Genomic DNA, 278,384 nt, shown 5'->3' with positions numbered 1-278,384 from the left:
TAATTCTGGTTTTACTAATCACATATGATTTTCTTTGGAATGCTTTGTAGTGTGTTACCAGACGCTTGGCACAGATTCTAGATAAACTGTTTCTCCCAGTTTGAAATCATGTGGACTATAACCCAGATGTTGAAATACAAATATAAGCTTGCTCCCCAAACCCAGTGTTTGCTCTAAGAAGTTACCATTCAACAAGATTAAAGCTTTGAAAACTAAGCCAGGTTTATAGTTAACCACCTCTCCCCATCCTCTTCCCCAACACATCCAACTCCCTCACACTTTATCCATCTACAATGTTTCAACACTCAGTGAGTAAACTATCCCCAGCCCCCACTTTTATTTTAGGAGACCCTCTTTCAAAATAATTTTTTCACAAATCCCTACTTCTATCTAAGGATCTACTGGTAATTGAAAACTTCTTGGACAAGAAATTAGTTTTCTTTAAGGGTGTGGCCCCTGATAGACTGAACACACTCCAGTGGATGGCCACACACCCAAGAGCATATGGCCATCACTCATTAGTTGGACTAGATGGATTTAAAAAATGAGGACTAAAAGTTAGGTGGGTATGAGATGAAGGGTAGATCTGAAAGGAGTTAGGGGAGATGGTGAATATATGAAAATAGAAAGTATAAAATTCTTAAATTAATAACTAAAAAACAGGGAAACAGACTAAATATAGAATTATGGATAAGACTGTAGCATTCCACTACTAAACTCAACAACTATCTGGCTTCAGCAAATTAATGTAACCCACTGTGTTAAATTAATGTCAGTCATTTATTTTTTAAGGAAAAAAATTAATCACTTTTGTGATGCATTTTACCAAAACACACTTTGCCCCTGTTTAGTCCCCAAAGTGCTGGTCTACTTAAACCTTTCCTGATGAGGATCTGCAGGACTTGCGATCTAAATTCCTTTGTGTGTGGAGAGCTATTCAGTCATCCCAATGGTTTTTGTGGGGTCTGCCAGTTGTTAGCAGCCAACACTTTACCTTCCACCCTACCTCACTGGCCAGTTCCCATGAGCAAGCCTGAACCTTGTGTCCTCAGTGCAGACCCATGGAATGTTAGATGGAACTGGCTAGAAACTCCTGGAGCAGCTCAGCTCTAAAACATTCCCACACCACCCACCCTCGGACCTCTTACACCACCAGGATCTCATACTTCTGCAGGACTCTGACTTCATGGCTTCACTTCCATGATTCGTCAGCGCTGCTTGCAATCCTTTGGATGACTCTAGTTTGTTAGCTAATTTCATCTATCTTACCTCCTTCCAGGAGGAGGAGGAAAAGCTCTATTTTTCTTCAACACCTAACTTTGCATGTCAGTTCTAACCCCCATTGCTGCTCACAACCCAGAGGACTATTTCAGAAATATTAGGGTCTCCGAGTGGTAGCAGTACACTTCCATATATTTGTCAAAGCTTACTGAACTGTACACCTAAGCTGAGGTGATTTTTACTCATTGAAAATTATACTTTAATAAAGTTGTTAAATTTTCTTCTCAAAAACAGAAGACATCTGAATTCCCTCTGCTCCTTTCTCCTCTGCTTATGAATACACTCCAGCCTCTCTGCAAGAATAAGCAGAACACAAGGTAGAAGAAAATTCACTCTATACCCGTTGTCTGCACATTTAAAGAACTACTATTTGATTTTCACATTGATCATCAGTACTTGTAGAGGTTGACCCATTATGGTAATTAGGTAATAGCAGATCATGTGTTTAAGGTTAATTTTTTTGTGTGTGAGGTGTTGTGCAGAGCATTTAAGATGGATGGTCCTTATTTTGTCCTTAGTGCTTCCTTAAGAAGTAAATACTTTGCACCAGAGGAAAACTGAGCATTTAGGAGGGAGGACGGGTGGACCTTAACCCGAGCTACCAAATGCAACAGTGGTGGCTGGGTTCTGAACCCACTCTTTCTGGCGGTTGCTTATCACTAAGCTCTTCATTGTAAGTCACATGACAGTGTCTCAAAAAATGGGATGGTAAGATACAGAATAACCAGTTACTATGGTTCCATATATTTCCCTCCTTCTTGTGTAAAATTTTTGCCTTTATGACTTGATCACATCAAACAGAGCTGGCGATGTAGTTCCTTTGGGAGAGTGCTTGCTGAACCTGCTCAGGGCCTTGGGTTTGAACCACAACTCCATTGTAGAAAAAGAAAATGAGTGGTGGGAGAGAGAAGAGAGAAAGGGAAAGAAATGAAAAGAAAAATACTCCTTGGCAGGATAAAGAATTGAAGTCCAATGGTCTGGGTGAAGCAGCGGCCACATCCTAGGTCTGTACATCTTTTCTCCTCACCCCCTAGTGTAGAGACGGAACCTGACACCCTACACATGCCAGTCAAGTACACTACCACTGAGCCACATTTCAGGCCCCATGTAGGTCCTTTTTATGTTTCCAAGCATGAAGAGCTTCTGCCCTAGAATCCTGGAATATAATGAGAAAAGACAAGGTTAGAAACACAGAATGGTATGAGTTGTCAGAAAATGTATGAATCAAGATGAGGGATTTCTGTGTTCTAATACAAAGACAGGTCCTTTCACCCCATGGGTACATAATAGACTCTAAAGCTGGCTTCATCTGCAGATTTTTCCACTAAAACAGAATAGCTAGGCTGACTATGGACACAGAGTGCTTCACTTATGTATTTGTGTGACATAAATCTACAAATTATCTTCAAAAAAGTATTAAGATTGAAGGCAACCCATGAGAACTCAGAAGTTTGTCTACCAACAGACTTATTAGATAACTCCTATGCTCAAAATACCAGAGTAAACACAAGAAAAGAGAAAGAGCACAGCTGGTTCTTAGTCTCTCTCTCTCTCTCTCTCTCTCTCTCTCTCTCACACACACACACACACCAAAAAAAAAAAAAAAAACCACATACAAACCTGTACTCCCAACACTCTGGAAGTTGAGGCAGGTAGATAGTGATTTTGAGGCCAGCTTGATCTACACAACAAGACCTTCTCTCAATAAAATATAATAATAATAATAATAATAATAATGATGATGATGATAATTAATAATACTATAACAACAACAGTAATAATCATAACTTGTAAAATAGGAATTCATGCATCTGAGGTCTAGAAATGATTTACCTGACAGAATGTGGCAAGGGCATGCATGTGGCCTGAGTAATCATGCCCCATAATACCTCAAAGTCTCCCTCACTCTTAGATATCCTCGACTGAAACTCTAACTAAGATTCCTCCTCCTCAGAATCAGGACCGAGAAAATACACAACGGGAAATTTTTAGTTCTGAGAATCAGTATTCAGACTGAGGTTCAGGAAGAGTGTGCCCTTACCAGTCTCTTCTCTCTGGGAGGACTTTATATAGAATTGTCTGTCACAGAAGCCACAGGAAGACCCTATAACGCGGAGGAGAAAATAATAGAGTGTGCTGGTGGGTTTGGTGTGCTTGTCTACTGTGAAGAGAGAAAGGGAGAATGCCAGAGCAGAAACATCTTGGTAGATACGGCCGGTCTCTGTGGTGCTGGGAATGCCAATGCACTTGGAAAATCTGTTCCTTCAGCAGATTGGTTTGCCATGATGATTATCATGGGAGACATCAACACGCCCTTGTTTTGGTTCATTCTGGATTTCTTGTGACTCATTCTCATGTGACTGTGAATGCTGAATTTAGAGGTTATCACTTACATCGAACATCGTCATAGAAAATAGGACTTGACACATTTTTATCCAAAGGCTTGGTACGGTCTTTTAAAAAGAAACGGAATATCAGAACAGAAATTATTTCCATACACGGCTTAGCGAGCAGTCCTGTCCATACTGATCCCATCTGAAACCTGTTCTATATGGAAGTCTGTCTAATGTGAAGTCATGGAGAGGCTGCCTTAGCTGAGTCAAAGGTGATGAGTCCGAGCCTGCCATTTTGCAAGTGACTGACTGTCCCACCCCTGGGAACGTCCAAAGAACACACCCTGAATTCTGGGTCACATCAGTGCTAATTGTCAGAGGAAACCCAGCAGGAGGGCTAAGATGGCCAGTGAAGAGCTGGTCGGTCAGCCCTCTCCTGATTAAGTTCTCCTCATCCCTTACAAACCTGGCTCGCAGTGCGCTCCAACCCTCCGCTCTTCTCATCCCTCGGGTGGGGAGCCTCTGTGCTTGACTCGGGGATGAAGAAGGCGGTTGTGTTAGTAGGAATGGGAATACCAATGGCACGTGAGGCCCGCACAGGTGCCAGTCTCTGTCGTCACACCATGCCGTGTGCTGTTGAGCTGATCGATTCCTTTTCCAAGACGCGGTGGATTCCTACCCCCCGGGATACAGTCTCCCGGCTGAATCCATAGTGAAAAACTTTACAGCTGGGGGCCTGGCAAACACCGTCTAGAGCAAGTCTCATGTTAGAGGAACTGGGGGTGCAGTATACAGCCACTTGTCCACAGGCATGTGGCCTACTAGACCTCCTGCGGCAGGAACTTACAGTTAAGTGTCTCCTCATCGTGTTGCCTGTGGCTAAAATACCTCTCCTCCCCAGAGTAGTGTGCAGAGACTTCATGATTCACACTACCCATCTGGGTGGCCCGTAAAAACAGTGTTCCTAAGAATATAAATTGCATTTTCTTATTGAATCACAGAGGTTAACTGTGTTTGTGATAAAGCCCTTGGGTTGGAATTGTTATATGTCAGCCTGTTTTTAAACTTCAAGGAAGATTGCTACCCATAATGGCTTTGGGAGTTTCAGGAAAGCTAAAAGTTTTTAGGAAAGGGAATTTGGGGAATAGTGGGTGGGATGGAGATGGATTTTTCTGTGTTCTATTCTAGAAAAATGCCAAAATTTAGTATGAGCACAGCTTCCCAAAAGAGGATTAATAAAAGCCTCATATCCACTTACTCTAGAATCCCCACTGTGGTTGGACCATATTGTTTCTTTCGCCATTGACCATCTACTCATTTCCACCACATTTGTGCTGCGTGTCAGTGGATATGGAGATGGGTATGACATCTATTGCTGGAGATTTTATAGGTGGATGAAGGCTGACAGACAATCGTTGTCATAAAAGTGTGAGAAGTATAGTAGAAGTTAATTCATAGTTCTAAAGTAAAAAACAGAACAAGTGCCCAAGGAGCCGGGGAGGAACTGATGTCACATCCACTCATTTATTCAATAAATATAAACTGAATGCATGAGCACATTGCTAAGCACCATTCTAGAGCAGCAAGTCAAAAAGAGTTACTGCTTCCATGGGGCTCTTATTTGAGTGCTCCCTGGAGGAACATGAAAAGTAAACATGTTTGCAATCATGCACATGGAGATGGGTGATAAGTGGGGGGGAAGATGAATAAAGTGGAGTCTAAGAGCGAAGTGTCTGAGATGGGTTAGAGTTCTACTTTAAGCAGGATAAAGTAGTAATTAGACATAGGGGCTGGAAAGATGGCTCAGCAGTAAAGAGCTGCTCATCCAGCGGACCTGGGCTCAGTTCCCAACACCCCAACTGTGGCAACAACCATCTGTAACTTCAATTCACAGGGATCTGATGCCCTTCCTGGCCTCTGAGAGTACTTCGTGCACATAGTGCACAGACACATATTTAGGCAGAACAGCCATACACATAAAATTTTTTAAAAACATAAAATAAAATAATTATGCATAAACTGAAAAGCAGTCAGGATGAGTATCTAGGAAGAGAGTATTGTGGGTGGAGGCAGCAAGTGCAAATGTCCTGAGGTGGGAGCATGCTTAGAGCATTTGGGGAAGGATGACGAAGTCCACATGCCTTTCCCAGAATAGGAAGATGGAGAAGAAAAAAATCTATCTATCTATCTATCTATCTATCTATCTATCTATCTATCTATCTATACATATATATATATCTGTATATATACATACATACATATATATATATATATATATATATATATATAAAACCTGTCTATCACTTATCTATCTATCTAGATATAGACACACACCAGTGGGGGAGAATGGATCAAGCAGGGCCTTATATGTTACTGTGGTTTGAATTTACGTGCCAAAACTCACTTGAAATTCCCCATTGTGAGGTATGAAGAGTTAGGATAAGGTGGGACCTCTAAAAAGTGATTAAGTAATGAAGATTCTGCCCTCCATAGTGGTTTTATCTAGTCACAGAGTAATGGATTGAGTTGAGGGGTTATCTCAAGAATGGGACTGTAATTTTAAAAAAGTTTGGTCCTGGCATTTGTGTGTGTGTCCCTGGAACAGTCTGATGTCCCACACTGCCTCGGAAGTGCAGAGTCCCCAAGCCAGCAGGGAGGACTACGTCAGAAGCCAAGCTGACACCAGTACTCTGCTCCCAGAACCATGAACGAAATAAACCTCTTCTTTTGATGCATTACTCAATTTGCGATTTTGGTTCCTGAAACAGAAAAAAAAGGACTAAGACATTGACCATAGTAAAAATTTAGGATTTAATTCTAAATTTTATGGGACTGCATTGGAGATATCTAATCAGAAGAATGATATGGTTTATTTAGGCTTTAGGAAGACACCTGTGGATGCTGTGCATGTGGTGGAACTGTTTGAGATTGGGAAATGGTGGCTGTATTCTAATTTAGAAGTCAAAAGATGGACGAAGTTAGGCAGAGCCAGCGTGGAGCAGGAAATGCTACCAGAAAGTATATACTGGGCATGCTCCAGAGTACTTTCCCATAACTCCCTGGAGGTGTGATAATGCCTCTCCTGCTTGGTAACACATTCCCAGCCCACACAGGCTGAGCAACAGGTTAATAGGCAGCCCTTTTGTTAGGATGCAACATGATACAGCTCAACATGTAAGATGGTGCCTTGCTGACTACACACAAAATTCTGGGTCAGGTATTCAAGAAAAGGGGCGGAGATTCCCTGAGGAGTGGAGTAAGCATCTTGCTGCAAAGTATAGTCTTCTAGGCAACAATTTTTGTCAGGCTACAACTTGCTTCTGTGTGTGAAAGCCATGACATTTCAGGGACACAGCCTACAGTGGGACTTGGGTGATTGATTCACGACTGATTTATCATATGAGTCCTCTGACCATGGTCTGTCTTATGAAACTAAGTACAATGCCTTAAACAAGGGGTTCTCAACAAAACATGTTGAAGGAATAGATTGATATGGAAGATTAATATTCTTTGTGTTCCCAGCCGTAAATTGGGGTTGGGATGTGTAGTTTTAGCTATCATACTTATAGAACTGTAGTAAGAATCTAATACCCAGGAAATGAATTTGAAGGCATTTCAATGTGTTGTTTTCCAGAACTACATTACAGTATGGAACCATCCCTCCCCCCATATGCATGAGGAATCGGTCCCAAGACTCACACACACTATGATTCTTATAAATGGCCTAGGCACATCCTCTTACATGCTCTAAGTCATCTCTGAAATATTTATAATATTCAGTACAAGGTAATGCTATGTAGACAGTTGTCAACCTATGTTGTTTAGGAAAAATGAAGAGAATTTGTGCCTATTCAATACAGACACAATTTTTATGACTATTTTTTTTTCACGCAATAGCCAACTTTATTCAGAGTCCCAGACAATTTATATTCTGAGGGTTAAGAAAGGTCACATAAGTAAAGTTCTCATGAGTTCAAGCTGTACACAATTACAAAGACAAGCCACATGTGGGAACATGTTTTTCCATAGAGGCAGATAAAGGATAGTTTAAACATTTAATTGAAATAAGAGCAGCAAGCAATAATGAGTAATTTGAAGTAAACTTCACTCCTATCTGCTACAGCTGGGAGGAACATCAAAGGTGTGGTGGAGAGTAAGTTCTAAAGATACATTCTGAAGACAGCAATTTCTTCAAGATGCTCCATCAATAAATGCCTCTGTGGTCAAATAAAAAAAAAAGGAAAAAAAAGGGGCACATGTCAGACTTCTTACTTCAATATGTGTGTATAGATCTGGTAAATAAAATACCCGAGAAGATATGGGGAAAAAAAGTCTGTGACTTCAGTTTCATCAAAACACAGAATTGTTTTTATGACTATTTAAAACCCACGGTTAGATGAAACCATGGGTGTAGAACCATGCAGAGGGGAAACAGACCACATATTGAAAGTGAAGAGGTATAAATTAGGAGAGAGAACATAAGGGGTTGTACGATGTGGAACAGCATTAGAGTATATGCGTGTACAACCATACACTTTTTTGAGTTTGTTTCTGACTCTCTTGGTGAGTCTGGTAAGCTGATTTGTATTTCTTGGCTTCAAGTTTAGGAAGCTTTTCAAAATGGTCAGTCTATGATTATATATTTTTTTAACCTAATTCTATTATTTATACTGTAAAACGCATTTTAAACTGGGCCCAAAACATTTTTCAAGCTTTATCACACCTCATTTCCCTTCTCTGTTTCTTCCTCTGGAAGTGACGCAATGAGCAAGCCGATCTTAGTTCTTCCTTTTGTTATAAAGTCCCGAGGGCTAGGGATGAGACTCCATGGTAGAACATGTGTCTATTATATGTAAGGCCTTGGGCTTATTCCCCAATACTGATGAATCATTCAATAAATAAATAAATAATAAATAAATAAATAAACAAACAAACAAATAAATAAATAAGAGTCTGTGTGACACAGAATATGCCTCTCCGGCCTGCAACAGGCCAAGTGTTAAAAATGCTTGACTTGTTCATGCTTTTTAGGTCACTGCTTGCTCATTAAGCTGCCCTGAAGGTTTGCAATGAGTCACATAGAAAGCATTAGAATCAAGATCCGCAGAGGAGCATTCATGCTCTCAGATTCATTAAGCTTCTTCAACTTGCTAGTTCCTGTGCTAGATAGACAAGAGATACCAACACAAGGTTTCTGGTGTCAGTTCAGTGATATTTTCAGTAAAATCAAGTTAGGGAATATGTTCATTTTTTTCATTCTCCTTTGCCATATCTTATATTAATGAGTTCTCTTTCTTAGTAAAGTTTTCTCCTTGTCACCTAAAGTACTCATGTGGTCTTCCAGACTTTGTAAATTATGTCCTTTTACGTCATTTATATTTCTATCATTTGTTTTTACATGTCTCGTAATATTGTTTCAAATTTTCTGGGGATGTATCTCAATGGCAGGGTGTTTGCGTACCATACACAAGGCTCTGGATTCAAGTTCCAAGAGTACAAAAAGAATGCTTCAAACATGAGCAGATAGACAGTTTTTCTCTGTTATTTATTGAATTACCATTATTTTTAATTGAACAAAATAAGTAAATTCTCATAAACATAAAAACCAACTTTTACATTCCCTGTTCTGTTTCATCTTATATCTGTTTACTCTGTTTCAAATTCATTTGATTACAAAGCTTTTAAATTTTGTTTTGATATTTGATGAGGCAGAACTCTATTAGTAATTTTTCTTTGTATGATTTTACTGACTATTCTTGAACATTTTAATTGTGCTTTATAAACTTTAAGATACTTTTGAATTCTTTATTGAATATTTCTTGGATTCCTGTTGGAATTTTATTAGAGTTACAGACTGACTTTGGGAAAAGAACAATTCCACTATACCATGTATCACCTAATGGAATAGTGTGTCTGGCAAGTTGTTAAGACCTTTTTTATTATATATATATCTACAACAATAGTGATTTACACTAGACATTTTTGCAGCTAATACAAACCACTATCCAGAGTGAAAAATCAATAAAACATATTTTTGAAATGTTTTCAATGAAGATGAAAATTACTTATAAAGGGCTGTTAAAATGAATAAGGATAGAAAAAATCAAAAGAAAAATGGGCAAAGGTCATGAGCAGTATATTTATAGAAGGGTAAGTCCAAACAGTTACAAACACACAGGAAGATGCTAAATACAGCTATAAATGTTTTCAGTTTTATTATCATTATTTTGTAATACTGGGCATCGAATCCAGCATCTCTCACATGCAAGGCAAGCACTCTACTAGCCTCATTTTCAGATCTTCAGGCCAGTATTTCTCAACTTTTTATATGCTGTCTCCTCTTCAGTAGGTAACCTGTGCTAGATAACTGCTGTAAGGAGTGCTTTGAAGATTGTCCAATATTTAGCAGACTCTCTGGTGTTGCTCAGTGGGAGTTAGTAGCACCCATTATATTAAGTAAGTTGTATTATAAGTAAGTATATTAAATTATAGTAAGAAAAAAATCTCCAGGCAATAACGAACATCTCCTGTGGGGCAAAATCATTACAGTTTAAGAACCACTGTTTTCTACCTATTAGAGAAACTAAAAGTGTAAAAGCAACAATCCAAATCCTCTTGTCCTTCAACTATTTCTGACCGCCTTTTCTGCTACCAACAGGAAAAAAAAAATCTGCCTTTAGAAATAATCTCATAGCCCGGTGGCAGTGGTGCACAACGCCTTTGATCCCAGCACTCGAGAGGCAGAGGCAGGCGGATCTCTGTGAGTTCGAGACCAGCTTGGTCTACAGAGCAAGTTCCAGGACAGGTTTCAAAGCTTCACAGAGAAATCCTGTATCAGGAAAAAAAAAAAAAAAAAAGAAAGAAAGAAAAAAGAAATAATCTCCTAGTTGAATAGGAACGGATGGGGGTGCAGAGAGAAGAACAGGAGGAGCTAAAGTACAGGGCGTTGAAAATGTTCGAAAAGCATTGTGTGAAATTCTCAAAGAATGCATAAAGCTATTGCAAAAAAAAAAAGAAAGAAAGAAAAAGAAAACACCAACAAAACAGCCCTCATGGCTACCCCTGTAATCAGGATGTAGCAAAAACTAATACTCTTATATTTGCTAGTGAAAACGTAAGCTAGCCCAACTTTAGCTTGACTGGAGAACAGCTGAGAAATAGTTATTAAAAATTTTTAGATATGTATTCTTCAACCAGGCAATTCCATTCAGGGAGCAAATGAAATTAAGCACATATAAACATTTATTAGGCAGTGATTTCATTATAGCACTGCTAACAATGACCAAAAATTAGAAACAGTATAAATGAGCACAAGCAGGGAACGGTTAAGTAAATTATAGTACACCCACACAACAGACCGCCAAGTAGAAGGAACTAGAAGTATAATTCATTATGTGGGCCATTCTCCACGAAGTACTCCTCAGCAAGATACACAAGAACCAGAAAACTGTCTAACATAATCCTACTTCTTTCAAAATGTATACCCCTACATATGAGTGAGAAAAACTTTTCTCAATATCCTACTTACTTGTACTTCTTGGGAGAACATAGTATGCAGAATATATAAAGAACTCTTGTGATTCAATAACAAAGAAAACAATTTGAGGAACAAAGACATTGAATGGACATTTCAAATATGCTCAACATTACCAGTCTCTAGGGAGGTTAAAAACTAAAACTATGAGCTACCACATCACAGGTAGTTAGGTAGGCTACCCCTTAGAAAGGAAAATATGCATTGAAAAGGGTGAAGAAAAATGGGATGCTTTGTATGTTGTTTGTATAAAGTAAAATGGTCAGTTTCTATGGAAAACAGTTTGATCCTTCTTCAGTCAAAACGGAATTCTCAAGTGATGCATCAATCCCTCTCCTTGGAAACACACATCCAAACACACACAAATGTTTATAACTCAAAACAGACAAAAAAAAAAAAAAATGTGAAAACAAACCAAACGCCCATCAACTGATGAATATATAAACCAAATGTGGTTCATGGCTCAACTATAAAACAGAAAGAAGTCCCAATTTATGTAACAGTGTAAACAAAACATAAAGTCCTTATGCTAAGTGAAAGAAGCCAGAAGTGAAAGTTCACATATATGAAGCTTTCAGAGTAGATACATTCTTAGAGGCAAAGGCACATTAGTATTTCCAGGCACTGTGGGTAAGGGATGAGAGGGGACCAATGGCTTCTTAAATGTGGGTTTGCTTTATGGAGTTGAGAACATCTCTTATTCCTACAGAGTGAGGGCTCCACAGTATTAGGAAGGTACTAAGACCATTGAGCTGTCTGTTTCCATATTGCTTATTTTGCATTATGTGACTATTGTCTCAAGTTAAAAATACATATTCTATGACCATACTGTCCGGAGCATGCCCACTTTCATCCCATCTGAGAAGCTAAATGGGGTTGGAAGTAGTTAATACTTGAATGAAAAATATATACGCATATATGAGAACATATATATGTATAAACTTACTTCTGCATTAGTTTCCTATTGTTGAAAATTCACACAAATTTAGCAACTGGAAACAATTACAACAGCTAAGCTCAGAGCAGTTGTGTATAACCATATGGGCTTAGGGAGGATCTCTGTTTGATGTTTCACAGATCAAAATCAAGATGTTGACCAGACTCTTCTCTGGAGGCTCTGAGGAAGAACCTACTCCAAGCTCTTTGAGGGGCTGCATGGTGGTGCTGGCAATTTTCTGGGACAGGGTCTCACTATGTGTGCTCTCTGTCCTGGAACTCCTTAGATTGTTTATGTTATCCTTGAACTTAAAGTCCTCCCACTTCAAGTGCGGGGATTACAGATGTGTGCTGCTATTCTTGACCCTTTGAGGTTTTTAGATTCAGGTCCATGTGATTGTAGGATGAGGTCCTTGCTTCCTTGCTGTCAGCCAGGAGCCAGACTCTGTAGTCACAGGCTACCCACATGTCTCGGTTCATAAGCAGCAGAAAGTCAAACCCTTCAAACTCATCAAATGAATCTGACTTCCTTTTCTGCTACCATGGAAAGAAAATTGTCTGCTTACAAAGGGCACCTGTGTGTGCTGGGATCATCTTTTTGTACACTGTGAAGATGTGTCTCGGCCTACGGTGCCTTCTGTTTTGTTTAATAAGGAACTAAATGGCCAATAGTTAGGTAGGAGAGAAGAGGCAGGACTTCTGGGGAGAGAGAGGAACATATACATATGTATATATGAAAAATATATACGCATATATGAGAACATATATATGACTCTAAGACTCCTGTGATTAAGCCAGCGAGACAAAGAGGGAGTGGGATGTAGAGTATGGAGGAGAGGTAACGAGCCACATGGCAGAATGTAGATTAATATAAACGGGTAAAGTTATAAGAACTAGTTGGGAGCAAGCCTAAGCTAAGGTCAAGCTTTCACAATTATTTGGCGGTCCAAAGAAAGACTGAGTACACCTGTGATTAGGCTAGCTATTTTTGTCATAAAATGTTATGCAATCACATGAATATTATCAAACTCACAGCTTTCATGCAACACTAAAATGGATAGAAGTTATATAGTGACAAAGCTCATTTTGGATCACTGTTAGAATTCTGCCTTTTTCAGAAAAATAAGAAGTAATTTTCTGCCCGTTCAAGAAACACTGTTTATATTCACATCTGCACTCATTGCAAAGAAGGCTGAAAGTACTTCAATATTCCACCTATAGCAAGGAAAGTGATATATAGGTTCACTAGGTTCCCAAAACACAAGGAGGCCTATGATGGCTTGTGTTTGGAATTTAGGTGACTATATATTTAATAGACCAGAAATTCTCAAGAGTTTTTGGTCTCAGCCCTTGTTATCGAGAACTTTTGATTTGGGTGGGTTAGAACTACTGATATTATCAGATAGTAGGAATTTTAAACATAACACACAAGCACACATTCTTTTAGCCTACAAACTGATGATGATGATGATGATGATGATGATGACATCATCACACACTATCCAGTCTCTGGGGTGAACAAGGGAATGAAGTCTTCCTATCATCCCTTGAAAAGACTCTGTGAAAAATGTCAACACCTTGCATTTTTGCAAATTGAGCCACTCACTCATTTTGGTATATTCACTCATGCAGCTTGATCTGCTGTGACATTAGGACAGAGTGAGCCTGTGAGTCTAACAAAAGTCACGCAGAGGCGATGAAAGCAAGCACTGGGGATTCCCATCATGTTTCGCCCTTGAAAACAGACAGTGCTTATTATCTCTGTGTTTTCTGTTTTAGTGAAGAAATGTTAATGGTTGTTTTAGTGATTCTAGACACTAAACAATTGAGTTTGTAGAAGGAATTACAGGACGAAAAGTCAGGTCGAGATCGCCCTCACCAACAGCAGACTTTACCAGTCTGAGAGGGGAATCTCAAGATCACTGTGACTAGGGGTTCAGAAGGGTCTGCAGTCCATGGTCTGAGCCAAGGGTTTTGTAGCCAAGGGTAGGGAAGGGGAGTGCAGGGGAATTGAGTCGCCTGTCTGCGTAAGATATTTCTTCTTGAAATGGTGAGGTAGGAGATTGGTTATGAAACCTCCCAGTGTGGGGTTGGGGGCAAGCTGCTTTTACTTTTGCAACCTCGGGGAATTTCGTGAGCTGTGCGCTCCCTGGAATTTGGAGCCTTGGTTTTTAGGGGGATTTCCTTTACATAGGATACACTGTAGTTAATTGTTCTTTATACCCTGCGAACAAAAACAGTGACGAAATAAAGCAAAAACCTCTTGCTGGCTAGCTCGCTCGCTCTTGTTTTCTTTCGGTCTGTAACAATAAAAAATAAAATAATTCCAAGCTTAGCTCTCCAGCTTGAGTCTTTCTAAGGCAGAGGAATACAATGTTTAAAAAAAGGAAAAGAAAAAAAGAAAAAGCTGTTGGAGGCAAGGGATTGCATTTTCCCGCCTCAAGGTTAAAGATATGCAGGCCTGTGTCACTAGGTCTCCCGGGAGGAGGACCGACTAGACATCAGAGTGCTGGCGGATGATTAAGAAGGCTCACCGGGCTGCGGAAGCGCACATCCGGGATCCCGCTCAAAGGAGCGTTCCGGACGCGTGATCGGCAAACGCCAGGTGACGGAGCCGACTCGGGGGTGTATGGGGGGCTGGCACGTGGGATCCCGCCACAGTACCCAGACGCGATCCCGACCTGTCGGGCGTCGGAGAGACCCTCACGTCAGAGGGCTGGCACGCCGCCCGGGCAGCCACTGACCACCGGGGGAAGCAGAGACGTGGGCCGTGATTGGCTGTGGCGAGGGGGGCGGTTCCAGGGGGCGTGGCTCGTGCGCGCCCTGCGGCGGGCTAGGCAGGCCGGTGGGGCCTGGCGCGGAGCAGACCTGGGAAAGGGCAAGCGGCGGGAGGGAGGCGGCTGCAGGCGGCCGGGGCTCGCAGCAGCCTGACCCTGGCGCGGGGCGGTGTCGCGCGCGGTTCCAGGTCCCCGCGCGGGGCCGCGGCTGGAGCGAGCTCCAGTTGGCCGAGAGGAAGGAGGGGATCGGCTCGGCGTCCACCAGCCCCTGGAGCCCAGGATGGATGTGCCGGCCCGGGTGTCCCGACGCGCGGCGGCGGCGGCGGCCACTATGCTTCTGCGGACGGCCCGCGTCCCTCGCGAGTGCTGGTTCCTGCCCACCGCGCTGCTCTGCGCCTACGGCTTCTTCGCCAACCTTCGGCCGTCCGAGCCCTTCCTCACGCCCTACCTGCTGGGGCCGGACAAGAACCTGACCCAGAGAGAGGTAGGCGCGGCGGGAGGGCGGGCGAGCTGGGAGGCCGAGCGGGAAGCGTGTTTGCGGAGGGCCTGCGGCGGAGCCCCCGAGCAGGCTGCGCAGATAGCTGATCTGTTTTCTGCTCGCTTGGAAAAGCACTTCGTGCTCTGCGTTGCCTTACTCTTGAGTTTCTAGCGCTGACGTTCCGTGCGGGACTGAGCAAAAGGGGCGGCAGCCCGCGCGTGCACGTTTGTGCCAGGCCCTATGTGAATAGGGCTGGATGGTGGCATAACCCGGCTCTGCCCGGACACGTCCTGCAGGAGCTGCCGGGGACAGGGGGCAGTGAATGCATTAAAAACAAAAAACAGTAAGCTCTACTTTGGATAGATTATATACATGCATAACCCATGTATATGTGTGTATACAAATGTATGTTTACATACACACAAGTGTGTATTTATTGTACACATACACAGTGTGTATATATATACACATATATATGTACACACATATATACACAAGTGTGTGCGTGTGTTATATATGTATACGCGTGTATATAAGGTGGCGCTGCTTTTGTGAAAAGGTTTCCGTTTTCCTTTCCTTGACTTTGTTTACCTTTAACAGATAGATATACTTTATCCCATAAGGACAGGACAGTAGTACACCATCGGAATTGGGCTTGTTTTATTAGTCGAGATTGTGTTCAAAGATATCCTGCCTGCTCTGAAGTCCATCTCTGGGATGAAAACAGATGGTATCACATAATTGGCACTGAGTTTTTCTTGTCTTGTGAAATTGTTGCTTCACCTACAGCTTTTGTTACTTACCTGCTTGTGGAGGTTTTGTGGCCTTTAGTGCCCATGGTCCATGATCAAGAACTCCTGCACATTCCTTTACTCAAGGACTTGTGAGCATAGACTGAGAAAGAAATGGAAATACCTTCCTGGTATTGCCAGTGATCATCTCTTTTGAGGAGCAACTAACCCAATACTCCGCATGACAGGTCAGAGCAAGAGGTGGCACTTTGAGAGTCACTTCAGACTGGCAGGATAGAACTACTCCGGTGTGTTGCTGCAGTGTGCCTTTATTCAAGGTCAGCTGGGAAAGAATTGAGAGTCCGTGTTGATTCCCAGATTCTTTGATAGTTAGCAAGTGCAGCAGACTTCTACCCCAGTGTTAACTGTGTTTCCTGGTCGTATGGGTCACTTCACAGTTACTCATTATCCGTATGCATTTGGTACCAGAAAAAGGAAAAGACAAAGGCTTCTGATCAGAGTGATTTTCCAAGAAGAACATTACCACATAGTTAGAACAAAGTGTGATGCTGGAGACCCAGAGCAACCACTGAACCTGAGGTGTAGACCCCGCGGCAGATGTGACTCTGCGTGTGAGCTGATCTGTATGTACAGTGTGCACTGACAGAAGCATGTGAGGAGAAGCACGCTCTTGGTTTTGATATTTGAAAGCTGATCTCTTTTGTCACGGGCCCGGGACTGAGAGCTGCCGTGTGCTGTCAGTCACATGCTCTGCCTTAGCAGAAGGTCTTACGTGTGGTTAGGAGGGTATGGGAGCATATGGGGCTGGGCCCAGTAAATACTTGTCTATTGAGTAACAACACAAGGATGCTTCTCGGTGCAAATTAGCGGAGGCAAGGGGATTTGAACAGGAATCTCTGGTGGTCTGGTGTGCGGGGCTATGGGAATAATGGCTGATTCTGTTGGTTATGCCCATGCTGCCCTTCTTTCCCCAGGAGACTCCTACATTCACAACAGAAACCTGGCAGCTGCACTAGAACCACTCTTGTCCTTCAGGAATGAGTGCTTGCTCTCAGCAATGGGCATTTATGATTTTTAGTCAAAGTAAACCCCAGGTTGTAGTCAGTGGCATTTGTACTGAAGTGTGTATTGTCCCCGTGAAGACTTTAGACGTGCCAACCTGGATCATCGTAAATAGTGCTAAGATTACCTTAGACCCAAGGGCAGAATTTCCTCTCTCCATTTGCATTTTAAAGATTTTTTTTATAGAATTTTAGAAAGAGTATTAATTTTTATAAAGTTACCACTTTAAAAGCTGATGCAGGTTATAGTTGGACTATATCCCAGTTGTGAAAAACCAAACATTAATAAAGCTGTTTATTTATTTTCTGGTGCGAGGGGCTGAATCCAGGGCTCCTTCTGCGTCCTGTGCAAGCACTATACTGAGCAGTATTTCCAAGCTTTTTTTTTTTCAATTTTGTATTTGCATGTATGTCTGTGTGAGTGTTTGTGATGTGTGTAGGAGCCTGTGGAGGCCAGAGGAAGGATGCTGGATCCCCTGTAGCTGGAGTTACAGGAGGATGCAAGCCAACTAACAGAGGTGCTGGGAAACGAGCTCCAGTCCTCTGGAAGAGCAGCAGGTTCTCTAACCACTGAGCCATCTCTCTAGGCCCATTGACCATTTTGTAGGGATGTTCTTATTAAGTTGCCCAGAATATTCCTACACTTGTTATCCTCATGTCTCAGCCGACTAGGTGGCTGAGATTACAAGCATTTCCAAACCGTACCCAACGGTGATTTTATCTCTTCTTGGCAGCACATGGTTTTGATGTGTACTGCTTTTCTTTGACTTTTAAAATCATTCCACACACTCTGCTTGGTACTCTGAGGGAGCCTGGTAGATTCCTTTGCCCCTTTAGTACACCCAGGCTTCATTCATTTGCCAATCCTGAATCTAGCATATTCACCAACTCACGCATGGTCCAATACTCAAATGCATGGTCTCTGCTTACAATAATCTCTCTCTCTCTCTCTGTGTGTGTGTGTGTGTGTGTGTGTGTGTGTGTGTGTGTGTGTGTGTGTGTGTTTTCTTTTAGTGTCTTCCTTACCTTTCTGGGCCCACCATGTTTTCAGTTTCCATCTTTAAATATGTGTATACACATGCTTCTTATTTGGTTCAGGGCTCTCAAAGCTGAAGGTTCATTTTATTCTTTTTTGTCGCCTCTACAGAAATTAAGTAGTGTTATATAAATATGTGTTCATTAAGTAGGACAACAGAACTATTGACACTATTTTCTTAAGTCTAGAACTGAATAATTTACTTAACTGTGACATATATCTCAGAAGAAAATGAAGACACACGAGTTCTGCCCAAAGTTGTGAAAGACACTTTGAATAGAGCAAATTAATTCCTTTTGATCACATGGCAGATTTCACCTGAGATGAGAAGTTAGTTATGGACAATTAATAAGGGTATGTAATTTGTATATATTTATCTGTGAGACGTCGTCCTTCAACAGCCAACATATCTATTAAAGGAATGGTTTCTGGTGTTAGGACTTCTCTACCAGAAATGTTTAAAAAGAATGTCCTTTGAGACCCAGTCCTGGAGATTATGTGGTCTTGATCTCTTGAGAAATCCCTGTCATGGTACATCCCCAGAGATGATAAAACTCCTGCAGGTATTAGAAGTAAATTTAGGACATTCTGAATCAATACCAGTTTTCTAATTGAAGAAAGTAGATGTTTTGGTGGGGTGGATTGGGAATATCTGGTTTAGATCTTCTCTCTGCTAATCCTGACTGTGGTAACTTTGTATAATTCAACATTCTCTAACACCAACTTTCCTTTTTGTAAAATAGCAATGATAAAGCATTTACTTCTTAGGATTGTTTGAATTACCTGGAAATAATTGAGGCAAAGTTCACAGCATTGTATGTGGGATACTCTCAGAGATGTGCTGCTCTGGTGTTGATAATGGGAGAGGAGTATTTTTTTTTTCTTGTTTGATGTTCCTTGTAGGAGAAAAACAGGTCTCTTAATTAGAGGGAGTTAAAGAGAACCCATCTGGTCTCCGTGTTCCACCCACCCCATCCCTTACCATATTTAGTGGATATCACAAGGCTGGTAGTATTACTTTCCCTCATCTTCAATTATCTAAATTGTGGGTTTGTGTTGGTGTAGTGTTAACCTCATAAGTGTTATTTATTTTGAAACAAGGTCTTACTATGTTACCCAACTGGCTTCAAACCAGTTAGTGGTCCTCTTGCCTCAGTCTACAGGCGTGCGCCACCACACCCTTTAAATTGATAAAGGATAGGACTTATACAATGAAACTTTGGCAATTAATCACTTAAGGACAGCTACTGCTGAAAGTTACATGTCTAAGCATAAGCAGTATTACTAGAGTGAACAGTTGAGCAAAACTTTGGAACAAAAGAAGGTGGGTGCCGAAGGAAGCAGTAGAGAAAAATTGTAAAACTTTTTATTAGCTTAGTAATTGTATGTATTCGTGTATTAATTCAACACATGCATACAGGATACGGGGATCAGAACAACTAGCATTCACCTCTCCACCATTTCCTTATTCTTGGAGCCTTTCCAGTTACTCATAAACTCTATAATCGGTTGTTGTTGACTACAGTCATTCCAGAGCATGATGGAATGACTGTCCCAACTGTGCTCTGACCTGTCACCTCCCACACTCCATCTATCTTCAACTACAGCCGGAGGTAATCACCGTTCTGTATTTATATTGGCTTGTTTGGGCTTTCATGGATGAGAGTGAACGTGCAGTATTTGTCTTTCTGTGTCTTGACGATTTAACCTAAAATGTATCATCTGATTCCACCCACGTTGCTACAGGTAACAGGGTTTCCTTCTGTATGGTCCAGTAATAACTCATTGTGCACCTAGACCGCAGTTTAAGGATTGTTGGCCAATAGCTTCTTGGTAGGGAAGGACATGTTAGGGACCTATGAAGGCGCAGAAACATGCTGAGTCACACAGGAGACTGTCAAACTTTAGAAGACGTGAAGGAGAGCAGAATCTGGAATACAGGGGCAAGGGGGAGCTGAGAGTTCATTGGAACACAATATAGGTGTAAGGAAGGCTTCTTGCCTCACCTCACAGCTTTCTCTCAAGGTTGCCTTGATAAGGGAGACAAAGACACTTTGTTTCTCATTTGTTAGAATTTGCACACTTTGACAAAGAATCCCTTCTACAGTTCTTAATTATGATTAGGCAAATTTCTGGGCCACTCTGGTCTGCATAGCAAGTTCCAGATCAGTCATGACAACTGCGTAGCTAGGATCCTGACTCCAAGAACCCAAAGCAGCAACGACAAAACAGAAGCACCAAAAGCTGGGTGACATAAGCCTTTAGGACATTGCTAGGTGGTGAGCTCCTTGTAAAAGGACATTTTCAGGAATTATTGTTATCTGGAGAATGAGGTTCACGCCTATCTGGTTCTAGTTCATATAGTCCAATAGCCTATTTTCAACTCACTCTTCTTCTAGTTTTCAGACCTGTGAAAAAGTCGAGTAAATAATTGATTATGTAATCCTTCATTTAATCCTCGCACAGACAGTCCAGTAGTGCAGGTTTTATCCTCTTGTGCTGGTGACAAAGATGAATTCTGAGGGGAACTGAGAAACTTAACCTATCCACTGCCCCCTATTTACAGTTAGTAAGCTTGCCTTTTCAATTTTACGATCCTATTAGAACAGTCCTCATTCAATGTGTTATATTCTGGATTTCGATTTTGACCTTTTCCTGAGCTAGCAATGACATTTTGTTGTAATGCCAGGCATAGCAGTGAGTCACGGTTCCCTCTCAGCGATTCATTCATGAGGGAAAATAACCAACACTCTACAGAATACTGGGCTGCCGAATGTAGGTGTGTATATTAAATACGTTTTTTTAAATTTGTGTGTGGTGTGTGTTTATGTTTTCAGGAATGAGAGGTGGTACATTTAGCCTGAAGTAAACGTAGGATGTCTTCCCCAGTCTCACCTTTTTTTGAGACAGATTCTCTCACTGAACTCATAGCTCACCAATTTGGCTACGTCAGCTAACTGGCCAGCAAGCCCAGGGCCTCTCCTGTCTCTTCCTCGCCAGTGCTAAGATTCCAGGCATGTGCCTCTGTGCCCAGCTTTTTACCTGGGCATCGGGGATCAGAACTTGGGTCTCTATGCTTGCATGACAAGTACACTTTACCAGCTGAACCGTCTCCCCAGCCCAAATACAGTTTTTTGATTTCTGTTCAGCTGATAGCAAGTTTATTAGCACTTACCCATCCTGAGTTGAAGAACAGCTCTTGTTTACACAGGTAATGAAACTAAAATTCCAGGTGCAGTCTTTCTCATTTAAAATACACTTTAAAGACTATTTTTATAGCATTCCAATTTAAAATTGTGCATAAAAAAGAAAGTAGCAATAAGTTCCAGTTAACCTTATGTCATATAAATCAAAATAGCTAAAGTGAGGATTCTGTGTTCCTGCTATAAAGAAATGATAAATGTTTGAGATAATTAATAACCTGAAAATATCCTGAGTTGGGTATTGCCTAGTGTATTCATGTACCAAGAAACACTGTATCTCAAAATATGTACAACTATATAAATTATTTTTTTGATTTAGGAAAAGAAAAATAAAACACCCAAAACTTATTTTATTTCATGTTACAAATGAGTAAGAAGGATACATGTTGCCTATAATTCTACCACCAAGGGAGAGTTATTCCATTGAGGCATAGGACAGATGTACTATTTTCTTCTGTCCCCCAAAGAGCAAACTTAAAATTCAAGAAACCTCACTACACACTGATGTTAGAGGGGTGGCCCATAATGCATTGCCCATGCTTCAGTGGATGGCCCTATTTCCGTACCTACGTACATATAAGCAGTACTAGTTGGACTCTGGGTCATAGAAGAGGAGGAAATAATAATAAAGTTGGTGGGGTTAGTCTCAAAGGAGTTGAAGAGGAGGAGTAGATATGGAAATACTTTGTATATATGTATAAAATTACAAAAGAACTAATAATAATAATAGTAAATTTAACAGATAAGAGTTGACAATGATCTCATTTTCAAAGCATTTATTGGTCCTTGAGTCTTCCAAACAGTATACTGGCTGTTAAATTATACAGATGAATGCTGGGTCCACCTCTCAGAACCTTTGAAGGAGCTGGGCATGAGTGAGATAGAAAATGCCTACCACCTCAGCAGCTGGGAGGATCTAAAGTTCAGACTAGTTTGATCTCCATAGTGCATTTGAGTCTAGCCTGGGCTGCATAGTAAGACTCCTGATGGAAAGGATTTTATTATGACAGAATAATGGCATGAGGCTAGAAAAGGCTCTTCAGATAGTTATCTGAACTTAACTGCAGCTAGTGTTTCTTGGGGTGCTAAGGGAATGTTGGTAGGCGGGTTTGTACGAGGGAATTTTTGTGACTTGTTGGGTCTTTCGATCACTGATGAGCTTCTGTTCTCTCCTTACCAGGTCTTCAATGAAATTTACCCAGTCTGGACCTACTCTTACCTGGTGCTGCTATTCCCTGTGTTCCTTGCCACAGACTACCTCCGTTACAAGCCTGTCATCCTGCTTCAGGGACTCAGCCTTATTGTTACATGGTTCATGCTGCTCTATGCCCAAGGACTGCTGGCCATTCAGTTCTTGGAATTCTTCTATGGCATCGCCACAGCCACTGAAATTGCCTATTACTCCTACATCTACAGTGTGGTCGACCTCGGCATGTACCAGAAAGTCACAAGTTACTGTAGAAGTGCCACCTTGGTGGGCTTCACAGTGGGCTCGGTCCTGGGGCAAATCCTCGTCTCAGTGGCAGGCTGGTCACTGTTCAGCCTGAACGTCATCTCCCTCACCTGCGTTTCTGTTGCTTTTGCTGTGGCCTGGTTTCTGCCCATGCCACAGAAGAGCCTCTTCTTTCACCACATTCCTGCCTCCTGTCACGGAGTGAATGGCATCAAGGTACAGAATGGTAGCATCGTTACTGATGCCCCAGCATCTAACCACCTTCCCGGATGGGAGGACATTGAGTCAAAAATCCCTCTAAATTTAGATGAACCTCCTGTGGAGGAAACGGTGAGTTTAGCCTTAAATTTGCAGTTGCCATTCTGGGCCTTGGCTAATGGCAGTGACAGACAAGCAAGCCCATTTCATTGGTTCATTCATTCATTAAGATGCAACTGATTGTTGTAAGGGGTCACCAATGTATTCTCCCCTAGAGTGCCTGATTCTCAAAGTCAGGCTGACCTAGCATTACTTAGCATGGCAGAGGTGTCTTGGGGCTGTGTCTCCATTTTTGTATCCCTACTGCTTGGTATATATAAAGAAACCACTCAGAAAAAAAATATATATATATGCTTAATGAGTATCTGAAATGATTCCGTTGGTGATTTGTGTCTACTTGTAGCTTCTGAATTGAAGCTCAAAGTACTTAAAGATAAAAACTTATTTTCCTTTTCTATGCTAGAAGTGATACATGTTATTTTTTCAAATGATGCTTATTGTTTTGTTATAGAAGGGCAGTAAATGAATGATAGGAAGAGAATAACAGAAAATCGCAAGACATGATTATAATGCTCTTTCTTAGAAGAGGGGGTCCATCACTTAATCCACCCCATGTGTTCTTTGTAACCAGAAAGATGAATTAACTCCCCAGTTTATATTCTTAATATGAAAGGGGTGTGTGTGTGTGTGTGTGTGTGTGAGAGAGAGAGAGAGAGAGAGAGAGAGAGAGAGAGAGAGAGAAGAAGAAGGAGGAGGAGGAGGAGGAGGAGGAGGAGGAGGAGAAGGGAAGGAGGGAGAGAGTGATTGATTGATTGATTGATTGATTCTGCAGTGGAAACTTCGGATAGTGAATGATTTGCCTAAGGTCATGTCATTGCAAACAGTGAAGTCAGGATCAAAACTCCTAGTATCTTCAAAGCTCATGTCCTTGATAACACATTGTTGTTCTTTTCAAATATATATATATATATCTCACTTGAAATAAGCAGTTGGTTTTCACAAAGGAAAAAAACCCCTTGGGATAGAAAAACTGAGTTTGCATGGTTGCCTGCCCAGTTCCCGCCGAGGTGTTTGAGCTCTTTCCATTTGCTGCGTAGGAGCCCAAGGCAGACCGGCTGCGTGTGCTGAAGGTCCTGTGGAACGACTTCTTGATCTGTTACTCTTCCCGCCCTCTGCTCTGCTGGTCCGTGTGGTGGGCCCTCTCCACCTGCGGCTATTTTCAAGTGGTGAACTACACCCAGGGATTGTGGGAGAAGGTGATGCCGTCTCAGAGTGCTGTTATCTACAATGGCGGCGTGGAGGCTGTTTCAACCTTGCTGGGTAAGCGGTGAGGAAGCGTGGGAGAGTCCGCAGGCAGTCCAGCCAACCATGGTCAGCTTTACTCACGCCGCCCAAATTTGAAGTAGCCCAAAGGAAGGGTTTGTTTTGAGCTCCGATTTTCTAATTTAGGAGAAAACTTGGATGTCGTCAAGTGGTAGTGGGCGATGACTGACAAACACGTTGGGGGAAGTGGAATGCACTAATTTTCTAGATAGTTTTCTTTGCTTGTCCATGTTCCACCTACCCATGTTGACTGAGAGTTTGAGAACAGTATACTATAGTTTGTGACAGTAGCTTATGTCTGTTGAGTGTCAATATGTACCGAACACTGTTCTATAGACAACGTGTATATTTGTTGTATTCCAAAATTCCCAAGATGGTTGCAGTTATTGTTGTCATTTTACATTGGAAATTTTGGACATGTTAATAATTTGCCTAAGATCACATAAATGGTAGATAGTGAGGTAAAGATTGGGACTCGGGCATGGTGGCTTCAGAGCCTGTGTCCTTGAGAACACATTCTGATGTCCTTCTTTGATTTGTTGCGCTGATTCATAAGGTTGTTGGAAGAGTCTACGTAACAGCTGTAAGCACCTGCTGACTATGGCTGGCACCCAGACAGCACTCCTGTATTGTGTGTAGCTTTCAGCGGCGGCGGCAGCATTTCACTAAAGGGAGGAGAAGCAGTTTCACATACACTAGATTGCTTCTTGGTCTGAAGGACCAAGACTCACCCAGCCATGTTGCCACAGCAGTTGCAGTGATTTTCTGTGACTCTAGCCTGTGCATCAGGCCAAGCAGTTGTCTCCTTAGCGACATCCCTGGGTCTGCGTCCTTTCTCATCTAATTGCCACGTACCCTCACTGAGTCTCATCTCAGAGGCACCGTGCCGTCCCACCAAGTTCTGAATTCTCTGCTTGAGTTTCAAGGAACTCCATAGTCTTGAGCTCCGTAAATTACAAGTTTAAAGATTGTAATGAAATAACTGCGTTTTCAGTGTGTTGAACTAGAGTGTGTTTCGTTAGTAACTAGATTCCTTTTTTCTTTGTTTTGTAGGTGCTAGTGCTGTGTTTGCAGTTGGCTATATAAAAATATCTTGGTCAACTTGGGGAGAAATGACGTTATTCCTGTGTTCTCTCCTGATCGCTGCTGCAGTGTATATCATGGACACTGTGGGGAACATCTGGGTGTGCTATGCATCCTATGTTGTCTTCAGAATCATCTACATGGTTCTCATCACCATAGCAACGTATGTATTTTCACTCAGAGAAGTATTAGGAAAAGCTATGGAAAGATAAACTCGGATTTCTTTATAAATCAAAAAAATTAAAATTTCTATTTAAAAGAGGCAAATGGGAGCACACACTATATTGTAGTTATTATAAATTTTTTCCTCAGGAGTATTTCAGCAAAATTTGTTTGTTCTCTTGTGTTTTTATCCTGTGATTTTTATAAGATTTGTATCATACAGTAACAATACACTTCACGTTGTTGGAGAGGTCGTTAGCAGTGGAAAGAAGGGGCTGTGTTCACATTTAAAGTGAAAACATGTAACAGCTGAGGAAGAGGTCATTGTACTCTAGCATTGTTTTTCTTTTCTCAGTTTTCAGATTGCTGCAAACCTCAGCATGGAGCGTTACGCCCTCGTGTTTGGTGTGAACACCTTCATTGCCCTGGTATTGCAGACTCTGCTCACTCTAATTGTGGTGGATGCCAAGGGCCTTGGCTTAGAAATTACCACACAGGTGAGGTCTCTTCATTGACACCAGAAACGGTCTGAAAGGACAGGGGTGGAGCGTGTTTTACGACAACAACACTCTGAGCAGATCCAAAGCAAGTGTTCTTTACCGTGGAGGTTGTTGCGATCATCTTTTTGATGAGGGCCTAGAGCAGTGGTTCTCAACATGTGGGTTGAGACCCCTTTGAGGAAAAATGACCTTTTCACAGGGGTCAAGTATCAGATATCCTGCATATCAGATATTTACATTATGATTCATAACAGTAGCAAAATTACAGTTATAACATAGCAATGAAAATAATTTTGTAGTTGGAGGTCATCACAACATGGGGAACTGTGTTAAAGGGTTGCACAGCGTTAGGAAGGTGAGAACCACTAACCTAGAGCAATTAACTAGCCTGGAGGGACCGTTTTAGCTGAGATAATATTGATTCTTTCCAGGCTTAGCCTGTTTACTTCCTCCTTGTCATTCTTTTCTGTCTTTTCCTCTGTTTTTCTGGTAAGGGAACTCAGGGCCTCAAACATGCTAGGCATATGCTCTTCTGCTGAACTAGAGCCCCAGCTTATTTTTTTGTTTTATGTGTGGGTTTTGCCTACATGTATGTCTATGTACCACATGCATGCTTAGTGCCTTGAAGCCAAAAGAGGATGTTTGGTCCCCTAGAGCTAGAGTTACAGATAATTGGGATCCACCATGTGGACCCAGGGTCTCTGGAAGAGCAGCCAGTGCTCTTAACTTCTAAGCCATCTCTCCGGCCCCTTATTCTTAATCTATATACCTGATGTACTATATGAGATGTCCTGCTTCATGGTACCTCAGAGCTCTTTAAGACCCCTTCCTCCTTTGTATAAAGTAACCTTTACCCAAATACCAAGTTAATGACTTACTGTTGATAAGTATTATGATTCTCAACATGTGAACTATTGAGAAAACATTTATGCAGACACTCAAAGAATGGCTGTTTTCATCCATTCTAGAATCACTGTAAATGACCTTATGTATTATAATTTTACAGTGTAGATAGAGTTTGTGGGCATACTCTGTAAAGTAAGCAGCTGAATCAGGAAGTAACTGTCTCCACATCCAGCCAAGTGGTTTCTTTTCCTTTTTCCTAAATTCCCATTATTACTTAATACTTCACACTTACACATGAATTTTCCTAGATAACGAGACTTAACATGTTAGTGTTAAAATGAATTTTATTTTCATTAAGCAATCTACAAGAGAAATAAAACTAGTAAGTACTTGTACTGAGTGCTTCTCTTTCTCGGTTCTCCTATAGACTAGGGAGTTATCAATACTAGGTATCAAGGAAATGACTGTAGGAGGTATTAAGGGATTTGTCTAAAATTAAACAGTCAAGAACAGTGTGGTGGAGAAGATTTAAGTCTGTGTTTTAGCCTAAAAGCTATTCTTGGGTAGAGAACAGAGATTCATCCTGCCCATTTTGTGAGGAAGATTACCAGACCATTATAGTTAAAGAAATGTGAGTGACATTTAGTGTGGAAGTTTACGAGCACATTATCAGAAAAATGGCTTACTTATGCAGAGTAAGTAAGTAGAGTCCATTTTGTGGACTGTATGAAACTGGCTGCCATGAGTCATTAACACCTTTCCTATGAAAATATAGTCATATTTTAAAGAATATTTTAAAGAAATATGACTATATTTTCATAGGAAAGGTGTTAATGAAACTGAAACTGGCTCAGACTTAGGACTACACTCTTGTACCTGAACCTGGTTTGTAACTATTTAATAAGTTATTTTAAGAAGAAAAAAAAAAATGAAGATGTTCACACACACACACACACACAGAGAGAGAGAGAGAGAGAGAGAGAGAGAGAGAGAGAGAGAGAGAGAGAGAGAAGAGAGAATAGTCAAATAAGGGTCTTCTAAAAAATTCTATAGTGCAATATTCTTGACCTTCTAGTGCCCTCTCCTTGTGGGGAATAAAAGTTCTTGATCTCTTAGGCATACTCACCCACTATTTTGAGGATACAGATCTAACCCTAACCCTAAGCCTTCACTTAGAGCAATGACAGCACTAACAACAGCAGAAATCGTGTCTGTGGCATTAGCATTGTGCTAGCAGACCTTTGTGTACATGACCTTGTTCACTTCTTCCAACAAGCTTTGTAAAAAATCGTTTAAAATTCCACTTTCTAAATTAGGCCAAGACTCTGAGATTAAGTATATAGAGTTTTTTTCTTCTTTTTAAAACCGTGTGTGTGTGTGTGTGTGTGTGTGTGTGTGTGCGCGCGCGCGCGCCCTCAAAGGCCAGAAGGGGGTGTTGGATCCCTTGGAGCTAGAGTTACAGGCCTATGGGAGCCAACCAGCATGGGTGCTGGGATCCAAACTCTACTTCTCATGTTTGAGTAGCAAGTGCTATTAATTTTGAGCCCTCTCTCCAGCCCCAAGGTTAAATACCTTCATGTAGGTTACACCTAGAAAGAGACATGAGGTCAGGATTCAAACTCGGGCAGCTGGGCAGGCTTCACTGCTATCCTGCTAGGCTGCTTCCGGGTCTTCATCATCTGGCACATGTGTAAGCATGGGATGTTTCTGAAGTTGAATGGAGAAACTCTAGACATACTTTAACTGTGTAGAGTACATGTACATGTATGTAATGGAACAACTCATCTGTAATTGGCAATTTTATGAGTGACTGCTCTCCTCTCTTGTAGTTCCTGATTTACGCCAGTTACTTTGCAGCCATCTCCGTGGTTTTCCTGGCTAACGGTGCATTCGGTGTTATAAAGAAATGCAGAAAGCAGGAAGATCCCAACCCCAGCCCTCAAGCAACCACTTCCTAGCCTGCTGCTCAAGTGCTGCTGCTTCCACGCCAGGACTCTGCCCAGCAGCTGCCTGGATGGATCAAAACTCTTTCTTTATGGTTCAGATAAATATTTATGAATGTGTATCTCATGGCTTCAAAGCAGTTACTCAATTAATACCTTGTATTCCTGGAGTTAATATAATACTGTTGAGAGAAGCCAAAACTGAAGCTTTTTTCATGGATTATTTATGAGCATCAATTTAAGAATGACTTTTTCTAATAGACAAGAAAAAAAAGAAGAAGAAGAATTTGATTTTGGAAACCAAGTAATCAAGAGTGATCAAGTGGGATGTCTGCTGTTTCCTTGGTTAGCGTGTGAGTGTGATATTTGAGTCATGTGGTGGGGCCGGGCCTTCAGAGACCACAGGATGATATAAGTCGGTCCAGATGTGCATTCCGCCAGCACTTGCCCCATCCAACGTCGTTCTACTTACGGTGTTAGTCGTGGGCATGCGTTTCTGCAGATGGAATGGTTCCTCACTGGCAATATTTGCTCCGGACTAATGTTCTGTCTTCTAAGGAGTGTCATTTCTAAGTTTATTTTTTTAAATTCATTGTATGAATGTTCTTGGTTCCCATTTTGACCATTATGTATTTTTGGAAACTTTCTTTAGAAGTACATTTCTGCATTATTCATATGCTTCCCAGAGAAGCTCATTTCATTAGAAAAGGCAAATTTTAAAGCCTGCTGCTAATCTAAATGGGGAGAGCTAGCTAACCACAGAACCCATGGTAGGTTTGCTTGTCTTTAATACTTCAGTATGAAGGACTCGTAATTCCAAGTGAAAAAGTCATTTACAGGGTAGAGATACAGGCAGCCCATTTTATATTTGCACACCCTTTTATTTCCAAAATAAAAGTAACTCTTTTCCTTTGAAATAACTTCATTCCCCTATGCCTTTCATGTTATCTTGGCTTTCGTATCCAAGATGAAAATGTCAGTAGGAATGGAATTATTCTAAGGCCTTTTTCATTAACTGAGCCTCTTTTTAATTATTGTATTGGAACTGGAACTAGGGTAGACTTGATCCCTGCATTCTGGACCTTAAACCTGCCTTTATTCCTAAGGTTAGATCATCTTGAGAGATACTTAAAATTTGTTCCGTTTCCTCGTTACTTGAAGAATGATGTTCTATGTGCTATTATTTGTGAGACCTGAAGACTATTTCAAAGCCAACTTTGTTGCCTTATTGTGCAGAGACTCTAGGTAGGTGCTTTTAACTAGTGTTGACTTTCTAAGAACAGAATAGCTAAACAGTGTTATTAATATTAAGACTGCAACACCTGGGCCGGGATAATGTTCCATAGTAGAGAGCTTGACCAGTGTTTGGAAGACCCTTGCTCAAGCACTAGCACTAAGAAGACAGTACCGCAGAACTGACATAGAAGAAATAAAGGTAATAATAGGTCATTCCGTGCGCTTCCTTTACAGCTGGGGAGAGGAAAAGAACACTAAGGAGGAGAGGGAGGACTAAGGACTCCAGTTTTACATTTTGTTCACCCTCCGCACACCTTTCCTTTTAGCTCCATAGGAAGTTGATTGCCCAGAAACACAAAGTACTGTGTTTGAGAAAATTTTATTCTTTGTCTTTAAATATCATGTATTGTGGTACAATCAAATTGTTCACATTACCAAAGCAACATTTCCTTGGAATTTAATCTACAATTTGTGGCACCCAATCTGACCCTTCTTACCTGTCTAAATCAAGAATATGTTCACATCTTGCTATGTGGCCATATTTGTAGAATGCTGAACCCGATGTGCTGGTTGTACTGTGCACTTTTATGAAGAAGTGAAAATAATTTGTTGTACTTTTTATTCAATTCTGTATAGATTATAAAACTATTTTTATTAAATAAATATTTTACAGTATGTTTTCCCTTTTTACTCAAAATTATTTTGAGTTCATTTTTTGAAAGGAGCTTTACATCTATAAATCTCCTAAAAGCTTTCCTAGGACAACACTCATTGAAAGTTGGACCATCTCACTTTCCCGGGTAACCCTTGGTCGTCCCGTTAACTCTTCCACAGCTGTGTGACCCTTTCCACTCTTCCCCGTGCGTCTGTTGCAGCACGGACTGCCACGCTGGCTTCTCTACATCTCTCGTAGCTCTTGAAAGCATTCTCCTCTTCAGAAACTGAAACAGTCTCCAGTCCCTTTGCTAGCAGCTCAGAATTTTAAATGAAGGAAATCAAAGCCAAGGCTGGAAATCTTGTTTTGAAACTCCATGGCCTCTTTGTTCCACCCCAGAGTATTCTGATACCCAGAGAGGCACCTTTGTTACACCAACTGCAAGACCAAATCAATCTCATCACCAAGCCAGTCTCACTGTGCAGCATCCAAAGGAATAGTTTCCTTCTAGAGCCTGCTTGGTAGGGCCTTTCATTATCGCCAAAGGACCAGGGCATCTTTCGTGCAAAGATTTCAGATAATAGTTTCTGCCACTGGGCTTTCTTCCCATGTATCTTAGCTGGCTTTCATATTTATAAGCCTTTGAGCAAGGATTGTGTCTTATTTTTGTCATTTGTTGCAAATATCCTGGTACTACATGAATGTTGAATTATACAAATGGTATTTGATAGACTCAGCCACCTGACAATAATTGGCTAAATGCCCAACATTCTTTTAAGAAGGATGTCTTCATAAAATGTTAAGATTAAAGTGACAATGTTGGGTATACTGGACACTTCAAAGTGTTGTGTTTGAATGGTAAAGCTAGATGATATCTATTTCTTTTACTCATGACATCCTTATAGATAATGTCTTCCATTTCTTTAGCTCATTATCCACAGAGGTGAACATTACTGATTCGTCCATTTTCTTCAGTAACGCTGTCAGGTGGGTTTTAAGTATTTGGTTTGCACTCTACGGAGCTTCTGCTTCCTGAGTTGCAAACAAGATGAAACCTCACCGGACTGTTAGGAAGAAATGGGAAAGCACATTTGAAAACAGCTCTGTCACAGGCACTGAGTATGTGGTTGAGAAATGGGCTCCATGGCCCTTGTTTCCATTCACAATTAGTTTGTAGCTATCAACTTCAAAACTACTCTCAAACTGACTGTTTCAGTCAAAATGAAAGTCATTAGAAATGATCCATGTTCCTCCTCCTGCTTATCGCTAATTCCTATTTTTCATTACTTCCTGGAATACAAAGAAAAAAAGCCATGGTTCTTACTATTAGATCACAGCCACTACAGATGTCTCTCTTGCCAAAAATGAGTACACATTTCTTGCAGCTTGATTGCTAGCCCTCCCAATCCCCATGTTCTGACAGAGAATTGCTAAGAAAGTACTCTGTGCTGTGATCTTGTAAGCCCCTCCCTCTTGAGGCTGCAAGATAAATGTATGGTCCTGCCTAACACCTGCGCCTCTGTGCCCTCTGGCCTGTATGCTAGGCCGGGCTAGATCATGTGGTGGGAAGCTGGCTTACTCCCTTGAAACCTCTAAGAATCAGAAACCCCCATTTGTTCTCTGGAAGTGAAGGGCTTGCAGCTCCCATCATTAGAGTCACTTGATCAGGTTTTCTGGAGATGGGAATGGTAAGGAATGAGGAGGCTCATCGCTAAGTGATGAGATCTGACAGCAGTGAATTGGGTTAATGTTTGAGTAGCTACTGAGATTGCTGTCTGAATCGTCGTTGTAATTGGTCCCAGGTAGGTGAGGAGGGCCCTTCTTGATTTACAGCAGTAGAAATAGGAAAGGGGAGTGATTGGAGATTGGTAAATTAACAGTCTACAATGTGTGTTCATATTTAAAAGTGGCTTAGGAAATTGAAATGTTTTCCCCTAAATCACACGTCCTGAAGTAGAGAAGCTAAGGCAGTTCTGATGCCCTCCCATATCCTCTTAAGGTGATAGTCATTTCCCTTCCATCCCATTATGGAATATGCAGTAGGGACTAGGGTGGAGGAAGGTAGACCTGGCTAGGAAACAGTTCATAGAGGGGGCGATGCCAGGCTGGGGAAGAGCAAATGTCAGGGGATACACTGAGGATTTCAACACATCCAGAAGAGGAAATGGGCAGCTGGCAGAGAAGTCAGTAGCACTGGGGTCCAGGTCATGGGGGTGAAGTGAGACAAAGTTACACCAACCCCCAAAGTGAATCTCATTGTCAAATCCCCGCAGCCGAGGCCAGCAGCTGGAGACCCGAACATACCTGATGCATGCACAGTGGACTCAGGACTATCCTGGGCCTACTCATGAGTGGCTCATAGCCTCTCTCTTGCTCTCAACTATTTGTGGCTCCCTCCTCCACTGTGGGGGTTCTGACTACCTACTCCAGCCAGACAGCTCAGGCGGGGGAAGACAGGGCAGCTGGGGTCTGTTAATAAAAGCTCCAGGAATGAGTCAAATTGAGCGTTTTGAAACTTCTCCAAAACCCACCTTGAATGTGAGTGAAAGAAATCTTTGGGGAATGTTGGTTATACACCTCTAGTATTTTAAACTTTCATAGTATGAACCCATACATGGGACCCACCCTATGACATCATTTCTTACCAAATTGTCTCCCTTTAAACTAAGTCAGTCGGCGATGTGGGGGATGACAACAGACATTTCCAAACCATAATCTTACCCACTAAAAATCACAAGAGGAATCATAACTAAAAATAAATAAAAACTCATCCCTCTGCTCAAATATTTGAGTTTGCTCACTTGTTTGAATGAGTTTGCACCTTCTCTGTCCCTCTTTGAAATACCAAAGTTGGTGACTCCACTGTCAATATTCCCTCCAGAATGATCCCCACTCTGAGAACTAACTTCAGATATTCTTGGAGTGCTGACATGAATGGACTATGAGATGTAGATTAGCATTCACAGATCCAGCACCTGAACCAAGAAACCTGATAATGACATCTTGGCTGTGTCTAGTGCTTAGATGATCAGGAGGCAGTGTTCACAATGAGAAATCGTTCAAGCACCCAGCAAAAGATCGTCCAGCTCCAACAGTTAACTCCTGATTAGGTTTTGGATCCTCAGCTTCCCCCATACAGGTATTTTCTCTGCCTTTCGGGCTCATTGCCTGAGGTGTAAGCCTTGCTTACCCCAAGTCATGCCTTCAAAAAGAGATGTGGCTATGTTGGTGAGCGTGGTGGTGCATGCCTACAACCCCACCATTTGGGAGGCAGAGGCACAAAGGTGGCTGCAAGTTCATGGCCAGCTGGTTTACAGAGTTCAGGGGTACAGAGTGAGACCATGTCCAAAAAGGTAGGCAGGCTAATGGGGAAAAGTCAACCATTAAACCAGGGATAAACAGCTTTGTTTTGGAATGAGAACAGGCAAAAGAGATCCTGAGACTGAAAAACATCAGCTGGGGGTTTGAAACTGTTTCAAGAACGTGGGAGTTGGTTCCACAGGAGAAGGGAACATCAAACACAGCAGGCTGAAAAAGGTTAGTGAGAGGCAGCATGCATTCTGCAGACAGGAGCGTGGAGGAAGCCCACTTCTACACGGTAATTCAAAACGCCTTCAACAGGATTCTTCAGCACTGCAGACAGAGGCCCTTTTCTTTTGGAGCTTGTGAGATGATGACCAAAACATTTTCTCAGGGATGCTTATATACAGGGAGGGACTTTAGGGTCTTTTAAATGTCTACTGTTAGTGCCCAAAAGAGCTGGAGAAAGCGTCGGGGAGAGAAGGGAAAGTAAGAAATGTCGAGGGTGAGATGAAAACCTAGGGGAGAGGTGAACTTAGGGGCAGCGTTTCCAAGGTTACAAGCTGGGGCCTCTTCCTTGTCTGGAAGCTCCTTGCTGTGTCAAAACACAGGAGAAACAACAGAAATGGGGAGTAGATTGTCCTCTCACTCTGCCAGGACGGGCTGGAGGATCCTGAGTTTACATTTTAGACCAAGAAAGATTGTACCAAAGTCCAGCAGCTTATAAAAACTCATTCAGTGCTCTATTGCAGAAATATTGGCTTGCTACTGGGTGTTTCTGATTAATCAGATTGTGAATGTCTAATTATTTCAGAAACATCCAAACGTTACAATGGAAACAAAACCCTTCCACTAATTCAAACACCTTTAATAAACAAGTTTGCTCCTTGCTTAGAGAAAGTATTTATTGCTAAAGAGTGATCAGTCTGCCGATTCTCCCGTCTCACAGTGTTTCCTTCCACAATTTCCACCCTCTTTCATACCTGTTTCACATTAACTCCATGTTTAGTCCAAAAACAAAAATTAAAAGCAGAGACTATATTCAAGAATAACCATTCAACAATAACTGAGTGCTCAGAAATTTGTAATTGTTAGTATTTCTGTTTTCATAGTACTCTACGCTGAAATGATTTTATTTTCTTTTAAGTTCTTTAGGATTTAAAATGATGTCTCCATTCTCCCTTATGCAGGCACCAGGAAAGTACTGTATAATGATACTGACTCTTTTCCTATTTGCATATTTCACTGTTCCACTAAGGCTACTCCAGAACAGTGGTCTGGATTCCTGGTATAGTTGACCTGAGTAGCTTTCCTTTTCAAAGTAAACCTATAAATAAATCTCTGTATTAGCATACATAAATTATACAAAACAACGGGTTTCCTTATGACAGTTTCAGACAGCACATTGAAACATTTTCATGATGTACTTCATCACATTCACCTCCCATGATCTTTTTGTATCTTCCTCCCCCGCCACCACCACAATCACTGGTCCCCTTCCTTCTCCCTAACAGCCCCCTTCTACTTTCATGTTTTGTTTTTTTTTTTTCTTTTACTTAAGTCTAAATTCCACATAGGAGGGAAAATACGTGTTAAATTTATCTTCCTGAGTCCGTCTCATTCTACTAATAGGATGACCTCCAGTTCCGCCCATTTTCCTGCAAATAATGTAATTTTGTTCCTCTTTCTGCCTGAATAAAACTTCCTTGTGAAGAGATGCCACCTTTTTTTTTATCCACTGGTCTATTGATAGACATTAGGCTGATTCCATATGTTAGCTGTAAATAGAAGTGTGACGACAAAGACGTGTGCACAGATATCTTTAGAGTGCACTGACTTAGGTCTGATTGGTTACACATGCCTAGAATGGTGTAGCTGGATCATTTGGTAGTTCTGTTTGCTGGGTTTTGCTATTAGGAACTCTGCACCGATTCCCACAGTGGTTGCACTAATTTGCCTTCTCACTAAGAGTGTCAGGATTTCTCCACTCTCCCTACACAGTCACATGTGTTGTGTTTCTTCCTGGATGACGGCCAAACCTTCCTGGGGTAAGGCAGAATTTCGGTATACTTTTGGTTTGCATTTTCTTGGTAATTAAGAGTGTTAAACCTGTTGGGGTTTTTGGTTTGTTTTTGTATCTTTATTGGCCATTTGTACTTTTTCTTTGGAGAACTGTCGGATTGTGGACAAGATTATTTTTTTTTCTGGGAGGAGGTGTTTACTTTTTTGAGTTCCATATACATTCTGGTGTTAACACCCTATCAGAAGAGGAGCCGGCAGAGCCAGCCAGCCAGCTTGCTGTCAAGCCTGATGACCGAGTTTGATGCCAGGCACCCATGTGGTAGGACAGAACCAACACCCACAAGTTATCCTCTGAGCTACACTCACCCCACATGAATGAATCAGCGAATGAATGAATGAGTACATAAATGAAGTTCTTGAAGTATAATTGACAGCGCCCCTTCACTTAGTTTCAGTTTTGCAGCTTTTGAATTTCAGAGCACCCCTTCCCGAGGCACATCCTGCTCTTAACTGCTGGCTCTCCCTCTGCATTTCTACTGGCTTCCTGGAGCTCCTTACGGGTCCTTTCTTCTTTTCCTCACACCTCCACGTTAGAAAAGCTGGACTTTGTTGGCCTCTTTTCTTCTCACCTCCCCTACCCCCTCCCACCACACCTGCAAGTGTTATCCTCTAGTAACTGGACTACCCATACACTGATCTCTCCTGACATTTTCCTTCTGTAGTCTTTGCATCTCTGAATTCCAGAAGAGCCAAATGCCTAGTTCCATCTTTATTTGATGGCCTACATAATCAGCACAGAGCCAAAAGGCAAACTTCTGATTTCCATTTACTGATTCAGTTTCTGGCTTTCAGTGAACGGCCGTTCCATCCCGTCATTTACAAAAGCTAAAAGCCTTAAGTCATCCCTGAATCCTCTTCTCTTTTATTTCCCCACCCTGTTAAGAAATCCTATCACATTTTTGCCTGTTATCTTTCCACGTCATCTTAATGCATCAGCTTGGATGAAGTTCCTCATTCATACTTGTTGCCTGGGAGTTGTTTAACTACAACTAGGAAATGGGGTAGCGTCTGGAAAAGGACTGATTTGTTCTGCCCTGCATTTCCTCTGCCCTCTCCGGAGAAGAAGAGGAAAGGAGGGACAGCCATCATAACGCCCTTCTTTTTTTTCAGAACATACTGGGTTCCCTACTCCGTTATGCATTCCACAATGAAATGGGGAGAGACTCACGAGGCCTGCCCCTCTCTGCAGAGCTATAGGTAATGGTCGCTAGGAAGGCACAGGCATTTTTTTCAGTATTACAGCCACTTGTGAGCTGCCGATGCCCCAGCAAATAACCCCACACATGTAAGCAACCCTAATCAAACTAAGTGGGACACACACACACACACACACACACACACACACACACACACACACACACACACACACCATGACTTGGAAATAAGGAGGCAGGTCTGGGAGAGGGGCAAGAGATGGCAATGGGGTGAGTATGAGCACAATGCATTGTATACATGTAAGGAAATGTCAAAATACCCCCATGTTGATACGTCAACTTTTATTGCTTTGAAGCGAACTTTGAATTTCTTAAGAAAACATTTTAATGTAGATTTAACCTTAGGCATTGGAAAAACACAATATTCAATAAAAGCCATGTGCTGTTTTCTTGAGAGTCATCCCACGTTAATCCTTTAAACAATTTTTTAAAGTACTTCACATGTATAGCCAAAAGGCTGCATGTGACCTTCATAAAACCTATTTATTAATAATGTTATTATAGCTTATTTATCTGTGCTTTACAATTATTATAAAAAGCAAAATTTGTACTAACTTCCACTTTTAAATTTTAAAATTTTGCAACATAAAGGATTCCTCAGCATTCTTGACTCTGATTATAGAGTAGGTAAATGGAAAACAGCTGCTATTTATGTTTTAACACAGAAGTAACGAAAGTTGGGAGATGGTTTAATTCAGTTACATTTCACTTCTTGTTCCAATTTTAGGGCTTTGAGAATATTAATTTATTGAAATCCACTTCAAATTTGAAGTGTCTACCTGTACAACAAAATATACTAGTGATAACTCTCACTAAACGAAAGCATATGTACAAAGCTAGCTGGCTTTTTGTTTTGTTTTCGAGACAGGGTTTCTCTGTGTAGCTTTGGTGCCTGTCCTGGATCTCTCTCTCTGTAGACCAGGCTGACCTCGAACTCACAGAGATCTGCCTGACTCTGCCTCCCGAGTGCTGGGATTAAAGGCGTGCACCACCACCGCCCGGCCTAAAGGTAGCTGTTTTAAAGACTTCTTTTCCCTAATAGAAGCAGAAATATAGCTATAAAAGTTTCAAAATGGATACCTTTGGAGGTATTCATGTTTATACACTTCACTTGTTGAACCTGGAGTTTACTGACTGAGCTAAGATGGATGGATTGTGAGGCCCAGGATCCTCTTGTATCCACCCACCCAAGGCTGGGGTTACAGGCATGTGCACTACACCTGCATTGTATTGTGAGTGCTGGGGGTCTGAATGCTGGTTCTCAGGCCCCCACAGCAAGCCCTTTACCAGACAAGCCAGCTCTTAGATAAATAAATTCGTCACATCCATATTCTAAAGGAGAACGATTCCAACACCTACTTAGATTACAAAGTCTTTATGACCAGAAGAGGAAAGCATCTTCCTTAGCTCGAAGAAGAGCGTCTACGATAGGCCCAAGTCTAACACCAAACTCAATGGTGAGAAATTGGGCTCTGTGCCCTAAGAGCAGGAACAAGACACGGATGTCCACTCTCATCTGAATGATGGGAAGTTTTCCTCGGAGGAGATATTCAAGGAAGAGCATTCCGGGCAGAGGAAAGATCAAAGATGGGCAGAAAGTAGGTTGTTATAATCAGGGAACAGAGGGGTGGTTAGGGCGGTTGGTACGCAATGAAAGGATGAGGTGTGGGGTGAGAAGGCCTCTGATACCTCACCATCTTGGAAGTGAGGTGGGGGTTTGCCTTTTATGCTAATAACACTGAAAAGCTTGGAGAGGTATGGCCTAATTTGTGGTGGTGGTGGTGTTATTTTGAGATAGAGTCTTACTCTGTAGCCCAGGCTAGCCTGAAACTCCTGCTCTTCCTGCCTTAGCCTCCCATATGCAGAGATTACAGTCCTGACTCACATATTTAATCTCATTCTGGTTGATGTCAGGGGTTTTTCAGTGTGGCCTTCCATAATCTTGGAACACTTATTCTTTACATTTGGATACCAAAGAAAAGACATGCCCATTATCAGCAAATGTCAGCCAAAGTCCTTATCATATCTAAGTTTTATAACGAGTTTGATAAATTTGACAACCCATAGAAAATGTGTGTAGCCACTACCGATTTTGGATGTCCAAAGAAGGTAGAAAAACATTGGCTAGAGGACTCAAAGCCAATTTCTAACACATCATTTGGAAACACAGTCTTTCAAAATTAATATTCTCAGGAAAACATGACAGTATTTTCACACTTTAAAAAATAATCTAATGTCACTGTATGAAACCACCAGAAGGGGTCTGCTCATGCCTTTGTTACAGAAAAAGAAAGAGGAAAAAAAAGTTGCTGGGTGGCATGCATCTTTCATTTTAGTGACCAGTGGGGAGAGGCAAGCATCTCTCTATGAGTTCCAGGCCAACCATAGGTATAGAGAGAGACCTTGTCTCAAAATAAATGTGATTAAAGGATTTGGGGGTGTGTATGATAGTGGTGGAGCCCTCACCTCCTGTATTTGAAGCCCTGGCTGTGATCTCCAGCAACACCACACACACACACACACACACACACACACACACACACACACACACACACACACACACAAACAATTGAAAGCCCTCCTTAAATCATTTGTTTCTCTTAGTAAAAAAGAAAACTGAAAAATCACTTTAAAAATGATTTTATCTTCCTGGTCCCAAGAACCATGTACTGACCTTCCATACCCCCAGCTGATTGTTGAATGTGAAACTCAGAAAACAACCTCTTAGCGTCAGCATTCCAGAACTGCCTTGTCTGTGTTAGCAACTCACTGAAACAAAAATGTTGTTTCAAGCAGCCTCTGATTTCAGGAGCATGTTTTAAGCACATGAACGTTTTATGGTAGGCCATAACTGTCAATAAATTAAAATATCATCTTTGTTAGGTGATGTCAACATTAAAGAATATAGGGGAATATGAATAGACAGACTACGAACTTACAAGGATATTTTTTTTATCATAACTGAACCAAAGGAAGACCACTGGCTTCCAGAGTGTGTTAGCCTCTACTCTCGAGATGCTAATGAGCAGACAGTGTCCATCTCATCACCACCCAACAGTGTTCATAAACCTTGGTAACCTAGCTTCTTCATCTTCTAATTTATTATTAGTTTGCTCTTCTTGTTAAATATTCTTGTCTGAAATGTAAACAAACTTCTATAAATTTGCACATGGAAAAAAAGCTAAATATACGGACTAGTTTAGTAAATAACACGTTCAACCATATGGATACTTATTTTGAAAGAAAAATTATTCATTAGGTGATAAAACTCAACTTATAAACAGAGGGTTTCCTTGTCAATAGTGAAAAACATACAATGTTTGTCGCTTTCTCAAAGGATAAACTGAAGTAAATAGTTTTTGTCTCTTTGCTATGGTGATTTATTCTTATTAAATCTTCCACAGTCAAGGGTTGGTCACAGGACTCCTAATCATATATAAGCAAGCTGGAACCTCCCACTAAGAAATCCCTTTAATCTTCTGCCCTACGGGGCCAGGGCCTGCAGTCAAAAGTGCTGAACAAATCTGCTACCACGTGGAAGTAATTACACTGCAAATACCTTTTTCCTTTGTGCATTTGTTTTAAGGAATGTATTGCTGGCATTTGAGCTAGAAGTGAATTTGTGCTGTGCTGTGGGTCAGAGGCAAACTTAAATCCTCCGGCCTCTGGTGTGACTCACAAGGATAAATCTAAAAAGAATATTTGTGTTTGTTTAATAATTAGGTCAGTTTCATTATATACCTATATTTAGATATGAAATATTTCTGATGTACCATATCATATCATTTAATTTATTCAGCATATGTGATGGTTAGCATTGTCAACTAGATTGGATTGAGACATGCATAGGAAATGCGGAGAGCGTGGCCCTGGGAACCTCTGTGAGGGTGTTTCCTGGCAAGGAAAAGCCTGCCCTGCATGTGGACAGCTGCAGCAAGCTAGTTTTCTAGATGGAAGAGTGGGTGAAAGGAAGGAAGGAACCATCTAGCACAGGGGCGCTCGCTCTCTGCTTTCTGGCTACCACAGGTGAGGAGTTTTTCCTCTAACAAACCCTTCTGCCGGAACACTCCGCCTCACTACAGCCCTGGAAACATAGAACTAGCTAGCTCCGGGATGGAAGCCACCAAGCAAGGTCAAACTTCCCTCCCAGGAAATTGTTTCTATAAGGTATTTGTTAGCAATGAAAAAGTTTATTAACGTAGTTTGTTTATTATTTTGTATTTTTGTTATTATTTATTATTATGTCCCTTGTTTTCTGTCCCCACGACCGCAAGAAATCCCCAGTGGAAGGCAATAAATATTTAAGTTGAAAAAACAATGTCAGGGGACTGGAGGGATGGCTCAGCGGTTAAGAGCACCTGACTGCTCTTCCAGTGGCCCTAAGTTCAATTCCCAGCAACCACATGGTGGCTCACAACCATCTGTAATGGGATCAGATTCCTTCTTCTTGTGTTCATGAAGACAGAGAACTCATATACATGAATAACTAAATCTTTTTTTTTAAGCAAAAAAAAAGTCAGTACATTATCAAATATTTTAATCTACAAAATACCTCAATTTTAATAATTAGTTTCAAACTATACAGTTTTACAGCTATGAAGCCCTTACAGCCTCTAAATCAGTTGTTTTCAACCTATGGGTCACAACCCCCAGGGGTCTCCTAAGACCATCGGAAAACACAAATATTTACATCATAATTCCTAACAGTACTAAAATTACATTTATGTGGTAGCAACGAAAATAATTTTATGGTCAGAGGGTCACCACAACATGAGAAACTGTTAAAGGGTCGAAGCGTTCGGAAGGTTGAGAACCACTGCTCCAAACGAATGAGCAGTGGAGGTAGAACACACAGGTGTAAAATACCGAAAATTAAACCCACTTAGATATCCCCTCTGGTTTCTTTCACTTCCTTTCAAATATCCGATTCTTAGCCCTGGCCAGGGAATTCAGAAATCTGAAATGATGAAAGAAAGTCAAAGGCCTGTGCGAGGCTTATGAACTTCATAGTATCTTTATATCTTTTAAGCCTTTTGCATTTGATATATATATATATATTGCAACTGGACTCTAGGTGGCTGCAGGGTTAGGCTTCTAGTGGTTATAGTAGCTTACTCCAAATGTATGGAGCAGTATCTGGCATGTTAGTACTGAGTCATTCACTACTTGTTAAATGACAAAATCTTTTTATAATTTGCAAAAGCCAGAATAGTTTCTATAAAGTATACTACCTTGAATAATTCTACAGTAGACATGTTTTTTCACATCTCTTCAGTCTTTCACAGTTTGACAGATCTAATTTTCTTCTTTATTTAAGCTTTATATTGTCTTTACCAAGTTGAAGCATTTATAGAAAGTTACCTACATTTACAATGTGCTCACTTATTTCTATGTATTGTGTAATCAATAAAGACATAAAATAGGGTGGTAGTATCTATTTCTGGGATATTGTTTTAGAATACACACATTTAAATTTCATGGTTATAACTAATATCAAAAGTAGATAAGGAAAATATATCACCATTTTACATACACCAGGTTCATGTACAGTCAATTTAATTCACGTATTTCTATACCCTACAGGCAAAATACAGTCACTTATTGATAATTAACTCTGACAAAACTTGAATGTCATAAAGTCAATCCAAGTGAAAGATAATGAATAGCAAACAAATTCTTTCATGTACTTGATTCTTCCTAAATCCACCAGTTCTTACATGCTCTTCACTTTCTCTCCTTGGTCAGTCGTTGGTGGCATACACACACTCATCTCAGAGGACAGAGGGTATTAAATGGCATACATGCATGTGGTGGAGTGGGTACCTTCACCTGCAGGACTTGAAATCGTAAAATGTGACATTAGTAGTCCACCATCACTCCCCCTCACCTGCGTGTAAGTCTTGTGCACTCATGGTACTTCTCCTTATTCTGTTTATCAGAGTGTCGGCTTCCTCAAGTTCCTGTTTTCTAAATATGTTTCTCATCTCTGGTCATCAAACACTTCTTCCTTCAGTAACCATCCTTCTCCTCCGAAAGTGTTAGAAGGAAATTATGAAATCAGTTACACATATGACTAAATTGGCCACAATAAAATGAGCTTGTAGCCTTTACGATGCGTTCATTTTAAAGACTTATCAGTCGTGTGAACTCAATAAATACTCAGCAAACACTTCAATGGCTATCTGGCTAAGGGCTCGTCGTACATGCTTGAAACCCAGTCTCCACTTGAGAGGGAGCTCACAGTTTCGTAGGAATGAATGCTGTGAATAACTTTTCCAAGGAAACGAGGAGCGACGACGTTTATCCCTAGATCACATTATTAGTTTCCGCATGCTGCTTGTAATCGCTGAGGGGCTGCGATGGGCGAGGTTTCACTGTACGCTGCAGTCCATCTGGCGTATTTTGAGTCCACAAAACGAGTTGATGCCTTCTGTCTTCTCACGGGCTATCATCTCCATGTAACAATGCGGCGGCTCGTCTCCCCTAATTCCCTTTATTCTTCAAAAGTAAGCTCTGGAGTAAACACTTTGCAGAGAACATTTTTATTTTAGTCTCTTCTCAGTCCACTCCCCCCCCCTTTTTTAGATGAATGCTCGCCTGCGTCACATTGCTCACCTACCCTTTTGATTACACCCTGTCTTGTGAGCTCCATCATGGCTGGATGGGGTATCTGTCCTGAATGTTATCTTATTTTCCTTTTATCCATAAAGATATTTAGGGAAGTTATAGAAAAACTGTAATTGGCTGTCTTGATAAGCTTGAATGCTAGAACTAAGAGTTCTATTTTCTTTTATAACTCCTTTTTGTTTGTTTGTTTGTTTTTTGGTTTTTCAAGACAGGGTTTCTCTGTGTAGTTTTTGGTGACTGTCCTGGATCTCACTCTGTAGCCCAGGCTGGCCTCGAACTCACAGAGATCCGCTTGGCTCTGCCTTCCGAGTGCTGGGATTAAAGCATCACCACCGCCCGGCCTTTAACTCCTTTCTATAAGTAAAATTTTGACTGATTTTTTTTTTAAACTGAGAATCGAAACAGCAATTAACAATTTGCTATCTTTAAAAAAAAAATTGAGAAATTGAAGACAGAAATGCACTTTTATAAATTTTGGCAACAAATTCAAAATCTGGAGAGAGTTATACAAAATCCACGCCCGAGGTAGCAGTCCGTCGCCAGGCCCTAGCGTGGAGTGAAAGCCCAAGATGACGTGTGGATTCCCGGTCTGGGAAACGGGGCAGGACGTGTGGCGCAGGTGTCGGCAGCGTGCATTCTGCGCCTGCGCAGGAGCCTAGGGAGCCTCAGTAGTGGGATGCCCGGATGAAGACCGCAGAGACGCGCCGTTGCCATGGCAGCCGGGTGCTGGCTGCAGCAGGAGCCGGCCCGGGGGTGTCACCCTTGCCTTGTTGTCAGAGCTTAGAAAAGGAGAGGAGAGCTCCCGTGGCTTTCTCTGTGCCCCCAACTGCTGCATCTTCTACAGGCAGGAGGGGACTTGGCGGAAGAGGAGGGCAGGACGACTCAGATTCTGGTGGGAGGATCGAGGAGAAGATAAACGTCTGGGCTAGGTGGGAGGGCAGATGGGTGAAGCTCTTGAGATGAGCGGTCCTCCCAGGATAAGCCCTAGGATCTCCCCAGCCGGCATAGCGTCGCCGCAGCCATGCACAAGGGGAACCCCTTAGATGGTGGCTTAGATGCTCGCTCTGCATTTTTGTCATAGTATACCCATTCTCAAAGTTATCGAATGTGAAAGGTAGCTTGCATGGAAAAAACTCCTAAAATGTTAACTTCCACACGTGGAATACTATCCATTTAGTTGGTGCTAGCTTAGGATGCTCAGTACGAATTCAAATCATTACCTAATTTTGTTAAATATTAGTGTCAGAGCTTGTAACAGATTGTAAGTTAAAAAATATTTAATAGCACCACAGTCTTGATCAGAATGCTTCAGGAAGGATGGACCTGATGGTTTCATAGTGTTGTGGGTTTTTGCTTAACTGCTTTTAAAAACAAGTTTTTGCTAAATGCTTATTGTGTGTGAAAAGGTTTTCTCTTTACTATTCTCTTGGTTCTTGGTGATTCAGCAAACATTGTTTAAAAGGTTATATAGGATAAGACTGGAACCGAAGTATCAGATTAAAGTATTTTTAAATATTTTTAATCTGGGAATGAAGTTACCAATATAATGTACATCTGTGCACTTGGTTCGGACCCACGCTGGAAGGTCTTCAGGCACCTACCCACTCAGGAATTTTCACATACTTAAGAGGAAAGAATCCATGTCTGCCACTTACTGCAGTTCACTGTTGAGGGTGGATCTGGCCTGAACCACTTTTGTAGATTTTTATTGATGATAAACTTTAAAAATGTGTGAAATTCACAGTAATAAAATAGGAAATGCCAAGTCATTTGGTTCATGGAAGATACCGGTTTTTTTTAGTATGTTGACGTGTGTATCCTATGGACAGTGTCCTGGTGACTATGATTAGAAAACAGAAGGTTGGACTATCCTGTGACTCATTTTGAAAGGCTTAAGGGACTTGGCAACAGGAGTTCAAGTTTACCTTGTTTGTTTACGCAAGAGGCAGTGGTGCAGTTTCTCTTGGAGTTATAGAAATTCAATTACACTTCAGATTTGATGCAACTTCATTTATTTCTCATTTACTTTACCCATGCCTTTTTCTTTTAACTTACACTTGTATGATTTTAATAGCTCCTAATGTGTCTGATACATTTTCATTTGTTATACTGATTCTTGTTTTGAATTTAGCATTTTAGTTTTCATATAGGTGGTGTTTCTGTAAGTGCTGATGCATAAAAGTCTTTGTTGAATAGCTCAAAAGTATGAACTATTTCATGCATATTATTTATGAGTTCAGAACTATTATAAAACTCAGGGAAAACAGTAAGGAGTTAGTTCTACAGACGTTTCTTCTTACAGTAAATTAAAAATCTTAATAAATTTCAATATCCCTTCTGTGAAAAGAAAGTTGATTATGCCAAGGCGTGAGTGTGGAAAAATAGCATTTTGTATAGATTTTTGTTTGCCTTTTGTGTTATAGCAAATGTTATTTTATTCTGTGTCATTCATAGTGTCCTTTTTTTTAAATGGTAGGTAGATAGATGGTATAAGCAATTAAGTCTGTAGATGTTGGCTTATCCAAGTCACCTCAAAATATTATTGCCCTCAACTTATAATTGAGAAGTTACTGAAGCCTTACCTTTGAGTTTGTCAAGAAAGCCTGTTTTATATGTTTAACTTAAAGGAATAAATATATGGAAAGAATACAATTAACATTTTAGAGATGACTATCATTCAGTTAGCTAGCTCCTTAGTTATTCAAATAGCTAAAAACTAAAGCTAAGCACAAAGCCCAAACTACATCATTTGCTGAGGCAGAGTTTTACTGATTGGCAGGGGATGGGGAAAATCCTTTTCTAAGCCTCCATCTTCTTATCTACTTTAGAAATCTCATAGATTAGGAGTGGGAGATTTGGGGGAGGTAGAAGGGTTGTTAGAAATGTCTGCTGTAGAAATGTGTTGCCACTGACGAATATGTACAAACACGTTTACCCTGAACAACACTTCCTGTTACATGTTTCTATGTGGTAGTTAGCTCACCTGAAACACTGATCTCTGCCCTCATTCCACCTCTAAACTGACTTAACATACATCTTTTAAAATCTTATAGCATTATCCACTGACAAGTGGAAAAATGAATGAAAGTAAAGTTATTGATTCAAAAGAAAGTGGGGAGTATGAAGATGACTTTGAAAAGGACCTGGAGTGGCTGATCAATGATAAAGAAAAAAGCAATGGCAGCATAATAGAGGTACGTGTAAACTACCAATAGCACTCGTGGTAGTTACATTAGGAAAGTGCTTTGCAAGCCATGAAAGTTTTCACTAATGGTATCTCATTTAAACTTTGCAGTGCTTTTTTGATGTGTATTGAGCAAATACCATTATTGCCATCTTGGAGATAAGAAATGGAGACATCAGATTATTTAAACACTGTGTCTTAAAGCTTGGGTGAATGAGAGAATGAGGATAAAAATGCATTTAAGAAAACTCAAATGATAATGAAATTTTAATCTGAATAAATAAGTAATTAACATGATTTAGTACATCCAAGGTGAAAACCTGAAAAAAAATCATGGGTTTGTACTTTTACTATAAATAAATCCTTTAAAAATATAATCTTCACGCTAATAGCTGAAACTTTAAGACAAAATTAGTGCTTCAGAGTAACGAAGACAGAGGGAAACTAAAGGGCTGATCTGAGCTATAATATACCTGTAGAAGTACGTTAACCAGGGTCCTGTGCTGTTGATCAGATAGATGGAAGGCAAAGGCAGGAGAGATGAACCTTTCCTGGCTGTTCCTGTTGCTAGTATGCTCTTGCATGTGCACGATTGCACACACACACACACACACACACACACACACACACACACACACACATGGCATATCTATTTATATATAATTCTGTGCATGGCCGTTAGTGTCAATTAATGATGAAGTGACCAGGAATGTGACTGGGTGTCAAGTGAGGTGACTTCAGAAGGACGACAATAAGAACAGTCTGTCATTCAGGTTCTAGGGAAGTAGCAGAAAGAATGAGAGGCATTGAAGACAGTGGCTGTTACAAACTTAACTCCTCTTGATTTGTTATGGGGTGAAGAAATAAATGCAGTAGAATATTTGAAAAAACAAAAACAGAAACAAAGGTAAAAGTGGAGTTTTTTAAGGTGGCTATAAGAGGAGTTTTCTGCATCATATTAGAAAGTGTCCAGGATAAGTGGAGGCAGAGCTCTCCTGAGAGGTGAGGTTGCAACAAGGTTTTGCAGCTGGAGTAGCTCCAGATGTGTAACACACACAGGGTTGAAGAATTAGTGATGATAAGGAGAACTCATTGTTTCTTCTGGTGTTTCTCTGAGGTGCTCCAAAATATGGTTATAATATTACGAGTAAGAGTGTAAGCCAGAAGCTCTTAAATTCCCCCGTGTATAAAATAAACCACATGAACAGAAAAAATTGTTTCAATTGTCCCCCAAATAAATGAGCAGAATCTCAGTTGTACCCGAAAGTAGATTGTCATATCTTTTTCTCAAGATGGCTTGCAAGAGGGAAGACGATCTTGACCTGGAGTTGAAAGAAAATGAACCAGAAACAGAACACAACCAAGAGCTCTCTGATCCAGACAAACCTGTGAAGGACGAGGCCTCGCCCAGAAGAAATGACTTCATTTCCGTCCCAAGTATTCAGCCGCTGGATCCCATATCGGACTCTGACAGTGAGAACTCCTTCCAGGACTTCAAAGCAGAAAACCAGAGAGACCTGGAGGAAGAAGAGGACGAGGAAGTCAGGAGATATATTATGGAGAAAATTATAGAGGCTAACAAAATCCTACAGAATCAAGAGCCGGTGAATGACAAAAGGGAGCGGAAACTTAAGTTCAAAGACAAACTAGTTGATTTAGAAGTCCCGCCGTTAGAAGACAGTGATACTTGTAAAGCTTTCTTAGAGAATGAAAATAATATGTCTGGAAAACTGTCCCAGTTATGCATTTCTGGTGAACCGGGACAAGAGAATGTGGTCCTGTCGGTTACTGACGGCAGCTGTGAAGAGAACGACAGAAAGATACTGGTAGAGAGAGACGGGAAGTTTGAGCTTATGAATTTGCAAGACATTGAGAGTCAGGGGTTTCTGCCCCCCATTAATAGTGCTAACAATACAGAAAATGAATCCTCACAGTTGCCGCTCAGGTCTCCCACCCCGACTGTTGGTGGTGTCAAGAAAGAAGAGCCTGCGGCAAAGGTTCATACTCTCTCTCCACCAGGAGAACTATTGGCACAAGTCCCTCAGCCGCCTCCCAACCTCAAGACTCGTCCAAGTTCTGCTGCCAACCCAGATCTAAATAAAAAAAGCAGGAGATCGAATCACAGGATACAGTCTGCAGGTGTCTCTCCAGTGACCTCAACGTATTGTCTTTCGCCACGACAGAAAGAACTCCAAAAACAGCTCGAACGGAAGAGAGAAAAGCTAAAGAGGGAGGTAAGAAGGAAGGCAAGTGGGCTTGCGTGTTGAAAGGGGAGTGAATTTTCATGTTTTATCAATGTCACAAGACAGGGATGGTTGCGAGCTCTTGTTTACTTTCATGTTGTCAAATCACTGGGGTAAGTGTTGAGAATGTGTGTGTATGGAACGCTACCATTATCTTGACTCTTTCTCGAAAACGTCATACACGATAGTAGACCATCTACATTAGACCCAGACAAGATCTCAGAAATGCCACTGTCCTTTTAAAGGTGACAAGTGAAAGCAGATTATATGAGAGGTGAGAATCAAATCTTGCATGGAAAAGGGCAGGCACAAAGTATAGGCAACAGGCTAACGTGCATTATCATTATTTTATTTGTGTGCACCTTATATATCTTCTGTGTCTGTCATTCCTTGATTTGGGGGATTTTAGTTTTAGATTGAGGGTGTAGCTCAGTGGTAGAGCAGTGCCCAGCATGCACCACTACTGGGGACGGGAGAGTAGAGACTACCGTCCCTGATGAGATGCCTCCAAATTCCATCTGCAATCTCACATGATGAGAAGAGACAGGAAGAAGTCAGATGCCTTACCCAAGCTGACACAGTCCGGTCCCTGAAAGATCCTGGCTCACATCTAACTTGTAGCTCGGTGCTGTTCCCACTACACTCCGTTCTTTTCCTCTCACTGACGACCTTACAGTTCTACAGAACAGATGTTAGTAGCTTCCTTCAAGTCTAGATAACTTCTTTATTATAACAGTGTCTGGGGAATTCAGATACAATTTCATTTTTCCTTAATAGTTAGCCAAGTCTCTAAGTGTGCTTCTAATAGCAAAAATGCTAGTTTATGAACATACCTGAGAAATATTTTAATAAAAAATTTCAGATTCCTATAAAACAATGTAACTCCTGTATCCTTAGCAGCAGACTCAAATTTTGGCATATTTTCTCTGTTTCCTGTTTATTTTTTTTAAGCTACAGTATTTTATTTATTCAGTTATTGCTTTAATTTTAGTATTTTGCTGTTTTGAGAATAGAACCCAAGGTTGCTAGGCAAGCTTTTCATCAACTAGCTGCATTCCCAACATTGGCTAAAGTAGTTTTTTTTGTTTTGTTTTGTTTTTTTGTTTTTTGAGACAGGGTTTCTCTGTGTAGCTTTGGAGCCTGTCCTGGAACTCACTCTGTAGCCCAGGCTGGCCTGGAACTCACAGAGATCCACCTGCCTCTGCTTCCCAAGTGCGGGATTAAAGGCGTGTGCCACCACTGCCCGGCTAAAGTGTTTTTAAAACAAGGCCTAGACCACATTCTTTGTCTTCTGCATATATTTCCCACACAGTTCTAAGTGAGTGAAGTATTTTCTTTCATAACTGCAGTACCTTCATCACAACTAAACAGTAATGAAAACAGCTCAAGCAATTTATAGGCTTCTAAAATGTACCATGGTTTGCATTGCTGTAATTTAATTAATTGGTACCAAAAATAACCTACGAGTTGATGAAAGATACATAGTATTCCCAATGGCGAATAATGAACACTATGTAACTATACACTTCCCTGCTTGACTGCTTTAAAGACCTTTGTTTTCCCTCCTAAGTAATTAGAGGCCCACCCTGTATTTGAAAGAGGAGCAGTTTTCGTTTGGGAAGTTTTGAGGCAGGGAATCCTAATTTCAGAAGTCAGGATATATCTATTTGGTACACATACAGCTTCATGAATTTTCTCCTAATACCTTTCCACAATCCCCCTACTAGGAAGAACAGCGCAAACTAGAGGAAGAGAACGAGAAGAAAAAGGAGAACGAGGTGGTGTTTAAAGCATGGCTGCAGAAGAAAAGAGAGCAGGTCATAGAAATGCGGCGAGTTCAGCGAGCAAAGCAGATCGAGGACATGAACAGCAGAGTGAGTACACCTCTTCTGTGAGACACAAGCACCACGGATAGAGAAGGGAGTCTCACAGTGCATGGATAGAGAAGGGAGTCACACAGTGCATGGATAGGGAAGGGAGTCACACAGTGCATGGATAGGGAAGGGAGTCACACAGTGCATGGATAGGGAAGGGAGTCACACAGTGCATGGATAGGGAAGGGAGTCTCACAGTGCATGGATAGAGAAGGGAGTCACACAGTGCATGGATAGGGAAGGGAGTCACACAGTGCATGGATAGGGAAGGGAGTCACACAGTGCATGGATAGGGAAGGGAGTCACACAGTGCATGGATAGGGAAGGGAGTCTCACAGTGCATGGATAGAGAAGGGAGTCACACAGTGCATGGATAGGGAAGGGAGTCAGTGCATGGATAGGGAAGGGAGTCACACAGTGCATGGATAGGGAAGGGAGTCACACAGTGCATGGATAGGGAAGGGAGTCACACAGTGCATGGATAGAGAAGGGAGTCACACAGTGCATGGATAGAGAAGGGAGTCACACAGTGCATGGATAGAGAAGGGAGTCACACAGTGCATGGATACGGAAGGGAGTCACACAGTGCATGGATAGGGAAGGGAGTCACACAGTGCATGGATAGGGAAGGGAGTCCACAGTGCATGGATAGGGAGGGATTCACATGCATGGATAGGGAAGGGAGTCACACAGTGCATGGATAGGGAAGGGAGTCACACAGTGCATGGATAGGGAAGGGAGTCTCACAGTGCATGGATAGGGAAGGGAGTCTCACAGTGCATGGATAGGGAAGGGAGTCACACAATGCATGGATAGGGAAGGGAGTCACACAGTGCATGGATAGGGAAGGGAGTCACACAATGCATGGATAGGGAAGGGAGTCACACAGTGCATGGATAGGGAAGGGAGTCTCACAGTGCATGGATAGAGAAGGGAGTCACACAGTGCATGGATAGGGAAGGGAGTCAGTGCATGGATAGGGAAGGGAGTCACACAGTGCATGGATAGGGAAGGGAGTCACACAGTGCATGGATAGGGAAGGGAGTCACACAGTGCATGGATAGGGAAGGGAGTCACACAGTGCATGGATAGAGAAGGGAGTCACACAGTGCATGGATAGAGAAGGGAGTCACACAGTGCATGGATACGGAAGGGAGTCACACAGTGCATGGATAGGGAAGGGAGTCACACAGTGCATGGATAGGGAAGGGAGTCTCACAGTGCATGGATAGAGAAGGGATTCACACAATGCATGGATAGGGAAGGGAGTCACACAGTGCATGGATAGGGAAGGGAGTCACACAGTGCATGGATAGGGAAGGGAGTCTCACAGTGCATGGATAGGGAAGGGAGTCACACAGTGCATGGATAGGGAAGGGAGTCACACAGTGCATGGATAGGGAAGGGAGTCACACAGTGCATGGATAGGGAAGGGAGTCACACAGTGCATGGATAGGGAAGGGAGTCACACAGTGCATGGATAGGGAAGGGAGTCACACAGTGCATGGATAGGGAAGGGAGTCACACAGTGCATGGATAGGGAAGGGAGTCACACAGTGCATGGATAGGGAAGGGAGTCACACAGTGCATGGATAGGGAAGGGAGTCACACAGTGCATGGATAGGGAAGGGAGTCACACAGTGCATGGATAGGGAAGGGAGTCACACAGTGCATGGATAGGGAAGGGAGTCACACAGTGCATGGATAGGGAAGGGAGTCACACAGTGCATGGATAGGGAAGGGAGTCACACAGTGCATGGATAGGGAAGGGAGTCACACAGTGCATGGATAGGGAAGGGAGTCACACAGTGCATGGATAGGGAAGGGAGTCACACAGTGCATGGATAGGGAAGGGAGTCACACAGTGCATGGATAGGGAAGGGAGTCACACAGTGCATGGATAGGGAAGGGAGTCTCACAGTGCATGGATAGGGAAGGGAGTCTCACAGTGCATGGATAGGGAAGGGAGTCTCACAGTGCATGGATAGGGAAGGGAGTCACACAGTGCATGGATAGGGAAGGGAGTCACACAGTGCATGGATAGGGAAGGGAGTCACACAGTGCATGGATAGGGAAGGGAGTCACACAGTGCATGGATAGGGAAGGGAGTCACACAGTGCATGGATAGGGAAGGGAGTCACACAGTGCATGGATAGGGAAGGGAGTCACACAGTGCATGGATAGGGAAGGGAGTCTCACAGTGCATGGATAGGGAAGGGAGTCTCACAGTGCATGGATAGGGAAGGGAGTCTCACAGTGCATGGATAGGGAAGGGAGTCACACAGTGCATGGATAGGGAAGGGAGTCACACAGTGCATGGATAGGGAAGGGAGTCACACAGTGCATGGATAGGGAAGGGAGTCACACAGTGCATGGATACGGAAGGGAGTCTCACAGTGCATGGATAGGGAATGGAGTCTCACAGTGCATGGATAGGGAAGGGAGTCACACAGTGCATGGCTAGGGAAGGGAGTCACACAGTGCATGGATAGGGAAGGGAGTCACACAGTGCATGGATAGGGAAGGGAGTCACACAGTGCCATGGATAGGGAAGGGAGTCACACAATGCATGGATAGGGAAGGGAGTCACACAATGCATGGATAGGGAAGGGAGTCTCACAGTGCCATGGATAGAGAAGGGATTCACACAATGCATGGATAGGGAAGGGAGTCAGTGCATGGATAGGGAAGGGAGTCACACAGTGCATGGATAGGGAAGGGAGTCACACAGTACATGGATAGGGAAGGGAGTCACACAGTGCATGGATAGGGAAGGGAGTCACACAGTGCATGGATAGGGAAGGGAGTCACACAGTGCATGGATAGGGAAGGGAGTCACACAGTGCATGGATAGGGAAGGGAGTCACACAATGCATGGATAGGGAAGGGAGTCACACAGTGCATGGATAGGGAAGGGAGTCACACAGTGCATGGATAGAGAAGGGAGTCACACAGTGCATGGATAGAGAAGGGAGTCACACAATGCATGAATAGGGTGGGAGTCTCACAGTGCCATGGATAGAGAAGGGATTCACACGATGCATGGATAGGGAAGGGAGTCAGTGCATGGATAGGGAAGGGAGTCACACAGTGCATGGATAGGGAAGGGAGTCACACAATGCATGGATAGGGAAGGGAGTCACACAGTGCATGGAGAGGAAAGGGAGTCACACAGTGCCAAGGATAGGGAAGGGAGTCACACAGTGCATGGATAGGGGAGTTGGTAGAAGGAAAACAGCCCAAACCTACCCCTGCAAAATGTGCCATGTGCGTGGCTCTCATTTTCTCAGTTTCCTCAGAGCCTGACAAAAGTCAGGTGATTCTAATTGTATTCAAACTTGCCTAGCACAGAAAATAGAATATATTAAATCATATTTCAAGGTATTTTAATCTTAACATTCAAAGTGGACAAATCTACACATATTTCTGCTCACAGACCTACAACTAGTGTCCCTTTAGAGTAGACAGAGATCATATGTAAAATTTCTCAAATTTAAAAGTGCCAAATTTTTAATTTACTTTTTTACTAATGTGCTTGAGTGTTTGCCTACATGTATGTTTGTGCACTGTGTGTGTGTGTCTGGTACCTGAGGGGGTCAGAAGAAGACATTGGATGCCCTGGAACTGGAGTTACAGACAGTTGTGAGCCGCAGTGTGGGTTCTGGAAATGGAACCCAGGTCCTCTGGGAAAGCAGCCAAGGCTCTTAACCACTGAGTCATCTCTCCAGCTCCACCAAATTAATTAAGAAAAAAAAAAAAACACTAAAATACAGGGGTTGGAAGACTGGCTCAGCTTTTAAGAGTCTGAGCTCTTAAAAGTTCAGTTCCATCACCCACACTGGGTGGTTCCCAGCTACCCATAACTCCTGCTCCAGGGGATCAGATGCCAGTCCTTGGGCACCCACTCACAGGTAGTATACACATATGCACAGAGATCCCCATGCATACACATAAATAAGAATGAAATCATCCTACATATTATTTATATTTAATTTTTACATATTTATTTTTAAAAGTTCATTATGTGGTTGCTTTCTCTTCATCACGGAGATCTTTCTAGGCCTTTGTTTTTAGATATCACTTCGTTTTAACTACCTAACTTCTGTTCCATTGTTAATTAACCCATTCCTCATGTATGGTTAAATAGGTGTCAATATTTTCAATATTCAATATGTCAGTGCCTCAATAAAGCTGCACATTACAGTGAGGAACATCAAGACTGTATGAAAGTTCCTTTAAAGCAGAATTCAAGATTTTTGAATGTTCAGAGTAAAACTTCGGTGATGTGCAATCAGCCTTCCATGATTCAAACCATTTCTAGTTTCTACAATAGTGAGTAAGGTATTTACCACAGTGTATTTACCATGGTCCAGCTAACACTGTGTGTGACTTAACCCCTTAGTTTGTCTTCACAGTAATAATACCCATGCTTGTGTGTGCGTGTGCGTGTGCGTGTGCGTGTGTGTGTGTGTGTGTGTGTGTGTGTGTGTATACAGGTTTGTGTTTGTGATGTAATAAGAAAGATACGAGTAGGAAGTGGGGAGGGAGAGGCTGGACTGGACTAATCCACAAGCATGTGATGAAGCCTTCAACAGATTCCTGAACTCAGGGCTTTGAAGAGCTCCCCAGTTTGTTAAATGGGGTGCTGCTGTTCCCTGGAGCAGATCTAAGAACTTCAACCGCCCTCCTGTTTCCCTTTTCCAGTGAACTCTGTTCATCTGAATTCTTTATTCTCTTCTCTCTCTCTCTCTCTCTCTCTCTCTCTCTCTCTCTCTCTCTCTCTCTCTGTGTGTGTGTGTGTGTGTGTGTGTGTGTGTGTGTGTGTGTGTGTGAGAGAGAGAGAGAGAGAGAGAGAGAGAGAGAGAGAGAGAGAGAGAGAGAGAGAAGAGTCTGGAGGAATATATGTGTATCACACAAAGACACACACATTTCTGTCCTTTGTTCTTGGCACAGCGCCCCTAAGGGCCTGGGTAGCTCCTGGAAGAGCAGGAATATGCTAAGTGGGTCTTGTGTTGTAGTATTTGGTTTTGGGTTCTGGTTGCTGATGGGACCAGCAACCTCATGGCACTAATGACACATCAACCCTCATCCCCCAGCGTTTCCTGATTCATTAGTGTCTGGTTCTAAAGGGATATCTCTGAATGAGAGTTGATCTCTAGAAACGCCAAGTCATGAACTTCTGTTACTCCTCAAGGATGCTGTGAGAGGTCATCAGATTCCCCAGAACTGGCAGTACAGGGGGTTGTGAGTTATCATGTTGTCCATATCTGCCAATTTCTTTCTGAAACAGTCTTGCCATGTAGCCTAGGCTAGCCTCTGTGCAACAAGAGTGCCAAGTGTATCTTTTAACTTGCAAAGCACTTGTTATCTTCCTACCTGGTCTCCCAGGTGCTAGTACTACAGGTGTGGCTCACCCACACCCAGCTGCATTTTTTTTTTTCAATGTTTGATGTGTGTGCTGCAGGGAGCGGGGTGGAGTGGTGGTGCTTGTCACAGCCTACTTGTGGAGATCAGAATGCAACTTTTGAGAGTCAGTTCTTGTGGGTGCCAGGGATAGACCTCAGATGGTGAGGCTTGGCAACAGAGACATCTGGCCGCGCCTATATTCTCTATTAACATAGTGAACCCTGAAGGATAAGCTCATCCCTTAGTTCTGTGAATTGCCCTCGTAAATTAATTGAGCCTAAAGAAAAGGTCATGTACGCTCATGTCAGCTGGTCAGTCGGAATTGCAGGTCAAAATCGGGGGCTTTCACTTGGCCTCTGAAGTGGAAGCAGCCTTCTTCTGGGACTGAGCAAGACTTAAGGGATCACAGGACTGGATGCTAACTCAGGGCAGATAGTCTCAGAATTGAGTTAAACTGTAGGATAGCAAACTAGTGTTGTAGAACTGGTCAGGGTAGAGAAATACCGCACACAGTTTGTTGGCCATGGATAAAGTATTCTCTATTGAGAACAAAGGTGTAGGGAAAACTGTTTTTTTCCTAGAGCATCAATACTTTCTGTGAATTTCCTATTTATATAGCCATTTTCTTATATTCAATGTTATTTTTCTCATTGAGTTTTATATTAAGAATTTTGATTCTTTATCCATTGTATCTGCTATAAATATTTCTCTAGTCTGACAGTTGGTGTTTTATTCCACACTGTGTATTACATTTGTAGGTTTCAGCTCTTAAGAATCAAGGGATGTGCAGTATCTTTGCAGTCTATTTACTGGAGAATTGAGACATTATTGAGAGTTATCAATGGGCAGTGTTTGTTGATTTCAGCTATTTTGTGGTGGTGTGGGTTTTTTTCTTTTGATTTGCTGCAGGTCTAGGATTATGTATTCTGTTTGTTTGCATGTAGTTTACCTCTTTAGGTTGGAGTTTTCCTTCTAGCACCTTCTGTAGGGCTGGGTTTGTAGATAAATACTGTTTAAATGTGGCTTTCATTATGGAGTGCCTTTCTTATCTATTGTGATTGATAGCTGTGCTGGGTATAGTAGTCTGGTCTTGGGGTCCAGGACCTTCTGGCTGTTAGAGTCTGCATTGAGGAGTCAGGTGTAATTCTAGTAGGTCTGTCTTTATATGTTGGGTTTTTTTCCCTGCAGCTTTTATTATTCTTTCTTTGTTCTGTAATTTAGTGATTATTATATGCCAAGGGGACTTTCTTTTTTGGTCCAGTCTATTTAGTGTTCTGTATGCTTCTTGTACTTTGATAAGCACCTCTTTCTTTAGATTAGGAATTTTTTTTTTTTATGATTTGTTGAAAATGTTTTCTGTGCCTTTGACCTGGGTTTCTTCTGCTTCCTCTATCCCTATCATTCATAGAATTGGTCTGTCCATAGTGTCATGGATTTCCAGGATGCTTTATGCTGCAATCTTTTAGATTTAACATTTCCTTTGACTGAGGTATCCATTTCTATCTTCAATGCCTGAGGTTGTCTCTTCCACCTTTTGTATTCTTTTGGTAATGCTTACTCCTGAGGTCCCTGTTGGAGTTCCTAAATTTTTTATTTTCAGTTTTCCCTCAGTTTGGGTTTTCTTTATTGATTCTATTTCTACTTGCAAGACTTTCATTTCACTCCATTGTTTGTTTTTGTAGATTTAATAGATGTGTTCATTTCCTCTTAAGGACTTCTAACATATTCATAAAGATTATGTTGATGTCCTTGCCCTGTGCTTCCTCTATATTGCATTTCTCAGGGCCTATCGTTGTAGGGTGGCTAGGATGTAGTGGAGACATATTGTCCTGGCTGTTAATTGATCATGATTTTACACTCATGTCTAGGCATCTGGATTTAGGAAGATTGAAATTCTCAGTGCTGCTATCTGGTCTTGTCTCTGTTAGATGGGTGTTCCATTCCTGGGCTTCTGTTGCCTCTCTCTGGTTCTGAGGAGAGTGTGGTGGGTGTGGGTAGCTTGGTAGGAAATGCTTCTGAGATCCTGCCCCTGTGGCCTCTGGAGGTTCAGATAGAGTGTGTTTCTAGGTATTGGGAGCTGACATTAGGAATGGAGATGGGCTGGGGTGGGCAAGCTGAGGGGACCCAAAGGAGGGAGGAAAGTAGGATGTGCCACCAAGATCTGCTTAGTCCCCTGGGATGGGGGTAAAGAGGGAAGAGAGGCTGCCAATGCTGGTTTGCTACAGAGCTGGGGGATGAGAATGGGGGTTGGATTTGGAGGAGAGGAGAGAGTATAGGTCTGAGGATTGTCTATATGCTTCCCTGGCCTGCGTGGTTGATGGGTTCCCATGGAATGCCTGTGGGAGTTGGTGGCTGAGACAAAGGGATGGGATGGTGATGGAGGCTGAAGATCCTGTGTGACCTCTGGAGATGGGGGACAGAGAAGAAGGGGACACCTCAGCTGGTGGTCTGCTACAGACATGGGGATGGGACTGGGGGATTGGATTTGGAGTTGAGGGAGAGTTGAAGATGTGCTGTTAGCCTACCTGCTTCCCTGCCCTCATGGCCCCTCAAAATTTATTTTTATCGGAGCTGACGAGATAACTCAGTAGCTAAGAACACCGGTTGCTCTTTCAGAGAACCTAGGTTCAGTTCTCTGCATCCACACATGCCTTAGAATTGCTTGTGACTTCAGCTCCAGGGTGTCTGATGCCTCTAGTCTCTACAGGCACTATACACACATGCACATGCCCACACACAGACATGCACATATACACATAATTTAAAACAATAAAAGGAATTCCTAACAATTATTTTAATAAAAATTCCAGAAAAGCTAATTAGGAGTTTCAAAATCATTACATATATTATCGATACTTTCATTATTTATATTGTTAGAGCAAAACTTTCAGTGTTCTAGTTGGAAAAAAAAATTTAGGAAAGGAGTGAATAGTAATTTGCTTGTATTGGTGACCCCAGCATAAGAAAAATGATACACACTTTTTAAAATCAAAGAAATACTAATTGAAGTTGCCGTGTATCCAATGTAGCAGTTTATCTGTTTGCTTATTAGATGGCATGTGCTGTCTCATGCACAGGAATACAGTTCCAATCAACACAGGGATTGGATACTCTGTCTTACAGAGCATGTGGAGTAAGAATTCCTTACCATTTAGAAATTAATAGAGGACAGAGAGGCGGCTCAGCACTTGAGTGCCTTCTCCTGTTGCGGAAGACCCGAGTGGGGTTCCTCACACTCACGTCAGGTGGCTCACAATTCCAACTCTGGGGAATATGATGCCTTTTGTGTTTCACAGGCACTTACACACACGTAAAAAATAAATACTAGGGCTAGAGAGATGCCAGAATTAAAGCACTGCTGCTCCAGAGCCGAGCACCCACAACACATGGGCTCACAACATCTGTAAAAATCTAATACTTCTGGTCTGCAGACATACATGCTCAGATCGGTTAATAAGACAATCTGCTGCTTTTCGACAGAGGTTCCTGAGTTCAGTTCCCAGCAACCACATGGTGGCTCACAACCATCTGTAATGAGATCTGATGCCTTTTTCTGGTCTGCAGACATACATGCAGGCAGATCACTGTGTACATAATAAATAAATCTTAAAAAAAAAAAAAAAAGAAAAAGAAAAAAAAGAAATACTAAAAAATTTTGAAATATAAAATAAAATGTTAAGTGATAAATACTATGAAAAAAGAGGTATGCGAAATCATGAGTGTGTGTGTGTACATTCAGCAATCATTATAGTTTAACTTTTTAAGAATTTATTTTTATTTTACGTGTACGGGTGTTTTGCCTGCATGTATGTCTGTGTACACATGTGCGCAGTGCTGGAGAAGGCCAGAAGGGGCCAGTGGACCCCTGGAACTGGAGATAGAGATGGTTGTGAGCTATCGTGTGGGTTCTGGGAGCTGAACCTGGGTCCTCTGGAAGAGCAGGCCGTGCTCTCAATGGCTCAGCCATCTCTCCAGTCCCAGTAGTTATAGTTTTGAAGATGTACCTAGCAGTTTAAGTATCTTCTGACAGGTGCTGTTAAAACTAAAGAATGTAGAATTTAAGGAAAGATTAACACAGTGTTGAATTACTCATTTACAAACTCTACTCCATGGAACTTTCAGAAACTACTCCAAAGCCCGCAACTCTTTCCATTCTTTGTTTTATATGCTTCTATCTTTGGGGGAAAATATTTCATTTGTTAAAGAGTTCACTTGGAAAACCCATTTGTTACTTTCTCCATTAGTTGATTTCTCAGTAAGACTGTTTGGGGTGGTGTTGGAGATGGATCTCAGGACACTGAGCATGCCAGCCAAGGGCTCTTAAGCTCTGCTCCCCATTTTCCTCAATAGGATGTGTGGCAGTTTGAATGTAATTGGCACCCATAATCTCATAGGGAGTGGCACTCTTAGGAGGTGTGGCTTTGTTGGAGTGGGTATGGCCTTCTTGGAGGAAGTGTGTCACTGTGGGGGTGGGCTTGGAGGTTTCCTATGCTCAGGAATCCACCCAGTGTGTCAGTCAACTTCCTGTTGCCTGCAAGATGTAGTAGGACTCTCAGCTACCTCTGGCCTGCAAGCTGCCATGTTTCCTGCCATGATGATAATGGACTGAACCTCTGAAACTGTAAGTGAGCCCCCTCAATAAAATGTTTCCTTTATAAGAGTTGCCATGGTCATGGTGTCTCTTTACAGCAATAGAATCCCTAACTGAGACAGGATGAAGAAATGAGATGGGCCAGCGCTGCCTCCTTTCAGAGCATGACCAGTGCTGGTGGATGCAAGGGGTGTGCATTTGAACTGGAGTGCTAGGAAGGCCACGATGAAGTCAGTGTTCTGAAAACGCTGAATGGGGACTTGCCATCTAGTGGAACTTCATTAAGGTTCTAAGAGGTAGTTTTAGGTCATCTAAATTAAGCAAATTGTGGTTTGTTTGTTTTTTTTTTTCTACTCAGCAGGTGAACAGAGACCCTCAACAAGCTTTTCGATTATGGCTTAAGAAAAAGCACGAGGAGCAGATGAAAGAAAGGAAGACGGAGGAGCTCCGGAAGCAAGAGGAGTGTCTGTTCTTCCTGAGAGGAACGGAGGGCCGCGATAGGGCCTTTAGACAGTAGGTTCCCATGCCTTCGTGCCTTCGCAGTGCTCAACAGCTAGCATGGTCTCCTTTCTGTTTTCTGTTACCTCATTGGTCCTGAGCATACAGAGCGCTCTTCAGAGCTTTAGCCTTTGGCAAGGTTGGAGAATAAAGTGAAGGTTGACTCCACTTGTATGAAGTTCCTCCCTCCCTCCCTCCTCTCTCTCCTTCCCTCCCTCTCCCTCCCTCCTTCATTCCTTCCTTCTCTTTCTCTCTGTATCTCTCTCAACCTTTTATTTGAAAAGAAAAACTAAGTGTGCATTGAGGAAAAGGACTATAGTTTCATCACCCAGAAATCTAGTCATGACTATCAGCACTAGAATGCCTGTCTTCTAAATATTTTTTTGCAAACATAGTCACAATAAAAATATATTGTTGTCAGGTAGGGTGGTGGGTGCATGCTTTAATCCCAGCACTCAGGTGGATCTTTGTGAGTTTGGGGCCAGCCTGATCTATAGAGAAGGTTCCAGGACAGCCAGGGATACACAAAGAAACCCTGTCTCAAAAAACATATATATATACATATTCAGATATACACACACACACACACACACACACACACACACACATTGTGATCATATTGTTTCAATGTCTTACAACAGGTAATTAATTTGCTTAAAGTAAAATGAAATTCATGACCCAAAAAGTATTTTTTTTTATTAGTTGTTTGGATTTATTTCTGGAAAACTACACACACACACACACACACACACACACGCGCGCACGCGCGCGCGCGCGCGTGTGTGTGTATGTGTGTACATATCTAGTATATATACATATACATATATATCCCATATACACTTATATACCAGGTAGATGTGTATAAAGTTAGTTATTATGTTATTTTAACTAAGCAAGGACTTTCCTTTTATCTTTTTGATGCTTATGTTTTCTTTATCTTTCTTCATGGGTAGCCTTCGTTTTGATTTTAAGGAAGGGCTGCTCTTGCCACTGAGCGCAGGCTCTAGAATTTCCCTGTTAAGAAAGTGAGCAGTAGTTTTGAATCTTGCTAATTTTTTTAGCTGGACTGTTTTACAAGCTAATTGCAAGAAATGTGTTATTGAAAGATAGCAAATAGTTTAGAAAAGGGCTGAGACTTATAACACGTGTAAATTCTAGTGTTTGATTACTGCCAAACCAAGTAAGTTGTCCGTCTCACCACAGACAGACCTAATTTCAAGCAAAATGTAAACTGTTTTCTTGAATGAGCCTGGGAAATAAGCCTGAAGTGTTAATACTTGAACAGTTTGTCTCTTGACTCCATTTCATTATAGAAATGTTCATTTTGATGTGTTTGTAGGTGAGAACCTTATCGTATGATATTCACCAAATCTGATCCTGCCTCTTTCTACAGATGGCTCCGAAGAAAACAGATAGAGAAAATCGCAGAGCAACAGGCTGTCAAAGAGAGAGCCAGGCAGCTCCGACTGGAAGCACGGCGTTCCAAACAGCTACAGAACAACCTGTACAACATGCCAGATGCCAAATCCTTCCGCTTCACCGACCACTATAACTGAAGCTGTCCGGGAAAGCCTTCACTTGAAGATGCTGTCACCAGAGTTTTGGATGTCATTTCCGATGGAACCAGTGTCTTGATAATACTAAATTATGGAGTGGGATTTGTCTTTTGGTAATGCCGACGGTGAATCTATATTGTCTTCACACTAACACAAAATAAACGTCTCTCATGGTGTTGAATATGCTGTGCTGTCTTGTAGTCTGTTCAACAAACTGAACAATGAAGGAACTCTGTGTTCTACCTCTAAATTGTGTTAACACTTCTACTCAGAAAGCCAGACGAAAGGCATACATTTCTATTTATAGTTCCTATGGTCATTTAAAGTATTGCAAAAGGGACAGCAAGATGGCTGTGGATAAAGGCACTTGCCACCAAGTCTGATGACCTGAGGTCAGTCCCTGGGCTCCACATGGTGGAAAGAGAACTAGCTCCTACAAGCTGTCCTCTGACCACACACACAGTGGAACACACATCCCACATCGCAACCACAAAATAAATAAATGTAGTAAACATTTAAATCTTTCAATAGAGCAAGTCATACGGCTTAAAGAATGACTTAAGTCTCTATCAAGGCTTTATACAATATTCTGTTTGTCAAAGTTGAATTTTTAGTGGTGGTGACCTAAACAGTGAAGAGTATCACCTGTTAGTACCATAGAGAGATAACAACATATCTTTTCTACACTTAATTCTATTTTGTACATAACATATGCCTAATAGTATTTTAGGTATGTTTTAAAAATCATTGTAAATGCTTTACATAATACAAGCCTATGACCTCCATATGTCTAATGTGTGTGTGTGCATCATTTACATAAACTCTTAATGTGTTTTAGAAGAATTGGAAAATGCAGAGAGAATGGTTTATTCCTGTATCCACTTGATTGTTAGTTTGTTTTTGTGATATGGGATTTATGTAGCATAGGTCCACTTTGAACTTAGAACCCTCCTGCCTCTGCCTCAAGTGCTGGTGTTACAGGTGTGGACCACTATGCCTTGTGTCTATCTCAACTTTTGTACCACATCAAGCCATCTTCATTTCATTACAATTGGTTTTGACATCCACGTGCATATTGTGCAATGCTTAATATAGGATTGTGATATGACTTAGAGGCAAACTGAATGCAGATGATGCATGGTACCCAAGTACTTGACTCATGAGTAAAGATATTTGTGAAAAAAAATCCAAAGTCCTACCTGTCTCCATCTGGAGTAATTATTTTACTTAATTTTTAAGGAAATGAAATATTTCATTTTAGGAAGAAATGGGAAAAGCCTTAGGGTTGGGTTTGGAAGCAGGAGGAAGCAGGATATTAGAATGGAACAGTGAAGTAATATTTCTAAATGCTAAAAATGCTACTATATGATAGTATAGAGAAGTGTTGTAATGTAGAAGGTTAGCTGGGAAAGTAAGGCAAAAAAAAATTGGTGGCCCCAAATTTTTCCTCTATGTAACTTATTTTTTTTAAACCATAGTTCAGCAGCATTTAGTGTATCCATATATAGCCCCAATTCTATGTAGCTCCAAAATGCTTCTATCACTCCTAGTAGCCCATCCCTGTGATCAGCCACTTTCAAGGCCTCTTGCCCCACACTTCCTCTGTGCAGATACCATGTGCTTTCTGATTTGCCTATTCTAGAAATTTTACATAGTTAAAAACACGATCTTTTACGTGTGACTTCTTCCACTTAGCATAGTGCTTTGGAAGCTCATCCACAATATAGCATGCATCAGTATTTAATTCCTTTTTATGGGAGAAAACATGTAACACGTGTACAGCATTTTTGTTCATTCACTCATCACTTGGGGCATTTCTATCTTTTGGGTGTGGGGAGTAGTGCTGTGCAAGCATCACATGTATACAACTACTTAAGTCTGTGTTTTCTCTTGGATGTGCTTGGATCTGCTGCAGACAAGATGCAGTGTAGAGAACACTTATACAGTTTGTCAGTTCCCCACAGCAGACAGACCATTTTACACAGTTAAGGAGAGCCCAATTTCTACATAGTCTCTCAGATACTTAACAGATCTGTATATTCCTAATAAACAACTATGTGTGGTTGTTGGCCATTTGTCAATCATCTTTGGGGAAATAAGTCATTACACTATTTAAATTTTTAGTGAAATTTTTTAAGGTATCCATTGATACCATATATACAATATGTTTTGATCATGTCTACCTCCCATCCAATCCCTCCAACTCATCCTGTACCCGGCTTCACTACATCCCCTTCCAACTTTATGGACTTTTTCATTTCTTATTATCAGAAAGAAATACAGGAATCCAATAGGAGTCACTTTGTAATATTTTTCCACTCACTTATTATTGAAAAATATGGGTATTGTTTAAGTTTTTAAACGCCCCTCCCTGCTCTTCTCCAGACTCTGGTACCATATTTGTCCTTTTGTATGTTACTTACTTCATGTAACATTTATCTAAATTGTAGCATGCATCAATTGTGTTTTAGAGGTTGAATGTATTCCTTATCATATAGATGATTTTTTTTTTATTTAACCAGTGACTGATGTTAAGATTAAAACTAACTTTTGACAACCATGGACAATACTGCTACAAAAACTGGTGTACAAGAGTCTATGACAACCTCGAAGTTCTCTTGGCTATCCACCTAGGAGAACGATGGGCCAGGCCACATGGTAGTTGTTTTTTTGTTTGTTTTTTGAGGAACTTCCATGCTGTCTTCAATGGCTGCTGCATTTTACACTCTTATTGGTGAAGTGCAGCAGTTCCAGGTGTCTTCAGATTGGCCTACAATTTCTCTTGCTTTTTTGTTAATAGCCATCCTACTATTTTGTTAATAGTTATCTTCATGAAAATGGTAATAACTACATTTCACTCACTACTGATGTTGACAATATTCTGATGTGCTTATTTGCTATTTAAAGTATGTATATACAAATATATATGTGTATTTTAGGTAACTGTTTAAATAATTTTCTCATTTCTTGCAAGCGTGTGTGGTACATTGTACATTGGAGTGTGTGCACATGTCAGTAAAGGAGAAGCTTATGTATTGGGTGTCTTCCTTTATCACTCTCCACCTTAATGTTTGAGACAGGATTTCTCACTTAGCCTGGCACTCATCAATTCAGCTGAAGTGACTGACTGCTCCATGTGTGCTGGGGTTACAGATGTGCACCACTGCACCATGTTTCCTGTTAAGTGCTGGCGATTTGGACGTGGGTTCTCATGGTCGTGTGGCAATGTTCTACAGACTGCGGCATCTCTCCAGCCTCTGCCCCCTTCTCACTGGGCAGGTTTTCTGGTTGTTGAATTGGAGTTCTTTGTATCTTCTGGCCACTTCTCAGATACATAATTTGTTCTTTTTTTTTTTCTCTCCCATTCTTAGAGCTACCATGTACCTCATGCATGAAGGTTTTTTTTTTATTTATTATTTTATTTTTAAAGATTTTTATTTATATATTTATTACGTATACAGCATGTATGACTTCAGCAGAAGACACCAGATCTCATTACAGTGTTTGAGCACCATGTGGTTGCTGGAATTGAACTCAGGACCTCTGGAAGAGCAGAGTCAGTGCTCTTAACCTCTGAGCCATCTCTCCAGCCCCGCATGAAGGTTTTTAACTTTGGTGAAATTTACTTTTTCATTTCTTGTGCTTTTGTTGTTATACCCAAGAAATCACAGTCAAAGGTGATGTCATGAAAATTTCCATTTTCTTCTAAGAAGTTTATATTATGCAAACAAAGGAAAAGGCAACAAAACAGCTGTACATAGTAAAAGTCACATGAAGACTAGAGCCAAAGTCCATTATTCTGGAAGGAGAAAGGACTAACCAATAAGAAGGAAATAGAGAAATTTATTGCCATTGAAAGCTATAAATACGGCTCAGATGAGTCAGACAAAAAGTAGTAGGTTTGACACTAAAGTATAATTTGTTTGGCCAGATTTGCCTTCTCAGATAATTTTTAAAATTCAGTATATTTTTTGATGACAGATTTTTGTGAATATTTAGAGGTCAATAAAAGGGCATCTTATGATACATTATACAATAATATATTCTGTAATATATGTAAATTAATGGATTACATTTTCCCCAGAAACTCATTTTCCATCATTATATTATCAAACTAGATATTCCTGTTGCAGACACTGCATGTGCCAACGTTGAGTCAGTAATTATGAATCTGTTTCCTCCAGGTTGTCCAACTGCAACCATGCAGAAGTGAGAGCACTTTGCAAAACAACAGCACGGGACACTGTTGTTGAACTATTTGTTGTAGTTCTAAAATACCTTTTTATTTTCCTAATATATTTGTTTAGAAAGATTAATGCCTTTATCCCAGAGTCTCTGAAGGCCTCTTTTATAGCCCAAATGTGACCACAAAGGAAATGCAAATCCCTTTTTCCTATTCTCCAGCTATTAACTAGCCAACATGCTCTATGAGGGAATGGCCTTTGCTACCCCCACACTGCACTCGGCCGCTGTGCAGGAATGCAGCTTTGGCAACAAGAAAGGGATGGGCATGGCCACATCCAACGCATGTTGTAGTTTGCCTGGTTTTGTTTTATGCACCAAAATGAAACCTGTTTATAGTTCATATAAAATATATAACAAAGAATAATAATTTAGGGCCTAAAAGAAAGTTATAAAATCTTTTTTAGTTTTAGCACAAACACTGAACTATCTGAGAAGTACTTTGTACTTTAAATATATCTACATAGTTTCATTTTTTCTTACCCTGAGACATTTCTTAAGAAAAATAATCTGGAATCCAGCACATGAAATATCTTTGTGGCTATATATTATATAAAGATGAACTGATTTTATTTCTAGCATCATAAGAAACCCAGCTCCCAAATAATGAATCTTGGGTACTCAGCACACCTCTAGTACATTATACATTAAAGAGCAATGAGTTCTCCCTTGCAATGATTGCAGCAATTGAAAGTTATATTTTCATATCTGGTATAGGGATGGAAACGTCCAATATTTTTCTTTGTAGTGAGTAATGTGGGTGGTGAAGATTCAGAAAATGGGTTGTCCGGTGAGCTTTCTGTACAGGTAACTGGATCCAAAATCCGTAGAACCTGAGGCAAAGAAGCCATGTCAGATGTTAGCAGCATGCACCATAAAGCCTGGGTTTCACTGGTACCTAGCTACCTATGACAATTCATTTTGTTTTATGTGCTATCATTAAAAATAACATCAGAATGAATATGAATTTCTCCTTCTTCCAAAACACTGTAAATTCAGCAATGATGCCTAGTTATGACATTAACCACCTTTATTTTAGTAATTATGAAACCAATACTCTTTGGCAGACATCTACAGAAGGAATAAAAACAGAAAAATGAAGTTCTATGAGTTCTACCTCATATGATATCAATTTTCAGTTTTACCCCAAAGCACCCACTGTCTCTCTTCTCTTTCATTCAGTTCTTTAGAGTAAGGATCTGACCACCATTCTTCTGTGAAAATGCTGCTTTTACTTATGGGAAAATAAATGGCCCTTCATTTCTCTTTTTAAAAATTATATATAGTATTTTATGCTAATAACTATGTTCACAATACTTTGTTCTCTCATTTCTTCCTTGGTCCTGGCTTTTCCTGTTTCCTCTACTGAAAAAAAAAAAAGTCCAATTAAGGACAAGGATAGCCTTTTTTGTCCACAACTATGGACAAAAGTTATTGGCTCTACCTCCCTTTGCTACAGTCAGGGCTTATTCAAAGGCGCTCTTGGGCTTGCTTCCCCGCTCTCACGTGCCTGGACACTTCCCTCTTCCAAGTTAACAGCATATCCAAGACACTGTAGCTCCTGTTTAAAGCATCCTGGCATCACATAAGAACTACCATGCTACTTTAGGACTTCCACTTGTTAACTACATTCTACTTTTAAGATTCAGCTTTTAGACCTTTTATTTTGATTTAGATGACAAGCTAAGATGGAAGGAGTAATGTTACTTATAAACTCTGCGAGGAAAAGAATGGTTTCTAAGTAGGGCACATGCTATGACATTATGGCTCTTTAAAGTGAAAAGTCAAATGCTAAGGGAATTCAGTAGGAGAGTGAGATATGGCAGAAAGTCTTCTAGATTTTAGCCTTGAGATGACAGGGCTGGATTTGAAGCCTTGCAGAGATCCTGTGGCACAGCATGGAGGGAGGAAATGGGAGAGCATTAAAGACGAAGGAAGAGTGGGGACCAAGTTGCTGCATTCATCTCTGAGAGGACAGCTCCTGAAGCAATGGGCTGGAAGGTCATGAGGCACGCAAGGAGAAGGGCTGTCGGTCTTGATACCTGAGGGAATGTGGCAGGGTAAAGAAGAACAGCAGCTCTAGATCAGACCTGGAGCACACCCACCACTGCACAATGAAGCAGGGAGCAGAGAAGACAGGATGGCCGAGGTTCACAGAGAAACCAAGGCAAGAGAAGTTTCATGAACAAGGGAAAAGCCAGCTACACTCCAAGATACCGACAGCAGCTGAGTACACGTGCAACAACCTCCTAGCAAAGAAATAAAGAAATAATAAAAATAATAATAAAAAGAACAAACAAGGCTTTGAGTAGTTTACTTTTTAGGCACTGATCCTTTTAGTAAGTAGCTGAGCACCTACTATGTGCAACATCCTATCAGTCCACGAGGAAACACAGTAAGACATATTTTCCAGTCTTTAAGTAGTTTTAGAGAGAGAATCACACAATTACAACATGATACAAGAGCTATCTCGACAGGCATACAAGTACACTGAACGTTGGACACTAAGAAGACGACAGAAAATCGTTTAGGCAGGTGGAAGAGCATGCATTAGAAAGAGGCATGAGAAAAACAGTCTATCTGTGAAATGAGAAGTGAGTAAGGCTGCTAGAAGAGGAAGTGGAACTTGGGAAGTGACTCCTGTAAAGGGGGATGGAAACGTTGTGACAAGCCTTCTATGCTCTAGGAAAGAATTCAGTCAAGGAGGCAGGACTGGGAGCTGTCTGATGACTGCATTGACATTTGCAAGACAACTCTCTGACAACAGAGGATGGATGGCCTAGAGGCAGGAGGTAAACAATCTGAGCAAGTGACAGGTAAGTACATATGCACTTTCTGGCTGTGATGGGAAGGTGATTTTCTCCTTAGAACAGAGTAGAAACATTAGGAAATTTAAGGGTCAAAGGAGGAACCTGCTCTAAGATCACAAGCTTATTAACACAAAAAACAAACTGAGGTTCTACATTTCAAAACTCTCGATGCCAAGCAAGCATAACATGTAGCTTTCAGTAAGGGGTCAATAAAATCTCGCAAGCTATAGAACACATTCCACAGCTCACGGAAGAGAAAACATGTTACCTTTTCAGCCATTTTCTCAGCTGGGGTACTGAAGAATTCTACTGTTGCTGGAATCTTCTTTTGATTGCTAATGCCAACATTTCCCAGAAGATGAGCATGCACGGCTTCTGCCAACTTGCGGTTTGAGAGTGCCAGCCCTGCTGTGCTGTGGGGCTGTGTGTTAGGGGAGTGTGTCTGCTCTCTTCCCCACTGTAAGGAGACCAAGAGTTCCTCCAGAAACCTGCACAGAACACACGTGAGCAATGAACACTCATAAAGACAAAATACAAGAACCAGTAAGAGGAAGTAAGTGAGCAACACGTATTTCAGAAGTCATTTAATATCTTTATTCGGAGTTCAAGTCTCGGGATGACTGGTCACATAGGTTATAGGGCAGAAGACACTAGTTAATCTACTACTACGTTATTACCTGGAAATCATGAAAACAAGTAGCACAGTTTAATATAATCATATTTGGTTGTTGAAGTCTGAATGCTAAGTCAATCTCCAATATGTAGAGTTAACTTTACATGGTCATAATGTATAAACTATACTCTATATTGTTGGATTTGATCCACTAACAGTCTCTAAGGACTTTTACATCTATGTTCATTAATGATAGAAAGTATATGGATTTTGGTTATGATCTAGTTTGTTATCATAATGCTCGGCCCCCAAAATGATTTGGAAATTGTTCTCTTTTTTTGTGTGGTCTAGAAGAACTTGTGTACAATGTGTTTCTTTCTTCCTTAGATGTTTATTAGCATTTAGTGGATCCATCTAGGCTAGAATTTCCTTCATTTGGCTTTTAACTACAAGTTCAACTCTTTAATGGGTTAGGGCTAGTTATATATCTGTTATTTTTGATGATTTATTTTAAAATTATTTGAGTGTGTCCGGTGTACGTACATAAGTGCAGGTGCTCACCGAGCCCAGAAGAGGGCGTCAGATCTCCTGGAGCTGAAGTTACTAGTAGTTATAAGCTGCGCAGCATGCTTTAGTGCTGAGAACTAAAATCAGGTCCTCTGCAAGTGCAGCACACTCTGAACTGCTGTACCATCTCCAGCCCTCCTACGCCTTTTCTCAAGTAACCTTTGGTAATATGTCTTAAGCTTAGCTAAATCATTGACTTGATTGGCTAGAGGTATCATTAACATTCCCTTATTATCTTTGCTATGTCTACTCAATCTACTGCGTGCCGGCTTTCATTCCCAATACTTACCATGCACCATCGTTCCTCAGTGGACTGGCTAGAATTTTTTTTTCTTATTTATTTATTCCTCTCTCATACAATACAACCTGACCATAGCCTCTGCGCCCTCTCCTCCTCCCAATTCCACCACCCCCACCACCATCTCCTCCTCCCCCTCACTGCTTCTCTGTTACCTCTAAGAAAAGAGCAGGCTTCCCTGTGACATCAGCCAGACATAGCCTAACAAGATGCCATAAGACCAGGCACAAACCCACATATCAAGGCTGGACAAGGCAACCCGGTAGGAGGAAAAAGTCCCAAGAGCAAGCAAAAGAGTCAGAGACACCCCCACTCCCACTACTGTTAGGAGTCCCACAAAAGCCCCAAGCTAAACAACCACAGTATGGATGCAGGGGACCTAGCTCAGACCCTTGCAGGCTCTGTGATTGCCACTTCAGGGCTAGACATTCCTTAACTTTATCTTTTTTTAAAAGTTTCATCACAAAATTGTTTTAGCTATCATCATTAATACTCTTTCTCACTTCTGCTTCATTTGGGTTTAATTTGCTTTTTGCACTTCTCAGAGTAGTAACTTAAATTACTAATAAGCCTTTTTTTATTCCCTCCAATAAACCCCCCTTTTTATCTTTTTACAGATAGGATCTTCCTACACAGCCCAGACTGGCTGGAATTCAGGTACTTCTGCCTCAGCTTCCTGAGCGATGGTAGGCATCATCATAGCCAGCCTGGAACAAGCATTTCCCTTGAAACACTGCCTTAATTGCCTGTAACAAATTTCCATACTTTGATATATTTTGCTTTATTCTTCTAATGTCCCATATAATTGATTAGTAATTATTCAATTACATAAAAGTACAAAGACCTTTTAAGAAACACTGCCCATGTGTTTATTTATTTTATTATTGTTGTTATTACTATTATTATTATATATTATATATTTAAAAAATATTTCAGCTAGTTCTGGAATGCAAAGATATGCAGACATGTTCTAATATTACACAAAGACTTCAAAAATCTCTCTGTGGGAGAAACAGATATGTCACTTGGCTTCCCAAACTGTACAGAGCCACCGTATCCATACCCACGAATTACTTTTAGTGCAGAAACAACCTCACTCACAGATGTCTAACAATTCTTTCCCTATTAGGAATGTGGGATGCAGCACCCCCTTTTCTGTTTTTAGGGCTCCTTCCTCTCAGGGCATCTACTTTAAAGTGTGACTTACAGTATACAGTTGGTATGTTAAAAAACATGGCCACACTGAAACAAACAATCCAAGGAAACCTTTCCCAACAGCGAAACCTGCAGGAGTCGACAGGAGAGTTCAGAATGTGAACAAGAGCCGTACTTCTGGGTAGAGATCATTTCCTGGCGAAACTGCTCCCGTTCACTCAGGAGATCCTGTATGGCGCTCTGGGCATCTCGGTTCTGGCGCTGTAGAACTACTCTGAAGTTCGTCAATTCGTCTGCCATTACTCTGAAAAAAAGAAATTTCACATACGGTTCTCCCACAGTACCAAGCACACAGAAGTTAATCTACTGCCACTCTGTGATTGCCAGTTTTAAAAGCTAACAACAGGATTTAACATGCTCGCTGCTTTGCAGTTCTAGCATTTTAACTGAGAACATTTTCACATACAGAGCTTCTGAAGCAGGATCAGTAGAAATAGTTTTTAAATGACAGAAAAGTACCTAACTTTTTTATATAGTGACTTAAATTATTAAATGCATGCTTCTAACTATTAAAAAACCAAAAAAAAAAGAAAAAGTAAATTATTTTTCTCACTACTCAATTGTACTTTCAGAAGAATGCTGAAGACTTTCTCTAAAACAAAGAAGTCTTCCCCTGCCAATTAGCCTCATTCTCCTTTACAGAGCAAATAAAGTTTCTTATTTTTCCAAAAAAAATAATTTAAATGTATTTCAACATGAATGTGTGAAAAAATAAATAATGGGGGATGTGTTTACTAGAAGGAAAAATTTATTACAAAATTTTCTACATCTTGCTTTTTTTTTTCACTAGAAGACAAAAGTAGGACCTTACAAGTATTCAACTACTAGAAAATATCATAGATATAATACATGAAGAAATGCTAGTCTACAATTTATTCACCATCAGCGGTTCTTAAAGTATAGCTTGGAGACCTTTGGTGTCTTGTGAGAAATCTCCAGATGAGTTGTTTTAAATCAGCAGTTATTAAACACACGGTGTCCTGGGTAGTTTTCTGCACACCTGACATGGGTTAGTTAGCTAAGAAGAAGGCACCACAACTCAGAAGATGCTTCCCTAAGACTAGCCTGTAAACAAGCCTGTGGGGGCATTTCCTTGACTGATGACTGATGTGGGAAGGCCCAGCCCACTGGGGCGGTGCCACCTCTGAGCAGGTGGTCCTGGGGTATAGGAAAACAGGCTGAGAAAGTCTAGAGGAACAAGTCAACAGGCAGTATACACCCATGGCACCTTTCCTGGTTCCTGCCCTGACTTCCCTCAGTGATGGCGTGTGACCCGAGAGAGATGTAGCAGGAACAAACCTCTCCCTGAGAAGCTGCCTTTGTGTGTTTCATCACAGCAGCAGAGACCTACCAAGACAGACAGTGTCTAAACATGCTCTTATTGGTGCAGAAGTTGAGTGGGGTAGGGACAAACGGACAAGGAGCAGCGTGTTCAGAGGCCTGGACCATGGCTTGTGGCTTTTTCCATGTGGTAGAGTTGCCTCACCAGCTTTGCCATAGTGAGGATGCTTTCTGTTTATATGGGGAGAAGAACTTGGAAAGGTCTATACCCAGATAAAAGAGCTATGAGAACGGAGCATGCTGGGTGGAGACTACCGTCCTAGGAAGTGGGAAGGAGCTTGCTTTCTCTGGGTCGGAGGGGAGGGTCTACATCTGCCTTTTGTGACTGTAGTATTTCCACATTTGATTTTACAGTTGTGTTGTTTACTGTAGAAGAGTGAGTTTTAGAATGAAAGGGGGCCATGTATTACCCACCTGTAAAGTCTCTAAGAACTGCGTGGCCCTCCAGAGGGGGAGTGCTGCACATTAAATAGTGTATGAAGCACTCGGACAATCTTAAGTCAGAAATTTTCCCTGTTATTTTGCTATGAGTCAAAAGTGACAGGCAGAACAAACAGCAGGGAAGGAAGGACTATTTACAACAGAAAATACCTGCTTGCGAGGAATTTGCTCCTCCACACATCACACTGTATCGACATCCGCTCCAGCTGTTCCGAAAGCTGGGCTGTGTTCCGACCTAGTGCTTCGTTTTCTAAAATGAGCTGGTTCTTCTCCCGGGCTAGACGTTCAAAGTGATACTGCGGGTCATCTCCAACAGAGGCCACCAGCAACTTTTTTAACTCACGATTTATCTAGGATGAAAGAAGACAACCAAGACAAAAAGCTTAAGAAATGTCACTGACTTGATCGTAACAAAATTGATGACAGAGAATCTCTTTCTGTGTCCTTTGGAGCCTATTCCAATGTGTCAGGTTTTGTCTCATATTTTATTTTACTATTATTCCTTAGAAGTTTGTTTTCTAATGAGAGACAGAAAAGGGGTAGATACAAATAGGGAGGGAAGGAGGGAAGGAAAGGGAAGGAGAGAAGGTGGGGAGGAGGAAATAGGAGGAATAGAGGAAGAGGAAACCGTAATCAGAATATATTATATGAAAAAGAAATCTATTTTTAATAAAAGAAAAAAATTAAGAAAAGAAAAATACTAGAAATAAGACAAAGTAAACCTATATGAATAGTTATGCAGTTATATTTAGACAGTGCAATTACAGGTGTTATCATTTTTATTGTCTTTCTGAATTTTCTTTTTGATCTTTTAAAATGGTTTGTGTGTGTGTGTGTGTGTGTGTGTACACGTGTGGAGGCCAGAGAAGGACGTCTGTCTCCATCACTCTGTGACTTTTCTCCTTGACACAGGGTCTGTCATGGAGACGATGGCTAGTCTGGATGCTAGCAAGTCCCAGATAGCCTGTCTTTGTCCCCGAACCCAAAACTCCAGCACTCATGTTAGAGGTGTGCATGGCTATGCCAGGCTTTTTACATGGGTGTTGGGGATTTGAACCCAGGTCCCCATACTTGTACAGTTAGCATTCTTACCCATTAAGCCATCCCCTAGCCCCTTCTTTCCGAATCTTCTAAAATGTTTACAAATAAATATGTATCATTTTGTACTTAGAAATTAGCTAAATATATTATTAAAGTATTAAATTCAAATAAAATGATTTAAATATGAATAAAATCTGGATAAGAACCACTAATCACTGTGTTACACATACTATCACCTTGCAAAAAGATGTAGTCTTGGGCTAGTGAGATGACCACCTGATCTGAGTTTAATCTTGGGAACCGAGGTGGTTCTTCTGACGTCCACACTCATGAAGTGGAATGTATCCCTCCATATACAGTGCACATGTGCGCGCGCGCGCGCGCGCACACACACACACACACACACACACACACACACTAATATCAAAGTGTAAAGTTTAACAGAAACAAGGGAGGGCTGAGGCAATTTTATTAAGCTGCAGAGGTTAAAGTAACACAACCGAACACTATAGATTCTTATTTTAACGTCTAATGAAGACATAGTAACTTATTTTACACACACCCCACACTCTCCCCAGGTATCAGGCAAAAATACTTGGAACGAATTCTTCAAATTTGTCAATGGCAAAGCCTGACCTGGTCAGTTCATGAATGTGACCTACTTTTCTGACTTAGAGGTGGTCTGGTCTAAAGCTGCTCACACCTCCACTTCCACCACACTTAGAGAATGAGTCCCCACATAAACTCTTCCTAGAGGCCCCATGGCAGAGTGAGGAATTCAAGAGGAAGCTTTTAGTGAAACGACAACCTATGATAAATGACATTTCTGAGAAAATGCTGTTTTCCAGCATGGGATTAAAAGGTCCAGAGGTAAAGATCAGAGTTCACGGAAGCTGTGGGCTGTACTCACCTCTGTCTGTACCCGGAGCTGGTTTGAAAGGCCTTCTTTGTCCTGAAGTAGCCTCCTTTCAGAATTCTTGAGCTTCTCTAAAAGCTTCTTTGCCTCTGCGAGTTCCTTCCTCGGGTCTGTGACTACCTCTGGCTGCAGGTGGACTTCTTCTCGGTGATAGCCCAGAGATTTAAGCTTTGTATTTTTGGTGGGGATATCATGAGAGATGGCGGCTTTGGGAACAAATATCCTCACAGCTTCAACTTCCACTGCTTTTTCAGTAAGAATCTTTCCCAGCTGAAGAACGCCTGGGCTGTCTGAGGGAACTTTCTTACGTGGACTCTGAAGGACATGTTGATTTATGGGTTGGACTTCAGAGGTGACTTCAACAGACTTAGGGGGCTCCTCTGTTTCCATTCCATCTCCTGCTCCTCGGATTGGGGTCGAAGTGAGGTTGCCTAATGAAGAGGTCAAGCCAAGGACAATTTACCAAAAGAAATGATAAGAAAATGCCAAGACTACTTGTTATGTAGCAGTTCCCTCCCTGACTGAAATACTCCCTTTTGCAGGGCAGCTCCTTAAGCTAGAAAGTGAACAACTCAAAACAGCTCCAGGAAGTCCCTGAAAATGACCAGATTCACTGGTCCATTCCAATAGTAAACGATAAAGGTTGTGCAGAGTCACTCTGCGAGGAACCAGACTGGAGACCAGACCAGCTGCCTAGAAGCAGAAACCAGTCAGGCTGCTGGGAGGAGGCTTAAAACCACCGAGGCACCTGGAAAAAACACCCTCCAACCTGTTGAGCTGCTTGCAGGCTGTGCAGTGGGCTCCAGATTCCCAGCTTTTGGGGAGCTGCCACCTGTGCTGGAGCATGGACCGTGGTGATGCAGCTGTCTTTGAGTCATTTCTGCTCCTGTTAAGTAACCCCAAGAAAATTCATTGGTTCACCAAGGTGGACGATGGCAGTGTCCATTCTTTGCTCTGTCATGGGCTCCCTATCTGGAGTGAGTAAGCATGTGTTACATCTCTCCACGAAGTCTTGCCAAACAACACTGCTTTGCCCTATGTTCTAAAGTATCAACAGCAAAAGGAATGGAAAAAATTCAAGAGTAATTTCTAAACCAGCATGCATCAACAAAAGTCTTTATTCGACTTTCACGTTTAAGATTTCCTTAAGTTAAATGGCTTCTTTCTTGGAAAATGCAAGAGATTTTGTTTCTGGCTTTCATTTTGTAATATACTCCTAGAAAAATAACTTTCTTCTATTTATTTCTATATTGAAATATATGAAATGAAAAGAGTAACAGCCAGGCCATAGGGTGGTGATGAGCAGGAATGTAATAAGGTCAAGCTCTGATGTACTATGGACACTCAATGATGTCAAATATAACAATACATATTAGTAATATATACATATATTTGAAAGTATCTATGCTCCTCATAATAGATTAACCTCTGTTATGCTTTACACAGGGGTAGAGAAGGGCATTGTGTATGTTACACTGGAAAACTGATTAGGAAAAGTTTCCCATTCTTACACCTAAAGGGTAAAAATTCAACTAGTGAGACCATATGGGCTGTGAGACTAAACTCCCCTAAACCTCACTTTTATCATCTTTACATTATATTTCTGGGGTCATATGCCCTGTGTGGCTTTCGATTTATTTTACATGCACCATGTTTCTAGTATGTATTGTATGCTCTAGTCAATAGATACATGAATAACAATAAATTCCATAATGTACAGTAAGGACAAACATACTAGTCGGTATAATGTATAGATGGACTGAAGAGGTCACACACAACAAATACAGTACCAGGCAAAGAATAAAGGCCAGATATCTTGTGAGATGGTATGGACCACTGTGCTTAAGATAATATCTAATGTAGAAAATAGGGAACACAGACACAGACACAGACACACACACACACACACACACACACACACACGCTTGTGCGCGCACATGATAACATGGGTGCTGGGACTTAGTAGTATAGCACATGCTTAATGAAAGTGATGTATTAATGAACAGCTTTATGACTACACAACTTTGATTTTTTTTTTTTTAATAAACTTCTAGTTGGGTATAATGGTGTATGCCTATAATCCCAGTACTTGGAGTCTGAGGCCAGGGCAGTAAGTTTGAAGCCAGCTAAGACTGATAGTAAGAGCCTGTCTCGAAAAGAAAGAAAGAAAGGAAAAAAGTAGTTGAAAAGCAGTGATAGCACATGTGAGGTGTCGGGGAGATCTCCAGCAGCACAAAATACAGCAACAACAACAAAAACCAAACCAAAACAAAAACCACAGAAGAAATAAATATATAAGTCCTGGTGAAGATCTGTATTGTCAAACAGTCTTTCAAACTCACTTTACTAGTCAGTACGTCTATTTCTTGTATCTTTAGATATGCTTGATTTTTGCATTTTCAAAACATAACATTTAAAACAATCCATGTAAGAATACATGTAAAGTGTTCAGAATGGTGGTGGACAAAGTAAGCATTCATTAAATGTCCTTTTACTTTTGTAATTATTGTTTTTTTATGAAATCTAATAAACTTTGCCTATTGATAATGGGGAAAAGGAAAGTTTACTTAGTATCATAAAAAATAATTTTGACTTTCATTCTCTTATGCTAGTGTTAAAATGACATCACTGGAATATAAGACATTTCATTCCATAGATTTGTTTTTCTATTTGGTATGTGTCAATGTATTGGTGCTTGAGTTATATAAAATAGAAGGTACAAAGGCATCTGGGGTTGTAAATTGTTTTCTAGCTCACAAAATATTTTATATTAGGATAAAATCATTTTAACATGCAATACAAATTGAAACAGGCTCATGGCTTTGGGACTAATTTTTGAAGTGATAAAGGAAGACTTCAGAAAGTGAGACCAGGGTTTAGCATTATAGCATGTTGGAAACAGCAGCACTTTCCAAGGAGAATGCACACAAAGCCTGTACAATTAAAGAACCACTCTTGTATGGATATATGTAGACAGGGCCTTACTATGGAGCTTAAGCTGGTCCTCAGGCTAACATGCAGCCCAGGCCAACCTTGATCTGGAGTTCTTCCTGCTTCCACCTCTTGGTATAGCATCTTGGTTGACCTGTTTTCATATTCTTAAAATTTCATTTTAGGTTTGTCTAATTTTAGCTAATGCATTTCATTTTGTTACTTGTCTTGTTCCTGGTGTTTAAGAATGCAGAATCATATATTAACTACAAATTAAAAAGAACAACAACAAATTTACCACTAATGCCACACCATTCCAGTCCACTGAGGTTGACCCACAAGAAGCAGGTGATACTTTAGTTATGGTTCCAGTCAAAATGGATTCCTAGGCAAGTCATAAATACTTTAAAAACTGTTACATAAAGGAAAAATTTAAGTAAAGGAACTTCAAACAATAGAGATTCAAGGTCAAATCACAAAATTCGTTAAAAGGCAAAGAAACAATGTGTATTTGACAGATAATTCTTTTCAAACAAAACAATCAAAATTCCAATCAAGAAATTCAGCCAACTTTCAATTCCAGTTTACTCTTTAACTTTATTTAAACTGTCTTACTTACTTAAGAACTCATAGCTATCAGAAAGGACTCATCAGGTCTTGTCAACATGCAGATGAGCAGGCAGAGCCAGGGCTTTGCATTTTCTTACCTTTCATATTTTCTTACCATTCTATTTTTCCCTCTGACACACATAGAAACCTTTATTACACATGTACTAGGCTATGCAGGGCACAATCATAAATAATTACATCCTTTAAGCTCTCAGACAAAAACCTATGACACCAGCTCTGTAATTATGAATAATGATGAATAAAGCAAAACCTCAATCCTTGTTCTCCATCCCTTGAAGGGAAGCAACCAACATTCTGTATCATTCTGACCCTCATACCTGTGATCATGCATTAATCAGTTTAAACAGATGTAAGGTTTATGGTTTTTTCATACTGGCTTTCCCATAGACTGACGAAATATGAAGAAACAGAAAAATCACTAGTTTAATGTGGGAGTCTGCCAGAGTTCTGACCTGCTCCTACCTTTCGAAGGGTTCTTGGTGGAGGAGAGAGGAATAAGGAAATATTAGGTAGGAAGATGGAAAGGGACAATAAGAAAGACAAAGACACAGTATAGCTTTGGGAGGGCCCTGGGTCAATACCCAGCCGTGCCCAGAGCTTTACTGAAAAGGGCTTTTTATAATATGCCAGGGGGAGAGGCAAAAGACCTCCCCCTTGCAAGATCAAAGCACACCGTAAAGCCAAGTATAGACCCTTCCAAACACCTGGTAAACACACCCGTGGCAAAATCATCCCCTTATGCAGTCCTGCTGGGTAGAGCAAGCTCAGATTCCCTGACCCTGAGTAAGGTCTCACTAGGAAGCCTCTGTGGGCCACCACAGTCTAACATTCTACATAGAGACTGGCAAACTTTTTTGGTAAAGGGCCAGAGAGGAAATATTTTAGGCTTTTGTGATGATGAGGTAAAACTGAAGACAGTCTCTAGGTACTTATATGAGAAGACAAAACCAATTTTTTTCTCTTGATGAAAGAAACTTTTGTCAAGTAGGTAATGATAAAACAGAATTCATTTTTACTCAGGATAATAATTGATTTACATGGGATTCAGATACTGTTTATAATCATTAAACTGACTGCAAACTTTGTTAAGGGGGGTGAAGGCCACCATTTATAAATTTTTGTTTTAGATTATGGAAGGAAAAAGAGCATGATTTAGAGGCCATCACTGAACAAATATTTCCCTTATTAATGACAGTGTAAATCTATGAGGGGCGTATTTCAAGTCACATGACTGGGCACAGAAAGAACATCAACCCTCTGAGCCAAGCTAATACTAATAAGTTCCCACTGCCATTTGGGATACAAGCTTAGGCCACTCATGAACTTCCCATCTTTCTGTCACGTGGAGCTTGGAGAATGCTGTAAGCACTACAGTATTTTAGAACAACCTATTGCTTTTCCAAACTAGACTATTGGAAGCTACATTAGTTACAGATAACTCTTCCCAGATCATCTCACCAGCTAAAGAAATGTGCTTGGTATAAAAAAGCAAAGTGAGTACGTGCTTCATTAATGAAGTTATTAATCTGTCAACACATACCTAACTTCATTTAAACCTTTAGTGAAAAACTTTTAAAAGCAACTTGTTTTTTTCCTGTATTAAATCATTAATTCTGAGTTCCATCACATCCTAGCCTGACAGACTCTCTGGAACACATGTAAATTAAACAATAATACGGTTAAATTGGGGATGTCACTGGTAAATTTTAAGACAATATTCTTTTTTAGGGAGTGGGGGGGGGGCAGCTGGGATTGAAGCTAGGCCCTAGTGTATGGCAAGCAAGCAGTCTACCAGAGCTGTACCACAGCCCTCTTCTTCATTTCTCTTTTGAGATAGGATCTCACTAGTTGCCCAGGTTAGCCTTGAACTGACTCTGTAGCCCAAATAAGGTTGGAATTTGTGATCCTCCTGTCTCAGTCTCCCAAGTAGCTGGAATTACAAGCCTGTGCCACCAAGCCAAGCTTTAATGTTCTTTTAAATGTCACCATTACCATCTAGTAAAGTTCACTTATTACATTAGAAAAATAAGCTATAGACAATCAGCTTAATGTTTATGAAGGCGATGTCCAGACCTTACCTCTATAGGCTCTGGATAAACAGTTGCCTGGTCAAATGTGTGCCCACTTACGAATGATGCATATCCTCTGGACTTTCACAGTACACACCGGTGCTCTAACAGCACTGAGAAGTGCTAGTATAACCAATTCAACTGGGCATTTCCAAATTCATTTGCTCATAGAATCATTTTCACCCAATCTTTATGACACTATAGAATTAAAGTCAGATAACGTTTTAGGACTTGCAACTATTTAAATGTCTAAGACCTCACTATCTGGTTACTAAACTAACTGTGATAGCTACATTTTAAATGTAGAAAAGTCTATAATTTTAATGTTTTAATTAAATTGCTTATTTTAGGTTTGCCTTCAGGATAAGCCTTAGTAATAACGATCCATCCCTCCTACAATGGCAGTGCTGGTCACATGTTTGGGAAAAAGTTCTAGTTGTTACTCAGCAATCACATTTCTCTCCTGACACAGTTAAAGAAAATGCAGACAACTGACAACATCAAATGTAGGTATTCCTTTTCTCGGACCATGTAGCACAAACATCTTTTTTCCCTAACAAGTGTTACATTAAAGTAAGAATAGAACAAACAGTTGTATTACCTGCCTTTCTAGATAATCAAGATAAAATGAAATGATATGAAAATGCTTTTAACTCTAATCCTCATTACAAACAATAACAAAAATAATTTCATTGCCCAGGAGCCTTTCATAGTAAAGTTTTAATAAGTAATCATATTATATTTAGTTTTTGCTTTTGGCCAAGTGCATTAGTTGTTTCATAGTGGTTATTATTTAATTGCTCTTATTTGCCATTCATTCCTGGTCTATTACTCTCACCAGTCTCCCACCTGCTTATTCTAATGCTAGCCAACTCTTCCAGGGAGGCAGTATGTTTTGTACCGGTAAGTTAGATGCAGTTATCTGTCAACATCATCTTTGCCTCCTGTTTCCTCCTATTCCACCCTCTTTAAAAGAGAAGAGTGCTGCCAGAAATCTGCTCCCTACAAAGTTCCCCTTTAGAGAACTGTGGCTGACAGAACTCTTGATACCCAGGGAGAACACTAATTCTGGAGTTCACTTTGGGATATGCTTTGACTCTTGCCTATATGCAATGGGAGCTGACTAAAGGCACGAATTACAAGGAATGTGATCTAGGACAGTGACAGACTTGTAAATTGTTTCTATAAGTGATCAGTTACTGAAACAGAAGAGGCAGAAGGTTTAAAAATATTGATATTAGGGGCTGGAGAGATGGCTCAGTGGTTAAGAGCACTTTCAAAGACAAGGGTTTGATTTCCAGCACCCACAAGATGGCCCACAATCATCTGTAACTCCAGTTCCAGGGGATCTGATGCCTTCTTCTGGGCTCTGTGTGTACGAAGCCACTTGTGGTGCACATACATACATACATACATACATACATGTAAAACACTCATACAAATAGATTTTAAAAAGATTTCAAAGATAAAACAGAGAGGAGACTGAGAATGAAACAAGATACAATTAGAGCAGCACTGTAAAAGGATTTGCTCCAAAGATGGAAATGTAACCGTGAACTGGCACATTTTGTGATTGAGCAGCTTGGTGTGTAGATAGTTCGTAATTTTAAAAATGTTAATTTAAACCCAAATACCCAGAGATGTGGTTACTATATTAGACAGGGAAGAGTTACAATGAATGTTGAAAATAAAAGTGCCATCATGAAAGTCATGGAAGAATTTCCAAAGATAGAGAGCCATCACTGGTGTATTAAACACTAGAGAGGCAAAGCAAAGTGGAACTCAAAAGTGACTACTGCGCACAGCACACACTATGGGTAGACCGGGACCCCAGATAGTCATTATGTTAAAGTTCTAGCTCCTATGTGACCAAGGTTTGGAAACACTGTCTTTGTAAATAGCTAAGATAAAACCACTTAGGATCGACTATCACTGACATGAAGAGCCCCGAAACACAAATAATTTTCAAGGAATCTATGACACTTAGTCGCCTGTCTAAAGAATCCCCAAAAGTCTGGGCACATCTTTAATCCCAGTACCTAGGAGGAGCAGGCAGAGCTCTGTGAGTTAGAGGCCATCGAGTTCCAGGACAGCCAGGGCTACACAGAGAAACCCTGTCTCGAACCCCCACCCCGCCCCAGTCCCCCAAATAAAACCCCCAAACCAAAAATCATAATAACAGGAACACTTACTTTTGGTTTCTAAGCTTTTAAGGGTAGCCATTTTTTCGTAATTAGTGAAAAAGTACTCCAAGACTTTCACCGAAGACCTAGAAATGTATACATATTAAAAAATTAAAGCCATACCAATACGTTCAGTTGGTGCCTCTACTTTAAAAGTTATGTTTTAATTGTTTCTGTCGTTAGTACCCACACATTTAGAAACGGAGCCATTCTTCATTACCCCCCTTTGACAGGCGGTCCTATAGATCTATTAAATATTGGAAAACCAAGCACAGGTTTATGCATTATTCTTCAGAGTCTAGACTGTAGAGTAGGTGGCAGGCAGCTTCACCACAATCCCTCAAAGCTGACTGTTCCCAGTATTACATACGACTCCGGACACGGTCTAACTTCCTGAACATCACAAATCCTTGCTCTGAAAACGTATCCCAAGACACTACCCAAGAGATCGAAATGTCAGAAACTTCACTTACTGAAGTGTCGCTCAGTAAGTGAAAAGCGGAAAGATGTCTAACTTAAAAAAAGTACCAATATATAAGGCGAGCCGGGTGTAGGTGAAGGTGTGGGGAGGCAGGGGTGCTGAGTCTAAAAGGGGGAGGGAGTGGAAACGTCAAGACTGTCAACCTCCTTCCCTGGGGGGAGGATCCCAAGTTTGTCCCTGTCAGGAGAAACCTTGCCAGAACAATCTTGAAATCCAAAGCCAGTGGCCGCCGAGCTCCAGCCCAGACCGCGCTCTCCCCGCCGCGTCGGTCCCACCAGCCGGCTCCGGGATTTACCTCTGATCGTCTTATTCAGTGCTCACCGCACAGGCTCTCCACTCCCCTCAGCGGCCGGCTCACTTCGTAAACTCCCCTGGCATTCGGAAGCCGACCCGCCCCGGCCTTGCAGACACCTAACTACTGGCTCCCTCGAATCACTTCCTGTTACTCAGGGTTTCGTTTCCGGAATGCTCTTCTCAAGGGAGAAGGACCAACAGCCCCGTGCCGTGTTTACAAAGGTAGAGACACAGAGTCGGCTATGTATCGACTCAGTAAGTGAAAGGCTTACTTAAAAAAAAAGAAAAGAAAAGAAAAAAAGTATCAATATATAAAGAAAGCCGTGTGTAGGCTTAAACTTCCGGGTCACTAACAACCAAACGGATGTGGCTACGTTGGAAGGGAGAAGGTGGCGTCGCGTTGCCCCAGGCGATGAGGTAAAGGGTGGGTCTTTGTGAGGATGGGCGGGGCCTGATTACTCCCAGCCAATGGAGACGAAGTGGCCTGGAGGCGGTGTTGGATAGGGCCTGGAGGAAGGCGGGGCTTGTGTTGCTAGAGGAACCGTATCATTCGCGGTGTTGTCTTCCTGTCCAGATATAACTATTTCCTGTGCTGAGATCCACAAACTATGGTGAGTATTACAGGAGGCTTGAAGAAAGGCTCCTGGGCCCTGGTTACCGAGCGTCCAAGTCTTCGGGCGTTGGGCACTCAGAGGCGACCCCATGCCTTCCTTCTTCACTGCCTTATCTCGCTATGCGCAGTTACTTCTGTCCGTTCTCCCCGTTTTGTCCTGCAGCACCCTAACTTCCACTTTAGCGCCACTAAAACCTCAAGTTAGAGTAACGTAACAGAAAGTAAAGGGGGAAAGATTTGGAATCTAACAACACCCGAGGAGACATTATTTAGATTTTATAAGTTTGCATTGTCCATCTTTTGCATGTCTCAAGAGTGCAGCCTCAGACCGACGTGGTGGTGTCCCAACACTAACTGGATGTGAATCTCCCTAAATACTGGAGCCTCTTCTCCCAAGTGGTGGAGTTCTGCCTTGCATCTCCTACCAGGACCGTCTAATAATAGATGTCTGCTGGCTCATCTTGTAGTTTATTGCATACTTTCCAGGCCTCCGTACTTTAGCAGGTATGTCTTTCACGATTACTTGGAGAGCTTCTAGAATGCATGAGCACCACCATAAATTGTGACTGAATACGAATGGGGCTTGATAATTTGCCTTTTTAATGAGCCTTTGGGTGGTTTTAATTCACCCACTGCTCCACTACACAAGAGTTCTAGTTAACTCATCTTCAGTCTTCTCAGCACTTGAGGATGGTGGACTGGACATAGTAAATTATTGCCTTCAGATGAGTATAGCTATGACTTAGCAAGAGACATCCTCACATCTCATTGCTCTTCAGCAGTCCTTGTTACCCAGTCTGTCCTTCTTTCCTGTAGAGACCTTTTCAAACCTTCACTTCACAAACCCTATCCCCCTTCCTCTTCTCTCCCTTCCAGTCACTGGACAGATTCTAATAGGCAGTGTGTTCAGTATCAGCTCCTTGTTGATCGATGCTTTTATCCATCCTGTAGCCTTGTATTTCTGCTTTAGAGAAGGGAGTGTCAGGAGATCATCCGTCTACTTTTGCTCTTGATTTCACTTGCTCCCATATATATATACCCATGAAGGAGCACTTGATCTGTTTTATGTGTGTGTGTGAGGGGGTGGATACTGATTATTATGTAAAGTACATTTCTCATTGTGACTCATGATCTATGACAATCAAAACATGGTGTACTTTGAAGAGTAATATACCTTCAGGTAAAAGAGTGGAACTCTCCCGGCATGCAGGTTTATCTTATTCCTCTTTAACTTAGGGATGGTGCTCTTATTATTTGTCAAGAAAACTGAATTTTTAAAAAGCCTAAAAACAGTTAAGTAGAATTGCATGTTTTTCTTGACATCTAGATCTTTCTCCTGTATCATTTGCGGTCAGTCTTTTCTGAGAAGCAGTGAGGTGTTTTTAGAGGCGGGGAAGCTGGATGCCCCTTCTGTGTGTGTGTGCAGTCTAGGCACAGGCAGATAGATGTGTGTATGCGGCGAAGATTCTCTATGGAGGACGGAGGTGGTTCACTTTGCTGTGTGGCTTTCTCATCCCTCTGATTGAATTATGTCACCGGGGTTGGAGAGGAGCTCAGTTGGTGAACTGCTTGTCTTGCAAGCATGAGGACCTGCATTCATTCCCCAAAATGCACATGGAACAAAAGCTAGACATGGTGATCCAGTGCTGGATCCAGTAATCCCAGTACTGGAGAGGCAGAGACAGGTGAACCGGTAAGCCAGCCTACCTTACTTGGTAAGTTCCAGGCCTGTCTCAAAACACAAATAACAAACCTGACTTCTATCCTTGGGACCCACGTCCTGGAAGGAGAGAACCAACTCCCTTAAGTTGTCCTGTGACTTCTCTTCATGTACTCTAATATCCACACACATTCACTATAAATAAGTATAAAAATAATTTTTAAAGGTGGATGGTACCTGAGGAATGGTACCCAAGGATGTCTTCTGGCTTCCATGTGCACACGCACACATGTTCTTGTGTACCTATACATTCATACATAAACATACACACAATGAGTCCTAGGCCAGCCAGAGTCATATAGTGAGACCTTTTCTACACACACACACACACACACACACACACACACACACACACACGGGGCGGGGTGGAGAGAGAGAAAAGAAATTAAGTACTTTGAGGGTATGACATGATGAGATGCATTCAAGGAAGGTTCCTCACAAAGATGTTATTTTCAAACTGAGATTTTAGTAATAGAAGAAATTTTCTGGAGTGGATCTAGAATATTCCATTCTGAACAGAGGCAAGGTTAGTGCAGAGTTACATTAGAGAACCTGGAGGAAGGGAGGACTGGAGAAGGTGGACAGGAACCCAAAATACTGAACTATGTGAAGCTTGGAAAGAACTTTAGATTTTATTTTAGATATACTAAAATAATGTGACTCATATATTTTTTCATTTACTTTTTTTTTTTACCTTGGCTCCACCTTTAAACTTCAGCCATATTAGTTTGGTCTGACAGTGCCATTTCCCCTCTGTTAGCACTATTGAAATTTTCTGGAAATGATTTTTCTCCTCTTCCCTTTGTAGATCAGAGATTCCTAATTTCTCTCCTTATAATTGGCTTTTATAACTTGGTTCTCCTTTTCTGGCTGCTTTTGGTTTCCATAATAGCTTCCATAAGGTGTGGTGAGTGTGTTGATGAGGTGTGATTTTTCTCAGAGGCTCTTATACTGCCCTTCTTGATGGTGCAGCAGCAAACGATTTGAAGTATTGTATTGTCTAGAAATACCTTTACTTCCAATGAGGTAAACTGTTGCTTTCTGCAAACATTGTCTAAATGACCTCATTTCTAAAAGCTGGCTATTTTAGGATCGTCTGTTAGTCAGATGTAAGACAGGACAGCCACTAGAATGTGCCGTTCACCCCCCACTCATTTCTGTTACGTACACTTGCCCATTAAGGTGCTATTATTATCTCTACTGACTCCTCTTGCTTTCTGTTCTAGGTACACTTCTTTATTCTTTAAATATGCTCCTATATGCTTGTGTAATGACTGCAGGCCTCTCTGATGTTTTTACATTTGATTTCATCCTTGTCCATAGACCTAATATAGTCCAATTAAACATATGTGTGTGTGTGTGTGTGTGTGTGTGTATGAGTTATGAATAAAATAGTTTATTCTGCTGTAGAAATATGGAAAACTATTGATTACAATCACTGTTATTATTTGGATAAAACTCCCTAGGCACATATTTATGTATGTGTATACTTGTGTATATGTGATTCTACCATATATATTGTTTTTAAAATATGTTTTTCCTCACTTAATAAATCTTGTATGTTTTTTCTGGATTAGTTTTAAGAACTACATTTTATATTTTCATTTTTTCCTCATTAAATCAATCCACATATTAATTTGTTGTATTATCACTCTATATAACATATTTTACACATGTCCATTATTTCTTTAGAATAAATTAGAAAGGTAATAACTAAGTGAGAGACCCTGTGCATTGTTTTTTTTTTTTTTTTTTTTTTTTTGTGAGACGTTCTGTAGCTTCGCTCTGAGCTCACTTGTAGCCAGCTGCTCGACCACAGATCCCCTCTCTCCCATGCTAAAGCCCCCCCCCCCCTGACCTGTGCATTGTTAAGATTTTGATATGCTGCCAAATTACCCCCAAGAAAGTTTCACCAATTTGTTCTCTGCCAGATGAATGCCAGGGTTCCTGTTTCTCTAACACTCAGAAGTGGTGTTTCTATTCATTGCATACATACACTTAACAATAGATTTGATCTTTTACTGAGAAGCCCTCTTGTCTGTCTTAGAATATTGAGAAAGATCACAAATTGCGGCATGTTGTATAAATGAAAGTAACTGTTAATACTTACCTATAATATCTCTCTGTAATTGTGTTTTCATATCTTTCATAAAGTGTTAAGATTTGAAATGTATTGTCTGTTTGAAATGAATAAGTTCACAGCTGGCTTACAAACCCTTTACTCATGCAAAAGTTACCTAGCCCTCCCTTGGAAGAGGCAGTTTGTTGCTGGCCCTGAGCAGAGCTAGAACTGGAGTTTCTCAATCTTTACTGCAGTCCTGGCTTCAGAACCTACCAACCAGGCACTGTGGGGTCTTTGGGGGCCATTGTTTTCTCATCCATAAAATCAGAAAGCGACTTATTATTCAGATTACCTTAAGACACTTTTATGAGCATCAAATAGTGAATGTTTATAAAAAATAATTCATAAACTGTAATGTACTAGCCATATGAAATATATTGTTTTTATCACTGTTTTTATTAATCAGATTACTCCCTAATGAGAAGGTAGTTGGGAGAAATGGGAAGAGATTAAAAATCTAAAACAAGCTTCAGAAATAACCATTTAAAGTTAGCAGTATTCTTGTCCACTTTGACTCTTGAGAAATTTACTTTTGTATATTAAATTCATTTTTCTTCAAGTGCTCTTACAGGTTTATTTTCCTGATGGAAGCAGTTAGAGGCTAGAGAAAAGAAAGGAGAGGATGAGAAATAGGAGGACTTGGTCCTGAGTTCAGTTTTAAGAACCCACATGGTCCAGTGGATGGCCACACACCTGTGAGAACATGGGTTCCACAAATTGGACTTGGTGTGCTACTAAAAGAAAAGGGCCTGGAGTTGAGAAGGGGGGGGGGGGGATGGGAAGTGGATCTGGGAGGAGTTAGAGGGAAGAATGGAGAGTGAATGTGATCAATACACATTGTATGAAATTCTCATAAAATTAGTAAAAATATATTTTAAAAGAACCCATTTGGTTGCTGAGTGCACACTAAAGCAGTGCACACCTTTAATCCTAGCACTTGGGAGGCAGAGGCAGGCAGATCTCCATGTTTGAGGCCAGCCTGGGCTTCATAGTGAGTTCCAAGACAGCCAGGGTTACACAGGAAAACCCTGTCGTGAAAAACTAGACACCCCCCCTCCAAAGTACCCATTGGTTTAGGGGATGGGCAGCTAAACATGTCTGATGTATTTAATTGGGCACTGCATCTGATGTCTGTGGATTTCTACTCAGTTTAAATGTGAATATTTGCTTCTGTAGCTTGTAATTCTTTGATGTTGATTTTCAGTGACATTTGATTGTGAAAATACAATTGGAACATTCAGACCTCATCAATTCCTTCCTACTTGGGTTCAGGGTTATGGCTTTAAAAAAATTAAAGTCCTTCCATCTGGCAAGTTCAGCTCTATTGTTTGTGTCAATCATATTTTTGTTAAGTAACTTACTGCATTTTGCCACGTGCACCTACATTTTTAAAAGATAATTATATTCCTTTGGTATCTGAATACTTTCATGTTTTTATGCAAAGGGAGTGTGGCTTCTATAATTACCTCCAGCTTTAGAGCTACTAAGAGCTTTATGATTTTTTTCAGTATCTTTTCATACACCTGTCATTGAAATTCAAAATGAACTTGGAACAGTTCATTAGAAATGAACACAGGGCATAGGCTCCTGAACTGTCTGATTTTCTGTTGAATTCTCGAAATGTAACACACATATGACATACAAAGATAAGACTTTTTTTTTTTTCCCCTGAGACTGGGTTTCTCTGTGTAACAGCTCTGGCTGTACTGGAACTTGCTTTGTAGACCAGGTTGGCCTTGAACTCACTCAGATCTGCCTGCCTCTGCCTCTGCCTCCTGAGTGCTGAGATTAAAAGTGTGCGCCATCACCTTCTGGCTATGACTAACTTTTTAAAAGCAGGAATAAATCAGGTCATCCTCTTTAAAGAGCTCACAGAGCGAATCTTATTTTAACGTAAGACTAAAGGAGACTTCTAATTTTCTTGTTTGTAAAATGAGGTTGATAAAAACATTAGCTTTATTATAAAGATACTGTTATAATTAAATTATATGATGCTTACCCTAATGCTTTATATTCCATAAGCATATTAATCTTAGCTGTTATTTGCTGCTGTTTTCATTAAATTTGTTTCTGATGATTTCATATAGATGTGTATATTGCTTTCTGATTATTGTCATATTCACCCTCTCTTATCTCTCTCCTACCACAATTAGTAGCCACTCTAGTCCTCTTTCTACATTTTTGTCTTTTTGTTTTGTTAAATGAACCACTGAGTTGACCAAGAGCCATCTACGTGACTAGGAATTTGTAACCATCTATTAGAGCTTACCATCACTGGGTAAATAACTGAAGACCACATCTGACTTTCCCCCAGGATTTACCAGTAGACCGTAGTTCATCAGGGAGAAGTAGGGCCACTTGGACCTTTACCCCATCCATTGTTGCCATTGGACGGGCCCAGTGTGTTGAAGCCCATTTTGATGTGAAATCATGATTGCATTGATTGAATCTTGCTCATAGCAGGTTTCATAGCATTTCTCACAGTATTTGGGCTTTTACAGTGTTTCTGCTCCTCCTCAGCCAGTCTTAGTGGAGGTGGTATGAATGTCCCATTTGCGGTGGAGCACTTTACTGTCACTTAGTTTTAGTGTCTTGAACAGCCATACATCTCTGCATTCACCAATGTTCATTGCAAGAGATTTTTCTTTGATGAAGAATGAGAGTTGCATTCGTCTAGGGGTGTACATAAAAGTACTTAAAAGACAAGTTGGCCCTCAATTTAGCTAACCAACAGTAATAAGTTCCCCCCTCTGCTGTGGGTTAACTGGGTATACATTACCAGATATGAGTTCCCTCTTGGTGGGCAGGCCTGGAAACTGATCAGAGTGCTTGGTTGCCCCCCATTGTTGCTGGGATGAGCACATCTTGCCCAGCAGGTTGGTATTGTAGTTCATAGGGTCTTCATGTGGGTATTGATGGTTATTGATGCCTTTTCTTCCCCAGCAGCCTGCACTCCATCCTCTGGCACCATGAAAGCTGGTCAACAGGGAAGAAGCTTACAGTCCGGTTCCAGTTTGGTTTCTCTGTATCTTGCACCCAAGGTGTGTGATGTCTTCAGCAATAGATTTTTTTTTTTATCAGCTAATTCTGATGGACAATCAAGAGGAATGAAAAGAGCCTGTATTGTGTAAGGAGCCTCTGGGGTCTCTCTAACCAACAACTTAAAGGGAGTCTCCCACAGCTGACATGAGATTTTTGTTTAATAACCCATGGCTATTAGACACAAGCTTCTACTGTTTTGTTGTTGACAAGTATTAAGAGAGATTTAAGAAATGGAGGAACACAGAGGAGAGACTAATCCCTATGACATGATGTTAATTGTCTGTTTATTGTTTTTTCCAATGATGGAGACCAAATCCGGCATCTTGTACTTGCCAGGGAAGCCCTCTACTACTGCACTAAATCCCCAACCCAAGACATGTTAATTAAAGATAACAAAGTTAGTTAACGTGTTATTTTTATTCAGTGACTTTATGCTTTCTTTAACATATGACTATGTATAAATCCAAAATGAAACTTACACATTTTAATGCCAACATCAATTCCCTAAATTTACCAGAAGGCATTTGGAGACGGTAGGAAACCGTGTTGTTATGGTTCATTGTTAGAGTTCAGCTTTGTTACCTGTATAATTAAGTGCATAACAGACTTGCTTTCTCTCTTCTCTGTTAATGGTGGTTTTTCTCATTGACCCCTTTTTTTATTTGTTGTGAGTGTAAAAATACAGATTTTGTTTCTATGAGAAAGTACTTTTGTATATCATCTATTTATTTGTATATGCATTATCTCTATATAAACATACTCTGTTGTTTTGAGACAGAGTCTGTGTTTTTTAGATTTACATATATTCCAGCCACCCTCGCTTTTCCCTTTACTTTAAATGCTCCTTCTTTTCCTTCATACCTGTGCTCAAATGGTACCTCATCAGCAGGTGGGACTTCTGGTCCACCCTTCTAGAGCAACAGCCCTAGCCATTCTCCATCCTGCTTCCTTTCTTCATCTTTTTTCATTTTAGTGCCTGATAAAAACATTACAAAGCTGCAGATTTTTCAAAAATAATGATTGTGTGAAATTCTTAAATTTTTCTCTTTTATGGCAACTAAGAGTTTCAAGTAACCCCCAGAATCTCTGAAGGTTGCTATTATATGCACAGTGAGCATAATTCTGCACACTTGGGGAATAGAAAGAATGAAAATCCCAAGAATGCTGTGAAAAGATAGTTGAGAAGAAAGGAAGTTGACTTCCTATGCAAATCCTCGCTCGTCATTTGCCAGAGAACTTTTTTTTTTTCTTTCTTTCTTTTTTTTTTTTTTGTGTGTGTGTGTGTGGTCAAGGCCTACCCAGTACTGTGGAAAAATCTAGAATTCCAGATCAAAAGGAGATGTTTATTCTGAGAGAAGTCAGGCTTTATTCATGCCCAGTCACTGTTAAATTTCCACTATGTGACATTCACTGTTCTAAACAACCTCTAAAACTTTAAGGAACTATAAAGGCCGAGTTTGGGGAGATATACAATTTTAGACAAAAAGTATATGATGTGATATATCATGGTAAGAAGTATTGCTAATTATGAGAAATGAAGCAATTTATAAGGCTGTGAAGTGAGCAATATAGAAAGGACTGGTAATTGGATAGTCTTGGAAGCCCCTCCACATTGACCAGAATGAAATGATGATGTAGCATCCTCTAGGATCCCTAGAAGGAGATTGGGCCTGTCAGAGAGAATCATCTGTGTAAAGATCCTGGGGTAGTAACTTTGTATGGACTGAGCAGGTTGTATGTATATGTTTAAGAACACACACACAACACTAAAAGGAGGCCATGAATTTGAAAGAGACCGAGGGGGTGGTACACAGGAGGGTTCACAGAGAGGAAAGGGGAGGGGAAAGGAATCAGTTATATTATAGTGTCAAAAATAAAGTAAGAAGATTATAGGATGGGTGAGAGGGTTTGTCTAGGATCCAGTCAGGCCACACAGACCGAATCAGCAGTGAGGAACAGAGTGGTAGCAGATGTGAAGAGGGTTCCAAACTGGAGGACCCAGTGCGGCCTGGCATTGCTGTGCCTTCCATTTGGAAGAGACTTTGAGTTTTTCTAATTCCAATCATTCTGAGACCAACATTGTCAGCTCATGCTTAGTGGACCGTGTGCTCTCTATTAAGGGGGGTCGGAGAGACGGCTCATCAGTTAAGAGCGCTGGCTGCTCTTCCAGATGACACAGGTTCACCCCAGTGGCAGCTCACCACCATCTCTAATTCCAGTTCCAGGGGATCTGATGCCCTCTTCTGGTCTCCACAGGCACTGCATGTATATGTTGCAGAGACATACATCATAGAGGCAAAACATCTCTATACACATAAAAGAAAAATAAATAAAATCTCAAAATACGTGTTCGTACATGTGCACGTTGAGGAAATTGGCTGATAATTTTTAAAAACATGTTTGTGATCTGCTAATGTGGTCTGATTCACACATTTAAAGATGAAGTTCAGTTGAGACATACTTAAGGGCAGTATGTCTTCTGCTCATTGTAGCATTCCCACTTGCTTGTGTGTGCACACTTGTGGTGTGCACATCTGTATGTATGCACATCTGTATGTATGCTCCGCTGGCCCCATGCTGAATTAGCTCTGGTTTCTCAATGAAGGGAAGGACTTAAGATCTTTAGTCAGCCCTAAATAAACAATAATGCATCCAAGCAACGCTAAATGGACTCATCATGTTGCATTTATATATTTATTTATGTGTGTGTGTATGTGTATAATCATAATTAAAAATAGACCATGAATTTGAAGGGTGGAATATGGGAGCAGTTAGAGAGAGGGGACGGAGGGTGAAGTTATGTAATTATATTGTATTGAACTTTTTAAAAAAGAAGCTTTGGTTGGTGCCGTACCAGCAAATGCCCTTGTCAGTTCTTTTACCATCCTCTTCTCTCCTCTTCAGTTCCCTCTTTAATCCTCTTTTATTCTTTAATACCATGTTTCTATAGGTAAGAAAGATATCCAAGTGAAAAGATGAGAGAGGGAGAGGAATAGACATCAGAAACCCAGGAGAGAAAACTGAGACCCTTCTGCATCTGAGAAAGAAACAGAGGTGTCTGCCCCTGCTGGTCACCCCTGCCTTCTCTAGGAGCCCTCTGCCCTTTCTAGGCACGAGGTTCCAGGGAGGGCAGCACTGGTAGAGGTCCTCCCATTTCCAGCCACGTGCCTTGGGGACTTCCCTGTGCCCTGTGCGTTCCTTCTGTCTCCTGGATCTTGGGGGGAGGGGGGGCTGAGAAGAGCTCTGTAACCAGGTTACTCCTAGTGTCTGGGTGTCCGAGTTGACTCATGGAACTCTACTTAGAAGACTATCCTAAGCACTGTCTCTGTGTATTATAGCTAAAGTCTTGTGAGTACAAATTTTAAAAAATCCACATCTTAAAGAGGTTTAGTTAAAAGTTACAGAACTTTAGAGACCTTTCAAGGAGCTTGATGAGATTAATACAAGAACTGAAAAGATTATTTTATATATATACATGCACACAGGTACTCTAGACTAAATCTTTTTATTTGTCTCACGAGGAAGTTATTCTTGAAATAGCTAGTAGACTTTTTAAAAATTGTTTTCTTCTTGTGTCTTTGGTTTAGGTATTAGGAGGCAGGTGAAGAGAACTGACTGTCATTCACCTTCCGTGACAGTGGACGTTTGAACCCGATAATCTTATCAGTGGCTAAAAACCAAGGCTTCACAAGTGCTTGAGGATGACCTGGGAAAAAGACAAAAAGTTCAGATTAGGTCCTTTTTAAATGTGAGGGATTAGAAATTGTTGACCTGACCTGGTATGAAGAGGATATATTCGAACCAAGACAACCACTTTAACTTAGGAATCGGAATGGGAGGGAAGCCTGTTGCCTTCATAGTTACTTTCATGGACTGTTGAAGGCTGCACTGTGTTTATAGCTCTTCTTGTAATACTGTCCTGCGGCCCTGTGTGGTGACACATGCTTTTAATCCCAGCAGTAAGGAGACTAAGGCAGGTGATCTCTGTAAGCTCCAAGCTAGCCTGGTTTACAGAGTGAGTTCCAGGACAGTGAGGGCTGTTACACAGAGAAATGCTGCCTCAGAAAACAAAACAAAACAAAAACCAACCAAACAAAAACCCAAGAATTTCCTGGGGTTTGTGAACACTCATGGTGACTCAGCTCCACGGTGACAAGACCTGGGTTGAAGGTTTTTTGGTGTTTTTATCTTAGAGCTCTGTATTCTTTTGCGCCATAGTCAGGGCCAAGATGTTTAACTTTTTTTTTTTTTTCTTCTTCTTTAATTCTAGGGAATGACTCCAGCTTTCACGTAGCCGTACAAAGACATTTTAACTTTGGTTTTGAAAACCTTCAGCTTCTAGGATATAGGAGTGACACACATACGCTTTTTTGTTTTGTTTTTGTTTTTGTACAAAAAGTCATGATTCACATGGTGCTGTTTGACCAGGCACTTTGCAAACTTACTATGATTTAGCTCAGGATTAAATGGATGAGGGTACCAGCTATGGTGACGCGTAACCATAGTGAACACTAGGTGGCGCTCCTCCATCACTGGATGATGTCCTTTTTGGCTCATCTTCAGTGTTTGTTAATTTTAGTCATATTGGTGTGCCATTCAGATGCCATCCTTGTAGAAATCAGGAGTGCACATCACCACAGATTGTCTCGTAAAAGTGAAAGAGAAACTTTTTCTTCCCAAATCAAAAGAAAAATATAAATAATGAATTCTATTGGATTAAACTTGAAAATAGCATTTTTGAAATTTGTTTTGCTACCAAAATGTTGTTTGACTTACTGAAAAATAAGTAAGCCTTTAACATAAAATAATTTCTGAGTTATGTGAGATAATGTAGGCAAATGCATGGGAGAAAATACTATCCTATAGGTACCTCTTCAGGTAGACTCTGATCATCGCTGTTATTAACACTTGCTGGTATACAGAGGCTTTGATCACTGTGCAGAAGGGTGTTCGCGCTTACAGCCACTTGATCCCTTACCGTGAACACGCCATTTCCACCAGTAATGAGTATTCAGCTGTCCTTTGCTCTTGACAGAAATGCAAATAGAGTCAGTAGTGACTTAGGCCGAGCGGTGATAGTTGCAGCGCATGCAAGCCCGTATGTGCATTTGGTGTCTGCAGCAGTTCGGCACACAAAACAGAGGAGAACCACAAACCCGGGACCTGTCTGCTCTGTCAGCTCTGTCCCGCTTTGTCCCTGCTCCTAGAGCTGTTTGGTGCCATGTGTAGACTTGCAGTGGGCCCTGCAGGATTGGGGGTGAGCTCCAGGTGTGCCCGTGTGCTGCACCCTTCCTAATCCAGGGGACAGAATGTTCTGAGAAAAGCACAGCCTTCTCTACAGGCACAGACTAGAAACACTTTAACCAGTGACACTGCTTATCTGCGCCATTCACCCCGGAGAGAAAAGTGAGAGAGAGAGAGAGTATTCGGGGATGGCTTGGCCTTTCTAAAATCATCAAGGTCAGTTTAAGGCCACAGTGGAGACAGGGTCCCTTCCATCTGCCATTCTTACTCCAGCTTCAGGATGTGGTGCCTTTTTGTTTCTCGGACTTGCCCAACTCCATCTTTCCCGTCATAGCTTTAGACATCGTTTCTTCCTGGGATGCTTTTCTGCATGACTGGCTTCTCCTTGTTCTGATATTGCTTCATAAAGAGACCTTAATTATCTCTCCTAGTTGAAGATGAGTTTTTTACCTCTCTGCCTAAAGTTTAACACATATACTTACTTATTCCCTTGTCCTTATAGCATTTATTATGACAAGTATTATGTTACTTGTTTTTTAATTCTATGCAATGTATGAGGAGAGGTAGGAAATGAGTAGCTGTGGTCTATACTAATAGGATCCTGTCTGTTTTGAATATCCCAAGTGTCTGTTGTAGTACCTGACAAAGAGAAGTCCTGGTATTTGTTAAGCAAATGAAAAAAAAAATGAGTATGTTCAACCTTTAAAATGTCTAGCCTTCCCTTTGTGATTACCAGTGAATAAGTTCAGCTTTTCAAAAGTATTCGGTTGCACATTCTGTACACTATAGATATATGTAGTCTTTTCAGATGCATCCTTGAACCAGACAGACATTTAGCAGGGGAAATACTCAGTGAGCATTAACTAGCCTGTCTGTTGCACTTGAAGATAGTAAGAGCTTCAGGGAAATGGGTAGTGGGAGTTGTGAGTAGTGCTACTGGTGGGGATACGATTTCAAGGAAGGTGGCCAGGATCACTCTTGTAGAGAAGATGAGAAAGAATGAGCCATGGAGATGTTGGAGGGAAGATATTCCAGGAAGTACGAGAGCCTTAGGTGTAGGAAGTAGGGAGTTGGAAAGGCTGTGAGGTGAATCAAGGATCTGTGTGACTAAGACAATGTAAGCAGGAGAGGCCATTGTGGGGGGTCCGCTCAGACAGGTAATTAGAAGACAGATCTTGCAGGGTTTGGATGAAATGGAGATGTGCCATAGTCATGGACTAGAAGACTCAATATTCCAACAAGGTAGATAGACTGAGTGCAATCCCTGGTAAGCTCCCAGAGGGTATTTTTGCAAAAGTTGACAAGCTCGTCTTAAATCTGATTTGGTAACACGAAGGACTCAAATTAGCCAAGACAGTGTGTACAGGTGTGTGCATGAGTGTACATGAGAAGGCCAGAGGTTGACACAGGATGTCTTCCTCATTTACTGTCTACCTTATTTTTTGAGACAGTCTCTCTTACTGGACCTGGAACTCACTAATAAGGCTAAGTTGCTTGGCCAGCAAGCCTCCGAGTTCTACCCATCTCCACCTCCCAAGTGCTAGAACTACAGGTATGTGCTGACATAGTCAGCTATTTTACACGTGTGCTAGGAACCAAACTTAGGTTTTCACGCTTGCATGTTATCATTTTACCAACTGAGCCATCTTTCCCAACCCCGGCCAAGACAATCTTTTAAGAATATGAAATTGGAAGACTTACCTTTCCTGGTTTGAAACGTATAAAGTTTCAGTACTCCAGACATAGTGATATGGCGTAGGAATGGGCTGAATGATGAGTGGAACAGAGTTCAGAGCCCAGGGGATAAATTGGTTTTTGACAAAAATGCCAGCACCATTCATTGAGGTAAAAGTAGTATTTGAACAGCTATTTCTGGGACAGTTGAATATTTTTGTGTACAAGGATCCATTTAAACTCTTAACTTGCATCACACATGAAAAGTAGCTAAAAACAAACCAACAACAACAAAAAACATAGACCTAAATATAAGACCCCAAATCAGAAATCTCTTAGAATGAAGTATAGGTCTCCATCCTGCAGTATTGTGTCAAGCAAAGCTTTCTTGGATATGACATCAAAATCACAAGTCACCAGTACTTATCCCCTTCCCTGTGAAATGTTCTAGAACTGTACATGTGAAATGGGGTGTGGGGTGTGGGGAGCTTCTGAAGTACCATGTCTAGAGCCTGGCTGGACACAGCTATGAACACCTGAGTGGAAGAAACGGCATAAGGGAATGCATTACCAAGTGTGGGCAGAGTTAGAGAAGCTGCCAGAGCAGGTCTAGGCAACAGCAGAGAGCTGGAGTGGAGGGGCCGGCTGACAGGAGCTGTGGGCTTCTGTGGAGCTCAGCGACTCCATGGGAGCTGCCCGGGAGTTGAGAAAATAAACATCTCCCCCCCCCCCCTTCGGCCATTGTCTCCTAGCAAATCCACGTGAAAGCTGCAAGGTAAAGGAGTCCTTTGAGGAAGGAAGTCCATGTAGGTCGCCTGCCCAGTGCCAACTATAGACTAGCTGATTGAAGGTCCGGAGGGACAGATGGAAACTATCCAGCACTTACATTTCCAGGCCTAGTGGTGTAGTGGTTAGGGGAGAGTCATTAACTTTTATCCTCAAGTGTGCTTATGACCTTCATGATTGCAGAGCTTAGAGATAGCATTTATAGTGATATTTTCTTTGCTATCACATGGTTTATAGCCCAACTGGAGTCAATTCTGTAATTGAGTATTAAGTATAACTAGTATATGATTACTTTGGAGTTATTGTGCTACATATATTCAGAGCCAGCGTTTCTGTTTTGTCTCAGGTCCATTTCTCTTTCAGTGTTGTGGTGAGTTGACGACAAGCAGTCCCTAAGGGCAGTCCTTGTCCTGGCGTTACCTAACACCGCATCACTGTGTTCTCCACGGTGCTAGCCAGGGAAGACATAAGTAAGGGGCAAAGGGGGATCTTCAGATTCTTCCTGGAAATACATAATGAAAAAGTTACAAGTATTACTTTCGAGCCTTTTAGGATACGGAATATTTGATTTTTGCCATTTTACCAAGATTATCATGCATTATTTATTTCTTTGGACATTTATTTCAGTGTTTGTTTGATGTTTTAAAGGCCTCAGAACTACCCATGTCACCAAGAACATTCAAAAGAAGTCAGTGATAGTCACTATCTTCTAGAAGCCTGTAATCTGGTTATAGGGAGAATTTTAATTGCACAAGCCTTCCAGATGACAAGCCAGTGTTTTACTGTGGGAAATTCGTCTGTCCCACGAGGAAACAAGGGTCCTTGTAAAGCTGGGCCGGGTGACAAGTCCCAAAGCTCTTGCCAACTCACTTATCTGCACTTTGGTTTCCTCATTGTTAATGTCCCTTTGATATCTGGGCCTCTGAAAATCAAATCACAAGTTCAGAAATACCCCTTGGCTGGAGTTGGTGTGGAAAGACTTCACAGGAATTGTGTTTGCTTTAAGGCGTCTGAAGCAGTGTTTGCCCTTGATTTTCAGAGAGCTTTCCCTTAATACAAGTGTGTGACTTTGATTTTTCACATGGCAGTGACCTCAGAAGTCAAGAGATTTTTTTTTTTTTTAAAGGATAGGGTTCAAAAAGAAGTTTAAAAACAAAAGCCTTTTCTGGATGGGTACTTACTGTGACCATGGTTCTTTCAGCTTCTCTTCACTCCACCCTTTAAAAAGTGGAAGCAAGAGTGAAGGTGATCGTGCGTCTGTCAGCATCACCTCTGCAGGAAACACATGAGTTCATGTATCGATTGTTTTGTTTTGTTTTTCGGTCTTTTTAAGACAGTGGTCTTAGTAGATAGCCCAGGCTGGCCTGGAGCTCCCTGTGAGTGCAGGCTGGCTTTGAACTCACAATCCTCTCGCCTTTGCCTTCAGAGTCCTGGGATTTCGAGTGTAAGCCACACCATTTGCTGGTGCTGCTGCTGTGCTCTGTTTTAAGCCACACAATGAAAACTGGTCTTGAACTGGAGCTCTGTCGCCTCCGCTTCCCAGGTGTTTGGATTTTGGAAGTGCATCTTGTGAAGAATAAGTATAAAACAAGTTATTGCTTAAAATCTTGTTCGGTTGCCATGTTTCCATTTCCTGTGATTACTGTGCCGTATCTAAGCGTGGTAGGAATTGCTGGCTTGTTTGCCTACTGTGTCTGGTAATAAATTTTTAATGATTCACTATATTCTCGGAATGTTCGAGGCAAAATGAAGTTTGTTCTTCGCCAGCCACTTTTTGCTCTGCCTTACTGGAAGCAGCTGGCTGGAGGCGGCAGGTTCTCAGGTGTGGCCAACTTCTGATGGAGCTGGATAAAGTCATTCAGGGCGGGTAGAGGCCCAGAGGCCCAGACTAGTTTAGTAGCCTGTTGAACTGTAACCTTTATTGCCTCAGAAGCTAATGAAGTCACGGAGAAGCTTATAATTGTTATGACAGATTAAGAGCAGGTACCGATTCTGAACATGCAGATTCTGAAAGTCGATTTTTAGCTAGTTCAAGATATTTCTCTATGATATATACATCCATTTGTGTGTGGTATAAGCAAGGAGCATTTATGTATGAGCAAAAATGTCTTATTGCCTGTTGTGAAATGTTTTTACTTGAAATAGAGAATAAAACGCTACTGTGTATTAAAACATGTGTATATTCAGTGCTGCGTTAGACTTGCGTCTGAGAGCATGGCCTGATTTCTGTTGCTATGTTGCTGTTTTTGCTCTAATGGAGGATTGAAATGGCAAGATGTATCTGCCAGTACTGAAGCTGCGAGTGCTGTGCCTATGGACTGCCGAGTCGGACTTTTCTTCGAGGCCTCTTTTCATCTTTTTTTTCCCTTTTTCACATTTATTGATTTATATATGTGCATGCATGTGTGTGTGTGTGTGTGTGCAAGCGCGTGTGTGTGTGCGCACGTGTGTGTGCGCACGTGTGTGTGTGTGTGTGTGTGTGTGTGTGTGTGTGTGTACACGGGGATCAGAGGACAGCTCTCTAGAGCCCGTTCTCTTTTTCTATCATGTGGGTCTTGGAGCTCAAACTAAGTCCATCTCCGCTTCTGGCAAGCTCCTTATTTGCTGAGCTATCTCACTGACCCATTTCACCATCCCACGGCGAGGGGTTAAGAGCATGTGCTCTGAAATCCAGCTGCCTGGGTTCACCTGTCTGCAGGCTCTGTAATCGTCTTTGTAAAAGGGAAACTCTAGTACTGTCCAGGTAAAATGCAGAAGGCTTCAGGCCAGTGCCCGGTGGAAAGTGCCGCTTCTTTACACCGTTGGTTTCCTTACCATGTTGGACTGTAAGGATTTGTTTATGTGGGGGTATCATGGTCCTGATGTCTTAATTTCAGAAATCTCTTCTTAGAATTCACAGGATTGGCCACAGAATTGTGTATAAGGGAAGAAGTTGATAAATGTTTTTGGAATGAATAATGATTACACAAATTGAGTATCCAGTTAGGTCTGTCTGTATTTGAACTGAAAGAGATAAAATAGACATTGAGTTCTTAAAAGAATCAAATAGATTTGGAGGCAGAACAATAAGTTGAATCTCTGAACTATTTTAATCTCACTTTTCTGTTGGAAAAATAGGTGTTTAGTTAGAATTATGTATAAGGTTATTAGTGTGCATTATTATAAACACATGTATATTATTGTACATACATTATAAATCATCTGTAGTAATAAATCTCCAATGAGCTAGCGTAACACTGAGTAGAGGTAGAAATACTGAGATCTTTTCCAGCCTTCAGCAGCACATCCAGTTCTCCCCAGATTCCTGACTTCGGGAAGGTCACTTTGTCAGACCCTTCATCAGTACTGTTGTTCAACTTTGCTGCGTCCAGTTTCTTCTTCTGGAAAATGACAATTTACTAGGGCTCTCATAAGGACTGTGTAGTGCTACATGGCGAAAACGTGCAGTGCCGCTTCGTATAAGGGCCCAGAGCTGCTGTCATTTTTTTGTGGAGAGGGGTGGAAATTTCTTGAGAATGTTCAAGAAATTATGAACTTTTGTCTATTTTAATATATTTTTATTCCTAGACTCTTAATCTGTTACTCCAGTTAGTAACAGGAGGCTACACTTTCATGTATGTCTAAATGTAAGAAGTTGTACCTTCAAATTCAGTACGTCTAACTGTACTGTCTTCGTCTGTTCCCCTGAAAGTGTCTCCATTCTCTCACTTACTTTGAGTTGAGATTTTGAAAACAGTTCTCTCTCTTGTAGCTAGAGTTTTCCTGCCTGGCCCATAGTCAGGACAAATCTCTTTCACTCGCCAGTCCCACAGCTGCTCAGACCCAACCCAAGTAAACACAGAGACTTATATTGCTTACAAACTGTATGGCCGTGGCAGGCTTCTTGCTAACTGTTCTTATAGCTTAAATTAATCCATTTCCATAAATCTATACCTTTCCACATGGCTCATGGCTTACCGGCATCTTCACATGCTGCTTGCCCTGGCGGAGGCTGGTAGTGTCTCTGACTCAGCCTTCCACTTCCCAGAATTCTTCTCCTCCTTGTCCCGCCTATACTTCCTCCTGCCTGACTACTGGCCAATCAGTGTTTTATTTACTAACCAATCAGAGCAACACATTTGCCATACAGAGCATCCCACAGCGCTCTCTCTCTCTCTCTCTCTCTCTCTCTCTCTCTCTCTCCTCTCTCTTTTCCTCAGATTCTCCCTGCCTCTCATTGCTCTATTACTAATTACTAACTTAACATGTGGTTTTTTTTCCAGTCATCCTTGCTGTCATTCCTCTTAGACATGACTTAAAGTAGCTAGTCTTAGTTGATCTTTCTCTTTTAGACACCCTTTTCTCCCGTCCCTCTGTCTGTTCATCTATCCATCTATTCAGTATACTGGAAAACTTATTGAGCACCTAGCTTGCCAGGGTCTTTTCTAATCTCCAGAGATACAGTTTTTGTTGTTGTTCTCAAGAGTGTATATCCCGATTAAGATAAATATTAATCATGGCCTTCTTGATCCTGTTTTTTTATTTATAATGTTCACTGACCCAGTGATTCATTGTTCCATTTTGTCTTTAAAATCTAAGCACATTGTTGATCAATATTTTTATGTTCTTTGTAAGATCTCAGATTTACAGTCAGACCTGTGCTCATCCTTAGCCCGGCACTCTGTGGCTTTTGACATGGTGACTATGTTAGTTATACGTTTTGTTGGTATGAAAAAATACCCAAGGAAAGTAACTTAGAGAAGAGGTTTAGTTTGGTTTATAGTAGGAGGACACAGTCCATCATGATGAAGAAGTCATGGCTGTCAGAGCTTGAGGCAGCTGGTCACGTTGTGTCTGCAGTTAGGAAGCAGCACCAGATGAATTCCGGTGCTCAGCTTCTTTTGGCCCTTTTCATTCAGGTCAGCACGCCAGCCTAAAGGAATAGTCCTGCCCACATTTAGGGTGGGTCTTCCTACCTTAACTAACCTAATCTAGAAACCGTCTCCCAGACAGACAGCTGGGGAAGGTATGTCTGCTGGGTGTGTCTATTGTCAAATGTTGACTCTATTAATGCCTTGGTCATGAGATACCTGCCCTGGTCTAGAAATGAGAGAAATGAATTCCTGCTATTATGAGCTTTTTTTTTTTTTTTTTTTTTTTTTTTTTTTTTAGCAGCCCAAACAGACTAAGATACTGCCTGAAAACAAAGAGGTGACTGGGACTCCCAAGTTCAGGAAAGTCATGGATGGTACTATTGAGGTGAAACTACACAGAACAGAGTTCCACCTACAATTCCCATTTGAAAAGGAAGCACTCTTTCTGAGAACACATCTAAAACACTGCTCAGTGAAGCAACCATGATCCCTCAGTGAGATGAAGGACTAACCATCAAGAACAATCACTTCCACAGAACTAATTTAGCAATGAAATATCAAGTCTCAAATGCATAGTATGCTAATGTTTATTTTACTTGAACCTGTGAGTCATAACTCATGTCACTTAAAATTTTCATCTCCACAATGACTGCTTTATTTAAAATTCCCTGTAAGCTTATCATATTCATTATATTTCCCCATTTTCTGAAGGACTGAGAATGAACTTTTGTATAGTTCTCCTTTCCTACGTATGTCACAGTTCACCCATTTTCTACCAATCAGTAAAAGTTTCTTTATAGGTAGTGCCTTCTTCCTGCAATCCAATATGGGACCAGAGTAAGGCAGCTTTCTGAGGTCACTTGTGTAAGGGTAGTTGTAGGTGGAGGGTTTGTTTTTTTGTTTGTTTGTTTGTTTGTTTGTTTTTTGAGACTGCCAACTGGCTCCCAAATAACCACTCAGTGACTTTTTACTAATTATAAATGCTTGGCCGATAGCTTAGGCTTGCTACTAGCTGACTCTTACATTTTAAATAAACCCATATTTTTTATCTACCCTCTGCTACGTGGCAGTACCCTTTTTCTACATGACACAGTCATCTTGCTTCCTTTGTGTCTACTCAACATTCCTGAGGCTCTGCCCTTCTTCCCAATGTCCTCTCTATCTTCCTGTCCCACCTATACCTCCTGCCTAGCTACTGGCCAGTCAGCTCTTTTATTAAACCAATCAAAAGGCGCCTTGGCAAAAACACATCTTCACAATGTACAAAAAAATCTTTTTTTCCATAACAGGTAGTAAACCTTCAAAGACTGCACTTACTCATAACACCTCACACTGATTATTAGGTTTGTAACATATGAATTTCATGGAGATACAAACATTCACACTGTAGCAGGCACCTAGCCATAGCATATGCATGGTGGGTCAGTAGCCAAGATGATTAAAATATCTCTCAGAAATTAATCCTTCAGCTCTTTGTATATACAATTATTTCCCATTATAGTTTGTTTTGAATTTGGTACATTTATGTTAGTAGCTGATATGTTACTTGGTTCCTATTGGGAAACACACACACACACACACACACGCACACACACACACACACACACACACACACAGAGTTCTTGGAGGGAATGGTAAGGAGAAGATGTGCCTTGTGGGAGAAGACTGTATATAAATAGGAGATGGTAATGCAGTAGTTTTAAAAAATTCTTGGCCTTGTTTTGTAGATTATACAAACAGTCTGGTTGATTCATTATCAGTGTTAAAAAAAATAAAAGGTCGGACTGGAGAGATAGCTCAGCAGTTAAGAGCACTGGCTGCTCTTCCAAAGGTTCTGAGTTCAATTCCCAGCAACCACATGGTGGCTCACAACCATCTATAATGACATCTGGTGCCCTCTTCTAGCATGTAGGCAGAACACTGTATACATATTAAATAAATCTTTAAAAAATTAAAAAATAAAAAGGTTGAGGAGCTAGAAAGGTGGCTTCATGGTTAGGAGCACTGGTTGTTCTTCCAGAGGACCTGGGTTCAATTCCTAGCACCCACATGGCAGCTCACAGCTGTCTATAACTCCAGTTTTAGGGGATCCAGCACCATCAGACAGACACACATGCAGACAAAATACCAGTACATATAGAAAAAAAAATGAATGAATGGATAAATAAATTAATTAAATAAATTAAATAAATAAATAAATGATCATACAACAGAAAATATGTTGCAAGAAATTTTTCAGTAATTTTGCTAGGTGTACATTGGATCATAAAGTGAAGTTATTGTTACAGTAGTTTAAAGTTTGTAGGTAGCTGGCGAGATAGCTCAGTCATTGAAGTACCTGCCTAAGCTTGCATCCCCAGAACCCGTGTAACACCATGGAAGAAGCCAGGTGAGGTGGCATTCAACTGTAGTCCTAAGGATAGAGAGACAGAGACAGAGGGTTCCTAGAGCTCACTGGCCAGCCAGTCTAGTCAAATCGGTGAGCTCCAGCTTCTGTGAGAGATCCTGTGTCAAAAACAATGTAGAAAGCAATAGAGGAAAACATTCAGCATTGATGTCTGGTTTACACACACCCACATACACAGTGTGAAGCCATCATTATAATAGACTTTTCAATATCTAGGAAAATAATATAAGACTATATATCCACTCCTAAATTCTGCATACATTTCATTTTATTTCTTGGTATATGTTGTGTGTTTGTATGCACATGGGCATGAGGATGCAAATGCCTTAAGAACATGTACAGAGGCCAAAGTTGACACTGGTATCTTCTATCACTCTTACTTTATTTTTTGAAAAAAACCTCTCACTGATCATGGAGCTCATTGATTTAGCTAGGCTGCTCTCCATCCCCAGTGAGCTCCAGGGATGGCCCTATCTCCACCTTTTCCTGGTGCTGGAGTTACAGAAGCCTGCTGCCGCACTGGGCTCTTATGTAGGTTCTGGAGATCCAAACACAGGTCCCGGTGCTGTGCGGCAGACAGTTTATCTCCAAACCTTGCTTTTCTGGTTTTTAAATAATTTTGAACGCTAGCAATGCATCTTTTCTCAGTTAAGTCTAAGGTCCTTTAGCCATCTTATTCAGCTTTATAAACATCTTCTCTTCAATCATATTTGAATATAAATAGCTTTCAATGTTTTCCTTTTAACAGTGACCCTTTGCACTTGTATTAAATGTGCAAGCAGCAGCATTAATGTTTCTATTCTTCCCACTTTCAGGAAATACAAGTGTAACATTGTATCAGTCATGTATTTGAGGATTGGCATGTAATTTCATTGAATGAATTTCTTTGAAAAACACATTATTTAGGATAGTGTTCTCTGTTACTGTTTGAAGCCAAAACTTCCCAAGTACTGTTACTCCAGACGCATTCCTCAGTAACTGCTAGTGCTGTGTCGTTCTGTGCCAGCAACCCTTCACAATTATGAAGGTGAAGTCAAGGCATTGCCAAACACCCACTGGAGTTCTGAACTCACATTACTACACCATACTACTGTTTGTACCAAATTTTGCTTTTTTTTTTTTTTTAGCAAGCCTTTCTATCCCATGAACTAATTTTCACTCCCTAGATTCATATAATTTTGTATCAAATTTAGGCAACAATGGGCTTAATAATGGCATTTTTTTTTTATTCAAACCCATCATGCCCTTTAACTACATTCATTCCCTATTGTGTGTGTGTGTGTGTGTGTGTGTGTGTGTGTGTGTGTTTTGTCTTTCTTTTTGCCTTCCTGTTTGTGTTCTTTCTCTTCCCAAATAGTCCTTTTCTACTTTCATGGAACGAGAGGGAGAGGGAGGCAGAGTGAGTGTTCCACATACAAAAGAAGCATGCAGTATTTGTCTGTATGCTTCCGGCTTGTTTCCCTTTATGTGATAGTCTCCAGTCTCACCCACCAAGCAATATAATTTTATTCTTCTCTGTGGTTGAATAAAACTCCATTGTGTATGCATCTTCATTTTGTTTGTTTGTTGAGGGACACTAGACTGGCAGTCATTTTGCTGTTGTAAATGGAGCTACAATAAACATGGATCATCAAGGGCGTTTGTTTGTTTACTTGTTCTCTGGTTTTTTTTTTTGTTTTTGTTTTTGAGACAAGGTGTGACTGTGTGGCCTTGGCTGACCTGGAATTTGCTATGTAGACAAGGCTAACTCACTGAGGTCCTCTTGTGTCTGCCTCCTGGTTGCTGGGTATTAAAGGCTCACATCCCCACAACTGGCAGATCAGGTACTTCTGTGTGTGCTGACATAGATTCTTTTGTGTATATTAGCAGGAATGGTATCTTCAATATCGTTGCCGGAAACATCGAACATGACTTGATCAGAGCTGTTCTTCCTAGGGCTAAGGCCAAACTGATTGTCCATAGTTAGTGATTGCTGATTTCCTCCTATGGCTATATCCTGTTTTCTTCAGAGTACTGTGTAGGCAGACTGCCTTTCTGTCTCCCTTCCCCTCGCTCTCTTTGCTCATTCAGAACTCTTCAATCTATTTGTCTTCTTTTTGACTCAGTGCATTTTGGCATCAGACACATCTTTGTTTGAAAGTTCAAGTCTAGCTTCAACCAGCTGTTTGTAAGCATCGGACCCTCTGTTTTCACGTGGGTGAAGTGTGCCTCCAGTTGTGGGTGTGTTTTCACGTGGGTGAAGTGTGCCTCCAGTTGTGGGTGTATTTTCACGTGGGTGAAGTGTGCTTCCAGTTGTGGGTGTGTTTTCACGTGGGTGAAGTGTGCCTCCAGTTTTGGGTGTGTTTTCACGTGGGTGAAGTGTGCCTCCAGTTGTGGGTGTGTTTTCATGTGGGTGAAGTGTGCCTCCGGTTGTTGAAAGGATGATAAATGGTGCTGGTGGAGGCGCTGGTGGCGGTGCTGGTTACCGAGCCGAGTGGAAAGGTCATGGAAAGGTCACGGTCACGACAGAACCCAGTGTTCGTTTTCTGGGCTTTATTAGGAGGGAAAAGGGGGTGAGGGAAAGAGGAGAGCCAGGCCTGGAGAGAGAGAAAGGTGGTGGGAGGGGGAAGCAGAGCAGAGAGAGAGAGAATGGGACTGCGTCTGGCTTTTTAAGGTGAGTATGTAGTCGCCAGCGCACACTAATGACAAGGCATAAGACCCCAAACTGCGCATGTGCAGGAGTGAGGGCAGGATCCCAACATTTGTAGGTGTGTTTTCACGTGGGTGAAGTGTGCCTCCAATTATAGGTGTGTTTTGAAGATTATTTACTACAAATGTATAAAACCAGGATGATGTAATGTCAGCTTATCTCATCCCACTCCCACACTTAATGTAATATTTGATTCCAATCACTTGGAGAAATAAATAAGATTTTAAAAGGTTGGCTAAAATAGCAGTAGTTTAGAAAGCACTGAGTACCCTAATAAAAGCAGCCAAGTATAAGCAGTGGCTCTTGTTGATCTCTAAAAGCTGATGGTAATTGGTACCTCACTCCAGAGCAGCAACAACCTCCTCCCTCCCCATCCTCTCCTTTGATTGCATTTCTAAGTTTTTGGTCCTTAGGAGTGATGCTGTCAGTATTTGCTAAACTTACTCCTTATTTTAATTTTGCTCTGCCCTCTTGAGGCTTTTCCAGAATATCAGGCCCTGAAAAGCATAGGGAATTTTAATAGGGATTCTGTTACACCAGAAAAGGGTATTGACACAACCTCTCTTGAGAAATCTTATAATTTATGACTAACTTGAGAGTGGAAGAATTAGTCCTCCTTGGGGATGAGGCCCCTAATTGGTTATCCAATATCAAGTGGGCAACCTGTTATGCCCAGATTGTGGGGACCCCTAAAAGACCACCATGGAGACTAAATCCCATATGTAAAAGCAAAGAGCCTTTATTTTCAATCTCTGAGCTTGGTCTTTCTTGTCTGTCTGATGCAACAGTGAGAGCAGAGAGCCCTGAGTTCAGGCAAGATGGAATTTTTATCATAGCAGAGGTTGGGGTGAGGGTATTTCCAGGGTTCAGGACCCTAATTGGCTGACATCTGTCTAGGGGTATCTGTAAAACAGAAATAGGTGTATGCTAGACTCAGGGACATCTGGCCACTTTATCTAATGGTTGGAATGTTTGGGATGTCAGGTGCTTCCCCTTAGATGTAGGCCCTCACTGGGTGGGGTCAGCTTGTGGCTTTTCCTGGGTCTGGGTGTCACCTGCAAGTAAGCCTGTCACAGAAGCTGTGTCTGGACCTCTAGGCCTGCCATGGCAGCTGTGTGGTCAAGCTGTTTTGGGTCCCCCACACAACCCTGAAATCATATACATACAATCAACACTGAATTAATTCAGCAGGTTGAATTTATGCATATATGTGTGTATGTATGTATGTGTGTATATATGTGTGTGTGTGTGTGTGTGTAACAATAATAACTAAAGAGAAGAGGATAAAATTGAGAGCACTTGGGGAAAGGCTGGAGGGAGGAGGAATAATGTAATCTTTTAATTAAAAATTATAAAGAAGGCCGGGCGGTGGTGGCGCACGCCTTTAATCCCAGCACTCGGAAGGCAGAGCCAGGCGGATCTCTGTGAGTTCGAGGCCAGCCTGGACTACCAAGTGAGTCCCAGGAGAGGCACAAAGCTACACAGAGAAACCCTGTCTTGAAAAAACAAAAAAACAAACAAAAAAAAATTATAAAGAAATAACTTGGAATTCAATTATTCCTTAAGATTTCACTTCACTTGTGAGGCATTAAATGAAAAATCTGGTAATTTCTTTGAATACAAGTTGCATGCTTTATTTGCAATACCAGAAGTCCTTGAACTAAAATGCTTTCTCACCTGTGCATATTCATTCCTTTTAAATAAAGTATAAATTATTTTGTCATAAGCCCTGATAGAGTCCTTGGATTCTTGTTTGGCCCTACTATCCTACCCATAATTATTTTTTAGTTTTAGAGTAGCTGTGTGCATTAGACTGTCTATTTTAGACAAATACACTACTAATAAGTGCAGTGTATAATATGACTTTAAAATGTATGCTGGGCATGGTGGCATCCTTTTGTAAGGCCAGGACTTAGAAGGTTAGAGCAGGGAGGATCAACAGGCCTAGTCCTGGGCTCTATGAGGTCCTATCTCTAGAGAGTAAAATAAAGTTTTAAATCCATAAATGAAATTCCATTAACTGTATGCATGTTAAGGCTTTGCTATTTTCCTAACACCTTTGATTTCTGTGCGAAGCCAAAACACAGCGGTTAATTTCTTACGACTATAATTTGTTAATAGTAGTTTCATATTGATTAGTGTTATGATTTTTTTCAGTAGTGCCTTGCCTATTTTTAAGTTCAAATTATGAAACAAATCATTGTATAAGCAATTAAATTATAAAATTTCGAAAGAAAATTGCTACCTCTGAGTTTTTGGTAGAACATCTATGATTGTCTGGGCTTCCCTAGATGCAAAGCATGGCCTTTCAGTTTACCTGTTAATTACTGCCCCGGCCAGCAGGGTCTTCAACAGGGACCTAAAGGGAGGGCCGGCGAATGAGAGGGACAAGAGACACAAAGAATGAGAGCAAGACAGGACGTCTGATCAAGCTCCAAAATTTTATTTTACTCTCAAGACATATATAGGTAGGCAGAGGGGGTTGAGAGCAGGAAGGGACTTAATTATGGGGGTTGCAAGCAGGAAGGGACTTAGTAATGGGGGTTGCAAGTAGGAAGAGACTTAATTATGGGCTGTTTGGCCAGTAGAAAATGTTGCTCTGAAGGTTATCTCTCTACCCTTGTCTAACTGCCTAATTGCTTAACTGCAGCTCATTCACCTGATATCTGAGAAGAGGTTCTGGTATCTGTGGGAAGAGGTTCTGGTGCTATGGAGACTTAAGCAAGGCCTAGATCTAAGAAAAGAGGAGAGAAACCCAAATATGGCAGCATGTGTGTCAAGGGTCACTTACGCTTATGGTTCCTGTCAACTTACTATGTGTATGCTCTAACCCCTCACTTCCCAGGATCCTATGCTGATGGGACATGAGTATATACAACTGGAGGGGATGCACAGAACGTAGCTAGTGGCTGGACTCTCAGATAGGATCTAAGGTCTCTCCTCACATGCTCCTTCCATGAGGGAACATGACAGGCCTCATGATGCTTAAGTAATCCTTGATGCTCTGACTGAGGTAGAAATAAATGGCTGTTGTGTGGAAACACAGGGTTCCATGACCATCCTCCTCCTCCTGGTTAAGTCTCTTCAAGGAACAGTCTTGGGCTTAGCCAGTGAGTGAGCCTGGGTTCAATCCCACCACCACTCAAAATAAAATGACTTAAAAAAAAAAAAAACCAGAATATTTTTGATACAATGTAATGTTTGAATATTTTCTATAAAGTATTTCTGAGAGAAACTGAAATATTCCATGAAGAGGAAGTGAAAAATTATTCCTGTGACCATCAGGCACATTATGGAACAAACTCAGGGTATCTATATGTTTCTGCTAGAATCAGGTTCTCCTTGAGTTCACCGGCAAGGCCAGAACCATGGAAGGGGCTGGGCAGTGCAAAGGACCGTTTCTGGCTTTGGATCAGTCACCTGACAAGCTTTCTGATGTTATGGTGGTCATGTATATCCTGGAACTCAATTTCTTTGTCTGTAAAATAAAAGATTTGAATAAAATGATACCAAGCATTGACATCACTTAGAAAATGATAGATTTGGCTCAATGAAGTCAAAAAGTAAAATTTACAAGCTTTGAAAATGAATATGGTCTGGGGGAAAGAGAGGGTGGGGAGAATCAGGCTCTCTCTTAGTTTCTGTTGTTTTAACAAAATATGTAAGACTGGGTAGCTTGTAAAGAAAATCTATTTATTTGGCTTATTGTTGTGTGGGTTGAGAAGTAGAAGAATGTGTCATGAGCATCTTTGTTCCATAGTGGACGATCAAAGAGGATGAGTGGGAGAGTTCCCTTTGTAACAACCACGCCCAAAGCAGCCCTGATTCCTTAACCTGAGTGGAGACTCTTTAATGTACTCCCTGTGAGCATCTCTTAGAGTTCTAACGCTTACTGCTCTCACAATGAAATTAACTTTTGAAAAGGGTTTGGAAGGGACGTTCAAACCTTAGTGAAGCCCACCTTGGGCCAAGTCCAGATGTATTGTCCTCATATCCCAAATGCACGTGAGACGCAAGAAGGGACAGTGTGTGTACTTCAAAAGGAAATCAGGAGGTAGAAAGTAAGCCAAGTTTGAATACAGTTTATACTCAGAGTAACTCCTTACTCCATAAAGGAAACAGTACTGGGTACTGGCTGGCTTGGGAGTTATTTTTCTGCATCTGTGACTCCATGATTTCTTGAAAAATATCTATCTATCTATCTATCTATCTATCTATCCATCCATCCATCCATCCATCCATCTATCATCTATTTAATGAATGCTCTATCTGCATGTACACCTGCATGCCGGAAGAGGGCATTAGATCTCACCGCTGTAGAAGGTTGTGAGCCATCATGTGGTTGCTGGGAATTGAACTTAGGACCTCTCAAAAGCAGCCATGCTCTTAACCACTGAACCATCTCTCCAGCCCTCCATGATTGTTTTTATGTATTCATAAAAAAAATTTCATTGAGGTGAATCATGGTTATAGAAGAAACTGGCTACTTTTTCAAGATGACAGGAAGGATACTTTTTCCTTGTCTGTAAGTTCTATTGTGAAACTCTAGGTCAAAACTCTAAAAGGTCATACATACCTAAGAGTTTTGGAGTGCTTGAAACTTTTGGAAATAGTGGCAATTGTTCTTGTCAGTTTTTCTGTTTGTGTTTACTTATCAGAGAGTAGTGCACAGAAGGCCTGTCTTGCTTCTCTTTCTCAGAGGTGAACACTTTTGTAGAAACGGTAGGTTTCTACAAAATGATACTTGTAGCTGTGTGGTTGCTACACCAGTGTGTGGGTTCACGTGGGTCCGTGGAATGAGGACACAGAGGCATCTTAAGAATGAATCTAGCCTATCGTGGCTGCAGGGGGGTCTAGCCTCGAAGGACTGAAGCACTAACCCTTTGCTTAGGGCAGTTGTCTTTCTCTCCAATACAGTTTAGCCAGTTAATTTCCATATGCTCAAAACAACTTGAAAGGGGCTCCCAACAATACAATGCCAAGTGCAAATTCCTCGATTTCTCAGGTACCACGGTTTTCCGGGTTTCCTGAGTCAAGTTTTGCATAGGCCTTTATATCCTTGGGAAACTACAAGACAGGATTCCCATAGAGGGCAGGAAGGGACACAGAAGGTGTCTGCTAAACAAAAGACGGATTAAGGCCAGGTGCTGCTCTCTGGAGCCAGGCCAGGTGCAGCGCAGCAGGAATACCACCACAGATACAGCTGTCAATTACTAAGGAGAGAAAAGATGTTTACTACATTAGTGACCATACTGTAAACTTGCTAAGTTCCCAAGTGTGGGATAGTAAAACTTCTAGCAATAGAATGTCTCAGTTGCTTATTGATAGTTTTTAAGTAAGCCTGACTTCAGAACAACTGTGAATTGTTAAAGTAGTCAGATCAGGAGCTCATGTTCCAAGATTGCTGATTGAATTAGGACAATTGAATGGCCATGAAACAAAGATTAAACTCACCTTTGAAAGACCTAAGGTTATTTAATCAGAAACTAGCAGGACAAATTTCTAAAGGGAATAATTCATTATAATAGCAAAGATTGGCTTGTGTGAATATTTGGGAATCCTCCTTTTCTTTTTGTATGACTTACATGAGTGCTATGTGTTATGTGATGGTGATAAAGTTCTTTTCTTCACAGAACCAGAGTGAGAGGTTCGCTTTCATCGCAGAGTGGTATGATCCCAACGCCTCACTGCTCCGACGCTATGAGCTGCTGTATTACCCCGCAGATGGATCTGTTGAAATGGTAAGTGAGGGCTGGCAGGATGGCTCAGTTGGTAAAGCGCTTGCTCTGCAAGCGTGGGGACCTGAGTCTGACGCTCAGCAGTCAGGTAAAATGTCAGGCATGCTGGTGCCTGCCTGTAATCCCAGCCCTGTGGAAGTAGAGATATGAGGCTTGCTGGCTAGATGGTCGAGCTGAATGGGTAAGCCCCAGGTTCAGTGAGAGGTCCTGTCTCAAAAGGTAAGGTGAACCAGGTGTGGTGGATCACATCTTTAATCAAGCAGTCGGGAGGCAGAAGCCGGATCAGTCTTTGTTTGAGGCCAGCTTGGTTTTCATAGTAAGTTCCAGGCCAGCCAGGGCTACATAGTGAGACTCTGTCCTAAAACAAAAACCAAAAAACCCTCCCGCAAACAAAAAGCAAAACAAACAAATAAAAGTAAGGTGTACAGTTCCTGAGAAGAAGACCTGAAGTTCACCTTTGGCTTCCGTGCACATTCATGGAAGTCTACTCATACATGGGAGCTCACACACTGATAGCAAAGCTATTTCATATGGGACAGGAAGAATAAGACTGCCTTTGATGTGGTTGATTTTGAAATTGCATTTGAAGCTATATTTTTTCTTTTTTTAATTGAAAATAGTTTTTTCATACAATAGATTCTGATTACAGTTTTCCCCTCCCCCAACTCCTTCCAGATTTTTCTCACTTCCCCACCACACCCTTTCTTTCTCTCTTTCATTAGAATACAAACAGACATCTAAAACACAAAATAAAAACAAATCAGAATATGACAAAACAAACAAAGAAAAAGTCAAAGGAAAAAAAGCACAAGAAACACATACAGACACTGAGATACACGCATTCACTGTACACAGGTGACCTGCCTGTGAGATACGCTGACGCAATAGCGGCACAAAGGTGTGGGAGTAACCAACCACTATCTGGAGAGATATTTCTATTGGACTTTTTTTTTCTTGGTGTTCATTAATATATCAGTACATAAAGATAACTTTGTGCAGGTATTTTTTTTTTCTGAGTTACATGGCAGACAGAATTGTACCACATAATCCAGACTAGCTTCTCACTTGCCATCCTGCCTCATCTCAAATGGAGTTATAAATGTGTGCTTTCACACCCAACCTTGTTGCAGATTTCTAACCGAAGTATTTCATAAATTTTGACATTAAAAATACAGGAACAGCTTAAACTTGGTGACATTTGACTGCAATTTCAATACATGGAAGGCTGAGGCAGGAGAATCACAAGTTCAAGGTCAGCCTGAGCTTATACTAAGACCTTGTCTCAAAACAGACAGACCTACCTAGAGAGATCTCCTAGTGGGCAATAACACTGGCTGTGAAAGCGTGAAGGTCTGAGCTTGAACATTGAGCACCTACATGGTAGCTGGGCCTTGTTCCATGTGATTATGCCAACATTGAGTAGCAGAGACAGGCAGCTCCCCAGAGCTCCCTAGCCAGATAGTCTAGCTTAAACAGCAAACTTCAGGTTGAGTGTGAGACCTTATGTCAACAGAGTAAGGTGGAAAATGACAGAGGAAGACACCAGACAACCTCCTCTGGCCTTCTCATGTATACATGTGGGCATGCACACCAACCTACATGGACATGCATGAATATGCATATATTATACATGCACGCACACAGAGGTAGATAGATATATACAGAGAGACCCCAAACTAAAGTGGGACAACTGGTGTTTTGGGTTAATCAATATTTGATAAGTGGTTATAGATAAATGGTTATTATAGTCATAGATATTATTATTGAAAGTTGGTATTTATATAAAAAGTCAAATTGAAGAGGATCTAAGAGGGTCCCTTTCTTTGCATTCCTTCATTGATAATCCCTTTAAAAAGCCAGCCTATTTGGGAGTGGAGGGCCTAGAGAGATGGCTCAGTTAAGAAGCTTGCTGCTCTTATAGGTCCCAAGTTTGGTTCCCAGCACCTACGTTAGTGTTCACAGCAATGTAACTGCAGCTCCTGGCAAGCCAATACCCTCTTCTGGCTTCTGCACTTGCACTCGTGTGTACATACCCACACAGAGACACAAATATACACATGATTTAAATAAAATACAATTTTTAATGAGCTTATCTAGTATTGGAATGTGTATGTAAAAATAAGGAATGTGAGAATCTGACTGTCTCTAGTTCATAGGTGCTGAAACAGCTTGGCTAAAATAAGTCTATTCAGGGTATTTTAAAGTATATATTTTTATTATTATTAGATTGGATTTAGAAATAGATATTTATAGTATAAAATATGATTTATATGTGTGGTTAAAAAGTAAAAGGTGTAGCTATTTTTGGTAAGATAAACTGAAAACTGTTTCTACCTCCCAGTAAGGGTAACATTCTTTATAAGTATTTCTCGTTGTGTTTGGTTTTAGCATGATGTAAAGAATCGTCGCACCTTCTTAAAGCGGACCAAGTATGAGGACCTGCGCTTGGAAGATTTATTTATAGGCAACAAAGTGAATGTCTTTTCTCGACAGCTGCTGTTGGTTGACTACGGGGACCAGTACACAGCTCGCCAGCTGGGCAGTAGGAAAGAGAAGTAAGAACAGCCATGTCATCTTTTGCATTGAAACATTACATGTGACTCTGGCTGCTAACTTCTGATTTCCCGTTTCTCGATTGGGTTATCACAGCATACTCTTTTCCAGTGACCCAATGTAATGTCACAACATTTTTTGAATAGTTTGGAACTGATCTGGGATTTGTTCCTGATTAGAATAGCAAAGTGATATCCATAGTCTTGGGAGGTGACTATTTTTGGGGCAGGGGGTGAAGGAGGATGAAAAGCTTTTTACATACTCTATCATTTTTTTATATTTCTCACTAAAATCTAAGACTATTTGAGTATAAACTCTTCTTCCTAAGGATAAGCATGACTTTGGGAGAAAGGAAGTAATGATGCATGAATCACTGTAATGTCAGAAGACAGTGAAGTTATTTCTTGTGAAAATGAAGGCTTTGTGGAGTTGTTTGGTCTTGATGATAAAGGATGGATTGAATTATCACCCAGTTAGATGAGCTGGGGGGAAATGCGGGTCAAAGGAATGAGTACAAAAAAGACACAAAGGCAGGAAATCCTGTCTTAAGTTGAGAAGAACTATTATTTATTCTGCTTGAATAAGTTGGTGGCTACAACTTATAAAAGTTTAATTACTAAAATAATGATCTGAATAATTATGATGGCAGTAGGTATGACTAGGAAATAAAGAGTGAGTGTGATTAGCAGAAATGGAGTAATGCAGGCAGGAGATGTAGCTCGGTTGGTAGAGTGTTTGTCTAGAATGGATGAAATCCTGAAGGCCTGGGTTTGAGCCCCAGAACTGTATAAAATTGAGGGTGGTGGCACATATATGTCATCTCAGCACTTGGGAAGTGGAGATAGGAGGATCAGAGTTCAAGGTCAAATTAGGTTACATAGGGAGTTTAAAGTCAGCTTGGATTACATGGAACCCTGCCTTAAAAAATAAAATAAGACAAGCAATGGTGGCACACACCTTTAATCCCAGAACTCGGTAGGCAGAGGCAGGCAGATCTCTGTGAGTTCAAGGCCAGCCTAGTTTACAGAGTGAGTTCTAGGATGGCCAGGGCTATTACACAGAGAAATCATCTCTCAAAAAAAATCTAATTAATTAATTAATTAACAATAATAAAACTCCAAGACAGTCCAAGTCAAGAATGGAAGATTTAGATTAGAAACTTCTGGGGTGACATGGTGGATAAGAAGCTGCCTCAACATGATGCAGTAAGTAAAACAAGCCAAGATAACAAAGAATAGACACTGTTCCAAAGAGAGAAAGATTGGGAGAACATCAGAAATCACAAAGAGGAGATAGCTTGCTTTGGGGAATTTTATTCAGCTATAAAGAGTGAAATTCTGACATCTACAAGAAAGTGGATAGAACTGAAGGTCATTATGTTAAGTGAAATAAGCCAGACTGATGATAGATATCATATGCTTTCTTTAATAGGTGGAATATAGGCAGATAGATGGGTGGATGGGTAGATAGATAGATATAGAGAGATAGATAGATATAGATAGATAGATAGATAGATAGATAGATAGATAGATAGAGTATAGAAAGGGAACTGTGGAGGAGAGAGGACTGAAGAGAGTAGGTAACAAGAGGACATAAAAGAATATATATGTCACCAAAACAGACAGACTGTTGGGGCCAAGGGAATGGGACTAACAAGAAATGAGTCACCATTGGGGAGGGCAGAGGAGTATAATGAGGAACATTTTCATAATGATATGAAAATGTCACTATGAATCATTATTTTTTATACTAACTAAAAAAAATTTTTTTAAAGAAAATGATGTCAACTGTGAAGTGTGGGAAAATAGCAAGTACGACCCAGTGGGGGCAGTGGGCAGCACCCTGCTGCAGTGTGGCTCCCTGGCAGGGTTGGCAGGAAGGGGTGGGAGCAGCGAGGGACCGGAGCCTCATCCACATTTTCAGCCGGGTGGCTCTGGTGAGTAGACACTAGCGTTGTCAAGTGGAACATATATTAACAGAAGGGGACCACCTGAAGAGGGAGAGACGGTAGGGGTGAGGAAGGGCTGTAAGATGAGCAGAGTCCAGTGCTGTATGAATGATAATGCCGTGGTGAAGCCCATTGCCTTGTGCAATAACTAAAATAAATTTTAATACCTGAAAAACAGAAAGACATGAGAATGAAAACACAGGAGGCTGGATGAGACCTGGAAGTGATTCTTCTCATTCTGGTTTACTTTATTTTTATGTCTTTTAAGTCATTGAGCAAATCTCTTTAAACATTGCAAATGCCTAATTTGTGTCAGCTGAATGACTTAATAAATTACAAACTCAAATGTATCTGCCTTTTTTTTTTTTATTTCCTTTCTATCCTCAAGTTATGGCTTTTGATCTAATTGATAAGGAAGTTTAAGTTGCTTGTCACTAATGTGATCTATTATTGATCTTTATTCAGAGAACTAGCATGTCCAGTGAGTGTTGACGACATGACTGATTGATAAAAGACGATGAATGGGAAAATGGTAAAAGAAAAGAAACTGTAGGGGAAAACTGTGATGCTGAGAAGCTAGTCTGTCTCTCTTGTTCACAACTGTCCTACTAATATTTATTGAATGAATGGAATGAATGAATGAATGAATGAATAAATGGCATTACGCCATTGCAGATGCCTGGTATATAAAGGAGCAATGTCACTGGCAGGCATTCCTGCCTTCCTCATCCCTCCCTCCGACTGTACTTGGCTTCTTTAGTTAGCAAGTTATTCTAACAGGTGCCTGAGACAAGGCATCTTATGAAGAGGAGAGGTTAACTTGCCTCATCTTTCTGGAGCTTTCATCCTCTGACTGACTGACCTCGTTGTGTTGGGCTCCAGCAATACAACCCATTATGATGGGGTATTGAGTGGTGGAGGAAGCTGTTCACCTCAGGACAGAAAAGTAAAGAAGGGTCTGCTGTCCTAACACCTCTTCTAAGTTGTGACCTAAAGACCTCCCAGTACCCGCCTCCCAAACACAAAGTTCTACAGGCTTGGGACTAAGCTGTTACACATGGCTCTTAAAGGACAACTGTCCAAGGTATGGCATGGCTTTTCTGTGAGGTGGATAAACTGTAGCACAGAGCTCTACGTGTACCTTTTATTCTTATTTCCTTATTGTTTGCCATCCTGATTTTCTTCAGTTTTGATTTAGAAAGAAACAGAACCAATTGAAGATGCAGCTAAAAAAAAAATCAAACTTTATAGGAAAAAAATGACTTAATAATCACTTTCTTCTGAATATTGATTTCCAGTGTTATGAAAATGACATTTTAATTTTCAGTGTCCACATTTATAAATTGCAGTGTTCTGAGAATAGATTAAATGCATTGGAAATGAAATTTTAATTCCTTCATCTTTCTTGGTTCTATTTTTGGAGCTGTATTATTTGAAAGATGTTTTTTGTACTTATGTAGTTATTATTGTAGTACCTAACATTAAGGATCATTGTTGAAAGTTAAGCTGTATGTTTAAAAAGTTCCAAAAACTACTTAACTCACAATGAAAACAACAACAACAACAAAAATCAGTCAAGCCATTTCTTTAAGCTACCAAAATAGCTGAGTGCCTAATATCTGTGTTATTAGCCCCTATAGAATAGGATGTTTGGGTTGGTTGTTTTTCTGTGACTTCCTTACCCTTTCTTTACAATCCCTTTCTAATTCTTGGGATGGTTTGAAGCTCAGTGTAGGGATTGGTGCACAGGTGGCGATGGCCAAACGTGGACTGCTTGCCTCGTGGGAGCCCACCAAAGCAACTGTAAAACTGGGCAAGCCCTACAGTACTAGACCAAGAGGCATCATTTATTCTTAGGCGATCTGATGTTAAGTCTGTGAGAGTAAGAAAACAGCACCTATAACTCCGTGTGTGCGTGCATGCGTGTGTGCAAAGATCAGAGGTTGACATTAGGAAACTTCCTCTATCACATTCTGACTTATTTATTCAGACAAAGTTTCTCACTGAATCTGGAGCTCACCGATTTGGCTAGACTGTTTGTCCACCATACACCAGGAGTCTACCTATCTCCTCCTCCCTTGTGCTAGGATTACAAGTGCACAACTACCATGCTCAGTTTTTAACATGGCTTTCAAAACTCAGGCCTCATGCTTGTGTGGCAAGTACTTTACCAACTGAGCCATACCTCCAGCCTCTATAATCCCTTTGATGAGTAATAAATATCTATAGCTTTCATTCATCATGGAGAGTGATATATTCCAGTGTCCTGGCTAGTTTTGTGTAAACTTGACACAAGCTAAAGTCACCTGAGAGGAGGGACCCTCAATTGAGAAAGCTAAGATGAAGTTGTAAGAAAGCCTGTGAAGCATTTTCTTAGTTAGTGATGGATGGTGGAGGACCCAGCCCACTGTGGGTGGTGTCATCCCTAGGCTAGTGGTCCTGGGTTCTACAAGAAAGCAGGCTGAGCAAGCCTTAAGGACCAAGCTAGTAAGCAACACTCCTCCATGGCCTCTGCATCAGCTCCTGCCTCCAGGTTCCTGCCCTGTTTGAGTTCCTGTCCTGACTTCCTTCAATGATGAACAGTGATATGGAAGTGTATGCCAAATAAACCCTTTTCTCCCCAACTTGCTTTAAAAAAAATGATTTATTTAGTTTTATTTTGTGTACATTGGTGTTTTGCCCACCTGCATGCATGTCTGTGTGATGTTATCCAATGCCCTACAACTAGAGTTACAAGCAGTTGTGAACTGCTATATGGTTGCTGGGAATTGAACCCAGGAACTCCAGAAGAGCAGCCAGAAGTGCTCTTAACCACTGAGCTATCTCTCCAGCCCCCCAACTTACTTTTTGCTCTTGGTGTTTCATCACAGCAGTAGAAACCCTAACTAAGACAGCTCTTCACTGTGATGGGCACTTTGCATACTCCTCTCATGACAAGTGTAGGTTTTCATTTAGGCTACCAAAGGTAACCTGAGAAGTTGGGATTCATAGTCTGACTGGAGCCAAATAAAAATAAAAATGGTCCTGACAGTTGCTATTTCTATCTGTTAACTCTGATTTTTGAGTAATGAATGGTCTTAGCTGATTCTATAGGATGGTCAAGTATCTTGACCAATCACACAAATAGACAGTAAAAGGAAACAAACTCTGTTGATTTTATTACTCTAAAATGTGTCGGTTTTCTGCTACACTTCTAATCCATATGCTGACAAATACTGTTGAGTGGGAATGAATTTTTCAACTAGATATATTTTAATGTGAATAAACTTTTGAAGTATTTGGCCTTTGTAAATATGGTTAATAAAATGCATGTAGTAGAATATATTCCACTGACTTAAATTATTTCTCCATTTTCTCTTCTCATTCTTTTTTTAACTGCAAATGGGTAGTAAATAATAGCAGTTATTTGGGTGCCTTAAATAGGCTCCTGAGTCCAGGAATTTCAGCTGATTTTATGTGTCCATTGCCCTGAAAAGGTGTGTGAGCATTCCGAGCTGCATTTAAGGTGCTATCTGTGCTGAGATGGTGTTTAAGGATGACTTTCTGGGTGCAGGAGAAAGACCTAAACCTCCATTGAATGTTTAAGTACATCCAAGTAATTGCAAACGTTTGCTTAACTCGGGTGTTCATTGTTAGCACAGTCTGTCCATGGGCTCTCTTTTCCCCTGTGAACACTGGGAGATTCTGTTCACTCCTCTGATGCGGCTGCATGTTTTGTCCAAGCCACAGTCTACCGCAGCTGCAAAACCATATGCTCATCTATTTTCTGAACGTTTCTACCTGGATTTTCCACAGGTTCTTAAAAAGGCACAAATTCAAGATGGAGTTCTCTTTCCTGAGTCACCTGGTTTCTCAGCATTGACACAGTCACCGACGTGCACAGTTCAGAGTTTCCTGAACCCCACCTTCATTGTATCCCCATATCTCATAGGGGTCACGTTATCAACATACCTTCCCCAACAACTTCCTTATTTATCCTTTTCATCATTGCATCTTTCGTCATCTTGTTGTGATCTTTTCAGTTATTTCCCCTCTGAATTATTGTTTCAAAACCCATAGCACCAGAATCTGAAGTATCTCTAGGTTTGTGGTCTTGAGCTCTTCTTTGGTGTTTTCTGCTTCTTCCTGATATTGATGCACCCCCACCTGTCTCTCGTATTATCTTTATGTTGTTATTATTATGTGTATTTGTGTGGGAGTACTGCATAAATGTGTATGATAGGTGTGTGCTGTGTGTTTATGCTGAATTACTTGAGGAACAGAATAAAGGTTTTTTAAATTTTTTTTATTGGCCATTCAGTTCTTTGTTAGACCATCAGGTGTTTTAGACAGAAAAAGCATCACAGCTTCACAGAGTTAAACAAATACAACATAAACAAAAGTAACACACCTTGAAATAATATTCTACAACAGAGAAAAAACAAAAGAAAAAAATCCTGCATTGTTACAGAGTTTTACACAATGTTGAATGCTTTCTATACAGAATAAAGTTTCTTTGCTCCTGGGGAGGAGCCATTGCTTCTGTCTGTTCCTAGAGGGATGGGTGATTATCCAAGTTCAAATATTTAAGTTCTAGGGCTGGTGAGATGGCTCAGTGGGTAAAGATGACAGCTGCTAAGTCTCACGTCCTGAGTTTGATTCCTGGGACCCATATGGTAGAAGGAAAGAACAGAGCCTCTCAGATTGTCCTCTGATCTCCATATGTACACCATGATGTGTGCATCCCCACCCCCCCGCCACCGCCCCACACGCACACACACAATTTAAAAGTGTAATTAAACCTTCTTTTTTAGTTCTGAATCTATGTGATGTGAACATGTGCCTTCTGGCTTATCCTGAAGTAGTAGAATTTGGACCCAAATTATTTTAGGAATGATCATCTGCTATAGTCTATTTCCTCTTCTCCTGCAGTGCAGATTAAAGTTCAGATGGCCAGAGGCCATGCCGTCAAGTCAAAGAAGCTTTGATTCTCACCTGTCCTGAGACTCCATATTTTAGACTTTTTTAATAGTTATTTACTATCTAGTCAACTCATTTCTGCCTTACAAGTTATTTTAAAGGTGCTTGGAATGGTAGTACATGTCTGTAATTCTAGCACGTAGGAAGCTTACACAGGGTTGAAAATGCAAAGTTATAGCAAGATTCCTTCCTTGCTTCCTCTCTCCCTACCTCCCTCCTTCCCTCCCTTGCTTCCTTCCAATAAATACAATGCATGTTTTAAGAAAAGTTTTCAGCCAGGCAGTGGTGGCCCATGCCTTTAATCCCAGCACTCAGGAGGCAGAGGCAGGAGAATCTCTGTGAGTTCGAGACCAGCCTAGTCTACAGAGCAAGTTCCAGGACAGCCAGGGCTACACAGAGAACTCTGTCTTGGAAAAAAAAAAAAAAAAAAAAAAAAAAAAAAAAAAAAAAGTTTTCAGTAGAAGGATTTCTCTGAAAAACTTTGCTGTTGTTACCAGTTAAAATCCTTCACAGAGTGTGTTTTTCTCCAAATCACAGGTTTCCAGGGAGACTGTTTTCCTTTATCCATGAAGTGAGCACATACTTTATGCTTGCAAAAAGAAGATAAGAGAAATCACAAATTGGTTGTTGTTTAAAATGGATTGTTATATACTTAGAACAAGCATGAATACATTTTGAAACACTTTCATAGATGAGCATGTTTATTCCTGTAGGTCCACTGCGGTCAGAGAGGCCTAGCACAGAACAGACACACCTCTTCCACAGTGCCTACACGGCGTTATCTAGGATCTTGTTCTATGGCAGGCTGCTGCTTGTCTTCTCACAGACAAGTTGGCTGCAGTTTTGCATAGAGCATGCTGCCCATGAAAGACGTTCTGTATGGCTCTGGGAGGATTGTTGTTTTTCAGATATCTGTATCCTGTCTGCCTTGGTGAAGGCTGGCCAATCTGTTTTCTCCCTGTCCATTGAGAAGGCTAATTTATCATAATGTTTTCTCTTAAAACTGCCACCTACTGAATATAATAAGTGCTTGTTTTGGTGCTAGCAAGGAAATGGCTGGAGGAGCTTGGTGGACTGAGTACAGGGCTCTGGTGGAAGTTTTTGGAAGAAAAAGCATGATTCATGTTTAGAGGCTCCAGTGGCATTTGATATTCACATGTGCTGTCGGGTCAGAGGGCATGTGCGTCTTTGTGTTTTGACCTTGCCGTACATAGAGACCCAGTAGAAGAATTTATAGTTACTTTGGAGTCAGCGCTGACCTGAAAGCATGGCATGCAGAAGTTTAAGTGGTTAGAGAAGACTAAAGTTCTAGTCTATTTAATGCAATTTCTTGGGGATTAGTTCCCTATATAAAAATATCCTATAGTATATAGATATTTTAAATACTTGCATTTCTAATTTGGGTATTTAAAAAAAAACATACATTTTAGGGATGATGAGATAGCTCAGCAGTTAAAGGCTTTGCTATCAAGCCAGAGGACTGAGTTGTATCCCTGAGACCCACGCGGCAGAAGAGAGCTGACTCTTACAAGTTGCCCCTGGTCTCCATGCCCAGGCCATGGAAAGCTCATTCCCACACACGTAAACACACACGTGAAAAATAAATAAACGTAATAAAATTTTTAAAAATAAAAATATCAACTTTAGTGTTCCTTCCTGCCCATTTTCTTCTCTTTTCCACCACTTCCTCTTATTTATTTTATTTTATTTTATTTTTCATAGCTAGTTTTGCTGTATATTGTTGGGTGGCCTGGAACTCTATGTAGAACAGGCTAGCCTCAAACTCACAATAGAGGTCTACCTCCTCTGCCTCCTGGGTGCTAGAATTAAAGGGTGTGCCACCACATGTCTCTTGATTTTTAAAGATAAGATTTAGCTGATTTTGACTTCTTTGGGAAAGTAGTGATCTTACTTTATATAAGTTTTTAAGTGATATCTTTAATACACTTCCCTATATTTTTAATTTGGATGGTAATGGTCTGATATAGTTGTTAAGAAAATTACTGCTTGGAATCATAAATAAAAACTGTAGGATTGTTTTTATTTTCAAATCCATTCTTCATTTCTTTACAGAACATTAGCCCTGATCAAACCAGATGCAATATCCAAAGCTGGAGAAATCATTGAAATGATAAACAAAAGTGGATTTACTGTCACCAAACTCCGAATGGTGATGCTTTCAAGGTAATGAATGGGCTGCTCATTTTCAGTTCTCTAATGTTATTTATCTTTCCCATCATTCTTTAAACAAACAACAGCAAAAGCAAAGAGCCCACAAAGCAAAACAAAACCCTTTCACTGAATGGCAAATATAGAGGACCATGATGAAGCAAGCAAGATGATAGAGAATCAGCTAGTTAAATAATGATCTAACTCTAAGCAACCGGAGCTTGGCAGATTACATAGCCCTCATTTAACCGTGTTGATGTCCATAGCTCTGTGCTTTGGTAACATCAATTCCTGACATATCTCTTCTATGTAAGAATAATGTACTTTATGAAAATAATAGAGGATGTGGCCATCCAATGATTTCTGTTGGTTCTGGTTCTTAAAGGGATGCATTTAGAAATGTTTATTTACATTTATCTTAATGTGTATGCCAATATACCTGTTTACTTCTCTATGTGAAAGTACTATGATTTAACCTAATTAGATACTTTTTAAAGTATTTGATGAAAATAAGACTTAGCCTAACAAGCCTTTTCTATTATGAAATGATTGGGATCCCAGGAGAAAGTTGTGTTTATCTTGGAATGGTAACAAAGTATTCACAGTGCCAGACAAAGAACAGAAATGTGACTCCCTTCTCTTCAGTTCCAGTGCCCTCGGGTTCAAGGCAGGACAGGAATAAATGAAGCATGTAGCGCATAGCAACATTTTGGTCAGTGATGGACTATGTATGATGGTGGTCTCATAAGATTCCGATGGAGATGAGAATTTTTTGTGATGTTATAGCCCTTATTCCATGGTACACCTTTATCACTTGAGGTGATGTTGGTGTAAGCAACAAATGGAGCTCCCCAGTGTATGAAAGTAGAGCAGAGTACGTAACACTTAATAACAAATTGCTTATGCTGCTATGGACAGGTCCGGTCTTGCTCAGGTCCAGTGTAGGCAACGACAGCAGCCGTGAGTTCACAATTGCAGTGGCTGGGTCGTGCCCAACAGACAACACTTGGCAGCCCTTCTCCCTGTCTTCCATCTCTTACATCTTTCCACCCTTTCTTCTGTGACATTCCCTGAGCCTTAAGAGTAGATGGTGTAAGTATCTTGCTTAGGGCTGAGCACTCCACTGTCTCTTCTCTTGGTATCTTGATCATCCTAGAATATTTGCGTTCATCACTGGTCACTGGAAAGAGGCTTATCTGAGTAAGGCTTTTGAGAGCAGCATTTGTCTATGGGTAGAAACATAATTGCATAGAAGACAGTTTGACACCTTGTCAATTTAGCTAAACAACAATGGTAGGCTTCCCACGGTGCTCCAAAACCTCCCTAACTATGGATGATAAAAGATCTTAAAAGCTCCTGGAGTTCCACCGTTACCGCTAATACACGTAATGTTTGTAAAATTCATACCCAATAAACAATTTAGGACCGTCAAAAAAAAAAAAATCTTAAAAGCATTGCATACAAAGCTAATTCTCAAGTCTAAAGGTTGATTTTATTTTTTTAATGCTAGCAAACACTTGTAGTTTATTTGCTATTAAAAAATAGTTGAGGGGCTGTAGAGATGGCTCATCAGTGAAGAGCACTGGATGCTCTTCCAGAGGACCCAGGTTCAGTTCCCAGCACCCATATGGTGGCTCACAACCACCTGTAACTCCAGTCCCAGGGATCTGACACCCTCTTCTGGAGCACTAAGGGTACTGCATGCATATGGTAAACAGACATACAGGCTAAATTCTGTACATTTAAAATAAATTAACAGAAATTTAAACTGTTGGTTGATGTTTATATATATTTGTTACATAGTAGAAATTCTTTTTAAATCCAACAAGAAAGCTGTGCAGTTATAAGAAAGAAACCTGATTTTGGTAGGGCAAGAAAGCTTTTTAGACCTGTAAACTTACTGGAGTAGATTATTGTCTCTACAGATACTTTTAGTGGTAATGGAGATTTTATATGTATAATTTATCAAGAAATTTTTAAAAATACAAGCATACAAATTTTTTCTTTGAAGAGATCTTACTAATAACTAAGCAAAAACTAGTAAATAAAGAACTGCAGGGGCTTGGGATGTAGCTCAGCAGTAGAGTGCTCTGTAGCATGAGGGAGGCCCTAGGTTTATCCCCAGCAGATCACAAAAAATAAAATAAGCTGTAGCCAAAGTTCTCAAGCTTAAAATTAATTCTAGTGTTTGAATTAGAAGATGGTCTTCATTTTTTTTTTTTTTTTTTTTTTTTTTTTTTTTTTTTTTTTTTGGTTTTTCGAGACAGGGTTTCTCTGTGTAGCTTTGCGCCTTTCCTGGATTTCACTTTGGAGACCAGGCTGGCCTCGAACTCACAGAGATCCGCCTGGCTCTGGCTCCCGAGTGCTGGGATTAAAGGCGTGCGCCACCACCGCCCGGCTCATTTTTTTTTAATATAACTTGTTTAGACTTTAAATAACAAACATTCTTGTTGACCTGATATTTAACATTGTATTGAGAATACAGTGAGATGCTAATGGAATGGAGGACAGATGAAATGTAGCATTAATGAAAAAGTAAAAATATCTTCTTATTTTAATTTTATATCTCAGCATAGGTAGGACCCATGCTTGGAATATGCAATTTGGTGGGGACAAAAAACTTGGTTAATTTATATACAGATCATATGCATGTGTGTTTTAATCTATTTGTTTTATTAATATAAGCTAAAATAACTATTTTCAGAAATATTAACTATTGTTATTTTGCTTATTTTATAGGAAAGAAGCAATGGACTTTCATGCAGACCACCACTCAAGGCCTTTTTATAAGTAGGTGCTTAGCTTGAGGACTAAAATTGTTTTTTTCTATGCATTTATTAGAAAGACTTCTTATATCCACCACTAAATACTTGAACCTTAATCAGAAACAAAGTGAATCACTTATTTAAGTTTTAAGAAACATCCTTTTATATTTCATTGAATTGAAAATGTGTTTGTAATTATATTTTCTGCTGGGAATTTTGTTGTGCTTTTAAAGTCTTTGTTTTGGTATCTTGTACATACAAAGCAATAGTCACAGAACTGAATAATTTGATATATATTCTGTTCCTTTGAAAATGGATAATAGCTAATAATATTTGTTCGCATCTATTATAAATATTTTGGATGTAATTAAAGTGAATAATGTGCATAGCTATTGACAGAGGGTGTCTGTATTTCTAATAAAGGCAAATGAAATTTTAGCCAAGCTGCTGCAGTAGGCATTTTATTTGATATCCTACATAGAATAACTTTAAAAATGACAAAAACTTTGTTTAATAAAATTACTGCAGTATAGCTTAGTCAGATATCATAAAATATTCCTAAACTTTGTTAGAATTATCATATATTTTTTGGCAATTATTCCTTGTTTTAGGTTCTTCATATGTCTTTATAACACTGAATCATAACTTCTAGTTTAATATCTTACATGCAGTTCATATGCAGAAAGTCTTAATGAATGAATGAACTGGTTGTCTGACATTAGGAAGACATACCAAGAGACCAGCTGTAGTAACTGGAAGTCAGCTCGTGATCCATTTCCTCTCAGTAGCCGCCCACCCCCTCAGCTGTTATATGCCACCCTCATATTATAAAATTCTGAGGTAATCATATATTAGATTAAACATTTTTGAGGGTTGGATTTTATTTTATTGCATAAATCCTGATATGTAGTGCATGATAATTAAATGCTTATTAAATAGGTAACTGCTTCCTCCCACTTTTCCTTTCTCCCTTCATACTTCCTTCTTTTTGTTTGGTTTGGTTTTGGCTGCTAAGGCCTGGCAGTATGTTTAAGGATGCCATGTCCTCTTATCAGAGTGGGTATAGATACTTCTTTGTATGTGTTATTTCCTGGAAATGTTCCTCTAAGTGAACTGGAGTGATTAATGAAGGAGTGAGAAGATGATATATAAAGCAGTCATAAGGTAATAGGCATGCAGAGGCCTGTTCACTGACTTCCTTTCTCTGAGAAGGCCCTGTCTTCTCTCTATTTGCCTCTGCTTAAGAAAGTGAGGGACTGGGATATCACTTATCTCAAGTTAAATTTGTCATTGCCACCTTGTGTACATGAAGAAATGGAAAAATAAAATGAAATGTCAGTTTTCATTCCCAAGGAACTGGAACTAAGGCATAAACTTTTAATAAAACCTTGTGTGTATGGTTGATCATTTAGTGTATCATAATGCAGGGTAGTTTTCTCCTAATAAAGACTAGTTTTTGACATGCTTTTTCTTTATCACATTGATTTAGAGTTGTCAATCTCTGCATTTGAGATACACTACAAATTTAAGTAAGTTCTTAATTGCAAATGTTACAAAATGCCATGCTCATTATTTTGTCATTATAAAATTCTACCTGACTGCTGCAGTAAACCATATGAAAATAAGAGGGGGATCACCTTTGACCTTCTTAGAGTAACGGGAGAAGCTTAGTTCAACAGTATGCATTGTAAGTCGATGAAATCATCAGAATTCAACAAGCCACCTTGCAAACGGTAATGAGCCTGACATAACTTCTGTAATGATTTTGTAGCAGACTAGATTCATGTAAAGCATTCCATTCATGAGGGTTTTGCATTGCCCATATATGCTTCACTGTGGCCAGAAACTGAGATCACAACACTCTAGTCCCTGAAATTACTGATGTTTAAGTGTATCTTCATTGTTAAGGCAGATGTCTAGATTGACAGTAGAGAAGTAATTCAAGCTTTTCCCTGTTTCCTAGTGAACTGATCCAGTTTATTACAAGTGGACCTGTTATTGCCATGGAGATTTTAAGAGATGATGCAATATGTGAGTGGAAAAGATTGCTTGGACCTGCAAACTCTGGGCAGGCTCGTTCAGATGCCCCTGGAAGCATCAGAGCCCTCTTTGGGACAGATGGCATAAGAAATGCGGCTCACGGCTCTGATTCGTTTGCATCTGCTGCCAGAGTAAGTTGTTTGGAGAAATATTTTCCTTCTGTTTTGTTTGGGAACTTGTTTTATGTAGTTGTTGTTTCCCACTCTTTGCTCTTTGGGGGGCCACCACCCAGGTCCCAAATATATCACACAGGGTCTTATTCTTTCTTATGAATGCCCAGACTTAACTTAGCTTGTTTCTAGCCAGCTTGTCATAACTTAAATTACCCTGTCTATCTCTTGCCTCTGGGCTTTTATCTTTCTCCATCCCGTATACTTTTCTTTACTTCTTACTCCATTGCTTGCTGTGTAGCTGGGTGGCTGGTCCCTGGAGTCCTCCTCCTTCTCCTTTCACTCCTCCTTGATTCTCTTCTCAGATTTCTCCTCTATTTATTCTCTCTGCCTGCCAGCCCCGCCTATCCTTTCTCCTGCCTTGCTATTGGCCATTCAGCTCTTTATTTGACCAACCAGGTGTTTTAGACAGCCAACGTAACACAGCTTTGCACCATTAAACAAGTGTCCCACAGCATAAACAGATGTAACACATCTTCAACTGAGATTCCACAACAGTTTTATGTCAGAATAAAATATTTCTCCCACTGAAGACTAAGAGGATGTAAACAGCTGATGTAGTAGTGGTAAACAACTGTTGACTGTTTCTTAGGATCAGTAGTGGTTCAAAGCCACGCCTTTTTAACTTAGTTGTGTTGGTCACAGTCGAGTAGTTTTCTTCCAGTTTGACACTTGTTGCCCACTTTTCTGTAAAAGTGTAAGTTGCTGAACCTCGTGTTTGTGACTGAATTCAATTAAGAATACTAGTTTACAGATCTGTAGTAGATATTCCAAAAGAAGGCTTCATTTGAGTAGTCTGTTTGTCATTCAGACCAAGCACTGTTGTTAGCTAAGCAGGAGTCTAGGAGAAATACTAGAAATACCTGGACCATGCAGCGTGTGTGAAGACACAAGAACTCTAGGTCTTGGACCAGCAAGATGGCTTAGTGGGTCAAGGCGCTTGTATCAACTCCAGTGTCCTGAGTTTGTTACCTGCGACCCCCATGGTAGAAGGAGAGAATCTATTCCTGTAAGTTGTTCTTTGGCCTCTGGCCATGCACATGCACACTGCCTGGACACATAGATAGACAGACAGACAGACAGATAGGTGTAATGAAAATTTCAAAGCAAAAAAATTTCTTTCTTTAAATGAAAAAAAAAATGAAATCTAGGTCTTAACAGAAAAAAAAAATTAAGAATTATCCTATGAATGGCTTTCGTAGAAGATTGGATTTGTGTATTCATAATAGCTAATTTGTAATAGTCCAAACCAGAGATATCACAAATGTCCAGCAGATGAACAAATGAACAAGCCATGGTGTAGCCATCCACAGCATATCATTTGTCAAAAAAGAAAGAAAGAAAGAGAAAGGATTACAGGGAATGGACCTCAAAATTTTTTTTGAGTGAAAGAAGCTAGAAAAATAACATATAATATGAATCTACTTATAAAAAATTTTAAAAATTGATTTATAGTGACAAAAAGCAGGATAGTAGGCAATAGTAATAATAGGTAATTATTTTTAATGTCCTGCCAACAACTATATATACAATATTTGAGTAAATTCTCTTCCTCCCTCTTGCTTATATTTTAAAAAAGTATTTACACATCAAGATAAAAGGGAGACTGTTAGAGAAGAGGATGGGGAGGGTAGAAGAGGATGGGGAGGGTAGAGGGAAGAGTAAGGGGGAAATGTGGGACTGGATATGAGCACAGTGTGTGTTGGACTTCTACAAAAATATCCTGTGAAGCCTATTATTCTATATAATTAATGTACACTAATAATATATGAAAATTCGTTAGTGTAGCTCTGATTTATTTTATGGTAAATTTGAGTCACGGTCTCACTATGGTAGCCATAGTTGACCTGAAACTTATTACACAGGCCAGGCAGACTTGTGCTAGCAAAGGACCTCCTGCCTCTGCCTCTGCCTCCTGAATGGTAGATTTGACCTTTTAAGTTTAAATTCAGTGAAAAGAAAATACTAACTCTGCAGCAGGTTTTGTTTTAGGTGTTTTGGAAGCTACTAAGCTCTGCAAGTTGGTTCTTTTCTTTAAATCTATAATTTGGCGGATGACAAGTCACAGCTGTGAAGGATGCATGGTGCTGATTTGGAGCATCAGGAAAAGGTTTCTAGAGGTGATGATGGTATTTGGATAGTTCTTTGCTAGCAGATGTTTTGGAGTGTGGAACAGGAGTTCTTATGGAGAGTGTAGTGGGGAAAGTGCTGAAAGCTTAGGGGTAACATGTGAGGGATGAAAAGAATTGATTAATGTGGACATCTTTGGGGTTCATCGGATTGCTGACTTCTTGGTTTAATGAGCCATGGGCAAAGCAAATAACCATGGTGTGAATCAGGCCATAATATAGTGCTCATTTTGATTTGTAATAGAACTATTGTAAATTTTTGCTAATTAACTGTAGTTCTCAGACTCCTAAACATTAATTTTTCTGTTTTTGTAATGATGTTCTTGTTTTGATTTTGTTTTACATATTTTATTTTTAAACTTAATATTAATCTGTATTTATGAACTATGCTTTGGAGAAAGTAAGAACTTCCTATTGGTTTTTTCCAATTCTCAGAATTTGTTGAAACCTTGTCACTTAAATAGAAGTCACACAGTGACGTGTTCTCATTGCTTCAGTCCTCTATGCATGCTCTTCTTATTGCTAAGTGCCGAAATGGAGCTAAGTTACACAGTCTTTGCAAATTCACATTCAGGAGATTTGAAACATAGAGTTTATAACATGAAACTTTAATTGTATATCTCCAGAAATATTCTGTAAGTTTCAGATAAGAGATCATCTGTGTCAAAATCTCTTTTCTCATCTTTCTATGTCTTTAGGAAATGGAATTATTTTTCCCTTCAAGTGGAGGCTGTGGACCAGCAAACACTGCTAAATTTACCAACTGTACCTGTTGCATTATTAAGCCCCATGCCATCAGTGAAGGTAAGTGCCATGCTGTAGATGTTTTATTAATAGACTAGCTTCTTTTGTTAATGTTTGTTTTCTTGCTGTGTTTTATATGATGGAATTAAAATATACTTTAATATTTCAGTTTTTTCTTTGAAGGCACATGAATCGAGGCAACATTTAAGGAGGAATCTGTCTAGGTTTCTGTCTTTACTTTGGTATCTGTGCATCCTTAGCTGTTCCTTTGGCTGTTGATCATGGCTGTGCTAACAGATCTTGCTTCCTTGTCTTCTAACCTTCCTTCTGACTGTTCAGCCATATCAGCGGGGTCACTCACTTCACTTAAATAGCCTGCCAAGTACATATTTAAAGCATTGTTTATGGGGCTGGAGAGATGGCTCAGCAGCCAAGTGCAATTGTTTAATGTGATTAATCCATGGACCCTATTTAATGATCAAAGGAATTTTGGGGGGGATAAACTCACAACCACAGGAAATTTATCATAGGGTCCAGGAAAGTTGAGCTATGTCCCACACTGAACAGCTTGGTCCAAGATCTCAGCATCCAAAACCATGAGGTAGCCAAGAGAGGGGGGGCGTATGTGCATCCCAGGTCTTTTTTTTTTTTTTTTTTTTTCCAAGACAGGGTTTCTCCGTGTAGCTTTGAGCCTTTCCTGGAACTTTGTAGTCCAGGCTGGCCTCAAACTCACTCTGCCTGCCTCTGCCTCCCAAGTGCTGGAATTAAAGGCATGTGTGTGCTACCATCACCCGGCGCATCCCAGGTCTTAAGGGTCCCCAGTGGCCATGCCCAGGGACAGGTGCCTTAAGGTCATAGGCAAGTGTAAAAGCTACAGCTGCCTCACTAGGGGCGGTGCTTCAGGGCATGGCTCAACCAGCTCCCCACTACAGTTCTTACAGAGGACCTGGGTTTAGTTCCCATCACCCACATGGTGACTTACAACCATCCTCAGCTCCTGGTCCAGGGGATCTCATGCCCTCTTCTGACTTTGAGGGCACCAGGCATGCATGTGTTACACATACACATGCAGGCAAAACTCTCATACACATAAAATAAATACTAAAAAAATTAAACAGTGATTATTACCCCCAGAGTACGCCTTTCTTGAGGAAGGTGAAGATACTCCCTCCTGTTCTCGATATCTGAAACAGATCTTTGATGGACATAAATATTCATATTTACATGTGTGTATACACACACACACACACACACAAGTGTATGTGCATGTGTACACTGAGAGTGTGCAAGTTCATTTCTTGCTTTTATCTGTTTCCTCCTGTGTTTGAGTCAGTTGTGTGCATCTCTATCAGCTACTCCAAGTTGTTTTGGAATTGAGATGTTTAATTTAAAAGATATTTCTTGAAAACTAGAATATACTGAGTAATATGCAGAATTGAGTGTAGTTTTTATGTATTCTAAGCATAGTAGAAAAACTTGAAAATTGCATATGCATATTTGTATATGAGACAATAAAAATTTACCTAAACCAGGCATAGTGGTTGCAATCCTAGCACTCAGAAGTCTGAGGCAGGACAATCATGTTTTTTAAGTCATCTAGAGCTACATGTTGAGTTTGAGACCAGCCTGAACTATATAGCAAGACCTTATTGAAAAAAAAAAACCTGCTTCCTAATACCAGACTTCTCGTTAACATTTTGATGTGTTTTTTTTCTGCATTTGTGAGTGTGTGCATATATGATACATACATATGAGCATAATGTAGCTGAGATGTATGTCTATATTCTGTTGCTGTAATTTATTTTTTGAGAGCATTTGGGTCTTTCTTTGAGGCCTCATGAATATTTTAATTATTGATTGAATATTTCATAATAATCCTATGTATGATATTTGGAATCTTGAGTTATTTCTAGTTTTTTATTAATAATAACTTGTGCCTTCTCTTGTGGTCTTTTCCTTTTGTTGGTTTGCCTTGTCCAACTTCGATGAAATGTTTTTTGTTTTATTATTTTGTTGTTTTTTGTTATCTCTTATAAGCCTGTTCTTTTCTAATGAAAGGCATAAAGAGAGTGTATCTGGATAAGAGGGGAGGTGGGAGGAACTGGGAGGAGTCAAGGGAGGAGAAACCATAATCAGAATATATTGTATGAGAAAAAAAATCTATTTTCAATAAAAGGGACAAAATAAAGATTTTGAAGAATCTTTCTACATAAATATTAGATGACATTTCTAATAATTTCCTCTGACTACTTTTTTGGAAGTCATATTATTGGTTGAAAGGATATGAACCTTAAAGATCTTGTGCATAGTTAATGCATCTTTAATTATTTAGAAACTGCTTCACTGGTCTTAGGAACATAATTGTGGGCCATTTCCATGCATGATGGGTAATAAACACATATGGTAGTTACCACTGTGCCATAATTATGGGGCATTTCCATACATGATGGGTAATAAACACATATGTTAGTTCCAACTCTGCCAGGTAGCAGACTGGTCAAGACCTTAGGCATCATCTCCTTGAATGGGCAGAGCAAGGATGTCATGTAGATAGAGTTGTCATTCTTTTCCAGGTAAGCTAGACGGAGTCCTGAGAAGTTGGATTGTTTTCCCTAATGTAGAGCAGGAAGCCCAGGATCCAGACTGTTTTGTTCTGGTTCTGTTTGTTTGTTTGAGACAGGGTTCCATTTCACCAAGGCTGGTCTGAAACTTACTCTGTAGCTGAGGATGACCTTGAATTCCTGATCCTCCTGTCTACTGATAGTGCTGGCCTTATGGGTATGTGCTACCATGAAAACCCTCTGTCTTCCAGTTTTCATGTTCTCAACATCAGCAAAAACACAAACATCACATGGTTAGTAAATTTTCACAGGAAATAATAGCAATGTAGATGGCCAACAGCCTCTGTGGTAATGATGAGATATAGTCTAAAGTAAAATTTATTACTGTATTCACATGCTCCCTATAAAGTGCTGGTTAATGCTGCACTTATTTTTCCTGCCCAGGCATATATATGTATATATATGAATATATGCAAATGTGCATATATATACACATATATGTAATATAACACATATACATGCCCACGACTGTATGTATGTATGATGTACATATATATGCAAGTATATGTACATACATGGTTTTTCTACCTTGGAATGGTAGTTATGAATTATAAATGCTAAAATTTTCTCATAGGTTTTACATTTGCATATATATGTACAAACATAACATCTGTGAGGAAACAAATTCTTACTTAAATTGCTCAACTTCAGCATCTTAGTAATTTTTTTCAGTTAAATAGCTATCTGATTTAGGCCGAGCGGTGGTGGCGCACGCCTTTAATCCCAGCACTCGGGAGGCAGAGGCAGGGATCTCTGTAAGTTCGAGCAGCTGTCTCAAAGCGAGTTCAGAAAGCACAAGCTACACAGAGAACTGTCTCGAAAACCAAAAAAAAAAAAAAAAAAAAAAAAAATAGCTATCTGATTTAATTCTGAGGACCAAACCCAGGGCCTTGCACTCTATCATTGAGCTAAATTCTCATCTCCTGTTTAATTTTTTTATAAAGAAAAAAATGTGATACTAAAGTAAAATAAAGCAATATTTGAATAAATATTAGCTTTAGAATAAATACTAGCAATATAACTTAGATCACATAGGTAAATGTAAGTTAGAGCTAATAAAAATAGTTAAGTTAATTATGTCAAAATGCTCAATTTTATTATACACATATGTAATTTTTTACGTATACACATTTAAATAATTTTGGTTAGGGCTGTTCTTTAAAACTTCCTTGTCTTTTCTCTTTGGTAGTAGAAATGAAACCCAGGACTTTGCTTCAACTAGACAAGAGCTTTACCATTGTGCCACGTTCCCATCTACTTTTCAAGCTTGAAAACATTAGGTGTAAAATTAATTAAGCAAAAGAATTTTTTATAAAATCTTCTCAGATGCCAGCATGAACTTTAGCGTTATGAGGTTTTTAATAACTTTTTTCTTTTATTTCCAAACTTGGATTACAGTGGTACTTGGTGATCGATTTAAAATGTGTGGTTAGCCCAGTTCACTGTGGTAGTAATGGAATTTGAAGTTTGAAGTCTTGTGTCAAACTTTGGTCGCCTCTGTCATTTTTAATCTCATTCTGTAATGGTCCTTTGCACTGGGGTATTTGATTTGTACCCATGGGCTGCTCTTGGCAGAAACAGAGAGACTTAAAGGGAGCTTCTGGTTCAAGAGGGACTGAAATGGAACATGATGAATCCTGACTTCCTTCAGAATTCCCTGAGTACCTGATGCCCAAGAGACCTATGTTAGTTTCTTGCCCTCTAACCTGTAAGGAAGAGCACAGCCTTGATGTAGTCTTTGTAGACCAGGCCTGTGGAGAGGCCATTGGCAAATACTGTCTAGGATGGGTTCTTCTGTCTTCGCAGTGACCTGAAGGAGACTGCAGAGTCCATACCGCACTGTAGGGTTGAATCTCATGCAGTAAGACGGAGTCATAACTAAGTCCTTTAGCTTACAGTTACTGATAAGTGAGTTGTTGGCCCAGTTGGAAAGAAATTGTGAAACAGTTACTGTTTGAGCCATGTTTTGGGGGGTTAAATGAGCTGGGGGAGTTCCTGTGCACAATGAAGTCATTTACCGACTAACATCCTTATCTTTCAGGGTAGGGATTTCTGGGCATAAATAGTGGTCATATGCTTGTAGGCAGTCTTAATTCCTAGCCCTACACTTATCTATGAGGCTAAAGTAATTTGTCTTCTCATTTCTAAGAGAGCTAGGAAAAAGAGAAACTTTATTTTTTTTTAAATTTTTTTTTTAATACACATGGGGAAAAAGTGTGCTTGAGATTTTCCAGTCTTTTTATATGTAGATTGAAATACATTTTCATTTTAGAGTTCAGAATTTAAAAGAAAGTAAAACCAGGTGAATGTTTGATTTTTGTTTTTTAATTTTTAACTTCAAAATTATACATGTTTGTTTATATGTTCTCATTATTTATATATTAATAAATATTAATTCTGTCCATAAAAATGAATTCATAAGTAAAATACAGGGAAATTAAAATAAATAGTAGCTATACAACTTAATAATTATATACATATATATAAAACTGAAATATCATGAAATAATATGTGATTGAAAGGCAGTATCGAAATGAAAATTTTTATTAATACATAATTTTTATATTTATATAGGCTTAAATCATTTCAGTGAGTTCTCTAAAAGTTAACTATAGAGAGAGATATAGGTAGATAATTTTATTCTGAAATCCGATTGTTTCTTAAATACTATTATGTTGACTATTGCCCACAGATATTGGATCAATTATTTTGCCTTTTTGTATCCTCTTTGCTTAGTTATAAAATGATAATATGCTATGCTTTCTTTGTGACTAAGGTTTGTATGAAAGGTGCTGAGGACAATACCCAGCACATGTTGAGTGCTGTACATTTCTGACATTGTTGCTATTGCCATTATGGTTCTTTTACTATCAATACTGCTGCTAATTCATTGGCTTAGTTTTTTGAGTACAATTGCATGATTCCCTGGTAACAAAGCAGTTTAAAATGCTACCAAAACCCAGCATCCATAGGGGAAAAAAGTAAGATTGTTGTCACTGTTTAAGGAACAAAGAACTTTAATTATTCTCCTCAGTTAAAGCCTGTGTCTAAATTAAGTTCCTAAAGTGGGATTGCTGCTTAAAATGAACCAATTGACAACTACTTTGTTTTATATATTCCTTAACAATTTGTATCATTTATACCATGTGTCTTGAGCATATCCACTCCCAACTCCTGGATTCCACTTCCCCTAGACATCTCCCAACCCATACCTTTCCCACATTCATGTCCTCTCTTTCCTTCCTTCCTCTCTCTCTCCCTCCCTCCCTCCTTCCTTCTTTCCTTCTCCCTTCCTTCTTCCTTCCTTCCCTCCTTTCTCTGTCCTTCACCCCACCCCTGTCATCCACTGAATCCATTAGTGATGCCTACTGAAATACCGACTGATCTTGTTGGCCTGATCTTATGTGGGTAGCCATAGCTACGGGGGAGTCATGAGTGCAGTAGACATGCCATGCCCGGCAGACAGCACTGCACAGCCCTCTTCCCCATCCTCCAGCTCGACGTTCTTTCTGCACCCTCCCTCTGCCTTGAAGCTCCCTGAGCCTTGGCTGCCAATGTGGATGGCAGATTGATAGGCATGACCCAATTAAACACTCAGGAGTCACTTATTCTCAGCCCTTTGACCAGTTATGAGTCTCTGCATATACTGCTGCCCACTGGAGAAGCTTGTCTGGTCAAGGTTGAGAGCAGCACAGATCTACAGGATAAATATAAATAAGAATGCAGTTTGATAATATGTCCATTTAGCAAAAAACAGTAGTTGGTTCCCCTGTAGGGCCTATGACCAAATAGCCATGGGCTTTTGGCCAGGTGTACAGCACCAAGCCCTGCTTTTTGGTTGCCTGTCATGGTTGATGCTAGGCAGGAAGTGGTAACTAAACTGAGAATGTCTCTTTTGCACATGGGATGACCAAACAGTTTAGCTATTAAAAATATTAAGACTGAAGATTTGTTAGAAATTTTCCATTCTTTTTTTTTTTTGTTGTTGTTTTTTTGTTTTTTTTCTTTTTTTTTTTTTTTTTACTGTCATACAGAATGTCCTTGCTGATTATTACACAGATTCATTCATTACACAGTTTTATTACATTGATCATAACATAGTTCATTCTGAAGTTTTGCTTCTTTAGTGAAATAAATCAAGGTATTTTAAGCTTTGTCTCAACCTTGAAATCTATATATTCCATGGTTCTGTGAAACTGTGTCAAAATTCCCAATAAAGAACCCTGTAGTCTGTATTTTAATGTTGTTTGGTTGTAAAAATTAATTCAGTTTTAATATTTTTAAAATAAAGGTATGAAAACACTTGAATTTTCTCTGTTTAGTGGACTGCGGAACATGTATTAGAACATTGGCAGTTTTTAACATTGGTGTTAGAATTGGCTGTGATGATGCCTGGATGAAACAGGGCTGGTAGCAGGAGCTTCTTATCACTTCTAAAACTGGGTTCTCCTCGAGCTTCTTTCTGGGATTTAGTATTTCCATGAAGAGACATTTTGATGCCTGATGGGCCAAGAGCCCTGCAAGACATACTCATTCTCTCCATTCACTCTCCTAACGTGGGGCTGCTTGATTAGTTAGGCTCCAGCTTGCTAAGTTAAATTTCCTTCATGGAATTCAGCTTCTGGGATGCTGTAAAGGAGGTGTGAACATTTTTGTTGTAGAAAGATTGAATTGAAGCATTATGAATCTAACTTTGTTTCAGTGACAAAAAAACTTGGACCAGGCTTTCTTAGAAGGTCTGTTTTGCAGTTCTGTGCTCCATAGCAAAGAGTTAAACAGATGTAATTTCTATCAGAAGCTCCCAAGTACATTACACTACATGATGTAAGAATATTACCTTGAACCTACAATGCTTAGTGTATACTTTTAATATTCTGTGAATTTTTAAGCTTTGGAAACTTTATTGTTCAGTTTGATTTCTTTAGAATTTCATACGTGAGTACTGCATTTATATTATTTCTACCCTCCCTCCAGTTCCTCCTGTGCATCCCCCATTTCCTCTCAAATCCGTGACCTCATCTTCTTTAGAATGTATACAGCCTACTGAGTCCGTTTAGTGTTGTTGCTCTTATGTACATGTGTTTAGGAATAACTACTTGGGATTTGATGACCTATCAGGGAGCTTGTCCCTGGAGAAAATTGATCTTTCCTCCTCAGCAGCCATTGATTGCTTGTAACTCTTCATCTAATGGTAGGGCCTTATGACATTCCCATCATCCACACTGGCATGTCAATTAGTATTATCATTATGCAGGTTTTGTTTAGGCAGCCATATTGTTGAGATTTCATGAATGCAATTCCCCTGTCAGGTCTATAAAATGCTATCTAGGAGTTGACACCTGCTCTTAAATCTTTCCACCCTTTCTTTAATGTTTCCTGAGTTTTAGGTGTAGAGTCTGTGTTACAGATGTACCAATTGGGGCTGGCACCCACGGTCACTCATTCCTTGTATTTTGATCAGTTGATCAAGGATAGATAATAGTCTCCATCTTTGATGAGGAATAAGAGACACACTTTCTTAGGATACAGTTAAAATTATATTGGCTTAGGAAAATGGCAGTAGTAGGCTCTGCTCTAGGGTCTATGACCTCTCCAGCCTCAAGTAGTTGACTGAGTTTACAGTACCAGGCATGGGTTCCCTCCTATTGAGTAGTCTTTAAGTCCAATTCGACAGCTGTGGGTTACGCCCAAGACCACAGCGCCATGATCACACCCTTCAGATAGCTTGTTGGACTGGCCGTTGTAGTTTATAGGCGTTGTAGCTGTGCCGAACTATTAATTGCTTTTCTCCCTTGGTAGCTTGCATAGCACCTTTGGATCCTCTGAGAATTAGTCCTCAAGGAGGAGGCTTCCAGGTCAGTTCTATCTCTATTCCTCCAAGTCCCATTTCCAAAGTATGTAGTAGCTTCAACACTGGGGTCTTACCTTTAAGTTCTGGGAGGCAACAATAGTAAATGGCAGTAGTTTATGCTGTTTGGGAGTCTCTTGGACTTCCCTGATCAAACTTGAAGGGAGGCTTCCAATACCTAGCAAAAGGGGCTTATGTTGAATAGTCCATGGCTCTTTGGGGGGTATTATATGTGTATAACTCCATTTAAACTACATGTGTACATGTGCTCACATGCACCCACACATATATATACCACATATCAAAAACCTTATTTTTAAGTAAGTTTATGAAACAATGTTTCCCTATGACGTTTCAAATGTCCTTAGTGTTACTCCTCTCTCCTTCCTCCCTCTCCTTCGGTATTACCGACTCTCCCTTCCCTATCCACAATTGAAGCTCCTCCCTTTCCTCTTCCCCCCTTCACAGCACCTATGCCCATCCATCTCCCTCTCTAGAACGCCTTCTCCCCCTCTACCCCAGTACTTTCCTGGTTTCTGCCGTTACTCCAGGTTGTATATTCACATTTAAAGATTCAGGGCTAGGTTTCATAGATAAGAGAACATATGGAGTTTGCCTTTCTGAGTCTCGGTTACCCCACTCAGTGTATTTTCCAGTTCCTTTTTTTTCTGTTCTATATTTTTACCTGCAAATTTCATGATTTCATTTTTCATTGTAGTTTAATAGTATTCCATAGTATGTACTCACCACACCTTCATTAATCATTCATCAGTTGAAGGACATTTATGTTGTTTCCATTTCCTAGCTATTATGACTATAGTGGTAATGAGCATGGCTGAACAAATATCTGTGGAACAAGATATCGAGTCCTTTAGGCATATGCCAAGGAGTGATATATTTGGGACATATGGTAGATCCACACTTAGCTTCTTGAGAATTCTCCACACTGATTTCCATAGTGACTACACCAGTTTGCAACCCCTGGCATCCTTGCCAACGTTTGCTGTCAGTTGTTTTCTTGATCTTAGCTATAGCTATTCTAAGAAAAGATAAAATGGTTTTCATTTGCATTTCCTCAATTGATAAGGGTGTTGAAATTTTAAAAGATATTTTTAAACTATTCTTATATCTTCTTGCTTGGTTCAGATCTGTAGACTTTTTTCTAATTGGGTCATTTGTTTTCTTGATTCCTTGTTTTTGGGGTTCCTGTGTATTCTGGATATTAATCTGTCAGATGTATAGCTGGCGAAGGTTCTCTCTCATTCTGTGGGCTCTCTTCACATAGGTGATTGTGTTCTTAGCTACACAGAAGTTTGTTTGAGTTCATCAGGTTCCATTTATCAGTGGCTGGCCTTCCTGTTCAGACAGTCCTCCCCTACACCGATGTCATGCAGGGCACTGCCTGTGTTTTCTCCCTTCAGGTTCAGTGCTTCCAGTGTCACCCTGAGGCCCTTAATCCTTCTGGAGGTGATCTTTGTGCAGGGTGACAGGTGTGGCTATACTTTCATTCCCCTATGTTTTCCCAGGAACTTTAAGTGTCCTGAGTGATTTGTTAATTAGGAAGAACCCCAGGAATTCTACTCACTCCTTACCAAAGAAGTGTAACTTTGAAAAGGATAGCAGTTAATGACTCCAAGAGATTGGTTTACAATAAAAAGCCATTTAGAAGTAGTGACCATTAGGCCTGGGACTGCAGCTCAGGGACAGAGTGCTTGCCTGTGTGCACAAAGCCCCAGGTTTCTTTTATATTGTGGTAATCTGCTTAGACTTGGATTGTGATCATACTATCAAGTGTGGAATCTAAGAATCAGAAATGATAGGTACATCCCCAAGCCATTTCATTCCATGGCTGGGATTAATGTACTATACTTTTTCAGATCAACTAATCAAAACATAACTGGACCAAGTTGCATAGTAATTCATATTGATGATCTTAATAACTAACATCTTAACTTGGTGAAAATTATTCACAGTTTATGGCAAATTTTGGAGAAATCAATTCCAGTATATTTAATATAAAGATAAGTAATGTGCTAATTCATGGAAATTATAAACTAGACCACTTTACTAAAATTTGTAATTAAATTAGAATAAAAATGTTTACATTTAAAACATATCCTCATTGTTTGGCTTCAGTTGTCAACTTGACATAAACCTAGACATAAGTAGGAAGAAGGAATCTCAACTGAAGAATTGCCTCGGGAGTGTGATCTGTGGTCATGTCTCTGGGGCGCTTTCTTAATTGCTAATTATTGTAGGAGCACCCAGCCCACAATGGGCAGTTCCATCCCTAGGCAGGTGGGCCTGGGCTGTGTAAGAAAGGTAGCTGATGGGCAAGCCAGAGGAGCAAGGCGGTAAGCAGCATTCCTCCATGGCCTCTACTTTTTGTTCCTGTCTTGGCTTCCCTCCATGAAGGCCTGTGACTTGTAAGCCAGAATAACCCTTTTCTTCCTTGAGATGGTTTTGGTCATGGCATTTATCATGGCAAAAAACAAACAAACAAATACTGGTATATGTTAATTTGACAAAAAAAGTAGAATTTTTTTCTTCTGTTTTTTTTTTTTTTTATTTTCAAGAAACTACTTTCCTAAATACAGTCAACAATCTATATCTGTAGGTTCCACATCTATGTATTAAATCAGCTGTGGGTGGAAAATATTCACATATGCAAAACTTCATCTGTATTGAACATATGCTGACCTTTTTGTTATTCATTAGATACTACATTATAGCAGCTATATATGCAGCATTTCTATTGATGAGGTGTCATAAATAATGTAGAGATGATTCGAGTACTCAGGAGGATGGGTGTATGTTATCTGTGAATACCATGCCATTTTGTGTAAGGGATCTGAGCATTGCAGATCTGGTAAATTCACAAATTATCCCACAGTCAGTTCCCCAGGTCACTGAGGAGCAACTATGTACTTATTTAGGCTGTCTCTGTTACTCCCTGCTTTCTTCTGTACATTAGTCCTACTGTCTAACTTTAGCATCCCCAAACACCCCCTCTGCTTTGTTCATACTGCCTTTTTTCTCTCTTCCAGAACATGCTATTCATCTCCTTCTCTTTCTCCCCAATCTCACAATGCAGTGTCCTCAGAGTGTGGTTCCCAAATGACTTATTCTCTTGTACTTCTTGACCTTAACAGAGTTTGCTACTCTATATTATGGATGTAAATGTCATTTATTGTATATATTACATGTTGGTTGTTGGCTACTGATCACTGTATGTCTCTCCCACAAGATAGAAACTTTGATTGTGGGGGCAGTTTTATATTACTTATTAGGAATTTAATCTATATATCAATCAGGAGTTTCTTTTGCTACACATATATCATCAGAACCTATAGTCTCTTGGATAACTGGACTTTTAAATTTTATTGATTTCCTTTGTTAATTTAGTGTGGAGTTAAATTAAGAAATGTTTCTACTGACTTTCACAAAAAGGTGTTTATGATAGTATCCTCTATATGTATATAAGTATAGATTCAAATAGGTTATCCAAATCTGTGGCTTTTCTATTTCTGTTCTTTAGTCTGAGTGGTTTAATTTATCAGCTTTCGGGCAGGGGAATCTGTGTTAAATTACCATATAGCTTGAAAATAAAATGTCTCCAGTAGGCTCATGTGTTTGACCACTTGGTACCCATCTCCTTGTTTGGGGAGTCTGTGGGAGGTGAGATGTGGCTGGCTGAGGGAGGTTACTGGAGTAAGGTTTGTGCCCTATAGCCTGACCCCTGGTTCTAGCCAGAGTTTCTGCTTCGGTCTGCCACTGGGAAGAGACCAACTTAAAAAGCTCCTGACTGACCACGGCCGGGATATCATCTGTCATGCTCCACACTCCCTCCTCATGAAACTAAGCCAAGTGAATCCTTCCTGGAAGTTGTTTCTGGGCAGATATTTGGTCAGAATACTTATACTATTTCGTGTGATTTTTTTTCCTTTTAACTGCTTGTTTTTGTGAACTTGAGTCATCATTATGTGTGACTATTATTATCTGTTTGGTAATTATATCGTATTTCACTTTGTTCCCATGTTTTTTTTTGTTTTTGTTTTGTTTTTAACTTTCAGGGTGTCGTATCTTATTTCACATATATCCAATATAACTGATTTTGATTTCTTTCTAAAAGTTATTTTTCAATCTGATCTAGTAGTCCTATAGTGTTTGAATTTAATCTATTTATATTTATTGCAATTGATGATTAGTTTGAATTCATTTGCCTAAAGTTTATTTTCTACTCTTTATCTTTGGCTTTTCTGACTGTCTTTCTGCCAGATAGACAGTCTTTTTATTGTCTCCTTTCCCTTTGTTCATGAGCTGCTTTTAAAGCAATAGATCAGTAATAAGTATGGCCTGAAGAAATGGTTCAACAATTAGGAACCTGTGCTACATCTGTGTTGGGTGGTTCACATCTGCCTGCAGCTCTATCCAAAGGGATCAGATACCTCTGGGCTTCAGATTCCTGCACTCACGTGCACATTCCCCCACACAGATAGACACATGTACACATTACTTCTTAAGGGAAAACAGTAAATAGCACCTTGACTATACTGGGCCGACTGCCTGGTTTTGTGAATACAGTTTTGTCTGTGGCCAGCCATGGCTATTCATTCCTGCTTTGCCGATGGCTGCTGTTAGGTTGCATAGCACAATTAAGACGCTGTGACATATATCATGTGATGGAGAGAGCTGGAAACGTTAGCTTCTATCTGTCTTCCATGGAGCCTTTCCCATACATTATATACTTTAATTTGTTTTGCCAAATTTTAGCATGTATACTTACTCTAAATTTTATTAATGAAACTTAAATTTATTTACTCCAGCTTTGTCTTAAAATATAAAGAAATTAGAATGCTTTAAACAGCTGCTGAAACCCCCCATTGTTGTGAGAATGTTAAATTTTATGTTTGTATTTTTAAATCAACTTTATTGATTTAATTTACATAACACAAAATGCATACATTCTAAGTGTAAAGTTCTGGTAATGTACTTTGGTATCTTGAACTCCCAGAATCAAGAAGTTCTTAGCTTATGAACTTGGTTTTGCCTGATGTCTCTCTTTTGGAGACTTTTAGCGGGTATGTAGGTAGTTTTAGCTGATTGGTTGCTGGATTGATTGGTACTGCATCATAGCAGAAGGATTGAGTAGATCCATTCCATGTTTAAGTAATGTGCCTTAGACAAAGCAATGAAAAGTCGCTGTGTCTGTCATCGTTTGAAGTCAGAAGGTACTCTGACACCCGACCAGAATAAAGTGAAATCTGTTGCTAGGCAGCAGTCAAAGCTCCTAGCAACTGTGATGTCTCAGACTTCAGGAACCTTAGAGTCTCTTCAGAGCATGGTGATGTGTAGTACACATAGAAGGTCTGTACTCATCTGAATTAGAAGAAACTTAAGAATCTAGAAAGCAGTGGGAAGGAGCTTTGTGGAAATCCTGCCTTGGCGAAGGTCACTGTAGTGTCCAGTGTCTGAAGTGACTGTTACCTTCCGTGGCTTTGCCACTTCCTGTGTGGTCTTAGGATTGTTCCCTGATTTCCTTTAAGCCCGCCTTCCCATCTGCTTAGTAGGTGATAGAATCTACTCCCACATAATTTAAAATCACTGACGTTCTTAGCACAGTCTGCACTGTGATATAATGTTAGCTACTAATAGAGTTTTGGAGGTCATTTCATCTATTTACAAACCCATACCAGTAGTGTTTTAACCATGTATTTCTTTACAACAAACCACCCTCACACTTAGTATTTTAAAAAATGACTAGTCATTGCTCATAATTTTGTGTGCCATCAGCTGATAATCCCTCTGCCGTAGACCCAGTCATTTAAACATGAGGCTCCCTTCAGCCAGCTGGGAGCTATGCTGAGGCGACCTGTGTTTGATTGTTTCTCACCCCCCAGGCTCTCCACATGGCCTTTCCTGACTTCACTTCAGGCCGAGGTCTCTGCTTCCCTCCCAGATACTGGCCACCACAGCTGCTGTGGCTGTGTTCGTACTGATGCTCACCATGCTGTTTTCCTGTACCCTTCAGTGGCCCTGTCACCATTTGTGGACTTCTCATCTCTTTCTCCTTTTCTTTAGAACAGTTTCTTTCTCACACGGTCACCATCTTGCTCAATAGTTTTATTGGATCTCGACTGTAAGTCTTCTGATTGAGTCTGATGCTTAAGTAATATTCTGCTTAAAATTAATCTCACTTGAGTTCAGAATACTCTAAAGAATGATACGGCAATGAGAGGGTATATGGCATAAATCTGCACCAAAAACTTCAAGACTGACTTCAGGTACCGAAGTCATATGACCGAGTTAGTTCCAATTCACCCAAGTTAAAATCCCTGAGACCATTCCTAAGGGACACTGCCAGCCATTCTGCCACAGCTACCATGAAGACAGCTCTGAAGTAATTGTAGGGCCCTGTTCACACATACAGGCCACCTGTGTGTGCTCTGTCAACATGGAGATGTAAACTTGGTGGTGACTTAGAAATGAACTAAGGGCTTTAAAATTGTTTATAATTTATTTTAGTTTCATTGGTGTTTTACCTACATGTATATCTGTTTGTGGGTGTCAGATACCCTGGAACTGGAGTTACAGACAGGTATGAGCTGCCATGTGGGTGCTGTAAATTGAAACCAGAACATTAAGGAAACGAGTCAGCAGGTTCCATCTTAGCTTCGTGAAAGAGACCTTTTTTTTTTTTTTTTTTTTTTTTTTTTTTTTTTTTTTTTTTTCAGTATTTTTTCTCCTGCTCAATAAAAAAATTTAAAATCGATGTAAATTAAAAAAAAAAAAAAAAAATAAAAAAAAACACATTTGGAATTAACCAGTTCTGGAAGAGCAGCCAGTGCTCTTAACTGCTGAGCCATCTCTCCAGCCTCCAAGTAAGGGCTTTGAACCATAGGTTTTCTAGAGTAACAAAGATATGTGAATATGTAGGATGGCAAAGAACTGGTTTTCAGCACACTCGAAATCACTCCAAGTGACCATGTTCCCTTAGCTTTTTTCATAGATATTAACTCATCCCATCATTTCACATATCATTTGGAGGCCTGGGCTTTTCAGGGATTTGTCAGTAAGGTACCATCTGTTTTTTACATGTTTCTTTGCCATCCTCATAAGAGCCAGTTGTCATAAGAACTATTTTGTCAGATTTGGGCATTTTAAATCTTCCATGGAGCAGGCTTCATCTCTTAAAGACTTCTAATATCAGATCAAGCTTTCCTATTTTCCCATTTTTCAAACCATTCTTAATAAATATGTCATGTGCCCAAATCCCTGGATCCCACCTCCCTTGGGACTGGCCCTGCAGGACAGGACACAGTGTGGGAGGAAGACATGTCCATGGCCTTGGTCCCTGCAGGGGTACAGGTGCTCGTGCAGAGGGCCAGGACAGGAGGCAGGAAGCAGTGCCAGGCAGTCCTCTCACGAACACAGGGGGAGCACCTCTACCTGCTCCAGAGTCTGTGAGATGCGTTTTCCTCCAGTCCACGACATGTGCACCTTAGCTGTCATCAGCGCTAAAATGGCTGATGACATCATCCTCCACCAGATGATTACCCTCCATAGACCAGCACGTGAAACAAAGTAAGGGAAACAGTACTCTGTCCTTGGAGCTCTGTGTGGCAGTCGGCATTAGTCCTCTTCTAGAAGTTTCTGTGTACACATATGTACACAGATTGTTTCACATCATTGTCTGAACGGTGACTCTTGAATCTTAAAATACAATTAAAAGTGAGAAAAGGAATTTAAATTCCTTTTCAAATATTTACTAAAAAAAAAAAATTGAGTGGCCTGGGGATATGGCTCAGTCAGTAAAGTACTTGTGTGCACTTTACTGAGGACCTGAGTTGGCATCCGCAGCACCCACGTTAAAAAAATCTCAGTATGGCAGAGCATGCATCTGTAACCCTAGTGTTGGGGTAGGAGACAGCAGAGATGAGTGAATTCCCCGAGTTTGCTGGCTAGCCTTGGCTGGTTGGTAAGCTCCAGATTCAGTGAGAGACCCTGCCTCAAAACATACAGCTGAGGGCTAAATAGATTATTAGGAGCACTTGTTCTTACAGAGGACCCAAGTTCAAATACCAGCGCCTACATGGTGGCTCACAACTGTCTGTAATTCCAGTTCCGAGGGATCCAGTGACCTCTTCTGCCCTCCACAAGCACCGGGCATGCACATGATACACAGATGTATATGCAATCAAAATACTTATCCACATACAATAAAATAATTTAAAAATATAAGGCAGAGAGTAAAAGAGGAAGGTGTCCAATGCCAGTCACTGGCCTCCAGGCTTCCACATACATGTATACCATACATGCACATACACTACACATGCACATACACATCACACACAAATGTCCAAAGTTAAGTATAAAATATTTCATAAAACTTTGAATGTATAAAGGAAATTTAAACAAAAAATATGAATGACATTGTATCTAGCATTTATACATATGAAGTTATTAAGCTTAAAATTAGTGTGACTTGAAAATTTGCCTTATCAATCGCTGGTGTTGTTACATCTCAGTCTTTTTCTTTCCACAAAGCTAGATTTCTTGGCAACCTCACTAAGAGACACGTGTAGCCATAAATCATACTTTGCTGTCGTTTTCATTAAATGCTGTTGTGCAAGGAAGAGCATTAGAGAGAGTCCTTTGGCAGAACAGAAGGTTTTAGGTAGCCATTCTTAGTGGCATGGGCCCATTGCACTAAATTATCCTAAACCTGAAGGATCACAAAGAAGCTTCTAAGGTATAGAAACAACTGGAAACCAAAAGTAGCTCTCACGGACCATCCTGTGGTTGTTCCTGACCTTCCTCGGAGAATAAACTAATGTTCTTCCTGTATGTATCAAATTTTATAAGGCCTGCCTCTGATGAAGGCAAATTACCAGGAAAAATGAGGGTGTTGCCTATCCTCAAATTTTCAGTTTAGTTATTCTCAAACAGTATTCATCAGGACAACTCAGATGTCTTCAATACATATCCCTGATCCCTAGTCTACAGCTACTGCAACCCAAGTTCAAAGTTACTGAGTCTACTGGCACAAAAGCCAAAGGTTACAGCCTGTGAGTAGCGAATAGGCTTGATCAGCAGACTCCCCAAGTGGTTGTAGTGCACCCCAGAAGGAAGGGCACTGGCAAGGTAGTCCCATCCCAGCTCCAAGATGCTACTTAATCTGGAGAGATTGCTATACTGTGGCCCTTCGTGAACTATGATTCTTGATATTCAGATGTTTGTGCAGCTCCCTCCCGTATTGACTCTGGACATGTCTGTGTGACTTTCTTTAGCATTTATGTCCTTAAGGCATGCTGCAGTCAGAGGCTTGCTGAGCACATGTGCATCAGACATTGTCTTGCAGTACTCCAGTTAGAGACCTGTGACTGTGATGTTAAGAAGCGCCGGTGCAAGCAACCCTGCAGTCTTGCCCTCAAGGCAAGCTACAGCTTTCCTAAGCTTCAGTCTGATTCTGAGAGTTGCCGTGACAGTGATTTCTATGGCTGGGTGGGTTAGAAATGCAGAGTTCGCTGGCTCAGAGCTCTGTGGCCGGCACCATCTTGAGGGACCCTATTGTTGACGCTGAACTACCCTGGGAGACTGAGAACAGTCACAAGTCTGGGTGTCTGAATGTAACCTGCCTCACCCCCACCTCAGGGGGGACAAATCGGGAGCCTCAGAAGGGCGGGGCAATCTGTCCAGTACACAGACTAAAATACTAACTCTGACCAGCAGAGGCCGCTGGTACGCAACTAGGAAAGTGAAGGCCTTTGGGAGTATCAGACTCTAGTCCAACACAGTTCAGCCGCAGTGTAAACTTGGGAAGACAGTCGCAGGTTCAGCTCTTAGCACCGCCCCCTGCAGTACCTGCAAGCCTCGGTCTTTTAAGGGCCCAGAAGGAAACTCCGCCAACACTTTTCTTCCCCATTCTTTTCTTCTTTTTTTACTTTACGCTTCCTTTTTGTTCTTTTAGGAACGTTTTTCTTGATCATATTTACACAAACTTTTATGCTTTTATTTTTAGTCATCTTCATAAGCTCCATGTACTTATCTAATTTTGTTTGTTTTTTTTTCTTTAATGGGCAATCTTATATCTACCTTTTTTTTTTTAACTTATCCTTTCTTCCTTTCTACCTTTAGTGGTGTTTTGACTTTATCTTTCCAATTTTTAAAAAGCCTTGTTTATCTTTATTGTTTCTTCCTTTTTATATTTGTCTGTTTAGTTATGAACTTTCTCCTGACATCTTTCATTTTCCTCTCCTCTGATCCTGTCTTAATGTTTTTCTCCACTCCTTCTCCTTCAGTCTGTCTTCTTCTTCTTTCCTCTCCTTGCCCCTTCCTCTACCTGAAGGATGAATGTGAAAATAATATCCAGGTGGTAAAGCATAAAGAAAGATCACTCCAAAGTCAGCAGCCACCTCCCAAGGGGAAAAGGCTAATCATTTGGGAGGCCTGTAACGAGAGCACCTGGAAGGACTTGAGATGTAGCTGGTGATTCCCTCCAAAATTATTTATTAAACTTCACGTGTACGTTATAGGCTGTATCATAAGGTATATTTTTATTTACAACTAATATATGGAAATTAAGTAGATTATAAAACATGGCATATGTATGTAAACAAACACACGCAAACATACACACATATCCCTGTACTTGTGTGTAGGTTGACTGTTTTAGAGGAGCATGGGGAAAATGAACTACCTTCATTAAGATCTGAAATTCTGGATTAGGGAAAAATTTACATTCATGGTACACCATTTTATGTGTTTTAGGATTTCCAAATTAAATAACAAAGAATAGGAGAAGTTAAGACAAAAGCTGAAAATTAAACTATTATAATTTATGGTTTCCTTTGGTTGTATAGGTTGAGTTACGGGCATAGGAAAGCTGTGACTTTCTTGTGGTCCCCTTGCCTCAGACTCTCAAGTTGCTGGGATTATAGGTCTGCACCATCATGCTCAATAAGAACTTGATTATTTTCTTAAGTTTCCAGGTCATGTTCACACTACTTAATGCTGGCACCATACTTTAAGGACCCTTAACAGCAAAGCTGCCCCATTATCAACATGCTTGGAACTAGCAGAAAAGTCATCTGTACCAGTAAATATGGTACACACTCCACAGGCAAGAACAGGGATTTGAATATAGTACACAGTGCACAGACAAGGACAGAATGTGAATATAGTACACACTGTACAGACAAGGACAGAATTTGAATATAGTACACACTGCACAGACAAGGACAGAATGTGAATATAGTACACACTGCACAGACAAGGACAGAATGTGAATATAGTACACACTGCACAGACAAGGATAGAATTTGAATATAGTACACACTGCACAGACAAGGACAGAATTTGAATATAGTACACACTGTACAGACAAGGACAGAATGTGAATATAGTACACACTGTACAGACAAGGACAGAATTTGAATATAGTACACACTGCACAGACAAGGACAGAATGTGAATATAGTACACACTGCACAGACAAGGACAGAATTTGAATATAGTACACACTCCACAGACAAGGACAGAATTTGAATATAGTACACACTGTACAGACAAGGGCAAGAATCAATTTGATTGGTACTCATAGATGTGTCTATTTTGAAGCCTCCATATGAATGGCAATATAGTCTTCCCAAATATGAATATGCCAGAGCCATTTAAAACCAACAGAAGAAGCAATGTTCTTGAAATATTATGTCTAACTTTGCAGATCTCCTCAGCTATGTCTTTGGGTAGCTAGAATAAACAAAACTGTGTACACATTTAAAAATATGTGCAAACCCAGCTAGCTTTGAGAAGTCTTTAAAATATGTTTCTTGAAATGGTAACAAGCAACAGAATTAATTTTAGGTAAGGAAAATATTTATTTTGTCCATATTGGGACAAATGTTTACCTGGCTTGGAGTTAGCCTCCCAGTCTTTTGTGGTGCCTGGCTCTGCCCGTGGTTCTGCACGTAGCCAGCGTCCGTGTAATTGTACTCATGAAAATCTAGACGCTCAGAGCCATCCTCACATGGAAATTGTTCTTATTCTGGTCCCAAAGGAACTCACCTCTCAAATCAGGAAGCCCCTTACCCTGTGGGAAGCTGGAAGTCTCTGTGGCACAAAACCTCGCTTTGCTTGTGATCCTGTGGCTGACTTGTCAGTTGCGATCTCACCTTCTCTTAGGGAATCCTATGGTCAGTGTGTCTGAATATTATTAGTTTCTGGCTTTCCCTGGTCCCCGGCTTTGTTTCTCATTTTCCTTGATCTTTTCTGTCTTAAACCTGCTGCTGTCTTACTTCACCCCAGCTAGCTGTTCCTCACCTCCTTTGCTGAGCGAAACCTAACTTGTCTTCACAGTGAAGGGTGGTGTTTGATTGTCCTTCCCTAGGCACCGGGGTGCAGGGTTGGGGGTAGGGGGGAACGGACACCCCAGCAGTTGATAGGTCCTAAGAGGAGGTAAGAAGGGAGTCAGGCATGGTGCTTGGAAGAATCTTGCAGCCCGGCTGACTGACTAGCAATCAGGTTGCTTCTTTATTTATACAGATTCAAAAGACTCATGACTTTTTCAAAAGATACAAATTACATTATTCTGTCTGTAGACTTGTGTTTGATTTTCTATAACATGTCCAGGGTCATAGGTCTAGTTACAATTAATAAGTACAGATAGAACAGATTTTGCTTTTGTCATTAGTCCCACAGCCCTTCTTCAAAGAATCTGTAGACTCTTGTTAGGGCAAGCATACTTAGTACATAGCAGTCTGTTTGCAGGCAGACAGCACTTGTGCTTTCAGAGAGCCAGGTAAATAGAAAGTATCTGAGCCAGTTCAGGTGAATCATCGTGTCTTGAATAGTGTACTATCAGTTTTCAGAGTACAAAAGTTATTCACAAATCAGCCTATCGTTGAATTTTTTTTTCCTAGGGACATACCCCATATCACCCCATATTTAGTATGTTACTTATTCAGCAAACTCTGAGCATAATGTAAGAGGAGGCCTCTGATCTCTTGCCAGACTTCCTGGTCAGTTAGAGCTCACCAGTCTCCTTTAAGTTTACATTGTTCTCATTATTCTGTTTGAGTTTGCTTGGGGGCGGCTGTACCAAGAAGATCCTGGAGTCATGCCTCATAAAAAAGTTTCTAGCATCTTTGTGCTTATCACAATCTCCAGGGCATAAGGGAAGATTTCTGAATAGGGCCAGATGCAATTATCTCCCTAAAAGCAAGAGGGGTGATAAATTTAGGACTTTCCTGAGGAGATTCAGACATAGTTTTCTCAGGGAAAGACATTAAGTGAATTATAATGTAGAAAGCCCCCAAGCAGGCAAGCACGCAGAGACCAAGCCTGAAGGTGAGAGACAGCATGACAGCGATTATAGCATTGGGCTCAGCTCTGCTGGAACCATGTCAGACAGCTATGGTGGCCTCATGACGTGAGCGTTTCCCGTGGATATGGCTGTGCCACCTACGAGTCGTTTCTGTAGGTCTGTTCTGTCCACACACACGCTTTTGGGATGGAGCCTGCCTTTTCTGCTTTCTACTCCCTAATTACATTGTGATTGATTGCAATGTGCGGTCACTACACTGTGGGTGAATCTCGAAAGCTCTTATATCCGTTGCTCCTCTCATTGCCTTGCAGTGAATTTATGAGTAATTCTTATTAGAAAATTGGTAAGGAAAATGTTCATTTTAGGTCTGGATTGTGGTATAAGTGGAGGGTCAGTAATGATACTGTTTTGTAAACCTACTTGCTACTAGGTTGGATTTTATGGTCAGATAATGGATCAATGTGAGATTCTAAGTGCCTTTCTTAATTCTTAATTTAATAGTTAAACTGAATCTAAGTTCTTATGTTACTAAATTAATGCAATTATAAATATCTGTTTGTTTTAGGAATAGTACCATAAACCATAACAAGTTAACTGTACTTTGGATCTTGTGTCCTTTCAGTACTCATGTTAATGGCATAGTTTGTGGTGATACTGGAAGGTGGTAGGAACATTGAAGTGAGGCCTGGTGAGGGGTCTTTAGGTCACTGGGGATGTGTCCTTGAGGTGGATGACAGGACCCCAGCCCCTTCTCTCTTGTTCCCTGGCCATGAAGTAGATGATTTGCTCCTCCAGGCATTTCTACCATGCTAGGTGGTCTAATCACAGGCTTAAGAGCAATGTGTCATAGAATGAAACCTTCGAACTGTGAGCCAAAAGGAGCTTTTGTACGGCGATTCTTCCTTCACCTATTTGTTGAGTAATGGAAAGGTGACTGGTGTATAGACAAAGCAGGCTCTCAGGCTGCCAGACATACTGGAAAATTCCCAGTGAAAAGCTATTGCTTAGTAACTTTTCCAGAGAAGACCAATGTTTCCACTGCATTTATATGCAAGGTTCTTTGTTATGCATGTTTGTCTAGATTAGTATTAAATTCCTTCTGTTGAATGTAGTAATCCTTGTGATTTCTTTTATACTTGGACACTGCAAATTAATCTAGATGCTCATAATCTTCAGCTTGGATTTGGCTTTATGATAATAATGTTTTAAAAACACGCTATTTTTTAGTTATAATGTCTTTTATTTATTTCACTAGATATAAACTTTAAAGGCAATAAAATTTCTCTAATATGATTTACATTAGTATTCATATTTAATATATCATTTTTATCCATTTTGTTAGTCTATATACTCTTGGCTGTATCAGGATTAAACCTTCCTTAAAACATCTTACATGAGTAAAATATAAAATTTCTTTGTGGACATTTCCCACTGTTTCTATCTCTTAAAGTTTCTTTTCAAACGATCTTATTCACGTGTCTGTGGATGTATCCTGATGACATAATCATTCTCAAAGGGTCTGCCTTCTAATCCTCTACTGATTATAACAAAGGCCAAGAATACATGCTCCCCTATCTCCTAATACAGCCCCATCAGACTAGAATCGCGACACAAAGCATTCAGTACATAGGACTGCTGTGAAGATTGTATGAAGTATCATGTGATTAGTACATACAGCACGTTTGAGAGAGCTCTGCCAAAACTCATGCAGACGCCCAGTGTACACGTGTTCTGAGAAGTAACTGCAGAGGCGTTTTTCCCGACTTCCCTGCATGCACGCTGCTGAACTTGCTGAGAAGGTGAGCTCGCCTTCATTGAATTGCTTTTGACTTTTTTGTTAAAAACGTCAATGGGCATCTTTGTGTGGGGCCATGTCTGCTCCCCAGATGCACATGTATGCAGCTGCTCTGCCAGTCCTCACTATCCTGATGACAGTTGTGAGTAGAATGAGTCCTCCCCGTTCTTTTCCTTAGTGACACAGTCTCACTCTGCATCCCGCACTGGCCCTATCTCCTCCTAGCCCGGACCAGTCTTGACCTCGCACTGCTGTTTCCCTACTTCGGTCTCACAGATGCTGGGGTGTAGGTGTGCAGGCCAATGCCTGGCTCCTCCTCCTTCCTTCCTGAACTTGCTTTAGCTAGTCTGATTTCTTTCTTTCTTTCTTTCTTTCTTTCTTTCTTTCTTTCTTTCTTTCTTTCTTTCTTTCTTTTTTATTTCCATGTAGTATTAGAATAATCTTATCTTTATTTGTATAAAATTTTACTAGGATTTTGGTTGGAATCATGCTAAACTCATTTCTCAACTTAAAAAGGATTCCAACTTGTTAATGCTCGACTTAAATCCTGTCACCTTGTTGAAACCAGTTACTACTTCTGAGATTTAGTTATAGATCAACTTTTTTTACATGGGAATCTTGTTCCATGCAAACACGTGGTTGTATTTTCTGCTCTCTGATCTCAATGCCTTTCACTTCCTTCTGGCTTCGGTGCATGGCTTTGGTGACCTCTAACAACACATCGAGATAAAGAAGTTTTCCATACACCCCCTTTTATTCTGAGTTTATATTCTGAAGGGTATTGCAGGTTTTTCAAAATCTTTTCTACATCAATTGATGTGACCATGTGATCTTTTTCATAGTTTATCAACATAGTTACTGCATTCGTTGACTTCAGATAATGAATATAAGGCTTGTGTATCTGAAATAAGTCCTGCTTGGTATGTATTTTCATAGGTTGATAAATTTGTTGGCTTATCTTCTGTTAAGAGTTTTTGTATCTCTGTTGTTCAGAGTTATTAATGGGTAATTTTATTTTTTACATTATCCTTGTCTAGTTTGGGCATCACAATAATAATATCACTTTCATGAATGAATTATTATCCTACTTTTTCCAGTTTATTTTGAGAAAAAAATTTATTTATTTAAAGTTAAATTTTTACTATTTATTTTTGTTTTGTTGTTTGTTTTTTGTTTTTCCCAAGACAGGGTTTCTCTGTGTAGCTTTGGAGCCTATCCTGAAACTCGCTATGTAGACTAGGCTGACCTTGAACTCACAGATATCTGCCTGCCTCTGCCTCCCAAGTGCTGGGATGAAAGGCCTGTGCTAGTGCCACGGACTGGCCCATCGAGAGTACCACGATGTAGGGGGACCAGGGCTTGGGTAGTCAGGAAGGCAAGGATTCAGCAAATGACAGACAGACAGACAACACACTCAGAAGTGGTTTGAATCTACTGCGATTTTACTTCTGCAAATCAGTAGTTTATATACAGAAAAGAAAACTATCAAGTCATACAGGGAACAACAAGAGCTTGGCAATAATTCAGTTACATCATCTTTTAAAAAAAACAGCAAGTACACAATTATTAATCGGCGCTAGACATATCCCTTCACCCACAAGAACTTTATGACCCAAAGAGCAGTCTGTGTTTTTTAAACTTAGTACAGTCCCTAGACTTGTGCAGACTTCTTGCGGTTGCAGCTGTGTCCTTCATTGCCCCGGCCAGCAGGGTCTTCAACGGGGACCTAAAGGGAGGGCCGGCGAATGAGAGGGACAAGAGACACAAAGAATGAGAGCAAGACAGGACGTCTGATCAAGCTCCAAATTTTTATTTTACTCTCAAGGCATTTATAGGCAATTTCTTAGAATGTTGGAAGTCAATCTACCTTAAGATCCAGCTATACCATTCTTATGTATATACCCAAAGGATGGTACAGCCTACCACAAGGACACTTGGAAGCAACCTAGATGTCCCTCAACAAAAGAATGGATAAAGAAACTGTGGTACATTTATACAATGGATTATTGCTCAGCTGTTAAAAAAAAATCATGAAATTTGAAGGCAAATGGATGGAACTATAATAAATCATCCTGAGTGAGGCAACCCAGAGCCAGAAAGATAAATATGGTATGTATTCACTTATATGTGGACATTAGCCATTAAATAAATGAAAACCAACCTACAACCGATAGACCTAGAGAAGTTAGATATGAAGGAAAGGATGGGGTGGGGCACACGGATCTCCCTGGGAAAAGGAGGTAGAATATGTTTTATGGGGGTGGATTGGGATGCAAATGGGAGGATCAAGTGGATATGGGGGTGAGATAGGGCTAAGCAAGGGAATGCAGGGAGAGACAGCTGGAATTGAGGAGCCTTTGAAGGCTGACTCAACCTAGTGCAATGGAAACGCCTTAAAATACATGACGGCGATCCTAACGAGGTCTCCTAATAATGGGCACGACAGAGTCCCAACTAGCAATCTTTTGTTACCCAGGTAGTACTGGGACTGGGTTTATTCAATTGAGTTGTTGGCCAAGGGGATCCCATGGAAATCCCTGAACAACTCAGGCTGTTCCCAGGACAATGGGTTGCTCTCCCCAAATTCACTACAGGTCCCCACTGCTGAGGACAACGCCCATACAACTCACTGAACATGGAGAAGTCAACCTGGAACCTACATGGAACCTTCACTCCTACATCCTTGTGCCTTTGCTGTGGGAAGGTACTCTACAAGCCACTGAAAGAGAATGTAAACACTAACCCAGCCACAAAACCTATGACCTGCAATCTGTTCTGCCTGCAAGATATGCTAGGCCAGTGGTGACAGCAGAATTTGTAGGAGTAACCAGCCGACGTCTAACTTGGTGTGCATGAGTTGAGGGGGCGGGGGAGGGGCTGTGCTCGTCTGTCTGTACTCACCGTGCATCAGAATGTCACAGTTTTCAGGAAGGACTGTTGGTTCTTGGGTCTGGCTTTCCAGCTTCAGCATTTCCTTCTCAGGATGCAGTTTGACTCCCTACATAAACAAGTAGCATAAGGAGGACACTGGTGGTGCAAGAGAAGAAAGCCAACTGGGTTCCCTGTCTCAGTTTACAGGACTACAGGAAGGAAAGGGATTGTGCTGGGTTTAGGGAGACTTCATGACTTAGTCAGTCTCTCTGTTACTGTGCTTCGTCTTGACTCTTAGCTTCGTCCTTCTGTATACGTTTCCCAGGATTTTGGAAGAAAGGAGAGCTGCCAGTTGTAGAGGGTTGTGAACCCAGTGGAAAGTGTGTTTCCCCAGTTCCAGCCCTAAAAAAAATCTCAGGGAAGGACTCTGTGGCTTAAGCTAATTATGATTCTGATCCTAACTAAACTACTGTGGCCTGGGAACTCAAAGTGCTATGATTGGTTTTGCTTAGATCTGGTGTCACCTCCTGACATTTTGATGGAGGTTGTAGTTAGTGGGTCATATAGGAAGTTGACAGTTCCCTTGTCAATCAAATGATTAGAGAAATCACTTACCTTAAAGGGAAACTGGGTATAGTCACAGGAAGAGCAAGTTTTAAATAATAAATATCTAATATTCTGGAGTTGATATGAGAAAGACATCTGAAGAGAAGCTTTTGAACAAACCAGGTGAAACACATAATGAGTGGAGATGGAGAAATGATTTGACATTCCAGCATTTAAGAGGTGACATTCATGTAGTTATAAGCAAACTATTATAAAATCCAGTAGCTGTGCAAACACTAACCAAGTAAGACGCTCTCTTTTTTGACCCTTTTGTCCTTTGCTTCCTGGGATACCATTTTGTTTTATTTTATTGCTACATGCATGTGCTTCATTTACATAGTTATTACCATTTGTTCAGTCATCTGAACATTTTCTATCTAGGACAGAGTACAGGACATATGGTTATTGACTTTTTGTGTTCTAAGTGATTAAACACAAAACTGCTTTCTTAAATGCGTCTGTGACCTACCACCACACATAACCAAGTGGACATAAAAAGGCAGTTTCCATGGATATTGAGTAGGCTGGATAACAGACCTGGGAGCAGTAATATCACACGACCTAAACTAGGGGAAATTTCGGGTAGGAATTGGACTTGTGTTAGACTGTAATGGTAATGTAATGTATGGAGTGTAATGTATGCTATAGCATCATACTTGTCTGTAAGTAGAATTATTGTGTTCAAATGATACATCCCACAAAAGAACATAGTTTAATAGGATTATAGATGTATAATAGAGGTTTGTAATAGCTGCAGACTATAGATTTATCTTTATATTGGCTAATGCAATACTGACCCACACTTTCATCAAGATTCATATATCAATGTGTAATATTTCTTTATGTAAGAGACAGAGATAGAGTAGGTTTACTTGAAAGATCCAAGCTATCTTCTGGGCAACACACAGTGATTGCTGTCACAACTCTCAGCAGCTAAGGATGCCTCCATTGGGTCTACATAAGAATGGGTCCCTCAACAGTCAGGAATGGATGAAGGAGAGGCTCCAGGGCCCTGCCTCTCACTGTTGAACCGCCTGTTACAGGTAGAATCAGAGTGCGGGGTAGGGAGTGTAATCATTGCTTTCAGTATAGTGTGGGGAGGCTCCAGGGCACTACCCCTCACTGCTGAACTGCCTGTTAGAGGTAGAATCAGAGTGTGGGGTAAGGAATGTAATCATTGCTTTCCGTTGTATGTCTACCCACCCGGCTCCAATAGATCGTCCCAATCTAATGGTGACACAGATGGCCCTGGTTAAGTGGGTCACAACTCAAACCGAAGGTGGGATTCTGGGAAAGGGACTGGTGGGGTGGCAGTGGTGACAGGAATGAGGGAGAAAAGAGAGAGTGACTAGTTTATGTATATATAGTAAGATTTTTATTTGAGGCAAAACCATGTCAAAATTAGTGCCATGCTCTTAAGAGTCAGCAGACCCTTACCTTATGAAAATCACCCATTTGTGACAGAATTTGTGCCCAAATTCTTCATGCTGGTTAGTTTCTGTCGCCTTGACACAGATGTTGAGCTAGCTGGGAAGAGGGGCTCTCAGGTGAGAAATTGCCTCCATCTTGTTGGCCTCTAGGCAAGTCTGTGTGGAAGTTTCTTGATTGTCGGCTGATATGGGAAGGTCCAGCTCCCTGTGGGAAGTACCATCCCTGGGTAGGTGTCCTGGCTTGTATTAGAAAGGAGTGGTGGCACAGGCCTTTAATCCCAGCACCCAGGAAGCAGAGGCAGGCCAATCTCTATGAGTTTGAGGCCGAACTAGTTTACATAGCAAGTTCCAGCCCAGTCAAAACTACATAGTGAGACCCTGTCTCAAAAAGCCAAAAGAAGGAGGAGAGAAGAAAAAGAGGAAGAGGAGGAAGAGAAGGAGGGAGAAGAAAGGAAGAGGAGGAGGAGGAAAAGAAAAAGAGGAGGAAGAAGAAGAAGGAAGAGAAAGGAGGGAGAAGGGAAGGAAAGAAAGAAGGAAGGAAGAAAAGAAAAGAAAGAAAGGCTATACAAGCTATGAAGAACAAGCCAATAATCAGGGTTCCTCCATGGTCTCTGTTTTAGTTCCTGCTTCAGGCTCCTGACTTGAGTTTTGTACCCTGACTTCCCTTCATGATAGAGTGTAAGTTATAAGTTGAAATAAATCCTTTTTGCTCCAAGTGTCTTTTGGTCATGGTATGTCTTAGTTATTGATCAATTGCTGTGAAGAGATACTATGACCAAAGCAACTTATAAAAGAAAGCATTTATTTAGGGGCTTGGTTACAGTTTCAGAGGGTTAGTCCATTTCCATTATGGAGGAAACCAGGGCACTGGAGTGGAGCAGTAGCTGAGAGTTTACATCTGATCCACAAGCCATGGGTAGAGAGAGAGAGACCGGACCTGGTGTGGGCTTTTGAAACCTCAAAGGCCACCCTACATGACATACTTCCTCCTCCATGGCCACACACCTCTTAATCCTTCCTAAACAGTCCAACTAGGAACCAAACATTCAAGTATAGGAGCCTCTGAGGGCCATTTTTATTCAAACCACCTCAGTGTATATCACTGGGAAAATGAAGCAAACTAGGGCACAGACCTTCAGTTGGGTGTAATCTCTCTGCCTTCTTATGGTTACTCATCTTTTCTGAGTCATTCACTCTCTTCTGTCTTTATGTAAAGCCCATCATCCTTCAGGATTTAGGAACAATACACACTTTCATTCCCCTTGAAATCTGTTTGCTTTTCAGTTATTTGACTTTTTCCTCTTATATCCAGTATCTTGTCATTTTACTTTTTGATAATGTTATTTTAAAGTCATTTGATTTTCAGGTTCTTTACATCACTAGATTTTTGGGGCCTTAAAGGCAAAGTAGTGGCTTCAGAGCTTTCTGATTTGTTCTCAGGACCATCATTGGTACTGGAGCATTTACCGAGAGAATCAAATGATTACGTGTGGTGCTCTGTTCAGGGATTTACCTAATTTCTCTTGCAGAGATACTGCATTTTTCTTATTTGGAGAAGAAGCAAAGAACAATGATGTTGACAATTTGTATTTCTTAGAAGCCTAAGATATTTTAAAAAATTTATATTTTGAACCAATTTTTCTTCATTTTTAGGACTGTTGGGAAAGATCTTAATAGCTATTCGAGATGCATGTTTTGAAATCTCAGCGATACAGATGGTAAGTGGTTTACAATGAGCCATAATGTATGGAAGAATTGTTTTTTAATAAGCCTTAAAATGTATTTAACTGAATGTTCACCATGCACTTGAGATTTGAATTTATTAAAATTAAAGACATACAGATTCAATAACCTGGCTGGATCTGGTGGATTAGGCCTTTGATCACAGCATTCTGGAAGGAGAGGTAGCTGTGTGTTTGAAGCCAGCCTGATATATGTGCTGAGTTCCAGGCTAGACCAAACAACAACATAACAAAACAGCAACAAAAAACTGAACTCGATAACTTTATAATAAAAATGTTTTAATTACTTAGTCTATATAATAATTTACTGAGATACTAATATTTAGACAATAAACCTGATTTAAGCTTCAAAGTTTCTTAGAACTTGAAACTTCAGCAGAAAAGTAGGGGGCGGCTCTATTGGCCTTACGAATGACAAAAGAATCAAAGTGAGGTGTGTCAGCGAGCATTCTGTGTTCTGCGTTTCTTAGCAAATAGTGAAGGAAGAATGTGATGTGAGTTCAGATTCCTTTGGCACTCTCAACCTAGGGCTGGTTTCTAAACTGTCCCTTAAGTGTTAATGTATTTAATTTCCCCCATGGCTCTTAGGCCTCAAGCCTATACTCACTTAGAATTGCCCCCTCAGACATTCTCAGAAAGTCCTCGCCTGAAGCCATCACACATATTTTGGTAACAGGGGATACCTTTGTGCTGTACGCACTGGTTCATTTGACAAGAAATCATTATAAATAATGTGAACCTATGATGGGACGTTATAGGATAATGGTAAGTGCAATTGTTGGCGTCTACAGTCAGAGACAGCATTTCCAGAATCTAGGGTCAACAGTTTTCTAGGCCTGGTCAGGCATCCTTAGCCTCAGTTTCTCCTCTAGGCCATGAGGATGTTATTATTTGCCACTGTGGGTTTATGCTGTAGATTTAGCAGACTTTTATTAAGTTATATTTTATGTCACGTTTTGGTTCTCTGATGGTAAAAGTTGAATGAATGCAGGATAAAGCCTTGAAATCAAACCAACTTCCCTCCCTGTAATAGTAATGCCGCCCATGCCGGTCAGTCCTGATTGAGTTGTTGACTGTGTAGACTGACATTTCTCAGTGATCTCCAGTCTTGACAGTTCTAGAGAAGCAAAGGGAAAGGGGGTCAAATTCGGGCTCAGACGCCCTTTCTTTAAGTCAGTGTTTTAGTTAGTGAGACTGTTAACCATAACAACATTTTATTCTTAACTGAATTTAAAATGAACCTTGATATGAAGTTGTTCCGGGTGTGTTTCATAAGCGTATATATCTTATTCACACTTGGTTTTGAAGGCTAGAAGGAAGTCCAGCTGACATGTCTAAGTGCTTTGCTACAAACTGGTCAATGGGTTGGATTCTGGGAGTGACAGGAGGTCAATATGGAGAAGTCTCATGGTGTCTCTGGGTCTTGGCAGTAACATGCTAAGTACTTATGCCATAGGATTTTGAGAATTATATGAGATGTACATGTATAAAATCCAGTCCAGTATCATATGTTAAATACCCAATAAATCTCAATAAATAAATATAAAGTTATTATTGACCAGCTGGTCTTTAATACTACTTTCTTCTTCAAAGAACAAATTATCCAAGACTTACATTTTGAGGTTAAAAGAAGAAGACAGGTATAGTGGCAAGTCTCTATCATTCTAGCACTTGGAAGGCTGAGACAGAACAGTCACAAGTTCAAGGCTAGCCTGGGCTGCATATTGTCTTTGGAGCCAGTGTGGGGAAAAGACACCACATAGCAAAAAGTAAAAGTATGTGTCCAAGGAATGATAAATGCTGAATGCTAAGTTTAGCTCACTTGATTGGCTTACTTTTTTTTTTTAATGTAGTTCAATATGGATCGAGTTAACGTCGAAGAATTCTATGAAGTTTATAAAGGCGTTGTGCCTGAGTATAATGTAAGTATCAAAATAAATATTAAATAATACAATTAAAAACAATGTGTGTGTTTCAAATCTTGGAAATCTTATAAATATTGAAAGTATTTTTAAGGATTATTTATAAACCATATATCTGGCAAAGGATTAATATCCAAATCTATTAATAACTCAAACAACTGACTAGCAAGATGACAATTAACTTAATTTTTAAAACAGACAAAGAGCCAGGTAGTGATGCACGACTGTACCTAATGCTTGGGTGGTAGAAGCAGGAGGATCGGAGCTCAAGGCCAGCTTGGGCTGCATAGTGAATCCTGTCTCAAAAGAGGAGGAGGAGGAGGTGGAGGAGGAAGAGGAAGAGGAAGAAAATACAAAGAATCTGAAATGATACTTCTTAAAAGAATGAATGTGATTGTCCAACAGATAAATGAAAGATGTTCAGCATGAGGTTGAAGAGCAGGCTCTGTGGTTAAGAGGGCTTGCTGCTATTTCAGAGGGCCCAAGTTCAATTCCCAGGACCGCCAGTTATTTACCCTTTTAAAGATTTTATTAGCCCATGTATAGAATGAGAATGATGCAATATTAGAAGATTGTTGTGCGAATTAATTAAAGCAAATCATGTAAAATGATCTCTTCATTGAGAGTACTTGGTAAATATTAGCTGCTGCTGTTTCTGTTACTGTGTAGTTTGGGAGTAGTCTTTGATAGTGGATTTTTTTGTTGACAGTTTATACTTACATTCAAACTTACTTCAAAATTATCTTAAAAAGGATAGTTTTGACCTTATCCTGTTATCATGATAAGAGCATATATTGATTGAACATCTACTATAGATTTTACAGTTTTGTGATAAAAGGCACATAATGTACATTAATAGAAGTTAAGTTCTAGTGAAGATAGACATTAATTCGATCATTCCATGTACAGCTGACTGTCTTGGGTTAGCAAAAGACTCTTTAAAAAAAATAAACAAACAAGTTTTTAGAAAATTTCTCCTTAACTAACAATTGGGAGGACCAAAACATTTTTAATCAGTTTTTAAAGAAACACATTATGTGTTTGGTGGCATTCTTTGCTCGATGTCTGTTCATATCTTACAGACAGGGATTCTGGTATTGCAGTGGTTCTGACCTTCTTAATGCTGTGACTCTTTAATACAGTTCTTCACGTTGTAGTGACCCCCAGCCATAAAATTGTTGCTACTTCATAACTATAATTTTGCTGCTGTTATGAAACATATTGCAAATATCTGATATTCAGGATATCTGATATGTGATCCCTGTGGCGGTCCTGACCCACAGGTTGAGAACCAATGTTGACTTCTCACTTGTCTGAGGAACTCTTTCTATGTCTTTGATTTTAAAAATATGTTGTGATTTGGGTACATGTTTTAGATGGGCAGGCTTTGCTGCTGCTGCTGCTGCTGCTGCTGCTGCTGTCTTTGTTCTCCTGTTCTGTAGTGTTTTATTTTGTTTCTCTCAACTCTTAAGATTTGTTTTGTTTCTTGCTGGTTGTGATGGACTCTTTTATACTTTTCTTTCCTTTTTTTCCCCTTTATAGTCCTTTGTTGGACTTAGAGCTTTGTGGATAGAAATTTGGAAAACTTTTTATGACTTATGTCCTGAAATAGTTCTCTGTCAACTTTTCTTCCAGGACACCATGTTAGACAGTGTGACATTGTCCTACAATGCCTTGTTTTTCTTCCTTGTTGGTGTCCTTGCTTGTGTTGAAGCCGTTTCAAGAACCTGTTTCAGATTTGTTGATCTGCGGTGTTATGTCCTGCTCTCGCGCAGAGCACTTTTTAGTTACATGTCTTTGATTTCATGTCTAGATTTGAGTCTTCTGTTACTTAGATTTTCCTGGTAATGTCTGCGTTTCTCCTATAACTTGAGCACGCAGGCTCATTTATAACAGCTGTGCTAGCAATCTCGTGTTCCTTACATTGCCCCTGTCTGCTGGATCCACGTCTACTTACTGACTTGTTCTTTGGTGGCTGGTACTCTCCTGCTTCTTCTCGTGCCTGGTATGACAATTGGTTTACAGTGCATTGAGTGTGATGAAATGGATTGTTTCCTGTAGAGAGTACTGGGCTTTGCTCTGGCTTCCAGTTAAGTAACTTTGGTTCAGTTTGACTCTGCTGAGGCTTGCTTCTAAGCTTTGTAAGGTAAGTAGAGTCCACCTCATTACTTAGGCCAGCTATGGAGCAGAGCCCTTCTGAGGTCTCCACCCAATGTGGAGCCCCATGGATTCTGAGGGCTTTCTACGCCATATGAGAGAAGCACTGACTCCTCTCAGCCGTTCTGCAGCTATGGGACCTCCTGCTAATTTCACTTCACTAGTGAATATATTTTATGCACTACCCACCCACCAAAAAAAAGAAAATGAAAACTCTGTGACAAAGTTAGATGTAGAAAAACAATTAGCTTTATATCCTTCTTCCTAACTGGTGTCCATCACCTGCATTCAGTCCTTCCTCATCCTCTCGTGTTTACCCTTTCTTGTTTTCTTTTCTACAAGTTCTTCTGTACCTACATGTATATTTGTTTACACATATACACATATTATTGGATATGTTCCAAAGATGAGGGAGACCCTGTGTTTTTTTCTTTCTGATATCATATGACCTCACTTAATATTATACATTCTAATTTTATCTGTTATCCTGCAAATTTTGTGATTACCTTTGTAATCACATTTTTCTTTGCTGAATAGTATCCATATATATATATATATATATATATATATATATATATATATATTATAATTTTCATTAAAAGTTCATTTGTTGGTGGACAACTAGGTTAAGTTAATTCCAGTTCCTTGCTATAGTGAATATAGCAGCAGTAAACATGGGTATGGAAATGTCTCTGTGGTAGGGTGTGGAGTTCTCTTGTACTCTACCCTGAAAATCCCATCTGCTGGGCTCCCTAACTAAAGTCCGTCTCTGCGGCGCTGTAGGAGTGTTGGACTCTGCTGTACTTTCCTGTCTGCAGCTGTTTTCATGCAGCAAGATGGAGGACTCATCTGGTTTGCTACCTTCCCCGCTTTCCCAAGAGTCACAGTCCTTTGGCCCCTACCATTCAATACACAGAAACTAGCTCATCTATTTTTGTTCCTAGTTTCTAGATGTTACTCCTTGTTGCTAACCACATTATAGATTTTTTTTAAAGGTCCTCCAGGAAAAAAAAAAAAAAAAACACCACTATTTAACTTTAGAAGTATTAGTTTGATGAAAATGTGCTGAGGGAAAGAGGGCATCTGAAAGGAAGATGTGCTGGAACTGATTGTAGGTGATGAGAGCAGGCGGAGCACGGCCTCAGCTTCTGATGATACTAGCCGATGAAGTGAGGGGACAAGACTTTTGAAGCAAAGGTGGCCAGGTGCAGCAAGTGCCTTTGTCCAGGACACAGATGGGAAGGAGGCAAAGCTGGCCGTTTTCAGACTGCAAAGGGTGGGAAAGCAGGAGCGCAGGTAAAAGAATTGCGGTAAAACAGTCAGTGGTTTTAATTCTTTTGTTTTCCCTTACATTGTCTATCATAGGAGATGGTCACAGAAGTCTGCTCTGGCTCTTGCGTAGCCATAGAGATCCAGCAGACCAATCCTACAAAGACATTCCGAGAATTCTGTGGACCTGCCGATCCTGTAAGTCTTTAAACTATTGCTCAGTTTTGTGTCATGGATTAACTAAATACTTTAACAAATTTAATTTTATAAATTATATAAAAGTGAATGTGTGCAAAAATTGTTCAAAATAGTGTTTTACAAAAGGATAATTTTCATTTACCTAGTGACAGTAGAGAATGGACAGAGTATTATTTACTATGGCACTGTTTTCTTGTTTCCATTTGCTAAATTTTAAGTCAAGGCAGGTAATTTTTTTAAACTTGGAAATAAAATTTTTTCTAAGATATTATCCTGTCAAATAGAGTGTAAAACTAAATATGAAAAATATCAATATGGTGGCTGTATTCTAGATGCATAAGAACACATGAGCCGCTGAACTTGTCTAAGTGGGATAGAACAGTGATGTACAAGTACACATATACAGAGCTTCTAGAACAATCGGACTTACAGAGGAAACGACAAATAAGGCCCGAATAATTGGTAGTTGAGGCAAACTTAATGTTGAAGAATTGTGTGGAAAGAGAGCAGCGAAGGTAAAGGCGATTTTAAACCATGTTAGAGGAAGAAGGATTTGAGGGAAAAATCAAGTGCAAGAAAGATAGAAGGGTGTGAAAAGGCTGTATCACAGGCACAAAGACAATGGTGAGGGGCGAAGAACTTTCTGGGGTGCACAGAAGGTCATTTCCCTGGCTTCAGTGAAAGACAGTTTTGGAAGCATGAGGAAGTAAGTATTTTCCTAAGTAGAGGAAATAAGGTAGAAAATGTAATTCTTATATATTAGGAAAGAATTCTTTATATGTAACTCAATTTTAAGAATTATTACAGAATTGTTTCTTTGGTACAACTGAAGCAAATTAAATTGGAAGAGATTAAAGAAAGGAGTTCTAGAAGTAAAAAAGGAACAGACCTGACAATATCTGGCCTCCTTTGTGTCTTTTAGGGGAAAAGGGTAGAAATGATACATGGATTGTGAAAGGTGATGCTTAGTGTAGAGAACACTGGGAGAGAGTGGTGCTGATGCTGTGTATTTACTGAATGTCAGTCATGACAAGAAAGGATACCTTTGACCTGAGGAGAAAGCCATGTTGTTAGTTTTAATTTCCACTTTCTATTTGATGGCCAAATGGGGCTTTTGTTAATTTTTGAGAAAATTAAAGTCTGAATGATAAGCTGACAAAATAGAAAAAATTAGAGAAATAAAAATAACAAAAAAAGAAACAAATTAAGCTTTGTCATTGTTGTATTCTCTCATATACACAGTGAATAATGATTGAACATGTACTAGCACTTACGGATATAAAGATAGAAGCTTCGGCAAGGCAAAGTGGCACACATGATAGTGTGATGACATGGGAGGGTCATTTGAGCCCATGAGTTTGAGGTCAACTTTGGGAACACAGAACAGAAACCTCAAAGAGTTTTCAGCATATCACTTAACCTTCCTAAGTGGTTAGTTTTCATGCATTGTTGCCATCCCCTTGCTAAATATTTTTACAGGTAAAATGGAAATGAAGAATTTTAGCATCAGTAGCTCAGCCTAAGGATGGGTAGCAAGGGAGCTTACAGAAGAGCATGGCATCTGAATGGAGTGTGATGGATGAGTACGTGATAAAGGGGGAGATGGTGTGATTGAAGTCATAGGTGAAAGGCAAAGCATCACTTTACAGCAAGCTCTTTCCTTCTTAAGGTGCTCAAGTACAGGCAGGTAATGGCCAAGGAATGCTCACCGAGGAAGGGTTGGGGCCTGAGCACATGGGTATCCCGTAGACATGACAGTACTAAAAAGGAAAACATGGTGATTCTCTTCCTTTACAGATATTTATTCAGTGAACATTTCTTGTTGGAGTAGAATGTGCAGGCTGCTAGGTTCTGCGGCTGGGGCATAATGAAAATGACTAAGCTAAGTTCCTGTGTTTTTAGACGCTCAGTCTCATGGTTTACTGTTTGGAGATTTTTCTGTTCTTGGATCTTGCCTCCAGAAGATGTAGTTGGGATTACTCAGCTGTGGGTTTTGATTTTGTGTCTTTCATTTTTGTTGTTTATAAGCTGATACTAGATCTTAATAAGTACATGTATTATATTGTATCACAATTTTGATTGAAATGTTTGAATATCTGTAGTGGTGTGGTCGCTACACCAGTGTGTGGGTTCACGCGGATCTGTGGAATGAAGACACAGAGGCATCTTAAGAATGAATTTAGCCTATCATGGCTGCAGGGGGGTCCAGCCTCGAAGGACTGAAGCACTAATCCTTTGCCTAGGGCATATTTATTTGCTCCATTTTACAGTTTAGATAGTTAATCTCTGTACCTTCAAAGCAAACCAAAAGGAGCTCCCAGAGACCAAATGCCAGGTGCAAATTACTTGATTTATCAGGTACCACGGTTTTCTGGGTTTCCTGGACCATGTTTGTATAGGGCCTTTGATCCTTGGGGGACTCTCTGATCCTTGACTCTCAAACAAGATTCACATAGGGTGATAAGAGAAACAAAAGGTGTGGTTGAACAAAGGAAGGATTAGGGCTAGGTGCTGCTCTCTGGAGCCAGGCCAGGAGCTCAGCAAGAATGCCACTACAAATATCAATCCTACATATTTGTGCATTTTAACACATGGCCTTGGGGAAAGTTCGTAGACTTCATCAGATTTCAAAAAGAGGTTGTTGGGGCAAGGAGAGATAGAGAATCCTTGTCCTGGAGAACAGGAGATCTACAGAGTTCCAGTAAGGATTCCTGGAACTAGAAAATGGTATCTTAGCCCATGGACATTTTATACTTTGTTCCTTTGCTAGCAGTACTCTGCCCTGCTCTCTGGCCCAGTCCTCCACGATATCCCTTATATACCTCAGCAAATCCTTCTTCATCCTCTTAACTTCCGCTCCAACTCTCCTATTTATGTTACATTAATTATGTTAATTCATTGGTTGCTTGGGTGGGTTCATTCCTTCTTCATCTGCCAAGTATTTGCTGGGGGACCCTCTCATACATTCAGTACTTTCCTAGACACTGTGATATAGCCATCAACAGACAGTAGCCCTTGCCCTCATAGAAGGTACAGTCTCCTGGAAGGGACGGACCGTGAACAGACCTTAACAAGTATAAATACACTGTGTGCCATGGTGGCAAATGCTGTGTGTGTGTGTGTGTGTAACAATGCAGGGACAAGAGAGAGAGTTACCAGGAAAGGCAGGAAGAGGAAGGTGGAAGGTTACAGAGTTGACAGGTGAGGGCAAGTCTCTGAGCACTCCAGACAGAGGGAACAGCAGGTACCAGAGCTGGAGTACACCTGGCATGTTACAAGAGCACAGTGGCGAGAGTGGGGGAGAGATGGGAAGGAGAGTAGGCAGCTGAAGGCCCTTAGCTTTTCCTCTGTGGAGGAGGAGAGCCATTGGAGAGGCTATTAGAGCAGCAGCAGAGCCTCACACATTTCCATGGGCCGCGTCTGGCTTCTGTGGGGTCAAGAGCAGGAGGAGGGTGCATAATGAATAGTTGCTTTGTAGTAGGGCTCAGAAACAGAGCCACCTGCAAATGCTTCTTGTTTCTTCCCCAATAAAATGAAAAATAAACCTGTATGATGCTTACGTCAGCTAATGTGATCATGCTTCTTAGAACAGTGCCTAGCGTGTTGTATTACCAGCTCATTTTCCTTCCTGTTTTTGAGTTCTTAGGGAATGTGCCATGAGGCACCACACAGCAGATGGTGGGCAGGATGGGAAGACTTGAGTGAGCTTGGGGGTGCCCCAGCCAGCGGGGTCTTCAACAGGGGACCTAAAGAGAGGGCCAACAATTGAGAGGGACAAGAGACAGAAAGAATGAGAGCAAGACAGGATGTCTGATCAAGCTCCAAAATTTTATTTTTCTCTCAAGGCATATATAGGTAGGCAAAGGGGGTTGCGAGTAGGAAGGGACTTAATTAGGGGGGTTGCAAGCAGGAAGGAACTTAGTAATGGGGGTTGCAAGCAGGAAGGGACTTAATTATGGGCTGTTTGTCCAGCAGGAAATGTTGCTCTGAAGGTTATCTATCTACCCTTGTTAACTGCCTAACTGCTTGACTGCAGCTCATTCACCTGATATCTGAGAAGAGGTTCTGGTTTCTGTGGGAAGAGGTTCTAGTGCTATGGAGACTTAAGCAAGGCCTAGATCTAAGAAAAGAGGAGAGAAGCCCAAATATGACAGCATGTGTGTCAAGGGTCGCTTAGGCTTATGGCTCCCGTCAGGGGGTGACTTTGCTTTTAGAACTTGATTTTACAAGAGTGGTTGAGTAAGTTAGGACATGCTCTATGCTGCCTTTGGGGTGAGAACCTTATTCCTTCAGAGAAGTATGTGTTAGTTGTAGTAAAGCTAAAATTGTATGAGATTAGGAGGAGACTACTGACATTGCCCCAATTAGAATGTAAAGAATTAAGAAATGAGTGGGGAGAAATGCTACAAAAGTAATTATTGTTTCTTAAATAAACCACATTGCTTTATTTTGTTAAGGAACAATTAAAAGCAGACATTAAGCTGAAATAATTACTCCAACACTAGTAACAGGTGTGTCTCTGTTACTATACTATTGCTGTAAAGATACACCATGACCAAAGCAATTCTTATAAAGGAAAGTATTTAATTGAGGAATTGCTTATAGTTTCAGAGGCTTAGTCCATTACCATCATGTTGGGGAGCATGACAACATGTGGGCATGGTGCTGGAAAAGAAGCTGAAGGCTGCATCCTGATCCAAAAGCCCACCCCAGCAATATACTTCCTCCAACAAGGCCACACCTCCTAATCCTTTTCAAATAGTGCCACTCCCTGATGACTAAGCATTCAAATATATGAACCTATACAGGACATTCTTATTCAAACTACCACGATATGTTCATAGGGCTTCTGTTTTGATCACATAGAACCATCCCATGGAGGATCAGAAAATTCATGGGAAACTTTTTCATTTACAATTTTCACCCTTCTTATTTTGTGTATTTAAGAAGGAAAAGAAACTTCCAGTAGAATTATATCATCTATAAAGAGAGCAGACTGGCTCAAGGAACTTCTCACTTTTAAGAGCTTCAACAGGCATAAGTTCAAAATTGGATAAAGCCAAGTCAGGTATTTATTAAAGTTTAATAATAGTCAGACATTGCTGGATATGTCTTGTGATTTGTTATAAGAAGGAAAACAGAAGTTGACAGGCAATAGGAAAATAAATGGAGGGTTAGTAAGTGCTTTCAGGGAGGCATGAAGTATATTAAGACTTTTTTTTTTTTTAATTGAATGATTCCATTTCTTTTGAATAAATACCGAGGTTTCACAGAAGTTTTGATCTAAGTGGGCAAATCTTACAGAGTAGAATTTCCCCAAGGTGAAATGAGGATCTACCCTTTCAAGTCAAGGGATAATGTGGTAATTTGAATGTAATTGTCTCCCATAATCTCATAGGGAGCGGCACTATTAGGAGGTGTGGCTTTGTTGGAGTGGGTAGGGCCTTGTTGGACGAAGTGTGTCACTGTGGGGGCGGGCTTTGAGGTTTCCTATGCCAGGATACCACCCAGTGTTTCAGTCAACTTCCTGTTGCCTGCAAGATGTAGGACTCTCAAGCTAGTTCTCCAGCACCATGTCTGCCTGCATGCTTCCCACCATGATGATAATGAACTAAATCTTTGAACTGCAAGCAAGACACCCCAGTTAAATGTTTTCATTTATAAGAGTTGCTGTGGTCTTGGTGTTTCTTCACAGCAGTAAAAACCCTAAGACAGATAGCATATAGGTAGTAAAAATTAGAAAATTTAGTTTTGAAACATTGGATGGATCATTGTAATAGATAATAAGGTTACTGAGCTCATAACGAATAATATATTTTAATTCTTTTTAATTTGTAAATCAGTTAGAGTATAAGGTACCTGATTTAGTCCTAACAGTGATTCAGTGAGATACAGATGCCATTATTTACTGATATTACTGTTATCCCATTTTATCTACAAGGAGACAGAGCACAGATAAATCTGCACCAATCTCTGGACCATTCTCTACAGTCAGGCACCTCCACCAGACTGTCCTGTTGGGTTAGGAATGTGCATGTCATTATGGCGAAGGTTCTTAACACTCGAGGGGCTACATCCTGAGCCCTTCAATCTCCAGTTTCCACACGATTCTAGTAGATAGCTTGACTACAGATACGTGCGATCACCAGCAGAGCAGCAGAGTCCTTGTGATGTCAGAGGCTGAGCAGTCTGTAGGAGGTGCTCTCTTGTTTAGTTGGCTGCCACTCACTGGCTTCTGCCATAGTACAAACTGGTGCAGAGCACATAGCTTTTTCCTTGAGCAGTTAACACTGCAAATGTTAATGTCAATGGGCATGGTGGCACACACATGTGTAGTCTCCATTATTGGGAGGCAGAGGAAGAAGGATCATGAGCTCAGGGCCACCCTCCACTACACAGTAAATTCAAGCCAACCTGTGCTACATGAGACCTTGTTTCAAAAAACTTGTAAAGGCCAAGGCTTGGCTAATTACTGAGATATCCTGTGATTTTCTAAACTTGTTCCCTTCTAAATTTCATTCCCCCCCCCCCCCCCCGAGATAGGGTTTCTCTATAGCTTTGGAGCCTGTCCTGGATCTCGCTCTATAGACCAGGCTGGCCTCGAACTCACAAAGATCCACCTGCCTCTGCCTCCTGAGTGCTGGGATTACAGGCGTGCGCCACCACTGCCCGGCTAAATTTCATTCTTAATTATTGTTTTTATTTATTCGACCATGTACCAAGTGCTATTTATGTATCAAGCATTCCTAGTCCATGGAATGCAATGGGGCTGAAGAGACCGACACAGATCCACTGTCTGGCAGTCTTTGTTTTACAGGTAAAATAAGTACAGTGAAAAGGGACATGATATGGGGGAAGAGGAAAAGATACCTGTCTAAAGATGGACAGCAACCATGGTCCTTAAGAGTCCTTCTCCTACCAGTTCAAAAGCAACAATTGTGCTTCTAAATCACAATGTTCTCCCTTAGGAGAAGTCAAGAGTAGCACGGAGAATAGAATGTAGTTAGGAGGACATTCTCGGGCACTTTTAGTGCTTAGCAACAGCAAAGTACCATCCATACATCATCCACTATTCTTTCGCAGGAATCCAAGCAGGCACATTATTTGTGCTTACTAGTATTTGGGTTTGAATGTGCCATTCTCGAAGAGATCTAGCTCACCTCCTACCTCCATGGACAGTCACAACATTCTCATACTCTTCGTCACTTATGGTTTATGTTTCACTGTAATAAGTGTCAGCATCTGAACATTGTACACTGGCTGCTTACTGGACACTCACTTTTATTTCCTGCTACCACCCTATGAACATGGGAAAGGAAAGGAGTTTTGTCTTTTCTTTCACTGACATTTTCAGGACATCTGGTATCTAACAAATAATATATGTTTTGGAAATAATGAATGTTAGTTCAAGTAATTCTTTATTTCTTTAATAAATATTAACTAATATTAAATAAATATTAAATAATTTAAGATCTCTTGAGGCTGAGAATGTAACTCAGTGATAGAGCAGTTGCCTAATATGAGTGAGGTCCCAAGTTCAATCCAGCACCACAAAAAGGTACCTATTTTTCTTTCCATTGTTAAAAAGTTACAGCATCCTTTGCCCTAAAAGACTTTAGAGTCACCATATTCCAGTCAGACATGCCTTATAACAGTCAGAAGACAGGACTTGAGTTTTTCTAGAACAGTGCACACTGGGATGAGGTACAGTACCAGCTGGCTGCTAGCATTTAGGAATCCCCAGAGGCCAGCGCACATGTGCTGGTTTTATCTCCCTAACACACACGTGCTGTTCGTCAGCTTCAAATGTCAGCTCCCAGAGGCACTGCTTAGGACAGTAGACTGTGCATTGAGATGGAAGGGAAATATGCATAAACCTTTTTGAGACATTAGGAAATGACCAATTTTGGATACAAAAGACCTTGTCACTTTACAAGTCTGTTCGTGGGTAAAAAACCAACCACATTAGCTCCAGGTTTGAGTCCAGGCTCAGTTACTATTAGTGTGAATAATACTGAGCCATGATGTTCTCAGGATGTGGTCAGTAAGGCATTTTATTTATATCTCCATGAGAAGTCCTAACACTTGCAAGGCCGAAGAGAAGGACTTAAAGAGCCCTCAAATGTGATCATGTAGGCATATATGACCCTTTCTAATTTTGAATGTTGATTTTTTTTTGTTTGTTAATGCCAGATAATAAGCAAAAATCATTATTTCTATATAGTTAATTAAAAACATGATATTTTTGAAAGTACTTAATTCAAATATAATGAAAATATTCACTCATATGATTTAGGAACTAGTTATTCATATTATGAAAGAAGTCTGTACTTTTCATAAAAGTACTTTAAAAATATGTCTTACATTTTAAATAAAACCCAAGCTCAACACATTTCACATAAAAAGTAACAATAAATATGAATGAGTGACTGGGGTGTCATGTGTCTTTTCTCCTGATTTATCCTATTAATTAGTGGAAATGGACTTTACCTTATTTTTTTAGATAAATACCAGATTAGATGAGATTCTATTTAAATAATTTCTCTTTCTGGTTTTTCTAGACTCAGACATAAAAGCAAAAGCCTTAGTACCCAAGTTATGTAGTGTTTTTCCAACTTTTGCCTTTGTTCAGGGCAGTCTAGCTCCAGGGACGAATAGTTTTCCCAATGAATCCTAAAACCCATGAGTAAAGTCTCATTTCAAGTGTTATGCATAAGCCTTAGCTGCAATTGTTTTCAACAGTTTCAGTTTTTCATCATCAGCCATTGTCCAAAAAGAGTACATGGAAAACTCTAGAACTATGACTTTTTTTTACAATAGGCTATTATAACTTTCTGTATTACCCTAGTTAGTAATGTCTTACTGTACTTACTTGACAAAGTCAACTTTATTAAAAGTTTTTATGTATGGGAAAAACAGTGCCAGGTTTCATGCATCTGCTGGGGTCTTGAACATATCCCTTGAAGATGGAGGATCAATAGATGCTCACAGAAATCCTATCAGATCTGAACTGGAAGGTAGACAGTAAGAGTTCAGCAGTGAGCATTCGTCCGTGGGCATTAGCAGCAGTCAGGAACCCGGTGCTCCTTGTTTTCTGCCCAAGCATAGCATGCATTATAGATGTTCCTAGGAGATTATGCTTACTGCAGACCTTGGCTGCCAATCTTCAAGTATCTATGTAGGGCTGCTCTCATCTTCTGCTTGCTTTGAGAGGAATAACTGGCTTGCTTCCTCCCACCCCCTAGGAAGTGCAAGTACCGTGTGCTGTTTGGAGTGAATCAACTTGACCTATATGGTTTTTGTATTGCTCTCTCCCCAGACTTCCAAATCTCTCCTTGACTCTGATTCCTCACAAGTGAAATCAAATAACAAAAATCAAAGGAGCCATCTCCGTTCTGTGAGAGATGGAAAGGAGCAGACTTACTTCTTAACAAAAATCAAAGGAGCCATCTCCGTTCTGTTAGAGATGGAAGGAGCAGACTTACTTCTTAACAAAAATCAAAGGAGCCATCTCTGTTCTGTTAGAGATGGAAAGGAGCAGACCTGCTTCTTTGGCTTTCTTCCTAGTTACTGCAGTGGCTCCTCAGTAAGCTACTCAGGTCATGTCAACTAATTCATAATTCAGGTCACTCTCCAAAAGAGCAACATTATGGAAAAAAACTAAGGCTCAAGAACACAAAACTTGATTATCATTTTTGGTTTTCTTGTTTTCAGAAATAAAACACTCTAATTTTGGTTTTAAATTATTGTTTTTATGTATATTTTAAAAATGAGATTAAAATATCATCCAATAGCTAACACATTGTAACACCCCACTTAATTAATTTTTACACTCATTTTATTCAATAGACTTCTGCAGGGCAGGGGAAGCGGTTCTCTTGTTAAAATGCTTTTGGCCTGAGCTCAGTCCCTAGAATTCATGTAAGAAAAGCCAGGTGCGGTAGCATGGTCTTGTAATTCCAGGAGTAGAGAGGTCGAGACAGGTGGGTCTCTGATGAGCAGCCTAGCCTCCTTCATCAGCTCCTGGCTAGTGATCTTGCGGGTGCAAGAATATATCATAGAGATTCAGCTGTGTATTAAAGCTGAACTTTGACCGGCCAAAGGGCTGTCAAAAGGCAAAGCCATTTATTATGAATATTTGGTGTTACCCAGCCATTAATATTCCAGCTGTCTTCTGCTATGAAATTCTTGTGTGTCCAGACCTATTGGTAAACAGTTCAGACCTGCTGGACCTACTAAGTTACTAACTGCCCTGCTGAGCTTAGGAGACAGGCTGGTGGGAGACACATAGCTTTGTTTCCTGTGCTAGTGAAGCTCAGACCATCCCCTCACCTTGAGGAGGCCTAGTGATTCTCCAGAGCACTTGGAGAACAAAAGAGGTTTTTACATATCAAGGTGAGAGATAAAACAACATTCCTGAGAAGGCAGGGAACCCAAGAGCACAGGGACAGAGCAGTATGGCAAGAGAGAAGAGAGGATGACTGAGGTTCCATGGAGGGTAAGCAGATCTTGAGTAGAGTTTTCTGAGTGCCAGGAGTAGAGAGTAGCAGAGATGGAGAAAGAGGAGACAGAGGACAAAGGTGAGGCTGAAAGCATAGGAGTTTAGTCGTTAGTAGGGCTATGAGCTGGGGAGCTGCACGGAACTGTAGTTATGGAGACAGGATTTCATCCCAGCGAAATAAAGTAGACGGATGTAGAGGTTGTTATGTCTAGAGTTATTCCTGCCCTGAATGCCTGGTGGAACTTGATATGGATTCATAACACGCCCCCATGGTTAGGCATGGTCACGCATGCCCGGCGAGACCTAGTCTCTTCCGCCTAGTCATTTCCAGGTAAAAACGTCTCACGTGAACAGGACCCCGTGGCTTTGCGTGGTTGCGTAAAGTGCTCAGCGCAACCATGTGATCTACGCGCATGTGTAGAATAGCCACATGGGCCTGTGTGCGCAGGCGCAGCCCAGCCTTTATAAGCCGGTGCCGTGATTCCTCGTCCCACTTCACTCATGTGTCTTTCAGCAGGTCTGTGCACATCTGTCCCTCTCCCTTATCTTAATAAAACTCTTGTTAGTGGAGTCTGTCATGTTTTGTAACGTTTCCTCACAGGGTAAGAGCACCGCAAAAAAAAAAAAAGAACTATAGCTGAATTGATACAATTTTGTCTTAGAGGAATAAAGTTAACAGACGTTAAGAACATAGTGTACGCAGATTTTTTTTTTTCCCTAACATCCCATGCCAGACATAGCAAAGCCCCCTTGAACCCTGGGGAATCGATATAGTGAGAGAGAGAGAGAGACCCTTCTCAAAAAAGTAGTAGTCTGAAGGGCTTGAAGAATAACACCCAAGCTTGTTCTCTGGCCTCCACGTGCACACACACATGTACACACATGTATGTACACATGCACATGCGCACACAAAAAACATGTTAACATGGTTATTAAAAGCTAAAAAGCCGGGCTGTGGTGGCACACAATGTTACTCCAGCACTTGGGAGGCAGAAGCAGGCGGATCTCTGAGTTTGAGGACAGCCTGGTCTATAGAGCTCTTTCCAGGACAACCAGGGCTACACAGAGAAACCCTGTCTCAGAAAACAGACAAAAAGCTGTGTAGGTGTTCAGCGTGGAGCTTGGCTCATCTTCCCGCTGTTGCTGATTTTCTCATCTCATCCATCAAGACTGAGCTTCCATCTGAATGTTTGCCCAGAGTTTGTATTATTACCTTCGAATCTGTTTCTGAAGGTGAAGTTACTGATTGAGATAAAACATGTCCATTTAAAATGTATTTTGTTTACTCATTCTAAAACCAAAGTAGCATAAGGGAGAAACGTTTAAATTATTGCATAGTTCCATTGATTTTTCTCTGAGTAACAAGATGGATGCTGATTCCTAAGGCACATTAGTATACGAAAGAATGAGTTGGGATTCAGAATACTAATTAACCTGGGGTGGTTGTAAGCAGGAGGCGCAGCCGGGAACAGCATTTGTCCACATACATTGTGTCGCTGTCCTCAGCTTGTCACAGTTGACACATTAGGCTGTGCAGAGTGTGCAGTAAGCAGCTCACACATGAATTTTTATTAAGAATGAATGGCTGTTCACCAAACAGAAATTTATCTTCTATGTCTTTGCCCCTACGTAGAGAGTTTTATTTGCCAAACATACTATATTCTGCTCTCTGCACTCTGAGTCAAAACAACAAAAAGAGTATAAGAAAAGGAAAGCTGATCAGCCAGTAATCTATTAGCGTAAGTACTGGGAGTAATAGATTTTGAGAATTTATTGAATTGCTGCGTTTCAAATCTCTCCTTTAATTACATTTGAAAGCAGAATCCAATATATCAACAATTACATTTTTAAATGGTTGAATTACATAAGTCCACGTATCATTGCACTGATTTAAAAATAGGATTTTCTGTAATTTAGCTTATCAATCACCAGGAAACAAATGAGGAAAAATTCTGGAGAGAATGTGGAGGAAAAGGAGCCTGATCCACTGCAGGTGGGAGTGTAGACTGAGACAGCCCCTATGGAAGCAGTGAGGTAGCCTCTCAGAACACTGAAAACCGATTTACCTTGTGACCTACCCTTATCACTTCTGCACAGATATCCAGTGAGCTCTCCAGCCTACAGAAAGACTCGCACACGTGTGTCCTGCAGCTCTTTTCACAATAGCAAGGAAGCAAAGTCAACCTAGGTGCCCGTCAGTGGGTGACTAGATAATGAAAATGTACATACACACGACGGAATTTCATGCCATTGTAAATAGAAATGAGATGATGGAGTCTTCAGGGAAATGGATAGAACTGGAAAATATTATGTAAGCAAGACTACCTAGGCTCGAAAATATGAATACCATGTGTCCTTTCATATGCAGATAAAGCTTCTAAACATTAATATATGTATTCAGCTGGGAGTAAGTTTGAGAGAAGCCAGCATACTAGAAAGGGACCCATGAGATGGGATAAAATAGGCCTGAAGGGAGAGTTGTGGGCTGGCAACAGTCACAAGCTGTGAGGGGGGAGGGGAGGTAACAGGGAGGAAGCATAAGACAGGAGGGACATGGAGGAAAGCAGAAGGACACTGTTCTTGTCACTGTATCCTCAGCACTGTATTTATATAGCGTTTTCATTGTACTAGATATTACAAATAAAAATGATGAAAGATACTGTAAAAGAAAAGATCGATTAAAGGGTAAAGAATTAAAATAACTACACAAAATATTTCCATCCTAATAAATATTTGTGTTATTTATGACTTGTAATTTCTGGAGGCTTTTTTCATGTTTATGGAAAAATGAGCCAAAAGTCAGCCTTTTTTTCCTAATGAGTCACTTATCAACAAAATATCATAGTATAAGAAAATAACAATAATGGTGAATAAATACTGCAAATAGTTTAAACAGGTATTTCACTATTTTAAATGGCTTAATAATATAAGGTAAATAAATCTTTCAAAACTTGAAATAATGAGTGAGTAAAATGGCATTTTATGCTTTTTAAACATTCATTGTGAGAGGGCTGCACCAGAGAGTTCTTATAGGGGAATAGCACCGTAGTTTCCAAAATACCTGCTGACATGTGATGCTTATACTGGAAACTGACTTTGTATCTTTTGAAAAACTTACAACACCGTCCTTCATATGTGCATTTATTTCAGACTTCCCTTTTCAGTAAAAACTTAGGGAAACTTTTAAATGTATACAATATAGTAGATATAAAATAAGTGAAAACATCAGGTAATAGGACAAATGGGGCTCAATGAGGCAGTGGATGCCAGAAACCCTGCCTTAGATTCTGTAGTTGAAAGTAATATAATTTGGTTTTTAGACTTACCAGCAACCAAATTCTATGAATTCATTGGGCATGAAACAAATGGATTGTTCACCAAAAGCCCGAGTTTTCCTAAACTTGGAAGAGAATTTCTTCCTGAATCTCAGGAGAAGACCCCACGTGGCCCAGCACTCACTGTCCTCCATGATAACCAGTGTCCCAGCAAGAAGCTGATGGTATCACCCTAGTGAGTCACAAGTATAAAAGAAGTCAGCAGTCTCTGGCCCACCGCTGTTGCAGGATTTCTGCATATGCCTCTGAAAGAAATAATGGATGCATTTTATTTCCTTTAATCACTTCTATATAGATGCTTTTCTAACTCCGATTTTAGTAAATACTAAGTGACGGTTCGAAATTAAACTCTCTGGAGAACAGCTACAGTGTGGTAATTGTTGATCCCTATGGAAGTGCAGAGCGAGTGCTTCTCTCCTTAGCTGAGCTAGGTGTGTTTCTTGGAGACTGGGGAGAATAGCATGGTCATACAGTTAAATGGATGGATACCCTTGGTGAGTGGCCACAGGAAGGAGTACACCCAGAGGCAGGACCTGGATTCATTTTGAGTAACTTGCTGTGTGGACATGACTGGATTGTCAGGTTTCAACACTGTACTGAACAGATTATGGCACCACCATTTTAGCCTGAAACTTAAAGATAGCCGAACATTTGGGACCCGCTTCTTGTCTTTTGCCATACAGCACGCTCATTCAAACAAGGCAGAACAAAACCCAGTAAAATAGTCGTAGGATATCTGTCCTCAAAGGCTGATTTTTCTGATGCGTCCTCTGAGAGATGCACTTCTCACAAAAGATACCTTCAGGAGTTTGAGTGAATTTATTTATTATATATATGAAAAACAGTGCAGGTCTACACACTGAGATGGTGTGTTCTAGTTACCCCGTGGGTTCCTATGAAGCTGTCTACTTGAGAGCTGTACAGGGCTGTAGAGAGCTGGGGCCTGTGGGGGATAACTTGTTACTTGTGCACATCTCAGGTTTCAGTCAAGACTGTACCTTGCAAAGCTTCATCCAAGAGCAGCAGTGAGAAGTGGCTGCAACTGGATGCAGTAGCAATACTGGAATGTTCTTGAGGTCCTATGTGTACGTTCCAGTCAGTGTGCTGTATTTCTCAGAGTTCCCAGGTAACGCTTTGCAATTCAGTCTGTGTAGAGGTCTTGGTGCTCAAGTTTTTTAGAAATATGTGTATTTCATAAACCATAGTGCACAGTGTTTGAATACTTAGAAGGATCAGTGCAATGCAGACATCGTATGTAAAGTCAATCCTTGTGTGAGATGTACCGAATGCTATCAGAGGTATTAAAATAGATTTTCCACCTCTGGGAAGAGGGTCATAAAAATTACACACTTACTGAAAATCAATTGAGCAACTACTGTATACTAGGCAAAGTGTGCCATTTAGGATACAACACAGAACAGTAAAGAAATAGGTACTCGTGTGTGGGCTTTAAAATGTTGGACTAGCCCAGTGGTATCTAGCCTGGATGTCTGGGGCAACGTGGATGAGGGAAGAGAAGCTGAGTTGGTGAGTGGCTGAGAGTGGGATGTGGGCAAGGTGATATGACAGGTGACATCCAGCAGTGTGAGTGCCGGGACTGGACTTGCTCAGCATTTAGTCCAGGCTCTATTGGGTGGCAGTTCTGAAGCCACGTTTCCTGTTGTTTTCTAAGATATTTAGTTATATCAAAATTGAAAGTTGGCATTTGTTTTTTAAATGACTACTTTGTTCCGATTGTATAAGAGAAAAGGTGAATTTTTGTAATAGGCCCTGAGCAGTGCTTTGGTGGAGAAAAAGCAGAGACCAAATAATCTCGATGAGAATGAGGAGATGGAGTGAGCTGGTTTTTGTTTTTTCCTGTAAACTTGGTAGGGGGAAAAAGCTCTCAAAGAAGACACTGAGAAAAACTGTTTCCTGTTGACAGCAACTCTAAGTAAAGTTATCCAAGTAACGTGCTCTGATTTATTAAACAGTCTCATTAATGGAATAATTCAACACATTCTGAACACATGATTGTGTCTCTTTCTCTCTCCTCCTCCTCTCTCCTCACCCCTCCTCTTTTTTTTTTTTTTTAAGATTTATTTATTTATTATGTATATAGCATGTATGACTGCAGGCCAGAAGAGGGCACCAGATCTCATTATAGATGGTTGTGAGCCACCATGTGGTTGCTGGGAATTGAACTCGGGACTTCTGGAAGAGCAGTCAGTGCTCTTAACCGCTGAGCCATCTCTCCAGCCCCCATCACCCCTCCTCTTTTGCGTGTGTGTGTGTGTGTGTGTGTGTGTGTGTGTGTGTGTTGGCGCTGGTCTTGCACATGATAGGCATATGTCCTATCACTGAGCTTTTCAAATTGTCTAGACTGGCCTTGAACTCACCCTGTAGCCTCAGACAGGCTTCAAGATTGTGATTCTTGTGGCTGGAGAGATGGCTAAGAGGTTAAGAGCACAGGCTGCTCTCTGGAGGACCTGAGCACGATTCCTAGATTCCTTCCTTTCCCCCACATGGTGGTTGACAACTATCTCTAACTCCAGTTCTACATCCTCTTCTGGCTGCCATGGGCACCAGGCATGCACATGGTACATACATATACATGTAGGCAAAAACCCATACATAGAATATTGGGTGACTGCCTCAGTCACTCAAGCAGGTAGAATTACAAGCTATATCTATCACCAGTCCCATCAAAATGATTCCTTTTTTAAAAATATATAACCAAGGAAATATGCACACTATTGTAACTGTGAGGAAGAGTTTATTCTCCCTATGTGAGACTCTTGCCTCAAAGTTTTATGCCCCAGGGTCATCCGTAAGAATGTGAATTAGCTAAAAGTGGTGGCACAGGTTGTAATTCCAGCTGCTCAGGAAACTGGGGTAAGGGATTGCAAGTTTGAGAACAGGCTGGGCAATTTGGTGAGATGGTGTCTCAGGGTGAATAAAAGAAAGTCTGTAGGTAGAGTTGAGTGATAAAGTGGTTTCTTAGCATGTGTGAATCCTTGGGTTTGAGACCCAGCAAGAAATAGGAAATGGAAGAAAGGATAGGAGTGATGAAGGGGAGGGAAGGGTCTATCACAAATCTTAAAAGGTCTTATTAATAAAAACAAATCTGGAGCCAGGTATTGGGGTGAATGCTGGAAGGTCAGAGAGAGAATAAGCCACAGCTAACCTCATCTCGCCAATTCCTCAGCTGATCCTGTTTCCACAAACTGGAAGCCTCTGAGTCCTCATCCGAATGGATCTCAGCTGAACTGCTGCTAAAAGCCTAAAAGCTTAACAGACTAAAAAGCCTCTAGTTCCTTATATACCTTTCTGCTTCCTGCCATCACTTCCTGGGATTAAAGGCGTGTGTCACCATGCCTGGCTGTTTCCAGTGTGGCTTTGAACTCACAGAGATCCAGATGGATCTCAGCCTCCAGAGTGCTAGGATTAAAGGTGTGTGTGCCACCATTTTCTGGCCTCTATGTCTGTCTACTGGCTGTTCTGTTCTCTGACCCCAGATAAGTTTATTATGGTGCACAATATGTTGGGGAACACAATATCACCACAGAAGGGCAAGAAAAAAATGTGAGTTAATGCACTGTAGCGGAATTTATTTTTTAAAAAAATAATGTATAATCCTAACAAATGAGCAGAAAAATCATGTACTGTAACATACTCTGATGTTTATAGTGGCTATCCATAAGTGTGTGTCTGTACCAGAAGACACCTTAGTTCTGGAGGGAATTCAAATTTGTCTTAATATTGCAATACTACTCTGATTGTCCCCATCTCATGTGGCATTTTAGTTGGTGACATTATCCTAAGTCCCAAAGCAGGTCACTTTCAAAGATATGGAATTAGTGTTCAGGGTTCTCAATTCCATTCTCAGTCATATGTGCCCTAGTTTGCAAAATTCTGATAAACAAAACCATCAATACACAAATAGATGAATTGATCAGGAAAGATCAATTAGCTCAGTGGTTAAAGTGTTTGCCACACAAGTGTGAGGACCTGAGTTCAGATCCTCAGAATCCATGCAAAGCCAGGCATGATGGTGTGTATCTGTAATCTCAGTGTTCTCTGGTGACATGGGAAGAGAGACATGGAAATCTCCAGAAGCTTTTGAGCCAGTGAGGTTATTGTACATTGTCGCAAATAGTGCGACTCCATATCAAACAAGGTATAAAGCAATGATTGACATCTGAGGTCATCCTTTGACCTCCATGCATGCCCTGTGGCACACATACCCTCCCCATGCGCACACATATACACACATCATATACATACACGAAGATAAAAAGTATAGGTCAGTCAAATGGTGATTCTATATATGTCAAAGGAGTTTTCTTCGGAATTCCTGGAGATAAACACTCCTACAAAATGTAGCGAAAAGGAGCCTTGAGCACTGGTAGCCAAGTAACTGAGTTTCTCTACTCTCTCGCCCATAATGACTAACTTGGGCCTTACTAATCCTTTGGTTCATCCACCCACTCATCTGCTAAGTCCTTCATACTGATCCCCCATGCACCTTTCAGGAGCTTTCAGTGTGTTGGCTGTGTAAAGACCATATGTCCTTGTCGTTAAGTTTGTATGGATGGCAAGAGTGAGCATATGTGTAAACAAATGGGATCAAAGTGTAATGGTAGAGGTGAGGAAGCCTGTTAGGAGACCACTAGAGTCTAAACATGAGAGTAAATTGTAGCAGTAGGGTGGGAAGGGGACATAGGGGAATGCTGTGACAAGGGAAAATCCCTGTGATGTGACAGGCTGGGTGTGGGCTCAAGGAGGAAGCAGGCAGTTGGGGATGACGCCAAAGCTTTTTGCCTAGATTATGTCGGTGAATTGTTCACGAGGAGGGGGGAATTAGGAAGAGGGAGTATTTAGAAAGAAGATAATGGGATTAGGTTTGGGCAGATAGTTTAAAATTCCAGTGGAATAACCAGGTGATGTTGTTGTAAAAGCAGAAGTCAGGGACTAAAGTGTCATCTGGAGAGACATGTCCAGCACTAAATGTGATGGGAAAGAGAGAGCCAGAAGGTATGGAAAAATAAAAGATTGAACTGTGGGTGGTAAGAGAAATCCAGGAGCCTGAGGAAGAGATTGGATCATGGCACTGGGTGGGATTAGTGAAGGGGGAATTTCAGGAACATGGGAATGACCCAGAGTGCTAACATCCAAGAGGCTCCCAAATAAAGAGGATCTATGAAAATATAAAGACTGTTGTCCCCTTGCCAAAGCGGCGTGGGTGGCATTGTGGGTAAAAAGGTGGAAGAGTAAATGAAGGTGCAGCTTATTTCGCCAGACATGGAGAGGAGACACAGCTCTTTCCTGCCTGCATCTCTCCTGCAGCAGTGAAGCCTGAAAGAGCAGCTACTACTGGAGCGATTTGTGCTTTGTCCGGACGTGTTTTACCCACTGGACAGACAGACCCTACCCGTTCAGTACTCAGTGGCATTCAAATGTCTTAGCATTCACAGTCTTAGAATAAGGAAATAAACATTCTCTTCTTTGTTTTCAGTTCTGTGCTAGTCACTGTACTGTTTGGTAATTTTTTGTTTTTACTGCCATAGACTTAGACAGCATTCATTAAGATGGAATTTTCCCTCCCACTGCAGGATTACCTGAGCGGAATTTTAAGTGCTTGTGATGAGATGTGAAATAACCAAGCACTTTGGAGCTGGGCACCAGGTTGTTGAGGAGCATGAATATGCCAGGAATTTGATGGTTTGAAAGGCTGTTGACTTTAAGTGCAAATAAATATTACTCTTTAAGGAGTCCAATTTTCTCAGCATAACCTATCGTTTATAAGTACTGATGTTCTTTCTAAAGGATTATTTATTTATGGTACTAAATGAAATTGTTGATGCTTAGTGTGGCCTTGTTGTATCTGGAAGATATTTCTGCTTGTTAAGGATGGATTGTGTGTGCATGGTTTTTTTTTTTTTCATCATAGAGTATTAATAGAAGAAAGAACAGGAATCTGTTAGGAATAATTAGGGGAATCTGTTGGAGCATGAATGGGGCTTGTGATGAGGAAAGATCGCTCTTGGCATTTCACGTTCATGTTATGTGGTTGTTTATATGTGTAATATGCATATATGACATTTCAGTTAACCAAGACCTTTTTTATATGATCCAAAATGAAGGCCTAAGCAGACAGAGTGGAGGATGGTCCCCAAGTAGCATGGCACGCTGCTTGTTGTAATAAGTAGGAGTACCCCAAGAATACAAGAATAGCATGAGAAATACATAAACTGGTCACTTAGTCCTTTGTTGTTACTGTCTGCTGTTCCCGACTGTGCATAACTGTATGGGTATATGACTGGCAGAGGATGATGACTTACACTTGTATCACCACAGTCAGGTGGGAAGTACATTGTGCCACATTAGACTATTATAATTCAGTGTGATGATAGGGAATTGCTAACCTATGGGGCCACATTCAGTATATAGACTCAGTGTATGTTGATTCAGCATGTTCTTACAGTGACATGTGGCTATAATTAAATAAATGAATACTTTGAAAGCACCCCTAATTTGTTGTGAATGTTACTCAGTATCCATGCACCCTAGGTGTGCCTGGCACCATTCTGATTTCTATGCCCACAGAAGTGGACGGTCCTTCAGTAACTTGGCCACACAACCTGTTCTTCTCTTTCTTCGACATTCTAACCCTCACCTTGGCTCCAGCCAGGGTTATACCTTAAGACTGCTGATTATCAATCCTTTCCTCACCCTGGAATTTCCACTTAATCTAAGAACTGCTACGCTGGTGATCTGTTTCCCAGTTCACTTCTGTCTCGGTCCTTTTCTACCTGAGGAGCTGAGCTCAAACCCATTAGTCTGCCTTTCGTCATCTTTCCCTCCCATCACACAGGTCCACACTTTCTTACCGATTTAAGACTTTTGTCCAAATGTTACTGTTTCCTTTTCATGGTCTTGTATTGCTGTCTATCTAAGCCTCACTAAATCCAGGGCTATTTTTCTCCCTCAAGATGATCTAATACTAAGCAGATTTAAAGTTGTTAAAACTATAAAATCAGTACCATGAAACTGGTTCATTTTAAATAAAGTTAAGATATTTACTAACCTTATAAATTTTCACAGTAATCTTGTTTGATGTGGTTCTAATAATCCATTGTAAAAAGAAATGTAATTATTGTTTGTCTCCCAATACAACGTGTTATACACTGGGCCACAGAAAAGGCCTTGTGTGTATCTTAGTTACCGTTGTTCTAACGCTGTGAAGACACTGCAAGCAGGGCAGTTCCTAAAGAAAGCATCTAATTGGGGGCTGGCTTACAGCGTCAGAGGGAGGGTCCATTACCATCGCGGCAGGGAGCGCAGCAGCGGGCAGGTGTGGTGTGGGGAGCACAGCAGCAGCAGGTGTGGGGTGGGAGCACAGCAGCAGCAGGCAGGTGTGGTGTGGGGAGCACAGCAGCAGCAGGCAGGTGTGGGGTGGGGAGCACAGCAGCAGGCAGGTGTGGGGTGGGGAGCACAGCAGCAGCAGGCAGGTGTGGTGTGGGAGCACAGCAGCAGGCAGGTGTGGTGTGGGAGCACAGCAGCAGGTGTGGGGTGGGGAGCACAGCAGCAGCAGGCAGGTGTGGGGTGGGGAGCACAGCAGCAGCAGGCAGGTGTGGGGTGGGGAGCACAGCAGCAGCAGGCAGGTGTGGTGTGGGAGCACAGCAGCAGGCAGGTGTGGGGTGGGGAGCACAGCAGCAGCAGGCAGGGGTGGTGTAGGGAGCACAGCAGCAGGCAGGTGTGGAGTGGGGAGCACAGCAGCAGCAGGCAGGGGTGGTGTAGGGAGCACAGCAGCAGGCATGGTGTGGTGTGGGAGCACAGCAGCAGCAGGCAGGTGTGGGGTGGGAGCAGCACAGCAGCAGCAGGCAGGTGTGGGGTGGGGAGCACAGCAGCAGCAGGCAGGTGTGGGGTGGGGAGCACAGCAGCAGCAGCAGCAGCAGGAGGAGGAGGAGGAGGAGGCAGGTGTGCTGAGAGCTGCATCCTGATCCTCCACATGCAGAGAGAAGGGATGGGGCCTGGGTCTGACATGGGTTTTTGAAACCTCAAAGCCCACCACAGTGACGCACTTCCTCCAACAAGACCAAACCTACTCCAACAAGGCCGCACCTCCTAATTCTTCTAATCCTTTCAAATAGTTTCACTCCCTGGTGACCAAGCATTCAAACATATGAGCCCATGGGAGCCACTCTTATTCCGACCCCCACACCAGGGCAGGAAAGGTGACTCAGCAGGTAAAGGAGCCTGCTGCCAAGACGGACAACTGAGCTCAATCCCTGAGACCCTTATGGTGGGAGAGAACGGACATACACGTTGTTCTCTCTCTCTCTCCCTCCCTCCCTCTCTCCCTTCGCCCCTCCCTCACCTTCTCTACAGTAATTCAGTACTAACATTTTTTTATATTTAAAAAATTTATACTGGTAAATATAAAATATTCAGTGGTCAAAATTTTCATATATTCATTTTGTTTCCCAGAAAAATTAGCACCCTCAATGTATAACTTGGATTTTAAAAAATAAAATAATTAAGATGTTTCATATAGCTAATGCTTTTTCTTACTAATACCTTTTTACTGACTTTAACCTATACGTATGTGTGTATTTCATAGGAAATTGCCCGGCATTTACGTCCTGAGACCCTCAGAGCAATCTTTGGTAAAACTAAGATTCAGAATGCTGTTCACTGCACAGATCTGCCAGAGGATGGGCTCCTAGAGGTAAGACAAACAGCGTGGGGATCCTGCCTCTACTCCAGGTGCACCAGTGATCTCCACAGTCCTTGTACATTTCAAACCATTTCATAGTCTGGGATTACACTGGTTCTTGGCCATCCAATAACTTTATACTAATAACTCAATAGATCAAATATAACCAAGCATACACCCACGGTCCTAGGTACTCCAGAGGGTGACACAAAAGAATCTTTCTTAAAAAATTGAATTTCATTAGTTCTTTTAGTTTTATTTTATTGATCCTTACTTGTATAATAAAATCCACTAGGCTTTTTTTTTTTTTTTTTTAAAGATTTATTTATTTATTATGTATACAGAAGAGGGCGCCAGATCTCATTACAGATGGTTGTGAGCCACCATGTGGTTGCTGGGAATTGAACTCAGGACCTCTGGAAGAGCAGTCGGTGCTCTTAACCTCTGAGCCATCTCTCCAGCCCCTCCACTAGGCTTTTTAAGATTATGTCTGCCTTTAAAGTCACATTAGAAAGCCATTTCTCAAATATTTACTTTTTATTTTCCTATAATGGAAACGTTAAACCACATGGAATTTGTTTGACATTTTACGTGAGCTATCACAGTGTTACATATTAAAGATCCCATCCTTATATTATATATTATCACTCATTAAGTAATTTTCATATACCTGTGTCTGGTTTTTATATTAAGTATGTGCCAACAAAATATATTCTTATTGTTATAACTTACATTTTATAAAAGTTTTCTTACTCACTTAAATTTATTTCCCCAGATAGATTATAGATATGTTTTACCTAGTTCTCTTCTCGATAAGATACAAACAGGACCCTAACTGACTTGAGAATTTGTTTAGAACTTAATGAGAAGATGGCCTTTTTCCAATTCTGTATGAGTGTCTCTCCTTTTATGACAACCATTGGGTCATTTATATATGTCCTAGGAATAACTAATTTTTATCAGCTTATAGTTGTATTGCTATAGAGGATTACGCCATTAACTTTATCAAGATTTTCTGGTATAGCTGAAGACATCGGTTTACTAAAATCTTACTTAAACTTTGTACCGTAGTGTTAATTTTAAATGCACTTGATAAATATAACAGGTTTTATTTTTAATTATCAAAAAGTAGTGTTTACTATAAGTTCAGTTTATAACAACATTCCCTTCTCCTTTTGACACATTAAGGCTTATACGTTAGGTTTGAATAGATTCTGTTACTCAGTGAAGCTGAAATCCTGTTAACCATTTGCTTTCTTTCCATTAAAATATTATCAATGTATACCTGTGACTTCTGTTCATATAATTTGAAATAGATTATTATTGGTCACAGTTTAGAAAGACATTTAAATGTAAAAGGATTAAAATGTGCCTAACCAAACTATACTGTACATTTCATTGCAAATTAGTATTGTGAACTTTAGAAGGAGGAAGAGTTGTAGGAGCCAGAGGGTCAAGGACATCACAAGAAAACCACAGAAACAGCTAACCTGGATCATAGGGGCTCACAGAGTGTAAACCGACAACCAGAGAGCCTGTGTGGGACAAAACTGGGCCCGCTCTATGTAGATAGTTGTGTGGCTTGGTCTACTTGTGGGACTCATAGCAATGGGAACAGGGCTGTCCTAAGGCTTTAGCTGGCTTTTGGGAACCTATTCCTTATACTGGGTTGCTTTGCCCAGCTTTAATGCAAGGAGAGGTGCTTAGTCTTACCAAAAAAGAAAAAAAAAATGTCCGACCAAACTATACCTGATATTTCATTTCAAATTAGTACTGTGAAATTTAGAGAATTACTCAAAATCCAGAAGTTAGAGTTCTGTCAGTGTCAGCGCCCAGCATGTGGCTAATTCCTGCTTAATGTGATCTTGGATAATTCACGTTTCCTCCTGTGCCCACTTCTAATATCAGTATAATGTAGTTGGGAATGCTGCTAGAGCCAAGAATGTTCTCTTAGTTGGGACTTAACTCTGTAGTATGCTACTTGGCTTTCTCTTGAGTTATGAATGTAGAACTCTGCTTTCTGTGGATGCCACTAGTCATAACAAGGCCAGCTTTGTGGTCATAGGAGCAAATGGCCATGATGGATTTATAATATGAGGCGTCCTAGGATGATTTCACTGTCAGGGTCCTCTGATACTCTGCTAGCTGCAACTCTGATGTTCTGAAGTTTCTGTACTGAAGAAAACATTAGGGAGAAGAATGGTGAGCTCAGCGAGTCACCGGAGCGTGACTCACCTTCTGGTGTGGGCAGGCTGTTAAGGAGGTGATACCCAGTGCAGATGAGGCTGAAGTAAAGTGGGCTCTCAAGTTGCAATGTTGGACAGCTTTGTGGCAACTGTTAGTGAAAACCTGAGGGCTTTTCCACACAGTTTGTCCCCACATTCTGCTTCTTAGGACACAACTAAATCGGGACCATTTACAGCAAGGCTACAGACTGGGAGGCTGGGATCGTGGATGTTCGTGGAAGGAGTATTCATGGTCATTAATGGACACAGTGTGCAAAGCTAAAGAGAGTTCCTGTTGCTCCACGACCCTGTTCATCTGGGGCCAGAGGCCCCTGTGTGTGTTCCCAGTACTGTGCTTCCCTATACTGTAAAAGGAGCAGCAGCAATCAAATAACTTCCCAGCAAACTGCTGATCTCACTGATCCCTGGTTTCCTCACTCTGTGAACTGAAGATGGATGACAGTACTTGCCTTGTCAAATGGCACAGGGTCTTAAATGAACAGGTGTTCCTGATACTCCAGTACGGGGTCTGTTCATGCATACATACTTCTACATGACACTCTTTCATGCCCTGACTTCTTTCTTTGAGACAAGATATTACTGTAGCACTGGCTGGCCTCAGACTCACAGAGATCCGCCTGCTTCTGCCTTCTAAGTGCTGGGATCAAAGGCATGCACCACCACACTGAGGTTATCCTACTTGTAAAAGCACTTCAGTATATGTTTTTTGAGAGGAAAGGGGCAATAGTTTGCTTAGTGTTTCATCCATGGAATGAAAGCATGTAGCATTTCCCCTTTTATCCTAATGAAAATTCTGTAACAGAACTCTGACCCTGGGTGTATGAGACTCACTAAGGCAGTTTTAAAAATACCAATCCTATGACACACTTCTTGAGAGTCTACTTAAAACTTTCTGGAGGCTGACAAGATGGCTTAGCCTGCCACCAAGTCTGATGACCTGACTCTTGCAGGTTGCCCTCTGACCTCCACATACAAGCTGTGTTGTACACAAATAATATAATTTTTTAAATGAAAAAAATTCAGTTTTTGAGAAAAGCCCCAAGTACAGTAACCACAGAAAGTTTCCGTGAGAATGTGAAAGTGAACTGCCCACATGTCCCATTTTCCTGAGTACCTTGATGTCGATTTTTAACACAGAAGACATTTTCCTACACAGCTATATCATGAGCATCCAGATTAAGAAACTGACGGGGATATATTGCTACCATCTCAGACTCTGAGTTCTGTCAGTTGTCTCAATGGTTATGAACACGAAGCCCGTAGGTCAGAATCACTTGTTTCATTTCATTTTCCCCTTAGTTCCTCTCGGTCTGGCACAGCCGCTCAGTTTTTCCAATTAGCTTTCATGACTTTGAATCTTTGAAAATAATAAAAATTTCTAATCAAATTACTTCATTTATTTCCTTGACTAACAGAAATTTTTCTAGGTAGTTTTCACTTGCTCTTCTAACATGATGCCGACTAGTTCATTTTGCTGATGGTATGTGTTACTCACGTAAGGAGCATTAGTTCCTCATTGTCGAAGAAAACAAACAATGCCCTTCTTATCTTGTGGCACGGCCTGTGTCTACTGTTCCCTGATCCACCTCAAGGTCAGTCCTGGTCTTACCCTGGTGCTGGTGATCATCAAGGATCATCTGTCATTTCCCCAGCCTTCACTGAAGGAAAACACCTAGTTCTCTGCCTACATTTTGCTTCTGTGGTCTGTTCCAGGACCCTCTTGTCTTACTGTCTCCATCAACAGTAGAAAACACTTGAAATCTCCAAAGCTGCTGAATGGACTGTGGTGCCATATTCAAGACTATCTGAATTCTATACACCAGGGTCATAGGTCAGTCACCCTCCACTCAGATATTTATCACTTAAAATTTAAACACATCATTGTTGATTGGGGAGCTGGCTTAGGGGTAAGAGCACCTGCACAAGTGTGAGGACCTGAGTTTGAGTCCTTGGTATCCACCTGAAAAGACATGTGTGGCCACATGTGGCTGTTACCCCAGTGCTGGACAGAAGGGAGGATGGAGCAGGAGAATCATTGAGGGTTGTGTCCAGCCTATATAAAAATCACCAAGCTCCATGTCCAGTGAGAAAGCATGCCTTAAAGGAACAGAGCAGAGAGCCATAGAGGAGGATACCCAACATTCTCCTCTGGCCTCTACATGTATTCGTAGGTATACACAACCACACACATATGTATATACACATTTGTACCTCTCTCTCTCTCTCTCTCTCTCTCTCTCTCTGTCTCTGTCTCTGTCTCTCTGTCACACACACACACACACACACACACACACACACACACACACACACTGCATTGAGAATATCAGTAAACAGATTACAAGGATCTTGCTCCCTGGTCTCTAATAGTAGTTACATTAATTTTTCTATATAATGATGAACTATGGACCTTCCCTGTTCTTCTTTTCCAAACATCCTATAACATGGTCATATCACTTTTGATTGCCGACTGGAATATAGGAGGCAGTTAAATATTGTATGCATAAACAGTTGAGGAAAGCAAGTCTGTATTCAGACACATCATTATGGACACATTCTGGTTCTAGTGACTCAGAACCAGCTAGAAATCAATGAGGTAAGTGTTGTGATTAGACAGTCCCGGGTTTACTGGCCGTGGTTAGCACAGGCATCTCCATGTCCTGACACCGTGATTTACCCTTTGTTGTAGTTTCTGTCTTGAAGGAAGCAAAGTTGATTCTTACATGTATACTGTCGAAGGAACACGATGTACGAAGACAAGAGCAAACAGCTTTCTCTTAGGATCTAAAAATAGTCTAGCAGGGCTGGTGCTTTGGCCCGGAAGTGGGAAGAGACAAGTGAAGAGTTAGAAGAGTTGCAGGGGCTTGTAAAATCACGTGAAGACATGAACTTCATCCAGAGCCATCCGTGATCCAAGGGAAGGTCCTGTGCAGGGTAGCACAGTCATGTCTGTGTTAGATAGAGCATTCTGGATAGTAAGGAGAACTGGTCATGGAATTACTATAAAGAATAGTGTGTGTGTGTGTGTGTGTGTGTGTGTGTGTGTGTGTGTGTGCAGGGTTAGAGCATTCTGGATAGTAAGGAGAACTGGTCATGGGATCACTCTATTGTATCATTCAGAATTACATCTACAAACAAGTGTGTGTGTGTGTGTGTGTGTGTGTGTGTGTGTGTGTGTGTGTGTGTGTGTTGTAGAGAGGGGATGACTCTGAAGATAATTCAGGAAAAATTTGGGTAGCCTTAGTGAAAGTGGCCACTGGGATGTCCAGGAGCCGTGATTTTCTGACGACATTTAGGAAAGACAACGTGATGCACCTGAACAGCTGGATGTGAAGGATAAGCCAAGGGGACAAACCGAGGTGATGCCTTCCTCTGAGTGTGGAGTGGTGCAGGGCAACCATCTTTATCTAGGACACTGAAAGCACTAGTGTTTCCCTCACTTAGCACAGGTTAGACCTTGAATCTTATTCAAAGACAAGAATGGCTCTCTAGTAACAAAGTGATGGAATAACTTGCCCTGAATAATCATAATGCCTACTTTCTTCATGGAGTTTCTGTGAACTTGATTCTATAATATTGAAGCATTTGTTGTAATGCCTAATGCCATAAAGAGAATTGTAAGTCCATAATCTTTCAGTTTCTCAGCACATCCATGGTGCTAGCTTGTTTTTAAATTTGTTTTCTCCCATTGTGAATGGGAACAGGATGAATGGCGTAAAGACGATAGTTAATGTGATTGATTACTCTGTATGTAGACTGTCTTATAAAAATCAGTGGAGACAGTAGAAAATATTGCTGAAAAACAAGTTTAATTAGTAACTATGGAAAATCCACAAGAGATAGATACTGAACCATAGGGCTAAAGAAGACCTTAAGCAGCCAGTTACAACTCCCTACACATTGTCTCAGCTCCCCTGCCTGTTGTGAGACAGTGCTTCTTGAAGTGAGCAGCAGTGTGGGATCTCCTGGCAGGCTTTTTCAAACAGTTTACTGTGCTCCTCCCTGGTCTCTGATTGGCTAGATCTGGCCAAGCCTGAGAGCTTGCATTTCTAACAAGTTCTCCTTTGGCAGTGTTGTGTTGGATCAGGATGCCACACTTGGACAGCCGCTACCCTAAGATGGAGAAACTGCACACTCTCACTGTTATATTCTCTTAGTTAATGTCCTCAAGTTTGGGACTTCTCAGACATGGACATTTCAAAAAACAGACCAGTGAAGACACTGGGAAAAATCATTTCCCATCAGCATCAGCATCATTTTGTTTTGAAATGGCGGTGGTGTACGGAGAGCACAGTGGTCGCACTGATCTAATGCATGGGCAGCAGGAAAAGCTTCCCTATCTTGTGTTGATAGTTGAAAAACAGCCATGAATATCACTAGATGTTCTACTTTGGATGGCCACTTGGCTCAGGCAGCTAGCTCCGTGTCTTTGGGGAAATCCTCCCTTCTCCCCAGGTGACAATGCTCACCAAGCCTGGCACAGCACACCTTAGATGCCCTGGCTTTCCTGTTTTTTCTGAGGCATCTAAGATGTGCTGTGACAGTGATGACAAGCTGTCATAGATGACTGCCATTTGTGGGGTGGCAGTCAGCAGTCATGGAATTTCCACCGAATTGTGGAATCTTTGCACTCTTTCTTGGCTTTATTCAGAGCTGATGTAGAAGACATGTATTATGTTTCATAACTCAAAAAGGAATGTAAACTGTTTAAGACTCCTTATATCACAAGTATATTGGGTTTTATACATGCTAAAGAAAACTGTACAAATTACAATACAGTACACAACTAAAATCCTTCTAATTGAGTGGAGAGTTTGCATCTTTTTTTATGTCTAGAATAAATTGAGCTCAAATATATCATAAATGTGAATCCTAAAAACTAAATTCAGCTATGACCAATTGACAAATAAAGGTTGACTCTCACAGTTTTCTATTTCAAAAATCACACTTTTTAAAATAACTTTGAGTCCTTAATTTTAAGTTAATGAATTTCATTCATTTGCTGGTAAGAATGTATGATCATTTCATTGGATGCTGTCTTATTACAATCTTTAAGGAAGCAAGAGTGAGATCAGTATAACAGGGTGTGCTTGCAGAGTTGAGTTGTAGTGTGGATATAAACAGTGTTGATAGACAGTGTGTATGGAAGGTTTGGAAACAGTAAACACGAGAGCTGAGTGGGAAGCATTGTAGCTGTGGCTGGAGGGACCAGGACCAGGGAAAGTTCACTATGGAGACAGCACTGGAGAAGACCTTGGAGAATAAAGCTGGTTTTATAATGTGCCAAAACAGAGTATGGCAAGCTATTGTTAGGAGACACTGAGTTTATCAAAACTGGTTGAAATAGAGGGTTGTTTTTAATGAATTATGGGAGATAAATGTGGAAATATAAATTGCAGGGAAGTTATGGGGCCTTTGGAAGTTTTCTGGTGACAAAAAGCATTAAGCTATGGATAATAAAAATAATAAATGCTATTTACCAAGCAGTATATGCTGCATTTGTTAAATGGTTTGCTTGGATCACCTGGAAGTTCCGTTATCTCCAGTTTGTACATGAGTGACGCTTTCTTGAGTGGGATGACTCCTCTGGGATCACACTATACCTAAGTGGCAGAGACTGAAACTCAAACCCAAGTCTGCCTCAAGTTCCACACCTAATGCTTTTGTCACCAGAAAACGAGGACCAAGATGGCTAAAAAGTTTGAATTCAAGAGCCAATTCTTCATTTATTGGTAAGATTCCAAGACCACTACTAGGCAGATGTACATTTCCTTGATGGTTTGCTGGAGCCCACTATGGGTGAGCGTGAAAGATTTTTCTGTGCATACCGAACAGCAGCTTCTTTGGCTATGGAAAACAGGATCCATCAAAGGTTTCTGAACCGAGAAATGACCTGATAAAGCAGAGTCCCCTTAACCAAAGATGGAAGTTGAAGGTGAATAGTAATGGAAACATATGCTGTGCTCATCCAGTAAGAAACCTAAAGTACACAGTAGCCAGATATTTAGAAGTATCCTACGGTGAGCAGAAATCCATATCTACATGAATACAGTTCCTGAATAATAGCCTGTCTCCCCCAGCCTCTGCTCTGTGCGAACATTGGCTTGTATTTTATGTTAGTTATTCTGTCCCCAGTGGCTAGGCATTCAATACACTGTTCTCAAAATTCATTAATATTAAAAGTAATGATAGTACATTAAGGACTAGCTCTGTGGCTAAATATTTTAAGTACAGCAAGTGCATCTTGAATCAGACAATCTGGGTTTAAATTCCAGATCTACCACTTAGTTGTATTTAAGAAAGTTGTTTAAACTGTTGTACCTCAATCCCTCATTTTAAGACTAGGCTAATAATAATAATACTTATCTGAGAGAATAGAGGCAAGACACAAATTAGTTTGTGTTAAAGCAATGAGAATAGATTAAATTAGGGACTGGAGAGATGGTTCAGCAGTTAAGAGCCCATGCTGCTTCTGCAGAGGACCCACGTTTGATTCCCAGCTCACAACTGTCTGTACCTCCAGCTCCAGTAACATCCCTGCCCTCCATGGGCACCTGCACTCACAGTCACATATCTAGCACACACACACATGCTTAAAAATAACAAGATCTTTTTAAAATCTATTTTAAAAGAATAGTCTTAACTAATGTTGATTATCTTGTATTATCAAAAGTTTTGCCACTTTGACCATTTAAAAATAAATATATTAGGATCAAATGAAAAGGCTATAATATATTTTTAAGAAAAGCTCTGTTCTTTCAATTTAAATATCCTAAATATACCACAAAGGAACTTACATTACACTTCACCAGTGAAAAAATAAAATATACCAGTTTATAGTGTCTCATAAAAAGTGCCATTTAAAATTGATCTTGTTTGATTGTCCCCTTCCTCGTTGCAAAATACATGAAAAATTAAAAGTCGATAGATGTGTGAGAGGGAGGTGGAGTATAAAAGACCTGGGCCGCAGAAGAGGTGACGTGTGTCTGGAGAGGGTAAAATGAACTGTCTGGTAGGACGCCACTCGTCTAACGCTTCAGTGTCAAGCCGTGGGGTGCAGTCAGTAGCTAAGTATGACAGGAGACTTTTGAAGGTGGATGGAAAAGAAGATGCATAAAAGGACAGGGCTTAAGGGGCCCACTCATGAATACTTCCCCAGCCCCGCAAGTTTATGTCTTAGTCTTGGAGAACCTGCCTTATTTCTGTTTCCCTTCTCTCCATATACACCCAAGGCTTCTGTCCAGTGCTAAGCTCCACCCCAGCATAAAGGGGTGGGCATTGGGACCTAACCTATGCAGAGTCCTAGTCTGTGGCTTCCCTGGGTAGATGTGTGGCTCCTGAGTCCTTTGGGTGCTCAGTTGTTCTTCACCCTTTTATTCATCTCTTGCCACATCTGTCACTGTGGAGCATCAACACGTGAAGAGCTGGTTCATCCACCTGCTTCTGAGTCCTCTACCAAAGCCTGACTAGGGTGGTTCTGATCTAGCCATCTGCTCATGCTCAGATGTTCCCTTCTTCTCAGCCTCTACCCAGGAAGAAAGAGAAATGGTTGTAGCGTTCATGGCATGTCTAATAGGTGTCAGGCTTCTTAGCTTCTTTTTGCAAATTATACCCCAGCTGAGTAAGAAGACTCCAGGTATAATTTCACTGTAGGAAACAACTCACTCTGCTTTCACCAAATAGAAAACACACAAAAATCTGGTTTCAAACACTATCCTTTTAAAAAGAAACGAGAAAGAGACCTTCAGTGTGAGCATGCGTGCATGTGTGCATGTTGCATTTGGTGATTGAAACACAAGCCTATTCCCTTGCAAGAAATCCAGTGTCTGTGCCAGACCTAGCTATACTTGCTCCTTCTTTCTTCCTTCCTTTCTTCCTCCCTCCCTCCCTCCCTTCTTCCTTCCTTCCTTTCTCCTTCCTCCTTCCCTCCCTCCTTTCTTCCTCCCTCCCTTCCTTCCTTTCTTCTTCCTTCCTCCCTCCCTCCTTCCTTCCTTCCTTCCTTCCTTCCTTCCTTCCTTGTATTATATTTCATTTTATTTTATGTGTGTGGGTGTTTTGTCTGCATGTGTCTGTGAACCACATTCATGCCTAGTCCATACAGAGGCCAGAAGAGGGCACTGGATCCCTGGAACTGGAGTTACAGATGGTTGTGAGCTGCCGTGTAGGTGCTGGGAATCAATCCCAGGTCCTCTGTAAAAGCAGCCAGTGCTCTTAGTCATCGAGCAATCTCTCTAGCCCCTCTTTTTTCCTTCTCCAGCCTCTCTTCTCATCATATAAATTCTGTTGGCAGCAAGTGAAACTCAAGGGTCATTCAGTTTTGCAGCTGAGGTTTGAGAGGTGCAAGCTAGCTGAGCTGATAGGGAGGGAATGGGAAAACATGTTCTATCTAGACAAGCAAACATCTCTTTACTGCTGTGTCCTATAAGCAGAATCCAGATGCTCTTCCATTCCTACCAAGTAATGCTTGTCTTTATTTTCTCTAAGTTTTATTATTTATTTCTTTGTTTGTTTGTTTGTTTCTTTAAAATTATGTGTGGGCATGTGTGGAAGTGCATGCAATTCGTGTGTGTAGTTACTCACAGAGGTCAGAGGTGTTAGGTCCCCTGGAGCTGGAGTTCTAGGCAGTTGTGAGCCGCCTGACAGGGGTGCTGGGAATCCAAGCTGAGTCCTCTGGAAGAGGAGCCTGCACTCGTGACTGCTGAGCCGTCTCTCTAGCCCAGCTTGTCTTCATTTCTACCTTGATACCTTCAGTAATGCTGTTTCAACTTAAACAAGTATGAAATTTTCTTGAGATTTTACCATGATAGATTCGAAGGTGAACAAAGGTCCTTGAAATCCAGGGTAATGCCAACAACCATTTCTCCATTAGCTGTGACCTGTCATTAAGATGCAGCTCTTCCTTTTGATAGCCGGAGTCCGGAGAGGCTAGTTTGCCATCTGACTCTTAAATTTGCCCGTTCTATAGAACACAAAAGTATTTGTTACAGGCTTAAAACAAGTATTCTGTAGTTAAATGGAAGTTATTAAGGACCAGGAAGGCACCCCAAATCATAAACTGGAAAGAATTGAGAAGACTGATTCATCTTAGATCTATGTAAGTGAGAAACATTATGCCATGCAGATATGTCCTCTAAAGAAGTGTGTGACTAAACATTAACCTCTGAGTTAAATATTATTTAAAACCAGCAAATAGATATGCCCCTCTGATTTCATTTCTGGAAATCCTGAAGGCGAAGAACCATAGCTTTGTCAGAGTCTATTGTGGTTAAAAAGAACAGCTGAGAAGGGGATCAGAAGGCACGGGTGTGGGTTTGTGGGTGACTTTGATCAGGATCTCGAGGATGGAAGAGAAATTGATCTTTCTGATTTGATGTATTTGGGTCTCTTAGCCCAGCGTGTCTAATACATCATTCACACTACTCACCACCACAGCTGTACAGTCTCTTCCTTTACTTAGCTCTGAAAACTTGAGGAGGAAGGTGAAACTATCTGCTCATTGGCCTTTGCTCTCTGCCCTTTGACCCCAACTCTTTGTCTTTGATCTGCACAGTTCGTTTCTTAGTCAGTGACTAAGTAAGCATTTCTGAGATAATAAGTAACTCTCCATAACTGATTAAAGATCTTCAGCAAGAATTTAGAGAGGAGCCTAACACATTAAAGGTCTAATCAAATTCATCCTCTTTTTCATTCATAAATATTACCACTGCTCCTCTTTTTGTCCATTGGGCAGTTATGTTTCTGTTCTGATTAGAAAAAAGTCAGAGGTAGTCTAACAGAGGGAACATGTTAGGCCGGGCTTCCCAAGGACAAGTAGACTCAGCAGCTTTTGAAGATTTGTCCAAGCTTTTAAAGAACTTGAAAAGATTTTACTTCAAATGTCAGATGCCTCAACCATAGTAAAGGTATTAATACCATGTGAGCAACTTTCTGTGAAATAATCAGGGAAGAAATTTCCTGCTCTTGATTAATCTGAACATGCATTCAATTACCCGGCAGCCCACCAGACAAAATCTTGACATCATCTTTTCAGTAGCAAAGTCACCTTCTGGGCTTGATTTAAGAATAATTTAATTAGCCCGGCAGAGCTAGGCAGATCTCAGAGTTCAAAGCCAGCCTGATCTAAAGAGCAAGTTCCAGGACAGCCAGGGCTACACAGAAAAACCCTGTCTCAAAAAAAACAACAAATAATGAACAAGCATACAAACAAAAAGAGTTAATTTAATTTAAATTAAGAAAATATTATTTGTTTCAAAAATCTACTGAGATAGATTAACTACTTGAAAGTAACTTACTAAGGTCTTATTGTGACTACTTTTATTTATTTTTATTTTACGGGATGAATATTTTGCTTGCATGTACATAAGTGCATGTTGTGTGTGCATGGTACCCGTGGAGCCCAGAAAAGAGGACCAGGTTCTTTGGAACTGGAGTTGTAATCCATGTGGATGCTGAGAACTGAACCAGGGTCCTCTGAAAGAGCAGTAAGTGTTCTTAGCCATGGAGGCATCTCTCTTCCCTATGCGACTCCTTTTAAAAGATCACCCTGCTGTAGAATTTATTTATATTCTGCCATGCCATCTGATTATTGGGTTTGTATTTGCTTTTTGTTTTTTGCCTTTAACTTTTTTACAATTTCATTTATCATTTTTAATTGTGTGTAGGTATGTGTGTTTGTGTGTGGTTGTGTGTAAGTGACTCCAGGTGCCCATAGAAGCCAGAGATGTTGGATCCCCTGGAGCTGGAGTTACAGGTGGTGTGAGCTGCCTGAAGTGGGCGCTGGGAACTGAACTTGGATCTTCAGCAAGAGTAGCAAGTACCTCAATCAATAAGCTATCTCTCCAGCTCCAATTTTGTGTTTTTATCTATATGGTGTCAGTGTAAAATAGCTTGGAAAGAGACCTTGCCTTGTGCCCGGAATTGCTCTAAGTACTTTCTATGCATTAACTAAGCTAGTGCAAGCCCAGTGAAGTACATGTGATAACTCCACTTACAACTGAGTTACTGAACCACACACTGCAGTAGCCTTCCCAAGCCGTTCGGCTGGCACGTGACGTAACACAGACTTGAACCTAGGCAGTGTGGGTCCAGAGTCTGTGCTCTCTAACCTCACTACCTTCCCACGCAGTCTCCTGAGCACGTGCCAGACCAGAGACTGAGAGTAGAGAAGCTCAGTGTGACGGAGGATGTTACAGAATATCTGTACGCAATTTCCGCTCCAGCCTAGCTAGCTGTGCCTTGTGTGTTAGATACCATTATTCTTTCTTGAGGTTTTCTTCTATAATTCTGTTTTCAAATTCACGTTAACACGGTATAGAGATTGTGGCTTGCAGGCTCTTGGGTCTTCCTTGGCCTGTTGTTTTATATATCGGATACGGTTTACTGTATCCATGAAACTTCCCATCACTATAGTGATCAGGGAGAAAGCTGTATATGGAGTCTCAGTGGGTATTTTAAAAGATGGTTCTTCCAGGGCTGAAGAGATGGCTCAGCAGTTAAGAACACTGGCTACTCTTCCAGAGGCTCAGGTTCAATTCCCAGAACCCACATGGCAGCTCATAACTGTTAACTCCAGTTCCAGGGGATCTAATACCCGCACACAGACATACATGCAGGCGAAACACCAATGCACATAAAGTAAAAAAATAAATTAAAGACAATGTTCTTTCAATGAAGCTTCTGAGGGTTCCTTCACTGCCTCTCCTCCACCATTTCCTGTGCTGCAGTCACTGCCTCACGACAGTCACTGGCTCTAGCACAGGAAAGAGGAGTAGTGAAGACAGATGCAGAGACTGACCCTCTCCCTGGCTTCCATCCAACCGCACCGTGCCAACCCATTACACACCATGGCCATCGACTGGTTTGTAAGGAGTGGTGTGCCCGCGATAAACACCGGCCCCATTAGCATCTTCCACAGAACTGCAAAGTGCTCAATCTGCTGAGTAAATGAATCACTACTGCAGGTTTAAAGCCACAGAATAATTTCTCTGCCTAGAGTATCAGTGTGCAGAACTCTCTGTGCAAAGTCCTCCCCTTTGCTCGCTGTTCATTAACTCCGTGGTTACTGTACAATCGCTATCTGGGAGCTAAGATCTGCTGCCGACCGGTCACACGGCAAAGGGTTATGAAACACCACACGCAGTGAGCATGGCGCAGCTTTCCTTGGTGTCCTGCGAGGGAAGATTTCTGAGGCTTGCCTTCAGATTGCTTCAATAAAGAATCTCTTGCTCCGTCGCTTGTGTGGTGGTTTTCTGTAACAGAAGCAACGCCAACGTTGGTTACTCAGGATACAGTACCTTGCAGACATCTTTCCAGGAACTCAATGACCTGGTGCTGCAATTTGAACAGCCTTTGCTGATGCTTCGCTCTTACATTTGTTCACCCGACTGATACTCAACTGTATTTATTCTCTTAGCTGAAGGGTGTTATCTGTATGTAATCTCACATCTTCTATGTTGTGTGTACACTTTGGCCCTTCTCAGGGCTGAATAAGACAGTTTCCATTCCCAGTGAATTGAATGGTCTGTAGGAAAGACTGTCACCGAAATAAGAAACTTCCCCCTCACACAGTGCTAGGAGACTGAGCCTCCTCAGGTGTCATGGCGTCCGGAATCATTAGCCATTGCCTAGCATGAGAGTCAGGTGAGGTTCTTGGAGGGTAAAGATCTGTTCTTAGTATTAGAGGCTGGATTTTTAAAAAGGGTCCTATTATTCTAGCAGAGGAAATGACATGTACACTAGAGAAGTCCATGAACTTCGTGAGTTAGACTCTGAAATAATATGAGGGAAAGGAAGGTAGCTAAGACTCACACTGTGTGGCTGTTTTATGTCCTGCTTGGGAATTTTAGATTTGTTCATACGTTTAGACTCAGAGCTAGTTCCCTGACACTGATTTCAAAGTGTTGTGAACATAGTCTTAGGGAAAGGATTCATAGCTTTTATTAGATCTCAGCTTGACCTACAATCCAAAAACTGTAAGAACATTTGCAGTGAAAAGTCCTAAGGGGATGATAATGTTGTTCATAGTTAAAATGAAGTAAAGCATTACCATGACCCTGTTTCATATATGAGGAGATTTGGTGTATAGAACTGTGCTAGCTCAACAAGTTAAAATCATCGGGAAGACTTCCTTAGCTCAACCCAAATCACAAATCCATTCACTGACTATTTTATTGAGCCTCACTAAACACCAAACACTGCCAGGGGAGTGCTAGAAGAGACAAAGTGAACAAGAGATGCATCCCAGACCAGAGCTCAGAATAACAAAGGAAGCATGGATTAGTCAGTTATGACTAGAAGGAACAGAGAACTCTGACTCTAATAGGAAAGCTGGTTCAGGAAGGGGTTAAGGAGAGTTTTCTTAAGGAAAAGATATTTGAAATGACACCTGAAGAAATGTCAGTCAGAAAAGAATGGAAAAAGTCTCCAGCAGAGAAAAGTGTGTGCTAAAGCCCTGCTGGGAAGGAAGAAAGAACCATAAAGTGTACTGGCAGGCTAGCTTCGAATGACCTGGAAAGATGGCTACTCCACCAGGGTGTTTTAAGAATGGGCACCTTCATCCTTAAAGCAGCAGGAAATCAATGGGGGGAACAGGTGCTGGCATGATCGGAGATTTTGTTTTATTTATTTATTTGTTTGTTGGTATTTATTAAGTGAGTGTAACAACTGGAAACCATCCATACTACACATTTAAGTTCATCAAGTGGGTTTGTGATTTAGTGTCTCCATGTGGACAACAGTGAGGCTGGCCTTGCAAAAGAGCTGAGACCTGGGCCAGTAGCTCCTGCTCCCTGTGCAAGAGTTAACATACTCGGAGTATGCCCTGAGGTTACAAAGTTTGAGACTCTCTCCCGAAACCCCAAACATTTCTGGATTCTAGTTCGAAGCAAACCAAATCTGAATCTGTCCTTGGTTGTTTTTAACCATTGAGGAAGTGCCATGCTAGACATACACAAATGAGTCCCTAATCAGTAATCCTGGATTTCTCCACAACTCAAATGATTTTTTTTCCCTTTCCTTTAGTTATAAGCACAAATGTACCTTATTGTTTTTCCATGACTGGTAAGAGTATAGTGTGTGCTGTATACTCAAGCATCTTTTAGCTAAAGCTTGAAGCTTGAAAACTGAATTCCTAGGAAAACGAACCTTCTTCTCTTGCTCTGGCCATGCTGCAGACAGTGCAAGGTGAGCATTTCTAAGAAAGTCCAAAGTCTATGCATGCACGGGTGTGGTCAGAGAAGTTAGCTGAGCTTTTAATAGCTATGGGGTCTGAACTGGAGTTCAAAGGCAAAAGTTTAAAGTCTTGGACTGGCAAAGTAAAAGTTAGAACTTGGATCTTCTTGTGCAAAGTGGACATCCCATGGCTTTTATTAAAATCCAGAGTATAAGGGGGGTTCAAGAGCATAAGGATTTGAAGCATGGGATCTGGAGGGGGGTGATCTGAATTTAAAATCCCCACATTCTCCCCCTACCGCCCTCATGAAAAATTATCTTACTCAGACTAATTTTTCCCATAAACAGAATAGAAATAATGGCATTTCCCAGTAAGAATTACGTGAGGCTGTGTCATAAAGGGCAGAGCTCAGTGCAAAAGTCTGACCGCGCTCTGGGTATTTCAAGACCCAGATTCAATAGGAGGGAAATCAGTGCAAGGGTGAGGAAGTTAACTACACTCTTGGTTTCTCACATCACTTTCCCTTGATCCAGAGGTGGGCAGCTGTTGTTGCTACCACCTCAGTCACAACTGCTAGCCTAACTGCCTCTCGCAGCCACGATCCAGCAAGAAAACATTGTCAGACTTCTCACTGCAAATATTCAGTATCCTAGGCCTTCAGGGGAAATAGAACTAGTTAGTGAAGTCTAACTATAGCAAGAACTTCGAGGGAGCCCGGGAAAAATTCACCTTTATTATTAAGGTGAATAATAAACCTAAGAAGTTGACTTGCTTCTATTCCTAGAGATTCCTATAGAATGGAATTAAATCTAAATTATCATCTTTGTTGGGAACCCCATTATTTGTAACCCCCCCATCAAGATGGTAACATAGAGTGAAGCAAGTTTCTATGCATTTTAAAATTTTTAGTGTGTGTGTGTGTGTGTGTGTGTGTGTGTGTGTGTGTGTGTGTGTGTGTTCGTTCATGTGCACACATATATCCAGGATGCATGTGGAGATCAGAGGACATTTTGAAGAAGGTGGTTCTCTCTTTCCACACGTTGGCCCCAGAGATCAAACTCAGATTGTTAGGCCTCATGGTGAGTACCTCTGTCCTCAGAACCTTTTCACTTTTCACTGTTGTCTGGCTTAGTTAGTACAACCACTGACTTCAAATGATAAGGCCAGATTCAGCACCATTTTGTGATAGAAAGTGTCTCACAGCATTAAGTATCTAGGACAGGATAAATATGTCCTGTAAATGTCACAGTGATTTTGAAATTATTTTCTACCTGCTCAGGAAGCAGTGACAGGCCTTGGTTCCATCACTGTTGTTCTCTCTCTCTCTCTCTCTCTCTCTCTCTCTCTCTCTCTCTCTCGCCTCTTTTTTTTTTTTTTTTTTTTTTTTTTTTTGGTTTTTCGAGACAGGGTTTCTCTGTGTAGCTTTGTGCCTTTCCTGGAGCTCACTTGGTAGCCCAGGCTGGCCTTGAACTCACAGAGATCCACCTGCCTCTGCCTCCCGAGTGCTGGGATTAAAGGCGTGAGCCACCAACGCCCGGCTCTCTCTTGCCTCTTTTATTCATTTCCTTTTCTTGGCTCATTTCCTTTCAATCTGACATACCTGTGGCTCCCAGAAGCCTCTCTGGCAACACATCTGTGCTTCTCTGTCTACACCCATTTTAAGATGAACAAGAAAGTACCAGGTAGTAGGTCAACCACAGCCCCCACACCCCCACACCCCCAATTCCTTCTGCCTGTTTCCATATCTCCTGACTCTAGACAGCTCTAGATGGAACTTTGTTTTTGCTTAAGGAAAGAGAGATTCAATTAAAGGTGACTTATAAAAGTTTACACAACATTGTCAGCTAATCAAATGAACTTAGAAAAGCACTAGGCATTTCAGTTGTCTTTTGAAGGGCAAGGGGTAACGTAATGTGACTTTCTCCTACTTTAGCTTGGTAGCATAATTTTTTCTCATCATGTTTTTTTCTGTATTTTGTATACACTAATCAGTCAAATAAAAAAAGGCATTCTTCTACTCAAAGTCAATATGAGAAACAACCATTTCAATATTTAGAGTCAACAGAATTGAAATTTTTTATTCATTTAATTACCCAATAAAATGTTCTTAGACACTTATCTACACTTAAAATCCAAAATACTGTATTAATACTTTTTCCTTTATACATTTTATTGTTGTTGTTATTTGAGACAAAGTCTAATTGTGTATCTCTGGTTGGCCTGGAACTTGCTATGTAGACCAGACTCTTAGACTCTTAGACTCTTAGAGATCCATCTGCATGTGCCTCTGAGTGCTAGGATTAAAGGTATGTGGCACCATGTCCAGCTTGCACAGCATTTTGATTCAAATTCTATGGGGCAAATGGTTAAACTAATGAAATGTGATTCCTGATTGGTAATTAAAACACATTTTCTTTACTAATCAGATTTCTGCGTGGTATCTGAGTAGTAAACTCCTGGGATGCTTGTGACTGCAGCACTGGAGTGTTTCATTCGTGGTAGTGGGAGCAGGGAACAGATCATGGAATTCCCTGTAAGTGCTTAGTGAGTGGAGCACAGAGTCACGCTGGACATTGATGCCAGGCTTGGGAGTTCAGGTCAAGGCTGTTTCTCAATGCATCCAATATTTTAAAATTTTGTTTTGAACCTCTGACATTCAAGAGTCATCCAAACAAGGATACAAAATTTTAAGGAAAACATACAGATTTATAACCTAAAGGAAATGAAGAAAAGAATCATGGTGCAGTATGAGGATTTTCACTAGTCCTTTGGGAATGATAGTAACTCACACGATAAGCATTTCACTGGTACAGATTTTATGACGAATTACATTCCAAGGGGATGAATAAATATTCTTCCTTGTTCAAGCACTGAGTATTTTAGTATTGCAGAAACTGTCATGCTGTCCTGGTAAGCATTTTCCCTTATATACTCAGAGATTAGGTTCAAATGCCGAGTTTAAAACTGTTTCTATACACTTGAATCAGAAAGTCTAGACAAAAGTCATAGAGAATATCATATGCTCATAGATGACGATTTCATCTCATTATTTTTGAGTATTGATTCCCAAGTTAGAAGCACAGTAGAATTCCATAGTACCACTAAAGGACTCAAAAGTTTCTCTCTGCTAATTAAACTTCATAGAAAGGGAACACTAAATTGCTTCAAATTATAAAAGAACACAGGTGAGCAGTTCTGTTGCCAGTGCCATGAGAACTCAAGAACCTCTGATGATTTGAAAGAGTAGATATTTAAAACCAACTCTTCAGTCTTTAAACAAAGTGTAAGGGTTTTTTTTTTTTTTTTTGAGAACTTTTTTTTTTTTAAGATTTATTTATTATGTATACAGCATGTATAATTGCACACCAGAAGAGGGCGCCAGATCTCATTACAGATGGTTATGAGCCACCATGTGGTTGCTGGGAATTGAACTCAGGTCCTCTGGAAGAAGTCAGTGCTCTTAACCTCTGAGCCATCTCTCCAGCTCCTAAGGTTTTTTTTTTTTTTTTTTTTTTTTTTTTAAACATTAATTTTTTTTTTTTAAGTAAAAGAGGTTACATTATAATGCTGACACTTTTGTGGTGTAGTGTTGTTTATTAAAGAACACGTCTCTCTGTGTGGTCCAGTGATAAAGCACTACTTCAGCATGTGATACCCTGTTCTTCCTTCATATTTAAAATTTAAACTATAGATGTGTGTGTGTGTGTGTGTGTGTGTGTGTGTGTGTGTGAGAGAGAGAGAAGAGAGAGAGAGAGAGAGATTTGCACAGGTGTGCCAGTGTGCAAAAAGCCAGAGGATGGTGTCTAGTATCCTTCTCTATTCTCTTTGCCTTACTCTTTTGAGACAAGACCTCTCCCTGAACCTAGACCTCACACTTTTGTTTTTTGTTTGTTTGCTTGTTTGTTTGGGTAAGCGGGCAGCCAGCAATCCCCAGCACTGGGGTTACAGCCATTCTTCAGACCCATCTAGCTTGGTTGCTGGCATCTTAACCCGTGTCTTCATGATTGATTATGCTGTGAGCACTTATGACCATTGCGCTCTCTCTCCAGCCTCCTAACCTGCAGTTTCAGTATAATGTTCCTGTTCACTGAAAGGTAACTTTAGAACTCTGTGTGGATCAAAGATTCAGGAAAATCTTATCTTATCTCCCAGATTATTTGGTCATGAGAATAAGGTCCACTTTTAATATAATCATGGGCTACACTGAAATTCCTTTTGGTTGACCTTAAGACTTGGAGTACCCAGTAGTACGTTGGTCTCCTGTGTGTGTCACGAACATAAGAGGTATCTTAGGAAGGTACAGAGAGGTAATTGTAACTTTAAAAAAAAAATTGTTACAATGTGAATAATGCCTTTGACTAAAACCAATTTATTTCTCCTTTGTCATTTTGACTCATTGTACAAACAGGCTATTTATCTAGATTTGACACTCTTGTAGAAGGCTGGAAAGTTTTCTGTTTTGCCAAGGAGAGTCAATCAAGAAGATGATAATTTAAAAAAATAAAAAAAGAAAGAAAAAAAGAAAAGCATTCTACATTTTGATTTGGTTTGATTGCATCCTATAAAGGTTCACAAGTTGTATGCTTGTAATGCACATGACAATGTGAGAGCTATAAGAAATGGAGACTAGTGTGAGGTAATTAGATTATGAGGGATGTACACTCTCTGAAAGTGTTAATTTAAGATCAAGTTTGTCCTACAAAAGAAAAAAAAGAGAGAAAGAAAAGATGATAATTTACATACCAGGCACTATTATTCCTAGCTGATGTCCACACAGTAGCTGGACTCTATATTAACATGGATGAGAAGAACCAAATCTTGAGTGCTTGGCATCACAGGTGTCATTTGAAAGAGTGAAGGGCTAAGGTCCAAAGAATGGGGTATTTACTTTCCATTTTTATTGTGAAGATGGCTTAAAACTTTTCAAAAGATTAACGGTCTGATGATAGCATCTGCTGTCTTTCTGCATTGGTTTAGAAGTGTTCATTTTATTTTTATTTATTTTTCTTTGAGGCAAGAGTCTCACTGTGTAGACCACTCTTGCTAGAACTTAAAAATCCTCCTGCCTCAGCATCACAAGGTCTTGGATTACAAACAGAGATCATTTACCTAGTTAGAAGTGTTATATTTTTCTGATTTTATATGTCCACAGATGAGCATCTTACCTATCAAGACATTTTCCTTTGGCCATCATTAGCCTGGCTACGTACACACTGAGTCCTGTCTCCATCCTGGGATGATCTTCTTTGGGTCCTCTTCAACTAAATGATCAGTGCAGTGTTTCCTTTTTGTTTTCTTCCCCCCACAATTCACCAGCTTCTCTTGTTTACTTTAATCATTTCCATAGGTTCCTTTGCTCTGGCTATCATAACTAACTACAATAGTCTGGGTAGCAGATGTAGTAGAAAGCTATTTTCTTGTCATTCTGGAAGCTAGGAATTCAAAATCAATTTGTTGATTTATTTATTTTTTCATTTTAAAGTTTTATTATACAAGATTACATAAAGCTATTCTCATGAAAATATAAACTGTGTTTCGAGACTATTCCCTCCATACCCTGCACCCTCCCCTCTCTTTCTTCTCCAGGCTCCTATTAGTCCACTTGGTATGCCAGGTAGTTTGACTTCTCTCTTGTCATCTGTACATGTGGGATTTTATGTACCTGTAAAGCCTAGGACACACGAATGAGAGAAAACATGCAATACTTGTCTCTTTGAGACTGACTAATTCACTTAACATAATTATCTGCAGTTGCATCCAATTTTCTGCAAACAACATAATTTCATTCTTGCCACTGGGGAAAAAAAATCCATTGCATATATAAAGTCACAGTTTCTTTACCCATTCCTCTTTAAGGACACCTAGCTTGGTTCTGTAATTTAGCCATTGTGGATGGTAAATATTGATGTGCAAGGATCTCTGTGGCATTGTTGTCTTAAGAGTCCTTTGGGTAAATCCCGAGGAGGTATGTAGCTGGGTCGTTTGAGACATTTGCTTCTGGTTTTGAAGGAACCTTCTTACTGATTCCCATAATGGCTGGAGTAGCTTACATTCCTACTAGGCAGTGTGTAAGGATTCCCATTTGTCTGTACCCTCATCAGCATCTCGTTATTTGTTTTCTTGATGAACGTTACTCTTACTGTGATATGATGGATTTTAGTGTAGATTTTAATTCCATGTCTCTGGTAGTTAATGGTGTTGAACATTTATTAATTTAGTTGTTCATAGTTTTATTGTTCATTCTAGATATGAATCCTCTGTCAGACGTATAGCTGGTGAAGGTTTTCTCTCCTTCTGTGGACTTTCTTCCCTAGATTGCTTCCTGTGCTCTAGGGAAGCTCTTTTTATTCCACTCGTCAGTGTTGGTGCTATTTCCTGAGCAACTAGAGTCTATTCAGAAAGTACTTGCCTTTCAGAAAACTGTCTTGACAATATCAATGTCCCTGCTTTCCTTCGTCACCTTTAAAAACTCAGCTCTTTGACCCATTTGGAGTAGATTATCATTCAAAGTGAGAAGTAGAACTCTGGTGTTGTGCCTACATGTGTGAATATCCAGTTTTACCAGCACCATTTGTTAGAAGCTGTCTTCTTAAGATGCCAGCAGATGGCCATGATTCCTACAGTCTCAGCCTCTTCATAGCTTCCCACCATCCCATTAGATTAAGGCCCACCTTAATGGAGGTATCTTAATCACTTCTATAATGACCCAGTCTCCAAACATCATGGCACTGTGAAGTATTGGGAGGGTTAGCCCTTCAGAAAATGAACTTTGAGAGAGGGGTAAAAGGAGCGGTAATTTAGCCCATTACAGTACCCCGAAACAGACATCACAATAACTGTTGGTCAGAGACTAGGCTCAACTGAACATCAGGAGAGCTGCATGAAAAAGAAGACTGATAGCCAAGGCATGCCTGGAGCCTGTGCCTTCAGGTCATCCAAGCGTTTCCTCTGAAACCTCTGAAGGAAAATGAAATAAAACTCACTGTGAATGTGTACCACGTTATCTTTATCTGTTCCTCGTAGATGGACAATTAAGTTGTGCCCCTTTTTTGGCAGTTGTGAATAGTGTTGTTGTGAGCATGAGAGTGTAGATGTCTCTTTAGCTAGTGGTTTCACGTCCTTTGGTTATATATCTACTAGTGAGATTGCTGTATCTTAATTTGTTAAGAGACCTCCACACTGTTTTCCACTGTGGCTGTCCTAATTTGCTCCCTCCCAACAATGTGCATGGACCCTCCTTTCTCCAGAGCTTGGCCAACACTTGTTATCCATGGTCTTTTAGAGATGGCCATTCTGACTGGACTGCTGCAGTACCTCATTGTGGACTCTTTGGTCTTTAAAACAAATGAACTCCTGTCATTTGTAACATGGTTGGAACTGTCGATCATTATGTGACCTAGGATGAGTCAGACACAAAAAGATAAGCGCTGAACAATCACCTCTATGTGAAGTCAGACAGAGTTGATCTAGTAGGACTGAGGATATTCAAAATGGTGTCATCAGGGGCTAAGGAGAAGAGACGGAGGGGGAGTTGGGACGAATTTGATCATAGATACTAAGTTATGGTTAGGTAGGAATAAGAGGTTCTGCTATGCTTTCACAGCCAGTGGCCATAGACAACACTGATGTGTTGTACATTTTAAACCACCAGGAGAATGGTCAGCCCTAGTGGCACTTGCTTTTAGTCCCAGCACTTGGGAGGCAGAGCCAAGCGTGTCTCTGTGAGTCACCGGCCAACCTGGTCTACATAATGAGTTCTAGGCCAGCCAAAGCAACATGGTGACCCTTTCCCTGACAAAATACAACAGCAACAAATGCCAGGTGCCAGGAGGAAGTATTCTGAACACGTTATCATAAAGAAATGATACCTTTTTGAGGAAATAAATGTTAAACCTGATTTAAACATTATACAATGTATACATGTGTTGAAACAGTACATAACACCCCATTAACATAATTTTTATGTTTAATGTATCATTTAAGGATAAATTTTAACTTAAGTAAAAAATAAAATGAAATATTTTCAGCACTTCTTATGTGCCAATTACTATGCAAGGCACATTACATTACATGTATCTAATTAAATCCTCAGAATGGTTTTATAAGATATGAATGACCAGTGTTCCAGTCTGTGCCTTTTGCCTACATGCTGCTGACTAGAGCTGCAGTCACCTACGTGATCAGCTGGGATAGAATGTTCCAGATGGCTCCTTCACATGGGTTTGGGCAGAGGAGAAGGAGAAGGGGAGCTTAGTAAAGACAGCCAAGATTCTGTTCTCTCCATGGAAGCTCGGAGCTTCTCCACATGGTTGACTCTTCAGCAAGGAAGTCACATTCCTTACATGGCAGTTTCTAGGACTGCCAAGGGCAGAAGCTGCTGGGCCTTCTGAGGACTTAGGCCAAGAACGGAGCAGTAGCCCTCCACTGCACTCTCTTGCTCAAAATAAGTCCAGAGATAGCCCAGATTGAATAGGAAAGGACTATCCAGGCCACAGAGAAGAAGGATGTAACTCACAGGGGTCATCCTTAGACAGTAGCTGGCATGCACAGTTTGCCAAAAAAGAAAAAAAAAAAATGCAGAGGGAGAAGGGAGATGCCATTGGCTCCATACTAAACACTGGGTAGTTTCTTCAGTACACATCTAAATGAACAAATGAGCTTGAATCACCTCATAGAGAGCAAGAGATTATTAACAAGAATTCAGTCATATCAGTGAAAAGAACCTGTGCAGATGCAGTAGATGAGCTTTGTGAGGTAGAGTGGGACTGTCCCCTCAGATCAGAGGTTAAGGCTCAACTGGCAGATGAGGAGCAGAGCAGGGAACTGGTTCTGCTAGGGCCGCGCTCTCTGTCCCTGTGCTCGCTAGGCCAGAGTCCATGTGACTGGATAGTAACTGAAGTCAGGGTGGGCTCGGGGCTCCTTGTCTGTTCAGAAATCTCTCCCATAAAGACACGACCTGAGTTCAGTCCCTCAGACTCATATGGTGAGAGGGAAGGCAGGCTCTCCCAAACGGTCCTCTGGCCTCCACGGGGCGCCATGACACATGCATACCCACACAGTGAATGAATAATTAAGTAAGTAAGTAAATAAATAAATATAATTTTAGGAAAGAATGGGGAAAAATTTTAAGATAAGAAACTATATGACACATTAATATTGTTAGGTAAATTATTATCCCCTTGGTTCAGCTAGCATTATCCTTTGTATTTGTTAAGTAACAAATATACATTTGATAAGACTATACATTTGACTTCATTGACTAAGAACAATCAACAATTTTTACTCTAAAGTTAGCTTCTGGGGATTATTATTTAGCAATCATTTTTAAAGTTTTATTAGTAATGTGAAGGAAAGTAAGCCTTGTGACAAAATGTCTTCCCTGTGTATAACCCCTTTGATTTTCCTATTCAGGGAATGGGAAGCGTTGTAAGTCATCAACAGCTAGAGAATCTGGGCTAATTCAACACACCCTGACTTAGATAAGGGGTTGCCAAGCTCCAGCCCAGTAGCCAAATGTGGCCCACAGCCTGGTTGGGCCAGTGGACCTCGTAGAGCACACCAGTTCCTGTGGGAAGGCCTGCAGCTGTTCTCTGCTCCCGTTGGCAGAGCTGAGAGGACAGCACGGATTGTGTGAACTACAGTGTCGCCTGGCTCTGTAGAGGAGCAGTTTGTGGTCCTCCATAGTTTGTTTTCCATTAGCCAGTTGCTTGCTTAAGGTGGAGCTGGTGACAGTGGGCAGGTAAGGGTGGGAACAGCGCCCAGGAAGGGCGGTGTGGATGGAGGGGTTGCCTGTGAGGCCTAGGAAGTTGACAGAAGAGAAGTAGAAGCTGAGAGCTCCCCTGACCTATTAGTCTACTGGCATTTTAATGGCAATATGGTAAGCACTGGTCTAGGAAACGGACTCAGGGTGCCAGCCCACCCCGATGACCAGCTGGGTCAGTTTCTGATGTCCTGCTGCAGCCAAAAGCACGGACCCGATTGTGTCACTCTCCTTAAACGTTCCTCGTATGGATCTCAGTGGAGTAAAAATGTTAAACTCCAGTGCTTTCTTCCAGTCATCAATTTTAGGGGATGGAAAGGGCATAAAAAAGAGAAGTTGATATAACTGGCAGAGCTGTACAAAATTCAGCATTTCTTCATTTCTTAATTCCTGGTTTTCTGGTTTTTGTCCAATTCAGATTATTGAATCAACTGTTAGTTGGCTTAAGCAGAGTACCCATATCTCAAAATTTTCCTTTAAATTTACTGTTTTGTTATGATTGAATGGAAGAATAGTTGTGTGAGATCCATCAAGGTGTATGTGCCTTTGCATTAACAATTATGATGAGTGGGATGAAGAAGGGGCATTTACGGTCAGAAAGCGTCTCTGAAATGCCCTTGAGGAGACACGGCATCTTTGGCATGTCCCCTCAGTCACTGCAGTCACACTTCCCAGGCAGGGCTACCCACGCCGGAAAATACCACTGAAATGGGCACTGATTAGCTCTCTTCATCATGGCTGGAGTAGCTGCTTTCCTTCTGCTGTGGCCTAATACCTGACGAAAGCCACTTCAGGAAGGAGGGTTGATTTTGGCTCACAGTTCAAGGGTGCAGTCCCTCCCGGAGGGGAGGTCCTGGTGGCAGGGGCCAGCAGGGTCATGTTGCATCTGTGGTCAGGCAGCACTCAGATCACACTCTCCTCTTTATTCAGTCAGAACTGAGCCCACAGAATAGTGCCACTCAATTACGATGGGTGTTTTCTCCACCTCCCTTAACCTATTGTGATAATCCCTCATGGACATGGGCAGAGGCTCATCTCTAGTGATTCTAGAGAGTTGAAAATCGGTATTAATTATCCCTAGGACTGTGAGTTGTAAAGAAACTAATGAAGATAGAGCCCATCTTGGACTTTATGGAGAACAAGGCCAGGAGAAATTCTTGAGCTGATGACACACAGGGAAGCTCAGGTTGCTCTGACCCCCACGTAGGGAAGCCTTCTTTCTGCCGCTGTCTGATCTGTTGTTTCTGATTTATTCCGTCGTGTTGTCAGTGGCTGTGGTAGAGATGTCAAAAGTGGTGGCACATGCTTAGCATAAGTGGAAGGTCGTCAACATAGGCTGTGGAACCTCAGGGTTGGTGGCAGCAAAGTGGATTACAATCAGAATGAGGTCCTCTGGCTTTGAATCACAGCTCCACTCCATACTAGCTGCTAAGACCTCACCTCACTTTCCTGACTGGTGTACAGAGGTGGTAGTTATGGTCACTGAGTACAGCATCATGGTGAACTTCACAAAGCTCTTCAAACACCGTCACTCTAGTTATTGTCACTGTGTCCTCTTAGATTTGCCTGAGAGGGTCAGAGAGGCCAGAAGTAGAGCAAACTGCAGATTTTCTTGACAGGGAAGAGAAGTCAGGAAGCAGGCAGAGCTGGTGCTGGCTCAGTAGCTCCAGGATTCAGATCCTGCATTGACCTTAGCTTTCCCCTGTGACTGCCTCTGCTTTCCCTGGTGGCTGCTGTGGCTCCAGCATCCTGGGTTCATTCCTGGCAGAAAGAACTTGAGGACAAAAGATACATGAATACAGCTCATTGGCTATGCTTCCATTTAAGGAGCGTTCTGGAAAGCTCTTCCTAATGACATTTGCTTGTGTGACATTAGTCACAAACAAGTCTGCTCATTTATAACAGAGGCTTTTCTACCTGTCCCCACAGCTGATTCAGTGATTTTTACAAAAGTGAAGACCCCAGTCTCACTGCCATCACTTCTGTGGTCTAGAATTAGTCATCTTTTCTCTGGTGTAAAGTTCCAGAAGGGGAACCATGCAGTCTTTTCCTCTTCCAAACACTCTTAACTCCGTCACCATTAACCTAGAAAGTCGGCGGTATTTTAATCTATTTAGTTCTGTTTTAGCCTTTGGTATTATTTTTCTGTAATAAACAATTTAAGAGAAGAATATTAAACTTTGGTTGCAGTAAATTATCCAGATTTATGGTGAATCTGTAGGAGTTAGGGCTTTCAAAATAAAGCTATTCTGAGTGAGACCCTCCAACTGATAGACTTGGACAATTCACGTTTTATGCCAATCTGGGAAATCAAAGAACTTTGGAGATACTTGTGAGTCACAAATATTCTTCTTGTTTGAAAATTTGAAAATATTTCTTCCTGAAAATACAACATGTAAACGTGCAGGGATGTCGCTCAGTGGTTGAGCCCTTGCCTACTATGTATGAGGCCCCAGGTTCAATCCCTGTATCACAAAAGAGAACGGAATGAGGCCAGTCATTTCTTCCTCCCTGGAGTAGTCCCTGGTCCTGTACTGCCTGTACTGTTCATTACAAGCCAGCTGTGGCCTTCAAGACCCAGTCCTCTGTCCCTGCCTTCCTTTCCTATGGCTCTACTATTGTTCTAACACCATGACTCGTAGGAGGCGGGAAAGGGGATTATGTGTTAAGCTTCCTTTTAATGTGTGGCCAACTTGGAGAAAGAGCCAATGATAAACATGTGTCAGAAAGATTAGAGAATGCGTGCTGTGGATGCTTAGCGATCAAATATTTATCGTCTACCATAGACAAAGACGTGATCTGAATGGATAAGGTGTATTTACCCTGAAGGAGTTGTGAGTCTATGAGAAAGGACATTTCAGGTATAGAGAGACCCTAGTCTGCTTGTGTGGGTCATGAAAGGAAGCTTGACCAGACACAAGCACATGCTGGTTTTAGTAGGCCGCAGCAGACAAAAAGGGAGACAGTGTGCCAGCCAGTTACACCATAGTGAATGGACACTGGCTGTGCTGGCTCATTCATGTCAACTTGACAGACTAGAGCCATCTGGGAAGAGGGAACTTCAGTTGAGAAAATGCCCCCATCAGCGGGGCCTCTGGGCAAGCCTGTGGTTCATTTTCTTATTAATTAGTGATGGATCGGGGGTGGGGGGTAGCTCACCGTAGGCAGTACCATCCCTGGGCTGGTGGTCCTAGGTGCTGTTAGAAACCAGGCTGAGCAAGCCAGAGGAGCAAGCACTCCTCATTGACCTCTGCATCAGCTCCTGCTTCAGCTTCCTGCCCTTCCTGGACTTGCCTTTATGAAGGACTGTGAACAGGACATATAAGCTGAAAGGAACTCTTCCCATCTGCAGTGGCTTTGGGTCGTGTGTTTTATCACAGTAGTGGGAACCCTAGGATAGACTGTGACCGGCTTGTTAAAGGTGGAATAACCTGGAAAAGCACTTAGTGTGCAGCCAGAATCGTTTTAAGAGTAAACTTTAAAATTAGTGCATTTAAAAATAACTGTTGAAAAATGATCAGTGACTCACGCTGAAATATGACTAAGTCTTGGAGAATACTTTTTAACACCACTGGGGTTGGGAGAAGCAAACAGACATGACATTATCAGTCATATTTGTGGGGTTTAATTTTTTAAGAACTGGAGAGAGAGACACCAAACTACCTTGAAAGCAGACGAGGACACATAGGAGTCCTGTAGTGACTTTAGAATGAACAGGAAATGGAAACCTGTGTCTCAGCTATTTAAAGAGAGAAAGAATGGCCATGCTTCCCATGAAGAGGAAAGTCGGCCCGTGTGTGTGTGTGTGTGTGTGTGTGTGTGTGTGTGTGTGTGGTGTGTGTGTGTGAGTGTGTGTGTGTATGTGTGAGTGTGTGTGTGTGTGTGTGTGTGTGAGTGTGTGTGTGTGTGTGTGTGAGTGTGTGTGTGTGTGAGTGTGTGTGTGTGTGTGTGTGTGTGTGTGTGTGTGTGTGTGTGTGTGTGTGTGTGTGTGTGTGGAGTGGTTCTCACTGATGGATTGCAGGGGAGGATTCAGAAAGAGCTCTGAGGACATAGGGTTTGCAGAATTAGGGAAATGGATAATCACATTCACTTTATCTTTAGATGTGTCCGCCATAGGACCTACAGGGAAGGAGGATTGGCGTAGGAAGGAGGAAATCTTGGTTTTTTTCCTCTTAGACTGTGTGTTAGAGCTCATTGGCTGCAGTAGGGAGATCAGGTTTGCATCTCTCTGATCAGGTTTGAATGTTTCCTCGAGCCTCTCCATCTGGCAGCTCTGGGTTTCCTATAGCTACCACTCCTTCTTTACAAGTGTGCATTTGTGAATATCCTGGGGCATCATAAGCTGTGGCTGAAGGAAGAAAGAGAAGGGAAGAGTCCGCACAGGAAGTGTCCAAGGCTCCCATGTGTCTGCCTGCTGGAGCTCCCACCACCAGCACAGAGATTCATCCTCCTCATCCCTGCTCAAGGCTTCACGGGAGGTGCCAGCTCAGGTCCAGGAATCCATTCCGAAGAGTGCCAGCTCCACTTGTTCACTCCTCCTTCTCCTCAGCTCTGCAGGCCTGCTCGACTCCCATTGCTTACTTTATTTTATTCTGTCCTCTGGTCCATATTTTCAATAGAGAACCAACTTTGACTTCTTGCGGGCCCCCACAGTCAGCTCTGACTTCATGGGTCTACAATCTGTGCTGCCACACAGGGTCACGTGGTTTCCCATTCTGTCACTGTTTAGACTTTCTTAATGGGTTGTGAACGCAGGCTACACTTTCCTTTTGCACTAGTTTTGTATCACACTAAGGGGCAGGCGTATTAACTGCAGCACTGGCTGCCCTCACGGGCAAGCGGACAGTGGGACTGAAGGAGCTGCTTTTAAAATGAGCAATGAGAAGGGCATGGTGGCGCACGCCTTTAATCTCAGCACTTGGGAGGCAGAGGCAGGAGGATCTCTGAGTTTGAGGCCAGCCTGGTCAACAGAGCAAGTTCCAGGACAGCCAGGGCTACACAGAGAAACCCTGTCTTGAAAATAAATAAATAAATAAACAAATAAATAAATAAATAAATAAATAATAAACCTCAGTATCATATTATTGGAAAAGTAACAAAACTATACCTCTATCAAATTCAAACTAACTAGATTTCATCTGAAAATCTGCCTATATGCAAGCATATAATCTGTTCTGTGCTAGAATGCACAAAGGTGAGATAGATAGTCCCTAAACATTTGAGATAAATTCCTAAATATTGAATATCCTATTTTAAAAATCAAGAGACATAAAATGACTTGGAATCTTCCTGTCACTTGACCTAATATTAAGAAGTGTTTGAAAATAGACTCCTACACTCATTTTCAGTGAAAAGCATCTACAAAGGGAGGCCATAATGTAAAGCAGGGTTGGTGCATCTTTAAAGGGAGGCCATAATGTAAAGCAGGGTTGGTGAGCCTTGCAGAGATCCAACACCAAATCCCGGGCTGTGAGTTCCATGGGGTGGGGAGAGTAGAGTCAATAGCAGAATTCCTCAGCCTGTCATTACTAGTCTCCACACTTGGGCAAACTCCACAGACCCACTGGGAGCTTTTGTTGAGTCTATGCTTGAACCAATTACAGAACATTTACATGTATTTAAACTCCACTATTAACAAATGCAGCATTACTATGATTGTGGTACAACCATCAACAAATGCAGAGACTGGTCCATAGAAGCTGTGCCTTTAGGGAAAAGACTGGGCTCAGTCCTGACAACTCAGTTTCCTGTAAATGGTGCTTTTCCTGTCCCGAATAACTGAATATGAATTATAAATGCTTAGCCGATAGCTCAGGCTTATTACTAGCTAACTGTTACATTTTAAGTTAACCCATATTCCTTATTTATGTTCTGCCCTGTGGTGAATTCTTTATTAATATGTCTCATTTATCTCCTGCTCCCTCTTTGTCTGGCTGGTGCCTCCTGACTCCACCTTTCTCCTTCCCATCATCGTTAGTTTGGCCACCCCGCCTATACTTCCTGCCTGGCTACTGGCCAATCAGCATTTTATTAAACCAATTCGAATGACAAATCTTTTTTTTTTTTCCTTTTATATTTTACAATACCATTCAGTTCTACATATCAGCCACGGGTTCCCCTGTTTTCCCTCCTCCCACCCCCTCCCCTTACCCCCATCCACCCCCCATTCCTACCTCCTCCAGAGCAAAGCCTCCCCCGAGGACTGCGATCAACCTGGTAGACTCAGTCCAGGCAGGTCCAGTTCCCTCCTCCCAGACTGAGCCAAGCGTCCCTGCATAAGCTCCAGGTTTCAAACAGCCAACTCATGCAATGAGCACAGGACTCGGTCCCACTGCCTAGTTGCCTCCCAAACAGATCAAGCCAATCAACTGTCTCACCTATTCAGAGGGCCTGATCCAGCTGGGGGCCCCTCAGCCTTTGGTTCATAGTTTGTGTGTTTCCATTCGTTTGGCTATCTTTTTCAATAATTGAGTAAAACCGAAATTTATTATAAGCCACAGTCATCAAATGACAAATCTTTACAGTGTACAAGAGGATTATTCCACAGAAGTTCCCCATCTTCTTGTAGGGGAAGTCACCTGACCTGAGAGCCAGTTTGTCATAAGGAGATAGAAGTAGCTGATGAAATGAGACTGGACAGTACTGAGTGTCAGAGGTAGTGTAGCTGTAAACTGTTGCCCTGTTTAAGTCTAAGATTGAGGCAAGTCAGCCTTCAAATGACTCTGCTCAGGAGTATGTCATCATCCAATGACATAGCAATTATTTATCAAGCTAAATTTTGGTGTCAGGTGTAATTTGCCCTTCAAACTGACATGAAATGGTAACCCTCTTTGGGAAATGTTTTGTTCCCACTGGTGGCCACTCCCCTTTCTGCCACTGCACTGTTGTGACTTTATTCTATCCCATGGGCTTTCTTCTTTCCAGACTATGAACTTTGAGAAGATCGAGTCTTCCCCATCTTTAAATTATTGTGGATGTTATGTGCACAGTATGTTAGTCAAGTGAGTGATTGGCAGGAGGAAAGGAAGCATGTGTAGATGGAAATAAACCATTTCCGACTTATAGACTAAAATGAAAATGGGGACCCTATGTGTCTGAGGCTCCCCTCCCCAAGTCAATGCTCAGTACAGTAGGAGACCCCAAAGAAATCTGCAAAGGCAAGAAAAGCAAGGCCAGCTCTAGGCAAGTGTTGGTAGTCATGGACTTCCTTGTGTTTGTCATTTTCTCTAGTCCAATCACCAAAGTGTCTCTTCCCCCAGCCAGGGGCTCCCTTGAATGAACTCCCCAGGCCTGATCCAGTGCTAGCCACATAAGATCAATGCTTTTTATCAAAACTACTTCCTGTGTCCCCTTCCTGCAGGGCTGGTCTGTGCCCCGCACCCACTCCCTACTAATTTAATGACTATAGATTCCTATACCAGTTACAGACACCAAAGGGCACTTACAGGTAATATGGTCCAGTCACATGAATGAAGTCAATCTGAAACACATAACCCAAAAGACAGACCCAATAGAACTGTGCCTGGGTGTCGGATTACCCACACCACCTCCTCCCACACTACCTCCTCCATGGCCCATATGCAGCCAACACTTGGAAATGACAGGCTATCTGTAGGACTCCTGACCCTGTATGTCCACATTTATACAAGACTGTGGTGGAGCAAGATACAGATGTTGTAGTCGCATTACAATATGACCCTTAGAATAAAGAATTCATTGGTGATGAAATAAAACGGCTGGGTTCTGTGGTGTCAGCCCGCAGAATGGACTTTCCATTACTGCCCTTGTGCTGCAGCCGTCTCATCTCAGAGTAGGATGTGCTGCTGATGGAACCCACCGGTGGGTAACTCTCCCTCTGTCACCCAGGACAGAGGAGCCTAGGATTGAAAGGACTGTGCTGGGGGTGTCTTTCTGTACGCTGTGAATACATGTTGATAATGCTAGCCCCTCTCACTGAAGAGCCAGGTTTCTCTGTTGAATTTGAAGGCCAGATCTCTCTGTTTGAAAATGTTCTTGAGCAGTCTTTGGATAGTGTTTTTCTGTCTGCAGAATGTCTTCAGTCCTGGACTTTCAAGTAACCTCATTTGATCCCTACTGTAGGCAATATATTCATAGAATGGAGGTGTTACCCCTTTGAAGAGCCGGTTTGAGCTGTTGCTGGGTTTGGAAAGGTTCTGATATCTGGGCTTTCTGATCACTGATAAAGTTTTAATTTAGAGTTGGGACCGCTCCATCTGGTAATAAATATGGCTGAAGCAGACAGGGCACGCTATTGTTCTAAAACCAATGGGGTTCAAGTTCAGGTCTGCCCAAGCAGGCACACAACTGAAACCCTGGCTTCTGTTTCACTGTACTTTAGATAGCGATTTTTCACCTTTGCAGTTTCTACCAGTTAACTGCTCCTTGAGATTTTTGTACCATTTTCCTTTAAATATATCTACACAAATGTTTTTTAAGGCCATAGATGGAAAACTACTCTTCCTTGTTCTTATCCGAAGATATCAATACAATGAAAATAAAGATCATTATTTCATTAGATAATACTGCCCACTAAGGCTGAGCCCATGGCCTATCTGGGATTAGGGCATACTAATGCCATCAGGAACCATGACAGATGCAGAGAATCCTCTCCTTAATTACTCCAATGCCAGCCTTAGAATAACACTGCCCTTGAAAACCTCCTTCCCTTAGTAGTCTGTGTGTTTGAGTGGCTGGATTCATATGAGCAGGATAAAAATCATCCTAGAGGTAAGTGGCTCTCTCTGCATACACCCAAGAAGTAGCTGGAATACACAAATGTGTACATTAAAAAAAAAAAAAAATCCACGATGAATGAATAGAAGAATGAAGAATGTCCTGAGTATGCAAGCACTTAATACTAGTGTGTGTGTGTGTGTCACTGTAAAGAGATACCTTGACCCAGTTCTAGCTGCAAGGATGCTTGACAAAGCAGGTACATGGTCTGCAGTCAAGCATATGTTAAGTCAAAGAATGCAAACGACATTCGCAAGGCCCCTCACTGGTAGTGGCCTAAGGATCCTGGGTGGGGAATGCACTGGCACAGCCTGGAGAGGTTATGGGAAACAAGATTTGGAGAGAGTCTTGAAGGATGTAGTAGGTAGAGAACTGGTGTGTGTGTGTGTGTGTGTGTGTGTGTGTGTGTGTGTGTGTGTGTGTGCGCGCGCGCGCGCACGCGCGCGCGCTCAAGAGCATTGGGGGCACAGGATCTGGGAAACCAGGAGGTTTGGTCTCACCAAGGTAGTGACCTTTCAATGGCTTCAAAACTGCATTTTTGCCCTCTGATTGAAGTAAGTTCTTTCCTTTCCTGAGATCTCAAGACCCCACGGTACTCTCCTTATTCACAAACATCACAAACGTTCATTCACAGCCTAAAAAAGAGGAGCTGTATGGAGGCATGGTGACACACACCTTAAATCTCAACCCAGGTAGAGGCAGACGGATCTCTGAGTTCAAGATCAGCCCAGTCTACATACTGAGCTCCAGGCCAACTGTGGGGGCTTAAAAGAAAATGGCCCCCAAAGGAAGTGGCACTATTAGGAGATGTGGCTTTGTTGGAGGAAGTGTGTCACTGTGGAGGCAGGCTTTGAGGTCTCAAGCCACACCCAGTGTCACAGTTCACTTCCTGTTGCCTGCCAATCAAGATGTAGGACTCTCAGCTCCAGCACCATATCCCATCATGATGATAAAGGATTAAACCTCTGAAACTTTAAGTTACCAAAATTAAGTGCTTTTCCTTTGTAAGAGTTGCCATGGCCATGGTGTCTCTTCACAGCAATAGAAACCCTAAGATACCAAGGCTACATAGTGAGACCCTGTCTCAACCCTGCCTCTCAAAAATGAGCTGTGGTCAATAAAATAAACCATCTTCTTCAGAGACGTGACACCTTCTGTTCCCATAAATGTGTGACTTTTTGAGAAGCCCACTTTCATATTGAGGACACCATCTAGGAATTTTGCTAGTTCCCCAGTAATTGAAGAGAATTCCTAAAATCTGTGAAGTTAAGACAATTGCAGCCATTCAAAAACAAGTTGCCTTTTGTTACTCTTTGTTAAAAAGAGTAACTGGTCCTCTGGTATTGATTTGCTGTCACATAATTGGCTGCTGTAGAGAGAAGAGTCTATACATGAATGAGGGAAAAGGTCTTACTCCTGAGTTCAGGAGGATTTTTAGTATGGAACAGTGGGTGGGAACTAACCGTTACTAGTGTTTATTTATGAATGCGCCCTACAGTACTCTTTCAGGGCCAGCTGGCATGCACCTGAGCTCTTAGGACTAGCCTGAAGGTAGGAAGGAACGATTGTGCTGTGGTTACACAGGCCTTCTGAAAGGTTTCCAAGTTCACATGTCCCCATTATTTTAACTTGCATGTCCCCACGTTGGCAATACAAAAATCTTAAAACTCCATCATACCAGAAAAAAATGTTCAAAAAGTGTAATTTTTTTCTTTTCTCACACTAAGACTAATTTTCAATATAGTAAATAAGTACTTAGGCTAATCCCTGAACCAAAGCAGGATCAAGCCTTTTTTATTTTCTATCTTTTTTTTTTTTTTAAACTCAGCTGCTAGAAACATCTGTACATACACACACTCAGTGAACACACTTTGCTGAGCTGTGGTTATTGTTGGAGAAGCCACGATTTCCTGCCTTCTGTGCAGAGTGGAACAGCACTATGAAACCAGGCTTTCTGCCTCTGGTTAACTCAAGTCATCCCTGGGGGAGAGAAGTGCATCCCGCTCCCCTGGTCCCATGGGCATCCTGATCAAGCTCTGAGCAGGTGGGTGAGTCCAGTTGTGCATGTCACCTAATGATGGCCTGTGCTTGCCTTTCAGGTCCAGTATTTCTTCAAGATCTTGGATAATTAACAACACAGAAAATAAAGACAACACAGACTGACACTCAGACCAGTGAGTCGCACACGTGAGGAATGTGTTCATTCTTTTATTGTCCGTTGTTTTAACCTGACCGACACAAGATCAACAGAGCACTGTACTCCTGGCAATTATTACATATGTTAGAACATGGATTTGCACTGGAGACAACATTTAACACCAGTCTATGGGGTACTGCATTGCTTTTTATAAAGTTCAAAATAAAGATTTTATTTTCAAACAAGTGACTTTGGTTTATTTCATACATTACACTTTTTCTTGCAGAAAAAAATAAAATTGTACAACTGCATAAATATAAAATTCTTCCACCATGAAAATGGTTAAAACATTCATAAAGACACAGCACCAGCACATGATGCCTCCAGAGAAAGGAAAAAAGGAAAAGAAAACATACAAAGCAAATTAATTGGCCCCATCACTGGCCACAGTGACGGGCAGATCCAGATCTAGACACAGTACAGCTTCAGAACACACTGGAGGACAGGGGAAGATGGCGAAAAGCATTCAGCACGGAGCACGACACAACCCATCACCTTTTTGTGGTTTTCCGTAGTGTCACTTAAAATGTAAAGGGCAGTTCCCCCACGACAGCCCACCCCCCAGCCCCAGGAAATGAAGATAAAAATAAACACCTGATACCACAGGAAAAAGACTATGGAGTGTGTTAAAAATGCTCATTGATGGGCCATTATCTTTGAAATTCCAGAGCCAAAAAATAAGAAAGAAAAGGAAAAAGTACCATGCCAGTTTTATTCCCATTGAATATTTACACCTTGGACAGCAAACCTTGCTCACGTAAAGTAGAAAACATATGATAAAACATGGCTTGAAAAATGACCGGAGTGCGCACCTATACTGTACACTAAATAAAGTAGATGAGGCGGCAATACTTAGGGGCCAGAGCACTGCTCACTACAAGTCAGTTATGGAATCTAATTTACAGTAAAAATGGGCACGTCCCAAGGCTCAATTTTTATTTTTCTTTTGTCATTTACAGTAGAATAAATATTTTGTTGCTATTGCTACACTTTAAATTTACATTCTAACCTATTAAATGCAGAAGCTAGTGTAAAGCATAGAGATTAAGTGTAGGTCCCATACGTATGACAGTTTGTTCAAGACTAGTAGGTTTGTGTATCTTTAACTTATTAAATGGCTAGTGGGAAAGATTTGTGCTTGTGATCAGCTCTTAACGAAAAGTTTTACTTCAAAGCGTCCCTGGAAACGGTCTTTCTCACTGTACCCAATGTTCTCACCATATGCCTTACACTCAATGCGAATCTCAGTGTCCGTGGTGAGGTTGCTGAACTGCACAGCCAGCAGGGGCTGCAGGTACTTGGGCTGCAAGAGTTTGCCATAGTAGGGGTAATACTGCAGAGGGAAGCCATAAAATCCGCCCATTCCAAAGTACTCTATGTTCCCGATTTTATCCTTGTCTTCATCTCTCTGGAAACCAAAAGGAAATGCGACTTAATTTTGATGGCACACCTCCCTCCCGGGTCTCGCCTTGTGCTTGCGTGCAGGACTCCCCTACAGTCTGCAAAATGATTGCTAGAGGAAAAGAAAACAAGCCACCCCGTGGCATGCCTACCTCGAGCCTCTCAGAAGTCAGGGCCACCAAGCACTGGGGGGCTCTCCAGGAAGGAGGTAATCTGGCTGCCCAGAGCAGCCAAGAAACTTTCACAAAAGTGGGCTGCTTTCACTGTGCAAATGGAGAAACTGAGGCAAAGGCTAAGGAAGTATTTCTCAAAGCTGACACAGCCTCCTGGTAAGAAGGCCAATAGTGAGAGAACTCCTTGCATTGTCCTGATGGATACTGTTTTGTTACGGACATTGTCTCCAGCAATTTTTGTTTGCATATCTGCCCCTTATTTCTTACATCTATCTGTCTCTTGGCTTGGTACTACAACACTAATTTTTGGCGTTCATTAAAAGAGAAAAAAGAAAGTTGACCCCAAATTTTTAGCACAGGCTGTGGGCTAGCTTCGCCTCTCGGGTCCATAAACCCACATTCCATTAGATTAAATTCAGATATTTGAGTTTCTTGTGCCAGTAAACAAACTCGGTTTGTACAGTTCCAATTCATCTTTTCAGTGTCTTGCATTCAAACTGCCCCTCTGACTCTGTGTGGCATCTCATCCATTCCTCTCATCCAGCCCCACTTCCCCTCCTACCCTCAGGAGCCCTGATACATTCTTACCTTGCCAGCACACAGAACGGGTAGGACATTTGGATTATACTTCACCGCCGGGTAAGCCTCCGAGGACTCATTCTTGGGAGGCTAAAAGTGAAACCCACATTGGTCAACAAAATATATATTTTTTTTTTTCCTGGAAAATAAAACTGATAGGTAGCCCAAACAAATACACATTGTTGACAATAAACCACTGAAATAATAAACCACATCAGGAAAGTAAGTGACTCCCCTCCCCTCATCAATTAGCAAATTCTGTTTGACTTGTCTGAAGTGCCCCTAAGTGTCCAAGTGTGGTGATCACAAAGGAGGGTGAAGCAGCCCGGCACTCCAAGGGATGCTGATGCTAATCGTCTGGAAGCCTGACTCTAACGACAATGCCAAGTGACAGACTGGGTGACTGCTAAGGGGACCGTCATTACAGGGGAGTCGGCTGGCACCTCCTCGAACCCTGGGGGTGAGAAAGGGCACACACTGGTACCCAAGGACTCTCTCTTTCCAATTCTGTGAGGTACATTCACCACCTAAACCAGGTCAAGGTGGCATTGTCTTACTCCGATGGAGTGCTGGGACTGGGTGAGTCCAGGAGACCCAGAGACAGTCTGAAAACGACTGCTACAGCAAAATACAGAGCCCTCTTCCTACATCCCTGGTTCAAATCTACCTCCAAAGAAGGGTGATGAATACCTACTGGTGGAAAGCAGCCATCTGCTTACCCTCGTTAGCACTGCATCTGAGCCTGGACCTCAGACATGGTCTACACACGGTCTAAAGAGCAGCTGTCCCGCCAGATCTACACATCAGTGGGGAATTCATATTTTGGCACTGCTTATAGAACATGAGAAAAAGAGCAGCTAGACTTGACTCTTAGGAGGCTTTCTGCTACCAATATTTCTGCCTTGAAAATTTGGAATAGGAAACACTTAAGATGTTGCCACAATCTACCCTCAGAAGATCAGGAACCAGGCACACCGATCGGAAGGAGGAGGTACAAAAAAAATCATTCCACTGACAACAGCTGGCGCCTTGGGTAGGAGAGACAAATGAGAAAGAAGAAGCCGTGGATGAACTGGAGAGCAAAACGAAAAGGAGGAGTCAGCATCCAGCACAGAACAGGCCATCCAGATGTGGGAAGACAGAAATCACAACAGGCCGGCCCCGGCCTCCATGAAACAGGAACCACGAAGTGTGCGGGGAGGAACATTCAAAGCACATGACCCAGAGAGCAGCAATTGGCTTTCCTCAGATACGCCACACCAGTTCCTCCTATTTGCTAGATCACCCTAGCCATGTAAATGTCAAACGCAAGCGTGGAGTCCTGCCTCTGGTGCTCCCCGGTATATGCCTGTCTGTGTGGGAAGATTAAAATTCTGCTGAAAGGCACATTAACATTCGCAAGAGATCCATCAAGATAAGCAAGCGGACAGCCATTCAGGCAACCAGCCAGTCACCCACTACTGGTTCTTGCCTCTGGTAGAATAGAGGAGCTTTGATGCATTCTTGAGGGTAACTTTTTCTGCTGGGCTTGGTGGCACACGCCTTTGATCCCAGCCTTCAGGCAGGTGGACCTCTGAGTTCAAGGCCAGCCTGGTCCGCAGACTTCCAGGACAGCTGGGGCTACATAGAGACACCATATCTCAAAAAAAGAAAAAGGAAACTTTTCCTCTCTACACTGATTTTCTTTTGGGTAACCAGTATTATGGAAATAAATGCACAGCATGCAGTAGAAACGGAGTGAATAAAAGGAGACAGGTTTCAGAGCGGAAGTGAGCTTGTGCAGGTAGCTCAATGGATTGCGGCCAATTCCCCTCAGAATTAAAATGTATATACTACTACTGGGCAGCATCTATGTTCTCTTTAAAGGAACCTTCAGGCAGAAACCATGCCTAAGGAAAGGACAGCAGTGTTTAATTCATGATCTGAGAAGAGAATGAAATAACCACTTAGAAAAGCTGAGACAACACCAACAACTTTTTCCTTCTAAAGAATTTCTCAAAACAGTGGCAAAATTTGCTGGTTTTTGTGATCAAGGAATGTTAGAAACTGCATGGTTATCAAAGTTCAGAGATGGTGTTATTTTCTGGGTTTTGTAATGAAATCATCATTCAGGGAAAAAAAAAGTTGTTTTTTTTTTTTTTTTTTTTTTTTTTTTTTTTTTTTTTTTTTTTTTTTGTCAGATTAACAGATAGCATTTCTGAAATAATCCTGTTGCTCCATTAAGCCCAAACCAAAAGCAGCCTGTAACCATACCACATAGCCAGGGGACTCTCACATGTAGAAATAACTGTTTACCTGGACACTAAGCAGAGTATTAAGACAGAGCCGTGAGAGAGCACCCACAGTCCCATCCCTGCGGAGATGGGACTATGAGGACAGGGAGATTAGGCCAGCCTTGGCTACAAAGTGATTTAGATAAGCCTGGGCTACACTGAGATTATGTCCCAAAAAAACAAAACTCCACACTCCAAAATTTGGTTGTGGCACTCAGTCTGCGACTTTAGGAACTGAGATGGTCACCCTCGATGCGGGAGAAAGGTTTTGGTATTATCCTACTGATTGATGGCACTTCAAAAGTAGCAGTGAGTGTATTTTGAAACCCCCTGTCTCATCCATGAGGCCACAAAGTGCATGTGTCCTGGAAAGCACCACTTGCCTTAGGTTTGAAGCCCAGGACGCGGTTGAGCTTGACGATGATGCAGGGTTTACCATCTTGGTAGCCGAAAGTTTCATCCTGGATTCCGGAGCAGTTCCCCAGCCAGTCAAGCTTGAACCTGCACACTTTTCGCTCTCCTCGTTCATGGTTAAATTCTCCCCGCTCCTTGGGCTCGCTGGGCATACCTAAAAAAAAAAAAAAAAAAAAGCACAAACCCTTTTACAGAGTGTGCCGGCCGTTCGATCGGTGCTGCTAAGAAGGAAACGAACTTTTTGTTCCTTGTAGTAATCTCCCACTGAAGACCGCGCTAACCCGTGGTCTACGTTAAACAAGGGCTTCCGACAAGCTGTCTGCTCGCGTTCTCTCTCTCTCTCTCTCTCTCTCTCTCTCTCTCTCTCTCTCTCTCTCTCTCTCTCTCTCTCATCGGGGCATGAGCCCAAACCTGAACTGCTCACCACCTGCTCTGCTTTCTAATCCGTCTGTACTCTTCTAAGGCGGTGGTTCGGGACCATCCTAAGGCTGGGACCCTTTAATACAGGTTCTCATGTTGTGCTAACCCCCAACCATGAAGTTATTTTCGTTGCTACTTTGTAATTTTGCTGTTATAAATCATTATGTAAATATCTGTATTTTCTGATGGTCTAAGGACCCACAAGGTGAGAAGAACCACTGCTCCTAATGGTTTGCTTAGTTACTTAGGGCTGAAAGGAAACCAGACCATGTCTAAGCAGCAGCAGCCTTTTAAGGGGTCCACACAGCTTTGCTCAGAAACAGCGACACTGTAACAAGAACATGAATTCCAAGGACCGCCAATAACTTTTTGACCTGAAAGGGTTTGGGTCAGAATTTTCTGGAGCTGCAGGAAAACAGTGAATATATTTTATTACATATTTGATATATATTATTTACGGCTATCCTTGTCATAATGTATATCTTACTAAATGAACTATTTCCCCTTCAAACATGATTTCACCTTGCTTGTCACTGTGTCTTCTTAATTATTGTAAAGTACAGTGAAAACCTCGCGTAAATTCTAACAAAATTTCAGTAACATTGCCTTTAAACACTAAATTACACAGAAACTGGCAACTCGTTCACTACTCTGAATCTACAGTGAGTTACTTACTGCCGCAGTCCTCAAAAATCATGTCATCCTTCTGGGCCAAATCTTTGTACTTTTCCAGGAACCTAACCATGTTTAGCACATAGGTCTCGTAGCTCTTGCGGTCATGAGGACGAAAGGAAATTTCAGTCTTTTGGATCTGAGGAATATGTGTCAATCCTACAACAGTAAAAGTCAGAAAGACAAAGTCAGTGGGAAGGCAGGAGACTCCAAAAGCAAGCTTTCCCTGCACAAATAGGCTTCCCTTACCCCCCACCCCACCCCTACTTGGCTCACGTGATGGATAAAATCCCCACTTCCCTTTCAAATTCAATCTGATGGCATTTAGATTAGATATCTGAATGTAATGGTGATGATGTAATATCAGATATCATCCAGTTTCCTTGCCAACACTTCATAGTAGACATTAACTTGTTTTGTGAATGAGAACACCACTTGCAATGAAAGGTTAAGTATTCTGTCCAAGGCTGCAGAGAAAGCAAAACCAAAATTCCAACCTAGGCATGCAGTTCTCCAAAGCCCGTGGTTTTTCTAGTGGCCACATGTACACATGTTCTTAAAACTGCATTGCCAGCAGCCGGTGTACTGGTGGCTCTCCCTTTGATAACAACGTAGACACTTTGAGCAGCAGCCTGCTCTTACACTCCATGTCAACAAATTAGAAAGTCTCAATCTCTCTAACCTCAAGACTGCTCCCCAAAGACAGTCCTTTGGCTCTTGTAACCTAGGGTAGATTTTTCAGCTTAGAACAGGGAGTTCAAGATATAGATGCAGTTACTAATTCAAATATCTGAGCATGTCAGTACCTATCAGGGTGAAATTCAAGAAACACGTGACGTGGGTTTGCATTCTCTGTTATAAGTCTCTCATGTCCAGAAGTCTGTGCCCTCACAGGGTTTCCTAAATGGGCACTTGGACAATACTACACAATGGCGCTATATCCAGGTCAGTGAGTTGGAGAGGCAATCACAATGACATTCCATCCCAGGACGGCCAGATAAAAGATACCCAATTACATTCCACTTTATCAAATAAACACAGGACAGTTCTTTAGTAGGAACACACACACACACACACACACACACACAAACACACACGTTCACCGTGTAACGAATTTCAATGTCACCAGCTATCTTGTTTGCTGTTGTGACATCTGACAGCCTTGCTCTTCTCATCTCCATCCCGCATTGGCCCTGTGCCAGGGGCCTGAGCTACACCTGACCTCCTGCAGGTGGGAGCACCCACACCACTCTCAAGTCTGGTGAACAGGCAGCCTCATCGGCTCTACCTGGGCACAGCCTCTGAGCCCGAAGCACCCTTGGTTTGGAATGACTGCTCCGGAGAATTAGAATCTAACCGTGGCGACACGGACACAGAGAGTGGCGTGATTAAAGTGGAGACATAACCAGCACGATGGATTACTGAGCAGCGCCATTTGTGGTGCTGGAGAACAAGGCTTCAGCAGAAGGTGGAGTAAATAGCTGTTGGTTTTCCCACTGAGCGAGGACTGCTGTGAGCTAAGTGGGACTAGCCCAACAGAGGGAACCCTAAGCAGCCACCTAGAGAGATGGGAGAAGGGATGGAGATAGGAAGTGAGTGAGGGTTGGATCGAAGTGCTCAAGATGAAAATACCAGCGTGATAATAATAAACACCTTCTTGTGCAGCATGGTCGCGCACGCCTTTAATTCCAGCACTCAGGAGGCAGAGGCAGGTGGATCTCTGCGAGTTCAAGGCCTGCCTGTACCGAGTTGTAATCCAGCCAGAGCTACATGGTGAGACTGTCTCAAACCAAACAGTGAAGAGTGTTCTGGAGGGGTCAAGGAGACTGCTCAGCAGGGAAAGTGCTTGCTGTATATAAGCCTACTGATGTGAGTTCAATCCCCGGGACCTCCAGAAAGACGGAAGGATAAAACTGGCTCCACAAAGTTGTCTTCCTCTGCCCTTCACATGTGGCCCATAACACATGCACCCTGCACCTTATATAACAGCAATGAATTGTTTTAAAATAATGTACAGAAACTTCTTGAAAAGGTTAATGCAATACCCAAAGAACACAGGGAAAAAAAAACTGTCATTGGGTAAAAAGGAATACTGCTTCAGAATTAAGTCATAATCTTCAGCTTGAAATAAGCAAAGGTTGCTGTGATAAAACATTCCCTAGAAGCTCATAAGCCAGGAAAAATTGTTTTCATGTCTAAAACAATCTAAATATATTCTAGCCAATCTTTTCATGTTTAGTTGGGAAGCTGGCACTGTGACTTTCCTATGTGCTTTGAAGTAACGCAGGGAAAGCCACTGACCTCTGCAAAGAGAAAACAGGCAGTCAAGGGCAAGTCCAGAAGCTAGCCCGGGACAGCGACGGGAAACCAGGACAGGCAGTTAGAGAGCAGTGCCTAGTCTATGCTATAAACCAGACGTTTAAGTCAAGGTGATTTGCCTGGCCCGGGGGAAATGAAGGGCACACACCCAGTGCTAGAGAATCAAAAGTCCAGAGGATGGGGCGTTTTCCTAGAACAGCCCTGGGATCCAGAGAAAGTAGAGTCTTGAGGGGTAGTCATGCCTAAGAGACCAGGACAAATGTCTGAATATGTCAGGCAGAATGGACAAAGAGGAGAACTATGTGCTCAGGGTTACTCAGCTTTCCTAGTCCAGGAAAAGGGGGGGGTGGGGGTGGAGGCAGCTTGGAGTGTGAAGAAAGCAACGCGATCAAATGTCAGGAGGCCAGGAGCAGCCCTACCCGTGTTTCAGAAAGGAGGGGAGCTGGAAGACTACAGACCCTCAGGCAGCAGAGGAAGGGCCACCAAGTGTGGTAAGTGCCAGCCGTGCCAGCTGTGGTCCCCAGCAGGGCAGGTGAGTCAGCAGAAACTGAACTGCTAACAAAGCAAGAGTCCAATGTGAGATTCGGCCTCACCCCACAAGCTGCAACAACTAATGTGACCATAGGTCACCCTGAAAATAAACAAGGTGGGACCCAGATTGCGAAGCAAGTTCACCCATGTCACTGTCCCCTCTGTCCTGGCTTCAGCTGGCATTCCCCACTGCCTCTCATTGTCCAGCTGCCTCGCTGCATTTTCTTTCAGGGACCACTCAAGGTGTCATTGCTTTGATGTCTGGGTCGGGGTACAGTGTATGATACCACTTCTCTGAGGAGGCGAGATTACAGACAGCGCTTTTCATTCTCACCATTTCAACCCCGGTTCCCCCTTTAAAAGAGACAGGATGACCCGTGCCAGAGCCCCAAACATGAGTTCCTGGAACTCAGTCATTTGTTAGCATGTTTTTCGGGACCTCATGTTCGCCCAGATGTGTACGCCGGCCTTACACAAGCCCATCGGCTGCCCACTGCTCACCAACTGGCCTGTGAAATGGTGTGTACTGTAGTGACCTGCAGTACCGCCGCTGACCCAACAGTGATGCGCGGTCAGCGCCATTCCTCTCTAGTCAAGGCCAATCGATAATGAGATCACTGCAATCACACCAATTCCTACGTCACAGCTCAACCCGCCACCCCCAACCCCATGATCTTGCTACCTGGTGTTTCTGCCAGCGAGTGGGCTTCTGGTGTCTCCTTGCCCACTCCGAAAGCTGTTACTAAGAGCTGAACAAGGGTAAGCTCTGCCTGCGGTGGGCCAGAACTCCCAGAGGCCTTGACTGTCCAAGCGCTGGCTCTGGTTTCACACCAGAGGCCCCGGAGCAGATCCAGCCTTCTGCCTCTTGCCTGTCAGAGCTTAAATGGACACTAAGGAAGAGAAGCTCGGTGCAGCTCTGTTCTGCCGCCACCAGTGAAACTAGTCATGAACTAGTCAAGCCGTTACCTGAGAAAGTCACCTAAGGAAGGACTGAAATGATTTGAGTCATGTTAACATCTGGGCTCTTTTAAGTCCTTCAATTTTACATTAAGATCTGGAGTAAGAAAAAGCATCTGACTTCACACTTGCCCTCTCCAGATGCACCTGCCTCTCCTGACTCCCGTCTCCTGAGAAACAAAGGAGGCGAACACCCCCACTTCTGGCTCTAGTGGATGAGCGAGCACAGAAGGAATGAACGAGGGAGGGGGAAAGAAAGCAGGTTTTCACTAGCTCGCATTTTGTTCCCAGGCAGGTTTATAATGTAGCAAGTTGGTGACTTCTCAATCTGCTCGCAGAGCTGAAGCATTTAAAGGAGAATGTAGCCGTTTTAACCTTGCAGCACTTTCTCCAGTGAATCCCAGAGCGCAGCTGCTGGGACCTGTCATCTGACCCATCTGATGACTCACGGCCAAATACTCAACAGGTATCACCTTCCAGAGAAACCTCCAAGGGCACAGGAAGCTAGCAGGAGCTTTTCCATGAAGCCATTCACGACTCCCATATACTGCGGGTTCAAAGTACTTCGCAATTAAAAAGAAAAGGGAGGCATGAGATTGGCTTGTACATCCACAAATGCACCTTTACGGGTCTCCATTTAGATGATTACCTCCCTGTAAGTGTCAATCTGAATAACCTACTCCTTATTATTTTATCTCTGGGGTTACTATCAACTTACCTAACAGAATTCTGGGAACCAGTTCCCGTCCACTTACCTTTTGCGTCAGGGTTAGCATGTGACTGAAGGCTGGATTAGCCAAGAGTAAATCGCCTGCCTCAGGCAATGGTCACACATATAGCCTATCCACACCTCAAACCTGCCCTCTTTGGAAAGTCGGAGGAGCATCTCACCTGTTTCTACAGACTATGGAGCAGTTTAACCACCAGTGATGTCCAGAAATCTGTGCCCAAGTCTAAACTAAATGCCACAGACTCTGGTTGCAGGTCCTTCCCTGTTTAAGAACTACCTCATGTACGCCCAGATGTGTTCGCCGGTCTTACACAAGCCCATCGGCTGCCCACTGCTCACCCATCGGCTGCCCACTGCTCACCAACCGGCCTGTGAAATGGTGTGTACTGTAGTGACCTGCAGTACCGCCGCCGACCCAACAGTGATGCGCAGTCAGCGCCATTCCTCTCTAGTCAAGGCCAATCGATAATGAGATCACTGCAATCACACCAATTCCTACGTCACAGCTCAACCCGCCACCCCCGACCCCATGATCTTGCTACCTGAACGTGATTAAAAAATCAGGGGACTTTTCTCAGAAGTTGCATGTTCCATTTCAGATGCTAAGAAGGAATTACTTAGTGTGGATGCTTTATCTTTCAAAATAGTTTCACAGAATATTGTGCTTGACATTTTTGGCTAGCTCATAATTGTGTTTATTCCCAAAATAAAAAGGGTAACACTTCTTTAAAGGGGAACACAATAGACAAGCACTAGACCTCTTACACTGTGCTTTTTTTTTTTTGTCTAAGATCTAACAAGGAACAAGTGGATACTTGACTTGTCTAACTTCAAAACACAGCATTTGCTAATAACCTGAAACCTGATACCTTAGTATGTATGATACTCTAGGGGGCCCCCGCCCTGCATGAAGTGGGAAAAGGTACTTTCCTGGTCAAAAGCTACTGGGTCTCCTTCATCGCCCTAGCTGCTCTGGGGTCTGGTCAGCATCAGGTGGCGAGTTCTCACGTGAGAGCACTAAATGTTCACTGACCAGTCCTACCCTGTCTGGTTCTACATCAGCAGAAATGAAGATGTCTTTCCATTGCTGTCCCCCCGGGGTGGGGCTCTCTCCTTGTGAATGCCACAAGCCTGAGACGACAGTGGCGTATCTGGCTTTGTGCCCCCAGGATCATTTCCATGACTCTGTTAGTTCGTCTTACTGAACAGAGGTCCTGTCTCTGCTTACTCATCTTCAAATGAGTAAGGCCCGTTTTTCTGGAGGTCTAGGCTGACCTGAAACTTGTGGCAATCCTCCTGCCTCTCGGCCTCATGAATACTGAGGCTTAAAGGCACGAGGCATTACATCTGGCTTCCCAAAAATGTTCTCTATTTATCACTGGGCTTTCTGAACACCTAAGAGACTCTACAAATATACTACATGGGCAGGAGTTCTAGAAGCCTGAGATCTTCCTCTTTAAGCCCTTTAATGAACCACAGGAGGGGAAAGCTTGCACTACCAATGCTGTCTCCTCCGGGAATAGGTTGGCAGGATCCATGAGAGGGTGAGAAAAGAGAGCGAGCGGCAGGCAGACCCAAATGTCAGCTAGGCAATCACAAATCAACTGAGTCTAACTGGAAATGGCTCAGAAGTCCCCTAACACTCTGAAGGTACAGTGCCTCCAAAGCACAGGGAGAAAGTGTTTTCTCCTCCTACTTCTGAAATTGGAGAGGGCCAATCGCCACGTGATTTGAAAACAGTTTTTCTGAGCCGGGCATAATGACTTCTCAGAAGCCCTTTAGCCTGTGGATGGAGGGGTGGGCTACGATGGCTGTGCCCTTGTGAATTAGATTAGCTCATGTTCATCCACTCTGCCTTCCTGCCCTGATTCTGGTTACCCTCGTGCCAAGAATTTGAGCCTTTTAAAATGAGTTCTGTCCTCACTGAGCCATCTGTAAGAGTAAAACCAAGAACCTCCCACAACTCTAAGAGGAAGAACAGCGAATACATTTCCTACCTTTGCACCAGGAAGCATGCCAGGTGGGAACTCTGTGGACTCAGGGAATGACATACAGTGACCTTCAGTTCACTGCACAGTTGCTAGGATAACCCGGGGGTGGGGGATGGGTGACAGCCCATGGAAGACTCTTTACTATTACACCACAGGACAGGCAGCAGGCCCCGCGACAAACGCCTTGTGCGCACGCACCCGGGAGCATGTGTACGTGTGCACCGTGCTCGACTCTCCACAGCACAGCGGATGGCAATGTCTCACCCCGATCCAGCCAAAAGGACATGCTGCTCCCTCCACACACCGCAGGAGGTTCTCCTCCGGGCAAAAGCTTGGATGCTGCATGGCAGGTGTAGGTATGCTGAGGAGAGTTGGTTACCCTGTCACTTAGGTTCACGGGACACTTTCTGAGTATGTTTTCTAACTCACTGATGTTTATTTAACTACTTCCAGGGGAAGCTCAGGTTGGACTGACACCACAAAACTGAAGTATGCAGCCTACCCTTGCCTATCACCCAAAGCTCACCGGCAATTCAGAGCCTTCTGCTTCTAGTGGAAGGTGGGACCTACGTCTAAAAGCCTTGGAGACTGCTTTAACACTTACATTAAAGCAACAAGAAGTCAGAAACAGTGATTCTTGAGCTATGAAAATAGCTATTTGATACTGTGTGCCAACATCTCATCCAAGACTCTGTTTTCTGGGTGGGGTGAGCAGGTTAGTATTAACAGAGGAGTAAGATCTGGCGAGGAAAAGTACCCAGTGCTCAGAGTCCAGCAACCATGTGACCCATTTGTCCTTACGTTTCCCCTCCATTCTGTATTTTTCTCCTGCCTGTCTGTGGCTTTCCCATTTGGCCTATCAGCTTATCCATTATACACGCTACATGATTACGGCAGGGCAGGACTGCCAGACTCACACACGCCATTTGGAAGAGATCTGGTTACAAGGTATTTCAAAGTGTAAAGGATACTCCAAACCCAATTGGCCGTGTTTGTATTCATGCCCCAAGGTCAGATGGCAGGCAACACACTGTAAGTCCTTGCATCTTTAAATGCTATGGTCTTCCACACTTACCATGTACCTCTGACTCAGAACTTTCCCTCTGTGACCAAGACAGAAATGGAGGAGGCTTGGAGACATTAAGTTGAAGCCAAAAGTTGACCGGGATATATACTTCCACACATTTATTCAGTCTGCAGAGTTAATGAATCATTAATACCTCTCCAAAACGAATTCTCAACATCTGTTCTGAAAGATGCCAAGAGGAGGGTCCAGTTAGGGTCCCTCGGGGATGCAGAGGACTCAGGACTGTCCAGGAGCACTCTATTCCTTGCCAGCCAGTGCTCATACTGATCTGACTGAAAGTTACCATCATTTTCTAAGAAGTGTCAGAGGGGTAGGGAAAACCCACAGGATGTGTAGACTTGCTACTCAAGTAAAAGCTAAGGACAGAGAGACAGAAATGGCCAAGATAAGGGACGGAGGAGACAACTGGGAAGGTGAAGGGCTGCAAACTTCGCCCGTGACTCAGACCAAAGGACAGGAATGCATATTTCCGAGATGAGCCACTCACATTCCTTCAGAGAAGGGAGGGTTGGTCAGGTCAGTCCAACTGCTGAGCACACTAAATATAGGTGCTAATAGGAAGCGCTGGGAAGATGGGGGGAAGACGGGCTGGGGCGGAGACTGCGTGCCTCAGTCAGGGCAAGGTCAACTGCAAACCCTGACTTAAAACACCGGACACTTTGGCTATTTATTTTGGAAGGTGAGGTTTCTTTCCAGAAAAGTACCTGGAAAAAAATTTTAATTTTATTTTATGAAATTGTTTATTTCTACCAGGCATGGCAGCACATGCCCTTAATCCCGGCCCTTGGGAGCAGAGGCAGGCAGGTCTAAATTTCAGGCTAGCCTGGTCTACAGAGCGAGTTCCAGGACAGCCAGGGCTACACAGAGAAATCTTGCCTCTAAAACCAAAAACCTAAATAAATAAATTACTTATTTCTCCAAGGTGTATATAGTTGTCTTTTATTTTTTTAAGCAAAGGATGGCTATGTGGTCCTGTTTGCTTCAGGTTTAAACTATTATAAAACAGCATCATGACCAAGGGACAACTTTTAAGTAGCAGAGGAGCTGTGCACAAATCTAATTACTATGATTTCCAGTGCGGCTGTAAGGCCTCTAGCGGAGGAGGGCATGGAAGGCATGCCTTATGACCACAGAAGCCCGTGTAAAACACTGAATAGCCTCAATTTCTGGGCACATCAGAACCTTGCTTCAACCTTTCCAAAGACCCACCTTTTGATACAAGAGCTGCTGGAATCTGTGGATGGTGAACTAGGTTGAAGTTGTTTTATATACTTACACGTTTTCTTTCTCTTCTCACTTCCCACCTAAATATCTGAAAATATTCTGGGTCTTTCCACCTTCGCATTCTGCCGTTTCTTCCTCCTCACCCCCAAGGGAAGAGCAAGACATGTCGGCAACAGGCCCTGCTCAGTGACTGCACATGGCCCCAAGACTGTCACCTACCGGCAGCTGTTTCCAAACCACCAAACCCTTGCCCACACAAGAGATGGGAGTCACTGCCACCTCCCCACTCCCGAAACCTCAAGGTCATCTATAATGGGAGGACCCGAAAGAAGTTATGGGACACACACCACTTTCCTGCTCTCCCAGCTCTGTCCCCCAGGCAGAAGAACCACAGAGTAGATTTGTGTTTACTGTTGCTCAGCTGCCTGTCATTTAGCCCCAGGCTTGTGGGCAGTGGCCTTCCAGGGTGTGTGATGGCGGGTGTGTACTCGACACCCGCAGCAGCCAAGACAGAGCAGTGGACACTTGTGGAGGATGGCCTTTTCTATAGATAATCTTTTTGTTCGCTGAAGTTTTTGGAGAGACCAGAGACAGCTAAACTGGAGAGAGGGTTCACAAAACCACACACAGGCCTGTGGAGATCTGCAAAGCTGGTGTCTGTGTTCATGGTCAAACTGCAGAGCAGTGACAAACGGGTGAGCCTCTCCTCTCTGTGGGCATGATTTTTTTTAAGGGTTTACCTGAGTTACGGTCACCTCACAAGTGAAAAAAATGTGTTAAGAGCTGAAAAGGCCCTAGAATGATCCCTTGAGTGTTAAGGCCAAGTAAAATGAAGCCCCGAAAGGACCTGATGTGCTCAGTCACACAGTGAGGCTGTGTGCTCCACCCTCACCCCGAGCTGTAAAGACATCTGCAGCCATCTGGAGCTCAGCCGCAATGCGGCCAGGAGCCGTGGCTACCACAGTCTTCCCGCTTCCTTCCCATGCTTGGCTTGAAGCTTCCACTACAGAGCTATTTTCTCAGGGTGTCTTCTCGGTTGGAAACGGCACCCCTTTCACCAGTGGAGGAAAAGCCATCCCCTGGGTTTTACCTGGCGGGGCCACACGGTCCTGGTATGTGGGCTTCAGTTCACTGATGGTGAGCAGCATCACTTGGATGGTCCCAATGAAGATGCCAGCCAGGCAGCCATAAAATATCACGTAGAACAGAAGGATCTTAACTGTGGGGAGAACAGACAGACATGGGTGTGATGTAGCCACACGGGTAGAACCAAGGTCTCCCCTTCCCAAAGACGACCGACCATAACTCTCCCCCAGTTCCTCTTCAACCTGTTTCTCTAGGTCTTCCTTTGCCAGCACTAATCTAAAGAGGGAACCCTGCTCTTTCTTGGGGGTTACAGGCAGAAGAATGCTCAACGAGAGCGGAACAGGACTAAAGAAGATCGACCACCGGTGCAAACCTGCAGCCGCATTCACACACACTTATGCAGTGCATCCGACCCACATGCATGCCCCCTAGGGGCCGTTGCTCTGCTGCACCCCCAAACACTGAGACGCCTAAGAACAACCAACTCAGAAATACACTGTGAAGCTCTCCCTATCAAGTCTACCTACAAAGCAGGGGCACAGGGCAACTGGAAACCAATCAAACACACAAAGGAAATCCTATGGTATGGATTGGCTGCCATTTTTACCTTCTTCTGATCAGCAGAATAACAACCAGCTATGTAAACTACATTTTCTTTTTCTCACAGTTCACAGAATGCAGGCTGAATAAGAACGAATTTTAAAAATAAAAACCACGCAAACAAACAAACAAAAAACCTCCTTGAACCAACACGAAGCCCATGGACTGGAATAAGGCTATCAGTTACTGGTTTACAAGGATTATCTCCCCGATTAGCAGCATAGTAACAGGCTGTACTAGGCATCGCCTGGCCGTCTTGTGCCAGCCAAACAACTCGAAGAGGAAAGGGAACCAAGAGAACTGTAAGGTTATCAGAGACATGACCGCACAGGGGAGGCATGGGTTCCTTCTACAGGGTCCCTGAGAAGATGGCGCCGAGTAAAAGGATTATTGAAAAGTTTGTGCTCATGATGGGAGGGGGCCAGGAATGAAGTGGGCACATAGTTGTGGAAATGAGCCACGCAGCCCTCCTCCATACATGGAAAAACACCCAACGTTCCCATCAAGACGACGATGTTATGGAGCGGCTGAAACAAACCAAACACACGTAAAAGCCCACACAAGAATGATGGATCTAATCCCTTCTTCTCTCCCCTATACAAAGATCCAAGCAAAGAGGAGGAGGAGCGGGATGGCAGCAGCATCTAGAACCACAGCCCTCAGCTCTGTCCCTTCCTCCCGGCAGGACGAGGGTTAAGCGCTGCATTTGGTATCCAGGCAGCAGTAGGCAAATGGCAAGGTTGTGACGTCAAGGGCTCTGGAAAATTTTTCCAGCGAACGCTCTGAAGAGATACTGAGGTGGTCTAACCCAGTCAGCAAGACAGCGCCTGAGAGCCTGACTTCTCAGCTGCTTCCCTGTCCTGTTGCCCAAACCCCCCACCCTCCATTCCCCCCTCAGTGCTCTTGACTTAACCGCCTTTGCCTCTGGTAAGGACGACAATCCTTCTCTCATTCCCTGGACTCCAGGGAGCTAATCCTAACCTAAGAAGGTGCAGAACTGAGGCTACTAGTTCAAAGATGAATAGATGGGGAAATTAGTCATTTCACAAGCGCCATGATTAAGCTCAAGAACATCGACACCCTTTCCACTCTACCGACAGGATACCACAGACAAGGGAGGAATTCTGCTGCGGCGGTGGCTGGAGATGGACTCAGTAAATCTGCCACTGCAGCAAAGTCGTTTGGTTAGAGGTGAGCTTAGGCAATGGACTCCCCAAGACCAAGGCTACCAGTGGCACTGAGAAACAGAACCAAAGGCTAGGTTAGTTCCACCGACCAGCTGAGTGGCGTGATGTAGGGGGTTGGGGTGTAAGCTTTAGAGATATTTTTTCCCCCTTTAAAGCAATTTTTCTTTTCTTTCTGTATTTAAAGAACAAGGAACACTGGGAGTATTGCAGTTAATATTTATATATATTTATATTTATATACATACATATATGCATATACATATATATTTTTTCATCCTTTAAAATGCCAAGAGGGTTATAAAAGTGGCATGTAAAACCAATAGCAATATAAATATAATATATAAATACAATATAAAAACCTGCCAACACCTGTATTAACTTCATTAAAAGGTAAAAAGCACCAAGTGATTTGTAAGTTGTGATTTCTCCAGCAGGTGACAGACTGGAGCCTCCTGCCGTCCATCTTGGTGAAAAATCTACCTATAAGCAAAACGGAGCCAAGGGCATCCTGCCCTGGTCCCAAGGGCATCCATGTTGGGCCCAGAGCTGGAAAGGGGGCATCTCTCTCTCTCTGAGAGAGCTACTGCTGCCACATCACCTGCCTTGGAGCAGCTCTGCGATTTCTTACATTGTCAGAAAGGAACAGGCATATTATCGAAAACTGGGTTTTGAGCTCAGCACCCACAAAATGGAAGGTGAGGACCGATGGCTACCTCACAGAAGTCAGTGTGTATCACCACCTCGCAGGATGGGATTATCAGGACCACATAGTCTCATTCTCTCTCTCTCTCTCTGTCATGAAAGGGGTTCCCCATTAAATGCCAGCTTAAAGAACAAACTGTTCCATACTGCCTTCCTAACCCTCTAAAGCAAATATTATTCAAAGAAGGAGTGTGAGACTGGAATGAGGAAAGAAATATATTTAAGAAGTGGAAAAACACTAGCGGGCAAATTTCACAAGGTACCTGGAAGTCAAGGCTGCCCCTGGTTCTGGGGTGCTGCAGGGGCCAGACCACCAGAAAAAGGAGGCCCAGCTAACCTGGGAGGAGGGGCCAGTTCCGCAGTGCACCTCCCAGGCCTAGCTGAGTTAGGAGGAGAAGTTGCTAGGAAATGACCCTGGCTTGCCATCCTATACATACCTCACATTTCTCCAGGTTTCCCTTCCACATTGCAGAAATACAGGAAAACTATGGCCATATCCCCCCATTGGAGAACAGTCTCCCCAAACACAAGTGAAATTAAAAGCCATGATTAATTTCAAGAACTACATTTTTCCCCTGGCTCGGGGATACCTATGCTTCCCGGTAATGCCGTGGGATGAGGCTTCACCTTGACTAACCTTGAAGTATGATGCATTATTAACCCTTCAGTTTTTCAGTTGAGAGGCTACCTGACTGCATCCTTTTTTTTTTTTTCCTTTAGGGGGGGAAAAAAGAAAAACATATATCCTAGCCTCTTCCTTTTCAAAATGTCAGCCAAGCAGCGTTTCCCTGACTCATTCCCCAGTCTGTTTCCATAGACCCTCCCCACACAGGAACACTGCATCGCTGGTTTTCAGGGTTCCCTTGGTGACTGCAGTGCTGGTGCTTGCTATAGGGGAGGGGGGAGAGGGGGAGAGGAGGCAGAGGTGCTGGTGGTGGCTGTGGTGCTGGTAATACCGGGGAAGGAGGGGGCTGTGATGCAGCAGAGGGGAGTTCCCTCCCTCCCTCCCTCCCTCCCTTCCGCAGTCACGACTTGTGGATTTATCTACAACTATGCCCTTCAAAATGACCTTTAAAAAAAAAAACCTACCACCTTTCCAGTGTAAAGAGGTTTTAAAAAATATATATGGCATCTAATTTTCAATAGGGTCTGAGGGGATTCCAAGCAAGGAAGCAACAGGCAGCAAGAAATCTTCTAAGATTTGTACCATGTAGATCTTTTTAAAAAACACCAGACCGCCATGTGTCTAGCCAAGGCTTAAAAAACGGGCCCTGACATGGAGCTCACTGGGCCGTTTCTGGGCTGTGATGATGACTCCGAGGACCGTCTCTATGGTAAACCCGAAACATGGCCATGAAATACTGCAGTGAGGATGCATTTCTCCTCCCCATTCCTCTCCAGTCTAGGTACATTTTTAGGCTGGAAAAAAAATGATGCTATCACAGCCATCGCCCGCATTATAACAGGTTAGCTCACGAGTTTCTCTCACAGCCCCAAATCTCATTTATCTAAGGTGTTGGGCGATGGAGAGGGAAGGCACATACATAGTCTCCTGGAACCTGAACGAATTTCCCAGGAGGGAAGGAAGGCTCAGAAGACGAAGATTCCTACCATGCCCATGACCCTCAGTCTAGCCAGCTCCAGACCCCACCCGCGCCGCATCCTGGGGACCCCTCACTTGTCACTGGATGCCAAGCCCAGGCCCCGCGCACTGCTAGCATCGCCTACCACCCAGTCCCCGACACCCTGGACAGCCCCGTGGGCACCGAACCAGTCCGCAGTGCCCGCGCACAGGGATGCGCCTCCTAGGAAAAGCCAAGGAGCGGGCGGCGACTGCCGCGGAGCCCCCCGTACTTACACCAGCTACCACCGGTCCTGCCCAAAAACTCCTTCTTCTCCGAGTTCCAGATGAATTTCTTCCAGCTGCCTTCCTCCTTGGCTTTTCCGCGGGCCATGGTGGCGGCTCAGCAGTGGCAGCCGAGGCCAAGGGTGGGCGAGTGCGGCGCGCGCCCAGGCGTCCTCGCGGCGGCGGCGGCGGCTCGGTGTCCCCCGCGGCCCGGCTCTGTCTCTGCAGGCGAGACGCGCCGCTGCCGCTGCGGCTCTCCGAGTGCGAGGCGCGCGGCGGAGCAGCCGAGGCAGAGCCGGAGGAGGGGGAGGTGCGGCGGGGGCGGAGGGGGGAGGGACGAAGGAGGAGGGCGCGCGCGGGCTGGGCGGCTCCGAGCCCCGCACCTAGCGGTGGGCGCGCGACCGCTCGCGGGTTCTCCCCCGCGCTCCGATCGCTGTCCGGGGGGCTCAGCGAACCCCGCAGCCGCCGCTCCGAGCCGTAGCTGCACCACTCTGCCTGCTGTGACCTCTGCCGAGACGGACCGGGGACAAGGAGGGAAAGTCACCGGGAAGGACGAGAGGAGCAGAGCGCGGGCTCCGTACACGCGCGCGCGCGCGGGCCACGAGCCGAGAAATTGGCTGAGGGCGCACGCCCTACCTTTACTATATACCGCGCCTCCGCCACCCGTAGCCCCGCCCATCGGCGGCACGGCGGACCAATCGCCGGCTTCGAGAAGGCGGAGCCTGAGACCCGAAGGGGCGGGCGCGGGGCCGGCACAAAGGAGCCCACTGGGCTAGAGGGACTGGCGCGGCCGCGGGGGCGCGGAGAGGGACTGGGGGCTGGTGAGTTGCGCTCCGGCTGCTATGCGTGCCCCCTCCCGACCCTGGCTGTGCCGGGACACTCCCCTGCGCTGGTGCGGTGGCCTGCACCTGCGTCGATCTCTGGGAGCCCCGGAGACCTCGGTCCCTTCCTCGCGTCTGGTACCCCCCCACCCCACACACACACACCTACTGGGCTAGGTTTGCTGCAGGTCCACCTCCCCTAGGCCCTGGCTGGGTAGGGGAAGGTCACTCCGGGACGCTAGTGACTCTGCCCAGCTCTGCTCCGCCTCTCCGCTCCTGCACCTGCCGCCCCCTCGCAATCTCTGCCACTGCGGTTGCAGTTCCGGCCCGGCCCTCTCCTAGCAGGCCAGCCCAGCGGGCAGCTTGGGTTCCTGACTCCTGGGCTGTGCTCCTTGTGGGCGGCCTGAACCACCTCAAGCCGGACAATTGCCAAACCCACCCTGGCTTGTAGCTGGGAACCGGTTGTGGCTCCTGCCAGTCTAGACCCCGGGGAACAATTTCTGCACGTGACCCAGACACCTAAGACTCTCCTAGCCCAGGTCCGTGGCTGGTATTCTCGTTGGCTTACTGTTCTATCTCATTGGGGGCAACCCCCCCCCTCCTCTACTGTAGAATTCTTGGAATGACAGAACACTTGGGAAGACTCAGCTCATGTGTCAGGACGTCGCAAAGCGCAGGGTTGGACATGACCTGCTCCCCATCCCTTCCATCCTCGGTGGCTGAAAAACCACTTATTTTCATCCACCGAGCCCCTGAGCAGCTTCCCACGCGCTCTTGGGGTGATGACACAGCAGAATACATGGGGATGCTTCTGCAGTGGCTGCAGGAAAGCCTGTCCCTGGAGCGACCTGGCTGGTTGTGGAAAGCTAGCTACTTATCAAAGACTTTCCCAATACAGAGATGGTTTCCCAAGGCACCCTGTCATTCTCAAGGTCAACCTCGCAGACCCAAGGACAAGATCGAAGGGATGTAAAATGAGCTTGTTCTGACTAGCACCTGCAAGACTGAAGAAAACCTGAAATTTCCGAAGATTAGTGTGGGGAAAAGAAGCAACCTAGTCACACCCAGCCCACAGGAGCTACAGCCGGGCTAAGTCAAGGGCAACTGGGAGAGAGCAGCTCGTTTGAGAAAGGAAGTCACCCGCTGCTTTACCTCTGCAGTGTTTATTTTGGAAAAGCCCCAAGTTGGTGGTTGGTGAGCTATTGGAAGAGGCTGCACCTGTAGACTTAATGCCCCTGATCAGTCTCTAGGCAGAACTTACATCATGGAGGGGTTTCCAGCAGACCAGACCCCTGGGAAGGCTGTATGTATTATAAGTGTTCACTACCGTAAGAGAGAGGAAACTCTGTGGGCAGATTCAAACAAACAAACAAACAAACAAACAAACAAACAAAACCACATGAGGATAAAAGGTAAGGCAGCTTCAAGAGGGATGAGGCTTGTCAGGAGTTCAACAAATGAAACCTATAATCCCACAGTTTGGAGACAGAGGCAGGAGGATTGCAAATAGGAGGCTAGCATGAGCTACAAAGAGTTGGGAGGAGGTTGGAGGAAATAAAAGAAAAAAAAATTAATGGCTGTTGTGGTGCCCATCTCTCCCAGCCCCTGAACCTCAAACCCCAGAAGCACCTGTTAACACAAGTATGTGCAAACAGGTTCCATAGGGGCGGGTTTTATTTATTTATTTTTATCAGAACTTCCTTTATTCTTTAAAAAGAAAAATACCCTCCCTCCCTTAGATGCCAGTTTGTGTGACAAATGCCAGTCAGACGGCTGTCCTGGGAGACAAACAAGCTTTCTTTGTCACCTGCGCCCAGTCTTCCTCTGGTAGATTTCTCTCCTTCTCAGGTGAGTTTCCCAGCTCTGCAAGAGTCAGGCCTGCAGAGCCGTGGCAGCGTCTCCCCGCCCCCACCCCACCCCAAACTCCATAGAAGAAGCATTCCTGTTCCCACCCAGAGCTAGTGATGCTGCAGAAGAGCATGATCTCAGCCCGCTTCTGTGGGAACCATTCCTTTCAGTTGCTCACCTCGTGCTCCACCTGCCTAGCCAGTCTCCACCATCTGGCCACATAAAGCAGCCCAAGGAAGGGTAAGATGGAGAGGTAGCCACAGTCCTCACTTCCAGGTCGGCCAGCTTTGCCACCTTGGCCAAGTCACTTGTTCTCTCCAGGGCTGTTCCCGGAGCTGTAAAATTAGAGTGATACATTGTAGCCAGGATTAAAAGAAGGATGTGGGAAAGTGTTAAGCACACCGCCTAGTGCATAGCAAGAGCTATTAAGTAGCTAGCTTAACTATAATTCCTTCCATGTGACCTTGAAGCTATTGGTATGACTTTATGACTGACCATCTTACTCTGATACTTAACCAGGACCAGGACTCTGAGTTCCCTTTGGGCCCTGGAAGGTCACCCTGACTAATTCCCCACCCTCAATGCCACCTTTTCCCTTGCTTCCCAACATGCTTCCTGCTCTGTGACCTTGGCTAACTCAAGTAATGAATAACTCGAGCACACAATGTCCCTTTGGATTGTACTGGGCTGGGCCTTTGTTCCGGGGCCCCTTCTGTGCAGGGTGCTGTAGCAGCAGGTTGAAATCAAAACGTATGTAGTTCTCCAGAGGGAGGGGTGCCTCCAGCAGGTGCAGTGTGCAGCTGGGTGTGGACCATCAGGAAATAAGAACACGGTTCCCCGGGCACCTGTAGAAGCTCACTGGAGGAAGAGAGTACTCGGCTCAGTATAAAAGGCTCAGGGAGAGGGAACAACTGTCAGAGTCCCCTTTCTGTGCTGGCGAGAGAAGAGAGATGTTCTGGCATCCTATGATTGGTTCTGCCCAAGGTTAACAGTCTGTGTGGGTGGACAGAGGAGAAGCACTAAACAGAATTGACAGCCAAGGACTGAGGGAGGGTTATCCAAGTGAGGACGACAGATTCCAACCCAGAAAACAGCCAGATGCCGTTGTAATTGATGCAGAATTTACCTGGGGGCAGACACAGGGTCCGGCAGGTAAAAACACACACAAGATGGCCCTGTCTGTAGCAAGATGGCCATCCAGAAATTGGCCTGAGAGAAGAGACAGAGCGTGTCAAGTAGAAGATTCTTCTGCTCCAAACCGGGGACACTAAAATGGAGGTGCCTGCAAAGGAAAGAATACAACTTTGGCAGGCTGCTCGAGAGAACCAGGGCTGAAAACAGAACTCCCTGGAGCGGTCGGTTCTCTAAAACCCTCTGCCAAACAGAATGCAGTCGGGCTCTGCAGAGGCTGCGCAAGGCTGAGCTGGCAAGCCCACGTTCTCTCTCTCTCACACACACACACACACACACACACACACACACACACACACACACACACATGCGCGCGCTCACACACAGCGGGGTTCTTTTCGGCCAGCCCCAGAGTATTTTTAAGTACGGAGTGGAGGGGCTGAGGGGCTGAGTCGCAAGGTGACTCATCCTGGCAGCAGAACCCTGTGGAGGAAAATGGCTCCGTGGCAGGCTGTGTGGAAAGCCGCCCAGACGTACAGCTCTGGAGTTGGAGGGCTCGGGAAAGGCTGTGGATGGGTCGGCGTGGCGGGTGTGTAAGTGGACATTTGGGCAACCCCCGACAATAGGCAGGGTCGAGTACCCTCACCATCCATCACAGAAGGACCCCTGATTAGTCCACTGGGTGTCACTCTGCTTTATAATGGACCCCTTCATGTTTAATAGAAAAACAAACTGTTCTCTGAAACAGCTCTGGTTTCAGACACCTCGACTGATCGAGCGGGGACTCATAGACACTGTCCTCCTCTGCTTTCATCTGTGGATTTCCTGGTACCTTTCTGTGTCCCTGGGTCTGAAATTGAATCTATGACCTATATGAGGAAATAGTATGGAAATAACAAATAATAGCCCTTTAGCTGAGAGATCAATCCCCTGACAATCCCAGTGGTCCAGAAGTACAGACAAGAGGATTGGAAGTTCAAAGTCATCTTCTGCTGGATAGTGAGTCTGAGGCCAGCCCGGGCTACATGAGACCTTGCCTCAAAAACCCAAAGGAACCTTTTTTAACCTAGGCGCCATGGTAAGTTGTACTTTTATGTTGGGAGAACAAGATGCTGCTTGTCTTGGATACTGGGCTCTGACTGGTAGACTTCTAGAAGGTATTTTCTGCTGTTCTGTTTCCTAACTGATGAATTCACAAGACATCTGTGTAGTGAGACATGCTACGATTCTCTACCTCCCTCCATGTTTAATGTGTATGTGGTGGAGGTGGCCGTAGCAGAGAAAAGAGGACACGTAGAGGATGATGTTTGCTTTGTTCCAGCAGAACAACAGAGATGGGTGATGACCCCAAGGAACCATGACTCACCTGCATGTTTGGGAGGTGGTAGGAGAGAAGACTGGTGTGTTAGTGATGCCAAGCTATTGCTAGAGCTTTCGGACCATCTGAGCTGCTCCTTTATACGAGTCCAGTCAGGGGTGAATTGGTTGGATTTGATTTCCTTTAGACAATTTGCACCAAAGAAAGCATCTTCCCTCAGCTTTAAAAATAAAGTCGTTGGGCTGAGTATGTAGTTCACTGGTAGAGAGCGCTTGCCTACATGCATAAAACTGTAGGACGAATCTTAACAGGTCTTATTAATAAAATCAAACCCAGGGCCAGGTATTGGGGTGAACGCTGGAAGATCAGAGAAGCAAAACAAGCCACAGCTGCCTCGCCTCACCAGTTCCTCAGCTGATCCTGTTTCCTCAGACTGGAAGCCTCTGAGTCCTCATCCAAATGGATCTCAGCTGAACTGCTGCTAAAAGCCTAAAAGCTTAACCAGGCTTTAGTTCCTGGTTTTCACACCTTATATACCTTTCTGCTTCCTCCCATCACTTCCTGGGATGAAAGGCATGAGTCACCATGCCCGGCTGTTTCCAGTGTGGCCTTGAACTCACAGAGATCTGAATGGATCTCTGCCTCCCAAGTGATAGGATTAAAGGCGTGTGTGCCACCATTTTCTGGCCTCTGTATCTAGTGGCTGTTCTGTTCTCTGACCCCAGATAAGTTTATTAGGGTGCACAATATTTTGGGGAACACAATATATCACCACATAAAACCCTAGGAGCAGTCACCAGAAATGAGGAGTGAGTAGTGACGAGCTAGTCCTAGACAACCTCTGAGGAGGTTAAGAGTCAAGAGGGTTGCTTTAATCCTTTGAGGGACATCTTTCTCAAAATAAATATAAATTCATTCATTTCCATCATCTTCCATCTGTTCACAAGGCAATGGTGGTGGAGGGGCTGGAAAGGCAGCTCAGTGGTTAAGAACAGCACACTGTTCTTCCAGAGGCCCTGAGTTCGGTACCCATCACCCCCACGAGGCAGCTGGCAATGGCCGACAACTCAAGCTTCTGGAGGATCCAATGCCTTTGGCCTCTGCAGGCACCTGCACTCACATGCATGAACCTACAAACAGATTCACACATATGAAGCGTTTATCTGATTATTCTTATTAATAAAAACTCAGGAGTCGGGTACCTGGGTAAGAACCTGAATGATCAGAGGAGTGGCAGAGAAGCAACCGATGACTTCCCCTCTCTCCTTCCTCCATCCAAAAAGGGCCGAGCCTTTCTTTCAGCCCCTCCCTACTACTTCCTGTGTCTCTCTATATGTCCTCGGTCCTCCAAAACCTCTATGGCTAACTTTGGTCAGGTAGTAGATAGCTCTGTCGTCTGACTCAAAGTAAACTTTTTGGCAGTCTCGGGAGTGTGAGAATGTGATCAAAATATCCCACGACACACGTGATTTTTCTAAGGCAATCGTGGACACCTTTCTGAAAGGCTAACCCAGGAAGGAGGGTCCTGTTAGAGCATTCTCCCACTAGAAAGTTCCAGGATCAAAGGTCGATGAGATGGAGAGCTGGGGTATTTTATGATCCTCTTTGTATTTTTTGACCCTCAAAGAGATCAAAGAGAATGTTTCTTTATGGTCGACTTAACCTCCAACTTCTTACTGCTGATTCAGTCAAAGGCCACAAGGCGATGGTGATACGCATAGGCTCTCTGTATTCGCTAATGTCCGTGGTCCTCTGGTTCAAGCCCCCATCTGCAGGACAAGGTCAACTACTCTCCATTTGAATGCCTCCAGGGACTGTCAACTCCCTGTCTACACATGCCATACAGCAAAACACCCTGTATTTGGGAAATTTTGAGCTAAACCCTAGCTCCTCGTGACTTCTACTCAATCTTAGTCCCTTGCTTGCAGGAACAAGAAGCAAGTCCTGTGCATCTCTGTATATATTGAAAACAACCCTCCCAACCCCCAATTTTACATTGCTTGGTTTCACATTATATATATATATATATACACACATACATATATATATACACATATACATATACACACACATATATATGCACACACATGTAAATGTTTGCATGCATGTATGTGTGCTACATGTGTGTTCCTGGCACCCAAGGAGGCCCGAAGTGGGCATTGCATCCTCTGAAACTGGAATTCCAGATGGTTGTGAACCTTCATATGGGTACTGAGAATGAAATTTGGATCCTTTGCAAAAGCAGCAAGTGCTCTTCACCTTTGAGTCCTCTCTCCAGCCCCTTGGGTTTTTTTTTAAAAAAGATAGGGTCACACTATACAGCTCTGGCTGGCCAGTAGCTTGTTATATAGACCAGGCTGGCCTTGAACTCACAGAGAACCACATGCCTCTGCACCCCAGAGCACAGAAATGTAAGTCGTGCTCCACCATGCCCGGCTCAAGCGTGCTTTTTAAAAAGAAAGCTCCCATTTCTTCGGTCCTCCTGTGAAATGGTGTCTAACCGCCCGCATTCTGTCTGTTCCCTCTTCTGTACAGTTCTTGTCCATGTGTGCCTTTCTTTCTTTTCTTTTCTTTTTTTTTTTTTTTTTTTGGTTTTTTGAGACAGGGTTTCTCTGCATAGCTTTGAGCCTTTCCTGGAGCTCACTTGGTAGCCCAGGCTGGCCTCAAACTCCCAGAGATCCGTCTGGCTCTGCCTCCCGAGTGCTGGGATTAAAGGCGTGCGCCACTACCACCCGGCCCATGTGTGCCTTTCTTAGAAGTCATTCTGGTTCCAAGGACTATGATGTCCACTGAAGCTAACGCCTGTTATAAATTCCAGAACTCACCCATGACAGGACTGGCTGTGTCCCACCCAAAGGCTACTGTTTTCTTCTGATCTTGTCCCTGACTTCCTGGGTCCTCATGCTCCGCCTACAGTTGTTATGGTCCTGCCTTTCTCATGATCCTGAAGGTGTAGTTCCGGCTGCTAGCTGGACTCCAGCAGGAGTCAGACTGGCACAGTGCACCTTTTCCCAGCAGGCGTAGGTTGTTGGGAAACCTAAGCCTGGACTGGTATGACCTAGGTTCCTCCCTCCCCTGTGGCCAAGACAGTGAGCAGAGTGTCCTACAGGACTGAATTGCTGTTGAGCCACACAGGGAAACAGCCACAGACAAAAGGCCCCACATACCACATCTAGTGCGCCTTTTTTTTTTCCTTTCTACGGGGAACTGTACCTTTCCAGATCACTCTAGAAATGATGCGTTTTGATGTGCTTAAGTTTTAGCGAGGTGAGGAAAACAAGAGTGTTTTGCTTTTATTTTACTTTAGAAGGAGGAGCTTGGAGACAGGAAAATGCAAAGTAATTTGCATCAGCTAGATCACAGCTAAATCAAGCAGCAAATTCTTTAAGCAGACAGGCTGTTACAATCTCTGTATCCAGCTAAACCAGCTACTTAACATTTTTATTCATTAATAAATGGTAAACAGTGTTTCATACTATGGCCTTGCCCCTAGCGACCTCATGGAGGAGCAAGCCCTTTTACAGAAATATGTTTGGGAAATATGACATCTTCTTGTTCCAGTGTGACACTACCCACCAGGCCAGCTATCCATCCCCATCAATCAAGCAATCAGATAAACACACAACACACAAGCACACAAACACAAACACTCACTCACTCACTCACTCACTCACTCACTCACATACAACAAACCAAAAGCCCACCAGATTTCCAGATTTGTAAGATGGAAGATAATTTTCATGAGGAACAGAAGAAGCCCAGGTAGGGAACGTGACTAGAGAGCTGTAGTGGGACTCTCCTCAGAGGCCTCAGGCCCAATCCTGGCTCATTTTCTCTATTAGGATTCAGCTTGGTTTGATTTGGAGAAACAGCCATGTATGATGACAGAAACACTTTTGGAAGAAGAAAGAGGGAAAATGGGAGGGCCCTTGTGATTTTATCAGTTGGGGTATGTTGAACTGTGAATTACAGAAATCAAAAACAACATTGCCTTCAATGACGTCCGATTTTATTTCCCTTTCACAAGTTCAGAGGTTGATGGCCCAGGCCAGGGGCTTTATCCACTAAGTCTCAGGGATCCCAGCCCCTTCTGGCCTCTTCTACCATCCCTCCTCTTGCCTTTATAGCCCAGGATGGTGTCTAGGTTGTCAGTCATCGGATTCTGGCTGGAAGGAAAGATAAAGAAAGAAGAAAATGGAAGGCAATTGCCCTTTACAGAAACATCCATCCTATAAACTGTCCTAGGGCACGGTTTCCATCTCTTTGGCCACAGGGCAACACTTAGAAAACTAAGAGAAGCTAAGAAATGCGGTCCTTATTCTGGGCACCATGTCCAGCTAAGAACAAGGCGTCCCATCACTGCTTGGCCAGGAGGCAGGGAAACTTGATTCGTATTGATCGGCTCCTTATCTCTTTTTAAAAATACAAATCCCAGGAGGACAATCATTGTCTAACACTTTATTCTTCCACAAAAATAAAAATAAAAATAAAAATAAAATCTCTTTTGTTGTGAGTAAAACAATCCATTACAAGAGTACTCCGTAATCTTCCTTCCCTTTGGGCCACCAGCTCACAAATAATGGCATGGAGACTTATCAATCATGAAAGCTTGACCTTAACTTAGGCTTGTCCCATTAGCTCTTATAACTTAAACTAACCCATATTTTTATTAATCTATGTTCTACCTCATGGATTTTACTTCTCTCCCATTTTGTGTATTCGATCCTGATCTCCATCAGCATCTCCCATGTGCCTAGATTCCTCCTCCTTTTCCTTTCTTTCCCTGGAAATCCCACCTATACCTCCCCTAGGTATTGACTGTTCTTTTTATGACACCAATCACAGTGATACACCTTCAAACTCTGTACAAATATCCCACAACAGTACTCCATTAGAGGACTCTTGGCTGCTGGGACAAGGGGAGGTGGCCCTTGAAGCAGCCAGGCAGGAAAGCTGGAGGGGATCCTGAAGAGAGATCAGAAAGCAGATACAGGTGGCACCGGGCACCATCTCTGACTTTGCCAGCCCCATGGATGTCCTACCCTCCCGGCCCTTTGCAGCAGGACTCCCAGCCTCTGCCAGCCTCTTTGGGGGGCTTCTGGGATTTAGACAGCTGTTGCCCATTCTTAGCACAGGCTGGGGTGACACAGAACGTTTGATCTGCTCAGACCCGGAATGCCAGCGGAAGTGTCTGGTTCTGCATAACTGACAAGGGTCTTGACGCAGTTCACATTTAGAAGAATGGGCATCGGAGAGAACTCTGGGAGCCTATATGAGAGTTGACCAACCCTAGACATGGGTGATTGAAGACATCACTTCTGTCAGCTTCTCAGATGTCCTAAACTCCCTGTGTCCGCTCCCCTCTGTCCCCCACCCCCAATTTGGAATGTTCGCCTTTTTCTCTAGGCTGGATAACTACCTACCAAGCCTTGGGGTACAAAATCCTTGGTTTCTGGGGATGGGGGTGGGGAGAGTGTCAGAGTCAGACACTGTGCAATTCTTTGTGAACATGTCACAGTTGTCTTTCTCCGCTCACTTGTACAATTATTTGCTTGAACTTTAGATTCTCAAGAACAGGTTTCACCTCGCTGTCGGTGTGCCCCGAGCCCAGCACTGTGACTGACACATAGTGTGTCCTCAGTTAACTGAGCTGAGTGAGTGAAGCCGCTTCTCCTGAATGTCCCCAACCCTGATGCGGCTGTAAATCATGAGCAGTCTGCCTCCCATTTGCCTGGCTGGCCTCTTTAACATGCAGCTCCCTGACCTTTATCCCACTTCTACTGAAATAGATGATTGCAGTTCAGAAATCAGCACATGAACAAGCTTTTTAGGTAATTAGGTTTGTTTATTTATGTAAAATAATCTTTCTGGTAGCACTAGGGACTAAACACACACAGGACCACACACACGCTAGGCAAGCGCTCTAATCCTGAGCCACATGCCCAGCATAGGGCACTGTTCACTGCTAATGGAGATGCCCCTCCATAGGGTAAGAGAGGAAGTGGGGAGGCGGCCAGTACAGCTAGGAGACGACTTCAAACCATAGGAATGAGTCTCCAGGATGAAGGCCACTGCGTTCAAGAGCTTCCTATGCCTGCTTAAATGGAGAGAAAGGAAGTTTGGGATACCACTCTGCGCTCTGAGGATGGAAAAGAGCAAGGAAAGTTTGGAGACACCTGTTAAAGGAGGCGAGGGAGTCAGGCTGTAGGAGGATGAAGCGTGTTCCCTGGGTATTCACTTCATGCCGCCACACAGAGGGTTTTAAAGCTGTGGACTCGGTCGCTGTCAGCATCTTGTTATCGCTCCTCTGGCTATCAACGCCTTCTTCTCAAAGGCGAGCGGGTAACTCAGTGTTCTTACTTTGCAGCCTTCTGACCCAGGAACAACTCCCTGGAGCTGAGTCGGCTTTCAAGCCTCCAAACTTGCTAAGACATATGGCTCCCCGTGAAAGATGTTTAAATCAGGCCACTGGGAAATTTTAATACTTGTTTTCTTAGAAAAAAAAAAAAGAGAGAAGTCGGCCGTATAAATGATCTGATATGCCATTTAATAAGGGCACAAAAGTTCAGGTTACGCTAAGCGTTTGTGAAGTTGTTCCTGCCTACCCTTGTTCTCACTTTCCTCCTTCAATTCCAAAGGTCTCTTCCTCTTCCTAGATTCTTTGTCTCTCCCTGCCTCCTTGGGAGTTGGTTCTTATCTTTCAAAGAGCCAAGATTCTTTACCTTCCAGGGATTCCTCCCCCAACTCCTTGGCCCTCTTCCCTCCGTGCCCTGGGACCCATGTCCTTAAAACAACAACAAAGCGCCAGGCGGTGGTGGCACACGCCTTTAATCCCAGCACTCGGGAGGCAGAGGCAGGCAGATCTCTGTGAGTTCAAGATCAGGCTGGTCTACAGAGCGAGATCCAGGAAAGGCGCAAAGCTACACAGAGAAACCCTGTCTCAAAAAAACAAAAAAACAAAAAAACAAAAAACAAAAACAACAACAACAACAAAAACTTCTCAATGGCTCAGTCTGTCCACATGATGGAATGAGAGAACGGATGATAGCAAATTACCTCCACATGTAGCCCATGGCATACATACGAGACACACACACACACACACACACACACACACACACACACACACACATTAATAAACAATAATAATAAATGCAAAAAGCAAATTTAAGGTGTCGGCATGGTGGCTTAGGGTGTAAAGTCCCTTGCTGCCAAGTCTGAAGACCTGAGTTCAATCCCTGGGACTCATATGGCCCTGGGCGAAAGGAACACCCACAAGTTGTTATGACTTCCCCATGGACACTACAGAAATGTTAAAAAGAACAAAAAAAAGGTCAAGATCTTGGATAATCATTGTCATTTCTTTTTGTATTTTAATTAGTTTATTTATTGTGTGTAGGTTTTTTTTTTTTTTTGCGCAAGTGTGTGTTGTGGGGAAGGAGGTGAGTATCTTATGAGACAGGGTCTCTCACTGAACCTAGTCGGCTGGTAGTTAACAAGCCCCTTCAGTCCTGTGGTCCCCTGTTGGAATGACAGGAGGACACACAACCATGCCTGGCTTTTATGTGAGAGTTGGCATCCCCGCTCAGCTCCCCTTGCTTGGGCAGTAAGTGTTCTTACCAGTGATCCATCTCCCCGGCTGCCATCGCCATCATCTCTCTTATTAAATCAATCACTGTATTAGCTCACTACATACTCAAATCTTATTATTTAACAACTCCACTAAAACAAACAGAACACCGACATAAATAGATATATCAGCTGGAGTCATGAATAAAGATAAAATTTGAAGACATGAAGCATGCAGAATATGAGACTAACCCCTTGCCGGTCAGCTTCTGTCACTAGACACAAGTGACAGTCACCAGAGGGAACCTCAGTTGAGGAATTGCCTCTACCACATTGGCCCATGGGCATTTTCTCAATTGCTAGTGGCTAGAGGAGGGCCCAGGCCACTGTGGGTGGTGGCACCCCTGGGCAGGAGGTCCTGGACTGCATAAGAAAGCTAGCTGAGCCAGCTACAAGTCATAAGCAGTGTTCTTCCTAATCTCTGCCTCAGTTCTTGCCTCCAGGCCCCTGCCTCATCTTCTCTGGATGATGGCCTATAAGCTGTAAATTAAAGGACTACCCGACTCCGCCCTCAGTTGCTTTTGGCCAGTGCCTCATCTCAGCAACAGAGAAACTAGAACAAAGCCCAAAGAGGCTGAAATCCTGCGCTCACTGAGACCCGGGGCAGTCCCATTCACCTGCGAATGCCCTTGTGTCAAGCACACTGCCTGGAACTCAGGAACTCCAGGAAACATTTATCAAGTGTGACCACCAGGGACCTGCTGAGTAAATGCCTGGTCACTGTTCAAAGTAATCCTCTCAATAGGAAAGCTCTGAATAACAAATGACCTGGTCAGGTGTTCAGTAAATGGGTGTGGGCAAGAACTAGCCATTGTCTCCTAGCAGTTCAGGATCCTCCCATCTCAGTTCTTGGGATCTTAAAATGAAAGGTTCATTAGGGATCTCTCCTGGTTGTGGCTATGGGAAAGAAATCCTTAGCTGACAGGATGCAGGATATTTCAATGAAAAGTCTGTTTTCTAGATTTCACTGCATGTGTTTCTCTGCAGTGCTGTGGAAAGCACATGGGCTTTGAGGACACAGGCATTGAGTGCTGTAAAAGTCACTGAACTACACGAGGCGCCACAGCCTCGTCTTGGAAATGGACAGGGCAGTTATATTGTGTTGTTCTTGTGGGAGTCTGAGCTCTTGGATATAAAAGGACTTCAGCAGAAATTTGGTAAACAATATTCCCCACTCACATTTAACAACCTTGAAGTCCAACGTTTCTGTCTGTTCTGGGACTGCTGGTTCTCAGTGCCTGACTCCAAATAAGCACCGACAAGACTTGTTAAATAAATTATGTACTTGTTTGCTTGCCATGCTGCAGAGTGGAGATGCACACCGTGGAGTATTTTGAATGTATACTAAATATATATTCTATACTAAATATATATACTAAAAATACTCTACCCTCCAGTAGCCATTAGCATCTGGCATTCAGACTTTGGGTAATGTTCTGCTGACTGTCACATGCTATATACACATCCAGTAGGGACAGAAGGTGCACACTAGGAGCCAGAGGACCTCAAAGTGTGGCACCAATACTACCACCAGCAACAGCAACAGAGCACCTAGACGTTTATTAGAAGTGCACATTGTGGGACCTCCGATCTACTGACTCAGAGGTAAGGGGTAGCAATCCATTTTAACCAGTCCTTTAGTTAAAGGTGTTATACATTAAGAACTCCAGGTGCATGGAAAACTCTCCTACGCTGTAATTATAACGTGACATGTGTGACCAGATGACTTGCACTTACAGTGTAGAGCATACTGGAAATTTTAGGGTATGCCAGAGTTCATGATCTCCAAGGAGAGGAGTAGTAGGAGATTCTCAGGGGAATCAGCTACCTCCCTCACCGCATGATCCACAGATATTCCTAGAAGTCTGTCTAAACTGCTGTTGTGATCAGGGTGCCTCAGACAGCAGAGTGGACTGGTTGGACATCGACTCACGGGAAGCATCACTCACGAACTGGCCTATAATTCTGTTAGTTAAAACTGAGCCGAGGTCACAGAGACCCAAGCATACAGTGGCCCCAAGAAAAAGAGCAAGTATTTCCTTGCATAACAGCCTGGAAGTGAGGTTCCTTCTCCTCCCAAATGCCGCTGGCACATGCCCGCCCATGCAGTGGTCGGTGGCCTCCTTTCCAGGGCAGGCTGAGTCATCAACACACCTGTACTCCATCTTACTAAGCCCCCCAAAGATGGGGCAACAATGGCTTTGTTTCTTTTTATCTGGGATTAAAACAAAGTTGTGTGGGAAGACAATGACTTCTCCTGAAGTCAAAGTCCTCTCTTGATTAATGATTAAATCTGTTCAGGGCGGCCCCCCTTCCTCCTCTACTCTCTATCCACAAGTAAAGAATACAATCGAAAGAGGCCATCTAACTTTTCTGCTTTGCTGAGGTATAACAATGAGTGGCGCTAACATAAGGTCCTTTACCTAGATACATTGAAGTTAATTTTTGAGCCCAAGCTTAAAAAAAAAAAAAAAAACCAGACAAACAGATTCTGACTCCCACCTCTTAGTTATTAGTGGCCTGGGCAATTACTTAATCTTTGTTTTTCTCTGTTAATTGCTTTCCAGTTAATTTGAAGATGGAAAGCAGTTCTTTCCATCCTATCATAGTCTATAATAGCCATTCATCTGATGATAGGTCCCCTCCCTTCCCTCTCCCCTTCCTTCTTCAAGACCTACTAAATGCAGAATGCCACGAGATTGTAATGGCCCCATTATTTCACTGAAACTCATGGTACTGTGTGGCTTTTCTTGGAGAGACAGAAAGTAACACCATTCACCTCAGTAAGAGCACCAGAAGTCCGAGAAGAAGAAGAAAAAAAAAAGATTCCACTTATAACTGTAATTAACAAGGCAATTCCACATAATTTATCTGGTAATCATGAGAGGTTTATTTCTGGGGTAACTTACAGCCAATAGGGTTGGTTACAGGCTCTGGGAGAGATGAGGTACCATCCAGCGAGGAACTCTGACTTGGTGTCCCATCCAGCTTCCAGGACCATGAGGTATCCAGAAGGGCCAAACACATATGCACCTCGAGTCTTAAGGGGCTCCCTCTCACCACACCCCAGGGGCAGGTCAGCCCCAGGGGCCGGTCATAGGCAGGTGTGGCAGTCAACTGCTGTCACTCTAGGGGCAGTGTTTCAAGGTCAAAGCTGGAACAGCTACCCACTACATCTCCCCCTTTTGTCTAAATAAGAAAATTCTAACCTAATACAAAACTGTTTACAATAGGGATCATTACCAAATATTGTCCCAGAGGAATAAGGGATAATGACCTATACAAGATGAAACTACACCAACAAGAACAACACCAAATGAGAAACACATACTAAAATCCAGAGGAGTCTGGAACATAGGTAAATGGCACGTTACAGAGATCCTTCCAAAAGATGTCCTACCTTGAAGAACCTGGATCTATACTTAATATGTTCTAGCTAAGATACAAGTAGATTGTAATTGTAACTGTTAGTCTCCAATCCCATCAAAGACCTGAGAAGGAATATAATACCTGAGAAACAGGAGACGGACGCAAGCAACTTTCAGGAGTCTTGCAAGAGTGGACAGAGACAGTTGGCAGCCTGGACAGTCACCTAGAATTTCTCAGTATCATTGGTGCATTCAAATTGGCTACAGGCCTAGAGTATCTGTCAGACCATTTTCAGAAGCAGGTTTTATGAAAGACTATCCTACCCTATCTTGGCAGAGTTCAATAGTCGCTTTTCCTTGTGTCCTGCTCGTACCAAAGGGACAGTATTCGTACTGTCAACAGTTGAGGCAAGGGCAGTTATTTGCCCAAATAGGTCATTTTTTGTGCCAAGAAGAAGACAAACTTCTAAATGAAAATGTCTCAGCAGCCCAACATTCTCTCCGGATCAGATCGGTGCTGTCAGGAGCAATCGTGTCTCACGTCAACGGAATTCTAAGTTATCAAAACATTTAAATGCCATATTCTCTAGGTCTTTTATGAAGTGTTTGAAGACTACCTATCCCTCTGACATTGTTTTTGTAAGTCTGAAGAACCTAACTAACATAACTATAGAAATGACAAGAATGAGTGACTATAACTCTGTCAGTCTTCTCTACTAAAATAACTTAAAGACTAAGAATTCACATAACAAGATAAACAGCCTGTAAGCAGATGTACTGTATAAGGACAATGACCTCAAGATTGTGACAATACACAAAATAGCTTAAACAGAGGTAGGAATGTATATATAGTACAATATGCAATATAACAATAATCTTAAATATATATTGATATACAAAATATCCTAAACAGAGGTAGAACAGACATACAGTATGACAAATATAATTTTACATTTGTATCAATATACAAAATTTCAAACAGGAGTAGAAATATATGTACATTACAACATAGTTCTGTATTTGTATCAATATATGATTTATCTTAAATAGGAATATAAAAATAGTTTGCATTTGTAACAATATACAAGAATCCATATCAGTGCAAAGTATCTAAGGCTGATATTTACTAAATTAGTTTACTAGTAAATACAATAATCTACCTTAATATCCTATACCTATCCATTCCCCTTTTTCTTTTCTAAAAATGAATACTGAGTCCAAATTTTATTGTTCCACCCCCAACCCTACAAACATCCATTCATAACCCTGAGAAAAATGAAACATTTGGGAGAGGGGCATCATTCTCTTATAGTTACTTCCTGCTGTTTAGGGGGTGACGGTATCTCTGTGGGGGTGCTGTAAGAAAGCTTAGATTGTTAGGTCTCAATAGGGTTATCCATAGAGTATACAGCTAGTCTCAGAAATGGATAAAATTGTCTGACATTCTGGCTAAAAGTGTAGCATGATGGACCATCTCATCTTGGAACTGTTCTGAAGAGTTCTCAGTCCAAAGCTGATCATGAGTAATGTTCTTAGGTACCATGGCATCATTCTGGACTGGGTAGAATTGTTGTGGTGGGGCCCCATCTTCCTTCTGGAGACTTCAGAAATTGCTATTGGAGAAGACTTATTTTTTTGCTGTGGAAAACTTGAGCATTATTAATATCAAAATGGAAAGTTTGGATTTCAAGATAACATGACATGTAAAAAGGTATTCTGAGAAATCAAAAATAAACATGGAGAGAAATAGAATCTTAGTGACAATGGTCCCTTTTTATTGGTTTTCTTCTGTCCTACACCACACAGCTCTTCTGATATGAGACAGAATCTCTTAAATTTTTTCTTTTAGCAATATGCTTGGGTTTAGAGAAGGAGGGAGCCAATTTCCAACTCCAAAGCCAGCTTGATATATAATTGATTTGGAACCATAACTTTTTAACTCTCTAGAGTTAAAGAGATATAGATGTTAGGCAGTGAGATTTTACCCTGTGTAGATTGGTACCAAAAGATTCTTTTCTTCTGTTGTAGATGTTTGGATATCTGAGGCCATATGATTCCTGGAAGATGGGTATTTCTATTATCCTGGAAAGACAGAAAACAGAACCCTGCCCCAGCCCTTGTTTGTTAAGTTTTTCTTACAACTTGTGGAGATGTCACATCTGTGGATGAGCTTTTGCTTCTCCTCATCAGGGGGTTTCTCCTATTTGAATCGAATTTTTATTAATTTTGTTGGTATCTGTCGCTTTTCTTCTCTTACAGAAACAAAAGCAAAATCCTTCCCCAACATAGGACGTATCCTGGTTTCCATTCTGAGGTCAATACATCTTTGAAATAAACCGGTTGGTTTAGCTCAGGAGTTTTTTCTGTTGTCCAGTGTCTCTCCACAGCTGTTGTCCCTTTCTCTTCAGCATTGAGAAAATTCAAGGTTAATAAAGCATTATGCAATCTATTTCTAGGAGTCATGGAGAGACATAAAGAAACACCTATTTGCCCAGCATATAGTCCCCAGAAAGTCTAGAAAAAAAAAAAAGATTCCACTCAAGTCTAGCTTGGTGGACCAGTGTAGCTCCACAGACCCTGCAGCCACTTATAAAATAATCACTCAGAAGCTTATATTAAAACTGTTCAAAAAAAAAAAAAAAAAACTGTTCAGCCATTAGCTCAGGCCTACCACTGACTAGCTCTTATATTTAAACCCAGCCCATTTCTGTTAATCTATATGTTGCCACGTGTTCTGTGGCTTTACCTATGTGCTGTTACATGCTGCTCCCTAGATGGTGGGCTGGCGTCTCTTGACTCAGCCTTCCTCTCCCAGAATTCTCCTTCTCTGCTTGCCCCACCTATACTTCCTGCCTGGCTACTGGCCAATAAGCATTATATTTATCAACCAATCAGAGCAACACATCCACAGCATACAGAGCAACATCACCCATCATTAAGTAAGTTTCTTGGCATCGCTTACAAGAGCATGGATGACTCAAAGGCAATGGTATCACCAAAGAAGCCTGAAACCAGCATGACAATGGTTCACAAAGGCTCATCACCATGGCAACAATCCCATCTAATCAACCTTCTACCTCTTAGAACACAACTCCCTCAGCTTCCCAAGACCACACACAGCTGAGGGCCGAAGGGAGGCATGAGTAGAATCTCTGGTAGTGTTTGAGTGGGTGCCTCCCCCTTCTCTGGGGGAATGTTAACAGCTGCATTACCATTACCACAGACTTAGCCTGCACTATTGTTCTGCTTATCTTGCTGAGGTGGCTGTGGACCAGATATTCCACAGGTCGCTCAGCAACTCTTCTTCATGAAGGCCCATGGTCATGCTGTGTCTGCAGGAAGTAGCTTTAGTTTCCAAAGAACAGCTCATGGGAGAATAAATGCATGTCCCTTCCATTATATTAGCTTCTTGCTATGTGTGAAGAAAGCTATCTATGCTGAATAATGCACTTACTTGAGTCTACAGGCCTGGGAGATGTTTTAATCCCTCCAAAATAAGACTGTGAGTCCCTTCCTTCATGAAGCAAGGTTACAGGATGTGAAAGAAGAGAAACCTCTCATATACCACAGACAGCCAGGCAAACCTGGCTACACGGGGCAAAATGAAAATGTGAGGTATTTGTTATATTTTTTTAAAGCCCGAAAGGATGATAACTGAGCACTAAACAAAGCCTAGAAGTGCTCTGTGCTGGGACTGTGTAACTAACTGCACAGTTTGCACACTTGAGAAGCCAGCCCTGGAGCTGGGGCCACGATAAAATTGTTATTCTAAGTCATTCTGTATAAGGCTTTTGGCTCTCCCAGGACTGTTCATGATACCTGCCAGAAGTGGAGGCACTATTCCTGTACTTGTCAGCGGGATGAGGAGCCAGAGAAGCCTCAAGGAGAGATGATATATACTCTAGGCTCTTTAGTCCAGGTTGACATTGGATACATCTGTCTTACTCAGCTCCACTTTCAGCGAGGAAAGGGGAAAGGATGGCCCCTCACTCATTCAGGTAGTCACTTTGTTGGCACACCTCTACAGAGCATCTGCTACACGCCATGCCCTGTGCTAGGCCCAGTGAGACAGTGGTGACAGAGACGTAGCTCTGCTATCCAGAGGGACAAACCCTGGCAGGATGCAGACTTGTAATCCTCACCGTCACCAAGTTTTTCTAACCTTAGTTCGGAAGTCAAAGAGTCAGGATCGGGAACAAATTTAAGAAATGTGTGGGATACCGTGCCTGAAACTCATTGAAATTGCTCCCTGGTTGAGCCTGGCTTCCAACTAGGCTCCTAGGGTCAGTGCCTGCAAACTAAGCCAGTCATAAACTACATCCTTTGCCAGCCTTCTATCACTACCTTAGCAAACAGAATACATTTTTCTTTTTTTAAAAGCGGCATCGAGAAGAATTGAAGAGTAAACAAGTCCAATTCTGGGTCCCCACCTCTACCTGGCCACGCGGCTTTGTAGAACCACTACTGTTAATAGCCAGCAAGCCAGAAGGTCAGAGTTATGCTGAGCATGTGTAGGAATGGAGCACAGTTCTCTCTGTGTGTTTCCATGGTGACAGTGATAACAGCTTATATTTATAGAGCTTCTATCGCCAAGGAGCTCAAAGCACTTTACAGACACACTATCTCTCTCACTTATGAAGAAGGAGAGAGAGAGAGGAAGAGAAAGAGAAAGAGAAAGAGACAGAGAGAGAGAGACAGAGAAGGAGAGAGAGAGAGAGAGAGGTGTGGACAAAGGAGGGACAGCGGATGTGGTGTGCTGTTATTCACATTTCACAGATGGCACAGCGTTGGGAAGTCATTGACCCAAGGTGTCATAGTAAACCAGTGACAGATGGCAGGTTGGAGGGACATGATCGTTCATGCAGCTCCTAAAACTCTTGCTGCTGGTCTTGGGCAGATGTCAGGGTGGAGCTACTATCTTCCAATGACCTAGCTTCGCTCAGTGTCATGTGGGGGATCAGATAACTCTGAGAACATCAAAGACGTTTTCACTTAACTATTGATGGAACATACATGGACAATCGTTTTGTGGAGATTTGGTGATAAGGTCCAAAGTTCTTACAGCAAGATAGCCAGCAGACAACCCCAGGCTGGAAAGTTCTTCACCCACCTGCGTGCACTTGTAGATGGCTTTCCTTCAGAGTTCGAAGGGAATGCTTCTCGGGTCTTCCTGTGACTTGTGCCTGATCTATGAGACGTGTGGGATGGCTCGGAGTTCTTTGAAGGCTGCAGCTTACAGAACTAAAAGTTCTATAAGTTTTACAAGTCTCATCTGCTACTCTGTGTCTAAAAGATGCTATCCGAGAAAAGCCCACCCCCTCTGACAGAGCTCTCACCTTTGTGGGGAGGGTGGGATGACTCCAGTCCCCTCAAGGGGCAGGGAGGGGAGGTGTTGGGGGCCGCTGCTCCTGCTGCAGTGGTCAGACTACCAATTGCTCCTCACTTCTTGCCCTCCTAGGATTTCTATGTACCTGCTCCACCATTTAGTCTTTGGAATATAGAAGCTATTTTCTCTTTAAAAGAAGAGTCATTATTCAGAGAGCATTCAGTTAACCCAGCCAGCAGTCCCCATGGCAACGCTGAGAGACACGATCCTTTCTCCTGTAGATCCTCAGTGGTCCTTGCCATGAACAAATCACACTGTTTCTGGGGTCCATGACCTCAGGGTTTTGCTGCCCAGTGGCCTTCTGTCCGTTTAGGCTTCAGGCACACAGGACTTGGTTCTTTGAGGAGCTAATGTTTGTTCTCTGAAAAGGAATCTGATTCCTCCCCACAAAACATAACAGAGCCAATGGAGGCAGTGAAGAAGGGGGGTTTTGCAGAGGGCCTTTTGGGACTCCAGCATGAGACACTGGATCCGCTTTATCAGTGGCCAGAAACAGCCAGCCAGAGAGAGCACATCTCCCCTTCCTTCACTTCCCACATGGACTGCGGTCACACTAAAGATCCTTCTGTTCCTTTGAGAGGTTGAGCTCCCTTGTAGCTTCTGACCTTGGGCTCTGAGAAGGAGGAAGGAAAGAGTCCTGTTTCCTCTTCCGATGTTTACATCCCTCGCCTTTGTTGAGTGGCCAAACTCTCTGCGGTTCTCAGTCACCACAGCCTGTTCTCAGTTTACCCATTCCTAACCCTTAAGGACTCTCTTGACCATCCCCACATCCCATCCCTCCTGCTTCTTCCATATAGGATTTCATCTTTCCCCATCACAACATTTGGCACCCACAGTGGCAATTCCTTATGTTAACAGAAGTTTCTAAATATAATTGAAGTTTTTTTTTTTTTTTTTGGTTTTTGAGACAGGGTTTCTCTGTGTAGCTTTGTACCTTTCCTGGAACTTGCTCTGTAGACCAGGCTGGCCTCGAACTCACAAAAGATCCACCTGCCTCTGCTTCCCGAGTGCTGGGATTAAAGGTGTGTGTCACCACCATGCGGCCGAAGATGCTTCTTGAATGTAGAAAAAAACTATTCAGAGGTTTACCTTTAGATTAAAAATTGATAGTCTGGGCCTGGAAAGATGGTTCGGTGGGTAGTGCTTGTCAGGCAAGTTTGAAGACCAGGCTTCAGATCCCTAACACTATCATAAATGCTGGGTGGATACAAATATACAAAATAACAAATATGTGAAATTTCTTTCTTTTGTTCTTTCTTTCTTTCTTTCTTTCTTTCTTTCTTTCTTTCTTTCTTTCTTTCTTTCTTTCCTTCCTTCCTTCCTTCCTTCTTTCCTCCCTCCCTCCCTCCTTCCTTCCTTCCTTTCTTTCTTTTTCTTTTTTGAGACAAGGTCTCACTATGTAACTCTGGTTGTCCTGTAGTTCACTATGAAGACCAGGCTGGCCTTTGAGTTCACAGAGATCCATCTGCCTCTTGCCTCTTGAGTGCTGTGATTAAAGGCATATATGAACACCCAGTATAAACATATCTTCTTGCTACTGATAAGTAGAGTTGACCTTGGTAGTAGTTAGCATTCTTTTATGTTTGCACCTCTGAGGAATTTAACGTGATATTCTGTTGAGTTTTGCTTGACTTACCCTGAGAGGGTATTAACTGAAGAGAAAATGGTGATGGTGTGTGTTGGTAGGCACCTGGGAATTTGAACCTTCGAATAATGGTCATAGAAGTCACTTTGACTCGCTTGGCAGTTGGAAGCTATACTAGTTTGCGACCTGGCAGGATAAACAAACAAACAAAACCCAGACCATATCCAGGCATGATAGATTTTCCTAGAATATGAAAGACCCACCTCCCACAATGAAACACATGGACTGAGAACTCTGTGTTGCACTTCAGTCTAGAAATATGATGCTACTGACTCTGTGAACAGAATTCACAAAAAGTCATGACTAGCACTTGTAACTGTGTGTCTGCAAGGGGCCTGTGTTCTCAGAAGGAACCGCACTTGGTGGGAGAGATGTTTGACTCAGATCCTGCAATGACATTCAGTGCCCTTCAGTCTCACCACATACAGTAATGGATGTCCTTGTTGTTGTAGGTAGATGTTTCTTTCCTGCCCACCAGTTCCCAAATAGGCTACACCAAGATGTGATATGAATTACAAATGCTCAGCCAATAGCTCAGGCTTGTTACTAGCTATCTCTTACATTTTCAATTAACCCATATTTCTATCTACGCTTTGCCACATGGCTTGGTACCTTTTCTCAGTACAGCATGTCCACCTTGCTTCTCTCTGTGTCTGCTTGCTACTCCTCTGATTCCACACTTCTCAGCATTCGTTTGGCTCTCCCCCTAAACTTATCCTGTCCAGCTATTGGCCAGTCAGCTTCTTTATTAAACCAATTACAGCAACTTGACACAGTGTAAGGGAATATTCCATAGTTGTGTCTCAGAAGGTTCTGTGTCTGAAACCTGGCTGGACATCCCCAATCATTTGGATAAAACTTAAAGATTGTGATGGTGTCCAGGTCCCACCCCAAACCTCCAGAATCAGAATTTCTGGAGATCAAATGTGCATTTCAATCTCTGTTTTGTGGCGGATACATAGACTTACAAGACATTTCCCATATCTGAACTATATCATTTGATAAGGTTTATGTATATAAACACCCATGACCCATCACTACAGTCAGCAGAGTGAACATATCTGTCACCCCACAGTTTCCAAGTGACTCTAGGCCCCCTTTGTCACCTTTCTCTCTGCCTCTCTCATGCAAACAGCCATCTGCTTTCTGCCAGTATAGGTTAGTTTGCCCTTGATTGAGTTTTATATAAATGTAATCACTGAGTATAAACTCATTTTTAAAAGCACCTGGCTTTCCCTTGGCATGGTTATTTTGAGACCCATCTATATTGCTTTTTATACTATGGGTATTTTTCTGTAAGCTCTCCTGTCCCAACTGCCAGGCTTAAGGCAGCCAGCTTGCTCCTACCATCTCATTCACAAAGGTTCCAAACCACTCCGTGCAGACTTTAGGATACTTCACCTCAAACAGGGGCATATGTCTTTCAGATTTACTAGGTGTGGGCACAGCTTACATTGAGCCTCAGTAGCCCTTCTTGCCTAGGTGCCCCCACCTTCATTATGTCCCATTCAATGTCACAACACTGATACCGAGGGGCTGACCCCGGTGACTAAAGTGTGGCTGCCCAGCACACACATGTCATCTCTTACATGGGCTGAGCCCTGTGAGTTTCAGGATATCATTCTCTAGGTCAGATCTTCCAGCCCTGGCCACTGGAGTTAGCAAAGCTGGTACAGACCGGGTTCTCAGCCCCCTGCTGCTTAGCTGCCAAAAATATTCCTGCAACTGGACGTCACTTTGGAAAATGTTTTACAAATAGAATTTCTTGGAAAATATTTTAATTTTCCTGATCAAAGTAGGATGTGCTATTCTTCTGGTTGACAGTTTCCAACTGGCTGGTCTTAGGCCCTGATATCCTTCTGGTTCAAGGGATTTAAACTAGTAAAAGCCTCCAAAAATAAGGTATTCGTGTATAAAAAAGATTTTGGGGGCTGGGAGGTAGCTCAATTGGTAGAACACTTCCCTATCATGTACAAAGCTCTAGATTCCATCTCTAGCATCTTAACAAAAAGATGTAATCCCCTGTAATAACTCTGGCACTCAGGAGGTAGAGATAGGGGGATCAAAAGTCCAAAGTTCTCCTTGACTGTGTAGAGAGTTTTAGGCCAGTCTGGAATATATGAGACCCTGTATAAAACACACACACACACACACACACACACACACACACACACACACACACACACACTCACACACACGATATTACTATGCTGTTCAAGCTGACCTGGAACTCACTCTGTAGCCCTCATCCCTCTCTGCTGTCCTCCCTTCTCAGCCTTCCTCATGCTGGGATCATAGGTGTGTACTAATTCATTGCTTTAAAAACTGTAAGTTTTGATGAAATACTCAAATAGTTGAAAGGCATAAAGCAAGATCCTTATCTATGCATGATAGCAAATGTTTTGATAAGGGAATTTTCCATGGGTTCGTCAGTAACATTTTCCTTTTTGAAAGCTGCCTAGGCAAGAAACCACTTTAAAAATGCTGATGAATGTTGGTATAGGTATATAGACATCTCTTAGCTTACAGAATTCATCTTATGTATCTTACTTATAATGACTCTTCCTGGGAACATTAGCAAACCCGTGCTATAAAGAAGGCTTAAGTTTATCAAATCTGTTACAGGATATCTTCGGCAAAAGTTGAAATCTCAAACAACCTTTCTTTACAAAGACCATTGAAATGAATAAGCACTTGTGAAAGGGAAATTGAAAATTAGGTGAGATTTATTGTTGGTGAACATTGGCCTTTTTATAGATTTAAAGTTTAACTTTTATATGAATAGGTTGAAGGCAAAGTACAGAATCCAAGTGTACACTAGGCTCTCAGCATAAAGGGACATGATCAGTTCTGAGCACAAAGAGGCTTGACTTCTAAGGTCACCTGGGTTATTAAAAGCTGTCCTCTGTCAGTCAGCACAGGGAGATAAATGTGTCTGGACCTCAGTGTTTGCAAAACCAGGGGAACTATAACCTGCCAGTTAACCTAGTAGGTTCCCTATAGCTTAAATATTCCAGGTGTACAGATAGGAATTTATTAAGTCAGTCACTCAAGTCAGGAAGGCCAAAGAAAAATAATAACTATGTAATTAGTATATACCACTCCCAGATGAGGCTGATTGCCCAGGTCACATGCCCCAAATGGTAATCTATGCCATGCCTTGATGAATCTGAAATTTATGTTATACTCCCACTTTTCATTCTTTTTTTTTTTTTTTTTTAAAGACAAACATGGCTTTAAATGTTAAGCTTGGCCACCATTACATAGTCAGTGACCAGAATCATGGTCTTGTCTTCTCCATGTGTCAGGCTGCCTGAGACCAGAATTTGATCTCTGTAGCTTCTTGGCCCAGTGATTCAGCTCATGGTGAAACTGTAGAGTATGCCCCTGTCTACACTGAGGCCATGAAATAAAACATTGTCTAGCCATAAAAGTCATTTCCCTTCCTCTCCTCAAGATGGAGGCAGTCTGACCATGGGTCTTAGCAGCTTAGATAGATATTCACTGGAAACATAAACACTAGAGTAAGATTTTGATAAGGGCTGGAGGGATGATTCATTGGTTAAGAGCCTGTATTCCAGAAGTACCAGAGTTCAATTCTCAACACCCACACCCTCTGGCTCACAACTGCCTGTAACTCCCCATCCAGAAGATCCAGTACCTCTGGCCTCCATGGGCACTCACACACATGTGACATGCACACACATATACACTCAAGTAAACATAAAATAAATCTTTTT

At 41.9% G+C, this 278,384-nt stretch overlaps 5 protein-coding genes across 16 annotated transcripts; 3 read left to right on the top strand and 2 right to left on the bottom strand.

The window, feature by feature from the left end:
• Positions 1-14,942: 14,942 nt before the first annotated feature.
• Slc19a2 (solute carrier family 19 member 2) lies at positions 14,943-30,892 on the top strand. Of its 2 annotated transcripts, none has more exons than XM_037211310.1 (6): positions 14,943-15,345; positions 22,572-23,060; positions 24,200-24,422; positions 25,479-25,671; positions 26,026-26,167; positions 28,846-30,892. In XM_037211310.1, exons 1-6 carry the CDS (start codon positions 15,142-15,144, stop codon positions 28,972-28,974), a joined length of 1,380 nt encoding a protein of 459 aa, XP_037067205.1. In that variant the 5' UTR covers positions 14,943-15,141; the 3' UTR covers positions 28,975-30,892. The 2 variants fall into 2 exon arrangements, with proteins under 2 accessions (XP_037067205.1, XP_028720243.1); XM_028864410.2 differs by having other exon boundaries at positions 14,944-15,345; positions 22,572-23,174.
• Positions 30,893-44,731: 13,839 nt separating this feature from the next.
• Ccdc181 (coiled-coil domain containing 181) lies at positions 44,732-63,606 on the top strand. Of its 4 annotated transcripts, none has more exons than XM_028864408.2 (6): positions 44,732-44,965; positions 47,127-47,267; positions 48,550-49,491; positions 51,228-51,374; positions 61,733-61,884; positions 63,263-63,606. In XM_028864408.2, the coding sequence occupies exons 2-6, from the start codon at positions 47,151-47,153 to the stop codon at positions 63,423-63,425; spliced, it is 1,521 nt and encodes a 506-aa protein (XP_028720241.1). In that variant the 5' UTR covers positions 44,732-44,965; positions 47,127-47,150; the 3' UTR covers positions 63,426-63,606. The 4 variants fall into 4 exon arrangements, with proteins under 4 accessions (XP_028720241.1, XP_028720240.1, XP_028720238.1 ...); XM_028864407.2 differs by having other exon boundaries at positions 44,733-44,917; positions 61,730-61,884; XM_028864405.2 differs by having other exon boundaries at positions 44,733-44,965; positions 61,730-61,884.
• Positions 63,607-67,108: 3,502 nt separating this feature from the next.
• On the bottom strand, positions 67,109-85,618 carry Blzf1 (basic leucine zipper nuclear factor 1). Of its 2 annotated transcripts, none has more exons than XM_028864404.2 (7): positions 85,499-85,618; positions 84,732-84,808; positions 76,904-77,340; positions 75,103-75,302; positions 73,286-73,414; positions 70,746-70,965; positions 67,109-68,500 (listed from the first exon to the last, which is right to left on the bottom strand). In XM_028864404.2, exons 2-7 carry the CDS (start codon positions 84,760-84,762, stop codon positions 68,315-68,317), a joined length of 1,203 nt encoding a protein of 400 aa, XP_028720237.1. In that variant the 5' UTR covers positions 84,763-84,808; positions 85,499-85,618; the 3' UTR covers positions 67,109-68,314. The 2 variants fall into 2 exon arrangements, with proteins under 2 accessions (XP_028720237.1, XP_037067199.1); XM_037211304.1 differs by lacking the exon at positions 85,499-85,618 and adding an exon at positions 85,196-85,220.
• A 211-nt stretch (positions 85,619-85,829) lies between these two features.
• Positions 85,830-231,491, top strand: Nme7 (NME/NM23 family member 7). 7 transcript variants are annotated; one of them, XM_037211305.1, is made up of 14 exons: positions 85,830-85,914; positions 86,425-86,614; positions 92,896-92,993; positions 116,281-116,388; positions 118,774-118,940; positions 127,919-128,029; positions 130,754-130,804; positions 132,743-132,950; positions 135,817-135,922; positions 166,011-166,075; positions 167,953-168,021; positions 171,544-171,645; positions 194,087-194,194; positions 231,209-231,491. In XM_037211305.1, the coding sequence occupies exons 3-14, from the start codon at positions 92,922-92,924 to the stop codon at positions 231,239-231,241; spliced, it is 1,200 nt and encodes a 399-aa protein (XP_037067200.1). In that variant the 5' UTR covers positions 85,830-85,914; positions 86,425-86,614; positions 92,896-92,921; the 3' UTR covers positions 231,242-231,491. The 7 variants fall into 7 exon arrangements, with proteins under 7 accessions (XP_037067200.1, XP_028720230.2, XP_028720234.1 ...); XM_028864397.2 differs by having other exon boundaries at positions 85,867-86,108; positions 92,899-92,993; XM_028864401.2 differs by having other exon boundaries at positions 85,867-86,108.
• On the bottom strand, positions 231,298-252,111 carry Atp1b1 (ATPase Na+/K+ transporting subunit beta 1). Its single transcript, XM_028864403.1, has 6 exons — positions 251,511-252,111; positions 247,168-247,296; positions 237,242-237,397; positions 236,116-236,300; positions 233,469-233,549; positions 231,298-232,714 (listed from the first exon to the last, which is right to left on the bottom strand). The coding sequence occupies exons 1-6, from the start codon at positions 251,605-251,607 to the stop codon at positions 232,451-232,453; spliced, it is 912 nt and encodes a 303-aa protein (XP_028720236.1). The 5' UTR covers positions 251,608-252,111; the 3' UTR covers positions 231,298-232,450.
• Positions 252,112-278,384: the final 26,273 nt, after the last annotated feature.

Source organism: Peromyscus leucopus, chromosome 15 (assembly GCF_004664715.2).
Source record: "Peromyscus leucopus breed LL Stock chromosome 15, UCI_PerLeu_2.1, whole genome shotgun sequence".
In the NCBI taxonomy this organism is placed as follows: Eukaryota; Metazoa; Chordata; class Mammalia; order Rodentia; family Cricetidae; genus Peromyscus; species Peromyscus leucopus.
Note: the sequence above shows the minus strand (reverse complement) of the source record. Positions and strands in the feature narration are given on the sequence as shown.

Coding starts and splice junctions, on each gene's coding strand:
- Slc19a2 (XM_028864410.2), top strand. CDS start 15,142: ATGGATGTGCCGGCCCGGGTGTCCCGACGCGCGGCGGCGGCGGCGGCC. Junction 23,175..24,199: donor AACCTCCTGTGGAGGAAACG/GTGAGTTTAGCC, acceptor TTTGCTGCGTAG/GAGCCCAAGGCAGACCGGCT. Junction 25,672..26,025: donor GTTCTCATCACCATAGCAAC/GTATGTATTTTC, acceptor TTCTTTTCTCAG/TTTTCAGATTGCTGCAAACC.
- Ccdc181 (XM_028864407.2), top strand. CDS start 47,151: ATGAATGAAAGTAAAGTTATTGATTCAAAAGAAAGTGGGGAGTATGAA. Junction 51,375..61,729: donor TCGAGGACATGAACAGCAGA/GTGAGTACACCT, acceptor TTTTCTACTCAG/CAGGTGAACAGAGACCCTCA. Junction 61,885..63,262: donor CGCGATAGGGCCTTTAGACA/GTAGGTTCCCAT, acceptor CTCTTTCTACAG/ATGGCTCCGAAGAAAACAGA.
- Blzf1 (XM_028864404.2), bottom strand. CDS start 84,762: ATGGCTACCCTTAAAAGCTTAGAAACCAAAA. Junction 75,303..76,903: donor AGCTCCGGGTACAGACAGAG/GTGAGTACAGCC, acceptor CTTTCATCCTAG/ATAAATCGTGAGTTAAAAAA. Junction 73,415..75,102: donor AGCAAATTCCTCGCAAGCAG/GTATTTTCTGTT, acceptor TCTTTTTTTCAG/AGTAATGGCAGACGAATTGA.
- Nme7 (XM_037211305.1), top strand. CDS start 92,922: ATGAAAGCTGGTCAACAGGGAAGAAGCTTACAGTCCGGTTCCAGTTTG. Junction 168,022..171,543: donor GCGTTGTGCCTGAGTATAAT/GTAAGTATCAAA, acceptor TGTCTATCATAG/GAGATGGTCACAGAAGTCTG. Junction 171,646..194,086: donor TCTGTGGACCTGCCGATCCT/GTAAGTCTTTAA, acceptor TGTATTTCATAG/GAAATTGCCCGGCATTTACG.
- Atp1b1 (XM_028864403.1), bottom strand. CDS start 251,607: ATGGCCCGCGGAAAAGCCAAGGAGGAAGGCAGCTGGAAGAAATTCATC. Junction 247,297..251,510: donor CAGGACCGGTGGTAGCTGGT/GTAAGTACGGGG, acceptor TTCTCCCCACAG/TTAAGATCCTTCTGTTCTAC. Junction 232,715..233,468: donor CCGTTCTGTGTGCTGGCAAG/GTAAGAATGTAT, acceptor TTTGGTTTCCAG/AGAGATGAAGACAAGGATAA.